The sequence below is a fragment of the Phacochoerus africanus genome, chromosome 8 (genome assembly GCF_016906955.1).
Source record: "Phacochoerus africanus isolate WHEZ1 chromosome 8, ROS_Pafr_v1, whole genome shotgun sequence".
NCBI classification, from domain to species: domain Eukaryota; kingdom Metazoa; phylum Chordata; class Mammalia; order Artiodactyla; family Suidae; genus Phacochoerus; species Phacochoerus africanus.
The window spans coordinates 131,292,493-131,580,850 of record NC_062551.1 but is presented as its reverse complement, the minus strand read 5'-3'; the positions used below and the strand labels follow the sequence as shown (position 1 = coordinate 131,580,850).

At 35.8% G+C, this 288,358-nt stretch overlaps 1 protein-coding gene across 17 annotated transcripts; it reads left to right on the top strand.

The window, feature by feature from the left end:
• Positions 1–90,000: 90,000 nt before the first annotated feature.
• ADGRL2 (adhesion G protein-coupled receptor L2) lies at positions 90,001–283,327 on the top strand. 17 transcript variants are annotated; one of them, XM_047794261.1, is made up of 23 exons: positions 90,004–90,100; positions 127,459–127,631; positions 199,099–199,312; positions 229,472–229,581; positions 235,643–236,443; positions 242,285–242,578; positions 243,125–243,228; positions 244,079–244,264; positions 245,063–245,101; positions 248,137–248,320; positions 256,198–256,323; positions 256,591–256,796; positions 257,866–258,039; positions 259,252–259,461; positions 260,532–260,752; positions 262,357–262,423; positions 270,374–270,465; positions 272,312–272,480; positions 275,178–275,306; positions 276,004–276,100; positions 278,182–278,234; positions 280,548–280,600; positions 281,287–281,349. In XM_047794261.1, exons 2-22 carry the CDS (start codon positions 127,559–127,561, stop codon positions 280,569–280,571), a joined length of 3,573 nt encoding a protein of 1,190 aa, XP_047650217.1. In that variant the 5' UTR covers positions 90,004–90,100; positions 127,459–127,558; the 3' UTR covers positions 280,572–280,600; positions 281,287–281,349. The 17 variants fall into 17 exon arrangements, with proteins under 17 accessions (XP_047650224.1, XP_047650217.1, XP_047650218.1 ...); XM_047794262.1 differs by lacking the exon at positions 280,548–280,600 and having other exon boundaries at positions 90,005–90,100; positions 281,287–281,429; XM_047794264.1 differs by lacking the exon at positions 278,182–278,234 and having other exon boundaries at positions 90,005–90,100.
• The last annotated feature ends 5,031 nt before the right edge of the window (positions 283,328–288,358 follow it).

The following is a 288,358-nucleotide window of genomic DNA, read 5'->3' as shown; positions in this document are numbered from 1 at the left end:
GTGGCCCTGGGAAAAAAAAAAAAAAAAAAAAAAGAGCTTCTCTTAGACATTAACTTGTGCCAAGATACAGTGAGTAATGGGATTCGACTTGTAATTACAAAGCGATCTATAAGTTTACATTCCCCTGAAGTACACCTGAAGCAGTTGATCACAGTTTAGCGCTCGAATTCTCCACTGAGAGAGGAACTGTGGGGAAGATGTCTGCACATGGAAGTAAAGGAGACAATTCATGCAGAAAAGAGCTTAGTCTTGGGAGAAAACCTACCAGCCCTCTGGGTTCATCATCCCTCCTGCCCACCTGTGGCCTTGCTGGTAACAATAGATGTAGTTATTCAACAGAGGAGAAAGCTGTATGGAGCTGTCTATGGAGTTTCCCTTTATCGTAATACTTCCCCACTACATACCCAAGTTCCTGTTGTCTCATACCCCCTGGGTTAGGCACCAATAACAAGGCAGCTTTTCCTGAAAACCAGTGTTAAATACAGAATCCATATATCACTTGGCAAAGAAAGAGAAGCTCTCAAAGGTCTGGAATTACCATTAGCATTTTAGGACAGGTATATTCTTAGGCTTAGCTGGCTCTTTCAGGTTTCTTGCCAGACAACAGAAGCACATCAGTCACTAAGTGGCTGCCAGTGGACACAGGACAACCCCTGGGAGCAGGATGCTTGGGACTGGTAATAACAGGACATTGAAATGCTGAGATTCCTGGAGAGGTCAGTGGTGGTAGCACATGGATGTCTGGGACCCCCAAAGACCAGGTGGCACTTGGCAAAAGGACAAGACAGTGATTGTCTCAGAACATTTCCAGCCTGCCACTTGCTGCCAGTTGCTCCTCTCAGTTTCCTTTTGGTCGGGGCCTCTTTCTCTGCCTTTTGCGTATCCCCCCTCCCAACCTTTCTCAGATCCCAAATCTAAAGGTATGAGAGTTCATAGCTAGTTCATAGGGACTGTGGAAGGTGTTTAAACAAAGAAATAACCCTCAAGCCAACTTATAAATCAGAGATTTCTTGAGGGTCTACTTTATGTCTGTCACTGTAGCAGACTTGGGGATTTGGGGATAAACATGTGAGGCGCTTTATGTTTGGAGCTCATCTTCAAATGGGAACATGAACCTGTTAGATTAGAGCACTTGATAATATAGAGACACCAAGAAGAGAGATATTTCTTCTATAGGAGAAGAAAAATATTGGCAAGGCAAATGGCTGAAGCAACTGAATTTAGATATGGAAATGCACATCAACATGAGCAAACTGTGTTTGAAAGAGATTTTTCTGGCAGCAATATATAAAGTGGTTTGGATGCAGAAAACCTTAAAGTGCAATTAGGAGGCTATTGGAATAGAATGTAGAAGAGAGGGGATAGAAGAAAAGGATACAAATGGCAGAGGTATCACAGAGGAAGCATTGACAGGGTTTTGCAAATTATTGTGCAAACAGATAGGAAAGTTGTCATATTTGACTTCAAGATTTCAAACGTTGGTGGTGACAGTAAAAAAAAAAAATAGGAAGCATCAGGAGGAGATGAAAATGTGAGAGGGAGAGACACTAAATTCAATTTGGACCTAATGAGTTTTCCGAGGTGTCAGATCCTATCCTTGTGGAAAGAGACGAGTGTCTCTTGCTGTATGCAGCAAGGAGATGACAGGGCCAGAGAGAGGGCTGTGAGGGTCACCTGCAGGCCAGACCCAAAGAGTAGGTGTGATTGTCAAGGAAGACAGAGAACAGGGAGAGAAGAGGCCTGAGGAACAAACTTGAGGTCACAGCTATGAAAAGTGTGAAGTGGAAGGAGACAAAAGTTGTCGTCATGCAGTTAAAAAGAACACTGGGAATGTCCTCAGAGAGGAAGGGTGGAGAGTTTCTGGAAGAAGGGCCTGGTCAGGAGACAAGGAAAAAACAGACAAGGAAGATGAGCCATGAGAAAGTTGAATGTCCCAATTAGTCATTGATGACCTTCAAGAGAGAGGTTTCACTCAAATGATGGGAAGAGAAGCCACATGACTAGGTGGTAAGTTCTTCTTGAATATCTTCAGTGTATTTAAATATTGGAACTAAAGCAAAGCATTAAGCTTTCTAGGAGTTTACTCTTAAATTAGAAGAAGACAAGGAAGAAGAGCTACTTCAAGAGTGAGGCAAGTGGCACCTGTTTAACTTGGTTTGCTGTACTGTTTTACCCAACCAGAGACCTGTTGTAATTCTGGTTTCTCTCAAGCTCTTACTTCATGTTGTCAAGTGAAGGTGGGTGGCAGTTAATGGGGAAGAGTTGATGATACAAAAGATGACTAAAGCTGTAAAAGACAATTATGCTCTTCCTACAATTCATGCTTAGGAATTAAAAGAATTTTCCCCTAAGAAACTCATCTCCACTCCACCCACTGCTCCTGACCTATTTCATCTTTCTGATCACAGTTTACCCTCATAGATGTGTGTGTAGAAATGCCCTGTCTTTGGTGTCGAGCTCGTTTGAAAAGGCCTTGATAACATTTCTTTCACAAAAAGTTGTGCTGTTCTTCAGCTACTGGCAATTTCCAAAGGCTACAGAATTCTCAGAAGAGCTTTGTTTTCCATGTAGCAAATTCAGTGACGTCTGTCCTTATTATATTCAGCTTAAGTAATAGGCTGATCTGGAAAATCCTAAATGAATGTACATTTTTCCTTGGCTTTTGTTTTGATGTATCCATGTGTTGTAGTGCTCAGTGCTCAGGACCTACCCAAAGAAGATGTGATAAGAATAGTTCCAAACCACCTGTGAGTAGAAAAGTATTTTTTGCCCTATTCAAATACTTTTTTTTTTTTTTTTGAGCCACCGACGAATCCTCTCCAACTCTCTACTAATGCCTACTTAAGTGTGCAGCTGAGGTGCAGTATCTAGATGACTAGAAGAAAATATAATTATGTGTTTATCTAACAGATAATCTCTATGTTACCAAAGAATTTGGTCTGGGAAATCCGAATTGCTTGTGTGCCATATTAACATAACATTCAATTGCACACAGTTTGTGTTGTTCTTTTCAAAATATAGGTAGCTGTTTAATGTTTCTAGGATTTTTCTGTATTTATTTTTAGTTGGAAGAATATCTCTGCCTCTTTTATAATTCTACACAATTTTCATTAGTCTAAATATGTATACATATACATAAACACACATGTGCACATGCGTGCTCGCTCGCGCTCTCTCTTTCTCTAACACTCAGGGAGGCACCTTCATAAACTTGTCCTAGATGGTTGTTGGTTTATCTGTCAAAGAAATTCATTACCAAGAGAATGCCTTGCTTTATGTGCTTACTAAATTTTTAAAAAATGTTTTTCATTATGTTTATGCAAACGTAACTTGGCTAGCTCATAATTTACCAAATGTGAGCATTTGTCAGGGTTATTTCCAATCACTCAGAAAAATGTGCCTTTGTGTATTTTGATTATTTAAAGCAATTTTGTTTCCATTATGAGTATGTGCAGCCAGAACAGCATGACTGTCTTGACTGAGGAAGTGGGAATGCTCTTAATTTTCATATGTGCATCTGCAGAAAAGCTTTTGATTGTTTAACCAATGTACAGATAGGGATGTGGGCATAAATGGTTTTGCACACATTTATTTTCTTTGGCACTTCAGAAAAGAGGGGTAATGCAAAGAAATTACATATGCTATTGTTTGCATTTAAAAGTATATATGCTCAATTGTAAGCTGAGGAAATGTTTAATACTTTGAAGCATAAAAATTAGAATACACTCAAAAATCTCTGCCTTGTGACCACATCTTATTTACACATTAGCTAAACATCTGGATTTTTTTCCCTTTTGCACTGTGGGCTGAAATTTTTTTTTCCCCTTGTGCAAACTTTGTACCAAACCCTGAAGTTATCAGGGAACAAATCATGTCATTCAAATTTGCTTACTTTGCCTTGAAGCAAACCAGCTTATTTGCTCATTAGATGAGTCCACTATTTTCCAAGGAGACAGGAAAGGGAAATAGAGGTGACTGATAGCATTAAAGACCACTCTCCTGAATGTAGTGTCACCATACAACTGTAGAATCAAGTTTCATTTAGTTTTTCTGGGCTACTATATTTCATTGACTCTAAGATGCTATCAATAGTAAGATATACCAATATTTTCTATTCTACAAAGAAAATTTAAAACTCTGCCAATGAAGCTATGATACACCATTCACTGAACAACCCAGCCCAACCTCAGAAATGTAAAAATGAGGGGGACATTGGTGATTTACAATGAATAAAATTGCACATATAGAATAATGACAAAGGCTTAGCTCTTGGATATAGTATGTTAACTACGTCAGCACAACTCAAAGGTGCTCCTCTCCTGGCAGAAGATGTATTATCTCCTTTTTCAGTGGGACTAAAAAGCATGTACCATGGGAAATTCCATTGTGCTCATGGGGTTAAAAACCCAACTAGTATCCATGAGGACACAGGTTCCACCTGGCCTTGCTCCAATTCAGCCCCTAGCCTGGGAACTTCCATATGCTGCAGGTGTGGCCCTTAAAAAAGAAAGAAAGGAAAAGAAAAAAAAAAAAAAGATACCATGTATTCCAAACTGTTTTTACCTTTTCTCATTCGTGGAGTTATCAGAACTTTTAAGAGAGTTGATGCTATCTTTTGGGGGGAGAGCTTTATTAAGGTAGAATCAACAGATAAATTTGTGATATATTTAACATGTACAACATGATTTGATATAAGTATACACCGTGAAAGGATTCCTCCCATCAAGTTAACACATTCGTCACCTTACATGTTTACTTTTGAGTGTGTGAGAGAACAGAGTTGACCTTATTTTGAAAGAGGAAAAATAGTAGTGCAAAAAGAAAAAAAAATAAGATGTAGAATTTTTAACAACTTCTGATTTCATTTTCATTCCTGTGAGATATCAGATTGCAAATTAATCTAGCTGAGACTGTACCCACCCACTCTGTCCCCTCAAGTCTCTCTTTCTCTGCCCATCCAAACTCCCCCTCTATACCACTCCAGGACCAACAAGCATTTAAACTTTTGTTATAGGAAACTGGTCGTGAAATGAATACTAAATTTTCTATAAAACGCAATGATAAAACAATCAAAAAGTCAACCAATACTTTAAAAACTTTCAGAAGATGTTAAAACGATCCTGTCCCAAACAGACTATCATAAAATCCATACCTCAATAATCACCCAAATTCTTTGATTTAGCCATCAGATAATGGACTTTAAGAGAAATAATTTATTTCTCTCTCTTCTTCCTTGCCACCAATACCTAACCCAGTGCCTGGCAAATAGTATTTTCCCAATAGATGTTTCTTGGGTGATTTAATTAAGTTATTAGTTACAACCAAAGAGCCCTTATCTCATTTTTGGAGATAGGCATAATTAGGCAAGAAAACATGGTAGGGGGAAAAATATCAATTGCATTTTAATTGATTCCTCATATATTGTAATCAAGATATTTTCTATTATAGTACACAATGCTTTTGCCACTATATGTAATGTTCAGTTACTCATTGCTAACCCATCTATTAAATAAACATAGGTGAAATAACTGGTAACTACCAGGCACTCTGGATACAAAGTTGAATTTTGTTACCCCTAGAGCAGTGGTTCTTGAACTATTTAGTCTCAGGACACTTTTCTACTCTCACACAAATTAAATATAAAATTTTAAAACATTTACTCAATTGGAAAGCAATAATAGGAGTGCCCATCGTGGCGCAGAGGAAATGAATCCAACTAGGAACCATGTCGTTGAGGGTTTGATCCCTAGCCTCGCTCAGTGGGTTAAGGACCTGGCATTGCCGAAAGCTGTGGCGTAGGCCAGTGGCTACAGTTCCAATTCAACCCCTAGCCTGGGAACCTCCATATGCCGTGGGTGCAGCCCTAAAAAGACAAAAGACAAAAAAAAAGCAATAATAGGCTTATTGCATATTAGCATAAAAACACATTTTTATGAAAAATAACTATACTTTTAAAAAGAACAATATAGTCTGAAAAGTGACATTGTTTAAATTGTTTGCAATTATCATTAATATCTGAATTATGAGAAGACAGCCAAATTCTCGTATCTACTCCTAGGTCAATTTATTGCAACATATTTTTTATTTGAAGTGTAATGCAGAAAATCAGCCTTGCAAAGATATTGAATATGCAGCAGAGTATTTAAGCCTTTTCAGATAAAATATCCTTCTTTAATATTAAAGCAAGCCTCAACAAATAGTGGTGGGTTTTTTGTTTGTGGTTTTTGTTTTTTGGGTTTTTGTTTTCTTTTCTTTTTAGGGTCGAACCCGCAGCATATGGAAGTTCCCAGGCTAGTGGTCAGATCAAAGCTGCAGCTGCTGACCTACACCACAGCCACAAGAACGCCAGATCCAAGCCAAATCTGCGACCTACACAGCAAGCTTGCAGCAAAGCTGGATCCTTTAACTACTGAGTGAGGCCAGGGATTGAACCCACATCCTCATGGAAACTAGTCGGATATCTGCTAAGCCACAGTGGAAGCTCCATATCTCACCTTTTGAATAGATCTTTAACTGATGCATTATTTACATGATTTTGTAACATGATGCACTGGTCACTTCGTTGGCTCGCTGAGCTATGCATATTATTCAAATATTGAGATATTTCGGAAAACTTTTTTTAAAAAAAACATTACTGTTAATGTTACCACCAAGCTTATTAGAAAAGTATTTATGTATTTGGAAGTTGTCAAGCTCACAGTGGCAGATACAAATTGCTCTTTAGATTATCATTTTTGCTTGAATTTTACCATTGGTAATAAATACCATTGGTTGAAGTGACTTGCTTTCTTTCATTCATCTTTTGAAAAATATCTGTGAATACTCAAGTCTGAATAATCATAGTTTGTCTGTCAGTTGCTTTTTAAAGTAAACACAGTATTCTGTGAAAAGAAGAGCTATTTCAGCTTGCAACTCAAACATTTATCTCACAAGTGCTATTCTTGGAGACAATTCTCATACTTTGGTACATAGTGGAATTGCTTTTTACATATATCCCATTTTGTTGCACAGAATATTAAAGACAATTACAGGTATGGATTTTTAAATGAGTACTAATTTTCCTTGTTTTTTCAAGGACATTCTTAATTGAAATGGATAGTTTTATTTGTTCTTCATTTTGTGTTGTTTCTGTGTGTGTGTCACTACAAATATGAGGTAATCAGGGCTGTAAGTATTACCCCACAGTTTGATGTCACCGTCTTAATTCAAGGTATTAGCAGTTTTATACATCAGTGCTTTTGCATCATCAGTGCAAATGTCAATAGATTGAAAAAGGCAAATTGCATCTTAATATTATTTTGAAAATAGATTTGATTTTGCAAATCCCCCTAAAAGGAATTCGGGGACCCTGAGGAGTCTGCTGATTTCATTTTGATAACTGCGTCTCTAGAGATTTAAGGGTCAAGGGAGCAGATAGATAAATGAACATGAAATTTCTGTGGTTTGTCATAAGTTCAGTGGTAGAGGAAAGCATGGGGTCTTTCAGGAACATAGCCCAATAGAGGATATATCTAAGTGGGCCCCTGAAGGACATCTAACTATCAGCCAAGTAAAGAATCATTTCTTTGGCTGATGGAATACTGTGCTTTGGAACATAAGTTCTGTTTTCATTTTACTAATGCTCTTTCTAAAGTCTAAAAAGATCTCAACCATATGGTTCCTATATGGCAACTGGATTCCAAAAAACATGTTTGCCCAGTCAAGTAAGGTCATTAATAAGCTATTACCACTCAAGGTTGAGTTACTGTGGGAATTTGAAAGAGAGAACCTGGATAGTTGCATGATATTCCATGTTGGATTGCACAGACATTTTTATGTGGTAAGCCAGATGTCATCTATTTTATGTGCATTTGGGCTCTGTGTCCCGACAGAAATAAATTCAAATAGGTCCTTGTCAATGTGACCTAGCTAGATGTTGCTAACTATTTTAACTAGCTATTTAAAATAATGTAAAATAGCTGACAAGAATTGAAATCCTAATATGTGACTTGGTGTCCTTATAGGCATTATCGCATTTAATTATCAAAAAAATTGACAGGTATTTATAGTATCCCAATTTTTGAATTATTTTTTTATTTTTATTTATCTATTTATTTATTGTATTTTTAGGGCCACACCCGTGGCATATGGAGGTTACCAGGCTATGGGTTGAATCAGAGCTGCAGCTGCCAGCCTACGCCGCAGCCACAGCAATGCCAGGTCCAAGCAGGGTCTGCAACCTACACCACAGCTCATGGCAACACTGTATCCTTAACCGACTGAGCAAGGCCAGGGATTGAACCTTTGTCCCCATAGATACTGGTTGGGTTCGTTAGCCACTGAGCCACAACGCGAACTCCTACTTGAATTTTTTAAGAATCATATGGAGACTTCAAACAAATTTCCTCTGAAAAGAAAAGAATCTGGAGTATTCCCAGATTGTCCAAGAGTCAGAGTTTCTACTTCTCTACATTGAGGGGACTTTTGAGATGCACTCTGAGACATTCATTCTTATGTCAAACAAAACAATGCGTTTTTTACAGTAACTAGACCAAATGCTGTCCAGGTAGTAATCCAATCAGCCTCAGTCTAACATGCTCATAAAGTGTTCATAATTCCTGATTGCCAAGAGTGCAAGTCAAATTTCTAAAAAACGTTCTTCCACAGATGTGACATCAGTGAGTACCATAAAATGTGAGCTTAAAAGGAGACAAGCAGTTAATGCTAGTATTTATAAACAGCCACTAATGGCAGATGATGATAATTATGAGAATGAGTATGACAAAAACTGTGTGTTTTATGTATGTACCCTGTGCTAAGCACTATGCATAAATTCATCATCTTAAGTAAACTGCACAAGTCATATAAGGTGCTTTTATCCCCATTCCTGTGTGTACCCAGACATAATACTATTGTATTCATGTTATCCCAACAAATCTATGAGCTATTATTATCCATATGCTGCCGACAACAAAATTGGTCTCAGAGTGAATAAGTAATTGCCCAGGTTTACACAGTAAATAAATGATAGAAATATGCACAGACCCCTATGGGCTTATCTCAAAAGCCTCAGATCTTTCCATACCAGGCTGCTTTGATATTAGGTGGAAATAACCACATAATTTTTGTCTACGCTTGGATACCTTTGAGAGTAAAGAGGATACTATTAGAAATTGTGCCAGAGCAATATACATAAATTGGGACTTCCCCAGACAACAAGGAATTAATGGTTAATTTGTTACTAGGCAAAAGTAATGGCTATATGGTATCAAACTTCCTAAAAAGAAGTGCCTTTGAATACATTTTGTTTAAAAGTATTTATCAAAAAAAAAAAAAAAAAGAGTTGCCATCTTGCCACAGTGGAAACGAATCCAACTAGGAACCGTGAGGTTGCAGGTTCGATCTGTGGCCTCACCCAGTGGGTTAAGGATCCGGCATTGCCACGAGCTGTGGTTGCCATGAGCTGTGCTGTAGGCTGCAGGTGTGGCTCAGATCCCACATTGCTGTGGCTGTGGCGTAGGTCGTGGGCTACAGCTCCAATTCGACTCCTAGTCTGAGAAACTCCATATGCCACCAGTGCAGCCCTAAAAAGCAAAATAAAATAAATAAATAAATAAATGAATGAATAAATAAATGTATTTATCAGTGCTTAAGCAATTTTTGTATTTATGGGAAAAACACCTTTGTGTATGTTTGATATCCAAGAAATTGTTTTACTATAAGAAGACATTAGAGTAAAACATATGCATCTTCTTTATACATTTTTATACACAATGAAACAGAAGTCAGGCATAAAACTCTAAAGGGGATAAAGAAGATTTAGAAAACTCGATTCAGTATTAGAAATTAATGAATGTGGCACTTGCGGTGTTCTGAATATTATAACTCACTGATTGAAGGGAGAAGATTCTGAGAAGTATCTTGCATACTTGAGTATACTCCTATTTCAGAAATAATCCTATAACAATAACTTGAGATGGTTTTATGTAATTGTTTCAGGTAGCTACTCCACCTTGATCCGTGTACAGGTTTGGGCATGTTTGTCTGTTTCTTTTCTTTTTTTTTTTTTCTTTTATAGTTGCTTCTACTCAAATGTATCATAGTTACAAGTCTTAATTTCTTTCCAGTAAAAGAAGAATAGCTCATAATTTCTTTTGTTTCTCTTTCTTTGATGTACCAGTTCTCTCCTCCCAGTTTTTAACCTGCTTTGTTCAATCATTTTTTTCTCCTCTCATTTTTTCCTGTCTCAGTAGATTTACATAAAGTTAAGTGACTTAAGCTGTTTGTAATATTATTTTTGGATTTTACTGCTTCTTGCTTTGGCTGCTTCTGATCATATCCAGATTTATTTTCTAGAGGAAGCTATTTTAGCAAAATCTTTCTTTACTTTTTTTTTTTTAAATAAAATTAGTCCTATAAACTTTCTACTGAACTGGCCGCTCAAAAGTGGATTCCTTCACAAACAGATGAATTTTTCTTTTTTTAATTCTAAAAACATAGCAATATATTCTTGAGTGATGCAATATATACTAGATTTGAACAAACATTTTATGCAGACACTGGATCTAAACAAGAGAAAGAGCAGCAACTCAAATAGTACATTTTACCACTATGAGATTTTACTCTGTGCATCTGTGTATCTTGTAAATTTCTGTGCTTAAAGTCGTGTTTCAGTCTTTTTAAATCATCCTTATGAATCTTTTCAGTTGGCTGGACATAAGAAAAGAAGGCTTTTCTCTTGAATGAATATGAGAGTTATTATGTTAAGCGTTGAGTAAGAGTGTGCTGAGCCCTTAATGCAACATGACATGCGTGGTACTCCCCACAAGCTCACCTTCAAAAGGATGAGACAGAGACAAATATAGATCTGCATACATGTCAAATTGCTGAGCACTGGGGAAAATATCTCTTATCCCCCCTGCTTTCTCTTTCATTGTCTCTTCATGAGACCGAGGGCACAGAACATAATGAGGAACAGAAGTCAAAGGAAGCAGAGTTCCTGGGTCCACTGTGCACATTAGTATCACAATTAATGACTGAGGTTTTGAGGCCAGCCAGTTCAGGGAAGGCAAGGAGTCCTCTTCCCACAGGCACCCTTAGGCTTGGCAAATTCTAAAATTCAGGATGGTTTGTTTCTTCCCTTTATGTATGGCAACCACTGCCAAGACATCCAAAGCCCTACAGCATCATAATTGCTCAAAATAAATAATATGCTTTGCTGAAATAAACAATATTCCTTCATAGGAAAAGGGATGAGGGCAGAGAGAAGCCAGATGTGATAAAGGAAGAAAAAGAGGCCTATACACCATTGTATCTTAAATAATGACCTTTACTCCTCATCTCTAACACCGTTTGTCAGATCTTAAAAGTTATTTCTAGCCTTCAAGAATGTAGCTTTAAACAATTTGTATTTCTAAAGATGGCAGGCAGTGTGATAAAGGCAAGACCAAGGTCCCTGAAAACAAAAGAGATTTGTATTGGGTCAATTCTGCTATAGACTTTGAAAAGCCTTCAGCAGTTTCCTCAGTTTATTTATTTCCTTAGATTATTTGAGCTCAATTTTGTTATCTGTAAAAACGGTTGCAATAATCTCACTCCAAAGTACTGCCCTAAGTGCCAAATGAGACCCTGTACCCAAAGCATGTAGCCCAGCATGTGTATATTCAGTGACTACTGTTGTCATTGAAAATACAACTATACTCCTACAAATTACATTTTGTTACTATTAGAGTCATGGAGAACTCTCTCTGAGGAGTAGCAAATTGAGGAACAACAAACTAAGGAACCTCTATATTCTTTTTCCTAGATGGTTAACATTGTTTTAAAGAAAAATCTCCTAGAGGGAAATTAAAACAGTATAACCAACTGTGATTTGTCTGTGTCAGACAAAAATGTGCACACCATCACCACCGCCAACAACAAAGTCAGAATCCAAGACCTAGATTAAACTGGTTAAAAACCATCAAAAGGAGCACGGAAGAATAAAACCATAGGGAGTTCCCATTGTGGCACAGTGGAAATGAATCCAACTACTGTCCATGAGGATGTGGGTTCAATCCCTGACCTCGTTGCTGCTAGCTGTGGTATAGGTCACAGACAAGGCTTGGATCCCACATTGCTGTGGCTGTGGTGTAGGCTGGCACCTGTAGCTCTGCTTCGACCCCTAACCAGGGAACTCCATATGCAGCTGGTTCAGCCTTTAAAAAAAAAAAAAGAAGAAGAAGAAGAAGAAGAAGAAGAAAACCACAAAAATCAATGTAGGGGAGCGAGGGTGGGCAAAAAGTACCGAGTCCAGTTATGGAATAAATGTCATGGAGATGTAATGTTCAGCATGGTGATTATTATTAATGTGACTATCCTTGAAAGTTGCTAAGAGAGTAAATCCTAAAACTCATCTTCTCATCACAAGAAATAAAATTCTGTAACTATATATGTGACAAATGTTAACTAGACTTGATTATTTCATATTATATATAAATATTTAATCATTATGTTGTGCACCTGAAACTAACAACGTTAGGTGTCAATTGTAGCTCAATAAAACTGTCAATGTTTATCCCAAAACGTATGTACAAAAGGTCAGTTACTTTTTTTGCTTTTGGTCATGGTGGTGGTTGTAATAGACTGAAGGTAAGAGGATTATCTGAAGTCATTAAGAATACTGGACATAGGAGTTCCTGTCCCAGCGCAGTAGAAATAAATCTGACTAGGAACCATGAAGCTGCGGGTTCAATTGCTGGCCTTGCTCAGTGGGTTAAGTGCCGGGGCCAGCTCAGCAGGATGGGGCTGAAGAACGGGTGCTGTGGAACTTAAGGAAAAGTTAACATAAAACAAGACACAGAGACATTTATCTTAAGTAAAGGTGGGAGCCGGGGACTCAAGGTCTCTGGGACCAAGAGCGCCCTGCCTCAAGAAACCACACTGCTTTTATTGTGAGATCAAGTGAGGAGTGGCTATGGGTGGATGATACAGGGTTTGTTTACTATTATAATAAGTTCTTTTACTATTTAAAAAGCCTCTTAGGTGGTAAAGGGTTAAGCTCTTACTCTGACCTCTAGGCACATAACAGTTCTTAAGCTTAAGTCACTTATGCCTTTAGGTCTTTGTTCTTAAGTCATTTACCAGCACTGTGACTGTTTTTCCAAGAAGCAAGATGGGATAAAGTAAGACAAGAAAATGGGATAAAGTAAAGAAGGACAAGATGGAGTTTTCAAGGAAACATGTCGACAGTTAAGGATCCAGCATTGCTGTGAGCTGTGTGTAGGTCACAAATGCAGCTTGGATCCCGCGTTGCTGTGGCTGTGGTGTAGGCAGATGGCCACAGCTACAATTTGACCAGTAGTCTGGGAATCTCCATATGCTACAGGTGTGACCTAAAAAAAAAAAAGCAAAAAAAAGAATGCTGCTGGACATAGGCTCAAGCCCAACTCTTCTACATAGCATTTGATCATCAAAAAGCAGAGTCTTGTCTCTATGTCATTGCCATTCAATCCCAGGCCTGGTGCAGTGGGTTAAGGATCTGGTATCCCTGCAGGCTGTGGTGAAAGTCACAGACAAGGCTCGGATTTGATCCCTGGCCCAGGAACTTCCATATACAGCAAGTGTGGCTGAAAGGGGGGAAAAACAACAACAACAACACAGAGTGCTCAATGTTTTTGATCCTCAGTCTTCTCATCTGTAAAATGAGGACAATAATAGACCTACGTCATAGGATTGTTGTGACGTTTATGTGGGATAAAGCATGTAAAGCAATCAGTACAAACGTGGGTAACACTCAGTACTGTTATTAGTTCACATGAGCCTTTTGCCTCTATTTAGCACTGGTTGGTCACATTGTCTCCACTTTTCTTCTGGCTGTTTCTCAAAGTCAAGACTTCCCAAAACAATGTCCTAGAGTGTTTGCTTCTAGAACACTTGAGTGTATTTGAGAGCGCCATGAGAATGAAGCATTCTAGAACACGTCATGAATCAGTCATGTATAATTCTCTGCCGGGTCCACAGGAACCCAAGACCAGGCTTTTTTCCTTTAGAGAGAGGTGCTGCTTGGCTCCCAAAAGCACAACTACAAGTCAAAGTTCATGCATCATGTTTTGGCATTTCACTCTCAAAATTAATCTATCAGTGAGATTTAGTTCATATAACTAATCTTGTTCGATTTGGCCATGAGGTGAAATGTCAATAGACTTCCTATTTTGACTGAAATTATTAAATATACCAAAGGGAATATTGCGTGTGTGTTAGTCATCCTAGAATAAAGATGAGCATGCTTTCCTGGAAAGTTCAGCTATACTAATGGGATAATGGAGCACCAGAATACTTTAAATGCGAAATGCATACTTCGTCCACATTCTTGCTTCACTTGGAGAATTGTGTCATTGTTGCCAAAGTCTTGGGTTTCCTTTACCCCATGCCTGGATTCTCCATTGACACTAATGGAAATTTCACCTTCAAGTACAAGACAGTATATGGAACTAAAATGACAATAGCAGAAGGTAAAGAATACATTTTATACATTGTACTACGTAATATTTTTCTTGACTGTTTCTGTTATAGTCATTGACTAATCCTAAGAAAGATCCATTTGGAAATCCAAAAACACATTGTCTCTAGAGGCTAGTCTTTTGAAAACACACTTTTACCTATACATGTCATCACAAATTATATAAAAGAATAATTATAAATCAATCTATATATTTAAAATTTTATGATTAGTTGATTACAAAAGCATATCCCTCTGGCACTACCATTAGTCTGTAAAGTATGTGTTCTTTTTCCAATCTGAAGGAATATCATTTTTGGAGGAAAAAAAAATTGCCCATATTTTCTTGAGGAAACATAATGCAAAATATGCCACTTATTGAAATTTAAAGTGTGATGAACTCTTTGTAGTTCATGTTCATACATTAGCAAGAACCTGTAGAGCTATGAGTTGTTAGAATCTAGCATTAAAAAAGAAAACCTGTGTGGAAGAAGAATAAATACAGAGCCTGTATTTTATGAGTGACCAAATGTCAAAAATGTATTAAAATGGTTTACAGGCTATCCTGTTTATTATTTTGCTGACTTAGAAACCTTGAAGTGTCTTGTATCCATTTCATTATCTGCAGAAGTATGAACTCTAATGGAATTTACATAAAAATCCTGCTAGAAAGTGGGGACTATACTGCATAGTCAGCTTTGCCTCCTAATCCAATCTTCCCCCAATGCAATGGGTATGGCGGTTGCCAAACTCAAACAGCAGGATCTCTTTTATAAAGAAAAGTATGAATTTGAGCCGTAAAATGAGCACAAGTATTTTTCTATTACTCTGGATGCTTCCTCTTGCTGAGTTTACATGAGAAGTTTAGCAGGAGGTGTTATTAAATAGCCTCAGAAATTAGCTCCAAAACAATTATCTTGGTGTAGCTATGTTAAAAGACATGAGAAGCTTAATGAAAAGAGCATTTAAATTTTTGTGATTGCATATCTGTTGGACACCTCTGTAGTTATTAACCCTTGTGGGCAGGATTTCTGATTTTTTGTTATTTTTAATTGAATTATTTTTTGGAAACTGCAGATTAAAAGCAGTTTTCTTCCCTATGATAGTCAGAGATCCCAGGGCAAACTGTGTAATAATTGGTTCTTTAAAAGTTTGTTTTAAGCCTTGCTGTTTGGCAAGGAATGTAGCCTTGTTCAACATAGATTTGGATTTTCATATTGTAATAGATTTTAGAAATGCTAAGCTGGACAAAATGTCTCCAGTCGTGTAGTCCACCACTGTGTACTTCCTGTGCAATCATCTTCTTCCAACACTCATGACTTTCTTTGCATTTAGTAGTAAATTGGCCATGAGTCAAAGCTTCCTATGGACTCCTGCCAAGAATATTCCAAAAGTTACTATTTTTATTGTTGTTGTTTTTCATCTTCCCCCCATGCATAGCCAGAATGTTGGCTTTCTTAATTTTGCTTCTTTTCCTGGAGTCTTTTACCACTCCACGTAAATTCTCTGTCATTATAGTACTTGCTATTTAAAAATATTTGTTGGCTCTTACCATGTCAAATCTTAAGTTACTCAGTCACTGACTTTCATCATTCTTCCCAAGCCCCCTTCCAGTCCCATCTCCCCAGTCACTTCATCATTTTTTTACATTTTCTCTTAACTCTCTCCAATCTTCCACATATTTCTGGAATTGAGTTTGTCCTAACTGAACGTACTTTTCCAGGTGCATCATATATCATTCCCTAAGTCTGGGATGTGATGGCTCATTGTACTCGGCCCAAATGCTGGAGGAATTTGTCTTTTTTTTCCCTGATCACTGTCAGCATGTTGACTCAGAGTGTTTTCTGAACATCTCCCACTGATTCCTGAGAGAGCCTTTCTGAAAATCGGCTATCTTCTCTCTGGCTAGTCTGTTTAAGGAATGTGATATGAGAGAAAACAAGATTTTGTGGACAGGGTTAGAAAACATGTCCAGTTACCCCAACTCTACCCCCTGCCATTTTTAGAAACACATCTATTTTCTTGGCATTTTCATTTGTGTTAACTATATTTTATTACAAAAAGGGAATGGTGACTGTGTAAACAAATTGCTGCTATGGCTACCAGAGTGAGAGTGGAGAACTCTACTTACGGCAAAATGATTCTCATAGTTGTATCATAGATGCTAAAAAGATAAAAACTGAAAAGGCTGGCACTAAAATTAAGGCATTCTTTCTTTAATGTTAACAAGCCAGGTCTTTGCATTTTCTTCACCTTTTCATTCCAATTATCTTAACTGCTTTTTCTGGCTGTGAAAGCAGTTCATGGTAGGTACCAAATTGGAGCTGAGAAACAAGAGAAAAGAAATATAAAATTAGATATGATACACCAAACTTTTAGTAACATTAAGTTATACAAATTTCTTAGATGGAAGTAGGCTACACCAAATTCAGCTACAAACCACTTCCAATAGTATAAGAAAAGCCTGTAAAAAAACCTAGGCATCAAAAAAAGCAAATCTGAAGAATATATGAGCTGAGGAATATGAGAAAAAAATTGTTGTCCTCCCTAAGTTTTATATATTAATTTAAATATATATAGAATGTTCATAAATTTGAAAAGGCTATCAATTATAAGATCTAGTTCATACTGATCTGATAACAGCATTTTAGAAAATAAACTACATCAAATTTACACACATAATTTCTTTTTGCTAAATGGCAATAACATACATGTATCTATATAATTACATATCATTCTTATCTTCAAATTACAATCAGTTTGACTCAAAATCTTTTTTTAATGTATCCTTGGAGTCACTTTTGAGCCTTTATGGTGACATCAAAGAGACAACCACATTGCTTTTCAGTTAATTCACCTTCAATTTTCTATCTCAATCAATACTCCTTCAGTTATGTATTTAAACAACAGAACAGGCTCAAATTATCATGAGCAAAAAGAAAAATGATTGGCTTTTTAACTTAAAAATCTGCAGATAGTCTTCAGGTATTGCTGGCTCATGGATTCAAAAAACATTACTATGATGTGATTTCTCTCAGTAAGTAGGTTCTCTTCCATGCAGTCTCCATACTCAGCAATGCTGCTTGTGGAAACTGCAGTAGCTCCAATGTCATGGCCTCGCTTTTTTTTTTTTTTTTGGTCTTTTTAGGGTCACACTGACAGCATATGGAGGTTCCCAGGGTAGGGGTCGAATCAGAGCTACAGCCACAGCCACAGCAACAACAGATCGGATCCACCTCTGTGACCTACACCACAGCTCATGGCCACGCCAGATCCTTCACCCACTGAGCAAGGCCAGGGATGGAACCCTCAACCTTATGGTTCTTAGATTCATTTCTGCTGTGCCATGACAGGAGCTCCTCACAGCCTTGCTTTTATAGGGCCTCTCTCTCTCAGTCCTTGCAAAGCCCCACTGGGTCCCGTGTCCTTTCCTGGACTCATCACCATGGCCAGTTATATGGGACTTGCTGAGCTTAAACCACCAGCAGTATTCAAGAGAACTTCCTATGAGGATTGGAATGTTCTTTAATCTGCACTGTCCAGTATACTAGCTACTTCTCATGGGTGGCTATTAATCACTTGAATGTTCCTGATGCAACAGAGAAACTGGATGTTATATTTTATTTTAAGTAATTTAGATTTAAATTAAATCATCACTATTATATTGAATTGCACAGCTCTTAAAATTTGGTATGTGAGCTAAACCTTCTTAGATTACATGAGTCGAGGAGCAGTTCCCATAAGAAAGGGTTTTGAGGGGAATAGGTCCTTATTTCACCAGAAGTGAGAAATAAAGTTGCCGTGGGGTAAAAACAACAAATGGTCACTATACTTTACCCTAAAACGTGAACTTTTATTAATACCTTTTGGATCAATAGTTTAACTTCACATTATATGACTTGCATCCGATTACCTGCAGTTTTTCTGTTCTGTATTGTTTTGTTTATTTCCTCAATTAAAATGCAGACAGTAGAAACTTTGGACACATAACTGTTCAGGCTTGAATGGGAATCCATCTCTAGCTATTGTTAGGTAATTCACATTTAATTGAGTTAAGTTTTATGTACACTGTACTAATCATTTCAAAGAATATTTTATACAACATATATGGATACAAATGTAAGTTAAAATTCTTGTGGCATTTTTAACACAAAGAACTCAACCGAAGTGACAAAAGTATGAATCTGTTTATAAACATCATTGATGTCGAGCAGTCACAATGTCAAGCAGTCACAGTTGCAGTTCCCATTTGCCTGAAGTATGGAAATTTTCTTTTTGACACCAAAACATGTGTTGACTCAACTAATTTTTCACAGCAGACATGATTCTTCCCTCACTGAACTTAAAATTTTAATCTTAATTTTAAATACATAAAAATGTAAAATATCATGCGTCCTAAACTTGCAGCAAAAGATATCAAATTAACACATTATAGAAAATTCAGAAATATGAAACATAATAAAAGAAAAATTAAAACTGTCTATAATCCCATCATACAGAAGCAACTACCATCAGTGTTTTAATATATATTTCTTTCAACTGAAAAAAATGAGTACTTAATGCATTTTTCGTAAGAATATGCTACTACTGTACATAGTATTATTATGTAATATTTAACTTAACATTGTGTATCCCACTGTGCGACTGAAATATACATGTATCTAAAAAGTACAACTCAGGTTAAAAGGATATGTACATTTTTAAACATTTTGAAAAAAAAGTTCCATGCAAGCAGAGATCTTTGTCTTGTCCATTGCTGAATTTCAGTACCTAGAGCTGAATTTCAGTATCTAGATATTCTGACATCTAGAATATATTCGATAAATATTGTTGAATGAATGAGAATTGGTATGGTTCCCATTATAATTCAATCAACCAAGTATGAGATAGACCCATTTCCCTACACCCACATAAACTCTGGGATTTTTTTTTTTTTTCTTTTCAGTTTTGTAGACAGAAGATGGCATCTCATTACTGTTTTCTTCTAAGTTCTTTATTCCCACCAGAAGTACTAATTGCATCAAATCATGCTTACTTAGGCAAAAACACACTCTATAGAGTAAGAAACTTGGAGCCTAATTTTGGCTGAATGTCTCAAAATCTTAAAGTTTTGACTAAGCAAACTCTCGTAGGAGGATTATGTGTTTAGAAATCATATTCCAGTCTTCTAAGAAACCATATGACTTCGAGAAGTGACTAAGCACACTTTACCTCATTATTATTTCATAACATGTACAGCCTACAAGTGCAGATATTGTGTTTTAATAAATGATCAGACAGAGAAACGTGAAAGAAGAGAAATGTGATGACTCTGCCTCGTATTTAGCTCTTCTCCTCTTTCTGCATAAACTTATCTTTTCTCTAAGACCTGAAATTAACTCTTAGCATAATACTTAAGCACAACAGAAGTTCATTACAGGAGGAGTTCCCATCGTGTCTCAGCGGAAACAATCCAACTAGGAACCATGAACTTACAGGTTAGATCCCTGGCCTCACTCAGTGGGTTAAGGATCCAGAGTTGCTGTGAGCAGTGGTGTAGGTCACAGACGAGGCTCGGATCTGGCATTGCTGTGGCTGTGGCGTAGGCTGGCAGCTGTAGCTCCGATTCAGCCCCTAGCCTGGAAACCTCCGTCCACATGTGGCCCTACAAAGCAAAAAAAAAAAAATGTTCATTGCAAAATCCATAGGGACAGAGGTCCCTGCTGGCTCAGTTTGTTAAGGATCCGGCATCATCATTCCTGTGGCTCTGGTTACAGCTGTGCTGCAGAGTCAACCCTGGCCCTGGAAATTGCCACATGCCAAGGCGTGGTCAAATAAAAACTATGGGGACAACTTGAAGAAACCAAATTTGCATGCTCCAGTCCAGTCAAACCTCAGACAGAACCATAACCAGAACAAGCAGAGCAAGAACATTTCATTGGGAATGTCTTTCACTGAGTTCTACTTTTCTCGTGCTCTCAACCCTTTTCTCTCTTGTCCCTTCGTGTCTCTCTCTCTCTTTCTCTCTCTTTCCTCTTTCCTCTCTCTCTCAAGTGACTTCCTCTGCTTTACCACAGGCACATGCCCAAACATGGCTCTGAACTGGCTTTACAACCCTTTTCTCTCGCAGCACTTTTATTAGCTGTGCTCTAACTCCAAATTCTCTAGGGAGGGAATCACATCCACTCATCTTGGGGCAGGCGTCTCTCTTCCCTCTGCCCCCAGTCCAACTTGCTATGACGACAAGCAAGGACCACCTAGTTCACACAGCCTACTAGCCTACTAACCTCAAATCTACTAGCCGCTATAGATATGGGTCTGGTTCTCAAAGAAGAAGAGTTAGGACAGTAAACATCTGCAAAAGCATTTCTCATATTATGCCTGCACTCATTAAATGCTGTGATACAAATATAAGTAGAAAGTGGCTCCTTTTTATGTAATAATTCGCTAAGCTAAATTCAGTGTGCAATCTAATAAAATCTTCCAACCATCACCAGTTTAAAAATCATGTATGAGACTCACTTTTTTTAAAAAAATTAATTTTAATTCTATGGCTAAACTTCTGTTTTTCAACTGAAGTGTTTTGCCATTTATCCATGTCAGAGGTTTTTTTTTTTTTTTTTTTTTCTGCTTATCACTCTGTTCTCTATTTCTCATTGCTGCAGGAAATCCTGTGATTCTCAAACTATACCCATGGAGAATAATACAAAAGTGCATGTCAGAGATCTAGATTCTGTAAAAACAAATTTTTTTTAAGTTTATTTTTTTCTACAAAGTATAGGTTCCTATTTGTAGTTATTTTTAACCGGGATGCTGTATCTAGCAATTTTAGTACTTTATTGCTGTACTGGTTTTCTCAAAATTATCTGACTTGGCAAAAATTAAATAAATAAACAGAACTACCACTTGCAGTGCCACATTTCAAGCATTTTTGGAGACAGTCCATTATTAACTGTACTAAGCAAAATGATTCATCTGAACTAGTGATCTGATGACGAGAGTATTTCTTCCATATTTTCATTTTCTTTAAATTTCATAAATTTTATATTTCCCCCATTAAATTTTATTGTAATTTAAATCTGTAATGGGATAAACTAAATCATTTTCTCTTTCTTATCTAAGTAATTTCTGGCAGTTCATAATCCTAGTCCTAACTAGGGTTAATGTGAGGATAAAGAAAGTTAATTGGATTTAAGTTACGCCTATGAAAAATAAACTATTTAAATCAAGCCATGTCCACCATTAATATCCATTGCCCTGGCCATAAACTCTGGATCGTGTAATATACGATGAATGACTCAGTTTATGGGATTGGCCATGTTGCCATTTCATTGCTTCCACTCTTCCCATATGTCCTCAAATTGTGGCAATTTGCGTGAAATGACAGCCTTCCTTAATGACTGATGGGGATGGTCTCATCATGGTTCTGGCCATTGTGATGAGTATCAATCACAGAGACAGGCAAAGATATCAAATCTGCTGAGATGCTCTTTAATCCTGTGATCCTAGAAAGTCACAACTACCAACACAGATCCAAGCAATTGTCTAGCTCAGCGGTCCCTAACCTTTTCCAGTTAGAAGAACCATATTACACCAGAAAACACTGCTGAAGATTTCCACTTTTAGTTTTGTTGGAAAAAAAGTATACACTAGCCAAAACCAGGACCACTGCAGCAAGAGATATTTTAAACGACCTTAACCAACCCCTCGTCTCTGAGAGCTGCTCCCATATCTATAGAGGCAGCATCTTGCTATGTTTATGGCAAAAAATATTTGTAAATGAAATATTGGTTTACTAGCTATCATAACACTCTTTCAAAAAATAAGTGCAGGAGTTCCCATCATGGCTCAGTGGTTAACGAATCTGACTGACTAGGAACCATGAGGTTGCGGGTTTGATCCCTGGCCTCACTCAGTGGGTTAAGGATACGGCATTGCCATGAGCTCTGGTATAGGTCACGGATGCAGCTCGGATCTGTTGTTGCTGTGGCTGTGGCATAAGCCAGCAGCTTCAGCTCCAATTCGACCCCTAGCTTGGGAACCTCCATATGCCGCGGGTGCGGCCCTGTAAAAGGCAAAAAGACACACACACACAAAAATAAGTGCAAAACATGCTTTTCATTCAGTCAACAGATAGTGTGCTTTATCTTGCTTCAAAAGAGGTGAGGACCGCTGGGCTAGAAAATATACTCTTTATAAAACTCACTCTTACCTTAAGAATTCAGATAATTGAGGGAAAAGTTTTGTTATTTTATTCTTTACGCTCAACGTTATTGATTGACTTGTTCTCTGCTTCACCTAATGTATGCAGACAAAGCCTGTGATTTTATGGAAAATCATATCTAGATATCACAATTACCTTCCCATGATTCAGGTAAGGCAAAATTATGAGTGTATTTCCCTGAGGTGCAGTAAAATAATTTATTTATTACTACTTCCTCAACATCTCACTCACAGGTGGTTAGATTTTGAAAGATTATTAACTAGGCTTGTGTAGGCAAGTATACAACAGTTTGACTTCAGTGAGCCATTATCTGAGCCAGCCTCCCTCCTGCTAGGACCCAAGGATATTATTTACAGAAAGGAACCAGTGTATTATGTTTAATATATTCTTAGAACAGTTGTACATATACTATATCAAAATTCCCTGTTTAGATGTTTCTGTGTTACATGAGTTCATTAGACAATTTCCACACATAATTTTTCCCTTAATTCCATTAAGCTCTTAAATTCCTAGGCTTCCTAATGTATCAATGTTGTATTTCTTTTTACTAAATGAGAACTCTCGTCCCCTTCAAATTTTTATTCAAAACTTATTTCCTCCAAGAATTTTTCACAATAATTTCCACTTGATTTTGCATTTCTTCTAGAGACTTCCTAAGATTTCAAATGCTCTATAGTCTTTTTTTTTTCTTCTGATGCATCATATATACCGTGCTTAAGTATTCAGTTTGAGCTTCTTTTTGTTCTCTCTCTCGCTTTTAGGGCCACACCCATGGCATATGGAGGTTCCCAGGCTAGGGGTCTAATTGGAGGTGCACCTGCCAGCCTACACCACAGCCACGCAATGCAGGATCCAAGCCAAGTCTGCGACCTACACCACAGTTCATGGCAATGCGGTATCCTTAATCCACTGAGCGAGGCCAGGGATCAAACCCACAACCTCATGGTTCCTAGTCAGATTCGCTTCTGCTGCGCCATGATGGGAACCCCCAGTTTGAGCATCTTTATATATATATATATATATATATATATATATATATATATATGCTATTACTTTCCTATTTCACAGGTGTGTGTGTGTGTGTGTGTGTGTGTGTATGTGTGTGTATGCTCACTCCTCTCTTTGCATCTTGATAATGCTTTGCTTGAACCTGAGGCAACATGGCTTATGTGGTTTTTGGGTTTTCTTTTAATTTCCCAAACAGGGTTCAGTACCATTTATTACTGTTGACTAAGCAACTACGTAATATGTTATTCCTAGGGAAGAGTGATGACAGACTTTTCAGTTGTTTATTCAGTAATTTACCTGTTAAAAATTATGTGTTGGTTTCTTCCCGGGTGCCTGGAACTGTGTTAAGCACTTGAGATCAGATGGCATAAAGGAGACTCAGGCCCTGAAGAGCTTACAGTCCAGATCAAGGCAACCTGTTCAAGGCAGTTGAATCACAGTGCTATCAAGCCTATTTCCAGTGATCACCTGTCAGTCACAGAGGCTAAAATATCACTAGTCCCTTGCTAGTGTTTCCCTTGCTTTTCTCTGTAACCTATTTATTACACTTAACATGGTAAAGGAACATATAGATTACATGAAAAAGCCAAATATTTTCAAAGGGAACTGAGTAGTGGATCACATATTTATCTTGACCTTGGAACAGATCAGAGTAAACACAGAGGAAAGGAATGTTACCTGCTGCCAGCTATTGTACAGGGAGAACAATGAGAGATCCACCCTCATGTTCTAATTGATGTATTGCCCTAAAATCTCTCGGTATGCCATGCAAAGACATTGAAAAATGTATGGTCTCTGGAGGAGACAGTTTGGGGGGGCGGGGAGATGTGCTTGGGCTGTGGGATGGAAATCCTGTGAAATTAGATTGTTATGATCATTATACAACTACAGATGTGATAAATTCATTTGAGTAATAAAAAAAAAGAATTACCTAAGGTAAATATCTCAACAATAAAGATATTTGAAATTATACTTGTCAGAGAAAAGCTTGAGAGAACTCTATGATACTTTAACTCTGTCATCCTTGCTTTCTGCCTAGAATTTGCTAGTATGATTACTAATATTTACTGCTGATTGTCTATGTGTATTGTTTGAATGCCAGAAAAGGCTTACAGATGGGCTGTTTTTAATGACAAAGATACAATAAGTGAAATGGTGATTAAAAATATACTATAAGCTTAGCACCCTCATAAAAATCCCAGAGTGCTTTACAAAAGCAATGAAACAATAAAGTAAAATAACAGGTGTGCTAATCATAAGCTAGTTTAAAAAGATAATACTTCGGAGTTTAGGATTTTTTGAAGCCCATAAATTAAAAGAGGCAGGATTTCATTCTAATGAAAGCTAACTTTCAGAATTTGCTAATGGAAGATGGTCGAATAGGTGACTTAACATACAAATAAAATGTCTATTAAGTTGAAAGGGGGTAGACTATCATGTGTATATCTTGGGAATTTTCTTTTATTAGCCCCAAATTTCTTCTTTTGTGATTTTTATTTTTTCCATTATAGCTGGTTTATAGTGTTCTCTCAATTTTCTGCTGTATAGCAAATTGACCCAGTCACACATACATATATACATTCTTTTTCTCACATTATCCTCCATCATGCTCCATCATAAGTGACTAGATATCATTCCCAATGCTATACAGCAGGATCTCATTGCAAATTTCTTGACATTTAACTTGTAAAAGGAAAAGGTGGATTACAAGAAAACAAGCTTCTATTATGGATTTTTATTTTAAAGAAACTTCTGGTACTCTTCAACTTAACTCCTCTGTACCTTCTAAATTTCACAATAACCATAATATTCATTATGAAGGTCTGAGACACTGTAGAACTTCAGTCATCAGACACTCAACTCTCTTCACTGTATTTCACTTGATTCAGCTATGAAACCAATCAGAATTTCAGGAAGGTGACACTGCCTGAAAGTAGGATCTGAGCAGGAAGGAGAACAAACACAGGGTTCATAACCCCACTGAGTGTAAGGAGTCAGATTCCATGTGTAAACTGCTGGACACTTAAAGAAACTAAAGAAAGCAGGCCAATCGTCAACCTTATGTGTTGTATTAGTCTGCTAGAATGGCCACAACAAAATACCACAGACTGGGTGGCTTAAATGACAGAAGTTTATTTTCTCACAGTTCTGGAGGCTGAAAGTCCAAGATCAAGGTGTCAGCAGGTTTGGTTTCTTCTGAGGCCCTTTTCCTTGGCTGGCAGATGGCCATGTTCACTGTGTCTTCACACAGCATGTCCCTTCCTTCTGTGCCTGGACATTCCTGATGTTTCTGTTTGTGCTCAAATTTCCTCTTCTTATAAAAACACGAGTCAGACCAAATTCAGGCTCGTGCTAATACCTCATTTTAATTTAACTACCTTTTTGTGGGCCCTATTTTCAAATACATTTAACGGATAGAGCTTCAACATGGGATTTTGAGAGAATAACAGTTCAGCCAACAACATGTTGAATATTGTTCCCCTTCCCCCAACCAACAGCTGTGGCCACTTGGAACCTCTGACTCCTTATTTGGAATAAGGATCTTTATAGATATACTTAAGATAAAGGAGTTCCCACTGTGGTACAGTGGGTTAAGAATCCGACTGCAGTGGCTTGGGTTGCTGCAGAGGTGCAGGTTTCATCCTGGGCCCTGAGGCAGCGGGTTAAAGGATCCAGTGTAGGTCGCAGCTGTGTGTGGTAGTTTGGATTCAATCTCCAGCCCAGGAACTTCCATAAGCCACAGGTGCGGCCATAAAATTAAAAAAATATGTATCACTAGATGAGATCATCTTGAATTTGAGTGTGCACTGAATCCAATGATGGATGTCCTTGTAAACAAATGAAAAGAAGATGACACAGAGGGGAAGGCGAAGTGAAGACAGAGGCAGAGATTGGGATGATGCGTCTGCTGGTCAAGGAACAACAAAGATAGCGAGCAGCTACAGTGGCTTGGAGAGAAGCATGGGACTTGGATTTTCCCTGAGTCTCTAGGAGAAACCAACCCTGCTGACAGCTTAATTTTGGACTTTTCACATTCAGAACTGGGAGAGAATAAATTCCTGTCATTTGAAGCCACCCTTTTGTGAGCATTTGTGGCAGCAGCCACAAGAAGTGAATATAGATATCAGCACAGGGAAACGATAAACACAGCTACCATATACTGATGACTTGCGAGTGCCAGACAATGTACTAGGTAGGCATTATGTCAGAAATCTTCTAGTCATTCATGTGAGATAGGTACCATTGTACCCATTTTACCATGAAACACTTAGCTTAAAGAGGTGTATCTAAACTTTCCTGGGAGACACAGATAGTGAATGTCAAGATCAAGATTCAAACTCTCAGTTCAACTCCACACTGCAGTCCTTCCAGTATGCTGCATCGACCTGGTAGGTAAGACTCTTTTGGGGCAATAATGAATTAGAGATTTATGCTGAAGGGGCTGAGTACAGAGCTTAGACAGTGATTCGTGCAGGCACTTACAGAGGAGAGCAGGAGGCAGGTAGATAAGGTATTTGCCCTTGATGTTATAGGGAATACATAGCAGCAGCAGCATCCCATCACTAAGGCAGAAAGTAAGATCTCCCTTCTCTGCTAATGATTCTCTATCAGTTGGGGTCTCTGTGATTTATTTCTTCCCTTGAGGTGCTTATAAACCCAATCTCTCCTACAGTAAGTTCACTGTAGGGCAGGAATGTGCTCTTTCTTGACATGGGCCTAAAGCATCATATTCATTGGCAACTTTGGTTTTGCCTTAGAATCAGATCTCTGTGCCTAGTAACTCCAGTCACCTCAATCTGATTTCTGGGGGCTTCTTTATTGTTCCGGACTCTGAGTATCATGAAGAAGAGTAAGTCATCACTGAAGGCAAGTAGATCAGGATTAAAGAAGAGATAGTAGCTGGAGTTTTCTGTGAGCATTCTTGTCCCTCCCATTTATAAGGTTTCTCTCTTCCCCATTTGTAGCCTTGGAAAGATTCCTTCAATCTCAAGACCTCACCAAGGCTCCAGGTGATAATTTTTTTGTTGTGCTGTTAGAGCCCAGATCTTCTAATATGTAAGTCTGAACTATGAAAGAAGAAATATTTCTGTGGCTCAGCTATTTTCATATATTTATGTACTTTAAGCTCAAGGAATGCATGGATGTTCCATCTGCTCAAGAGCCTGCAATATTGTCAGCATGATCCAAGCACACAAGTGGCAGTTCAGTGAATACCCAATAGAATACTAGCCAAGAGGCTTTGAGAGCCATCCTGGCAAGTAGAGCCTTTACAGTCTGGCCTTTAAAATTAAAACAATGTTTATCTGTGTTTATTTATAGTTGCATAAATACTCACTCATGGGTATTTCTCTGAAGAAAACACAAATACTAATTAGAAAAGATATATGTACTCCTCTGGTTTTGTAACTTTATTTATTTATTTATTTCCCACCTTGGGCTTCTGGCTTGGATCAATCTTTTTTTATTTATTTGTTATTTGTCTTTAATTTTTTGTTATAGTTGATTTACAATGTTCTTTCAATCTCTGCTGTACAGCAAAGTGACATATGTACATATATATGTTTGAGTGTATACACATGTTCTTTTTCTCACATTATTTATAATAGCCAAGACATGGAAGCAACCCAAGTGACCATCAATAGATGAATGGGTAAAGAAGATGTAATTATATCTATTACTCACAATGGACTATTGTTCAGCCACAAAAAGAATAAAATCTTGCCTTTTGCAACACTTGGATGGGCTTAGAGGATATTGTGCTGGTGAAATGTCAGACAGAGAAAGACAGATACCATATGATTTTACTTATATGTGCAATCTGAAAAACAAAACAAAGAAACAACAAAGTATAAGCAGAGTTATAGATACAGAGAACCAACAAGTGGTTGTCAGAAGGAAGAGACACAAGGGGAGGAAAGAAAAAAGTGAGAGAAATTGAGGCGCAGACTTCCCGTTGTAAGATAAATGAGTCACAAATATGAAATGCTGTGGGGACTATAGTCAATAACTATGTGTAATATCTTTTATATGGTGACATATTGTAACTAGACTTACCATGGTGATCACCTTGAAATGTACCAAATGTTGTATACCAGGAACTAACAATTTTATAAGTCTATTATACTTCAAAAACAAGCAAACTCATAGGAAAAAAGATCAGATTTGTAGTTAGTTACCAGAGGTGGTGGGAGGGGGAAAGGGAGTTTGGTTGAAGGCAGTCAAAAGGTACAAACTTCCAGTTATAAGATAAAAAAGGATATTCCTTGGTGGCACAGCAGGTTAAGGATTGCTACACAAGCTGCAATTTGCAGCACAGGTTCCAGCCCTGGCCTTAGAACTTCCACAGGCCACACAGCAGGGGGGAAAAAAAAAGATGAAAGATAAACAAATATTCAGGATATAATATACAACATGGTAAGTATAATTAACACTGCTGGAGAATGCCTGTTGTGCTCAACAGGTTAAGAACTCACCATAGCATCTCTGAGGTTGCAGGTTCGATCCCTGGCCTTGCTTAGTGGGTTAAGGATCCATCATTGCCACAAGCTGCAGGGTAGGTCACAGGTACACCTTGGTTGGTGGTGCTGTGGCTGTGGTGTAGGCCTGCAGTTGCAGCTCTGATTCAACCCCTAACCAATACCCCCACCCCCCAGGACTTCCATATGTCAGAGGTGAGGCTGTAAAAAAAATAAAATAAACTGCTATATATTATATATGAAGGTTGTTAAAAGTTAATCCTGAGTTCTCATCACAAAAAAAGTATTTTCCATTTCTTTAATTTTGTTATTTATGTGAAATGATTGCTGTTCACTAACTTATTGTGATAATCATTTCATGATGCATATGTCAAATCTTTATCCTATATACCTTAAACATATTATACAGTGCTATATGTCAGTTGTATCTCAATAAAACTGAAGAGGAAGGAAAAAACCAACACAAAAAAATACAGTGTATATCTCTGTTTATTTATAGTTGCAAAGTGAGAAGTTCAAATTCCACAAACCCAAATATGTTTACCCCATAAAATGTTATTATTGAAATTATCAAACTATCCTTTGACACACTGGATATAACTAAAGATTTGAGAACAAACTGAAATCCAGTTTAGAATTTAACGTCTGAAACCATTGGGTAAGACAGATCACGGTGGCCTCAGAACTAAATTTACATGAATAGGGATGTCATAAAATAAACTCTGTGTATCTTGTAATGAAGAAAATATATTGACACTGTCCGATTATGTCCTCATGGTGTCATACAGTATGTCACAATTGAGACATAGGTACAATTGAAAGGTGAGCTAATTGATAGCAATATACCAAACAATATCTCCCTTACCTGGGATCCTAATTCCCATGATTCTCGGATTCCCTGAGCTAGGTCTTTTCATTTTACAGTAGTTTCTAGTATTACATGCAGCATCAGTTGGAGAAGCATTTCAGTCTCAGTCTGAATCGTCTGAATCTCCATGAGTAAGGACACCTCGACATAAGGAAGGTGAATGAAATAGCAGAGCGGAAAATGAACCCTTTCCACGAAAGTCCAGAGGTAGCTCCACCACTTTGAGAACGTTAAAGCTGAAACTGAGTGATTATACTCATGCTATTCACAGTCAGAACCTTACAGATAAGTAGGCAGGACAATGTCCATTGACAGATGAATGGATTAAGAAGATGTGGTATTATTTACACAGTGGAATACTACTTAGCCATAAAAAGAACAAAATAATGTCATTTGCAGCAACTAAGTGAAGTAAGCCAGAAAGAGAAATACAAATACCATATGATATCACTCGTATCTGGAATCTAGTATGTGGCACAAATGAACCTATCTACAGAAAAGAAACAAATTCATGGACATGGAGAACAGATTTGTGGTTGCCAAGGGGGAGGGGGAGGGAGTGGGATAGACTGGGCATCTATTGCATTTGAAGTGGGTAAGCAATGAGGTCCTGCTGTATGGCACAGGGAACTATATCTGATCACTTGTGATGGAACATAATGGAGGATAATGTAAGAAAAAGAATGTATATATATATATATGTATGACTGGGTCACTTCACTGTATGACAGAAATTGACAGAACATTGTAAATCAATTATAATATATTTTTTTTAAATCTTAAAAAAAAAAAAAAAAAAGTAGGCAGGCCAGGCACAAAGGGTTGACCAGGCGGTCAGGGTGAGCTGCACAAGAGACCCCACCAAGCTCAGTGGCATAGACTTCTTTCTGTTGCTCCTCCAGTGGTATGACCTTTCCCCAATCTGCACAGTGAGACTGAACTGTGGTGTGATTTTTCTACCCGTTTTCCTGATGCAGTCTGACATTCCACACCTGTGTTTCTGACATCATTTTCTTTGTGCTGTCTTGGCCTCACTGCAAGCCCTGAACTCTGTGCTATTTACCTGGGATCCTTAACCTAGTGACCTAAGTGATCATTTCTCTAGATTCTGTCTTCACAACAATTAACCTGGTTATAGGGCTCCAACCGGCAGGGCCTGGGCAACTGCTGTCATTCATTCCTCCAGGTGCTTCTCTATACCTGCTGCCCCAGACACCAGTGGCCTAGTGCCCCCCTGATAATGCTGGTGCTGTTGCTTTAGGAAGAATCAGGCCAAGAGAAAGAGCTTCACAAAAAGAGCTTTTGTGCTGGCACCTGTAGCCAAGGCAGTCTATTCAGCATGAACCAATCCAGGGAAGCAAGCCTGGCAGACAGAAAACAAAACAAAACAAAACCACAACCTCACACAACAGGAGTTGAATTAATTAACTCATCTATACTAGGGCAACCTTAGTTGTTGAAAGTGCCATCTCTCAAGTCAAATTGCAGAGTGAAAATCTATCCCTGGCTCCACCACTTGCGGCAGGCCTTAGGCAAGTTATTTAACTGATGGGTGCTTCAGTTTCCTCATCTGTGAAAAGAAGATACATATGTTGGGAGGTTAAATATGAAAGCATTTGTGTAAACTTCTACAATAGTGCTGACACATAACCAGTGCTCAATAAATCATGAATGGTTTGATAGAATCCATGAACCCAGAGTTCCCGTTGTGGCGCAGTGGTTAACGAATCCGACTAGGAACCATGAGGTTGCAGGTTCGGTCCCTGCCATTGCTCAGTGGGTTAACGATCCGGCGTTGCCGTGAGCTGTGGTGTAGGTTGCAGACGCGGCTCGGATCCCGCGTTGCTGTGGCTCTGGCGTAGGCTGGGAGCTACAGCTCCAATTCGACCCCTAGCCTGGGAACCTCCATATGCCGCGGGAGCGGCCCAAGAAATAGCAAAAAGACAAAAAAAAAAAAAAAAAAGAATCCATGAACCCATTTTCTCTAAGTTGGGTATAAAACCATCAGCTCACTCAAAAAGTACCCTGACTTAGAGCAGTGAGAAGGAACCAGAGTAAGATCTTTTTTTTTTTTTTGTCTTTGTAAGGGCTACACCCATGGCTTATGGAGGTTCCCAGGCTAGGGTTGAATCAGAGCTGTAGCAACTGGCCTACACCACAGCCACAGCAATGCCAGATCCGAGCCACATCTGCGACCCACACCACAGCTCATGGCAACACCAGATCCTTAACCCACTGAGTGAGGCCAGGGATCAAACCTGCATCCTCATGGATACTACTCAGAGTAGTTTCCCCTGAGTCACGACAGGAGCTCCCAGAGTAGGATCTTATTATCTATTTATGTTAGGACATTATGTGAACTAATCTCTTCTCCCCAGCGCTGCCATATGGGAGGCAGAGAAAAGTAAAAAATAGGCCTAATAAGGCAGATAAACAGAGCAGTGCTACTAGCCTCATCAGCGGCCCTAGAAATATCAAGCTTAGGGTCAACTATACTCATCATACCAAGCAAATCTCAACCAGGCTACAGTGTTTCTTACTGGGAACTCTTAGGGTGAAGTCACTTTAAAGAAAAGAGATGAGTTCATGTCATGACTCAACAGGTGAAGAACCCAACTAGTATTCATGAGGATGAAGGTTCGATCCCTGGCCTTGCTGAGTGGTTTAAGGACCTGGGTTGTTATGAGCTGTGGTGTAGGTCACAGACGCAGCTTGGATCTGGTATAGCCATGGCTGTGGCTTTGGCATAGGCCATCAGCTGCAGCTCCAATTCATCCCCTAGCCTGGGCACTTCCATATATACCGCAGGTATGGCCCTAAAAATAAAAAAGGAAAAGGAAGAAGTAAAAGAGAGTGACGAATGCATTTTTCTTCCAAATAATTCTCTGGCAAAATTTCTCATTTTACTTTCATCTACTAATCAAGGGTTTATTAATGCCTACCGAGTACACAGCACTACTTTAGGTTTATTTGAATCAAGACAAAGCACAGTGAGTTGCTGGTGTCCTTGAATAAGATTTTTGTTTAGTCTTTTTTGTAGTCATGATTGAAGTGGCAACTTATTTTTGAGCCCTGCATAGTAGTCATTAACATGGTATAACGTAAAATGAATTTTTTAGTCTTTGGTATTTTCATGAAGCTGGGTCAAACTCTTTGGTTTGGCCCTCTTTCTATTACATCATAAATACCGTTCAGTCTGGATGATTGCGCTAAATAATCCTTACAATGCTGAGACAAGCATGTGGCTACTCAGACACAGATACGGTGTCCAGACACACATAGGGATATGACTCAAAAGTTCTGAGCCCCCACACTGCTTGCTATCTATACTATGCAGATTTACCACTTGGAGCTCCAGCCAGCATGCCGATTTAGTATTTGAATGTTAAATCGTTTGGTGACATTCTCCTCTCCAAGCCCTCCCTAGATGAGCTTTCTGGAGGATCAGTGGCTATGAACAGAAATTGGGGGCTTTTGAGAAGAGAACAACATGCAATTCAGCAAAAGGGATAACTATAGAGTCAAAACCTGCACACTGAGTGTGGAAAAGGAGAATGATGGATTATAGGACAGAATGGAGAAAGACATGGTTAAAGGTTTTTATTACCACAGAAAGAAAGGCTTCATATGGAAAAAAATATAAGCTAGAGCATTATGTTTTCAGTACACCAAGTAGTCCTACACCCCTTTTGTGAATGATAGGATAGAAGCTAATCTCAGGTGAAGATGGGACAAAAGAATTCTAAGAAAAGTGACAGGTTATAGAATAAGGGTAAAAATTAGAGTAAAGTTGAAGAATGAGGCCAAAATAGACACAGGAAATGGGGGAAAGGAGCCAACAATAAAGAAAGGTATAGTATAAGGAAAAGAAAACCATACAAAAACTAATCTTATGATTTCCTTTGAATTTAGACTCTTCTTACCTTTAGAAAAAAGACATTGTGGGTAGTATATTTTATCCTTTTGGGTGTTAACACTTAGTTCAGGAAGATATAGTTTCAAGATCCATATCCTGAGATCAACTTTAACATAGTAATGAGCGTACGCAGAACATAGTAATTAGATATATTAAATTAAATGTCATCAAGTACTACTTTTACTTCTTACAAGACTTAGGAACTTTTGCACTTAAAATTTAAAGGTACATGTGAATGTTATACAAACCTATCTACTTTTTCTCCAAAAGCTAAAATACTAATAGCCCCTGACTGAATTCCCCTTAGAAGCTATATTTTTCTAAGTAAGAGAAATCAGCTGAAGACAACTCTTAAATATTTCTAACCAAGAGGACTGCAATATTCAATCAAGTTAATGTTATCAGTGTGGTGATTATTTGAATATCTTTGATGTCAGAACCATGCCTCAGAATTTCAAAATCCACTTTACTTTGAAATCAAAGTATACATGCTTTTTTTCCTACTGTAATATAAAATATATATATTAAAATTTTATCAAAAAATTGAACACACAAAAGGAAACCGCAAACTTTGCCAAGGATTTTGATAAAAAATTAATTTGTTTTCAAATATCTTATTATCTATGAAATATATAAAACATAAGCTAACTGTGAATGTGGTGTATATTTTACTATTTGTATGACAAAAGACTCATGCCATGGGTTTACATTAGCATGTGCATTTTTAAAAGACAAATGTATGTATTATAGAAGAAAAAAAAATTAGGTCAGGATTTGAAAAGTCTGTGTTTTAGCCTCAATCCTCCCTTGGCCTCCTAGATGTGCAACTTGTATAATGTTTTTTTCTCTTTTAAACTGGGAATAAATATGTTCCCTAGGTGTTCCCTCCTGGCTCAGCATGTTAAGGATCTGGCATTGTCACTGCTGTGGTGCAGGTTTCATCGCTGTCCCCAAACATCCACATGCAGTGAGCACAGCCAAAATATATGTATTCCCTATCTAGTTCACTGAGCATATAAAAGGTAGTTTCAAACAAAATCTGTAAAAATGTATGAATCATAATTAATTATTTAAATTTAGTTTCCTGGAGTTCCCATTATGGCTCGGGAGTAACGAACCCAACTAGTATCCGTGAGGACACGGGTTTGATCCCTGTCCTTGCTCGGTTGGTTAAGGATCCAGCGTTGCTGTGAGCTTCAGAGTAGGTCACAGACATGGCTCAGATCCCTCATTGTTATGGCTGTGGCATAGGCCAACAGCTCCAGCTCCAGTTTGACCTCTAGCCTGGAACTTCCACATGCTGTGGGTGTAGCCCTAAAAAGACAAAAATAAAATAAATAAATAAAATGCAGTATCCTTAGGAATCAAAAATACTCATTAAAGTTTTGCTATTCAGTATAAGCTATCTCTCTTTTCTTCATATTGCCAAACCCTTGCACTTTCTTCTACTAGTGGAAAAAGTAGCAAAGGGAAAAGAGAGATGAAGATATTTCACTTTTCAAATCCATCCCTTTATTATCATACTTTAAACTACCCTGGTTAAAGATTTGGTGTTTGTTGGTTGGTTGTTTTGGCCATGCCCACTGCATATGGCAGTTCCTGAGTCAGAGATCGAACTTGTGTCACAGCAGTAACAACACTGGATACTTAACCCACTGCAGCACAAGGGAACCTTGGTTGAGGATTTTCAGAAATGAATTCAACAATTAAAATCAAACATTTGATGCCTTATTTGTACCTGTTGACTTTGAATGGCATCATGTGAAGTGTTAAGAATGGAAGCAGGAATTCCTGTTGTGGTTCAGTGGAAATGAATCTGACTAGTAACCATGAGGACACAGGTTCAATCCCTGGCCTCACTCAGTGGATTAAGGATCTATGTCTATAGGTAGCAGACATGGCTCAGGTCTGGCGTTGCTGTGGCTATGGCATAGGGCAGCAGCTATAGCTCTGATTCAACCCATAGCATGGGAACATCTATATGCTGCAGGCGCAGTCCTAAAAAAAAGACGGAAGAAAAAAAAGAAAAAGATAAAGAAAAGTATGGAAGCAAAGAATGCAACAAAAAATAATATTTCATTAAGGAACACTCCAGAAAGAAGATATTTTACTGTTAAGATTGTTATAAGTATTCTAGGCCCTTAGAATACAGGGGATCAAGGTTCTTTGTAGTATGAATCAATGAATAAATTAATAAATGCCTTTATCTTTGCAAGAAAAATATAATTTTTATTCTTCTTATATTATTTGCCATGGAGTCATTATTGCCATGATTTTTTTTCTGTCTCTAAGTAATTGCATTTCCCAGTATTTTGGAATTGTGATTTGCTGCCATTTTACCAAATGTAGGACCTATAGTCATTTCTTAAGTTTGGCAAGTTCAGTAGCAATACCGATGTTTTCTACTTAATCTAGAGGTGAGATTTCCAGAAACATCTTTTAGAGAAGAGGAACCGGACTTAGAGAACTTAAAAAAAAAAAAAGTGATGTAAGAAGTAAAAAAGTTAAGAGACAAAACTGAACAAATGCGTTTGGGGGGAAAACTAGCCTTTTGCAGAGTGAAAGGAAACAAAGATTGAAGTACTTTGGCCAGCCTAATGAAGGATTTTGAAATTGAGGGTCCTTAGCTGAAACCTGGAATTAGAACAAGTTAAAGAAGTAAAGAATGTAGGGAATGAATGGAGAGGGCTTGTTTGTCTAGAGATGGTGCCTTAATAGAAAAAAGGCAGACCAGTAGCAATGGCTGCAGCTGATAAATTGGCATGTATATGAATGGGGCAGGAAAGCACAGTGCTAATGGCAGAGACTTTTTTTTTAAGAACACATGAATTAATCCAAAAGAGTTACTTAAAATTACCGTTTGCATTTTTTTTCTCTCTCTTTCTCAGAATTCTTTAAAGAGAAAAGGGAGAGGAAAAAGAAAGGAGTAATTTATAGGATGTACCTTGGGAACTATTATTAGAAGAATAAAAAAGAGAACTACTGGCAAATGTAAGTGCATTAGAAGTGCAGTAATTAAAAGGTTCTATAAGAAAAAGAAAAAAGTCAGAGTGAACAGTCTTCTGTGAACCCACTGTGTCTTTGACCTCACACTGCATTTTTTTTTCCTAGGACAAAGATCCCGGTTACCACGTGTAATACCTACATCCATTTTGTTGTTGTAGCATGGATATGTAGTAGCGAGTAGATCTTAATTTGTTTTTGTAGGTTCCTCTAGCTTACCACTCTTAATTTTAGGGCAGAATTTCTCTGTGCTTTGAAAAGCACCCCCCCCTCCCCGGCTTTTCTATGTTAGCAATTGATGTCTATTTTGGTAATACTTATCAATAAGTGATAAGGGAAAACAATGAAATGCATTACAACATTGAAGGAAAGGTAAGAACAAGGACAGATGTAACTGGTGATGATGTATGTGCATTTATGCTGGGAAAACTGAGATGGTATGTAAATGTTGGGAAGTGGAAAGTTAAAGATATATCTAGAAAATAAAAGGGGATAAGATAATTGCAAGGGGTGTGATGAACCAGTTCTTAAGGAAATTAACCTAAATTCCTGGTGGATATTTAATCATTCTATGAACACGTGGAGGCACTTGTGTTTCTAAACCTTAAATTAAGATATGCTCAAAATTTCATGAGAAATCAATATCCATTAAAATACTCAGTGTGTTTGGCAATGTTCTAAATGCTCCTTACACTGTCTCATTTAAAATACTTCTAAATTATATAAAGTAGGCACTAATATAATCCCCACTTTATAAATGAGAAACTGATGAATAGAGTTGTGACGTGGCTTGCCCAAAGTCACACAGGTAGTTAAGTGGCAGAAATTTCAAATACAGATTAAGTCTGGTTTCAAACACAGGTTGATTCCTGAGTCCAGCACTGGTCATCCCTGTACCCTCTGCCTCCAGGAGAATCATAAAGATACAATATTACTCTTGTAAGTGAACTATTTACAAAGAAACCAGAAACAGTATTTAAGTACTTCATTGGAAAGGCAGCACATGCTGAGGAGCTAAGAGCTTAGTATTCTTTATGCCAGGACTGAAGACAATTCTTCCTGGCCTTATTTGCAGTGAACCAAATGCCTCTCAAAGTTAATGTGTCAAAGTGCCTAGCTTAGGGTAAGGCAGTGTCTGAGACATTGATGAAAACAGAGCAGAAGGGCAAACTAGAACAACCAGATGTCCTTACTTGGGTTCCTCTTTCTGCTGCAGTATATACTCTCCCCTGGTTCCAGCTCAAATTAAATCACAAGAAATTATGTTTAAAGATTACTTGTGTGCTACTTGAGAGAAGATAAAAGTTCATAAAATTTTAAAAATTATACCCAGTAGCCCTTGCACCTTGTTTGTCTCAGGACAGCATAGGAATTAATTTGAGAACAAACCAAAGTACTTCAGTACCCTAATCACTAGGCATTGAGTTGATAGCAGAAAAAGCCATGAAAAGTGGATTCAATCCCCGGCCTCGTTCAGTGGCTTAAGGACCCAGCTTTGCTATGAGCTATGGTGTAGGCCGCAGATGCAGCTCAGATCTAGCATTGCTGTGGCTGTCGTGTAGGCTGGCAGGTGTAGCTCCGACTGGACCTCTAGCCCAGGAACTAACATGTGCCAAATGTGAGGCCCTAAAAAGACACACAAAAAAAAGCCAGGGATGGGTGACCACAGTTCACCCTGTCAGTTCCAAGGGGAAGTATCTTAAAAAACATAAGTATGAGAGCTAGATGCGGCATTATTTTTGGTTTATGAAAGACCCATTGTGAAGCGAAGACTTCATAATATTAAGAACAAAAATAGTATAAATTTTTTAGCAATATAAAGTTTACAAAGTGCAGAGAGTCTCTCTTTTTCTTTTTTTTATTACTCAATGAATTTATTACATTTATAGCTGTGTAATGATCATCACAACCCAATATTATAGGATTCAATCAAGTCTCTCTTGATTTGTCTCTCTGACAAGCAGAGAGCTGCGTATCCTTGGGAAAGTCACTTATTCTTCCTTGAGCCTCATCTTCCTCAGCTGTAAAACAGGAAAAATGGTCATTCTCCTCAAGCAAGTTATTAACCTCTCTGTTCCCATTTCTTCACTTGTAAAATGAGAAAAGCAATAGCTTTTGTTTGGGGAGTTCCTGTCATGGAGCAGTGGAAATGAATCAGACTAGGAACCATGGGGTTGCAGGTTAGATCCCTGGCCTCACTCAAGTGAGTTAAGGATCCGTCATTGCCATGAGCTGTGGTGTCGGTTGTAGACACAGCTTAGATTTGGCGTTGCTATTGCTCTGGTGTAGGTCAGCAGCTACAGCTCCAATTAGACCCCTAGCCTGGGAACCTCCATATGCCGCAGCTGCGGCCATAAAAGGACAAAAGACAAAAAAATATATATAGCTTTTGTTTGAAATTCAACTGTTTTTCACATACAGAAATGGCAATTTCATATGGTTCCATCTTATACTTACAGTGTTATTGTGAGGAATAAATGCATAGTTATAATTAAGAGTGAGCCCAGGAGTTTCCGTCGTGGCTCAGTGGTTAACGAATCCGACTAGGAACCATGAGGTTGTGGGTTTGATCCCTGGCCTTGTTCAGTGGGTTAAGGATCTGGCATAGGCTGGTGGCTAGAGCTCTGATTAGACCCCTAGCCTGGGAACCTCCATATGCTGCGGGAGCAGCCCTAGAAAAAGGCAAAAAGACAAAAAAGAAAGAGCCGAGCTTTTGGTACACGCTCAGCATTAGTTGTGTGAATATGATGTCAGTTCACCATCATAACAGCCCTGAGAAAGTTAACAAAGTTCCACCTTTGCGAATAAATTCATGTGAAAATACATACAGTATTTACGGATTTATAAGAGGGGAAATGCAATTTGTCCTGTGGCTTCTTGGCTGCTTGCTGTTTATATACTGTATCACACAGCTTACAAAGGCTTTGAGCTATTTCTCCCTCCCGTTCAATCTTGGCATCCACAAGGTGGAGGTGATTGGCTAGTTTTGTGCTGAAGGTTGTAATAAATCCTCATATGACTTTGTTTACCCATAAAAAGGCTTGAAGCTAAAAGAATAAGGATTCCTTTGCTCATCAATTCAGAGGGAGATATAAGCATGTCACTATGTCAGAGGAAATTTTTCTTTTTGTTTTTGTTTTTAGAGCCACAGGTACAGCATATGGAAGTTCCCAGTTTAGGGGCTGAATCAGAGCTACAGCTGCCAGCCTACACCACAGCCACAGTAATGCCAGAACCAAGCTGCTTCTGTGACCTACACCACAGCTCGCAGTGAAGCCAGATCCTTAATCCATTGAATGGGGCCAGGGAATCTAACCCGTATCCTCATGGATATTAGTCAGGTTCATTTCTGCTGAGCCGCAACAGGAACTCCTATCAGAGGAAATTTTTCAATGGATTCAGCATTACTTGGTTAAAAAAAAAATTAAAATGTAATTTATAATAATGCACAGGTATAATAAAATTAAATTTCAGGGTCATTTGTTTGTTTATGCTGATTATTTTGTGGAAATGTTTACACTTTGGTTTTGATTTCTAAAATGTTAGTTGTATGCTCCTTGCCAGTGAACACTGCACCTTTGCAAATATGTGTATAATATTAAAATTGCCATGTATTAAGTTAGTATATATTAAAAAGGAATAACTTACTAAACTGCAAGTATAGAGTGCTAAATATTAGGAAGGCAAAAAGAATAAAAGAAACAAATATTTATAAAACTATTTAATCTATATTTGATAAAATACCTTTGGGAATGAACAAGAAGAATGATATGCATATCCTGTAAATTATTCTCTACTATGAATAAATGAACTATATAAAAGTCAAGATATTATCATAGTTAGTAAATCTTATTATTAGAGTCTTTTTCTAATAATTTACAATAGTTATTCTTGGTTACTCTTCAAGCATATGTAAGCAAATTTGTACTAATTCATACTTGCACTAAAGTATTTTAAAATATTATTTATTTTGAAAATAACACAGAATTACCAGGATTGTTTCACAACAAATATTTTTGAATATATGTGAAATCTAAATGATTGAGACGTAGTCATCTTTTGTGAACACTATAAAAAAAGATGAAAAGTAAAACATATTGTAGCTTTCTCCTACCCTTTCTTTCTTCTCCAGTGTAGTCATTTGAAATTTTTAAAAGAATGGAAAGGAACAGAATGGTAATCTTTGTGAAAAAGAATTTTAATAATTGAGTTTTCAACATATTATCTTATCTGACTAAAAAAATAATTTTTCTTTTAATAGTATATATGCGTGTGTAGTGAGAGAAAGTATATATGTAGAAATACATTGGATCAGTAGAATTTTTTCCTAGGGCTGCACCTGAGGCTTATGGGAGTTCCCAGGCTAGTGGTCCAGTCAGAGCTACAGCTGCTGGCCTACACTACAGCAACATAGGATTTGAGCTGCCTCTGTGACCTACACCACAGCTCAAGGCTACACCAGATCTTTAACCACCTGAGTGAGGCCAGGAATCGAACCCACGTCCTCAGGGATACTAATCGGGTTTGTTACTGCTGAGGGAACTCCAAATAAATGGTGACTCAGACACAAGCTAACATCATCTTCATTTTACCAAAGAGAAGACTAGAAATAAGTAATTGGGGTGACTTGTCCAAAGTTACACAAGAACTAGGGCAAGTTCAATCCAAGAATCAAAACTTCACGTCCAAACTCTTTCTTTTATATATGAATGCCTAGTGACTTGTTTTACTAATCTTTCTTAGAATTTAACCACTTTAACGTTCTTACTTTTCTTTCTTAATTGATAATATTGATTCTTTAAATTTATAATGGTATCTTTAGAATCGACATATACCTTTTGAGCTAAGAAATAAAATACCAATTTTTGCTTGAGATTAATAGAAGAATTTTGGACCATATCCAGAATCTAAATTATTAAAAAAGAGTTACTATTTGTGGGAGTTAATGAATTTATCTAGAAAGTGGCTAATGAACAATAGGAAGATTTATAGATTTTGTCTTTGTGAATTGCTTCGTTTTCTATTCATTGTTGTTTGAGGACACATAAGCTCTATAGGCAGACTATTTAAAGTAGAATTCAGCTACTATGAAAAATTTTTATTAAAAATATTTTTTTTAAATTATGAAGATATTGGAGTTCCCACTGTGGTGTAGTGGGTTAAGGATCTGTAAGATGGCACAGGATCAATCCCTGGCCTAGTACTCTAGGTTAAGATTCAGTGTTGCCACAGCTGGATTCAACCCCCAGCCCAGGAACTTCCATATGCCACGGGAGTAGCCAAAAAAGAAAAAAAATTATGAAGATATTGTAACTCAGGAGGAAAACCTAAGCAATATAAGAAAATTCCTTTTTCAACTTAAAATTCCATTCACAATGCCTCTCAACTAAGCCCTTCATTCCTTCTACCTTTCCAATTTACCATCTTGAGTGGTATTTTTCCAGTCTTTACAAAATGATTTAGATGCAGCTAAGAGTTTACTATAAATTTGACCTCAACCTAAAGAAAACCAGCAAATAAATAAGGGAATAATATAGTTTTCATCCTGAGAAAGATAATCTCATTGGATAAAATGATGACAAAAAAACTTATCAGCTGTGTAAGACAGCTCACCTACCATTACTTCCACTCATTCATTTTCTGTTTTATCATCTTTATTTTCATGCTTACCATTTATAATAACCTGGCATACCACATATTGTTTGTTTATTGTCTTTTTTCCCTCACTAGATAGTAAACTCCATGAGATGGGAAAGTTTGATAGATTTTTATTTTCTTAAAATGGCCCTCATATACATAGATGTTTCATAAATACTCATTGACTGAATGAATAAGTAAACTAGAAATTAGTTGTTTGGGGAATATAATTTTATAGTTAACTGAATGAAATTATATTTGCTGAAAAAAAATTCTAAAATATCTATAGTAAGCATGGCAATATTTCAGTTGTGATTGAATCTCATATTCTTTTTGTTTTTTTATTTGCCCTGCCTGCAGCATATAGAAGTTCTTGGGCCAGGGATCGAGCCTGTGCCACAGCAGTGACCTTAGCTGCTGCAGTGACAACACTGTATCCTTAACCCACTATGCCACCAGGGAACTCCTCCTGTTCTTTTTTAGGGTCATAATTCCAAATATTATTTCTTATTATATAGTATAATATAAAATTCATGGGAGTTACAGTAAAATCTATAATGATTCCACAACTGACTCTGTTTTGAATAAATCTTCCATATGAATATGATTTCTTATAATTGGCCAATTTCTTTGAAAAGAAAGTAAGTAAAATATATTGATTAATTGGGAACTGCAGATAATAGGGTTTTGCCAGAATTTATTATACTGGCACAGAGTAGGCACTCAATAAATATTTGTCAAATATGTGAAGTCTGGTTGGTTAAATAGACTTACCATTTTATTTTTAGTTCCTCAAATAAAAAGAAAAAATTGAATTAAATATGTAATATGCAATAGCATTAGAATCCACGCAGCAGACAAGTAAGCAAATTAAAAGTGTTTCAAGTTCTCATTCTCTCCTTCTTTTTCACCTTCTTTTCTACTTCCCTTTATTTCCTGAACAATTTAGTCCTAAATCCATTATCTGGGGACAAGTAAGGTGACATCCATAGGGAGTGTGGGAAAGAAAAGCCTCATCAGCCTAAAGAGCAGTGTTGTGGCTCAAAGAGGGTAAGAAGGGCATGGGGGTATTATTTAGCAACAGTAGAACATTAGTTACACACACAAAAATGATCAAATAAGTAAATGTATTAAGGATAATTGGGGAGATGGAGTTTTCATTGTTGGAGAAAGTAGTTACAAATATGAAAAGAGAGAAACCACACTGGATCCTGCGGCATTGGTTTGGAAATGGAGATGTCAGTGTGAACTCCTAGAGTCCCATAAATAGATAAAGATAGAGATAAATAAAGGGGTTAATATGTGTACCTACATGTAGAGATAGATATATAAATAGATGAATTTTTTCATACATGTATTTCCTTGGTTCCATATCCTGAGAACAACATACCCAAAACAATAGGCACGCCTTTCTTCCAAATCTTGGTTTCTAAATACCATTCTCAACTTAAAAAAAAAAAAAATTAGTCCTCCTTGGAGAAATATTGATTTCTGGGCTGAGGCATGAGAGATACAAAAATGAGCCTAGAATATCATATTATGCCAAAAGCGTGGAAGTTATCCATACAATGCCAGGGATATGAAAAAAGTCAGATTAAAGGGGAACACACTGACCATATCTGAAACTATATTTGAAGATCAAAATGAATAATAACAGTGGAGTTCCCATGATGGCTCAGCAGAAACAAATCTGATTAGCATCCATGAGGACGCAGGTTTGATCCCTGGCCTCACTCAGTAGGTTAAGGATCCGGCCTTGCCATGAGCTGTGGTGTAGGTCACAGAAGCAGCTCAGATCCTGTGTTGCTGTGGTTGCGGTGTAGGCCAGTGGCTACAACTCTGATTGGACACCTAGCCTGGGAACCTCCATATGCTGCATGTGCAGCCCTAAAAAATAAAAATTAAAAAAAAAATGAATAATAATGGTATGTGACATCTCATTGGGTAAAATGGATATCTGCAAGTTCATACTGATATAAATAAATAAATAAGTTCAGATTTAATGTATTTTCCCACAATGTAGTTATAAAAAAGGGAGAAAAGAACAATTTTACAATGCTCCCTTTAACCATGAGATCATTATTAACTTAAGTAATCTGCCAACTGATAGGATGCTTTGGGAAGACTGGATACTTTTCTTTAAAGCAACATAAGAAATACATAATTTCAAAAACCATATGATATGGTAATATCAAATTTGTCAATTTTGAATTTAAATATTAAAAATTTAGATTAGAATATTACCCTCATGTATTGAAATAAAACATTTTACTTGGACTTGATCACTAGTTTAGTTGGCCAGTCAAGTAATAATTATTACTATGTCTGGCACACTTCAACTCTATGGGAGACTGTCATTATTCCTCCTGTTACTAGCAAGAGGTCATAGAAGCTGTTGTTCTCTGAAGGTAAGAAATGTTTAAAGGAGATTCCTTTTTGAATATGGCTTTCCCTGTTTTGGGGAATACTCTATTCTTCTGTGGAACTGAGTTGTGGAATGAGGGGGCTAAGGATGACTGGGGAGGTGAGACACGGGCCCCAGGTTATCTGAAATTTATTGCGCTATGTCTAAACGGCTGCCAGCCCTAGGGAGTTCCTCTTCATCAGGCATGATGGTGCATTGACAAAGCCAAGAAATAACAGCAGGATTTCTTGGACTTCATGGATTCTTTCTTCATTTGTGAGAAAATTAAATTTTCATAAATGCTATGATGTGAAGTAATTTATGGTCTTCATTTAAGAAAATATTCAGAATTCCTTGTTCCTAAAGACAAGTTAGGCTTCAGTCAATAACATAGTACAGTGGGTTCAGAATACAAATTTCCTGCTCCATAGTTATGGAAACTTGGACAAATTCTTTAACCTCTTTCTGCCTAATTTTCTTCATATGTAAAGTGAAAGTAATAATAACAGCCAAATCACAGGATTATTATGAGCATAAATGAGTCAACACATATAAATTGTTTAAAGTAGTACCTGGAACATAGGAAACACTCATTAATTCCTAGCCATTATTATAATTATTGAAGATTAAGGAACAAAGACCAAGATAATCATGCAAAAACAGAACAAAAATCAATGATTTCTAGAGTTCTACCATGGCACAGTGAGTTAAGAATCTGATTGCAATGGCTCTGGTCATTACAGAGGTGTGGTTTGATCCCTGACCTGGTGCAGTGGGTTAAAGGATCCAGCATTGAAGTCGGCGGTTCAACTTCAATCCCTGGCCTCAAAATTTCCACATGCTGCAGATGTGGCCATAAAATTTTTTTTAATTAAGTACAAAAGAAATTAACAAATAAAAAGGAAATCAGTGATTTCTTAAAACACATTTTGATTGACCACTTTCTGAACAAATATATTTATTGTTATGTACCTGACACCATATTAGGACATGCAAGTACTCTTTTTTTTTTTTAATCTGTAAAAATGAGGATGATAATAGCAATATTCCTCACAGCATTGTTATAAGGATTTAATTATAAAACTTAGCAATTTGCCTGGCGCTATTAATAAGCACTCAGAAAACATTAGTTGTGTTACTATTGCTAATTATTATTATCATCATGCTATAATAAGACCAAAATTTGAGAGATTCACGTGAGGGCATAATTACATTTTATAGTGTGAGAAGAACCGAAGAGCTAATATTCTTTTTAAGAATAAATACAGTTTTTCCAGATGGAAAGGAGGGAACGTGTATGCATGGATTTCCCATGTGTTTTACCTAAATTTGACTTGTTTTCAAAAAGTCAGTAAGCCCACAGTTATTCCATTGAGAAAATGCTTTTGAATTGACCATGTCCACACAAACTAATCAATCAACAGGTAATTGAGAACCAAATCTGTGAAATATGCAGGTAACGTGGAAGTCAGCCTTCCAGCTGGTTTTCCTATATCCACATTCTCTCCTCGTTAGCCTACTTTTCATGAGGTTGACATACTAATCTTCCTAAATGCAGTTTTCATCATGCCATAACTTGTGGAAAATAGAGTAGTTCTCAAATGCCTGCCGTTATCAAGGGCAAATTGACTCTGTCTAGCCTTAAGGATCCTCTGCAGTCTTGCAAATTAGGGTCTAGCCCCAGCACCAGCATCACCTGGGAATTTGTTAAAAACAGATAATCCCATACCTCAATCTAGACCTACTAAAAGTCTGTAGTTTAAAGTCTGTAGTTTAACAAGATCCCAAATAATGCAAATTAAAATTTGAGAAGCACTTCTCTACAATACTTATTAATCTAAACCAAACAAAATCACTAATCTATAATATAAACTATGATCCCATCAAGAAGAATTAAATTCTTACACTAAATCTCTACATCCAAAGCAATGCTTTTGCTCATGTTCTTAACTGTACTAGAAATACCTTATTTCCTTTCCATCTGCTATTTAAATCCCATCCATTCCTGAAGGCCCAGTGAAAAAATCTCCTATCTTCTGACAAACTAAGACCATTTGAAGCTACACTAACCTTCCTGAATACTTCTTGCGTTTAGGTCAACACTTTCATTCCTCTTACTACTCATACATTATTCATTGAATAATCATTTTCTGAATGCATATTATTGTTTACCAGGCACTGTTGCACGGGCCAGAATGCAAACAAAAATGTAGACTTTCTCTGCCCTCATTAAGCTCACAGAGTAAAAATGGTTCAGTAGAGATACCTTACACTTCATAGGCAAGAAGTGCAAGTGGGTTGACGTAGGAGTGAAGGACCATATTGGGTAAAGCTACATGATTTGTGCTTTTTCTTGGTTAAAGCTGCATAAATAAAGGAAGTAATATGGTTGAAATATATTAAAAGCTTTTGTGGCATGAAGTACACTAACACCTTAACTGATGGAGATAAGATATTGTGCTTTAATTGTTTCATGTTAAATTCAAAACCCAAGAAAAATAAATAAATAAAAGTATTTCCTGTTGTGGCTCAGCAGAAAAGAATCCTACTAGGAACCATGAGGTTGTGGGTTTAATCCCTGGCCTCTCTCAGTGAGTTAAGGATCTGGCATTGCTGTGGCTGTCAGGTAGGCCAGCAGCTGTAGCTCCAATTAGACTCTTAGCCTGGGAACCTCCATATGCCGCAAGTGTGGCCCTAAAAAAGCAAAAATAAATAAATAAATAAAAATTCACAACCCTATAGATGATTGTAAAATTTTCGTTATTGGCCCGCAATGTGTTTTTCTTTATTCATTCAACAAATAACAGAATTTTAAAGTAGCTCCGATTTGTCCTTTTGTGGTTCCTTCAGTTTTAGACACAGAAGACACTAAATAAATACTTGTTGATTGAAGACAGTCTTTGATCTCAAGTTGGGGACTAGGTTTACACACATGGAACAGCCATTGCACACATGCAGCCCTTTCCTCCTGTTCTTGACATAAGGAAAAGTTAATGAATTTGCAGTGACACTTCAGTTTACTAGTTGTACCTTTTGGACCCAGCAGTTCCTCTAGAGTGCCATGGAAATTTCTGTTTATCTATAGCTTATGTTTGTGTTCACCAGGGACTTGTTGGAGGACAGCTAACCAAATGGGGTTCCCTAGCAAAAGCTTTTGTGGGTGAGCATTTTGGAAACAAGTTTTAAGGCCATTTGCCAGCAAAATTTCAGCAGGTGGAATTTTCAGCAATATAATGTAAAGATTTGATTTGCAGAGGCCTGGAGGGGCAGGGGAGATAAAATACTTAATGAATGGGAATATGTAACATCCCATATTCTTTCAGAGTGAAAATAAAAATTAGCATTTCTGGGTGTTGCAAAAAACCCCCACTCATCAGCTTTTTAGATAGAAACAGATGCTTTTGGTAAATAGCCATTCTTCAAAAGATCTCCCGCTCTTTTGAAGAATGTCTATCTTCAGTTTAGATACTGTGAAGGACCTTTGTGAGCCCTTTGGTTCCTGTAATGTGATTCAAGAGTAACATCACACAAGGAAACTTCAAAACCAGACTAAGTGAAAGACTGTATCCAACGAACATAAGTTAGACCTTTACAGGATCTGGTCTTACTGGAAAGATAGATGTTACTTTGACTCAAGACCTATCCATTTCCTTATGTTAGTAACTTTCACACTGGTTACAGTTTTCCTCTATCTTAGCAATCTTGCTGAAGGTGAGCATTCCCACATGATGTGCAATTTTCTCTTTAACTTTTAATTTCTCTGGGTACAGAAGAAAAGCTCTGGACCCTTAATTGAGCAATTATTTTTTTTAAGTGAATACAGAGTTTGAGGAGCGTGCCAAAATCCTCCTTTCATCCAGAGAACAAGTCTAACCTAGGCAGTGGTGTACGCGTTGTCTGGCAGCACCCCAGCTTCAGGTGGAAGAGCCAGGTGAAGACTGAGAGGGGAACTAATTCTTCACCTCTAGTCAGTCCCTGGCATCTACTGACCCTCTGGAAAGAATACCATTTAGGTCCAATTTACATGTCTCTTTGGAGGTGTTAGATATCTCTTTGCTAAGAACTCTTTGTTTTTCTCATTTAGACCATTTCTCCAGAAAAGGACTTGCAAACTTGCTGCTGAATATGCTGTTTGCAGATCATTGCTAGGTTTCCATACCGATATAAAGCACAGGTACTTGAAAAATTCATTAAGAAGTGACTCATCTGAACTCCCAGATTTAAATTTGTGGAGTGGTTCTACCACATTTTTTCAACGTTGTCCCAGATTTCAAGCAACGAAAAAAAAGGGTTCATATCCAAACAGTTCATGGAATATGCTTAGACAGGGAACTTGCTACTTTATAGCTTGTGCCATTGTTTAAGTAATTCTAATTATTTTGTTTTTTTTTTAATAGAGCCAGATTTTTTTTTAAAATCTACTTTTCTGGAACTTTTATCATTTGTCTTAGTTATCTAAGACACTCACTGTCTCCTTTGCATAGCACTTTCAGATATTTGAAGGTAGGTTCTGAGCTTCTCCTCCCATTTAGGTTTCTTTTCCTTTTTGTGTGTGTGTGTGTCGTTTTGTCTTTTTAGGGCTGCACCCACAGCATATGGAGGTTCCCAGTCTAGGGGTCTAATCAGAGCTGTAGCTGCTGGTCACAGCCACAGCAATGCCAGATCCAAGCTGCATCTGCGACCTACACCACAGCTCATGGCAATGCCGGATCCTTGACCCGCTGAGCGAGGCCAGGGATTGAACCTACAACCTCATGATTCCTAGTCGGATTCATTTCCGCTGCGCCACTATGGGAACTCCCCATATAGACTTCTATTTTTAATTAAACATCTCCTATTCATTCAGCTATTCCTAAGGCTATAGGGCCTCCAAACTTAATCATTAATGATACATTAGCTTTTCAATAATCACATTTTGAATATAAACTGCTAATAATCAGCTCAATTAAAGTTCAAAATATATAAGATCTGTATTTTAAAGAATTATTTTTTTATGTTTGGTTACGTTTTGATTGAATGCTATGTTTAGTGGTCTGTAATACGTAAGACGCAATCTAGAAATTGCTATTAAAATATTGGACTGGTAGATCTAACTGCAGAAAGCATCTTTTCGGTTGTCTCAGTTAAAAATTGTAATAGACACTACTAAGCAGCAATTGAAAAATCACGCTAAAATATTACTATCAGCTTCTGGTGCAAAATTTCTCAGCGGAGAACTATTGCAACTTCAGGATAAAATGTTTGCTGTCTAAATACAAATTTTAGCAGCCATTATTAGAAAGACTTTAGATCACTTTGCTTCTTAATTACCATTTAAAATATTTTTTATTACACAGAAGCAAATTAAAATATAGTTACTATTTGCAAAATCCCAAACATCTATAGAAATATAATAAGCTAACCCTTTAGACTTGAAGACGGTTTGAATATTCCTCATCTGCCCACAAAAATTTCACTAGTCTTTTGCGAAATGCTAAAGTGATGATTTGTCCAAGAATGTAGGTGGTTAATACTTACCCAAGTGACATCAACAATTTAATGCATCATGCTTTCACTTCTCATTACAATTGTTTGTATTACTGAAACTTAACCAAATTTTCTTCATGCTTGGCCTTCTTTAAGTCTGACACCCTACAGTTTTCTTCCTATATCAGATTTTGCTTTGTCTTGAATTATTTTCCTTCTTCTCTTACCTGCTTTCAAGAAATAAAAAAAAGGCTCTTTGATGTGCCAATTCAAAGTATGTTCAGATAAAAGGTAAATAATTCAATAGGCTTTTGAGGAGGGTTGACATTTGAATGTTGGAGGTTGTTTCCTTTACTCATCGGCTCTCCTATTGAGGTCAGGTGACCCATGATAGTGACTTCAACTGGAGTGTTTTGAATTTACGAAAAACTTCTAATAAAGAATAGTGACAGAAATAGAAAAAAAAATCAATGAAGGAGGAAAGTCCAAGTGTGTGTTCTTATCAAATCTTACACTTGTCCAATAGTTACAAACCTCTCTGAAAATATTTATATGTGTGGGTGGAGGCAAGTTGCCATTAAATTGTAAGAAGTGTTATCAGATTTATCAGGACTTGGTTGTAAATTTGACTACACAGTTTTGGCTCATAGAGAAATGAGGAGGAAATATCAGATTAAAGTGTGCATTGCTGCTGAGGCAACTGAATGTTGCCATAGCAATTGAGATGAAATGTGCAAGAAGTGAGATAATTAAATCTAACCCCTTTAGTAGTTTTGACAGTCAATGCACTGCCAATAGGAAAAGTTATCTACAGTATTAAGATAAAACATATTCCTCATGGAAAGTCTCCTTACTAGTATTTTGTTGTTCCTTTTCTAAATACATTGCTTTAGGTGTCTAATTTGAATGTTCTCTTGTAATAATCAAATACAGTTTTGACCTTGGTCTGCAGCTGCCTAGAATTTCTGCTGGTTTATTGTATCATGGGAACAGACATCTATAAAAAATATGCTTTTCCCCCCCTCTAATTCTTAAAAAAAATATACTAAAGCCAAAGATGTCATATTTGAGCTTGAAATTTAATAATATCTAGAACGTGCTGCCCTCTTCAGGAGCTGATGCTTAAAAATACAGAGTTTTTTAGCAGTTTTGAAATTATAAGCTATGATATCAAAATTCTTTAAGAATGAGCACTACACACAATATTTCTGTCTAAAATTTTCCATTAAAATATTTCATTTAAAAATCAATAAATTAAAATTTTTAATAAATTATTCATACTTATAATTAAATATGAAAAACAATTTCCTTAGAAGAAACTACACTCATGGAGAATTCCTCAATCATTACACAATGTTGGACTTCCATATTTACTATGCAAAAGTTTTTTTAAGATTAAAAATGTCTTAAAAAAGATATTTTCGGAGTTCCCATGGTGGTTCAGCGGTTAACAAATCTGACTAGGAACCATGAGGTTGCGGGTCCCGAGCCCTGGCCCCACTCGGTGGGTTAAGGATCCAGCGTTGCCGTGAGTTGTGGTGTAATTTGCAGGCGAGGTTCGGATCCCGCGTTGCTGTGGCCGTGGCATAGGCCAGGGACTATAGCTCCCATTAGACCCCTGGCCTGCGAACCTCCATATGCCACAGGTGTGGCTCTAGAAAAGACAAAAAAAAAAAAGGTATTTTCTATGTGGAAATTTAAGTAGGATACCTTTCAAATCTTAATTTTATTTTCCAGCAAAATATCAGTAAATTTTGTCAATGTATGTCATTTGAAACATTTACTGAAACATCATCTTTCTTGGAAATAATGATTTCAAGTTACACTAACACACTATAATTTTTATTCAGGATTACTTTATTTGAAAATAACATTGAAAGATCTGAAATGTTATTATCCAAAAATTCAAGTAAATCCTTCTTCTGCATATGTTATCTATTAACATGTCTTAAGCCATCATCTAGTTTTGGCACAGGGAGATGAACTCAGTATGTTTTTCTCTAGATTAAGTTTATGATTCTTGCAAAAACATAAAGGAACAGAAAATGACTAATGTATAATGACATTATATATCAGGATATGAGAAAAGCATATTTCTTACATCCTGATATATTCTTTATATTGGAACTATTGATGTAAGAAAGGTTATTTTTTACTGATTATTAAATGTGAAAGTCAATGTTAATTTAAAAATTTTTAAAGACAATAAATTCAAGAACATATATACCTTTTCAAAATACAAATTTGTTCTAATTCTTACAAATTTTTTCTTCTTGTTCTAATTCAAATTTGCTCTAATGCAATTAAAAGATTGCTTTTGCATCTGTTAACCCCAAATTCCCAGTCCACCCCACTCCCTCCACCTCCTCCTTGGCAACCACAAGTCTGTTCTCCATGTCCATGATTTTCTTTTCTGTGGAAAGTTTCATTTGTGCTGTATGTTAGATTCCAGATATAAGTGATATCATATGGTATTTGTCTTTCTCTTTCTGACTTACTTCACTTAGTATGAGAGTCTCTGGTTCCTGGGAACTATATCTAGTCACTTATGATGGAGCATGATAATGTGAGAAAAAAGAATATATACATGTATGTGTAACTGGGTCACCTTGCTGTACAGTAAAAATTGGCAGAACACTGTAAACCAGCTATAATGGAAAAAATATAAATCATTATAAAATAAAAAATGTTTTAAATAAACATTGTTTTTAATCAAGAGAAAACAGTAAGAAAACATACTGTTCTTTATTATCATTTATTTAGTGTGGAAAAGTTAGAAACTTGGACTCTTAATTCTGTTTCTCAGCTCCTACATCAAATTGTCATTCAATATTTCAAAAAGAAATGTATTGGTATATAAATAGATGTAATGGTCATTAATGCTGACTTCAATATCAAGAAAGTAAAATGCGGAGTTCCCCTTCATGGCTCAGTGGTTAATGAATCCAACTAGGAACCATGAGGTGGTGGGTTCAATCCCTGGCCTTACTCAGCATTGCCATGAACTGTGGTATAGATCGCAGACAAGGCTCGGATCCGGTGTTGCTGTGGCTCTGGTGTAGGCTGGCAGCAACAGCTCCGATTAGATCCCTATCCTGGGAACCTCCATATGCCATGGGAAACAGCCCTAGAAAAGAAAAAAGACCAAATAAATAAACAAATAAAATAAAATAATTTAAAAAAAAGAAAGTAAAATGCCCTCCAATTTTTCCTTAAAGAATTTTAGGTATAGCTCTCCCATCTGTATCAATAAAAAATTTAGCTGAACTGGGAAGTTCCTGTGTGGCACAGTGGGTTAAGGATCTGGTGTTGCACAGCTGTGGTGCAGGTTGCAACTACAGAGCAGGTTCGGTCCCTGGCCTGGGAATTTCCACATGCTGTGGGTGTGGCCAAAAAAAGAAAAAAATTGAGCTGAGCTAAATGGGAGAAAGAAAAAGGTCTTTTGACCATATTCTCTTAATCTAATAATATTTGGGGAAAATAAAACATTTTATTCCAGATTTTGAAAGCTCTTATCCCAACAATTGTTTAATCATAATGCAGCTCTGTCCAAAGGCATGTAATACACATTCAAGAATTCTTAGAACATTGATTTGTGTTCTCTGCAATAGATTTACTTCATTTTTGTTTTGCTCCTGATTCATTGCATTTGGCAGTTAGTATCCCTGTGGATGGAAGTATAATAAATAATAATATTTTCTTTGCTTTCTAGGGTATTTATGGCACAATGATAAATTTCATCTTTCCCAGAATGGTAAGTAAAGAGCTCTTTCCTGTATTTGATAGTACTAAACACAAACAAGAAAACGTGAATTGTTATAATAAAGGTGGAGTATCATTTGCTAAATGTACTGAATGGTCTGATAATTGTAAGGTAGCATATACTCTTGAAATAAATGGATACTGCATTCAAATTCTATAAGCATTCCAGAATTCTCACCAATATGTTATAGTCTCTTCAGAGGAAATATAAGGTTTCTGTCTCTGTTGGACTGCATTTGAATATAGCATATTCCATATTTTGTTTTCTGTAGTAATTTATTTTAAAATATACACAGATATAGAAATAAATGTGGTTTACATTCTATGAGCAGAAAGAAAAAACATATCTGTGATACATATTTAGAGTGGGTGAGTAAGAGTCCTTTGGAATTTTTACTGTTACATAAAAACTGATTATAATTTATGTTTGACCAGGGCTTTTCAGCATCTGTGAATTTAAAAATGTTTGTTTTCTAAGAACATAAATCGTAACTTCTCCTAGGCAAGCTAGCTACTGTATGATTTTTGTTTAAGCACTTAGTTTTATTGTCTTTATATTTTTATCACTTAAAAAGGTAATGTTTCATTTTAGTCTTAATCATAACCTCTATATAATTCAAATAACAATAAAAATCAACCTTATTGAATGGAAAGGTCAATGTAAAATGGTATTTCTCAACAAGTTATTATTGTCTGCTATGAAGTCCCCCCCTCCCCCGGTGGTTCCTTCATATTCCCTATAAAAAGAATGAATTTCTCACTGTAGCCAAAAAAAAAAAAAAATCACTTTGAAATAAACCAATCATCAAACAGTGCTATGTTAAGTGAAAAAGCAGAGCACATTATAAACACATTATAGGTTGTGTGCATTTGAGCTTGTGTATTGAGGGGAGAGAGAATTGAGATCATATTGTGGGCTTAGAAAAAAGACTCAAAAGGTACCAAAACAGTGACAATACAGCTAATTTAATAGTCTTCATTTCTTCTTCATTTTCTGAATTTCCTATAATAAATAAGTAGAATTCCTATCAATAAAGACACTATTTGAAAAATAGACTATTAAAAACAGTATATTATTAGTAATAAACTATGTATATGTATAACTGAGGAAATACCTCTTTGTGCCAATTACATAGCCAAAATGATCTTATACAATTAAAACAAAAACTTCCCACCTAATCCCATAAGGGACTAAAACTATAAACTGAAGATTAATTGGGTAAAACTGTACAATGAAGGATTTAAAATGAGGTTGAAGCACTTACTTTCATTAGTTTTACTCAATATAAAAAGCACTCCTAGAATTCAGGCATTTGTGTGAAAAAAACATTTTCAAACTGAAAAAAAAAAATCTGCAGCGCCACCCACATTGGTTTCTAGTATATAAGAATTTAGTACTCTATGAACTTTTTTGAGAAGAAAAGATCTAGCTAGAAAAAGGCCAAAACTTAAAGTCTAAAACTTTTAAAATAACTCACACTTTTAAGTCAGTAGATCATAGTAGGTAATGATTATAGAAAACGATCTTTAATTTCTCCATCTACAAACAATTATCATCTTTGCAAATTTAATGTACAAAATTATTTTAAGGTCCAAATTTATTTTATTTTATTTATTTATTTATTATTATTATTATTTTTGGTCTTTTTGCTATTTCTTGGGCCTCTCCCGCGGCATATGGAGGTTCCCAGGCTAGGGGTTGAATCGGGGCTGTAGCCGTCAGCCTATGCCAGAGCCACAGCAACTCGGGATCCGAGCCGCGTCTGCAACCTACACCACAGCTCACGGCAACGCCGGATCCGTAACCCACTGAGCAAGGGCAGGGAATGAACTCGCAACCTCCTGGTTCCTAGTCGGATTCGTTAACCACTGCACCACGACGGGAACTCCTAAGGTCCAAATTTAAAAGAAAATAAGGTATAGGGAGTTCACATCTTGGCTCAGCAGTAACGAACCCAAATAGTATCCACGAGGATGCAGGTTTGATTCCTGGTCTCACTCAGTGGGTTAAGGATCTGGTGTTGCCATGAGCTGTGGTGTAGGTCGCTGACCTGGTTGGATCTGGCTTTGCTGTGGCTGTGGTGTAGGCCAACAGCTGCAGCTTGGATTCGACCCCTAGCCTAGGAACTTCCATATGCCTTGAGTGTGGCCTTAAATAGAAGAAAGGAGAGGCGGGGAGGAGAGAGGAGGGGAGGAGAGGAGAGGAGGAGAATATTAGCAGGAAATTTGCTTTTAACCTCAAATAATGTTAATAAATTATTTTTATTAATATTAATAAATACAGTAAATTTTAAATATAGTAAAATTTATTAAAATTAATAAATAATAGCAAACGTAACAGTGCAACTAATAGAGTATTTTTGAGATTAAAGATTTCTTCTCAATGGCATTTTTATTATACAGTGAAAACTTAGCATTAAAGTATAAATTGTATTTATGTCTCATGTGTCCAGCAATTATCTGGAAATAAGCCAATAATTTCAGAAGACATTTTGGGGTAGAGAAAGGTGTTCTAGCAAAATCTATACAATTCACATTAATGCTTCCTCGGTCCTTATTTCCAGCTTACTTGCTCTCTGATTACATAAAATTAGGCCAGAACTGGTTCTCAATTGTCTAGCTTGCAAATTGGAAGGGATACTAACAAAGCTGGGAGGAAAGAGAGAATACACTTGAAAAGCTAGAGGTTTTTCACACTTACTCACTAGCACTAAGAATGAGGGACCAAAGACTAGTTGTATGATATCGACTAAGATAGATCAAGATAGATGGTACACTTGGGTTTAAAATCCCTGATCTGCTAAATTAAGCAGTTGTACTGAAAGATTTTTAATAAAGTCTAAATTCCTTTCTAGCCCTAGAATTTTGCAGTGAAATATCCTTAAGCTTACTATACAGAGCATAAGATAATATTGAGAGAGTTGAGAGTTGTTAAAATGATAAAGGTTTTAATGATTAAAAGGGTAAGTTTCATTCTTTTGCAAAATTCACTTATATTGATCCAAATTATATTCTGTATATGATGAATTATATATTGCTATATTGCATATTTTGATGATATTCTTTACATATTGCTATTTTTAAAATGTACCTAAAAATCTAACCTGAATTTTCTCACTTGGCTTTGAATGAGGTAATGCTGTACATAATATATGAGAGAAAATCTAGCATTAGCCTCCTCTAAAGAGTGGGGAGGCAAATCCATACCTATTTGTATATGGAAACATATTTCTTTTTTTTTTGCTTTTTAGGGACACACTCGTGGCACATGGAGGTTCCCAGACTAGGTGTCAAATCGGAGCTACAGCTGCCAGCCTGCCCCACAGCCACAGCAGTGAGGGGTCCAAGCTGCATCTGCGACGTACGCCACAGCTCACAGCAGTACCAGATCCTTAACCCACTGAGCGAGGCCAGGGATTGAACCCGCAACCTCATGGTTCCTAGTCAGATTCATTTCCACTGTGCCACGATGGAGACTCCCAGAAACATATTTCTAATAGGTTTACGCTGCCAAGATGCTAATCCAAAATAACAGGGAATTAAAATTTTTAATTTATAAGTTTATTTTTTTACATCCACTCTGTAACATCTTTTGTACAACCAACATAACATGACATTTTAGAAAAAACAAAATTAACCTCCTATTCATAACCAAGAGCAGGGTCAAAGTAACAAATTATCAGATAAATAAAACATTTGCTTTATTCAAATGATTTCTTTCTGAGTTATAAGTGTGCAAATTTAAGTAAGCATCCAAAGTTCTGAATTACTACATGAAATGAAATGAAATGTAAATATATATTTTGTTGACATGTGTCTATTAAAACTAAACTTTAAAACATAGTAAATACAACATGTTTTAATAGATTGGAGATAAATGCCAACAATTTAAATAAAGCAAATTTCTGTGTAGTTAATCTGCATTTTAACAAAATAGATCTTTCATTCTTAATGAGCAAAGATTGAATGTACATTTTTGTGAATAGTCACAGCATCTATTCTTTAATCAACAACAAAATATACTTTATATCTGAGAACATTTAACTTTATTTCATTAATGATAAAATTTCCATATTGGACTTAACTATAGCCCTAGTCTTTTTTCATTTATCTTTTAAAATTCACAACAGTTTCCAATATACCAAATGTCAATTTTTAGGTCAGATGATACTAATGTTAAAACACTGTTAATTGGCCAACAAGTTGATTACTTTTAAGATTCTGAAAAAAGCAAAGATAAAAACAGTCCTCTCCTTTTCTTTCAATTAAAATTGCATGCAATTATTCTTGTAGATTACAGATCTCTTTTGGGATTTCCGGTTTCAAACAACTTTTTGGTTCATTTCACAGGAATAATATTCATCTTAATTAGAAAAAACAATTGATGGGCTTTTTTACAAGAGGGAGTTCACTCCACACACTGATTACTGCCACTAGATTATCCTGTTTAAGAAAAAGAAAGCCTTGCTTTTAAAGCAGGAGGTTGAATATGTTATATATCAGTAGCCATTGTCTTTGAAAATAGAATATCTTTCCATTTTGTTTTAACCACTGAATTTTCCTAAGTAATATTCTAAATTGGCTTCTAAAATTATTTTGAATATGCAAATATACCAAATATATAAATCAAGATTATGAAATAAATAAAAAACATTCTGGATATGTTATTGAATTGTTTTATACCATTTATAGAGTTAAAATACTTTGTTTCCTTTTAAAAAATATTTTTTAACATTTAATAGCTAAAAAGTAAAATTTCAAATACATAAAGAATAACAAATCATGAATATTTGAGTCCCTTGTGACATTTCAAGTACTCTGTTACCCTTCTACAATGACTTAACCCTTGATTCAATCACAACTAAACATTATATTAAATTTTCTGTATCCCTTGCTTTTCCTTATAATCTTGCCTCATGTGTTTGCATCCTTAAATATACTATTGTCTGGTATATACATTTGCAGTAACATGTAAATGAAAGTAACTTTTCCATTCAACGTTTAGTTCTTGAGTTTCAACCATTTGCTACACATAACTACAATTCATTAGTTTATACTGTTGTATAGTATTCCACTTCATGACATGATTTGTCTTCTTTAACGTTAATAGATATTTGAGTTGCTTCAGTTCTTTGTTTTGGTTTTTTACTATTATATGTGGTGCTGCTGTGAACATTCCTCAACATGTATAAATTGACAGGTACAAAATTTCTCTAAGGCAAATGGTTCCTAACCTGGAGTGATTTTTGTCCCAAGGAATATTTGGCAACATGTGGACACATTTTTGGTTATTGTAACTTGGGCATGCTGCTGGGTTTTAGTCAGTAAAGGCCAGGGATACTCTAAATATCCTGTGAGGCACAAGGCAGCCCCCATGGCAAAGAATTATCTGAACAATACAATCAATAATACAAGGTTGAGAAACTTTGCTCTTGAATATAAACTTGAAAATGAAATTGCTGAGTCATATTATACAGAAAGTTTCAAATTTATTAGATAAAATTTTGCTAACCATTGCTCAAAGTAGCAATTTTATATACATCTGCATTCTTGTTAGCATTTAAATTGTTAGATACTTTAAAATTATTATCAATTTTGTGAATGTGAAAAAAAAATTCCTCATAGTTTCAATTTTGGCTCCTTGATTACTTACTAGTTAGATTCTGTATCTTTTCTCGTATTATTGACACTTAGGGCTTCCAATTCTATGAGATACTGATTCTTTTTAACCAATTTTAAAAATTGAATTTTAGGCAATATATATACTAATCCATTGGTCTTTTTTTTTTTTTTTTGTCTTTTCTAGGGCCACTCCTGTGGCATATGGAGGTTCCCAGGCTAGGGATCTAATCGGAGCTGCAGCCACCGGCCTACACCATAGCCACAGCAACATGGGATCCGAGCGAGCTGCGTCTGTGACCTACACCACAGCTCCTACACCACAGCTCACGGCAACGCCGGATCCTTAACCCACTGAGCAAGGTCAGGGATCAAACCGGCAACCTCCAGGTTCCTAGTTGGATTCATTAACCACTGAGCCACGACAGGAACTCATAACCCATTGTTCTTTACTTGTGTGGCATGTCTTTTTCTAGTTCATGAATTGTCTTTTTAAAAAATATTTTTTATTGTAGTTGATCTACAATGTTGTGTCAATTTCTGCTGTACAGCAAAGTGACCCAGTCCATGAATTGTCTTGTCACTTCTTTAAGGTGGCCTTTTATGGACAGAACTTTTCCTCTTAATGCAATTAAACTCAGTGAACATTCCTGTCTTGCTTATTTGTTACTTTTTCCATTTAAGAAATCTTATCCTTTATCTTCTAAGTGTTTTAACATTTGCTTTTTTACAGTTAAGTCTTTAATCCGTTTGAATTTTTTTTGTATGACGTAAGGTAGATATAAATGTTTTAAAATAGAAACTATAGTCTTTGTACCATGTATTGCATAGTTTATGTTTTTCCCACTGATCTTCAAAACTAACCTTTTCATGAATCATATTTCCATATACTGTACTTTTTTTTTTTGTCTTTTTTAGAGCCGCACCCATGGCATGTGGAGGTTTCCAGGCTAGGGGCTGAATTGGACCTGTAGCTGCTGGCCTACACCACAGCCACAGCAACACAGGATCTGAGCCACATCTTTGACCTACATCACAGTTCACGGCAACCAGATCCTTACTCCACTGAGCAAGGCCAGGGATCTAGCCTGAGTCCTCATGGATGCTAGTCAGATTTGTTTCCACTGAGCCATGGCATGAACTCCCATGTACTGTATTTATAATCTAATTTTGGCTCTCTGTTTTACTCTGTTCACACTGCTAAAATTGTTAAAATGTTATAGTAACTATTAAAATCTGATAAGTTCTTCTATGTATTCTTCTTCAAGAATACTCAGTTTGGGAGCTTCCACTGTGGTGCAATAGGATCAGCAGCATCTTGGAAGCACTGGGACATGGGTTCAATCCCTACCCAGCACAGTGGGTTAAGGATCTGGTGCTGCCACAGCTGCATCTTAGGTCGTGACTGCAGCTTGGATCTGATCCCTGGCCTGGGAGCTCCATATGCCCAGGGGCGGCCAAAAATGAAAAAAAAAAAAAAAATAGTGACTATCCTAGTTTCAAAAACAAAAACAAATAAAAAGGAGTTCCCTGGTGGCTCATCAGGTTAAGGATTCATGTTGTCACTGCTGTGGCTTTGGTTATAGCTGTGGCATGGGTTTAATCCCTCACCCAGGACACTTCTGCATGCCATGGGCATGGCCAAAAAAAAAAAAAAAATCTTGGTTCCTATGGCCCTTTACTTTTCTATAGAAGTCTTGGGAAAATCTTGTCAATGCCACCTCCTACACACACACACACACACACACACACACACAACTTGATTGAAATTTGTTGGAATCTACAGATCAATCTGAAGGGAACTCAGACTTGTATTATAACTTAATGTTCTAATCCAAGAATGTAGTTTATTTTTTCTATAACTTTTTCACAAAGATTTTATTTCTCCTATAAATTGGTTATATTTTTCTCTAAATACTTTTTAAATAAAATATTTTTAAATTATATCTTTAACCATTTCTTTGGCATAGTGATAATTTCTAGTATTTGAGGCAATGAAAAGCCAAATAATTTTGTTTTTTTATTTTATCCAACAGATCTTCTAAACTTTCTTATTAATTATCATAATTTCTCTGTATTTGCTCTTGGATTTCCTATGTAAACAATCTAGCTTCTGTGAGTAATGCGAGTTCTTCGTTTCCAGATTTTATACTTTCATTTTTTTCATTGTGTACTCTACCAACTAGACCTCTAGTTCAGTATTATATAGAAATTGTGATGGTAAGCAACTTAGTTTTTTCCTGATTTTTGAAAGAAAATGCTTTGAACATTTCAACACTAAGTTGTAGGGGTTTTGTAGATATCCTTTAACAAGTTAAGAATATGTCCTCCTCCCCCCCTCCAGCTTTTTAGGGCTGCACCTGAGGCATATGGAGGTTCCTAGGCTAGGAGTCGAATCGGAGCTACGCAGCCAGCCTACACCATAGCCACAGCAACTTGGAATTGAGCCTCATCTATGACCTACTCCACAGCTCACTGGCTCAACGCTGGATCCTTACCCCACTGAGCAAGGCTAGGGATTGAACCTGCATCCTCATGGATACTAGTCAGATATGTTACGGCTGAGCCACAATGGGAACTCCTGTCCTTTTATCTTAGTTTGTTTTTATTTTTTCTTTTAAGTCTTTGAGGATGTTGAATTTCATCATTTTTTTTATATTAATTTAGAGGGAAATATGATTTTTCTCCCAAAGGGCTGCTGAGAACTGAAGTATTTTTCACTCTAAGGACATTTATTGAGTGGGGCAAACATATGCTTCACTTTTCATGTCCTTGCTGGCACAAGGGAATGCAAAATGGATATATCCTCATCATTAACCTGATCTACAAATAAATCCATCCCATAGAGGACTGCAAGGAAAATTGCAAGTCTTGAATACATAACTAAAGAGAAAAAAGTTCTCGGTTGAAAATTCATAATTGTAAATCAACATTACTGTGTTTCTAGAAAGAATTTTATAATCTCAGTGGGCAAAGACTCCAAGATAAGAATTTAGTTTAAACTTGCCCCTAGTTGTACCTTTTGTGCCCAGGAGAATCAAAAGAAAATACCCTCTGGAGAGCCTAACTTTATTCCATTCCTCCTAGAATTTTACACATGTAAGATTCCATCAGTACAAGCCCACACTCAGAAATCACAAATACACTGTAAAACAAACAAGCAAAATACAAAGTAAAATTTTAAAAAAACAGCAGGAGTTCCTGCCCAGCTTAGAGGATCTGGCATTGTCACTGCTGTGGCTATGGCTCTGGTTACAGATATGTGAGAGTTCGACCCTGCCCTGGGAAATTCCACCTACTACTACTGCGGGTGAAGCCAAAAAAAACCCCAATCAACCAAACAAACAAAAATCAGCAAAACATAGATGAGCAGGAATCAGATTTAAAAAAAAAAAGGTAAAAAGCAGAATCAGATCCACAAAATCTTCAAATATTAAAATCACCATTTCCACTCTTTTTTGTCCTCTGCTTTTTGTTCTCATTCTTTTTTGCCCACAAAACTATATCCAAAAATATTTTTTTAACATTTAGTTTCCTCAGAATAACATGTAAACCCTTCTTTTGTATAAAGTGAGAAATTAATAATATAACCAAGTTCAACCTGTTAAACTAAACCTGGTTACACTGAAATGGAATTTGATCTCAACATGTATCTTGCAAGCTATAAAAACTGCAGTGAACAAAAAAATAAAAGTAGAAATAAGAATAGTTACTTTTCTGTTTAGTTTAAATAGACAAGTACAATTATAAATATTGTATTAAACTAAAAATACCAAAACAGATATTGATGGCTATACTATAGAATCCTGTTTTCAATCTTTAATAGTTTTAAATAGATTACATTTAGCTAAATACTCAAAATGATAAATATATTATAAATTATGAGAATGTCTTTTATTTGTGCAGGATATTTTCACCCCAAATCTCAGTGACTTCCAAATACCTTTATATTTGTGTTTTGAAAATTTTTAAAAAGAATTTGTGTTCTCACTTGACCTTGTATCCTTGATTGGTCTCATGTTGTGCACTTGGTCAAAGGTGAGCCAATCATAGTCTGTCCTTGTAATTTTATGAACTGGGAGTCATGGAACAGACTCTGAGGCAAAGAGAAAATATATTGGTTGATGAATCCCAGGGAAGACTGATTCTATACCTTAATTCCAGTTATTAAACTTTCTAGGGATCCATGAACCAGTAAATTGCCTTTACTGAAGCTTATTTAAGTTGTTTCTATAACTTGCAACCAAAACAGTCCTGATACCCTTATATAAAGAAAATTAAATTCTGAGATGGTTTTCTTGCATGCTGATAGTCATAGGAGGCAATGGATGAATAATACCTTTAATACCTTTTCCTACCATAAGGGAAGGGAATTGTAAAGAGTTCCTGGGTGAGTTCTTTTGAAGCCCTGCCTGGACTAGAACATACCTTTGCCCTCTGATTTATTCCCCAGGCAGGTCAAAGTAAGGATTACCTAAGATTATTCCTTATAGCAAGGTTTAAGACCACTGGTATTTTGGCATTTAAACTTCTGATATCTAGAGGGTTTCCATCAAGAAGCCCTTTCTGAAATTAGTATTATTTTCCAGTTACTGTCTACTCGAGATTTTACATGGCCTGAATCAAAGAGGAAAGCACTAAAATTTAAGAAAGGGGGGTTGACAATTATTGAGCATTTTAGGCTATGTTAAGAACCGGGCTAATCTGTTTTATTTCTAGTTAGTTGTTAAAAGCTGAATTGTGTCCCCCTCAAACTCATGTGTTGAAGTCCAAACTGCCAGAACCTCTATTTGCAAACATTCTTTAAAGACTTTATTAAGGTTAAATGAGGTTTTGGGCTGAGCCCTAATCCAATATGACTGGTGTCTTTTTAAGGAGAGATTAGGGATTTCTCTTATGGCGCAGCAGTTTAAGGATCTAGTGTTGTCACCACAGTAGCTTGCGTCGCTGCCATGGCGCAGGTTCAATTCCTGGCCTGGGGAACCTGCACAAGCACACAAAGGAAGATGACATAAAGACAGAGAGGAGATAGCCATCAACAAGCCAGGGAAAGAGTTCTCAGAAGAAATAACCCTGTCTGTCAAGTTTACTCATAAAATTTCTTTCAAATGTCTGCTCTACTCTGTTTCTACTATTCCTACTTTAATTTAGGCTTTGTTTTTCTTACGTAAAATATTCTAATGACCATTAGCACCTCATCATTCTGAGTCAAGCATTCCTAGTCTTGTTAGCCAAACCACTAGATTATGAATTTGTTGAGAACAAAGTCTGCTCTGCACTCTCTTCCTATCCTCAGTTTAGCCCATGATTCCTAAACCTGGCTGTGCATCAAAATTTGAGGTGGCATTTTTAATTACAAATTTGAGCTCCAGACCATGTCAGTTGAATCAGACAGCCTTGGGGGCTAGAAAGTGGCATTTTGAATATGTTCCTAAGTTGATCTTATAAACAATAGAACCTGTTACTTTTACTTGCCCGTCTTTTTCTTAATAGTCATGTGACAGCTTCTCTGAATCTTCCTACCTCAGTTTTTGTCTTAGATTTCTTACTGGGCCTTCCACTGTCACAATGTTTTTTGAATAATAAACCTCATTACACAGTTTTTTAAGTAAGATGGTTTTTATGGGGTTTTTTTGTTTTGTCTTTTTTGCCATTTCTTAGGCTGCTCTCGCGGCGTATGGAGATTCCCAGGCTAGGGGTCGAATCGGAGCCACAGCTGCAGGCCTAAACCAGAGCCACAGCAACTCAAGATCCGAGCTGCGTCTGCAACCTACACCACAGCTCATGGCAACGCCAGATCCTTAACCCACTGAGCAAGGCCAAGGATCAAACCCGCCACCTCATGGTTCCTAGTCAGATTCATTAACCACTGAGCCACGACGGAAACTCCAAAATGGTTATTCTTTTACATAGATGATTATTTCAAGAGTTTTCCTGCTGCAGGCCATATATAATATAGGTTATTTCTGTCTCCTGAGAAGCTACAAAAATGCCATAAAGATACTTTGACATGTATAATAGCAAAAATACATGAAGCCTATCCAATTTGTTCACTGTGAAAGTGATTAAGCAGGTTTCAGCACTAGGATGGTCCCTTCACAACTGTTTCCATCTATATGCAAGAACTGGCAGAAGCATTGGCTTCTCTTGCAGTTATTGTGTGGTCTGGCCCTATTCATACTGATACAAACTATGTGGGATGACCACAAACGAAAGTGGGTTTAGAGTTCACCTAGGAAAAGGAGGAAGTAATATCTCAAATTCCACTCTAGTCCTCTATATTATAAACTTAATTTATATACTTATCATATGGCAAAGACAGACAACTTTATCCTCTGAAAAGGAAAATCATACTGCTTTTCTAACTTAAAAAACAATGTCAAGGCTAACACAGTGGGTCTTTGCATCTACGCACAGATAGGAAACGTGAATCTGGAAAATGCTAACAAATAATGACAATCCTTAGAAATAACCTCTGCTGTTATTCTATACTTGAAATCAAAGGCACGCTTTCCAACCATACTTAGATAACAAAAGAAGAACTTGCTGACTATATGTGTCAAACTGATTAATTCTATTGATATCTGTTCTGTGTCTGTTATATCAAGAGTTACATAAGAAGATCAAAACAGACATGATTCCTAATTCTGTGGCATTTTTCAATTTAGTTAATAGAAGTCCTGGATTTAAAAAAAAAAAAAAAAAAAAAAGGATGCTTACAGGAGCCCAGAATGGAGGCAGAGTGTATGAGAAGAGGTCACGCCCAAATAAGGCTTCCTGAAAGGACCACTTATTCTGTGCTCAGATGTCAACAGCCAGGAGGAACTTGAATAAACGAATGAGCATGACCTCTTTCAGTAGGTCTTTGCTACCTGTGTGTAGTTGGTAAAAAGGCTGGTACAAAAAAATAATATTATCCATAGTCTACTTTTTTTCTTTCTTTTTTTTTTTTCTTTTTAGGGCCACACTAGCAGCATATGGAGGTTCCCAGGCTAGAGGTCTAATTGGAGCTACAGCTGCCAGCCTACACCACAGCCACATCAACGGGGGATCGAGCCGAGTCTACAACCTACACCACAGCTAACGGCAATGCTGGATCCCCAACCCACTGAGCGAAGCCAGGGCTCGGAACCCGCAACCTCATGGTTCCTAGTCGGATTCATTTCTGCTGGGCCACAATGGGAACTCCTACTTTTTCTATTCTAAATGTATACATTGACGTATTCATTACACAAATATTTTATTAAAATCACTTGTAAAATAAGGCCCCTTAAGCGGACTGAAAATACCTCAGTGTAAAGTGATATATTAACTAACTACCTAGTCCTTGGCTTATTTTTTCCTAGTTTATATTTCTAACATCGTGGATCCTTCAGATTGTGATTTTAACCACACAGAACAATACAATTTTAGTGTTTCCTGACTTGGGTTAGCATTTCCCTGAATAGGAAAGTCATGATTTCCTCTATCAAGATATTTTATCTTTGAAAAGTCTGACTAGAAGAGATTCTGTTTTTAAACAGAAATAAACTTCATTACATCCTAATTTAGTCTCTTTGGGCCATTTGGAATAAAGCTAATCTTTCTTTCCTATAATAAATTTTTAACTCAGAAAAATATAGGTAATATTTATATGTAATTAGGATTAAGATTAGGATAGTCCTAGTAAAGAAGATCTGGACTATTAAAAGAAGTAGATAAATGAAGCAAATAGCCATATTTGAGTACTGAAAACAACCACATTTTAAATTTTGATATGTCTATTTTGAGAGGTTTTACTGTAAATAATTTTTATTCTCTGTTATTTTATATAATTTTATCAATATAAATATACCCATACAAAACAATTTAGTTTCCATCTATATGGGGGGAAATCTGCTGTAGAGGATAAGTGGGCAGCACTGGAGAAAGACCGGGGTTCAAATTCAAGCATTATCACTTGCTAGTGTTCATTGCCTTGGTTATGCTACTTTCTCTTCCTCAGCCTCAATTTTCTAATCTATAACTAGAACCTACTTCTTGGGGTTGTGGCTAGCGTTCACTAATATAAAATGATTAGCACAGGAAACAACCTAAATGTCCATCAACAGAGGAGTGATCAAGATGATGTGACATATACACAATGGAATATTACTCAGCCATTAAAAGGAATGAAATGCTGGCATTTTTAGCAACAGGGATGGACCTAGAAATTATCATGCCAAGTGAAGTCAGCTATACAATAAGACACCAACATCAAATGCCTTCACTGACATGTAGAATCTGAAAAAAGGACAGACTGAACTTCTTTGCAGAACAGATGCTGACTCAGACATTGAAAAACTTATGGTCTCTGGAGGAGACAGTTTGGGGGGTGAGGGGATGTGCTTGGGTTATGAGATGGAAATCCTGCAAAACTGGATTGTTATGATCATTATACAACTACAGATGTAATAAATTCATTTGAATAATAAAAAAGAACAAAAAGCAAAAGAAAAAAATTCAAAAAAATGATTAGCACAGTGCCTAGAGAATAATAAATGATGAAAAATGAATCAAATTATTATGTTTATACAATTTAGATATTGCTATCAAATAGAACAACTTTCAGGCTAAAGTTCCTCTGTCCTTTCAGCCTTTTCTCATAGGAGATTATTTTAAGTCCCTTTACCATTGCAAGCTGCTAAATACTGAAAGTTTTCTAATCTTTTCTTCATATCTGCCTTAAAATATTGCTCTCAGAACTGAGCATGATAATCTGAACAGCTCAAAACTAGAGTTGGATTATGTCCTCTATTGTTCTATGTACTTCTTACATTTAATAATGCAGCCACATTATCTCTTCTTCATCTTTTGCTTTCTCCTTCTTTGCTTTCCTCTCCTCCTCCTTTTCTTTCTCCTACTCCTCACCCTTCTTGTAACCATATTATGCCATTAATTCACTGCCAAGCAAAGCTCCTCTTTTTTTCCCATGAGTACTGTTACTAAGTCACATAACCCTCAAATAGAATTTAGACAGTTAGTGTTTTGATCCCAAGGCAGGATCTCATAATTATTCCAACCAAATTATATACCGTTAGATTTTGTTCATCTTTTAGTTTTGAAGAATTTCAGATCCTGATCTTGTAATCCAATGCATTTACTCACCTTCCTTATCTCATGTAACTAATTTTTAATAGGAATGCCTTCTTATAGTTTTATCTCAGTCATTGATAAATATGTTTCACATCAGACAAGGCCAGAGACAAAGGCCTTGATAAACCTTCCTCTGGGCTGACACAGATTCATGAAAATTGCCATTGGGTGCAATCATTCAGCCAGCTATAAAAACACATAGTAGTACTATCCCTAAACCTGTATTTTTCTATGTGACCCACAAGGATATAAAGAAAGACTTTATTAAATGACTTTCTAGAATCCAGGTATCTATATGTAGTGCCTTGATTTACTGGTTTATTAACTTTATAGAACATATAAAATTGGGCTGAATAGCTTGTTCTTGTTGAATTTACATGTTTTCCTAATAACCAATTTTTTTTTAAATGCTCACAAAATTGTCTTTTATAAGTATAATCTAGGCTATTCTCCCTGATGTAACATCAGTTTCGTGGATCTGAATTTTGCAGACTCTGCCATTTTTTGAACATAAAGTATTCTTCTCTTATCCCCTCTACTCTCTTTTCTCAAAAGGTAATCAGCTAAATATGCCATTTCATTTAGAAGTCTCTGGTAACAATTCAGAGAGGTCAAGAGACATACTGTCAATAGACTCGTTAGGGTCTCATAGGTGAAGCACTCAGACCGCGGACTTAACTATCTTGGCTCAAATCCTAGCTTTATACTTCTTTAGTTGTAGGATCTGGGACAAAGTATTCACCCTGATATAATGCATGCTTTATGGAGTGGCTGTGATGATTTAATAAGTGAATGCATATAAATACTGAGTGTATGACACCTCCTAGGTACTCAGCATTACCTGTGTTATCAGCCCATTGTCCATTTTGTTTTTCCATTTTTAGCCAGTGGCTAGTGGTCTGACTTCATTCATTCAACAACTATTTCTGGAATAGTACTTGGTACATACGGGTCCTTGGAATACTGTTCTGAACAAACCCGAGTCCCTGTACTCACAGAGCTTACATCCTAATGCAGGAGATAGTGATTGCTTAAGTATGTAAAATAATGGCAGTCGGGCAGTGATTACAGGAATGAAAAGTTTAAGGATTGGAGAATGTCAGAGAGCATAGTTTTATTTATCTAATTTTTAAGGAGGGCTGCGTCCACAGCATGTGGAAGTTCCTGGGCCAGGGCTCATGCCATAGCAGCAACCCAAGCCCCTGTGGTGACAACAACACAGGATTCTTAACCCACTGCACCACCAGGGAACTCCTCAGAGGGAATTATTTTAGAAAGCGTGGTCAGGGTTCTCTCTGAAGAGGTGACATGTAAGCAGAGATATGTATGAACCAGCAGGGAAGGAATATAAAGGAATAAAGACATTTTGCTTTCTACTTTTCATGAGTGAATTTTATGGTTTCAGATTTTTAAAATGGGTCTGCTCCTGTATGGATTCTCTTCCTCCTGTCATGATAAGGATATCATTTTTGTTTCTCTTTAGTATCTTTCACAAGTCCCAGCTCATTTTGTGCTTTAGTCTTACTGATGATATTTTTATAGGTCTATGCTACCTTCACATATCTGTGCTTGATTAGGGGTCTCCTTTAACCATCTTTTGCACATGCTGTTTGAAATTCGGAGCTTGTCAGTAGGTCCCTCTGCATCACACTGGTTTCTTTAGTTTCCTCCCCATTTTCTTGCTCATTAGAATCATTTGTGTTTGCATAGGCAGAACACTGCTTAAATCAAACTCCAAGAGTGCATGGTTGCTTTTCCCCAAGGTTCCAATCATTTCCATTTTACCTACTGGTTTCTGTCAGAATTGGGTTCAGAGTGGGAGTTCCCCTTACTGCTTACTCTGCCTTCTGGGAAATGAAATTATCAGCAAGGCCAGTCAAGAAATTGTCAGTGTTTTGCTTTCCGAGGAATGAGAATTTCTGCCGATAATTCAAGACTGAAGTCCCTAACACTAAGATATGTTGCTGCCCTGATAATCTTGTGATCTGCACTAGAAAAGCACCCTTCTGGCCAGGAAGTCTATAATGCAGCCACATAATGTTATCACTTCTCTGTGTCTCTCATTTTAGATTCATCTAGATTTTCTCCAGTGTTCCTCCACCCACTTGACTTTACATGTAGGTTCCTACTTCTAACAGCAAGGACTATTCACCTAGTTTTCAATCAGCATGGTCTAATTAGAATTTAAAATAGATTGGATTAAAAGTTTAATTGTTTTATGATCAAATTTTATGCCCAGGAAACCAGGATGTTTCCATACAGCTTTGTATTAACAAGCAGCATGAAACCCTAGAAAACTTTAGAATAGAAGGTGGATTCTGTTCTTGACAAAGCCATATTCTAGCTTGCAGATTCATCGTGTGTCAGAACTCAAGGGCCCTGAACTTAAAGATGAAAGATCTGGACCCTCTGCTTTTATCTGGACCTTCTGCTTTTACCGACGAGCAAATGGTGACCTAAAAAGGTTAGCTGACTTTCCAACAGTCTCACAGCTAGTTAGAGATAGTGATTGCAAGAAAGGTTATTTTTTTCTTTAGGCCAGTAAATTTCACTCCTACCATGTTACTTACGGGATTAATAGAACACAGCCTTACCTCCCCTTCTGTGAAATTCAAATAATAATATCCACTGCCCTTCCTACCTCTCAGAGTTGTTGTGAGAAAGAAAGGAGATAACAGGTGTGCAATAAAAGTGGTTGTGTAAGGCAGTATTATTATGATAATGCTTTTAATGATTTAATCTGGAGGGTTCGCTGGGCTTTTTTAACTGCTTGTTTAAGTGATTTGCATTTTAAATTTAAACCTGTGGTGAAATGTGCATACTTTGTTAAAGAGTTACAATAAACTGGAGGCTGCATTCTACAGGAAAAAGAGCCAGGGTTTTGGCATCCCTGAGATGGTAATCTTTATTTCCTTATTCAAGGAATACATGACAATGCAGCCTCTTAACTTCTCTGATTTTAGTTTCCCCATCTGTTGAAGGCTGAGCATTCCTATTTTTTTTTACAGTTCTGAGAATTGATACAGAAAGGCTCAGTATCAGTGGTTGTTTTTGTTTTATTTTTATTTGATTTTTTGTTTGGTTTGTTTTCTCTTCCCTCAGACTGCGAGCTTCTTGATAGCAGACACTATTTATTTATCCTTGTATTCCTAGGGTCTGGCACTCAATAGTTACACAGTATGTTTGTTAAATGAATCATTTACCAAGGTGAACAACACAGAGTGGGTCTGAGGGTGGCAGCATTTTGTAAGTCAATGTTTTTTCAAGTCTACTCCTAGGAACACAGCATTGAGTTTTGTGCAGGTACTTCAAGAGCTGGTAAAAACGGTGATGTGGGCATAACTGAGAATGAGCTCTTGGCCTTTATCTTGCTTTAATCAGAGCAGACATGCTTATTTATTATTAATATGTTGGGCACTACATAAGACTATTTTCAGAGGAAAAAGTTTTCCTCTGAAAACTTTAGAGTCTTAAAGACACATCTTCCAATACTTCTTTTACCGTGAGAAGTAACCTTACTTTCCCAGAGAAACAAAGTAAACCTTTCTTTGTCATGATTTTTGCATGTGTCATAGGACGTACAGCATTTTAGATTGGTTACAGATGGGTAGAAAGACATTACATGCACACTTGCCATTTCCCCAATGTATTTAGCCAATAATACCAAAGTGGATTCTACCTGGACCCAGGTGGCTGCTTGTTTCAGAACAGATGCATGCAGACCCAGCATACCTTGGCTTGGCTTTCTGCCTCCTTGGCTTCTCTATGGGCCACACAGCTGCCAGGGACACTACTGCCAGAGTTGAAAAACACACTTTTTAAACTCAAACTGGCCACTCTGGAAGAATTTATACTCACGGTCTAGGCACTTCCATGTAAGAAAATGCTTACAGACATCAGGCTTTCCCCATTCTAGAGCAAAATTAGCCCAAGCAAGAAAACCTCCTCTAGGCAGAATGGGGAGGAACTGGCAAAGTCAGGACCAGGGGTGCCTGAAGAGTTTCTCTGTCTCAAGCTTCCTGTGCTCCTGTCTCCCTTAAAGTTTATCTGGAGAATGAAATAAAGTATGAGTAACACTAAAATATTTAGTAATGTGTAAATTGCTGGGCTTGGGCACCAATACATCAGAACAGATGCTGGCCATAAACTACCAGCAAGCCTTGCCAGGGCTCACCAGCTGAATGCTGGCTCTAAAATGAAGTAACATTAAAATGTCTTCATGATATCCGACACATAGATAGTGCTTGATTACTATTCATCCACTAGACTGCTCCCTGCCCCACCCCTGTCTCTTGAGCAAAATCCAGTAAAAACTAACAACACAAAAGGACAAGTCCACAAAGATGTATCCCAAAATCCCTGAGAGGTCAAGCTTATTATCTCATTAGTAGTACCATACATTATTAATACTGAAATTTATTCTGTGGTCTAGAGTGAAATGGATATACATTTTTTCTTTTCTTTCTCTTTTTTTTTTCTTTTTAGGGCCACACCCATGGCATATGGAAGTCCCTGGGCTAGGGGTCGAATTAGAACTTCAGCTGCCGGCCTACACCACAGCAATGCCAGATCCGAGCCACATCTGCAACCTATGCCTCAGCATGTCAGCAATGCTGGATTCTTATCCCACTAGTGATGCCAGGGATCAAACCTACATCCTCATGGACACTATGTTGGATTTTTAATCCATTGAGCCATAACGGGAACTCCAAAATGGATATATTTTTTCAAAATTAATTGTAAACTATTCCCTGAATTAGAGCCCAGCTGATAAATTATGGCTTATCTTAGTTATATCTTAAATATAACTAAAAGGGCCATTGTCTCTCTTCTGGGTTTCTTTCTTTTTTTTTTTTTTGCTAAGAAGGTTAATTCCTTAAATTTTCTTATGTTCTTTAAGGAAATGTTTTCCAGGGGTTGGCAGTGGAAATGGAGCCCACTCTACCAAAAACCACTTGTATCTTTCTCTTCATTCCCCTAAGTCCTTCCAGAAATTTTGATGCCCTCCTCCAATTAAGAATCTGCCAGGGAGTTCTCTTGTGGGGCAGTGGCTTAAGGATGTGGCTTTGTCACTGTGGTTGCTTAGGTAGCTGCAGTGGTGCAGTTTCTACCCCCGGCCTAGGAATTTTCATGTGCCTCGGGTGAAGCCAAAAAAAAAAAAAATGTATAAAAATCTACCCGAAAGAGCCTTTGGAAGTGGGCATAGCATACACTAGGTAACATAGCTCAGAGAAAAGCAAAACCAGCCTTTGGGAGGTTTTGTTGCTGTTATTGGAAGGAAAGCTGTATAGCAGAGGTAAAACTGGATTATATCAACTCATTAGTGGAGATCACAGGGTGGAGGGATGAACCAGAAGTAAAGAAGGGATGCAAGGACATTTATTCAGGGTTCTCTCTGATCTTAGCATCAGGTCATGCATTTGCTGAGTGCTAGGACTCTTAGAACAGCTCTTCTCTTTATGTGGCTGCCAGAAAGACTAAAAGCAAATCTAAGGCGGAGTTCCCATTATGGCTCAGTGGAAACGAACCTGACTAGTATCCATGAGGATTCGGGTTCAATTCCTGGCCTCTCTCAGTAGGTTAAGGATCTGGTGTTGCTGTGAGTTGTGGTGTAAGTCACAGATGCAGCTTGGATCCCTTGTTGCTGTGGCATAGGCTGTAGCTGCAGCTCCAATTCAGCCCCTAGCCTGGGAACTTCCATATGCTAAATGTGTGGCCCTAAAAAGCAAAAAAAAAAAAAAAAAAAAAAAAGGCAAATCTAAGGCTAGCACTCTTATAGGCGTATGTTACCTGCATTGAATTTCCCTACTTTTTTACTTTCTAATCCGTATTTTTACTTTGCCTGAGCATTCTTACTTACTCTTTTTTTTGATAGAGGTATAGTTGATGTGCAATATTATATAAATTACAGATGTACAACATAGTGATTCACATTTTTTAAAGGCTGTGTTCCACTTATAGTTATTATAAAATATTGACTATATTCTCTGTTGTACAATATTTCCTCATGGCTTATTTATTTAATACATAGTAGTTTGTACCTCTTAATGCCATACCCTTCTCTTGTCCCTTCCCCATTCCCTCTTCCCATTGAACCACTATTTTATTCTCTATAGCTGTGAGTCTTTCTTTTTTGTTATATTCACCAGCTTGTTTTCTTTTTTAGATTCCACATATAAATAATATCACGCAGTATTTATCTTTCTTTGTCTGACTTATTTCACTTAGCTTAATGCCCTCCAAGTCCATCCATGTTGTGGCAAATGGCAAAATTTCATTCTTTGTACAGCTGAGTAGTATTCCATTTTGTGGTGTGTGTGTGTGTGTGTGTGTGTGTGTGTGTGTGTATGCACGACACATCTTCTTTATTCACTCGTCTGTTGATAGACACTTAGGTTGCTTCCATATCTTGATCTTAGTTATTCTTATTTTTGGACCAAGAAGGGTTATAAATTTATGAATATAAGTTAGGGTGCGTAGCAGACAACTGTCTTTGAGTTTAGCTCTTACAGAGTATGATAAGTTTAATCAGATAATCTGATGTTACATATTGAGTTTAGCTCTTACAGAGTATGATAAGTTGTGTTTGGTTTTTTTTGTTTGTTTGTTTTTGGTTTTTTTTGTCTTTTTGCTATTTCTTTGGGCCGCTTCTGTGGCATATGGAAGTTCCCAGGCTAGGGGTCGAATTAGAGCTGTAGCTGCTGGCCTACACCACAGCCACAGCAACGCAGGATCCGAGCCGTGTCTGCCACCTACACCACAGCTCAAGGCAACGCCAGATCATTAACCCACTGAGCAAGGGCAGGGATCGAACCCGCAACCTCATGGTTCCTAGTTGGATTCGTTAACCACTGCGCCACGACGGGAACTCCTATAAGTTTAATCAGATAATCTTCTGATGTTTCATTCTAATGAATGAAAATGGTAAGCTATGAACATAACTAGGAGTGAGTGAATTCTTCATAGGGCTAACAAAATAAAACAAACCACCAGCAACAATAATGGGACACATGTGATAATAAATTTTATGTAGTCAATATAAAGCTGTATGTTTCAAAATGTACTTCTAAAATTCTTTGCTCTAATACAACCTGATGTGTAAAATATGTAAGAATGTTCAAAATTGTTCTGCATTAGCTCATCCAATTTTAAGTGTTTCTGTAGCTTAAACTGTCTTATAGTATTGATAATACGAAAATAATAGCAAATATTTGGGGACCTACTTACTATGTACCAGGTACTACCCGTATTAACTCCTATAACCCTTGCAACAACACAATGAAATACATATAATTATTATTCTCATTTTACAAATGAGGAAAGAAAATAAACATTTAGGAGTTCCTGTCGTGGCACAGTAGAAACAATCTGGCTAGGAACCATGAGGTTGAGGGTTTGATCCCTGGCCTTGCTCAGTGGGTTAAGGATCCAGTGTTACCATGAGCTGTGGTGTAGGTCGCAGATGCTGCTGGGATCTGGTATTGCTGTGGCTGTGGCATAGGCCGGCAGCTACAGCTCCAGTTCCCTAGCCTGGGAACCTCCATATGTCATCAGTGTAGTCCTAAAAAAAAGAAAAAAGAAAAGAAACAGTTAATTTAAAGATGAGCTTCTGTAACATGCACAAGGACACACAGCTTGAAATCCTGTGGAGCAGAGAGCTGAACCCAGGTGGTCTGGTCCAAATTCTAATCTTTTAACGTACCTTACTTTTCTGAAAACTTTTTTTGTTTTTAAAGAACATCTTAAAATTCGCATTAACCAAAGTTAACTGAATTTACACTTTACTTTATAAGGCCCTATTCGTATCTTTTTCAAGGTAAGAGAGAAGGTTGATCTTCAATATAGTTTTATTTTTTTTAAATGTGGCTTTTTTGAAAGGATGTATCAAGTGCTTCAGTGGTGATGTTTCAAAAACTTTTGCAGAGCAAAGTGATTTAAAATGGTATTTACTAAATTCTAGAGTGTACCAAATTGCAAAATTTTAAGTAAGAAGTGAATATAAATGATTTCACTAGGTATAGCTTCATGGAATGTTTTTAAGCATTAAGGAAAGAAATTCCACTTTTCGATGTATGTATTCTGCTGAAAGTCAAAAATAATATAAAAATGTTTCATACTTTTTAGTGTGGACAGAATAATTGGCCAAGTTTATTACCCAATTTTATGAATTGACTATATCTTTTATCTTACAATTTGGTAGGAAAAGTGAAATGGGAGAAAAAACAAAATTTTTGAAAAATATTACTATAATTACTGAGAAGCTCAATTGTGTTTTTGTCACTTAGAAGAGCCTTGATAGTGGGGAAAAAAAAAAGAAAACTTAAAATATATAGGGGATTCTATTATATATGCTGATGTTGGTTTCTAGGTTGCACAGGAAGTGATTAGTGATGATTTCCTTTTAAATAATGTCTATCCCAGCAACTGACAGATGTAATTGTCCTAATAAAGTTTTAACGGTGAAGCTGCTTAGACAGTTCTTTAATAAAATAATAAAAAGGTAGGCAGGTGTTTGTGTGATTTAAGAAAAGAACAGTCGATTTTTTTTTTTGTAAAACTGTTAAATAGAGGAGAGCAGTATTTCAATAATACTTCTACAGTAAGTTCAAAGGGTCTTTTCAGAAAGTATAATTACTTGGGATTTTTAACTGGTACAAATTATAATTTATAAGAACTTTTAAATACTAGTATGTTTAATATGAGTGATTCTCATTTTGTGGAGTAATTCATTATGATCGTATTTTCTAGTTGGCATACTTATATGAATAAAATAGAGTTACATTCCATGGGAAGATGTTTTAACCTATAATGATAATAAAAATTTGTATATAAAAATATAAAACATAAAATTACTGCTACTAATAATACTAATAATACTTGCAGCACTAAAAAAATGTTTAACTCAGGGTCAGTAGATAATCTCAATTCTAAGTCTCCTTTGAAAATTATAATCTTAAGAAAATATTTTTTGAACATATCTGAGGCCATCAATTTCTTCTAGTAATTTTTTAGTAAAGGCTTAGCTTGTTTGCCTGAAAACATTTTGTACTTAACTATTTCTGCTAAATGAGCATGTCTTAATTATTTGTTTAACAAATAAGTCTTTTAAACTATATGTATTAATCCTTAAAAGGGCATTTGCTTCTATTTGTTTGGTTGAAAAAGACTGGTTCCTTTCATTTGTCCTCTCTGGGTGAACTATACTTGAGATATTAGGTAAGACTGAAGAATCAAAATCATCATTTGTTACTGCTAAGGTAACTTTCTATGTAGGGAAACTGAATAGGTCTCAGAAAGAAAAGAAAGTGCAAGACTAAAAAGTGGTGGAAAGTGGTTTCAAGTGGGGAGAAAAGGAGAAAACTGTTTGGTGTATTTTTTGTTTTTTTTTTTTTTGCTTTAAGGGTCACACCCCCAGCACATGGTGGTTCTCAGGCAAGGGGTCCAATCAGAGCTACAGCTGCCAGCCTACACCAGAGCCACAGCAACACAGGATTGGAGCCACGTCTGCGACCTACACCACAGCTCACAGCAAAGCCAGATCCTTAACCCACTGAGCAAGGCCAGGGATGGAACTCACAACCTCATGGTTCCTAGTCGGATTCTTTTCCATTGCGCCACAACAGGAACTCCAAGAAAACTGTGAAATATGAATATAAGTAGAGAGGAATGAGTGAATTACTAAGAATAAGGGGGACACTATAACTTAATTATCGAGTTATGTACTAAGTCCCCAGTGAGTTAGTATATATGTAAATCATCTGAACAGAGAAAAGCATTATTACTACTATTTAATACATTCCTTCATATCATTTACTGTATATTAACAGTATAATTCACATATAAATTGCTTGTCACTGGAACTTAAAAATTAAAATATTTACAAAAAAAGAAAAAGGAGTTCCCTATTTGCCTAGCAGGTTAAGAGTCGGTTTTATTACTGCCATGGCAAGGGTTTGATCCCTGGCCCAGGAATTTCTGTATGATATGGATTCAGCCAAAAAAAAATATATATATTTACAGAGGCCAGGAAGAAAAAGTGAGTGAAGGGCAGTTGGGTGAAATGTAGTTTTCTTGATCTATCTTTGCATTTCCCACTTTAAAGAGATATAGGTGAAGATACATTTCACTTTCTTTTAATTCCATTGTCAAAGTAGAACACAAAGCATTATCATAAATTGGGTGACTTGTGGCAGAAGATATTGCCTTGTTTTTTTTTTTATGATACTGGAGTTTTTTTAAATGAATTTTTATTTTATACTTGGCTTACAATATTGTTAGTTTCAGGTATACAGCAACGTGACTCAATTATACCTATGCATATATCCATTCCTTTCAGATTCTTTTCCCACAGAGTATTGAATAGATTTCCCTGTGCTATACAGTGGGTCCTTGTTACTCATCCATTCCATATATAGTAGTGTGTACATCAATCCCACAGATAATAAAGAGTGTTGGAGGAGTTCCGTCATGGCACAGTGGAAATAGGTCCAACTAGTATCCATGAGGATGCATGTTCCATCCCTGGCCTTGCTCAGTGGTTTGTGGATCTGGTATTGCCATAAGCTGTGTTGTAGGTTGCAGACGTGGCTTGGATCTGGCTTTTCTGTGGCTGTGGCATAGGCCAGCAGGTGTAGCTCCAATTTGACCCCTAGCCTGGGAACTTCCATATGCTGCAGGTGCGGCCCTAAAAAGCAAAAAAATGTGTCGGGGGGTGCTGTTGGAAAATGTTGGGAGTCCAATAGCGCACGTTTTGTTGAAAAGGGAAAGATTCTTTTGCCAGAATATTGTTATGAGGCCAAAGATTGCAGGATCTATCCTTTTTTTTTTTTCCAGAACCTAGAAATCCATATTTTAATTGATGCCTCCTAATTTAAAGTTGCCAAAAAGTAGATTAAAAACAAACAGAAACAAAACACAGTGTGGCCCAACATCAATAGGGCTAATAAATTACCTTCATTGGGTAGATTTTATACAGGTTAGCAATCTGGGACCTCTATTATATGCTGTCTAAAATCTGGGCATGTAACTTAATAAGATTTTAAGCAGCTTAGTGTCTACTGGGGGAGGAGTAAATCTGTAATATACAGTGCTGTGTAATAAGTGTTATGCTAATCAATGTTCATCTTGATGGTCCTTCAACACTAAAAAATTCCATGTCATCAAAGAAAGACAAAATCATTTTCAGTATGATTTTCTTAGATGGCAAAGTACTGTACTACTATATCTTGGAAAATTAAAAGAAAAAACAGGCATGTAAACAAAAAGAAATAATATTTCAAGTGTCAGTAGAGGAGTTCTCTTGTGGCACAGTGGGTTAAGGATCCGGTATTGTCACTGCTAACCAACTATAGCTCAGGCCCTTTGCTAGACAATAAAGAAGCCACTATTCTTCAAAAACCTGAGAGTAGGTGAAGGAGTTAAAAAAAATTACTTCATCTGATTGATGTATGCCATTTTAAACTGTAATGTTACTTCATGAATCATATGACTTGGAGATATTTGGGTGTCTATTTACATTTCTAGATACAAGAATATGGGTAGGGAGGAAGGTGCTTCCAGAGAGGAAGTTCCAGAAAGGAGTTTGGGGGCATTTAATGAACTTTTAAAAGACTACCATCTACCTATGGGTTCCTGATGCTACTGTGGTATATCAGGAACTCTCAAAGTTTTATGAGACTGCTGAGGGATTCTCAACCCTCCTTACCAACATCTGAGGATTGTGAGTACTGGGTATAAAACAGTATAGTGTTACAGCTGGGTTTATGGATGGTGGACAAGTGGGAGAAGAACTGGCAAAGACAGACTTCAAATCGTATTACACGTCGCAAGCATAGACTGAGATTTTCATATGAATAAAGTTAGTAGCTCCTGGTAAGTCCAAGTTAAAAGAAATTTGTTGAAAGGATGGGTCACAAAACTAAAGTAAAACCCAAATGAACCCACCAAAACCTAGTGTAACAGAGAGGGGAACAGTGCTGCAAAGGAAAAACTGGATGGAGTGTCCAAAAGAAAGGTGACTTAGAAGATAAAAACAACGTGTGTGTGTGTGTGTGTGTGTGTGTGTGTGTGTGTATACAAGTTTGTTATATGTAGAAGATACTTTTTTTTTGTCTTTCTGTCTTTTTTTTTTAGGGCCTAGGCTAGGGGTTTAATCGGAGCTCCAGCTCCCGACCTATGCCAGAGCCACAGATATGGGGATCTGAGCCTTGTCTGCGAACTGCACCACAGCTTATGGCTGTAGGAGATACTTGAGTGAAAGCTTCTTGTTTAAAAATGAAATTGATGAGAAATCATCATTAATTTTTTCCATAATCTCACTGACGTTGTGGAAAAATTCAATGGTTTTATTATTTTTATAAGTAAAAATGCATCTTTAGGGGAAAACATAATAAGATCTATCTGAGAGAAAATTTTGTGAAGTAATAATCTCTGAAAAAATAGTATATAGTTAAAATTCCCAAATGCCATGCATATTAAACATATTATATAAGTCTCTAGTCCTAATTAGTTTTGTGTATTTGCTTATGAAGTTTTGTGTATATTCTTTTTTTATTTTCCATGTGTGTTTGCCTTTTGTTTCCACAGATGATTTATTTCTCTAGGGAGGGAGTATGTTTACCACTTTCCAGTAGCACCTATAGTACTGAATTGAGGAAGGCAGGTTTTCTTAGTGGTGAATAATTGCCTTTATTATCTTTACATGTTGAAAAATATGTCAGTCTACGATCTCAGTAAAAATGCAAAATTAAAAATGAATATAGCAAATGACGTGCATGTTTTTCTGACATTAAATTACCCTGTTGTGCCAAATGTAGCACAAATGGCCCTTTAACAGGGGTTCTTATGCAAACAGTGGGTGATCAAAGAACACATCAGCAGCAACACCAAGTCACACCCGTGGTGTCAAGGACGATGTATTCTGATTTCTACTTTGTATTTCTTCTGTGATATTGCACCAGAACACAAAGATATAGACATATATATATATATATATATATATATATACACATATACATGTGCATATATATATATTTTACATAATTTAAATAATTCATTCCAATAAATTATTTAAATGATTTAAAAATTCCTTTGTCAAACAGATTAATGGAACCTTGTTATTCAAAAGATAAATCATTTTATATGAAGTGGCAAAGACTTCAAGGGCTAATAAAGGTTTTATGAGAGATAAACTTTTAATGAATTAATACTTTCCCATGTACTTATTTTCTGTAAACAAATATACACACAAATGCTTACAATGATATTTATACCAACATTTCTGACTGATTTTTAAGAAAACTATTCACAGTGTTTAAAGTATTTTTATAGATTTGATATTTGGGGTATTTACCGAGCAAAGTAGAAAGAGGTTTAAGTAATAGTGCTATAAATGTTATTATTTGTATAATGATATAAACAACTTTTTTCTCTTTATAATTTATATGAATCCAGTAATCATTAGTCTTGAACAATTTTATATATGCCATTTTCTAGGGCTTGAAATGTATTTAGCACTCAAATCTTTTTGCTGTGGGGGTCTTGATCACAAAGATATTTTGCTCTAGAAAATTATGGAACTAGTATTTGTATAACAAGACCTTGAGACCCTGGGAAAAATTTTAAGGATTTTTATGAAGCTTAGTACACATTCTTCAGCTAAATTTTGGCATAGTTTCAATTTGAGACTCCAGTGAAATTCAATTGGTTTATTTTATAATTAAAAACAAGGAAATCATAGTAACAAAAATATATAATGTATAGCACTCGTGTTTATAATAGAAACATCCATAAAGAAAGAAACATGTTCTAAGTTTTCTCATTACTCCAAAGGGAATTGCATCTTTAATCACAGAAAGCACAACTGCTTTCTAATTTTGTTTAAAGTGTTTCAATACTTACAAAAACCAGATCAGGTTATTGTAAATCTAGAGCAAATTAGAATCATTGGCCTCTGCTCAGCTCTATGTAAGGGTTCTATGTAAATCATAAATTTAATGGCATACTAAGACGCACATCTGTTTCAGTTTTGTAGAAGTTAATAATCTAACTGCAGAGTATTTAAACACTTCTTTCATTAACTGGAAAAGTGAGGCAAAGAAGACTTCCCTCAGTGATAAGGTGTAACATTTTACCTCCAAATTTTGATAAGCTATAAATTTACTTAACAAAAGAGTTTTCTGAAGATGCAATTTAGTATCTATTTTCAACATTACATGATTTCCTCCTGTACAGAAATAGTCAATATAAACAGGCCTGCATTATTACCACAAATCTATACCTGCATAAATTTCTTTGATTTATATATATCATATATAAAATGATTTTGCAGTAGGGCACTGTGGAGAAAGTAAATGCTGAATAATTATATGAAATGTCAAAATTCATTTTAAAAAATATTTTTCATATTCTTTATTTGATTACCCATAAGTTTATTTTTTAAATGATATATGATAGTCTTCTGGGATCCATATTACTTAAAAATAGTTTACATTCTTGGACTTCTCAAACATTTACATTTTACAGCTAGCATTCTTTTCTCTGATTTTGTTTTGATACATTCAGCTTTTCTTTGATTTTATTTTAATAAACTATAAATTTTTTCATGATCTCTTTCCTTGAGACATGCTACCTCTTCATATATAGCAATAACAAAGCATATTATTGTATTTCAATTATCATTAGATAATAAACAGGAAATTAGTTTTTCTTGCAGTGTATTCTACATTGCCCGAACAGTGAAATATAGATGGTTTGAATTTGGGTCATTAAATTCGGGTAGTAAAGACATAGTACTAATTAAATTGGTGTCATAATTTACATTCCCATAATGAAGGGGAACACTCTTTTAATGCACTAATACTCCTTTTTAGTTATATTGTAGATGTGTGGTTTTGGTAACCAGGACAGTTGGATAAGAGTGTGGATTGTTCAGTGCAACACATCTCCATCACTGAATCAAATCACTTAAAGAATATATCATCCAGTGATGGTTTGGCCACTTCTTTCTAATGCAACCTACGCCCCACCTGCGGGAACGGGAACGAGGTTCCTTCCACCCACTGCCCTGAGCCGGGGATTGAACCTGCCTGCACCTCTGCAGCTACTGGGAGCTGCTACAGTCAGATTCTTAACCCACTGCACCACAGTGGGAACGCCTATTGTGTGTATTTATTGTTTAACCTAAGCCAAAAATTTTACATTGAATATTACTCAACAGAACTTTATCACTACCAAATCATTCAGTACTCCTTTGCGGTACAGATGACATTTTAGTATGGTTCTAAATTTGGATGCTAATTAAAAAAAATAAAAGATTCTAATGCATTGTTATTTATCAGAAAAACATATGCCTATTACATCATTGTTTGGTCTGGGACCTAGTGATTGGTTTCATAGTGAATTTAAGAATGCATTGTAAAGAGTTGCAATAAGCTGAAAACTTAATTTTAAAGATTTGAATTATTCTCAAAAGTAGAGATGGCAACATTCGATTATCCTATCAAGAAACTAGATGAGAACTAGAAAAAAAGTTTAGAACAAAAATCTTTCCAAATTGTTAAGTTTCCACATGCTCAAATTTATTTTTCTTAAAATATATACAAAACTTTTTTAAAAATAAAAAAGTGGAATTAAAAAATAATCATCATATTAGAGAACAAAATAATGAATAATGTTGGTTACAGCTAATATATATAATCAGAAAAATCAAAAAGTCAAGATCAAACATGTTACACAATTTTAGATTATCAAATATTTTCAAAACTGAAACAAAACCATTGTTTTAAAAAACCAAAAAATTCTATAATTACATATTATAATTATTATTTTATGCTGTATCATTAAGATAACTTTAATGTAGTCTAATATGAAATATTAGATCTGTTATATAATTTTATCTTTGAGTCACTTTCTAAAATGCAAAGAGGGCATTTGTGAGTTTGTTTCCTGACTCTTAAAAGCCTTTTGCAAGTTTTGCCGTGCTACAATGAACTATGACATGAATAATCAAAGTCATATTCTCAGAGGCACTAAAAATTCAATTTAGACTTCTGTGAAATTGCTATTTGGTTATCTTTGAGGATTTAGATTCAGTCAAAGTGAAGTTGCCTCTACTATTAACCACTGCCTTGCTTTTGTTCTCATCCAGTGCATGTTGCCTTACCAACAAATGCCCACTCAAATGTTTTATATTTAAAACAAAAAATGGTGATTTTAGGTGGCTCTTCGTTCAACAATTTCTTTAAAGTTTAAAAAATTTCAGATGTATTGTTGACAAAGGTTTGCATATATTAAAAAAAAAAAAAGGATGAGGAGGCCCATTTTTAAACCACATTGTTTTGGAGTTCCTGTAGTGGCTAAGTGGAAACAAATCTGACTAGCATCCACAAGGACGCAGGTTTGATCCCTGACCTTGTTCGGTGGGTTAAGGATCCGGCATTGCCGTGAGATGTGGTGTAGGTTGCAGACACAGCTCAGATCCCGGATCTCGCATCCTGTTGTTGTGGCTGTGGTGAAGGCCAGCAGCTATAGCTCTGACTCAATCCCTAGCTTGGGAACTTCCATATGCTGCGGGTGTGGCCCTAAAGAAGACTAAATAAATAAATAAATAAAAATTTAAATTTAAACTGCATACTTTTTTTTTTTCCTTTTTTTGATTGTGCCGTGGCATGTGGAAGTTCTCGGGCCAGGGATCAAACCCGTGCCATAGCAGCGTCTCCAGCTGGACCCTTAACCTGCTGTGCTGCATGGGAACTCCTTAAACTATATACTTTAATAAGAAAACATTTGATTATGAGTATTTATGATAAAAAAATACTTATTATAAGAAGTCATAGTCAGCTTTGTATAAAATGAGTGTTCTTATAGTTACACTCCTGAGTTTGACAGAAATACTGATTGAATATCTATAAAACATGATTATAGAAAATCCTCAAGGTGCAGAGATTACCCAACAGTTATGGGAACAATCTATGGGAAAGAAAGACTAACTTTGAGTTGTTTAAAGACCCGGTGGGGCAATGATTATAAGGGATATCTTTTTCAACTTGCTTACTTTTGAGTTATCACAATGGTATAAAGATTGTGTATCCTTAATACACAATTAGACATATATAAACACTCCAAGTGCACAGAAAGAGTGACGATATCAGTTGTTTTGGTGGATATTTTTAAGAAATATTAATTACAAAATGATAGGTATGTAATAGTATATGTGATTATATACTTCTAAATAATATCATTAAGCACAGGACACCATAATCATATTTATAATATAGTTTAAACTGTCTTTATTTTTGGAGACCGCATATCTACATTTTATATAGAGTTTGGCCTTCTTGGACCAAGATTTACTCAGTGTGGAGAGAGCCTAGAGAATAGTTAAAAACTTATTGGCTCTGCCAAATGCTTTCATATGTTTCTGCTCTCGTGGAAAATGAGTTTTGATTTCTTTTCAGCCTACATGCACGGCAAAGCTAAAACGAAAAACAAAACTAGGAACTTTCAACCAGTTCTAGTTAAGTTTGGTATTCACATATTGCTTTGATCTGCTCTAGCGCTTTAATAACTTATTTTCTAGAGTAGGTTAAACTAGTTTCAGCACTAAGCATCATTGAACAGTAACGATGAAGAAAAGGGAACAAAGTTTAGGATGAAATCTAGCTAATTTTATTTCTATTTCTCTATTAGCAACCAGACCAGTTTTATATGCTTTTTGTTTATTTTATTTTAGAACACTCACAGAGCCCTTGTCACCGGCAAAAATGATGCATACAACCTATCCTCATTAGTTGTTCTCTACAGCATGTAGCTTAAACTTCACACAATTTTTGGCCTGAATCAAGACCACTAATCCAGACCTGGATCTTCTCCCTGCCACACTCCAGTCTACCCCATGTAGCCCCTTGGGAATGGGCTTATCTACAGCAAATTTTGTGAGAATGGGGCACTGAAGCAGTTACTCACTGTGTTCTCTTGGCTTATGCTAATCACAATATTTTGCAACCATGCCCATTTTCATGCCTTTTCAGATTCTTTACATTAGTCCCATACTATTGTTTTTCACACTTGTATTTTGACAAGTACCTTATCACTTCGCTCTAAACAAAGTCGCCTGGATGGTAAATAGCTTTAAAAATTAGCATAATTTCTGTATCAGGAATATGTGAACCCATTGAATAAAATAATTTTTAGTTTCTTAAAGATGCTTAAATTAAAAACATGAGTTTCTACAGTTGGAAAAAACATGTATGGTTAAAATGTTTGAAGCCCATCAATCTCTCAAACCACATAAGCTAATGAGTTCCTTCTGTTTTCTTTGAATGAAATCACCATGAGTGGTTAGATGTTGATTTAACATAAAACAAATGGAAATGGGTGTTTCCTTTGTCCTTTGGAGAATTTATTTTTAAAAACAATTAGCAAGCATTATGAAGAAGTCAATGATTTTGCCATTACTTAAATAATAATACAGACTGAATAGTTAAATTGATTGGATTGTAGGGAATGCACAACATACTCCATCTCCCCTTAGCAGGCTAACATCTGCAGACATTATTAAACTTCTCATTTCATTTTTTTTCCTACCATAACACCTGTATTGTTATAAATTATGTTTTGAATTGTCATGAAGTGTCAGGCAAATTATGTTTTCTGGATGTGTGTGTGTCATTTAAATGTTCCTTTGTAATGGCAGGTTTGTGGCTAACAGCTTAATCTTAAATATATCAATGCAATTAAAAGCTCTGCTTCAATTCTTTGTGGATACAAAGAGGTTGAGGCATAATGATGTGTAAACTGCAAGGAAAGAATTAAAAATTCTTTAATATTTAAAACATTATGCTAGAGAAGGAATACATTTTGATGTAATTTTAAAAACATCAAACTTACTATATTCTCAGGAAAAAAGTATTGAGCACTTTGAACTCTACATCCTATTAAATTAAAATTAAAAATCTGTTGTGAGGCATTTCCCACTCCCTATAGCTTTAACCCACTTCCGACAATTTCTTCCCCCTTCCATGCATCCTCCTTTTTTGTAGTCTCTTTAGAAACAGTACAGAATGACTCACTTATGTCCTGAGCATCAAAGAACTTCAGACCTAAGAAATGTAGACAATAGGTTCTTCCTGAGATTCTTTCTGAGAGAGTTAAATAAATATGCAAATAAGCCAAAATAGGAGCAGCTTAATTTAGGCAAAATTTTCTATTGATTACTTACTACGCTTACTAAGTAAAAACTTCAGCCCAAGTTTTGCCTCCCCAAAGAAAACAGAATTAGACTGATCTATGAACTCATTGGGGCTTCTTGTAAATTGTGCCTACATGAATGAAAAACCTTCAAAGATGAAAAAAGGAAGGACTAAAATTTTTCGGTAAATGCAAATCATTATTTGTTTGCCATATTTCGGTTTACGATCTTGAGTAAAATAATTTTAAATTCCAAAGGAGACTGTGATATATATTAGGTCTGAGAATTCCATAATTCTGCCTCCTTTCCAACTGCTTTAAAGAAGCCTGATTTAATTTTCCTAGGTAGATCTGTTGTATGAATAAATTTTGACAGATGTAAAAACAGAATACGGTTTCACACCAGGCTGCATAAGTGGGTTTTTTTTTCCCAGACTAGTTTATTTACTGCATTGATAATATTTGAATTATGTTATTTAAGAAATCCAAAGTGGAAGTGTTTATGTAGTTTATGTCACCAAAGCTCTCTGTGGCTCCTCTTATCTTTTGGATTGGTTAAAATATTTAAACATCAATACATTAAGTAGAAAAACATTTGATCATCAAGGATTCTTGTTTGAATATGAGAATTATAATGAATTAACTAAAAGAGCATGTTTCATTTATTCGCACATATGTACTTTTAACTTGATTTTTTTGCAAGTTGAGAGGAAATTTGACAAATACTGGATTTACTTTTATACTACAAATATCTGGCTTTGTGGCAAAGTATAGGTATTTAGAGTCTTCATGTCTTTTGAACAATTTGCTGTTGACATTTTAATAACATTGTTGTTTGAAATGATTTCTGAAGTATGATGACTGCAACATACCCACAGCAAGAAAAAGTACATGTTTCTGAAAGCAAAGAAGCTCAAGTTTCAACCTATTTTCTAGAGATTTTAAATCTTGGAGAATCAGTTTTTCTCGAAAACCAATGCAAACATGCTTCTTTAATTGATGTCTGCATTTATTAGTATAAACAAGTGATTTAGAAATACATCTGAAACGTAGTCACTTTCAACTCAGAAATTTTGTAATTAAAAAAAAAAAAACAGGTTTGATTTTATTCGTATGCAAAGGACACTTAACTGGTTTTTAAACATTTTTTCAAGCATGATTTGCTCCATCGTGATCTTTTCTCTTCAGTTTGGGTCCATCGTTGGCACTGCCTGGCTGTTTGCTGACACTAACAACAGAGAAGTGCAAGGAAGTGTGGTCAGAGGACAAGAGCAAAAACAGTTTCAATGTAAGGAAATGAGGGAAACAGACCTAAACAGCACGATGAATGCACTTGCAAGTAAAGAGCCTTGTAGTCTCCTTTCCTTCCTTTGCTTATCCTGGTGGGTTTAATCAAAAACAAACAAAACGCTCTTGTGAAATATAGTCAATAAAGTCAAAGTTTGGCTGACTCTCTGTAACTACAAAGACAAAGTCATCGCAATTTCAAAAAATGTAACTTTCATTAACGAGCCCGCCGGAAATCTCAGGTATCAAAGACGCATTAACCCTGGAGCGTCCCCGGCGCGCCGCAGCCGGACGGAGGCAGCCGAGGCGAACAGACGTTCTTTCTCTAGCGAGCAGTCACACAAAAGGAGGGCCGCGGAAACTAAAAGTTTCGGGGCCTCTGGCTAGCTGTGTGGAGAAAAGAGAAAACCTGGAGACGGGGTGGGTAAAAGACGCATCCTGGGCGCCTCTACGAAGTGCAGGCGAGGAGCGAGCTCCTGAGCCTGGAGGGAAGAGGGGCGGGGGCCCCGAGCCGGGCCAGCCCCCTGTGCCCCGCCTCCGAGGCCGGAGCTCCCGGCTCTCCAAATACCCTTCACCCCGTTCCAGAAATAAAATAAATGTTTTTAAAGTGCGTGTGTGTGGACAGGATGGAGAGCGCGCGCCGGTGGAGCGCGCGGGGGACCGAGCGCGCAGTGAGTGGAGTTTGGGAAGGTAGGGGTCGGGATGGAATGGGTGTGTATGGACGCGGGGGGCCGGCGGTAGAGCCCGGGGATCCGGGTGTGTTGTAGGGGGAGACGATGGGGGAGAGAGAGGAGGGGCGCCCGTCAGCGCAGGCCGCCTCCGGCGCGCGTTCCGCGGCGGTGCGCGCGCGTCCCTTGTCGCCGCCGCCTCCGCCGCCCGGACAGCCCTGCAGCCGCCCCGCCGGCGGAGCCGGGGCCGGCCTGTTCTCGGGCGGCTGCTGGGCCACCGCCACAGCCACCCGAACAGCTCGAGCCCGTAAGTGTCCCCTTTCGTTCCCCTCCCCCTGGCTCTGGTGCGCTGCCGCCGCCGCTGCTCAAATGGAGTGGAAAATGGCCATTGGGTGGCAATGAGTTAGAGATGATCTGCTCCACGTTTTGTACTTAGCTGCTCGTAATCTACTTTGGAGTTTGCCTGAGCCTCTTGCTAAAAAAATCGGGAGGGAGAGATTTGTCCTTTGCGGCCGTACACGCTAATATGTTTATATGATTAGCCGAACTCGCGAGGGTGGGGAAGTGGGGAGGAGGAGGAGGAGGAGGCTGGAGGTGACTCCAGTTCAGACCTTGCGGAGAGTCTGTGTCAGGACTTCGCACTCCCCCGTCTCTCTAGCTCTCTCTCCCTCTCACTCTCTCCGCACACACATACACACACACACACACACACACACACACACACGTAGAGGTACCGGAGCGAAATCGGGAGCTTACCGGAGAATTCCTTGGGATCGTTGGGGCGCGGGGGGGGGGGCACCTCCTCTCATTTACTGTGCGTTGCAGTGGCTCGTCCCTGCACCTCCCCGCTTCCCCGAGCCCCGATCGTTGCCTTCCTCCATTCGCGGGGCAGCGGCCACCGCTCAGCCTTGGTCAGGAGACCCGACATGTGAGGAGGGGGCCGCTGCCGTTTCCCGCCCCAGGCCGCAGGGTTGGCCCAAGGGATGCCAGCCCTCCCGGCGCGGACGGCGGGCTGAGGGGCTTCTCCGGAAGAACTGAGTTGGCCTCGCGCCGCCGGCGTCGGCCCGCCCCTCCCGCGGCCGCCGCTCGAAAGGGACTCCTAAGTCTGCGCACCTCTGTTGGGCTTTTGCCTCAGCCACCCCTTTCGCTCCGCTTCCCGCATTTCTTCTCTTTGCGAGGGAGTGTGCGGTCGAGGGGGTGCGGACTCGCGTGTAAAAGAACCTCTCGCGGAGCGGCGTGCGGGCAACTGCGGGAAAATGTTGACCTAACCCCAGGAGCCGCCCGGCGCTGGCTGCTTGGCTGGAGGAGGCAGCGGCGGCCAAGCAGGAGGACGCGCCGAGCTGCGGCGCAGTATCCGGCGGGCGAGCCACGGCGCTGCCTCCTGCAGGGACTCGGCGACCCGCTCACGGCCGGCCTCGGCCCTCGCCGGCCGAGGTGGCCGCTGCCCTTGGCGCTTCTCCCCGCGCCAGACGGCCCGCCCCCGGGGCGCGCTCGCCGACCGAGGTAAGAGTCGCGGGAGCGAACAATGTGCCTCTGTGCTGGGCTTCGGAGACCTGTTTGCTTTGCGCCTCCCGCCTGGGGGTGGATGCTGGAGGTGGAGGGAGCCTCTGGCCAGTTGGGGCTTGACTGTTTGTTTCTGTTCAGCTGGGTCGAGGGGAAGACCCAGGCGACCCGGAGCTGTCCCCCCCCCCCCAACTTGCTCCCCCTCCTCTCCTCGGAAATCGATCCGCAGGACTCCCCCTTCCCGTCCAGCCCGCTGCTTCGCCCTGCGAGTATCGTGAAGCTCTCCAGGCTTCACTCTAGTTGCAGGGGACTCGGAGGGAGGTATTTGTAAGGATGGGGTTCGGCATTTTTTGATTTACTGAAAGCCTGGGTGAGAAGGTGCCGTTCGCCCTTTCCCAGCCTGTCTGGGGAGGGAGGGAAGGTGGGGCGCGCTTTCAGCGGGGCCGCGGGGCAGGAGGCCAGGCGGGGAGTGCGCCCCTGTCCCCCGCCCCGCCTGCCTGCAGAGCTGTCCCGGGCTGTGAGTGGAGCCGGAGGCCGAGCGCTGGCAGCGAGTTCAGGGCAAGTGGACGGTGACGGTGTGTGTGTGTTTGGTGGAAGTGGGGCGGGTGGGACGAGTTGTTGCGGGTGGTTGTTTCTGCTCGTCGGTGGTTAGATGGTGTGGAGAGGCGAGGATGACAGCAAAGCACAGCCAGATGTGGCCCGGCCGGCACCGGGGCTGGCAAAGATTAGGGGCGGCCCGGCGGGGCGGGCGGCGGGCCCCGGGGAGGCCGAGTGCCTCCCGCACCCGCAGTGAGAGGGCAGCAGCGGGCCGCGCTGCGCCTGAAGGCGAAGTTATTGGGGGTGGGCTTCTGGGCTGGGGCTGCAGGGCTCGGGGGACGGGGTGCTGCGTGGGGAGCGGCCGGGAGGAAAAGCCATAGGGAGCGCGAGGCCAGGGAGAACCCCCCCCCCAAAGTCCCGGGCTGACCGTCGTGGACTCCTTGATTGGCTGGGGCCCTCCGACCCCCTGGTGGAGAGGCGAGGGCGAGCCCTGAGACAGAAGCGCCCCAGCGGTGGGAGGCACTCCTGCTTGAGACTCCTTCACTTGGGATCAAGAAAGTTTGTTCCTTTCGCCAAACTACGGGGCTGGGGTTAGGGGAGATCTCTGGAAGCTTTTACTTTGTGCCAAAGTATCGCTGAGCGGCGGCGAAGGAACGTATGTCTTTATTCATAGATGTATAGTTTGTTCTCTCTTCACTCTGTCCTCTGAAAGCTTAGTTGGAGGGACAAGTCCTGCGGTGTCCGTCTTCTTTCCCCACCTTCTGTGGACTCTCCACCCCTCGCCCCTATTCTCCCCCCTCCCCTGGCCCCCTCATTCCGTTCTTCCCAATGCAAACTATGTTGTCTCAGATTCAGACCGAGGAAATGTTTTCCTCCTGTTTCTTGAAAGGTGTCAGGCTGTTTAGCAGCTTCTCCAGGCAGCCTGGGAGCATCTGAGCCGCAGCCACCAACCATATGGTTCCCGTTACAAAGGCCAGGTTCTTGGGCCCCTCCTCTCCGCCCCCGCCCCCGCCCCCAACTCTTAAATTTTCTTCTGCATTCTTTATATGTGTACTCCTCCTCTCTTCCAGAGTCATAGATTTAACAGAGAAGTGGTTGGTCCGTTCATTTCCCTGTTAATGTTTGTGTCTGAAACGGGCCCCACCGACTTTGCTCTTTGCTCGAGTTGCACAATGAGGAAAAGTCACATCCGTTTGGTAAATAATTGCCTGTTGGGATGTCTCTTACTAAATCAAGTTTGATCTTGGGCAGATCTTAGAAGATGGGCACTAAGGAGGCATTCTGCATCCATAGCAGAAAAATAGAATAGTTTCTGTGGTGTCTGGCAACATTCCCAGTTGTGATGGAACTCGTGACCTAGGTAAAAGGTAACTTTTGTAACTTAAACTTAGTATCTTTATAATACTTGAGAAACCCTTTATAAGAAAATCTACTTCTGTTCAGGTGTGTTAGGGAACTTTTTGTTGTCCCTCCACACCCTCCAATGCATTTATGCATGATAGAGAGAATACTGCAGAACAAATGTTCTGTTGTTTAGTTTCTTCAGACATTCCGATTCTCTTCTTTTGTTGCTTGCCTCTAAAAGAGGTGCCATTTCACATCATTCTGCACAAATTGTTTGAATTAATGCAAGTGTGAATTCTTACCGTTTGAAGGGGACTATTAGCATATCAAAGGTTTCTTAGCTTCAGCTCAATTGAGAAAACTTCAGCCTGTCTTCCATTTGCTTCCAAGTGGAGGCCCAAAGGGCAATGAGAATTGTAAAGGGTAAAAATAGGGAGGTGGATTCTGGCTGTGTTTCTGAACTTTTACTATTTTGTAATTATGTGAGTGAAAAACATTGTCTATTGCTGTGGAGCCCTTGCAAATGGAAAGACAATTATTTTCTATTGATAAATGGTTTGTCCCTAGAAAAAGAGTGACTTTTTTTTTTTTTTTTTTTAATGATAGTCACTGTTGCCTGTCCTTTGGGGTCTCTTCTGTGGAAGAGAGTTGAGAACACTTTTCCTTCTAACTTAATACTTTTCTGGGGCCTACACTTTGTTATATTAGTAAAATGGTTAAGAAAGGCTTTTAATTAGTGTATAAAACAATAGAAATCTTATGATAAGGGGACACTCATTTTTACGCTTTTACACTTGCTAAATTAATACATTAACATTTTACACTTGCTAAAGTAATATTAAAAAATCAGTGCAGTTTTGAGTATTAAAAAGGTTTCCATGTGACACTGAAATTTTTCATGAATTGTATATAGAGATAATTTGAATATTGATTGTTTTGTCTCAAAATTTTTGTATTTTATCCATCATAGTAAAGTCGAGAAGTCAGCTTTAAGTTGGTTTCTTTTTCTTAATATAACATAGTGTATTTGCTGATATTTTTTTACATTTGTAGAGCGGTATGTTCTTTGAATTCCTTTTAACAACTCAGTATCCATGAATGGAGGAAACGGTTAAGAACAAGTTCTTGGGTCATTTGGGTCATTTTATGGCCAGCAGATGGGTCAAGGGAGAACTTTTATCTTCAACTTCTGGGGAAATATTAGTTTTCTTTATTTAGCTTTAGATTTCCTAAAACCTGGTTTTAAGATGAAAATGAATCTCAGGGACCATTTGGAGATTTGTAAGCTCATGTTTTTTATAGTTTTACCTTTGATGGTTGGTGGATTTTGAAGGTGAATTGATATCCCTTCATTAGAGGGGGCCTTTAAAAAAAAAAGAAACAAACCACATGTTCAGAATTCCTTGTTTCTCTTTTAAAAGTGAAAATTACTAAAAAAGTTTTGGAGGGAAAAATAATCATTAATCACCTAACATTTTCAGTGTTCAGTTTAATAGGATGATGATTTTTTTTCAGATTAAGATGAGAGGTTTTTAGTGGCATTCAAATCATGTACAATTACTCTGAACTCATTTTATGATAGTTTATTTATCTGATCCCTCGGTTGTCTAAGAAGTACTTTCTAGGTAAAAAAGCCCACATTGATGTAATTGCTATTATTGCACTTAAGTTGCTGTTAACTAGTCTGCTTTGAATGCAGAGTGCTATAAAGAAAACACATTATCCTTTAGAGCTATTAGTGATAATCTAAAAATTGTCTTGAAAACATTGCTCTTCATTTTATATGATGGTGATCCTGGATTCAGCAAATCTCTAAAGGTGTAAAATGCAGTGTAAAGAATATTTTTCAACATTTAGATGGCGAAGTTGGACTACTTAGAGAAAAATTAATGTATTGTAGGAGCACTTCAGCTGCCATTTTCAATCACTGTGGGTTACTACTATGTGTTGGTAACAGAAAACGAATTTAGAAATGCAGATAGCTGTGGGAGCAGGTAGTTGGGGAGATCAGAATATTGAATCATGTGGGGTAGAATGAGCCAATTACTTGAGTTTTTGACTTGAAAATTTCCAACAAATGTAATTTTTTCCAGGCTTTTGACTTGGCTTTATTAATGGACTAACATCAAAGCAGACAACACAACTTCAAAATGTTATAAAAACTAATGTAAAGATATAGATCTCACATGGAGTACTGCAAATCTTAATTTAAGACAAGCAGTTGGAGTTTTTATTGCTGCAATTTTCACAATAAGCATAAACGTTAACACTAGGCTTCTGGGCGTTTCCTTTCTTAAAATTAGCAAGAGGAGAGCTTTCAAACTAAGATTTACTTAGGGTTAGAACTTTATTTGATCATTATGGGAGCTTTCTGTGTTTCATTAGAATTTTTAAAATAATATTTTAGTGTCTTAACTAATAGAGGAATATATGAGCTAAGATTGAGATGTTGGGAAGGTCAGGAGGTAACTAGAAATCTGCACACCATAGTAATAAAATGTTATAGCTCTATTTTCTATCAAAATATTTATTTGACCTAACTTTTGTGAATAAATATTCAGTAACACTGAGTTTACTGACAAGTGTAGTATGAGATGAAGAGAGTCTTATATTCTAAGGTATGGGCTAAACACGCTTATCCCAACCTAAGAGAAATCTATTGTCATTTTAATAAGAACCCATACCACTTGCACAGTTTAGCATAGATTAACTGTATGTAGTTTTGGACATTTGAGAATTTAGTGTCATAGGATTGCTATTTAAAAATAGCAGCTTTAGCTGCTGGACTTGGAAGGGACTTAAAATCTTGTTTGTTTTGGTTGTATCAGTTACTAAGGTAATTTGTTTAAATATTACTTCACAGTACCTAAATAGATAGCTGTTTTGTAACTATTTTCAGGAAAGACTAACACATTTCTATTTTAATGATAGATTAAAATCATAATTGACTTTATTACATAACACTAATTAGTCTGTAGCCCCACCCAAATATTCATCTCTCCAAATAATTTTTGATTGAAGGTTGAAAGGTTGAAAAGTATTTAATCACCCATATTACTGTAATTAGACTTGATATTATCAGAAAAATTAAGATTGTTATCTAAAATATTTTTACTACTCAAGATTGGTCAAGTAGTGATTGTTACTATTTTTTAAAGCCTTAAAATAAAGGTTAAGGACATGGATTAATTTAGAGATAGTTAATTATTGGAATTACGGAATTGGAATCCTAAAATAATGACAGTTTTCTTGACCTAGTGTGATAACTTTTAAAGGAGTATCTATAACTAGGATCTCATTCCTAAATTTTATTCAGGACATCAATATGATATTTTGAGTTGAGTATATAGGTTTTGTTAAATATATTATACATTGTGAAAATCCCTTAAATTGATGTAAGTAGGAATTTTTTTCAGTGGCTCACTGTGCCATATAAGAAAAGGTCCTAAATAACCAAAAATCCTTAAAAATCTTTTTAGGTTACTTTAATAATGGATTAACTGTAGGCAATAATTTGAAGATACTCTCCAATATATTCTTTTTAATTGAAGTATAGTTGATTTACTTTTCAGTATATTCTTATACAACAGTTTTTTAAAAACTATATTTTACCAAAGAATTTCTGTATTTTGCAAATAAAAACCTTCTTTAAAAAAAAAAAGTAGAGGGAATGAAGGGACCAAGTGCTTAATACCTGCAAGTAAAGTACAGTTTCGAGCAAAATGCTATTGATTGCTTTGGAATCACAGAGCAAGTTTAAGTACAATTTATTTAATTACAACAAAAATGCAGTTTTATGAAGTAACATAGTTTGTCTTCGTAAAGGATTTTATGCATTGTGTGGTGGTAAGTAAAATCCCATCACAGTTGTATAAATTTGTTCAATTACCAGAACGCTAAAAGGAAAAAAAAATCAATTTACTTTGAAAAGCAGCAGAAATTAGATTACCTTGGTTGGTAGGAACTTCCAGCAGTCTCTAAATTGCTTAATAATAGCAAAAGTTACCATGTTTCACATTGTAAGGATATTGGTGCCTGTTTTTATATGCATACATCTTGTTTACTTGGTGACTTTCATTATGTGAACATTTTTGTTCTTTTTGCCCTCCATTTTTGTTTTTGTGAACACTGTTGCATGACATGGTTGCTTTTCTGGATTTCGAGAATTTGTAATCAGTTGGTATTTCAAATCCGTGTAGTGAAAAGCCAGATGTAATTTTATCCATCAGGAGAAACCTGGTCCATCATTAGGTATAGCTAGATTATTATCAGCCAAAGAAACATATTAGAAATTATTCCTACTTGAGGATTATACAGAACTCTAAATCTTAAATTCTTGTAGCAGTAAAGTGGCATGGGAGTCATCGGAGAAGATAGCTGGGCACCTGTTTTACTACCACCTGGATCCCTTGTGGCGCCCAGATTTCCCAAAGCGCAGAACAGGCACAACTGCTACTCAGAGCCACCCGGCTGTTTTTAGGTCATGAAGTCAACTTCCTGGAATTTCTGGGGAAACCAGTTGAAAAGGGAGGACAAATGTCACTTTAAATAGAGATGTTTAAATCAGATTTCTGCCTGAGGGTAAAATTTAGGTCTGTTTTAGCCCGGATGTAATGTCTCCCTCTACAGAGCACAGCATTAATCACGACCTGACAAGAAAAACGTATGCTGAGCAAAACGGGCCCCTGTTGGTCTTGTCATTGATTTTTCCAATCTGTGAGGAGTACATTATAAACATTAAAATTCACACACGGGATTACACCTTAATCTCTGAATTTCCGTATTGAAATTAGCTGCTTAAAAAAAAGCCTTCTTAAAAAAAGCTGAAAATTCTTTGGGAGAGTTTAGGATAAATTCAATACTTTGATAAAAATAGAAATAGAAGTTTAAAACCAGGCAGGTTAAGCAGCAGTTTCCTTCCATGACCACATCTTAATTCTGTTTTAAGGTGCATGAAGTAACTTCAAAACTTTTTTTAATCTGGTATCTGTAAAAAGAAACAGATAAAAACCATTAGTTCTTGGACATGATAGGTAGGAGAGGTTGAAAAGATGGTTAACTTTGGACTTAACATCCATTCAAACACATGTTATTTTGTTAGAACAAAACCAGATACAAGCGTGTATCTTTTTCTGGATAAATAATAAAGACTTAACCATTGTAGTGGCAAAAAAAAAAAAAAAAAAAAAAAAAAAAACATTGTGAGAGTCCTAATAAAAAAGAATTTAGTTTTGCCTCTTCAATTATTAGATAATGCTCTTTAATTCTTTTTTTGATCATGTACGCCCATGTACTTACTTTAACGAATTTATATTGTTTGTTTGTATACAGCAGTACTTTTGACAGTTATGGGCTAAAAATTAGTGCACATGCAAGTTTAAAATGTAAAATATGAATGATTAAGATATATGTTGTCAAACTGATTTTTAAAATGATATAATGTGTTTGATCTCTATTTTATTCTCAAAGGTATTTCCTGCCTTTGGACCATGAAATTTTTGGCTGTACACATTTTGCCTCATTTTGTAGGTATTTTTACATCAGTCCCCACCTCAAGCAGATTATTTCACTGGATTTAGATGACAGAATAATCTAACCCCAATTACTGTCAAAAATGGTTCTTGGCTGATTGGGGCTGTCTAGGTGACCTTGCATTTAACTAATGCTTTCTCTTGTAGAGGATGGTAAATAGTGTCTATCTGTAGAGAGAGGAAAAGAATTTTACCTGTTTTGTTCATGGAGTGAGTTCTAATTTTAATCATTTATTCTTAACATTAAATACTGTGATGCCAGTTCTTCATATAATGGGTGAGTCTATAAGATTTTCAAAAGGTCTTGAGTTGATAGAATATTTCTGTTTTATGTGGATTATATTTACTTAATCAGTTCTTCACTACACTGCAATGTACTACATAGAGAAATCATGTTGAAAACTATTTTCCCTGTGTCTTTACTTTGAAGCAAATTATTTCTGTGTGGAATTGTTTTTTCTTTATTACACTGGTGCCTTCCACGGAGAAATTTCATTCCTCTGCTTTAAAAGCCTATTATTTTTTTAAACTGTGTATTACTATGGTTATTGATTAGGAATTAATAGAACATATTTTTTTACATAGCATTTTCTTAACTCATCTTTGTGTCCTTAATCTTAGGATGCTTATGATGTGTTTTAAAACTTAAAATTCTTGGCTTTTCTGTGTTTAATGTCTAAGACAGTTTGGGGAGACATTAGTTTTGGTGATGTAAGCTTATGCATTTGTATCCCAGTGATTGCACATATTTTCCTAGAATTTGATAAAGGCTTAATGTGTTAAAATGAAGAATTGGTCCATTGTATCTATTTTGTTTTCCATTTTAAAAAAGGTAGACGTAATTCTAAAACATTTTATTTTGCTTCATATGCACCAACAAATACAAATTATACTAAAATTATGATGTCCTAGATACTGTCACTTTTAACTACAAACTTAACTGTTTTTGTCCTTTTCACAGTTCTCTTTGTCATGTGGACAATATTTGACTATTAGGTACTTCCTCTGATAACTCTATGAATAATGGGGGGACATCTCTCTGCTTTGATTTTTCTGCTGCAAATGCTGTCACCCATAGCCTTCACGAAAGCCACTTTTTGTATTGCCTTTGGTTTTAAACCAGGTCTGTAAGTGAAACGAATTTTTTTTTCTCGTAAGTAAAAAACTAACTGAAACCCCTGCTTATTTTGTGTCCTTTTCCATTAACCCTATTTTTTTTTGTTTCATTGGAAAAAAGAAATATGATTGATATCTCTGTATGATATTTCTGAATGTTTTAGCATGAAAGTTAGCAATGTATTTCATAATTTTTGTTTGTTTAATAGGGGTCTTAGTTTTTTTAAAAAAATCACTTTTTATAAGCCTGTGAATTCATTTTTAGATAAGTGAAACTGAATGTGCCTCAAATTTACAGTCATTGCTTATATTACAAAGGTGGTGTATGCATATTGGAAGCGGGAAGTCTTAAAGGAGGGGGCATCCATCATTGTCCAGAAACAGGTTTTTTTTTTTTTTTTTTTGGCAACACTTTACCCTTAAGACTTTGAAATGGTTCTTTGCTTTTCTTTTTCCCTCCCTTGCGGAGATGCACCTTATTCTCTATACCTGGAGAAAGGGGTGTGACAAAAGAGAATGTGTAAACAGAAATCTAAAACAGATTCTGAAAAAGATACAATGGAGGGGAAAAGAATGTTTTGCAAACCAATTCAGGGTTTCTTTTCCTTTTTTTTTTGTATTAGATTAGTAAAAATATATTTGTTTCAGAAGTAATATTCTCAGGTTTAAGGGTGTGAATTATTCTAAATAGGAGGAAAACGTAGTTTTTAACTGTAGTCATTTAAAATTGATTTTTTATCTTTCACTGTAAAGCAGTCCTAAGACGTGGCTTTTGATTGCTTTGTGATCAGAAGATGCACCAGATAAACGGGTTGAGCAGCTTTGTTTTGGGTGGTCTGCCATTTCAGGCTGGTGCTGTGTAAGCAAGGTAGTGTTTTCTGTTTCTTGAAATACATTTCGAGAGACAGCTTTTGCGTGACTGAGGAAAAAGTTTGTGTATCCTGCCTGCTCAAGCTGCATTCTTCTTAACCAAGATGAGGGACAAGAATCATCATGTTGAACCACAGATTTTCAGGAGCAATTATTTTAATCAGATAATTGGTAAGGAGGACGGAACAATGCTAGGTAATAGATAATAACACAGTGGTGACCTGCATCTGTATGCACACAACTTGCCTACATGTTTCAAATATTTTTGCTAACCCTTGTTATTACCTGTAGAGGGAGCTTGCATATGAGATAAAATAATCTAGGCAGTATAAATTGATTATTTCCCTTTTGAAAGTGGTATTTTATCAACATGTTTTCTATTTTTGTTTGAGAAGAATTATTCTAAGGAAAATAAAGTATTTTGAGATTACTCATATTCTAGTGAAATTTAATACACTCAATACCAGGTATTTATCATTTCCTATATTTAGAGATTTCAAATGTACTTTTTACCTTCTAATGACTAGTAAAAATTAATAGAAAGATAATAAAAATAATCAGGTTCGTTTGGAGATTCTAGTTTTCTTATGGCTAGCTAAGGCTCTGGGAGGATGGATGCTGCAGAACATTCTTGTTTAGTACTGAATAATAGTTAAAAGAGATTTTTTAGATAATTTTCCAGATCACGTAAAATATAAAAAGATCACTAAACAGTAAGGGGTAATTACATTTATCTATGTTTAATTAATAGATCAAATTAGATGAATTGTATATGCTCTTTTCATAAACAAAAATGATCACCTTGGATTAGTGACTACTTGCAATAATGGACTAATTCGTGCAGTGACACTTAAACAGGGAAACTATTAAGGACTATATTAAGTGGGTTAGAAAACTGCTGTCTAACCTGGCAAAAATAAAAAAAAGAATGTAGGCATGATAGTGCTTGATTAAAAACTTAATTGTTTATGAACCCCGTGTCAACTAAATTTCTAAGAAATTATTAATCAGATACTTAGAAATATTTGAGAGTTGCAAGCAGGTGTTTTGGTGAGCCGGGTGGAAAACCTTTATAGCATCCAGATCTCTTTAGCGAGCAAATTTTTCACATTACCTGCATACATTTATTTGTGACAGGAAACTTAAAGATAGGATATTGTGTTAAATTCTACTAAAAATGAATCACTTTATTTTACTTTTACATTTTGGGATAGTAACAATACTTGAGAATTGACTTGTTGGAAAAAAGAAAGGTTATCCACTTCTGCATCCTTGAAAAGAGATATTAATAGTTATTTTTTTCCCCTTAGTTTGCCAAGGAATGACATGACAAATTAAAAATATTTATTTTGTATTTTAGAAGGCTATTTTTTTAATGCCGTTTACTTTTGTGGATTTATTATTTTATTAGCTAATCTTTACTAATGTGAAAAGTCAGATTATTACAGTTATACCGATTGATCCTCTAAGTATGGAAACTGTTGTCCAATAAAGAGATTTATGGTTCTGGCATGGGCTTTTGTATAAGCATTGCATGGTCATGTATTATCTTAACGAGACTGTGCTACATTTATGCAGAACATTTTCATATCAGGGTAAGAATATTAGCAACAGCAATTACATTTCAATAGCATTACGATGGTATGTTTTACAGAAGTGTCCAAATGTTCCTTTCCATAGAATTATTGATAGGCATCCTATATTGCCAACTTTACCTTACCGCCTTAAATAATATCATCAAAAGAGATATTCTTATCATGATTGGTGCTAAGTATGATAGGCACTGGAAAATGGAATCTGATATTACAGTTCATTCCCTTTTCCCTCAAATACCACACCTCCCTTTATAGTGAGGTAAGGGTTACTAGAGAGAATTCATTCCAGGAAAATTATTACGTGAGGAACAGTAACTGTCACGAAGTGCATAACTTCTGTGAGGTTATTGGAAAGGCACAGCTAGGGTAAGTTCTACTGGTTTTGTCTGAAATCTGAAGGTAGACTAGTGAGTGATTTTTAAAGTAGTGAAATTTGAATTGTGAAGAAAATGTGTTATTGCAAAGTTAAAATATTGCTGTAAAAGGATTATTGTTATTTTATTATATTGGGGATGTTTATGATGAGGAAGTTAATTTCAGCTGCTCTTCAGTTTAAAATAACCCCAATGTTCTTTGTAAATTATCAAAGAAAGTTTTATTAAACATTCTTGAATGAGTAGTAAAAAAGAATATGAATTATGATAAAACATCCTCTCATGTTAAGAGTTAATATGTATGCTACATTTATGTGAGCAGACTGCTTTTTTAAATAAGCTGTATTATGAGTGGAATATAATATGAAGGAATAATTCTCCAGATAAGGTAGTATGTTACAAATGTAGATTGTAAATAATCATTTTTTAGTATAAATTTTATAGAAATGGAACTTCCTATTTAAAAGAAAAAGATGATACATTTTATACTGTTTGAACTGAGTCAAATATTTTATCATGTTAATATTTTTAACAGAAATTAACAAAACATGTAATAAGCCTAAATAATATTTATCCAAAATTTTATATGTACCTATATGAAAAATCTGGGAATGAAAAATTATGAATCTTCATGTTATAATAACTGTATTGGAAAATAATTTTAAATGTACTTTAAATTTCCTTATTACCAGGATTTAAAAACTACTGTTTCCATTTTAATTATAAAGATAAACAATATTAGTTTGCCTTTTATGTTTCAGAGGCTTTTCCTTTTTCCATTGGATAGCTTTATTCAAATTGAAATCTAACAAAGGTTTAAAAAGACTAGTTTTTATTATGTATCCTTTTGTGTAGTATGAATTTGTGGCATTCACATAATATGGCCAATTCACAGCTGCATTAAAGAGGGAAAATATTAAGATCCTAGAATATAAAATTTCAATTCATTTTTAAAAAGAGTAAATTTTAAGATACTACAAATTATCTCCAGTAATTTAGATATAATTGTACTACCTTACATAAAAACAAACACAACTCCCCTAAAGAGGTATCTGAAATTCCAAATAAAAATGCTGATACTTTTTACTTATGGTTAGTTTTGTCCCTTATATTTGTGTGATTTTCATATTTCAATATAAATATGATTGTAAAACTGCCTTTTTTGAGATTTACATTTAAGAAGGAAAAGAAAACCCATTGAATCACTGAATTTTTATGTATTTTTAAAAATTAGTTTGTATTGTTATTTTATGCTCTTAAAATCAGGTTATTGATTCAAAAGCCTTTTTTTGTTTTGACCAAATGTAAGTCCAAGCAGAATGATAATTGTTATTACTCATATTAGTAGCCCTAAATAAGTTGGTTTATATTCAAGGAAATGGCTTAGCCCAGCATTTTACTGCTTGTAAGAGCATCATAGCAAATGCTTTGTTATCCCTTAGTAGTATTCAGTGGCCCAGAATAATTAATATAAAAATAAATACCCGGACGTTTGAAATTATTCGAATTACATTTCAAGAAAATCTTTTGTTTTAACTTTTTACCATGTGAGATTCAGATAACAGCTGCCACACACTAAGGTGTTTTAGAATACAATTCTAAAAGCTCTTTTCTATCTTTGTAATCGCTATAGGAACTATTTTGTAGAATTGTGGTGACACAGAATTATAGTAAACCTGATGGTCAATCGCAACTTTTATACTTGGCTATTTTACTAATATAGTCCCTCCCACACCTCCCATGTGTTTTTATTTTTTACCTAATTTTCCTGTGTTGTGTTACTAATAGGTTAAAATACATAAGTTCTCTAGACAGTTCAGCCTGGAAACCTATAATTGGTTTCATTAAATGAGAATAAATATCTTTTTTTAAAGACAGTTACAATTCAGTTAATAATACCACATGATTAAAAACCCCAGGAACAAATCTTAAGTATCTTAGAATTCGCATTTTCTAGCTGAATTTTTCAAAAATGTCTAGAATTGACTTTTAATACTTTAAGAATATTCTTTAAAGGGAGTAGAGAATAAGAATTAGAGTTCTTTAGAACAGTGCTAAACTGAAAAACCTCTAATACAACCATTGCTTAAGTATTTTAAGAATATTGAGAATCTTGTAGCACTAATAGCTTCATTCTCTATATTGCCTGTTAATTCTGTGAAAACTAAGAGGAGCGTATCGAGGGTTGCAATTAACTCACCAAGATGTTAACTTGTAATTGAAAATAAACTAAAATATAGCTTTAATTTGTTAGCTTACCTTTTTCCCCTCTCCTTAACTTTTGTTTTTATTAAAACTGATGTTGGCTGTTTTTAAGGAATAGGTCATCATAAACCTCAGCATATTTATAAAAATGAAGATAATGTCATTTGTTTTTTTGTGCTCTTAACACTATTTTGATAGTTTGTATACTGCTTTAGTATTTTTGATATTCCCTCTGATGGAATGTTTTCTTCAGACTTTGTTTTAATGACTTGATGTTACTCATTTCTGAGTCAATGACTGAGGGCCTTATATTTCTCCTTTAAAAAAATTAAATCATATTTTTTATTTGACTACCCAAAGTAGGCTATTATTTGACTTCCTAAAGAGAGCCAAGTTAGTGATAAGTATCAGTGTACAGTTTTTTAAATTTAATGTGGATTCTGATTAGGTGGTGGTGGTCTTCCAGAGTGTTTCCATATGATTATATATATATAATATATATATATTAAGGCGGCCATAATTAAAAAAGGATATTTGCTATATCTTTATGTGAAAACATCTGTTTAGTGTTGGGTCTGGTAATTGATCATTCATTATAACATATGAGTGATCTTTTTATACTTGCATACTTTTATTCAACCTACAAAATAAAAACTCTAGGAAAATTTTCTTAAAGAAAATAGTTTTCATAGAAGCAGTTTTTTTTTTTTTTTGGCTGCGCTTGTGGCACGCAGAATTTCCTGGGCCAGAGATCAAACTCGTGCCACTGCAGTAACCAGAGCCACTGCAGTGACAACATTGGATCATAAGCCCACTGAGCCACAAGGGAACTCTCTTAGAAGCATCTTAAATGACAGTTTGAGGAATACATATGTACTGTCATCTTATAATTAACTTTGTGTTATGAATAAAATTATTTAAAGAGAAAAAGATAGTTTGTGTATAAAAAGGATTGGCATGGGCAACTACGTAGCATGATTGGTGCTTTTGGTTAGCCTGCCATCCTACTTTCTTTTATTTAGATTTGTTTCAAAACATGGTAAGGCAAATACATGTTTTAGTTCTTAGCCAGGATTTAGCATTGTCTTGATCTCATTTCTTTTTGGCTGAAAGTTAGGCTCTTTCTGTTATCTAAATCTATAAATTACTGCATTATGTGTAAGACAAGTTTCTATTGATTTTCCCTCATCTTTTCTATTATAATCTACGACTTAGGTAAAAACTATTGTAGTAATTTTACTGTTTTAATTTGTTAACATTATATTTATTACATAAAAAGATTTGAAAAGAGGAGAAAGTATATGCATAACACAGGCTTTTAGATAGGGAACCATAACAGATATCAATAATTTAAGTGGTTAAGAGAGTCAAACTAAAATTATTAGAAGGAAGGCAGGAAACGTTATGTAATTTTGGCTAAATAGTTAAAATTTTCATTAACACTGCTTATAAACGTTAATTTTTGGACAGTATCACAACTATACCTTTCTGAATTTTTAAAGTTCTGCTTATCTCTTTGAACATTAATTCCTTATTTGTCAAATTGACTTTTTAATGTTGAACGCTTATTAAAGCTTCAGGATTTTATATCATTTTACCATACAATAGAAAATTGATGAGATTTGAGTGTTTGACATCTAGGTTAAATTTTTTTTGAAATCACCTATCGTGGTATAAAAAGAGTTTTAAAAGTAGTACTTCAGTCCATTTAAATTGTTGTTGCAAGATTTATGAAGAGATTGAAAATTATTTTAACAAACAATTCAGTGGAAATTAGAAGCTCCCTGTCTTCAATAGTGAGCTTCCTTTTTATGGAGTTTGAGTTTTATTTACTCTACACAAGCACAACAGGTAAAGAATTGAATAATAAATTTAGAACAGCAGTCTTTGATTGCATATATTACACATATTAAAAAGGTAAAAACTATTCTTAATTTTAAATATAATAATCAAACTTATCTTTCAAAATATAGTGCAGATACCTAAAGGTGTACTTGGTTGTTTAGCTGAAAGGCAGCTCTTTTCATTTTTGGAATTAATTTATATTCAAGACTATTAATCTAACTAAAACTCCTTAAACCAAGTTTTTTATTTATAGGGACATTTATAGGGTACAACTAAGATCTTAAAGACAATTTTGAATGCAGTAAATATATTTACTTATTTATTCATTCATTTTCGGCTGCCGCACAGCATATGGAGTTCCCAGGCCAGTGATCAAATCTGAGATGCATTTGTGACCTATGCAGCAGCTGCCGAAATGCTGGATCCTTTAACCCACTCTGTGGGTCTGGGATCGAACCTGAGTCCTGGCGCTGCAGAGATGCCGTTGATCCTCTTGGGCCACGATGGGAACTCCTGAGTGAAGCAGATTTTAATTTTTTCGTTCAGCCTTGTCATCCTTCTTGTGTTGTGCACTTTATAAGTTCTCAAGGCCAGAAGCTATCACCAAGCCAGAGTGATCCAATTTTTACCATTATCCTACAGGTTACCCTGTTTTGATAAATTAAATTGTATTAAGATACACAGTAGTAGAGGACTTTTACTATGTAAAATAATTCTTTTGAGAGTTTGATTAAAATAAAAGTTTTGCCCAAATCTGGTTTTGAGAAATAGGATATTTCATATGTAGGTATAGTCTCAAAGTACATTAGGCTTCTGTATTTTAAAGCAACCATTCCCGGCAGTGTTGCAGGTGTAAAAATGATAGGTAAGGACTTGGATTTACTTTAATAATTCACAGTATTTATAATGTTTCGGAGTTTACTTTCAAGACAGTGTGTTATTTTTGGTTTCCTATGACACCATAGAGGTTATTACAGTAGTATGTGTGGCTTTAAAAATGTGATAGAACTTCTGACATCAAGTTTGTCAAAACTGCCAGCCCAAAAGTATGCATTTGCTTCAATTGGTGTTCAAGTCTGTATTTTACAATATTGATTGTGTTTTACCCCTTACAAAAATAGGTTTATCTAGAAGCACATACTAGATGAACTTCTGGGTTTTAATTGTTTTCATTTTAGATCAACAGCTCTTTATTAAGGCCCCACCTGAAGAAATCTGTGTAAGGACTGTGCTCTGTAAGTACTTAAAATCTCATCAGAGAAACAGACATTTCCATAAGTAATTATAAGGCAAACTATAATGACTTGCCAACCTGACATGTGGAGGAAATATAGGGTAGGGGCAGTAAATTAAAAATGAGGGCTGTGGAAGAAGGAGAATTCGTTTATGTAGACCTGAAGGCTGAGGAGAGTTTCTGCAGATGCGGGCTTCTTGAGGAGGAGGGAAGTCAGAGGTAAAGGTGTAGAAAACAAAGGCAGAAAACGGTTCCTTAAGGAGAATGTATATGGAGTGTATGAATTGCACAGGAAGCTGAAGGAGGTGAAACTGGGATGTTAGCAGAGTAGAGCCTACCTTGCCGAGATTAGACTTAATCATGAAGGGCATAAATAGCTGTTAATATTTTCAATTGAGATAGTGTTATCTCTCATTGCTAACTCTCCCCGGTGGTATAGCCCATGAACTAGCGTAGGGAAATATCGGGAGAAAATAGAAACCTAATTAGAAGGTGCGGATGCCAAGTCCAGGTGAGGGGCCAGTGGCAATGGACAGATTGGAAAAGTTTTGTAATGATGTGATGGAATTTGGCAGTTGATTGGATGCAGGGTGGAGGAAGAGCTGTGAATCAAAGCCTAGGTTTTGCAGAAGTCTTTCATTCCTGCCAGTAGCCTGCTTGAGAGCAAGGGAGGAAGGAGACCATTTTTCTGACAATACTTAGAGGTGTGTGCGTTGCGCTAAAGGATATCAGCCGCGCAAGAATTGCTTCAAGTTGATGTGTATATTTTTAATGCAATTCATGAAAAAATATTATTTCATGTCTTTTATAGATGTCTTTAAAAATATTCTTGAGTGTAATACCATCATATGTTTAAGTGATGTTCATATATTTTCAACTGCTGATTAAAGTGAAAATTTTTGCTATGTGGATTTGAGACTGTAGTAAGATTTAGGTTTTGGTTTATATGTGTTTTATATGTGGTTTCTACAAGGTAATCAAGACTGTAAAAGTCAGCTATTATAATTTGGTTAGGACAAAAATCATTATTTTGTGAAAGAAAACTTTTGGCGTGGTTAGACCTGTTGAGATATTCTCTTTATGCCATTTTTAGTAACATGCTTAACAGCTCTTTAACCAACTAATTTGATATTCTTAGGTTTCCTTAGCTACCAGCCTGCCCTTTGAAAGCTCTTTAAAAAAATTTCATTGCAACTTGTCTTTATTGTGGCTTTCTCTTTTGTTATCATGAACTTAGATATTTATTCTGTTGGCACATATGAAATTTCCCAGCTACATCTTGTTCTTCCTAGGAAGAATGAACTCATTTCCTCATTAGTTTTTCCTTCCTTTAGACCTTGCAGACATTTAGGTTTTATAGCTGATCCTTTTTATCTAGTTAATTACGAGCGACAAAGGTGAACAACAACCGAAAGCACCTATCAGCACCTATAGTTAGTGAGTAGCTCTCGATATATTTTTGAATGAACAGTTATCATTGATGATTATGAAGATCACAATAAATTGCTCTAGAACCTAACCGGTTTCAGATCTATCTTAGATGTAGGAACTGTAAAGATAATGCTAAAACGGTTTTTTAATTTTTCTCTGATAATCCAGAGGTATGCTGATAATCCAAAAGTATTCTTGCTCCCATTTAATAGAGCAACTTTGTGTGATGCAGTTGCCATAGTGCTTAAAAGAGCTTTGTACATGGAAAACGCTCAGTAAATGCTTATTATTTTCGTTATTGATGTGGATTAAATTAGGTTCCTATAGATTCAAGTATTTAAGTGTCCTGTGTCTTTTGACATCTGTTCTCACTCTTTAGATTTGTTTTATTTTTTTCTCTCATTTTTGTTTGGGAGATTCTTCCGTCTTTCTTTTCTCAGTTCTGTTCAGAACTTCTGGTTATTTTTATTAGGTCTTCTCTTATTCTTGCTGTCTTCCTTAGGTGTTAGATCAGTGACCAACTTGACTGGTTTATCAAAATTGATATTCTGATACTGAAAAAAGGAAGTGTTAATGTATACCCATCCACCTGAAATATCAGTACTTTTGGCTTCCAGTTTTACCATGTGGTTAAGTAAGAAGGATAAATTGTTTTTGTCATTTTACTCTTATGATCAGTCTGATGCCTGACTGAATTACCATCTGAAAAATATCCAAATAGGATTTTTTTTTGGCAGTTCTTCTCCCTGACCTGCAGTCACAGCTCCAAAATCCCTGCCCCCAAATTATCCCCAAAATTAGGATCCTCCCATGTATTAACAGTTTTAAAGGAAGTCAGTAGAGGATACTTGTCAGAACTGTCTCCTGATATGAAGCCTGGCTTCTCAACCTTCTGCTGGTGGATCAGTTATGCTGAAGAAAAAATACGGATTTGAATTAAGGTAATCAGCCTGACGTAGAGGGAGGTTAGCTAAATATGGCCATTGATACTGCAGTGTGAATTTTAGTTTATTTAGTGGTTAGGGAAACCATAAATTATAATAGAAATGTTTAGAAAGCCTTTTTAATGGTCATAAGATAAAATATGTAAAGAAAAATTTTTATAATACTTTAACAAATTCATGGTGTAACTGTCTAGATACTTAGTGACCTGTGAGCAATAACATTTAATATCTCACATAGACTTTTTAGCAAAGGTGGCTCAAATTTAGCATCAGAGATATTTTCTGGTATGCAAGGAGCCATTCTTCCACGACTCCTTTCCTCAGTGGGTAATTAGATATCACAGGCAGATTATCTTTACCCTTAATTGTAAAATGATAGTTTTTTGGGGGTGATGGTGGTTTTCTGCCTTCCAAAATGTTTTCTAGTGACTAATACTAATATCTAATTAAAATCTCTTTGTGTTCTTGTATTCACAACAGAAGACTACTATAAATTGCATTATATGAAACTGAATAATAACTATGGTTTGATTTAAAGTAGTAATAAAATCTAAATTTGTACATTGTAGCTGTAGGGTTTCAAGATTTTAATTTAATGCCAGAAATGCCAGAACAGTTTCTTGTATTTAGTTGGATGAGTGTTATGTGAGAAGCTCTTCTTCCCAAATTAGGACAGACATATATGTTGTACCATTTACAGAGTCTAATTATTAAAATCTGTTAAATTTCATGTTTAGTATTTGGATATCTTTTTGCAAACGAACTGCTTAGATTTATTGTCAACATTGTTTTACTTGTGTATTAAAGTCAATTAAATTGCAAATGCTGGTCTAAGAAGGGTGAAAAGTTAGAATTTAGCAGTAGCCATGGTTTTTCAACAGCCTCGGTAAATCAGAAATACTAAAAAGAAATAAATTTGCAGTGCAGTGTGCATTCTAGGCAATATCTGATACTTTAATTGCAAACTAAGGCTAAAGTTTAATTCCCAGTGTGAAATTTACTGTTTTTTCATATAGAGGTGAGGCATATAGCCCAAGATGGTTGTTGACTTAGAGTGCTAATGTCAGTCCCATAATTTTGGAGGAGAAAAGAGGTGTGGATTTTAATTTTTTCATGCATTGTTCTGAATGATGACAAAAGTATATTGTATCTTTATGTTGACATTTATTTCCCAGAATTGACTTTTAGGAGAAATTTCGCTGTTGGAAATAGTGTTTTCTCAAAATCAAAATATTGCTGGAAAGATAGTGTAATTGTGGAAGCCTACCTTGTCAACAATTTTGCAAGAAAAAATTAGCATTTTTAGTGTACCTTGAAAGTAAATGCCAAATTTGCTTATTTACCCAATCCTGTTTCTATTTAAAATCAGATTTATCAGGTATATTTAGTATAGTTTCATATAATTTCATATTTTATAATACTTTAAAATGTCTTAAATTATCTTTGGTATTTTAAATTATAAATTGTTTTTGTTGATAAATCATTGAATATTCAAATACAGACTCAATTTATGATGGTTCAACTTAGGATTTTTTAGGGTATGCATTCAGTAGAAACCATCCTTCTTTCAAATTTTGAATTTGATTTTTTTCCTGAGTCCAGTGATATGCTGTATAATACTGTCAGGGTGCTGGGCAGCGACAGTGAGTCAAGGCACCCAGTCTCACTGACAAAAATCTGCACCTGCTGTATAGTCATTCCGTTTTTCACTTTCAGTACAGTATTCAGTAAGTTGTATGAGAGCGTCAACACACTTTTATAATATAGGCTTTATGTAAGATGATTTTGTCCAATTGAGGTCTAATGTATGTGTTTGAGCACATCTGAGTTGGGCTAGGCTAGGCTATGATGCTGGGTGTAGGTACGTTAGGTACATCAAGTGCATTTTTTTTTTCTTTTTTTTCTGCTCCCTGGCATATGGTGTGCCTGGGCCAGAGATCACAGCTGAGCTGCAACTTTGGCAGCGCTGGATCGTTAACCCAATGTGCCTGGCCAGGGATCGAACTTGCCTCCCGTTGCTCCCAAGATGTCGCCAATGCCATTGCACCACAGCAGGAACTCCTGAATGCATTTTTTTTTTTTTAAGTTATTGGTCTGTAGGGTGGCCAAGAAAGAAAAAAAGAAAAAAGAAAAAATTAATCTTACTTGCCAAGGGGGAGGGGAAGGGAGTGGGATGGACTGGGAGTTTGGGATTAGTAGATGCAAACTGTTTTACATTTAGAATGGATAAGCAATGAGGTCCTACTCTACAGCACAGAGAACTATGTCTGATCTCTTGGGATAGACCCATGATGGAAGATAATATAAGAAAGGGAATGTGTATATATATATACATATATATGTTTGACTGCGTCACTTTGGTGTACAGCAGAAATTGTCACAACATTGTAAATCAACTATTCTTTAATTTTTAAAAAAGGCCTTAAACAGATACCTATCAAAAAATAAAGTTATACTCAAAATGTGGGAAAAAAGAAAAAAAAAGTTATTGGGGTATAGTTGACTTATAATGTTGTGTTACTCAAATCCATTATTATCATTATTATTTTTTGGTCTTTCTCTCCCTCTCTTTTTTTGCATTTTCTAGGGCCGCACCTGCAGCATATGGAGGTTCCCAGGCTAGGGGTCCATTCGGAGCTGTGGCTGTCGGCCTACGCCAGGGCCACAGCAACCCGGGATCTGAACTGCGTCTGTGACCTACACCACAGCTCACGCAAAGCCGGATCCTTAACCCACTGAGCAAGGTCAGGGGTCCGGGGTAGAACCTACGTCCTTATGGATGCCAGTCAGGTTTGTTAACCGCTGAGCCACGACGGGAACTCCTCAAATCCATTAGCGGCTTGGGTATTTTCAGCTTACATGGACTTATAAGGAATTTAACTGCATTTTAAGTTGATGAAGGTATGTATTTTATTTTATTTTAAAGAATAATTTCATCAAGGGACTTGGGGTTTGGTTGAACCTGAATTGCAGGTTTGATTTTCCCACAAGAACTGTAGACCTTTTTACTTCCTCAGTCATACAGTGAGGAGGCTCAGTGATTTTTCAGACTTCCTTGAGGGAATTTCTTTGATGTCTATAAATGATAACAATGATAAGGTGCTATACGCCAAACACACATATTTCTGAAAAATAGCCACTTTTATTTTTTGTGTCTTAAATTCCTCAATATTTAACTAAACAATTAAAAAACAGTCTCTAGTAGAAAAAAAAAAAAACACTCATGAATCCCTGCTTGAGGAGGTCTCTAAGTTTGTTTCCAGTTTTAAAAAAATTATGTTTTGGTTTTATACTTCAGTTTCTGAATTCATTCACTTTTCTTTATTCTTCCCATGATTCATGGACCATACTTGTCATGGTTCAGTTTATTCATTCACCCTTTTCTCCCTCTCACCTTTCTCTTTAGCTCATTTCCTCCCTTCTTTTTTGGTTGCAAATGTTTTATCATGTCGTATTTGCCAGGTATTATGCAAGTGTAGCAGAACTGAGGTTATAGAGGTTATAGGATTCTGTTTTCATTTAACTTACAATAATTTTGAAAATGGTACTCTAGCTACTTGTGCTCATGGTAGGCATGTTGTACTTTGGACACAAATGGCAGGGCTCCCCAGGTGTGTGCCATGGATGTTTAGGGAAGGAGAGAGTTAGATGGTCAAGTGATGGGCCTAAACTGAGCCTTGGAGAAGGAAGAGTAGTTGACAGAAGGGATTCTGGGCAGAAGGAATAGCATGAATATGCCAAGTAATGTACAGAGGTGAGGGAAGACTCCTGTGGTCCCCAAATTGAATTACTTTAATATTTAAAGAGAAAGAACAGGAAATGAAGAAAGGGTGGTCATTCTCAAAATTAGGTGTTAGCCAAAAAAGAAATCCATTAAAATTTATAATTTCCAGAAAACTGATTCACTTAGTGTATATTCACTGTATTAATCACCAGGCTATTACAGTGTTTATCAGAATCAGGATTAAAGGGATGAGCAAATGCTGTGGTCCATAAGGCGCTTACTTTCTTAATTACATTAAAGAAATATGTAAGGTTATTTGTGCCTTTGTGTTATTTCCTTATCTTCTGCATCAGTGTATTAGCACCAATGCCTTCAACAAAGTGTATCCTGAAGGGTTTTTGTTTTGTTTTGTTTTGTTTTGTTTTTTGGTTTGGTTTGAAGAGATCTGTGATGGGGAAAAATAAATGTTAACAATTTTGATAAAAGAGGTTTTAAAAATAGTTTAAAAGCTTAATTGAAGAGGATTTATAAGAAAACCCAAGAGTAACTGTTACACAAATGTTACAAATAATGACTGTAGGAATTTTAGGAAAGAGAGAGGTTTTTTTTGAGTGGAGGTGATCCAGTTGGCTTTCTGGTACAGGTGATTTTTAAACCTGTTAAGTCTGTATAGAATTTCCTTAGGTGAAGGAGGGAAATCTGGATTAAAAAAAATCTTGAAGTCAGTTTGAAAAGCATGTTCAGAATTACTGAGCAAATACGTTTGGCAGAAGTAGAGGGTTGAATTATTTTTGAAGTTAGATCTGTTTGGGCTCTATTCCCACTTTTGCTTTTTGCCACTTAAAAAATTTCCTTTTACCACCGCCCCTCCAGCCCCTGTATTGTTAAAATAGAGATACTAGATTTGTTGTGATAATTAAATTACAAGATAATAATATGTACTTACGAGAAAATTTGAAAATCGGCCGTTCTGAGGTCTGCCTTTGTCAAGTAACAACCCCAAGTGTTTTCTTTATCTTATATATAAAGTGATTTCTAGGACTGGTTCCAGTTTTACCCATTTTTATGGTTTAGAGTGAAATTAGGAAGATTGGTCTAATGAAGGTTGGCAAACTGGAGGTAGGGCAGGAAATCAGCTATGAGAGTTTTGCAGAAGTTGAGAAAGAGGTGAAGGCAGAGGGAAGGAAAGGAATGAGAAGGGATTAAGACATTTCAGAGAAAGAATCAATAAAACAGTGAATGAATGAGTACTGCCTTAAAACGAAGTACCTTTTATGTTCACAGAGCCGTATTTTATCCAAACTTAGAATGCCTAATGCTCCAGAGGATTTTTGGTTTTAAAAACTATTAGCGACTGAACTAATTTTCATTTCTGTGTGCATGTATCTATGCCTGCACAAGGGTGCGCTTAGCAAGCTTGGGTCAGAGAAAATCGGCCACTTGATAGTGGTTGTGATTTTTTTTTTTAATTTTACTCTTTCCCACTAATGTATTTCTTTGTTACTGCAAAGCATGTATGTATAATTCATGCTAAATCAGTATAATGGTCTAGAAGGTTTTTTAGGAGACTAATAATGGCGTAGAGGCATCTTTAATACATATGACTATATAAAACATTATTAATGTTGACAGATGTTGAACTTTAATCCCCTAGAATGATTGTTTGGTACCAGCAGGAGATTTATTAAGCCTGAATTGTGTGAAATTGTGTGTGCATAAGCTGCTACTTAGATTGTAAAAATGCTATTGAAAACTATTAAAAAGTTTTAGCTATAATTGGCAGAGAAGTATTAACTGTGCTAAAAGAAGTATGTGTGTATAGTTGGCCCATGCGCCTTAACCTTTTTATCATTTATCTTCTTGTATTAATGTCACTCAATTATTAATTCATGAGCCAGGGTGGGAAGTGTGAAGGCACCATTTAAATGTGTGGCAAATTTATCCTTATCGCTAGAGACATGAAAAAAAGTCATTTTGTGTTATCTGTAAAAAGGAAAGGACATTTTAAAATTTCATTTACAGTAATCCACTTCACTTTCAGTAAAACACCTAGATTATTACTACCATAATATAATGCTCTTATTAAAAATTTGTAACCTCCACTCTTTTGTCTTCTATATAAAATTGATAGAAAAGTTTAGCTTTCATATATTTTAAATGTGATACCTATTAATTGTGGTTTGGAAATGTTATTCTTATGTTACAGAAACTATAGATTGCAAAGAATAAAAATATTTCCTTTAACAGTAACAATCAAAGTATTTTCATTGGGGAAAGGCTAGATGTAGGGAATTGGAAAGCTCTAAAAATACCTTTATTCTAAAAGAAATGTGTGTATTCATTGTGACTTCATCATTTTTTGGAATAAGATTGGAGATGTGCCCTTGTAGAGTTTTTAGCTTTATAGCAAAAACTCAACAAATTAGAATTTAGCAGTTTCCTGCAGAATTCAGTGTGGGACTGGGGTATCTCCAGTATTTCCTATGGGTGAGCGGCAGTGGTAACAGAAATCTCAGGAGTTCGAAGCCACTTTTACCAACAGCTATGTGAAGCCATCATACTAATGGTAGAATGCCTCAGGGGTCTTGTCCAAACCTCATTACTTTTCAGTCTCTCATTACTTACTGTTTTGGTTGGTTTTACATTCACTCCTGCCAAACTAAGTAGTAAGATAGGTTATTGTGGTAATGCCTTTTATTTTCCTTTCTGAAATTTCTCCCCAAACACTGTACGCTGTACATATGGCTCTGTCACACACACATTGAAACACTGATTTGTTTTGGTCAGTATAATGCTGCTTTATTTTATTTTTCTCATTCCAGCATGGCTAATGTACCCTCACATTAACATTTAAATTAATTTCTTAAAATAACAGACTGAAGTTGGCTTGAATATTCTGGTAGACATTGATAGTTATTGGTTAATTCATTACTTGACTGAACTGCATTCAGTTATCTGTTTTATATTGGTTCATCTGTAGCAGGGGTTGGTACACTGGCTGGCTGGCTACTTTTGAGCACACAGCCATGCTCATTCATTACCCATTGTCTGTGGCAGGTTTCATGCTATGGAGGCATAAGTGTATAGTTGTGATGGATACCATGTGGTCCTTAAAGCCGAAAATATTTACTTATTGGTCCTCTACAGAAAAAAGTTTGCTGATCTCTGCTCTGTAATTTCAGTCTGCAGAATTCCTTGCTTCTCATCTTTCTAAAAATAATGGAATACTATTAATATGTTTTAGCTTAAAAGATTAGAAGAATTACTAGTTGTTAGCCTTGGTAGTTATTAAGCATAGTTTTTTTGCTTTGTATGTGGAGTAGCAACAAGGGATACATTGTCCTCAAAAAGATTTGTTGAGGAGTTCCCGTCGTGGCGCAGTGGTTAACGAATCCGACTAGGAACCATGAGGTTGCGGGTTCGGTCCCTGGCCTTGCTCAGTGGGTTAACGATCCGGCGTTGCCGTGACCTGTGGTGTAGGTTGCAGATGCGGCTCGGATCCTACGTTGCTGTGGCTCTGGTGTAGGCCGGTGGCTACAGCTCCGACTCGACCCCTAGCCTGGGAATCTCCACATGCCGCAGGAGCGGCCCAAGAAATAGCAAAAAAAAAAAAAAAAGATTTGTTGAAATACTGCTAAAATATATGTCTTACCAAATGAGGCTTTTTTTTTTTTTTTTTTTTTTTTGCTATTTCTTGGGCCGCTCCCGCGGCATGTGGAGGTTCCCAGGCTAGGGGTCGAGTCGGAGCTGTAGCTACCGGCCTACACCAGAGCCACAGCAACGTAGGATCCGAGCCGCATCTGCAACCTACACCACAGGTCACGGCAACGCCGGATCGTTAACCCACTGAGCAAGGCCAGGGACCGAACCCGCAACCTCATGGTTCCTAGTCGGATTCGTTAACCACTGCGCCACTACGGGAACTCCCAAATAGGAGAGTTTTAGTAAGGAATTCAAGCTTCTAGTCAGTTTTTCTCAGCTTTTTATAACCTATATTTCTTTTAATTTAACACCACTTATTACCTCTTTCTGTTACTTGAAATTTTAATAGAGGTTAAAAAAAATTATATATTAAAGTCAAAAGTCGCTTTTCCAAAAACAATATACCTCCTTCAATCCATGATTGAGTGGTTAAGAAACATTAAGTTTATTATAATGAAGCAAAGTTGTGTTTTTAATTTTTTTAGTATTTAACAATCATTCAAATTAACTTAGTACATTACTGTTTTTTAATAGTGTCTATAAATATTTTTTCTTGACCTCCTATACATCTTCTAAAGCCCTTTAGAGGAATCAGCCTCGCTTGAGCACATAGAATCTCAGTCTAACACTGGAAGTAAGAGTCAGTTCGGTTCGTTCACTTAGACCACAACGTGATTTCGGATATAGTGAATTTTTCAGAAATAATTAATACTTTTTTTCTACCACTCAGTAAAATGCTATTAATTTAAGTTTTGCTTGTAGACACAGAATATATAGTATGGCATGTAGGACCTGAAGGAGACTAGCCTTGACTAAAGCACAGGAACTTGCTTTTTCTGGAAGAAATCCCTGGTGTCATCTTGCTTTTTTATCATGTAGTTTTCCTTCCAAGGCAGAGTGTGAAATATGTGAATTGAATAAGTCTCAGGTTATTATACTATGGCTGCTAATGTAATAATCTGTAAGTAGTTTTCAAAAAAATTTTTTTGAAATAGCAACTCTCTTGACTACAATTTTTAAACTCTGAATTATTAGAGTAATTGCTGAGAGATATTTTGAAACATTGCATTCGTCCCTAAGAGTCTTCTTTAAGATGGAATCAGGACCGTAAATGTGTAATTGAAATAATTGAGAAAAAAATGGCATAGTGAATTTATTGTATATTCCTGCCCTTCTGTATAGTTGCTGACCTTGAGGCCCAGATGATTGTGATTTGTCCCAGTCCTCAAAGGGGTAGGTTAGATCAGAATTCTAGACTGTGTTCCTGATCTCAGTCGGGCTCTTTATGTCAAGTTGATATTGGTTGACCTAGGTACACATCTCAAGGGAAACACAGGTCCATAAACTGCTTTTCTTCATCTTCTCTTTCATTATTTTGGTAGAAAATACCTGAATTAGCCTTAAGAGTTTGAGAGTTTAGCAATTATAATTAGTACATAATTGGGATCTTTGTCATTTTCATATATATTTAATTCTCCTTAAAAGATTATTAACTTTTTGAATGTGGCAGGCATATCTTCATCTGTTTTATAATTCCTTTAGACTCTAACACAGGGCCCGTATAGAAAGCAAATAGAATAAATGAACAAAGGACACTCATTTCAGTACTCAGTATCAAAAATACCTAGAATGTAATCACTAGTCACTGACCTAAACTGGCCTCCATGCAGTTTTAGTATTAGTATTATTTATTTTATTTCAAGTTGTGATGACACTATATATATATTAATGTAGCTCGCAGATGAGTTTTATCATTTATTGTTTATAAAAGGCAATATGCTATATGCTTCACAACAATTTCCTTCAGCTTCTTACTGTGTATTCTTTGTAGTTAATTTTTCATATTTATTTTTAAGTTCATCTGAATTATTTTGCTCGGATTACCTCATTATCTCTAAGAAATACCCGATAGTGATATTGGTGATCTAATACATGACAGATCCTGGGTCATTATTATTTCATTTAGTGGTTGTATGTATAGACCAAGAGGGAATCTGAATATTGATTCAGGGAATGGCTAGTAACAATGATTAATGAACAAAGGATCCAGTGTAGTGAGCCAAGTATAAGATTGCATCTTATGAGCAACATGGAATTTTTTTTCTTTTCTCTTTGCCTCAACAGTGATGACTCCATAATATCATAGATGTTAACATTAAAATATTCTTTCCATGACTATTAAGATTCATTGTTAATTATGTTTGAGATACTTAGGTTTATAATTTTGATGTGTAAGCAACTTCTCAGATATTTTGGCGCCTAAGATTCATTGATCTAGAATAATTTATTAATTTATTACATATATTGTGAGCGCTTTAATAGCACTATAAATGAATAAAATTAAGATAGCTCAACTGGAAATACTAAAAATGAACATTTAGCTATCATTACCTAAGGGATGTTAGTTTTACACATGTAAACATTTTGAAAATCAACTCATTATTCTTATGGTATTTCATCACTTTCGTAATCCCAGAATGACTTTGTTCTGTTTCTGTTTTTTTATTCCAAAGGGAAAGATAATAAAATACTCAAAGTGAGTAGGTTTATCTTAACTACTTACTTAATCAGTGGCAATAGTGATTTTAGAACCTTGGCTTAATTTTCCAGTCCTGCTATTATTCACTGTCCTTGACTGGGTTACGTAGTCTCATTTTAAGGCAAATTGGGGATAATAATTTACGTTTTTTCAGGATGGTATGAAGATTTCATGAAGCAATACACATAGGTATTTTTGAGCTAGAATGTACTCTCCCTGAGGGTTAGGAGTTTTGTCTGTTTTGTTCCTCAGTACACAGCATGTGGTAGATTCTCAGTAAAAGTTTGCTAAATGAATAATTGAGCAATTAAGAAAGAATGTCCTTCCGTTAGCCTTGATTGGAATTCAAACTCTGCTACCTGCTAGCTGAGTAACTTCTATTTAGTAAAGGAGTTTCCTTTCTGAGCCTCAGATTTCTTACCTATATATTATTCACTTTATAAGGATTAGTGATATGTGCCTGGTACAGTATTTCATGCATAGCAGATACTCAGGAACTATTTTCTGTCCGTTGTACCTATAATTTATATTCAACTTAAAAAATTTCGTGAGAATTCTAGATGATTGGAGAGCTAAGAGGAAATAAAATATCTTAACATTGGAGAGGACTGCTATTTAAAAATAGTTTTCTTTTTCCCCCAAAGGAGAAAATCTAACTTCTATGTTATAATTTTAACAATAAATGCAGAACATTTTAAACAAATGGATTTGTGGTTTTTTTGATATAAAAGTTGGCAGATCATCAGCCATCATGTTATATAAGGTAATATTTTGCACTTGAGCATGTAGCCTTTCTTTTTTTTTTTCCTTTTCTTTTGAAACTTCATTTGCAACTTTATATTCAGTCATAAAATGTCCCCTGCATTGGTTTGAAATGACAGCCATTTGTTTTTATTATTTCAACTGGAAGACTTTTAATGAAGAGAATGGCAGACTGCCCTGTGCTGTGCCTCCAGCATCCATGGCCACAAGCCTCTTTTGCATGCTCAGCATACCTCCTAGATCTTATAGCAGATAGCAGATGTAATTTACTGAGCGCATTCCTGAACTCTCCTCCTTTCTGCTCCTCCTCTAAGCCCTCTTGTAGGAGAATTTATACCTTCACAAGGAAGAAGTTTCGATAAAGGGTAAGACCAATAATGAATGTTAAGAGGACTTCAGTAGAAATAGTTTGAAGTTCTCTGATTCCAGTGTCCACCGAAATGAAATGGAGAGAGAGGGTGGCGACTAGTGGTTGGTCACGTGGTTTTAAAATCTCAGTTAGTGTTCCCAACCCCAAACCTATCCTTGTGAAGCTAATGGAAATAAACTCAAAGGCAAAAGAACATCCGATGTCTAGAGCCAAAAAAGACTCTGATAAGTGATAACAAGGGTTTACTTAGCTTACTGAAAGAAAGCTCCCAGAGTGTGTCAATGTTTTCTCCTGTGTTAACAAGGTGAAATTCTGTAATTTATTTTTCATTTTCTAAACCTTTGCAGTGGGGACAGAGTGGGGTTAGTATCATCCTTTTGCTATTGGTTTGGTAAAAGGTAGAAAAGCAGGTTTCTTTTTTTAGCACATTCTGTCCCGTAATGATTATTATACTTTTATAGTACAAATTAGATCAGAAAGACTGATTTTGTACAGCTATCTTTAGTTCTCATTTAGAGTTGACATACATTTAGCACATAGAACTTTAGGCTGACCCAAAGCATTAATGTTTCATTTTACACAGCATTAGTGCATAATAACAAGGATGAGTAGCTCTGGTGTAGGTCTCCAGCTTCCATGGCTCTTTTGCTTTTCTCTTGTTCTCCTCAGGCTTATAGTAGCTTGAGCTTAATATCCGGTGTGCACAGTAGTTCACTGTCTGTGAAATCAAAGATAAAGCTTTAGCTATGATTCTTTAAAGTGGCTATGCACTTAAGAGAATATCAACCTCAGTTAAGTGTTTTTAGAAAATTTTAAATGATCTTTTACTCATTTGAGACATGCTATCATGGGTTTTCAACAAATAGGTTTTCTTTTTTCTATTCTTGCCAAATAGATAACATCATAAGTGTGATTTCCTGTGAATGTAGTGTAAATATACAAATACTGACACAGTTTCATAGTATTTCCTTAATTTTGCTGACAATTTAAGGCAGGCGGTTTAATGCAGCTAATAAATATAAGCAGGTTAATGTCTGAAAGGCTGCAGCTAAGTGTACATTGTAAGTAGTGTATAAAGCATTGAGGGATATAAACAATGCTGAGGCATGTTCCTGGAAATCACTATTCAGCTTTGGAAGTTTCGTAGTAATGATGCATTAATTGACTTTTTACATGACAGAGTAATAGTTACATTGATCTAAAAAGAAAATCTTGACAGGTTTGGTAGACAATGGCATGTAGTTTATAGAAACAAGGTTAGGATGAATTGTTTAAATTTTCTTATTTGAAGGGTAAGAAAAGACATAGGAGGAGGCTGTACATTAGACGTAGCTTGTATTTTTAAAAATCATAGTCCCTTGTAGTTTAGACATGTTCTGTTTTTATTAGGAAATGAACTGTGCGTGCCATTACGCTCTCAATTTTTCCTGGAAGTTCTTGACAAGAGTTTTTCTAAAAGCCCAAAGTCAAAGTGGTTTTTCCTATGAGGAATCACTTTCTCCTTGTTGAAAAGACATTTGATAGCCCTTTTCTGGTTTTGCTTCTTGTTTTCATTTTGGGTGGTGAGAAACTTTTACTGAGCTTCATTTCTCAGGTAGTTACACAGTTTGCAGTTTTTTGGCTACATCTATGCTTGTGAGTGTCTTGTGGTTCTAGTTTGACTTAGGAGCAATGTTTTCTTGGAGTTAGTTTTTACCATGTTTGATTATTTATTCATTCTGTCCTTTTGCGATTATGGTTTGCATTAACATTTCTTAATGGAAGAATGCTTTTAATTTGGATCACAACAGTAAAATCTTTTGAGTTTTCAAAATTGCATTTAAAGCCTGAGCCTTTGAAAGTAATTTTGTTTGATGTAAAGTGATTGGATATAGGTTGTAGAATGAGAAAAATAAATTTTTATATACACATATATATTACTGCACAGACAGGTGGTCTGAAGCTTTATTTGAGTAAAAGAAGCCATGATTTTATTACATTCCAGAATCTGTTTCTGTTTGTTGGAAACCATCATTTATACTCAGTCCGTTTGTTAACTAGAGTATACTTTTAAAATTGCGTTTTACACTCTCAAACCTTAAAATCGTGTTTCACATTTAGATCTTAAGAATACACTGAAATTTTAGTATGGTTAAAATCAGTTTGTAACATGTTCCGTCCTGGCCAGAGACCACAAAAGCGGTCTGGGTTGTGTGGTTTCCTCCTTTTCCCCTCACTAACAGAGGTTTTCCTATCTTGGCAGCTGTTTCCTACAAGGCAGTCATCAGTCCCTGATTTCTTCCTTCTCTTTCTTCCCACAAACAAGGACTCTTTCAAATAGCAGATGACCAAAGACAGACTGATCTTGGATTGCTTTAAGAAAGAGGAAATGTGTTCAAGAGTTGTGCATGTGGGTAAGCAGCCTGTATGCATTAGTGCATTGATGAAAGTACCCATCACAACCAAAACCTGGAGAGTCAGAATTCTTTGCTTGAGTTAGGAGCATTCCAAAGGCTCACTTAATTTTACTTCTAGTAATTAATGCACCTTATCCAACATCGCATTTATTCAGATTGTTTCATCTGATCATAGACCAGTCTGTGGGATATAGGAAACTTTCACTGATTAGTCTTTTTGATGTGACAGGTCATGAAATTATTTGACTTCCCTCTGTGCTTTATAGAAAATAGCTTGCAGTTTTAAAGCAGGTACACAGCACAGCAGTTACAGGTTTACTTTTGGTGTTGTCTTTTGAGTAGTCTTTGGGAATTCAGAGTGAAAACTGAATAGAGGGGCAGCCAGTTCTGCAGAGTTGTAGGCTCTGCATCTCCAAGAGATTAATTTTGATGTTTCATTCCTCTTTTTATACTTTTGGCATTCAGAGGAAGAAGCTTGCTTTTCCCTTTTTTGTCTTTTTTCTTTGGGCAGAGATGCATCAAAGGTGGTGTTAGAGTTGGTTCCTCTCATTGTGATACCCAATAGTCTTCATAGATTTTAGGGAGAGCTAAAGAAACTAGGCTGATTATGGCACATGGAGATGTACATAGAGAAGCAGTTTTATCTCAGAAACTATAAGCATGATAAAAAAAATAAAACTCCTTGTTACAGAAATATCCTGCTAGTTTCATTTGTGGTTTTTTGGATCTTTATTTCTAGACATTAGATAATAGCCTTAGATTAACTTTTTACATTCTTTTTGATGTTTTGTTGTTGAAGCAAAATAGTGACTTTAGAGCATGGCAAATGTTCAAAACCATTTAGAATCTATCCCCTTTTTTTATTGAAGTTATATTAGATGGTACTGATAGTAGAATATAGAATCACATATGATGCACAGAGCATGTAGCAGATGCAGAGTAGCTCAGATAATGTGAAATAAAGAACTGAAAGTTATCCAGGAAATTTTTGTTTCCTAAATGTTCTTTATGCTTTAGTGACAGCACCTAAATTATGAAAGAGTTCATTTTATTTGAGTTACAGACACAGCCTCTTAAGGGGGAAGAGGGTTATTCCCTTCACTGCTCCACTTTTAAAAAATTCTTTAATCGCACCAGGTTAAGGATAGCTTGGCAAAACTTTAAAGGAAGAGTTTGTAATTTCTTTACCCTCAGAAGTTAGACCAGGAGGCCGGTTATATTTGGGAGCTGCCTGTGTCATGTGTGGTAAGGCTGGTATTTACTCTGTGGTTCCTCTCGCTCCCTAGAGAAAAGCACAACACTTCAGTAGAACCCAGCAAATGGCCTGGTTTCACATGATCCTGGGAACTGATTCATGCTGATTAAGGGGAGTTCCTATCGTGGCTCAGTGGAAATCTGACTAGCATCCATGAGGACTCAGGTTCCATTCTTGGCCTCACTCAGTGGGTTAAGGATCCAGTGTTACTGTGAGCTGTGGTGTAGGTTGCAGATGCAGCTTGGATCCCGAGTTGCTGCTGCTGTAGCATCGGCTGGTGGCTACAGCTCCAATTCGACTCCTAGGCTGGGAATCTCCGTGTGCTGTGGGTGTGGGCCTATAAAGACAAAATATAAAGAGAAAGAAATGCTGATTAAATCACTTCTGAAGTTTTTGCATCCTCTCCAGTTAAAGAACTGGGCCCTTAAGGGCTAGTCAGAATTAGACTTGGCTCTTTTATATTCCTTGCCCCTTCCCCAGTTTTTAAAAAATAGTGATGCAGTGGGGTTTCCGGAGGGTTCAGCATGTTAAGATGTTGTCACTGCTGTGGCTCAGGTTTGATCCCTGCGCCAGGAACTCCTGCATGCCATGGGCGTGTCCAAAAAATAAAAGAATTAAGAGAGTGATGCAGCCTTCGATATATAATCATCATGGTCTGGGGTTTTATTTGGGTCCAGTAGGTGGACTAACCTACTTGAGGTTATAGGTTTGATTTTACTAAGTTTTGCCATAAGAAAAACCAATATATGAACATCTAAAACTTTAAAATAAAATAGTTAAGAAACAATCACTTTTTTAAGCTGCTCCCTCTGTGAATAACTAGTGGTCAGATAAATAATAATTTGATATGTGGTGTTTAGGAATGTGGTGTTTGGAATACTATTATTATATTAAGCACAGCTATGTATTAAAAATTGTATACCTATGGAGTTTTCTTGTGGTGCAGTGAATTAAAGATCCTTCATTGTTGAGTTCCCGTTGTGGTGCAGTGGAAATGAATCTGACTAGTATCCATGAGGATTCTGGTTGGATCCCCGGCCTTGTTCAGTAGGTTAAGGATCTGGCACTGCCGTGAGCTGTGGTATAGGTTGCAGACATGGCTCAGATCTGGCATTGCTGTGGCTGTGGAGTAGGCCAGCAGCTGCAGCTCTACTTTGACCCCTCGCCTGGGAACTTTCATATGCTGTGGGTGTGTCTCTAAAACAGCAAAAAAAAAAAAAAAAAAAGATCCTGTGTTGTCATTGCTGCAGCTTGGGTCGCTGCTGTGGGAGGGGTTTGAGCCCTGGCTCAGGAACTTCCACGTACCTCGGGCATGGCCAAAAAACATTAGCACATCCTCGAATAGAAAAATAAACTTTCATTATATCTCTAATCCATTTTGCAAGGTAACAGGATAACAGTAGATAATATTGCTGTTACCATCACTAGAAACAAACACAAAAGTTATATGTATCCATGAAATTTTGTTGGAAATATTGTTTATCAAAGGTAGTACTTTGATAAAATGACTAATATAGTGGCATTGAAAGACAGTTGTATTATTCTAGGATGACTTTTGAAGCTTTTCTTTTTTTTTTTTTGTCTTTTTGCTATTTCTTGGGCCGCTCCCTCGGCATATCGAGGTTCCTAGGCTAGGGGTCAACTCGGAGCTGTAGCCTCTGGCCTACGCCACAGCCACAGCAAGGCGGGATCCGAGCAGCGTCTGCAAGCTACACCACAGCTCACGGCAACGCCGGATCATCAACCCACTGAGCAAGGGCAGGGATCGAACCCGAAACCTCATGGTTCCTAGTCGGATTCGTTAACCACTGCGCCACGACGGGAACTCCAACTTTTGAAGCTTTTAAAGAAAAATTCATCAGGAATTTATATAACTTATGTGAATTCATATGTTCTGATTAGCTGTAAATTTGGGGGGGCTTTGACTGCAAGGCTCAGACATCCATTGTATAGGAGCAGCTGCCTTTTGGATGTAGAACAAAATATATGCTATTTCTTATATGTAGGAGAAAGGTGGGGGAAGAGGAGTTGTTATTATTATTTTTTCATTTTTTGTGACATTGCAGGACCATAGAGTAAATGATGGATTTGTTTGTTTTTCAGATATGAGGATCAATGATGCAGACTGCTGGGTTCGATGAAGCTGGGCATTTATAACTAGATTCATTAAGGAATACAAAGAAAATATTTAAAGGGATCAATAATGGTGTCTTCTGGTTGCAGAATGCGAAGTCTGTGGTTTATCATTATAATCAGCTTCTTACCGAATACAGAAGGTAAGATACAGTTTACATTTTATATTTTAAGTTTGGGAAAACAAACTATGCAATCTTCTTTATACAGAGTGGCTAGAATGAGGGTTTTTTTTTTGTCTTTTTGCCATTTCTTGGGCCGCTCCCGCGGCATATGGAGGTTCCCAGGCTAGGGGTTGAATCGGAGCTGTAGCCGCCGGCCTACGCCAGAGCCACAGCAACGCGGGATCCGAGCCGCGTCTGCAACCCACAGCGCAGCTCACGCAACGCTGGATCGTTAACCCACTGAGCAAGGGCAGGGACCGAACTCGCAACGTCATGGTTCCTAGTCGGATTCGTTAACCACTGCGCCACGACGGGACTCCGAGTATTTTTTTTTAAAAAACTATTTCATAAATAACTGCTAAAAAGATTTCCCGAATGTCAGTTATATTCTTTTTCCGGTGGTCGAATTATTTCGATTACACAGCTATATATTATAGAATGCGCTATAAATCTGAGTTCATATTTTCCATGCATTTCTAAATATAATCATTGTAAATTCCTGAGAGAACGAAATGAAAGCTTTGTTTTGGTATATATTTTACATTTGTTGACTAAATTTATTCCAGTAAGATTGAAAGTATTTTGTGGCAACCCTTTCACTTCATCTCTAGTTTTGTCTGCTGCTTTAGTGTGGTTGTAGTTTGAAAACTCCAAAATAAAATTTTTTAAAGTTTTCTGGAAAAGGTTATTTTCTGTAGTGCTACCTTTCCAGTGCTGTTGAAGATAGACCTTATTTTTAAAGAAGTAAATACACTTTAGAGAATTAACGAAATAATTAGAACAATCATTTATTAATTACTGTATGGATTTTCTGATATACAATTTTTTTTAGTTTTGTATATTATTTCCATGTGAAAATAACATCCTTCCAGGTGCTTTTTAGAGAGAGAGGTCAGAAATTAATTTGGAGCTAAGATGTGTTAATTTTATAGCTAGTTAGTAGTGCTGGTCATTGTATTCAGCATGAAAATGTATTAATCTTGTAAAATCTGTGAAAGAATGCACAATCTCTGAGAAATGCATATACAATACAATGGATTTTTTTGGTCCCAATTAAATATTCTTGAAGAAAATATTTTAAAATTGGTTTTATATGTACTTTTAAATAATTGCTTTGTACCTATTTATAAAGTGATAGGTGGAAAAAAGGAAGCATACTGTCAACTAATAGAAGCTTATTATTCCATTGTCTTTGTAATAAAGTTCAAAATGTTTTTTCCCAGAATAATTCTATTTAGATTGCTCGTTCCAAAAATTATGTTTCATTATTTCTCCTTGTCCCCATTCCCTACTTTCAAAATATTTAACAAGTTTAAGAAAATTTTAAAAGAACTTCTGTATTCAGCAAGTAAATAATGCTCACCGGGATTTAAGTCACACATGAAAGTTACAAACAGGTTAATCTGTTATTTTCAGAAGATATTGCTCTTTGAATCAGCATTGAAAAGATATATCAAATCTTAACCTTAAACTGTAATATGTTGGAGTTCCCTTTGTGGCTCAGCGGTTAACGAACACGACTAGGATCCACGAGGATGCGTGTTCGATCACTGGCCTCGCTCAGTGGGTTAAGGATCCGGCATTACGTGAGCTGTGGTGTAGGTTACAGACCCCACTCCCATCCCACATTACTGTGGCTGTGGTGTAAGCCTGGCCCACGTAGCTCCGGTTCGACCCTTAGCTTGAGAACATCCATATGCCAAGGGTGCAGCCCTGAAAAGCAAAAAAAAAAAAGAAAAAAAAGTGTAATATGTCTGAATAGTACTGTAATGAGAACAACAAGCAGAAACCGAGTTTAATAATAAGAATCTCTGGCTTGGATTGTTATGAAAATCTTGTGTATAGTCTATAATTTTGCATCTCTTTTTTGGGGGGTCAGGGGAACTAACTGAATTCTTGCTGCTATGTTTGAATGTTTTTATACATTTAAAAAAGATTCCAGGTGCGGATCAATGGCTCATTAGTCCACATAATGGAAATTTTCCAATCAAGATAGAGACCACTTTGCTGGCACAGTAGCTTAACTCAGCAGGGGGGCCTAACAAACAGAGACTTTTTCATGAGATACTGCAGTTTTATTTCCAGTGTCACCTATCAGGTCAGGATTCATATCTGCTGTTAAGAGAAATTTCATTTTTGGCGCATCAGGCCAGGGGGTGTTGCTTTTGAAGCAATTCCCTCCTACAGGTAAAATGAGAAGCTAGGACAAACCCACACTGCTAGCTGTGAAAGTATACACAGTTACTGTGCCCTGCACTGTTAGAACATTGATCCAGCGTCACATGCTTTTGTCTTAGTAAAGTTTTCTGTGACATGTTAGTCCTTTATTACCAGATAGCAAGTAATGCTCTGTGAACACCTACAGAGAAAACCAATCAAAGTTAGATATGAGAGCACAGGAAAGAAGATATAAATTTAATCATTCAGCCATTAAGTGTCTTCCAGGCCCTACGGGATTGTTACTTTTTCATGTCTCTTAGAGATGAGCACTTTTTTGTATCAGCGCCTGGATCCTTGCTGATAAACTCAGCTAAGGTTTTCTAGGTTCCCCCCTTCCTCATTCATTGAGTGACTAAATGGAGCCAGATGTTTAGGACTCAGAACTGCACAAGGGCACAGTACCTGCTGCAAAGGAGCTGGTGGTCTCATACTGGGGTCTGAACCGCAAATACCTACCTATTTGGCCAAGCCAGCAAAGTAACTTGAGTGCCACAGGCCAGCGCAGGTCTGCAGCAGGCAGGAAAGTGATTGCCAGAGGCCCCGTGATTGCCATTCCAGTATTTCGTCTGGTTTTGCCAGTTTTCTGACTTTTCAATAGAAACCAGACCTTAGGTTTTTAAGGAGTAGCCGTGAATTAAGATTTTGTTAATTGAAAAAACAAAACAGGGCTGTGCATTGTATTCAGCCATGAACTGTGCCTTCCTTTTCAGAGCTCTCTTTTCTCCTGTTAACAGTAGTGTTTTACCTTAGTATCTGATTTTAATGGCTCGACATAATTTTGGATTTATTTTACATCTGTGCCTCTGAGAGGTAAACTTCACATATGCAGGAAAGAATTGGGTATTTGTTCCATGTCCAAACATAGATTTGTCATGTTTTGGGTCCGTCTTAAAGAGCAAATCACTAACATTTTTAAGTTTTACCATGGTAAAAGCTAATTATATAAAGGCTTAATTGTTGTACAATTAGCTTATTGCCTATTGCTGTCTCTAGTTCTGTCAATTAGTGTTTAAAAACTAATTTTGATGTCTTACCCATCAAAATTTACTTGTTTTTGCAAAGTAGGAACAGTGTTTTATTTATTCTTAAATTCTCTCCTGTGTATTTTTGAAAATTAGGTTTAGAATTTTCAAATAATAAGTGATTATAAAAGACCAAAATTTCAAAATATTTTGTAAGTTTCTTTTAAAATGTGTTTTATTCCTAGAGAACTAACCTCAAGCCTTTCAAAAGTCAGTATTGTTGAGCAATTGGTGTGCTTTGATTCTTTTGGCCAATTTTTATAAGCCTAGTAACCCACTGTGGAATCATGTATCAGTAAGTAGGAAAGTAAATTGAATTTTTGTGTCCTAGAGAATTAAATTATGCTATATAATGGAGCCCTGGCAAGCATAAGTCAGATATATGAAGGCTTGCTTAAGTGACATGTTACAAATAATAGCAGTTCTTCTGCAAAGTAGGTAAAATGGATTTCAGGTTGCATTCTTTATGCAGTGACTATGTGGTTAGATTTAATTAGTCAAAATTTTAGGGAGTTCCCATTGTGGCTCAGGAAATGAACCCAGCTGGTATCCATGAGGATCTGGGTTCGATCTGATCCCTGGCCTTGCTCAATGGGTTAAAGGACCTGGCGTTGCCCTGAGCTGTGTTGTTGGTCGGAGACTGTCTTGAATCTGGTGTTGCTGTGGCTGTCGTGTAGGTCAGCAGCTGCAGCTCTGGTTTGACCCCTGGCCTGGGAACCTCCATATACCACAGTGTGTGATCCTAAAAAGCAAAAAAAGAAAAAAAAATTTAGTTTACCTAACATTATTGGTTATCCTTATTTCAAAGAAAATACTATGCCAAGTTTAAATGCTAGATATACCAGGTACAGCTTTAGATATTTTATATACATCAAGAAAATTTAAGAACATAGCTGTAGAAATAGTTTTCACTGTACTTTTAAATTCTCGAAGCTGATGTCTATGTTAATGGTATCTTAGTAAAAAAATGTTTGGCAGTAGGGTCTTTTTGGTAGTTGGGTGGCAGGGAAAACGTAGATCTAGGAGTCATATATGAATTTTAAAAGCCGGTTTGGGCATATAAATATTTTTTCTTTCAGAATGGTCCATAATGTAGTGGAAGGAATTGTAATTTTGTTCTCCAAGGTTGAACTTTAGAAGGATTGAATTCATTTGGATGTATATATCTTTATTCTTTTTATCTTTCACTCTTTTATTTACACATGCATGTAATAAAATGTACACAATTTATATTTGCACATAAACACACGAATGTGTCACCTTCACAAGGGTAGGAATCCTTTCTGTTGTTTTTCATCCATGTGTAGGTGCCTAAGAGAATACCTGGCTTAAGTAAACACTTACTTATTCTGTATCCATCACGTGAATAGCATAAATCTTCGAGGACGACCATAGTCTTAATAGTTAGAGTAGTTAAACAGTTGTAATAACAGGATAAGTTCCATGATGATGTACCAGAGGCATTAGGATAAAGGGTAGTTGAGTGGGTGGGTCAGTGTCAGAAAAGGAAGGCTTGTAGCCTGAAGTGATGATATTGCTTGAGCTCCATCTCAATCCGAACTGAACAAGCTAGGTAAAGACAGGGGTGAACATCGTGATGGAGAAAAAAAAGTCAACATAGAGAACAGGGAGGAGGTGGAATAAGTATTGCAGTGGTCCTCAAACTCGAGGAGCAGCAGAATCACTTCGAAGATCTGGGGTGGGGCCCAAACATTCCTGTTTCTGACCCATCTCTGGGATGAGGCTGATGTTTCTCAACATCACACTTAAGAACCTCTAGAATATTGTATGTGTGTAGTGGTTAAGGTGAGTTGTTGGGGTGCATGAATATGGATAGAAAGTAACTTTTTAAAAGTATTTCTGGGAAAAAATTATGATTTAATTCACTTTGATTAAGAAGTGGTAACCAGTTACTGGGAGTTTCTGTCTATATGTTTTCATATGTTCTTTATGCCTCTGATCAGATTCCTTGGGCATAATTTTAAGCTTCAAAGGAATTTTTTTTTTTTTTGATGTATGGAGAAAGAAAAAAAAATTGGAAAATTGACTCCAGATTGGAAAAAACAGAATGTATTTTCTGTTAAGGGTAAATGTTAATGTTTTCAGGGCTCCTAAACCCTTGCTTTACTTTATCTTTCTCATTGTGGTAACCTTGTTCTTATTGGGATTAACAATGTGGCCCTTGCTATGGTAATGATGAATTGACTTTAGATTTCCCAGTCTAGCAAAATTGACTACTGTTGTTCAGTTCAGTATATTTGATTAGTTTAAAGGATTAGTTTAAATTTAGGGGGTAAAGTTTCAGCACAATACATGGATTTGGCTCTATGACTCATTAAACTTAGTGGGAGTCACAACTCCCATTAGATTCATAGGAATTGTAAGGCATATCTGTGTTTGCTGCATAGACAGTGTAACCTTACTTTTTACATTTGTAAGTTATGTAAATTAAAATTGGTTTAAAACAATTCGTTTTTAAAAATGATTTTGTTTATTTTTTAGTACAGATCAATGTGATTTTTACTCCTTAAAAAAGTACCTATTTAGGAGTTCCCGTCCTGGTGCAATGGAAACGAATCCGACTAGGAACCAAGAGGTTTTGGGTTCAATCCCTGGCCTCGCTCGGTGGGTTGAGGATCTGGTGTTGCCGTGAGCTCTGGTGTAGGTCGCGGATGTGGCTCAGATCTGGCATTGGCCGTGGCATAGGCCAGCAGCAGCAGCTCCAATTAGACCCCTAGCCTGGGAACCTCCATATGCCGCAGGTGCGGCCCTATAAAGACAAAAAAAAGTACCTGGTTATGTTGCTCATAGGACAGTTTAAATACTCTTATTGTGTTATAATGTAATTTGATTGCATTAGCTTTCTTCTGCTTTGGTAGTGATGTAATTCCTGTTTCAGGAATATAAATATTAATGCCACTTCCATATTATATGACATTGCTTCTGAAACCAAATGCTTTATAGTATTCCTACTAGGATTCAGAAGCATAGTATATTAGTTTTGAATATGACTTGAAATTAAAAAAAAAAAGACTAAACTTCATTTCCCACCCTGTTTCATCCTTTCTTGCATCTTTCCAGCGAAGGTTGATTTAGAAAAGATTGATTTATCCATAACCTTTGTTGATTCACTGATAGGTCTATTGCTGGTGGAAAAGTGTTATAAATCAGTGTGTTACTACACACAACAGCCACCCAACAGGGTATTGCTTAGCTGTTTGAATTTTTACAGACCTCTATTTTCTGACAGAAAAGACTGCAGTAAATATTTATTTAATAATCTGTTATTAGCTAAATGTAAAGAGGTCATAAACTTGGCCATACAAGAGTAAATTTTTGAAATGCTGCTTTTACATTCATCTTAGGCCTTTATCACAGTTATTGTATTTCGAAATAATCAGTAATGTATTAAAGGTGACTCAAAAACACAGGAAGCATGTAAAGAAAGCATCTTAGTTTTGCTGAACTGTAACTGTGTTCATTACTCCTTACTGTGTAGTTTCAGTTTTGGTGAATCTCTTGCCTCACTTTTTGAATTAATACACCTTTTCACTTTTTTATATACTAGCTTACGGAATTCGAGAATAAGATAACACATCTGAGTGTTAATGTTGACCTGGTATTGCTCGAAGAACTGTTTATCCGCCAAGTTACTAAGGGAGTGTCTTACTGAAGCATATGCTTGGTACCCTATGGTACTCTTTTATTTTCTTTTCACCTCCTGCATGACAGAGAATGACATATGACAGCCGTGCAGTCTACATGTATTAGACATCAATGTGGATTAGTGAATATCTCATGACATCTTTCAACCCCATTCTTGAACTCCTTTTGTCAACTTGACAGAAATGATTCCAGGAGAATACCTAGCCTCGGCCCTGGGATCTTTTGGCTAAAATGTAAGGCTGAAGAGGGAATTCCGTATCAGAGCTTCAGGAAGCAAAAACAGCATTTATAATCCCTTTTTATCAGCATGGGACTCTACTGAGTTTGAGTTTTATGTGTGCCATTATTCTTGCTTTGAACACTTATTTCTCTTAAAAGTTTTTCCCCCCTCCTTATTTTGAGCATAATATACTCTCATGAGAAAAGATAAAAAGAAAGAAAATCAAGACAAGCATTTAGCAGCAGAAATTGATGGATCATTGTAAATCAGCTGTAGTAAAAATTTTTTTTTAAAGATAAGCATTTAAAATTGTTCATTATTTCTAAGGCCTTGATATAACCACCATATACCCTCCCCCTTTTTTTTCTAACACACATATTTATATTATGGATAAAACAAAATTACAATGTATAAAACAAAATTAGGGTCTTTATTTCCATATACTTTTATATTCTGATTTTCCCCTTTGTATTTTCGTAACTTGTAGTACCACGCCACTATATAATTAGATAATAGATTTTAATAGTTACATTGTTGTTTATCATGTATGTGTGAAGAATAATTTAATCCTCCCTCTCTACCTCTTGGTCATTTGAACCTACTTTCTTTCAAGTATAAGTAAAATAATCTATACAAATCTTTTCCATCATATTTTGTTATTTCCTAGGACTGGAATTGTAGAATTCTGATCATGCATGTATTCATCCTTCAAACTGCTTTTTCTGAAGGGTTATACCAGTATTCACTTTGATCATTGGTATGTGAAATTACCAATCTGTATATTTTACCAACATTGATTTTAAACTTTTGAAAGAATTGACACTTTGATATGTGAAAAGGATATCTGATTGTAAATTAAATTCATAATTTGGGAGCAAATTGTGAGGTCAAAGACATTTTGTATGGATTTACTGGCCAGTTATTTTGGTCTGAATTTTTTGTTCACTACCTTTGCCAATTTTTCTGTGCATTTTGTTATAGCTTTTCGTATGTTTTAAACTCTGATGAGATCCTTTTATCATTTTTATTATGAAAAACATGCTTGCCTTTTAATTCATACTTCGTAATTTTTAAATTGACCTTTCAAACAAAAGAGATAATTTTAGTAAAATGACGTGAGTCGTAAATTGAACAACTTTATCAATATTTTACTTGATTTGCTGTATTTACCTCCCCATGCCTTACTTTTTGATATTTAGCTCTTTTGTGAGATCTTCCATTATTTTTATGCTTAAAAATCTGTATCTTGAAATCAAATATTTATTCAGTTACATTTCCCTGTAGTTCTTGAAGGTTTTTATTTAAAATTTTAATCCATTAGGAATTCACTTTGTGATGAGAGCTAAGGTCTCAGTTAATTTTAAACTAAAAATTAAATTATTTGGAATGAATTAGATTTTAACTGATAAAGTAGAGGAAGTTGGGACATACCCAAATTAAAGATGGACAGTGGAAATAGTTTTTAAAAAGTAGAGAGAAAAAGTAACCTAATTTATATCTAACAGAATGAACTATGAATGAAAATGTTCCTATTCTTGTGATTGCAGTAATATTGCTACTGAAATGATTCCATTTTGCAGCTAGTCTGTTTACTGAAATTTCTTTTAAAGGGATTTTTGTTGTAATTAAATTGAGAGAGAGAGAGACAGAGAGAGGCAAGCAGGACAATAGTGATTAAAATACCCCAGGGAGAAGCTCTCCATTTGGGGAATTTTTGGAATGTCAACACCAGAATTTCTTGGGGAAAAAATAGAGGGATTCAGATAAAGCATAGAGTCTACCAACAAAAAGAGATGAAGTGTAATTCTCATTTATTTTGCTGGTTATTTTGCTTCTTACTGTTGCTTTGTACCTATCTCTTTGTATCTAATGTGTGTGTTTATATTAATCATTCATTCTCTCTCCATTTCCTGATTCTTCTTTTTTGTCTTTTTTTGTCTTTGTCTTTTTAGTGCTTGCACCTGAGGCATATGGAGGTTCCCAGGCTAGGGGTCTAATCGGAGCTGTAGCCACTGGCCTACACCACACAGCCACAGCAACGCCAGATCCGAGCTGCATCTGCAACCTACACCACACAGCTCAGGGCAACGCCGGATTGCGACCCACTGAGTGAGGCCAGGGATTGAACCCACAACGTCCTGGCTCCTAGTCTGATTTGTTTTCACTGCGCCACGACGGGAACTTCCCCTGATTCTTCTTTTTCCTCCTTGTAGTATTAAAATCTAAACCAGGTGGCATACTAGAGTCAATATAATGTCTAAGGACTTAATAACTTAGACACAGTAAAGAGGCCTGATGGGGTGTTGCTGGTGGCAGGGGGGCAAAAGCTGTGTTGTGTTTGAGACCCACTTTTATGTGACAGAATGCAACGGTGAGTTGTTTGTGGCAGATTGATTCAAAAGTTGTAAGTGAAGTGAAGGAGACAGGTGGTGCAGGTTAAGCATATTCTATTGTTTAAGGAAAGCTCTTTTTCTAATTTTCTTTTTTGGTTGTTTATAATAGATGTGTTGGATTCCTGAGATTTGTTTCCAGACAGAAAGGAAATAGGATCCAGGGCAAGGACAGGAAGGTTCATCTAGGAAAGGAGAATGTGTATTTTATTTTACTTGCTTTTTAGGGACACACCCTTGGCATTTGGAAATTCCCAGGCTAGGGTCAAATCGGAGCTACAGCTGCTGGTCTACACCGCAGCCACAGCAATGCACCTGCGACCTACACCACCACTCACCACAATGCTGGATCCTTAATCTGCTGAGCAAGGCCAGGGATCAAACCTGAAACCTCATGGTTACTAGCTGGATTTGTTTCCGCTGCGCCACAATGGGAACTCTGAGAATGTATTTTAATACAAGGAGAAGATTCAGGAAGAGATGTGTACAGGGAGAAAAAAATTAAGGGAGGTCGTACTAGATGTCTTTAATCTTATTCATCTAGAACAGTGCTCCTCAAATTTAATCTACATTCAGTTCATTCGAGGATCCTGTAACATTCTGATTCAGTGCTCTGGGATGGTCCTTGAGAGTCTGCATTTCTAATAATCTAGGTGATGCTGAGGCTGTTGGTCTGTGAGAGGATATCTGTCTCGTGGAGTTTTTGGTTATTAAAATGTTTAGTCTAGAAAATCAGAAGAGTTTTTTTTTTTTTTTTTTGCATGGTAATAATTTCTACCTTTGCAAATCAAGGTTTGTTTCTACCTTAACAATACAGCTGAAATACAGAAATAACATCACTTTCAGTTTTATAGTTCATTTTGTTTTAAAAAGACACTAAGCTACCTTGGAACTTTACTAAACATTTTTATCCTATTTTACACTTTTAATTCTATTTTATATACTTTCCGTTGACCTTTTATCTGATGATTTGTTTTGAAAAATCCCTGAGTAACAATGCAGCCTGACCCTTTCTTCCTAATAGTTCCCTCTATTCCCTACTGATCTGTCCTAGTTTCATTCTGTTACATGGAAATATCATTTCTCATAGCATTTTACTACAAATGTTATTACTTAAGGTAACATTATAAAACCCTGTAATGCAAAGTGTGTATTATTCACCCATTTAGGAAAACTTTCTATTTTATTAATTTCTCAAAGTCTTTTTCAAAACCAAGAATTATTGTCATTTTCACTTCAGTATTAATACCCTGGCGTGTTAGCGCCATAAAAAAGTATAATAGGATGCAAATACTTGAATGTAAACTGGTTACCGGAAACAACTCTGCTTGAGGTCATTTAATGGTTTTTCCACTTCATAAGTATTAAACGTTAATCAAAGATGTTTCTTTATGATTAATATTGCACATTTTTTCTTTTCCTGTTAAAGATAAGGATAGATTACCAATCTGTTTTAGTTTTACAAATCATAAATTACATTTTTTTCTTCATGAAGTTGATTAGATTTGTAGCATTTTAAAGCCATAATAAAAAGGAAGTAAATAGCAGGTTTTAAACAAAGAGACTTCTATATTGGTATCTCCAAGATCAAAATATTTTTGCCAAAATTTATGAAATTCCTTTGTGGCACATCAGGTTAAAGATCTGGTATTGTCACTGCAGTGGCTCAGATCACTGCTGTGCCAAGAGTTCTATCCTTGCCCCCAGAAACTTCTACATGCTGTAGGTACCCCCCCCCTTTTTTTTTGGTTAGAATCGAAGAATTTTAGACTTAGAATCACAACTTGAAGATGAGCAGTTGTAGAATTTTTCAGTTTACTGATGAAGAAACTTAGGCGCATGTAAGATTATTCTTTGTCAAGCTCTACTTACTACCAGTCTGTTTTTCTTTCTTTGGAACTTAATATTTTGCTTCAGATCCTTGGTGTATTTTCTTATCTCATGAAGGTTGTCACTCAGAATATTTAAAATATATTTTAAAATGTATTGTTTAACATTGTTTAATGTAATGGTGATGATCAAAAAATTCACGTATTTCAAAGCTTTTTAAATCATTGCTATTTCAAATGAAAAGCTATATTCAGGTTGACTTTATTTTGAAATATATAAATCATGTATCAGAGAAGGACCAATCTTGCTACTAACTCTGTAACTTTCAAATAATCTTCAGAAGTTCTATAGCCATAGGCCTACCTTTAAAAAAAAAAAATCGCTATTTTTCTTTCAGAGTACACATAATTGCTGAGAATGGTAACTACCCAGAACACAAAAACTGAAATAGGAAAATAGTTTTAACTTTTACAATATTTATCAGTTCACACTGATTAGCAGCCATCATTAAAGCTGTTATAGGAGTTCGCATCAAGGCTTAGCGGAAATGAATCCGACTAGGAACCAGGAGGTTGCGGGTTCCATCCCTGGCCTCACTCAATGAGTCAAGAATCCTGTGTTGGCCAGAGCTGTGGTGTAGGTTGCAGACCGGGCTGGGATCTGGCGTTGCTGTGGCTGTGGCGTAGGGTAGGCCGGCAGCTGTAGCTCCAATTTGACCTCTAGCCTGGGAACCTCCATATGCCACAGGTGAAGCCCAAAAAAGACAAAAAAAAAAAAAAAAGCTGTTTAGGCATGCTTTTGCAGACTCTCCTTCAGGTATGGGTTGTAGACATTATCTTTTCCTTTTTGTTTGCTTACAACAGGAAGCTCATTTAATCCTTTGCTTTGTTTTAGAGTTTAAGCAAATAGAGACTATCCCTGTTAGTTTTCAAAAGCCCTTACTTTGGTTGCATTAGTGGCACTCACCGTAGATTGTGTGATCCTGCTTTATTTACCAGAAAGCTCACCTCTGAGAGCTGTCACTCCATCCTTTCAACTGTGTTGTTAATTGACTGATAGCAAAGATTGAGTGGAAAAACCTTTAGTGACAAAAGACTGGATATAGGTGTGACTCCAATCTAAAGGCTGGAGAATCTTTGTTTCTTGATCCCATTTGTGTTTGTACTGAAATACTAAATACTAAAGACCAAAAGAACAAAGTACATTTAAAAGCATTCAGAAATGTTAAGCAACAATAAAACTCCATAGCCGTTTAAATGACAGCAGCTGACTATTTGAATTAACTTTCTGTTTGGCTTAATTTGGGGCCCTAATTATTCCTAACTTACGTGAGTAGATTTCAATTATAGTATCCTGCAGGGATTTGTAGCTAAGGCAACTAAAAGAATCATTTTACATAAAGTACCTTTGTTCAGCTGATTAGGCAAGTTAAAACGTAATGATGTAAAATTGAAACCCTTCTGACAAGGTCCCAAACAAATGTTTCTAGTAATTTTTTTTTTTTTAAAGATTGAACTGAGTTTAATTTTAAATGATATTTTGGTCTTTGGGGAAGATTGACTTCATTGTAATAATGATATTTATATCAATGTGTCTTAGGTTGCATGTTTTAGGGGAGTAGTGAAGCGTTAAAGATATGGACAAGCTTGTCAGTGGAAACCTTCCTAAGTAATGTTTATTTGCTTTATAATCCTCGCTATACAGTTTGACAGCTTCCAAGACATAGGTTTAGAAGAGAAATACAAATAAATAAATTGAATGACTAGAACCTCTTCTCTATTTTGGAATGCATTTCAAGTGAACACAAATGAGAGACTCTTTTATGGATCTGAAATGCTATATACCAAGAAGTTCAAGGACACAAGGCATGGTTGACATTGTGCTACAGTCAGGAGACAACTTACATTTAACTTCTCTTCCTAAATACATTCTCCACTACAAGAGCCCACAATAATTTTGAACACCTTTACCAGAATGAAACCACTTTATGACTGTTAGTGGTAGATGCTGCTTTGGTTCCTTACTAACCTGTGTTATAGGACAGAGCATTAAAAAAAAGCACTTGATGGCATCAATAAGACCACTTTAAGACTTAGCTGTAACATTTCATTAGTCTCATAGCTTCTTCTAGCGAATGGAATTAAGAGCCAGCAGCTCTGTTCTCATTCTTACCTTCTCATTCTTCCCTTTGTTGCTCTTCAAACCCTCAACTCCTTTTCATTAATTATCACCTGAAGACAGTGTGAATATGGAAAATAAATAAATGTAGCTGTACCGTAGTGTATGGCTTGCAGGAGTGGAGTCGTTGGCATTAACAGCTGAGTATACTTACTGCAGGACAATGGGAGCAAACCCTAGTTGCTGATTTTGATAGTTCTTTAAATTATCTGAATGGTAATAACACAAAGTTAGCTAATGTTGCCTTCTTCTCCCTCCCTAAATGGAGGTTCCTTCTTGAAATCCAATGACGTACCCAGCTAATGTTGCCATTTGCTTTCTATGGTTTGAGAAAATGCTTTAGAAGATAATTAATTATGAAGGCATCAGTTAAAAATAATGAGTGATGAATAGCTCTTATTTAGAAAATTCTTATGATCTTGGCTTGTGAATTTCTTCTTTGGTCACTAGAAAGTTTTTCTCTTAATTTTAGCTATAAGAAGGAGGAAATTTTATCCTTTTTTTAAAAAGGTTTTTATTTTTTCTGTTATTGTTGATTTACGTTGTTCTGTTGATTTCTGCTGTACAGCAAAGACTATGCACCATTGTCTTTATAATAGATAATGGTGCATAGTCTTATATATCACATTTGAAAATGTATTACTTTTTTGATTAATGTGTTCTTAATAACTTTATTATTAATATTGAAATGCTTATATCTTATGATAAATGGCTTTGTTGGGGGAATCTTCATAAAGTGCCTTTTAATTACATATATACACATATTTATGTTAGGGTGTATGGAATATCTATGTGTGCATATGTATACTGGAAGTCAGAATTTTTATTCTCTATTTAAATAGCACTTGCAAGTGAATATCTGCTTTAATATGCTGTGAATGTCTCTAATTTATTTATTTATTTATTTGTTGTTGTTGTTGTTGTTGCTATTTCTTGGGCCGCTCCCGCGGCATATGGAGGTTCCCAGGCTAGGGGTTGAATCGGAGCTGTAGCCACCGGCCTACGCCAGAGCCACAGCAACGCGGGATCCGAGCCACATCTGCAACCTACACCACAGCTCACGGCAACGCCGGATCGTTAACCCACTGAGCAAGGGCAGGGATCGAACCCGCAACCTCATGGTTCCTAGTCGGATTCGTTAACCACTGCGCCACGACGGGAACTCCGAATGTCTCTAATTTAGAAAAAAGTTGACAAATTTTATATTTAGTAGAAATTGAGGTAAATGCACAGTACAACTACAGGAAATATTTTCTGTATTTGTTAATTTTAGAAAGAAAGCGTTTGACTTAGAATGGAGAGTTAAAAAAATACTGTGCCTTACTAAGTATTCTAGCTTTAAATACTTTGTTTTTAAAAGATCTGTTCTGAAAACTTGTTTTCATTGACATGCTCAGCATTGATTTGTGGTTTCAGAAGTGTTGGTTTCTGAGCCTCACATTTAATAGTTCAGTATCATCTTTTATAACAATGATGGTGTCTCTCAGATGGAAGCATTATTTTATCAACTTCATTCCTGAATGATTTATATTTATTTTAGCAAGTTACTCCATTGTTCAAATGGACGTTTGTCATTATTTTTAAAAAAAAAGTGCTTGCCATTTTATAGGATAGATAGGACATTTCCAGAAAGGGGTCGAACTGTGCTGTGGCTGCATTACCAGAACAGATGAATAATCATCCAAGTCACTACCTGAAGGGAGAGGGTGTAGTTTATTATGGGGAGAGATATTTATGAATATAATCTGGTATATATGTGGAAAAGTAACAAACAGTAGTACTTTATAAGCACAGTTCATATATTCATTGTTTATATCGGAAGAGAATAAGAATATTATTTTGACTTATTTGACTGCTCATAGTAGTACCTCAAAATATGATTGTATGGGAGTTCCCTTCATGACTCCGTGGTTAATGAACCCGACTAGGAACCATGAGGACGTGGGTTCGCTCCCTGTCCTCGCTCAGTGGGTTAAGGATCCGGCATTGCTGTGAGCTATGGTGTAGGCTGGCAGCTACAGCTCCAGTTAGACCTGGGAACTTCCATATGCTGCGGGTGCGGCCCCCAAAAGCAAAAAAACAAAAAAAAATGATCACACGAAAATATCTGGAAAATAAACATGCATGGATTTAGGTTAAATTTATCTTCTTTAACATTTGCCAGTTGTCTCTATGTGTCTGTCCCTCTCTTTCTCTGTCTCTTGCTCTCTTGCTTTATGTCAATTTAGAAAAAAATTAGTAAACTCTATATTTAGTAGGAATATATACTTTCATGGTTTTGGCAGATGAAAAGTATCACACTATATCTTAATTTGACAGTTTTTTTTTTTAAACTTCGTTAAATTATTTTTCTTAACTGTGCTTAAGAAAATTTTACTGGTATTTATTCTGCATGAGGATCTGATACTTCAGATTTACCCTGTGGAATTCACTGTTTTGTTGTTGTTGTTGTTGGTACAGTTGAAAAAAGTACCCAACTGTCAGTCCGTTCCAAGAGTGAAGAAAGCAGATGTAGCTGGTCCAGAGGAGAGAGGGTCTAGCTGGTGCATAAAAAATTCATGTCAGCATTTTGACACTGCATCCTTTTGGGGTATCTGTTATCACTGAATAGGAAACTGTTTCAAATTGACAGGCAGACAGAATGTTGTGCTGAATGTGTAAATTGGAATTATCACATCTAGCAGTTCCCTTCACCAGGTGCCGGCTTGGAGCTTGGTTCTCTACTAATGTCGAGAGAGTGCCAGGAATAGTTTTATTTGCTAATTATCCCTCATCTCTTCCAATGTCTGGTTTTCTTTCTTTCTTTTTTTCTTTCTTTTTTTTTTTTTAAGTAAACAGCTTGCCCAGGTGTTTTTAGGAATGCCTAGCAGGACAATGCAAGACTGCAGGTGCTTGGCAGGGCGATGCCATACAGAACACTGAAAACATCTATATCCATCTCTGTGAAGATTATTGCTTTCAAGGGTTTTAGTCCCTGGAGTACTGAAAACAATGCTTGTCAGTATTTTGTTGATCCTGAGATATGTATGGGTGAGGGCAAAAAACTGGGGCTGGTGTTTTAAGGTAGAACATTTAATGAAGCTTTATCTTTGAGTCTCTTAAAAAAAAAAAAAAACAAGCAGTGAAGTTTTCCAAGATTGTTAAAAATGAAAGCAAATCATGTGTTAAAGGAATAGTGAAGACATTTTTGCTTGTTCTTCAGACTTTTTGATCTTACTCGAAAGATTTACTGCTACATGATATAATTGCTGTTCATTTTATTTCACTTTACAAAAAAATTCTTTCATAACATAGTACTGTAATGTTTGAAAGCAAAATTTTGATTTTGTTTTTGTTGTTGTTCATTTTTGGCCGCCCCGAGGCATACGGAGCTCCTGGGCCAGGGATTTGATTAGAGCCATGGTCTCGACCTATGCCAAAGCTGAGGCAACCCACTGTGCCAGGCAGGGCTTGAACCTGCATCCCAGTGGCTCCCAAGATGCCACCAATCTCGTTGCACCACAGCAGGAACTCCAAATTTAGAATTTTTCATGCTTTATGAATTCATATTGCAAGCTGTTGCTAAGTACTATTCAAATTATTTGTGCTCGAAGCTTTTATAACAGTGTTACTTTTCTTGAAATGTAATAAATTGAATCACAAAATTGTCTTCAATTACTTCTGTTAATTTTGTTTTTTGATTGCCATAAATATTTTTCTTTTCTTTTTTCTTTGTATGGCTGCACCTGAGGCATACGGAAGTTCCTGGGCTAGGGGTTGAACCAGAGCTGCAGCTGCAGGCCTACGCCACAGCCAAGCCAGATCCAAGCTACATCTGCGACCTCCACTGCAGCTTGAGGGAACCTCCGATTGGTTCCTTAATCCACTGCCTGAGGCCAGGGATCACACCCGCCTCCTCACAAAGACACCAGGTCCTTAACCCACGGAGCCACACTGGGAACTTCCATAAATTTTCTTTCTTCAGCCAGAGTAACCTGGGATCCAAGCTGCATCTGCAGCCTACACCAGAGCTCATAGTAACACCGGATCCTTAACTGACTAAGCAAGGCCCGCATCCTCATGGGTACTGGTCCACTGAGCCACGATGGGAACTCCCAAAATATTTTTCTTAAAGAGTTTTTTTCTTGCCTATTTTTTTTTTATTTTTGCCTATTCTTTGGGCATTGAATTTTCTTATGAATATATTTTCCATTGTAGATTGCTTTTTCATTTTTTTTTCTAAGCATGTTTCCATTATGGTAAGATAATGAGGTATGAAGTGCTCAAAATATGAAGATTTTCTGAAGTTTCTTCTAATTTGCTTAGGACCATTAAAATTGTCATGGCTTTTCAACAGCCAGTCATATTTCAGTGATACTGCTGAAATTTCATAGGATTTATCTTGTCAGCTTTGATTTTGGATTAGACATTATTGTCTTTTGTATTGACTTGGTCTCTGTTTCTTCTCACTGACATATCCTGTAGTGAAATTACATTTATACCACAGTTTCCTGTGGAAGTGAGAAAGGGCGTATATTCAAAGGCAGTGAATTTTTGGTGTAACATTCATTAGTTTAAATTCTTCCTGTTACCAGCTATGAGAACTTGTTGTGGTTTATTTCACATGTTTGCATTTTTAATTTTGTTATAAAATTGGGGAAATAGCTACTTTTTATAATCATTGATGCTTAGAAAAGAGATGCTTAAACATTTATTCATCAGTAATTCTTGAACACCTGCCACGTGCCAGGACTTTGCTATCTGCTAGGCATGGCTCTTGCTTTCAAAGTACCAGACAGAAACTGTGTTACCTTATGACACCTGCAAGGAAACTAGAGAGAGCCAAAGGTTTTTTGGCAGAGATACCAGAACCCGTAAGAAGTGGCCAGCTGAAGGATGGGGCATTCCAGGAGAGGGACTAGAGTGTACAAAAACACTGCTACTGAAAAAATGTGCATTGCAAACTCTTGCATTTAGAGTGGATAAGCAATGAGATCCTGCTGTATAGCACAGGGAACTATATCTAGTCACTTGTGATGGAACATGAGGAGGATAATGTGAGGAAAAGAATGTATGTATGTGTATGACTGGGTCACTTTGCTGTACAGCAAAAATTGACAGAATATTGTAAATCGATTATAATAAAAAATTTAAAAAAAGAAAAATGTTAATTGCAAGCAGCTCAGTGCTTTTGGAAGGTGAGTGGTGACAAGATAGCACGAGATGAAGAGTATGGACCAGATCATGTGAAAGAGTTAGGACTTTGTCACATAGGTGACAGTTAATCAATGAATAATTTCAAGAGTGATTATAGATTTTTATTTTAGAAGTCTGTATTTAGGGTGGGTGGGATTGACTGCTGACAGCAGAGAGAACTCTGTGTAAGTTCCTATGGGGCCAGGCAATTAACATGAAAAAGAGAAGCAGGCAGAGTATAAAGAAATGAAACAAAACTGGAAAAAGCATACTTGTCTAAAGTAGACAGTTGTTAGTCAGCTTCAGGTGATTAATTTGTCATTTTGATATTTTGTCAGAGTCCCTGTGTTGTCAGTTGATCTTTTTTTTTTCCCCAAGAAAACTAAAAGTGGTTTTGAGTATCACATCTCCCTACTTTGAAATATTGACAACTAATTCAGAACACCAGTTCATACACTGAGGGGGGCAAATGAAACGTGCATGTGATCTAGATTCATCCTGTGATCTGCCCATTTGTACGCTTTCTCTGTGTAAGACTGTCATTGATCTAGGTGAGAAAGGATGAGAGAAAGGTGAGAAAGGATGCAGGGAGATTACAATTCCTACAAAAAAGGAATAGGTCAATGAGATTTTAGAAGTAGAATTCTGAAGTAGAATTGATGAGGTTTGATAAATCACTGATGAGGGAAAGAAAGATTTATTCAGGCTTGTTGGTGGTAGGGAATGGAGAGTAATAGATGCTTGAGAATAAAATAAACTGGACTCTCCCTGGGATTCAGTGGGAGTGACACTGCCTGGCTGGCTTGCCCTCGTGGAGTTTGGAAGTTGGAAGAAAACTGGTCATCATAGCCAGCACAGATCTGAGATTTGGAGTAGCAGGAGTTTCTGGGACTCTGTTTATTTGCAGTGAGTTCCCTTGTATTTGCCTGCTCTTCTCCCAAATACCTACTGGCTTTTCTTAACCTCTTCTCTTTTTTTCCTTACCTTATTCTCTTTGCATTACTCATAGTTTCTGTTTGCTCACAGTTTTATCTCAGGATGACTTCTAGTGTTCTCCATCCAGCCTTGTTCCATCCTGACAACTTTTTCTCTAATTCTGGAATTGCCTCGTGTTTCCCAACTCAAGTTCTTGAGAAAGAGAAACTCGTGGACCTCACTTCTCTTTTTGAATGAAGCCATTTCTTGCATTGCTCTTGGGATCATGGACTGACCGCCTTTGAGTTGAAGAACTGTGTCTTGCTCAGTTGCTGCTGGTGGGATCTCATAGTTGGGTTGGCCTTGTCGCCTCACTAATTTTCAGTTAGAATGAACTCAGTGCTGGCAGAAATGGCAATTTATATTGAGGTGTGGTGAGTGATGAATGTGAGGGGTCAAGGTGCATCATAAATTATCAAGGTCAGAAACAGAAAAAGAAATGAATTTGATGGATAATTTGTGAGGTCAGTTGAATGAAGTTACTACTGTCAAAAACATAAGTTCTTGTTTGTTTGTTTGTTTTTTTGTCCTTTCTAGGGCCGCACCCGTGGCATATGGAGGTTCCCAGGCTAGGGGTCTAATCAGAGCTGTAGCCACCGGCCTATGCCAGAGCCACAGCAACGCGGGATCCGAGTCACCCCTGTACCTACACCACAGTTCGTGGCAATGCCGGATCCTTAACCCACTGAGCGAGGCTAGGGATCGAACCTGCAACCTCATGTTTCCTAGTCGGATTCGTTAACCACTGAGTCACGACGGGAACTCCAAAAACATAAGTATTAATAGTGAGCTTAGACTTAGACAAACTTGTCAGTGGCGCATACTCACAGAATTTAAAAAATGTGGGAATTAGATATTTAGTATTAACATTTCATATGGTCTTAGTATTCCATAGTTTATAATAAGCATACAACATGAGGCTTGCTTTTAATCATTAAATATTAAACATGAAGAAAGTTTGGAAAACTTTTATTATAGATATACTGAAGCAATTAGCTTTACATTTCTCTCCCTAATTTGTGCTTTGAATTTAAAACTAAAAGCAATAGCTGCCATTTGTCAGACCTGTACTAGATATCAAAGACTATGCTAGGTGTTTTCTAGTCATTGTCCTGGGTAATGCTTCCAGTAGCTCTGTGAGATTTGCATTATTTTCTCACCTTTTACCTGAGGAAACTTAAGTACATTCAACTAATAATAAAGGCAGAGATGAGATTCATTCATCCCCCCGACTGTCTAATACAACATTCTTGATGCTCTTTAATTTGTGTAATAATGAAAATCCATTTTAAGTTTCATTTTTGGAAGGTTCTTAGATGTATATAGCACGGTGCCTACAATTTAGCCATCCATAATTTAAGCACTGCATATGTGTAAAAGGGAAATGGCTTTTAAAAAGGTTCATAAATGTACACGCACTGCTAACACACAGCCTATGTCTGTTTGATGCCTGACAGTCTATTGGGAAAGTGGAAGATGTAAGCATTCAACATATGCTTTTTGTCTCTGGTGCCAGACATCTTACTTAGTTCTATTTTTTCACTGCATTGGCTCCATATTTTGGCATCATGTCGACAATCAATAGAAAAGCCTATCAGCCCACAGATGCTTCCTTCTGGTGGCAGCCTTCTTCACTCAAATGCACCATCCATTGACAGCTTATGTGCTGGGCTTTTGTGTCTGATCAATAAACAGACCATTGAAAGATTATATTTGATGTGAATATGCAATTATTTTTAATTTTAAATGTGTGTGCCCTGGGTATATGAGAGTATTTAAATATTTATTGAATAAATGAATAACATTTTAAAAACCCATTTTGTGACATATTGAGAGAGAATATCCTTGGCCAGATAGACGATTGATATAACTGTCCGTGAACCCCTTAGAAGAATTTTCTGTGTTTATGTAGCAGTCAGTCTTTTTACTCTCACTGCTGTCATCTCTGTCTTTATTGTTATATTGATATTTTGAGACTGACTTTTGATCATGTATAGGAATGGTAAAATTAACGGTTAGTTTGAAATAGGGAAATAAGGAAATGTAAAGATAAAGATGGAGTTCCTGTTGTGGCTCAGCGGTTAATGAACCCGACGAGCATCCATGAGGACACGGTTTCCATCCCTTGCCTTGCTCAGTGGGTTAAGGATTTGGTGTTGAGATGAGCTGTGGTGTAGATCGCAGACGTGGCGGGGATTGTGCGTTGGCTGTGGCTCTGGTGTAGGCCAGTGGCTGCAGCTCCGATTTGACCCCTAGCCTGGAACCTCTGTATACTGAGGGTGCGGCCCTAAAAAAAGGACAAAAGACAAAAAAAGAAAAAAAAAGATGACTACATTTAGACCTAATGAGATGAAAATCCTGGAAGTCAGGGATGATGAAGGTTAAATATTATAATATTCTAACTCTCCGAGGCTCAGTAGGAGTTATTCTAGCTACTGAAACTTATTGATATTCTCCTGGGATAATAGCAATATTGGTTTAAATGAGACTACGTATAGAAAATTTAAAATTCTGGAGTTGCCATTGTGGCTCAGTGGTAATGAACCCAATAAGTATCCGTGGGGACGCAGGTTCGATCTCTGGCCTCTCTCAGTGGGTTAAGTAAGGATCCAGCGTTGCTGTGAGCTACGGTGTAGGTTGCAGATGTGGCTCGGATCTGCTGTGGCTGTGGCTGTGGCGTAGGCTGGCAGCTGTAGCTCTGATTCACCCCTAGCCTGGGAACTTCCATACGGCTGTGTGTGCGGCCCTAAAAAAAATTAGAAAAGAAAGTTTAAAATTCTATACCTGACAAGTCAGAATGGAGAAACCCAGACCTAGTAATACTTAGGACTTAGACTAGATACCATCGAGCCAATAGTACTACTACTTCTTGACTTGATTTTATAAAGTTGTTTGTTATTTCTTTTAGCAAATGCTATGTTTGAGTTCTTAACTGTATGCAACATACTTTTGTGGTTGGTTGTGTGAGGAACTGAAACTAAGAATAAACATCCTTTTTCCTATTTTTATAAAACTTCCTCTTAGGGCAAAACAAGTGCATTGTAAAAATATTTAGAGCTAAGACTTAAGACTGTATAATCCTTGATCTTATCTTTGCTGCCTTTGCAAAGCATGGCACATCCTCACCTCTCTGGAGATTCAACTTGCATAGGTGGAAACAGGGTCAGTATTTGACTTAGTGTTTTTATTTATTGAATTATTAGAATTGGGAATGATTACTCACATCAGGGCTAGTGACATTTTAGTATCCTTTAAAAATGATAGCAAGTGTATAATGACCTGAAAAAAAAAATCATTCACAAAACTTAAAAAAAAAAAAAGAAACTGTAGACACATTCAGCTTTCTTCCTCTGAATATAGAGTGCTGTTTGTAATTGAAGGCTTATTTTTTTATTGGATATGGCTTATTTTTGGTCTGCTGTGGAGTTTTTATTTTAATATGCCATGGAGTTTATAGTCATATAATGTATAACATTGTTTATTTTTCTACATGTTGGAAAATGTTGACTGAATAAATACAGTTTTGATATATACGTCTATGAAATTAATTGCCCGCAGTTTATTAAGTAGTTATGTTTGAACATTCACATTTTGATTATTAGTAAGAATTGAAACTATACCAATAAATTTGTAAATAATGGACATAGTTTAAGATAGTAAAGAAAACCATAGTGGCTGAATTTTATGATATTTTAGTAATTTGATCATCAGATTATCCAAACAGTTACCACTTAACTCTGACCTGATTGTGTATAAGTGTTCTTTTATTTTTATGGAAAGATAATGTGTTTAAGTCAAGTCATTTTTATGACTTCAATGGCATTATTTTTATTTCTATTGTGTAGAAATTTTTAAATGTTTCTTGTTTTTTCATTTATTTGTTTTAATTTATTTTTTCTTTTTTATGATTTTTATTTTTTCCAGTATAGTTGATTTACAGTGTTCTGTCAATTTCTACTGTACGGCAAAGTGACCCAGTCAAACATATGTGTATGTATATGTATACATATTCTTTTCCTCACATTATCCTCCATCATGTTGCATCACGACTAGATATAGTTCTCTGTGCTATACAACAGGATCTCATTGCTTACCCACTCCACATGCAGTAGTTTGCATGTATTAACCCCAAACTTCCAGTCCATCCCACTCCCTCCCACACTACTGGCAACCTGTTCTTCAGGTCCATGAGTTTCTCTTCTGTGGAAAGGTTCATTTGTGCCGGATATTAGATTCCAGACATAAGTGATATCATATGGTACTTGTCTTTCTCTTTCTGACTTACTTCACTCAGGATGAGAGTCTGTAGTTCCATCGATGATACTGCAAATGGCATTATTTTGTTCTTTTTTATGGCCAAGTAGTATTCCATTTTGTATATATACCACGGCTTCTTTTTTTTGGTCTTTTGTCTTTTCAGGGGCCACACCCGTGGCATATGGAGGTTCCCAGGCTAGGGGTCTAATCGGAGCTGTAGCTGCCAGCCTACAATACAGCTCACGTCAATGCCGTTATCCTCAACCCACTGAGCAGCAAGGCCAGGGATCGAACCCAAAAGCTCATGGTTCCCAGTCAGATTCCTTTCTGCTGTGCCATGGTGGGAACTCCTTGTACCACATCTTCTTAATCCATCCATCTCTTGATGAACATTTAGGTTGTTTCCATGTCTTGGCTATTGTGAATAGTGCTGCAGCGAACATAGGGGTGCATGTATCTTTTTCAAGGAAAGTTTTGTCCAGATATATGCCCAAGAGTGGGATTTCTGGGTCATATGGTAGTTCTATATTTAGTTTTCTGTGGTACCTCCATAGAAGGAGGTTTTCCATAGTGGTTGTACCAATCTACATTCCCACCAATAGTGTAGGAGGCTATCCTTTCCTTCACACCCTCTCCAGCATGTGTTATTTGTAGACTTACTAACGTGGCCATTCTGACAGGTGTGAGGTGGTACCTCATAATAGTTTTGATTTATATTTCTCTAGTAAGTGGTGACTTTGAGCCCTTTTTTGTGTGATTGTTGGCCATCTGTATATCTTTGGAGAAATGTCTATTAGGTTTTTTGCCCATTTTTTAATTGGGTTGTTGGTTTTTTTGCTGTTGAGTTGTATAAATTGTATAAAAATGTTTCATTCTTTTACCCCTCTATAATTAGAAATTTTCTTATCAGTAAACATGACGACAAAACAAAAATTTCAGTATTATTTGTTTAATTCTCTTTTTTGGTGATTTGTACTGAAGTATTATCTGAGGCTTTTTAAAGATATGAAGGCAGTTTAACGGCTTTATTGACTACTAAGCAAATCCAAACATCATAGAAAATGAGAAAGGAAAAATTTAAAAAGGATTTGAAATCCTCATATCCAGAAACTAACATTTTCTTGATGATTTTTTTTTTTTATAAACTAAAAAAAAATACTTGGTTGGTTTTCAGTGACAAACGACATGCTGTCTGTTACTTTGAAGTCTGTTTTGGGGTTTTATTTAGCATATTAAAGTGTTAAATGTGTAATATCTCTAGCAAATTTTATAATCACATAATTGTATGGCTCACATAATGGTCACTTAGATCATTATGTTAACTGAAAACATGTCTCAAGGTTACATGACACAAGAGGTGCTTTAGGGGGGAAATAATTTTTAGGATTCCAAGATTTGTGATCTTGGCTCTGTGTCTTTAGTTAATTTCTCTTGTCCAGTTTCCTCATCTTGAAAAGTTAGGAACTTAGGTAGTTCCCGTTGTGGCCTAGCGGAAAAGAAATCAACTAGGAACTGTGGGGTTGCGAGTTTGATCCCTGGCCTCCCTCTGTGGGCTAGGGATCCAGCATTGCCATAAGCTGTGGTGTGGGTCGCAGACGGGGCTTGGATCCAGCGTTGCTGTGCCTCTGGCATAGGCTGGCGGGGCGGCTGCAGCTCCAATTCAACCCCTCGCCTGAAAAAAAAAGTTAGGAACTTAGATTGGAAGGCAGTGAATATCAATACTAGATATAAATTATGAAATAAAAGTGTTTATTAGAGCAGAATATTTGTTTCTAACTTAAAAAATCGGCTTCCCTTTATTATATATTTTTTATTCTTTTTTCTTTTTGCTTTTGTTTTACGATACCACTTTCAGCTTGTGATGTCGTCGTATGATTACCTTTCAGCTGCCTAACTCGTTTTCATTACATATCCTCATTAATTTTAGAACATGTGCACATTTTACTGACATTTTACTAGGATGATAAAGTATCAAAGTATTTTACCATAGCTAATTTTGCAAAGATTTTAATGTTTTCAATAATGTTCCATCAGTTTAAGAAACTCATCTACCACTTCGTAAGAGATGTCAGAATGTCATGGCAGGTTCCACAGGTTTGATAAAGGTTTTGCTGTGCACGGTTATACCCAGAGAATTTTAATCAGTTCTGTTAATATTACTTCTACAATGTCTTTCAACATTTGATATTATTTTTTATCAATTGCATGAATGTTTTTGAGTAGATCTTGGATATTTTGCATTGTGTGCCATTTTGTTATCAGGGGATTTAGACAGTGTTTTTAACTTAGTCTTTTTATATATACTTTGGTCATCACAGAGCATAGCAGAAGGTTATTTATTTATTTATTGTCTTTTTTAGGGCCACTAGTGCAGCACGTGGAGGTTCCCAGGCTAGGAGTCAAATTGGAGCCACAGCTGCCGGCCTATGTCACAACCACAGCAACTCCAGATCCGAGCCATATCTGTGACTTACATCACAGCTCATGGCAACGCCAAATCCTTAACCCACTGAGCAAGGCCAGGGATCGAACCTTCGTCCTCATGGATGTTAGTCAGATTTGTTTCCTCCAAGCCACAGCGAGAACTCTAGCAGAAGGTAATTTTAAAAAATACGTATTTATCATGTAATTTTATTGCACATGCCAAAGTTACAACTAGCAATGTTGGTAAATAAAGATAAAAGAAAATTAATAATGCTAGCTACTAAGGAGTTAGCAAACATGTTAGCTACTAAGGAGCTAAAATTTAAAACGAGAGGTTAAGATGGATGAGAGAAAAAAGTCTCTAGATTTGAAAAGAAGATAATAGAAAAAAATAGATTAGCCATGCTGTTTTTACATGATCCCAATTGGTAAATATGCCCCCCCCCAATTTTTTTTCAACTGACCTGTAATGAACTAGTACCTTTTAGCAACTTTTGTTTCCTTTTTAATTTGCTGTCACTAATCTTTGAGCTCTCTCTTAGCCATCTAGTGGTCCCTATGGACTCTTTATCTTCCCTCTGGACTATTCTTATCTGACAGTTACTAGTAAGTACTCTTTTCTTGTAACAGATAGATCTTTTTATTTATTTATTTATTTATTTATTTTTTAAACAGATAGATCTTGATGCAAAGCCCGTTTTAGGAGCTTTGTTGTAGCTTCATGAGGGCAGGGGCTGTGTCTTTTGCCAGTGTGTATTCCAGACCTCAGAGAAATGCAAAGTACAAGAAATATTTTTAAATGAATAAATATTTGATGAATGAATGGATAGATTAGTGAATGAATGAATTTCCCAGCAGATGACTATATTAATACAATATGAATAATCCTTATTTTTTTTAAGCTGGCTTTGCTTTTTATAAACCCTAGAGAAAGAGAAATATTTAATTTTTCATAGCACGTTTATTCTTTAACCAAGCAAGTTCGCCTATCACCTTTCATTTCTACCAATGTCTCCCATGCGAGTAGAACAGTGTATGACATAGTGGAGATAAAAAGTATTTATTGGAGGAATAAATAAATGAATGATCCATTTCACATTCACATTATTGTAAAAAAGAAAAATCACCAGACCTTGTTTTGAAAACAAACGTCGAGTTCCTGTTGTGGCTCAGTGTGTTAAGAACCCCGACATAGTGTCCATGAGGATGCAGCTTGGATCCCTGGCCTCCCTCAGTAGGTTAAGTATCAGGCGTTGCAGTTTAGGTCACAGATGCAACTTGGATCCCACATTGCTGTGGTGTGGCATTGGCCTGCAGCTGTAACTCTGATTCGACCCCTAGCCTGGGAATATGCTGTGGGTGCGGAATATAAAGAAAAGAAACAAAAGAATTGCCCATGAAATCAAATAACATAAAAGCTATGCTGGTTTCCTGGTTTCTAAGTACTAAGTCACAAAGAAAGATGAGCAACCACTGGATCGCTGGGAATATAACTTTTAATGTCATATTTGTACTTTCTTATACACAATATAGAACTGTGTTCTAGTTTTTACACAGGCGAGGCAGGGGCTTCTTCATTTTATAGGAGTGTCTAAGAGTGGATTTAAATGATTTATTTGTAATCAACAGCTAGAGCTAGCTGGTGTCAGAACATGAATTAGAAATCTGTTTGTATGGTTCCCAGGCTGTTGATCTTTGCCCAGGGTGGGATTGATTCCTTTCTGGCTGTAGCCCCTGTCATATATTGAGCATGGGCAATAGGCAGCTCGTATTGGTCTTCATAGTTATTGCAAGCTTTTGAGTTATCCAGATGAGAGGAACCATTGGATGGGACTCAGGGTTGCTTGATCATAGCATTTTCCTATTGCTTCCTAAGTATTGCTTAATGCCTGAGGAACCTCGGGGTATTTGAAATGATGGTCTCAGAAAAGATTCTCCTCTGGAAACTGAAAAATCATCTAAAGCCATGTTTGGCAATCATTTTCTTATACTACCTGCCCTCCCTGCACTGCCCTCGATTTGAGGAATGTGACATTTTGCCCCAAACAACCGTGACTCCTGTGATGCTTCTCAAATTGCTGAAAGTGAGTTACAGTGAGCAGATTAAAAGATGACAAGTTGAGGGGGAAAACCCCAGTCTCTTGCTGTTATTTAAATTTGATTTAGGGCAAAGTGAGATTTAATTGTTTACATTAGGGCCAATTAAGGGGCAACCCAAGAAACCAGATATTTGTTGAGAGCCTGCTACAGAATAAACGGGCACATTTTCCCACACCAAAAGATTAGGAGTTGAGTTATATACATTAGCTGCAAAAAAAAAAAATAATGAAGTTGTCTGAAAAGATTAGAAGTCAATACATTTGTCCCAAACTTATTGAATTATGTGTCACAAGTATTAAATCACCTCTAGACTCTTGTAGTTCCTTAGTACCAGGAGTTAAATTAATCTGGATAGCAGCAGATATTTTATTTTCCAACAGCTTTAAGTATTTATAGGAACAACATTAAAAAATAATTACAGTTTTCTGATATAAGTAGCAGTCTGTTGTGGAGGAAGAGCTAAAAGTGCTGGAATTCAATTTTTCTTTATTGCAAGTTACTAAAACTAGGAAAACAGTGTATTACATTTTCAGCATTTCAGATCTTTTAATTAATACTTTAATATGCACTTATTTACCACAGGCAGGGGTCAAATGATTATGACAACCATCATAAACATCCTGAATAGTAAGTTGTTGGATCTGTTTCGTGGCTGAATTCCATATATCCTTCTAACAAAAGGACCCTCGATGAGCCTCAGAACTGTTAGGCATGAAGATTTTGTCCTGTGTAAGATTAATTGCTAAGTGATGTGTCTGAAGGCAGCAGTATCCCTTGGCAAATGTGTACATATTTAGTGAAAACCTGCTTCTGATTCAAAAGAAATTGAATGTGTTTCCATAGCATTGATACAGTGCATAGAAGAGTCCTTTTTCCTTTTTCTCCAAATAGCGGTCATTGACAGATGTAGAATATTGCACCTGAGAATGCATGGACCAATGAATTGACTGGTAGCTTATTATGGGTAAAATTTAAATTATATATTTGCATGATTATTACACTCGTTCTGTTTAATTTGGCCGCTAGTCTCATTTGCATCTTTGTTAATATGGAAGTTTCAGTTACTATAAACATTTTAACAGGGAAGTAGGAAAATGAGGTTTTCCCATCTCCTTGGATTTGATTGTCCATTTTACTTTATTTCTAAAACTCGTGAAAGCTCCCATGTATTGCTTCACAAATAGCAGATCCTCCGTGTGTTAGGATCTCAAGGCTTTTTCTCTATTCACAATTCATTTTAAACAAATAGCCTAACTATTTAAGAGAGATATCAAGTCAGCTGAAGTGCTCCCTTGTCTTTCAGCTTCTCATCTGTATTTATAAAACTATTACCTTAAGTTCCCCAGTGGCTCAGTGTGTTAAGGATCCGGCATTGTCAGTGCCATGGCTTTGGTTGCTGCTGTGGCACAGGTTCAATCCCTGTCCCTGGAGGTTCCATAGGCATGTCTAAAACTCTTAAAATTTGTTACCTGGAATTAATTTGTTTTTCTAAAATTTAATGTAATTTTAACTGTAGATGAAACCATTTGTGACAATGGCTGATATTTTTTTTTCAGTTGCTTCCATGCCATTGTTCAGTTCTGACTTATTAGCTAAAATATGTTGAAATATTGAGAGATGATCAGAGAGACAGGTATGATTCTCTAATTAGACTTTTACTGATACTACGATAAATGTGAGGTATTAAAACTGGAAGCATTTTAGCAGCTTTCACTACATTGCAGCTATTTTGTGTTACTTTTGCTTGGGTATATGGGACATTCACATAGTTTTTACTTTAAGGTTACAATTTATTCAGCCTTCTTTCTTTCCATCCTAACTAACTTCCTTCCAATATGAAAAAATTACATTCCTCTGAGCAACATAATTTAAGGGCTACCTGATCTAGGAGTTAATCTCTAATTCCTCTTGAATTTTGTATTTTTCTCAAATGTGGGATTAGTAGTTTTAACTATTAGCCTTGAACCAATGAATGATTGGTTTCTTCTGAGGGATACCCATGGACGTGAGGTAACCTTCCTAAGTAAGTAACCCACAGACAGTGCTGAGAACAGAATTCCCAAGGTGACAGTTCATCACCCTAAGGGGAAGGGCAGAGAGAACCTACATCATAACTTGTCATGAAAACTTGATTATTTTAAGGGACCTTAAAATTCGTTAAGGGACAATTTGGAATAATTTCATTTAAAATGTTCCACATAGATTGTGAAATTTAAAAAGAAAATAGTGCTTGTTAAAAGTTCAGAAAGACAAAAGGGACACTAGTTTTGGAAGAAGCAAGGAACAATTTATTGGGCATTCTTTGTCTATTGAAGATTTTTTGTCAAGAGTCATAAAGCATGGATCTTATTTTTCTACACTATGTGGATTAGGAAAAAGGAGCTTACAATGTTTTGGGTAATTTACTGCCCATGAACATGCAACTATTAAGTTGATACAGCTGAAATTCAGATCCCGACTTACTGCACTGTCTATGTTGTTACTTAAGCCATGCTGATCTTAGAGGGACTGAAGTGTAACATTGCATGCACTTGCCTTCTTTCTGTTTCTGGAACATGCTAGATTTTTTCTTGTACCTGAAACTCATTCTTCGGCTTGTCAGGTCACTGATTTTTTTCTCATCCTTTAGATCTTGGCTCTAGTTAATGGCAAACCCCAGAGAGGCTTTTCATAACCATCTTATGGGAAGTACCTCTCAAGTTACATCATCCTATTTATTTTCTTTCTTAATTGTTCTGTTATCTGTAAATACTTACCTATTTGTATGTCTCTCCCACTATAAGCTCTATGAGTACAGGAACTTGTCATTTTCTCTTTTGTTTCCTTGAGTTTTGTTTCACAGAATGGTACTTGGCACACATTAGCATACTTAGTTGCTGTTTGTTTAATGAACGAATACAACTCTTCATGTATTTGGCTTCCTTGTAAGTATGTAGAGATAAACGAGTACTATTTTTTTCAAAAAAATTTCTTGAATAATTAAACTGCACTTTGGTTTTAATTTCCAGTTGTTACAGTGGCAGTCGAAAGTTATTTTAAAGAAATAATAAGTTGTATATAAATTTCCATGAAAATTATTGGAAATTCTTAATGGAAACCTTGGTTTATTGATAAAAGCCATTTTGTAATTCTTACATTCATTTTCCACAGAAGATCCACTTTTGCAAAGCAATATATTGATGATGGAGTTATTAAGTAAATTGTATATTTTACATAAAAAAAGTAATTTCTCACTGATTGGGGGATTTATGTGATTATAGTTTTTGCATGAAATAGGTACTTTGAGGACTTGTATGTTGCCTGCAGTGGAATATTATGCATCTTAACATTAACCAAGGGGGAGCTTAAAATACAGAATTGTAAGTGCAAGTAAATGCTTTCGTTGCTAGAATATAAATTACTATCTGTGGCTATAAATAAATTATACAAAGTTATTTAAGAACTGCATCATGTTTCTAGACACAAGAATTTGAGACTGATGTTATAGAGAACGTGGTTACTTTTTAAATTTGGGGAAGCAGCAAAAAAAAAAAAAGTTCCACTAATTTAAATAGTTTTTTTTTTTTAGGGGAATTTAAAAGAAACTTGTTTTCCCTTTTAATGTAATAGTTAGAGAGGATAGATGAAAGAAAATAAACCTTGTAAAATATTTCTAGCGACCTAATAGTAGCCAGTTGATTCTATTTTAAAACGTAGTATTTTCATATGTCGGATTTCTTATGCATCTTACTTGATTTTGGCAATAAGTTACTATTATGATTAATATTTGATGATTACTAAAATCTCAATGTTTTGAAATGTCTACTTTCCAAAAATAACAGAAAATAGTCTAGATGTATTAGTGTTTCACTAGACTGCTGGACAAGGTAGCATTGTTGCTGAGCCCCGTGGGAAGAGGGGAGCACTGTGTTGGGTGTCTAGAGAAACAAACCAAACTTCTTCCCTAGGGGATTCTGACTTCCTTTGCTCTGTGCACATGGACCTGTGCCATGTAGCTTTTTTACGACCAGTATTAGAAAGTCAGTCAGAGGCATTAATATTGATGTATAAGAGAGAAAACAAAAATGAGCTGGCAAGTTTTATATTTAATTCCATACTTGAAAGGTAACTATTTACATATAGTTAAATGACTTTGTAAAATAATATCTATTGATCTGCAGGTTAATTTTTATTCACAACATTAAAAAAGTATCATTGCACACTTTTTTTTTGTTTGGAATTGCTAACACTACGTATTCAGATGAACTACAGTTATAAAGGAAAACCAAATATTTAATTGCGAAGTAAAGAATAAGTAATGGTCTATAAAATTTTAATCCATATGATGTTTGCACTTCATTTGAGTGAATGTCAGGAATTAACTTATCTGTGAGAAACTTGTGTTCTCTTTCATTCTCTGTCCTATTTTATTTTATTTTTTTGCTTTTTAGGGCTGCAGGTGTGGCACATGGAATTTCCCAGGCTAGAGGTCAAATCAGAGCTACAGCTGCTGGTCTATGTCACAGCCATGGCAATGCGGGATCTGTGCCATGTCTGCAGCCTATAACACAGGTCACGGCCATGCCGGATCCTTAACTCATTGAGTGAGGCCAGGGATCAAACCCGTGTCCTCACGGATATGACTAGTATCACATTTGTTTCTGCTGCGCCACAACAGAAACTCCCCTCTGTCCTATTTTAGATTGTTATCTCTTTATGTTCTGTGGCAGACCTACCTTCTAGATTTATGGTGAGATATAGGCTTTGGTTGTTCTTAACATTTTTGAGCTTGTAGACTTCTTGGAGAACCTGGTAAAAGCTAGGCAATGACCCACAGATAAATATGAAGGTTTACATGGATGCAGAGTTTACTTAGTGGAATCTACTAAGTTCTATTTTGGATAGGCTGCCTGTGTGTGTATTTGTGTTTGTGTGTTATAAAAATTGTTGACTTTTTTTTCTTTTGCTGTGCAAAGGGTTTCATTGGGAATATTTATTTTTGTCTCTGCTGTATCCCAGAAACTGGTTGTCTCTGCTGTATCCCAGAAACTGGTGATATTGTTGAAGAAAAACCAGACAAGGTTTCACTTGTACTTAGTTAAAATTACAAATGGGGTAGGTTGTTTCTACAATGATGGTGCTTGGTGGCTACTTTCATCCTTGTCTACCTCTTTCTCCATCTACTCACCATAGTTTGGCAGAAGGGAACTCAATAAAAAGTAATATCAGTCACTTTTCCTGTTAAAAACCCTTTGGTGACCTCAACTGGTAGAAAACCCTAAGCTATCTAACTGAGGATTTTCTCTCCCTCTTGTCATGAAACCAGTCTCCCTTGCTTGCCTTCAGGCATACTAGTCTTATTTTAGTTCCTCTAAACATCAGAGAGCCTTCGTACCTGTAGTTTCTTTGCCCAGAATCCTTTGCCTCTCTCCTACTCACAATTACTTCTTTCTTTCTTTCTTTTTTTTTTTTAAGACTAAATTTCAAATGTTCTTATATCAGAGAAGGTATCTGCCCAATTAAAACCCTTGAGACCTTTGAGCTACATTAGTTTAAAATAGCAGGGTAAAGATAATACACATCAGTTGATTTTTTAAAAGGAGACCGTCATCTTGCTGTTTCTTTCTTAATAAAATCCAATTAATATTGGCCATCCCTGTTTTTAGTATTGGATCACCATATATAATGATTTCCACCATGGTAAAAGTACCTGAGTATTAGCATACAACTATAATAGAAAGTAATTTATAGGTATAGTTTGAATACTTCAACTATTCTTTACAATTATAAAGAAGTACAATTTCTAAATATTGGTCAGAGAGGAAGAATAAATGTCAGTCAAATTGATCATTAAAACCATTGGTTCATTAAATGTTAATAAAATGGAGAATATAATTTGTGACTTTAAAATTGGATGAGATGCACTTAATTTTTAGATGCATACTTTATTTAGGTAGATGTTAGTTTTTTTTTTTGTTTGTTTTTAAGGAGTTTGAATTGAGGTCAGATTTAATTTTAAATTCTTTTGTATTCACTTATTAAATGCCCATATCTCTATATGACAACTTATTAGTCATTTGATCTACATTGGCAAATGTTATATTTAATGGCTACCTATCTTGAAAACCATAGAATGCTTATACCATGTTAAAATTGGACAAGTAGGAAGTACATATTTTTACTTTATGAAATAACAAAAAATTTGTAACACTCATTATGAGATTTGTATGGAATTAAAAGACTTAGTTTGTGCCAATTATTTAGTTAATTTCATACATATTGGTGTATATATCTGCACAGAACTTTTTATACATATTCATAGAATTCTTATAGAAGGAGAATAAAATGTAGTTTATTTATTAAAAATACATTTTTTTGATAGCTCAACATCTGTTGAAGCTGAAGACTTGTACAGAAACTTTTATTTATTCCTCATTACCTAAATCAGAATGCTTGGATTCCTTAGATCTTATTTAGCATACATAATCCCAAAACAAGGGATAACCAGTATTCTTTTTCCACTTATATTTGAAATACTCTAAAAGAAGAACTAAATACTACTATTTATCCTTTCTGAAAACATTTGATACATAAATACAGTATAAAACTTTACAAAGTAACATTTCTAATTACAGGAATCATTTTTCACATAAAACAAAGGTAGAAGTGGACTTTTCTTAGTTGTTTCAAATAATAGTTTCATATTTTTGAAAGTACCCATAATAATCATCTGATGTGAACTTATTTGAAAATTATGGGTGATTAAATTATTTTCAAGATATAAGAATATAAACACATTTTGAGTTGTCAGAACTAGTTCTCATGAAGGCATTTTTACATTTATTTGCAGACAGAGAATAATATGAAATGATCAAGGTTCTGGTTTTTAATGGTGTTAATACTGTTCAAATAAAAATGGTTTTTAATATGTGCTTTTTCCATTTACGTATTAGCATAGTTAAACTACTGAAAACATATATTGGGGAAGTTTCATTTTTCTGTTCATGAAAATTTTTACATTTGTGTTGGTTGGCATTTATTTATATAAAAACCAGTTTTTAAAAAACTTTGTGGGAGTTCCCGTAGTGGCTCAGTGGTTAACGAATCCGACTAGGAACCATGAGGTTTCGGGTTCGATCCCTGGCCTTGCTCAGTGGGTTAAGGATCTGGCGTTGCCGTGAGCTGTGGTGTAGGCCAGCAGCTACAGCTCCAATTCAACCCCTAGCCTGGGAACCTCCATATGCCATGGCAGCGGCCCAAGAAATGGCAAAAAGGCAAATAAATAAATAAATAAATAAAAACAAAAAAACTTTGTATATGTATACTTTTACATAGTTAAAGCATTAGTAAATGATAATCTTCCCAACCTTTTTTGAAAGCAGTATTTCATTTGTCTGGTCATTTTTATGCTATGCAGCATAAAAAATAAATGACTGTGTAACTGGTAGAAAATGAAAAATAGTTAAATAAAACTGTACTTTCAAGTTTCATTTCAATAGTTCTTACTTTATTTCCTCTTGATTTAAAATATTAATTTGTCACTAGACATTGATATCCAGAGATATTAGAATTGTTTGGAAACGTAGCATCTTTTTTGAAGATTAGGATGTGAAATTTTTTTTTCCTTATCTATTTTGCAGTTTCAAAGGAAATGAAGGTGGCCACAGTTAGGTCACAACCTGCTGAGTATTAAGTGTTCATGGATATAGAGACAGTGTCCCTGAGAAGTCTGACTTTAGTCTGAAAATTTTCAAGTAGTAGAAACCGTTCCCTTCCTATCAACTTTTAAAATACATCGTTTTAATCTTTAGTATTTTTACTTTGATAGTGCTTGTAATGCTGGAGGTTTGAATGTTCTCTGTAACCTTTTTGTATTTACATATTCCCCTTCCAAAGACTCAATTTATTTACACTGTATTAAGTATTAGTTCTGACTGACTTTTGGGTTTCAGTCTGGCTCTTAAAATACTCGTGTCAGACTAAATAGAAGGAGACATATGTCCTTGGAAATTATTTTAATTATTAAGTATTTTTTCTTCTGAAAAGTCATTGCCAGCAGAGGACATGAAGATATTTTTATACGTGGATCTGGATATCATAGGGCTAGTACATAGCCAATGTAATAATGACTTTCCTATTGTGATGGTGTTAGAAATATTTTAGAGTTCAGCTGTCTAAAAAATTATTGACAACTCTGTGGTGTGCAAAAAAATAAAATAAAATAATAGCAGATACATAATTTCTTACTAGATCATTTATCAGCTGTATAGCTTAAATGCTTAACTCTTTGGGGAACATGCAGGATTAAAAAAAAAAGGAGGAGTTCCCGTCGTGGCGCAGTGGTTAACGAATCCGACTAAGAACCATGAGGTTGCGGGTTCGGTCCCTGCCCTTGCTCAGTGGGTTAACGATCCAGCGTTGCCATGAGCTGTGGTGTAGGTTGCAGATGCGGCTCGGATCCCGCGTTGCTGTGGCTCTGGAGTAGGCCGGTGGCTCCAGCTCCGATTCGACCCCTAGCCTGGGAACCTCCATATGCCGTGGGAGTGGACCAAGAAATGGCAAAAATAAATAAATAAATAAATAAAATAAAAAGGAAGTTTACATGATGAAACCAGTATGTGGCATGTAGAGTCAAAGAAGAGCAAACTAAGTACTATATTTATTCTGTATTACTGCATCTTATGAAGAAAATGATGAAGTTAAAGTTTTCAAGTTTATTTTTAATTTAGGGTCTTGACTGAAAAGTACAGGCATCTTAAGCCACCTACCTATTTCAAAGGTAGGATGGCTGCACTGCCTGCTGCTAGCATGCTGTAAGGAAAATGGAGGGATATAAATGAGTTTTGGTGATTTGCCTGTCTCTGAATATAAATGAAGCTAAAAGCTCTCCTGTGTTCTTAATAGTGAACTACTAGAGTGTTCACAACTTTGTGAAAAACGTAAAGGCTGTTATAAGGGATTACAATTAGCTTTTAATATTTTTTATTATGTGAATACTTGTTTACACTGGATGATTAAATATAATTCAGTTTTAACTTCATGTTTATATAATCTTTACTATTTCTCCAAATACAGTACTTTGTGAAAATGCTTTGACGCATTCTGATGGAAGTGTAGAAAAACCCATTTTATTTGAGCATCATAAATGATGGATCAGAGTTAAGGCCAAACATTAGAGAGAAAATAGAGTAATCTTTACAAAGCATACAAAGTCAACTTAGCTAAAGTAGTAAAAACATTTTTAGAATTCAGATGCCTTCCATGTGACCCCCAAACTGGTGAAACTTGCCAAGTGTAATTAGATGGCAAGAAGCTGGAAATTTTTTGAAAATAAGTATGATATATTCTACAATAGTCACATCATTCTTAATCCGCCCCCCCCAACATGTGGAAATAACTAGTTCTTACCAGTGGAAACATGCAAAATAGTTTTTAAGTTACCCATTAATACAGTTTATTATTGACTCATATTCCTTGTGATGGTTGTATATCAAGCTGAGAAAAATACACAAAATTCTGTAATTTTAAATGTAGGTTAAAAAAATAGAATAGTGAGAAAGTGTACTTTGGAATAATTATTTAACTCCAAATTTCTCTGTGACATTTTGGTGGTTTAATCTTAAGAATGTATTAAAGGGTTTCTTAGATCTTACAAACTTCAAAACCGCAAAGTCAAGATTCATCTTCCATGGCAGCTGTTCCAACATGCCTTCTTTGCTTTCATCCGTGGGATTGAAAATTGGCCATTCTACCCATTTTGCATGCCCCTGTTTGGAAACAACTTAATTGTATGATAGTGTCATAATAGAACTTTAAGCCCTTCTGAAGATCATAGGTCAAGCTGAAAATAGAGATGAGCCTTGCTTTATAGTATAAATTATATCTTTTGGAGCATTGTTGGAATATTGATCAAACGTTTTACTTATAAATTTCACTCTAGATTAATTTATATATTGTGTAATGTTCATTGAAGGCAAAAATCCACATAGAATGAAATTGTGAAATTTTTGATCTGGGAGTTTCCTATCTTTTACCCTTGATGAAAGTAGTCACACATGGAATTTTTATTGAAATTTCAAATTAAGGAAATACTCTAAGATTATATCCTCACATTTTCCCAAAGTGTTTCTCTAGTTGCTGTCTTCCAGATCTGAAGTCTCTCATCGTAAAACATGAGCAGAGCAAATCTTTGTATTTATTAGTATGTGCTTGGAAATGCCATTTTGTGATTCAGTCTGTCTTTTATACAGCATCATGTAAATTTAAAGGAAGGAGGGTTTATGGAAAAATCATTGCTTTTGAGATATAGCCTTAGGTTTTAAAATCAGTATTAAAGGAAAAACTTTTGACTTAATGAGCCAAAGAACTTGATTTTGCTCAAGCTACCAAAGGAAAAATGCCCACCTGCCTGTGTTCTAAATAAACTCTTAATTCTGTAGGCTGCATAATCTTTCTTCTCACATCCCTATAGCAAGTGACCTTGTCCAACGAAAGTGGGGAATAATGGGAGGCAGCCCAGGGAAGGTGGCTCATTTACAAGCACAGCTGTTTGCTTCCGTCAGAACAAAGGCAAATCAGAGTAGCGTTAAGGGTCTCTGACAGGCAGAGTGAACAACTGTCCAACTGCCAGCCTACTTCCCTACATGCTTAATCTTCTACAGTTAAGTTGAAAAAACTGACTGGCCTGAGTAGTGATTCCTCGGTATGGGGTGAAAATGGATAAGAAAATAAAGATGCATTTTTATCATTAAACTTTACAGAATCGCAAAGTAAAATTTATTAAAGCCCTTTCTCATGCTCTTGAGTAACAGGAACATTATGAATAATGTTACTTTCTGTAGACTTTTAATTGCCCTGTTCATTGTTATGTACTATTTGTACCATGTTGTAATTAGATTATTGATGTACTTGGGGAAATTTGGAAAAACAGTTAAACCTTATTCTTTAAAACAGTAATTCAGTGCAGTACTCTTCTTAACATGTTCATATGGAAGAAGATTTACCTTTTATTTGTGGCTTGATATCTGATCTGCCCTTTTGTTATTGTTTTTGGAGGGGGACTTAGGGTCTCTTGTGTGACTTATGTGCTGATGTGAAATGCAGAGCATCACCTGTATCTGGCATTTGCATTTTTAAAATATAGCTTTTAAAATGTTCCAGAGAGGTGCATTTACTTCCAACCAGCCTCTTAAATGCACAGTTAATAATATGTCCTTCACTTGAACTTTTTCCCTCATAAATCAATTATTCATTTGCTGTAGTAGTTCAACTTTTTAAAGTGCATAAAGGAGAATACTGTATATCAAGTGCTTGTTGGAATAAGTCTTTATTCATTTGAGTAAGAGTCTAGACCTTGAGAATGTTCACATTTTTGTGTCTTTCCATGAATAGTTAAGGTAGTTCAGAAAGTTGACATTTCTAAAAAATTAGCATACTTGAACTAATTTTTTAGAGTATTATAAGAGCGAAGCTATCAAAATGCTTTCCACATATGACTTTATATAATTTAAATGCATTCAAATATGAAAAGTTTTTAATGCCCAAAAGTGGAGTTTGTATTGATTTTATCTATGCTTTGAATTCAGTTCCTGAGATATTTTTTTAAAGCCGATACTTGTGTATTGATCTCTTTTCTCATTCATTCCTATCATACTTTTGTATGTATTCCACCATGAAATAATATTTAAGAATCCCAATATTTATTTTTAAGGCTATAGCATGTATGTATTATTATTTTATTTTATTTTATTTTTTATTTTTATTTTTTTTTTTGCTTTTTAGGGCTGCCTCCATGGCATATGGAAGTTCCTGGCTAGCCACTGGACTATATACCACAGCCACGGCAACTTAGGATCCGAGCCTTATCTGCGACCTACAATGCCAGACCTCAACCCACTGAATGAGGCCAGGGATCAAACCTGTGTCTCCATGGATGCCAGTCAGATTCGTTTCCTCAAAGACACCACTTGAACTCCCCCCCCCTTTTTTTGCTTGTATTATTTTCTTATAAAGCTCTAATAACACTTAAAGTGGACAGTGTAACCTTTTACTTTTACAATCATTCAAATGTGCTATAAAATTACTTTTTCAATTCATTCTGCTAGACCATTTCAGAGCATGAGAGCAATACCTGATTTACTCTTAACAGAGCTTTTCATGTAATAAAGTTTCTTGACTGTCAATAAATGCTCATTTAACTTGAATGACTAAAGACTGTAGAAGTTAAAAGGGGCTTTGGAAATAAATTAATTCAACCCCCTCATTTTTTATTTGAAGAGTCGTTTGTGACTTGATGTTTATTCAGGTGATCATAGTAAATTAGTGGCAGAATCAGGATAACTCAAGCTCTCAGATCGAGAGAAACATTATTAAAAGTTATGACTTTGTTATTTCCTGCCTGTGGTTTATACAGTCAGTCTGCTGGTGGAAGCTCAGCTTCAAGAACTCTCAGCCCTAGTTTCCAAGCTGTGAACTGGTGGGATATGTCATCACACAGATACAGCTTATCTCTTACATAGTAGAGTTGAAAGTAGAGTTTATTTCTTTTGACAGAAATCTCTGGGTGCTCATCTTAACCACTCCTCAACCTTTCATCCTACAGTATTAGAGTCTTAATTCCTATTCCTGTCTCTCTAATGATCACCTTTTATGCTAATTTTTTGAGCGTGCCACAGAACTAACAACGTTTCGTTATGATAGAAATTCTTATTTTAAGATGACATTAAATGGGATCATTCTCAGGTTTCACTTTAAACTAAGAAGTGTTTGTTTTTATCTCTGTGCATCAAAATTTACTGCTGCAATTGATATGACTAAAGTGACATGACAGAGTGCTTGAGAGCTTAGGGGCTAGAGTGGTTGAGTGTGAAACTTGTTCAACATTTTTTTTGGGGGGTGGGAGCAGCCGCAGCATGTGGAAGTTCCAGGGCCAGGGATCGAACCTGTGCCACGGCAGTGACTCAAGCCCTTGTAGTGAGGATGCTGAATCCTTAATCTGCTACACCACAAGGGACTCCTACCTGTTCAGTCTTTAATAGGAGTCCTCTACTGTTGGTGACCTGGGGCCACTTAACCTTTCAATACCTTGTTTTACTTGTCTTTAAAATGAGATTAATAATAGTCCTCATAGGAGAATTAAAGAATTTAATTATAAAGCACTGACATCTTTTGTTAAAAAAAATAAAAACCACCTGGTATTTTGGGTTAAGAGGTTAGAAATAGATCTTAAAAGAAATTTTACTCATGGCTTAAAGAGATAGTTATATAGGTACTTTACCCTTAGAAGTTGTTGAGTATGGCTTATCTGCTTAATAGCAATTAAAACCATTTAAAATGTTTGCCAGGTGTTAATCATGAGTCAGGCAGCAGGCATGACAAAGGCAGTTTGTGTTTGAAAGGAAAAAAAAAATATCCTTTAAATCATGAGTTCAGATTTAAAAATCAGACCAGGAATATTTTAAGACTCTATAATTTTCCACTTGTTTACTGTATTAGAAGACTATGCAGTTTTAATGAATAAGCATTTACAGTTCCTGGTTCTAAAACTACAATGTGGAGGGAGTTTTAGTCTCCTTTGGTAATCTTCCCTAGAGATTCAGAAAAACCATAGTTTTCCAAATGAGTAATTTCTTATGTTCAAAATCCATCCCTTAGGCACAGGAAGACTATTGTGATGGCCTTTCTTGTCCTTCTTCCCTAATGTAACCTAGTATGATGGAGTTTCTCATTAGCTACACAGCTTAAGTACTTGCTATAGGTTCCACATTACACATACACAGAAACTACAATACTGATTAGTATAGTATAGGCCAGAAATTTATTTACTAATTGATTTGGCATTCTTATAAATTTATTTGTAAATCAACAAATATAGTTTACCCAACTCATTGAATACTGATTACATATGTTTTTGGAAAATGTATTAAAATACATAAAAATATAACAACCTATGAAATTTAAGTTAGGTAAGTGCATGTTTTTGTGTATGTTTTTTAAATTATATTTGGATGTTATTTATGTTTGGGGCATAGCCTACCTATGTGTGAAGAAATCATAAGAGAAGAATTGATAGGAAGTTTGATTTCAGTAGTTTGCTTTGTTAACATGTTTCTTAAGATAAATTTTAGATTTTAGAAGATTTGTTTATACTTCTATTAAAAGCATACATTTAAAAATTATTCTTTTGTTTGAACATTGTAAATAATAAGTGAAAATTGCAGTTTATGTGGACTTGAATAAATCTGTTAGTTTCGTTTTTCTTTTTCTGAATTTCTGTCATTTGATGGTCCCCTTCCCACAGCAAGAGAGGCCAGTTATTCATTATTTTGCCCAAATAACACTACCACATTAGCAGATGGTCATTTTCCAATTGGTTTGTCTTCAAAAAAGAAATTAAAATATTATTGTACCAGACAGTTACTGTGATGTGTCTGTTTTAAATTAACGGGTCATTCTTTTCAACTACTTTGAAATTAGAAAATAGCTCAATATCACGTAAAAGGCTAAAAGCTAGAGTAAATGGCATCATGGGAACTTGAAATAAATACAGACCTATGTGGTTTATAGTTTTTTTTCTTGAACACAGTAGAAATGATTTCCTCAAAATGATACACATTGTATACTATGGCAACACTTTGTTCTCCTGGATTCAGGTACAGTTAGTTCCTATCAAAAGTTAGTAGTTTTAGGGGAGTTCCCATCGTGATTCAGTGGTTAACAAATCCGACTAGGAACCATGAGGTTGTGGGTTCGATCCCTGGCCTCGCTCAGTGGGTTGGAGATCCCGCGTTGCTGTGAGCTGTGGTGTAGACGTGGCTCTGATCCCGAGTTGCTGTGGTTCTGGCATAGGCCAGCAGCAATAGCTCTGATTAAACCCCTAGCCTGGGAACCTCCATATGCCATGGGTGACACCCAAGAAAAGACACACACACAAAAAAGTTAGTAGTTTTAAGACATGTGCATATATTCTTAAAGAAGGTACCTCCCCAGACCACCTAATTAAAACAAATTTGTTAGCCTCACAATGAAATTACACATAAAAATAATTTATCTGCTTCTGCCAACACCTCAGCACTCTGAAGAAACAATCTAATTGGCTGATCATTCAATTGATGAAATGATTGGCTGTGAGAATTGAATTATTACCAGTGTGGGACCAGACTGAGAGAAGCATTACAGGATTAGAAATGCAAAAGATGAATAGATTTAGAGTCAGTGTGTCTAGGAAATATCTGGAGAAACCGAACAATTCCGAAAACACGGTTATTATGGAACAAATTTGGGAAAATTTAAAAATACTTATGAGTAAATTTGGAAAAAAACTAGAATCATTACAGTTGAAAGTAAATTGTTTTGACCTTTCCCTGCCACTAAATTGCCACTAAATGCATATCCAAGGGCAGAGACTTAGATCTGGGCTGCCATTCCCTCAGAACAATTGAATTAGAAAACTCCTAAGGCCATTTTTTTAAAGTTTTGTAACTAATTTATGGATGATTAATTACTCAATCCAGAATAAAATATTTAAAATGCATTTGCCCAAGTGAGCCGGGTATATCTGTAATGAAGTGGGAGTTCTTATAATGACGGTTCTTCATAATGTAAAAAATCAAGTGTTAACAGAAACTAGAATATGAAAACAACCAAATTTGATTTCAAGTTCTAAATATCCACACTGAACAAAACAAGTCCATTGAATCTGTTGAGATTTAGATTCTCATTTGCAGAATAGAAATAATAATACTTCAGCTTCCCTCACTGTGTCTGTAGAGATACCCTGATATTTTGCCTTTTGCAGAGTGACCATTTGAGTATCCTTCTGAGTGCCCTTATTGGAATGCTTCCTAGCATGTTACTTGAGCCTTAGAAGCTTTGGGGCGCATTATTTCTCAAGTCGATGAATGTTCCCTAAAAGTAAAAGATATGAAACAACCTTCTCTGATTTGTATACAGATGAAAGGTTAAGTCAGCCTAAGTTCTTTCTTAATAGAGTGTTTTTGTAGAGTGTTTTAAGATCTCTTAGTTACTCTTTCAAATTCTGCCTTTAATCAGTACAGCAGCATCTTTCAGTGTCTAACATTGGGTGGTATTACTTCCTGTGGACCCCTGACTTCATATCTTTCTGTATTTGTTAGAAATATCAGTATACACAAATAGTGTATTATGGGATACATGGGTTTATATGCTAAGTGTGAAACTATACGTTTTTATGAAATGGTATGGGGATTGATAAATCCAGACCTCAAAATAATAAGCGATAGCATTTTTTTTTGGTGGGGGGGGTAAGGCATTAATTACTCTGTATGTTATTCCAATATTAATCCCTTGTTAATGTTTGCATTTTTCTCATCAGCTGACTTCTGTTAATTTCAAGTTGTTACCAATAGCACTTAGCAAGCAAACAGGCCACCTTTGAGACTGTTCTGGCTTCTTCCTTAGCCACTCATCCTTTAGGGTTAAGCAGAGATCTCTGCTTCATAATGTCTTATTTCACAGCTCCAGTTCTCATTAATCTTCCCTTACTCTCGGTTTTCACACCACAGAGTTTGTGCCACATAATCTGAACATTTACTTACATATACGTCCTTGTACGGATCTGCTTCTTTACTCTTCCAGTAGATCTCAAACTATGCAGAATTTGCCTGACTGTGCAAAAGCACTTAAGTGGTGGTCAGTGAATGATTGATTCATTAGTTTGTTCCTTTTTCTCATTACTCATTTTTTTCTTTAACTGAGGGAGAAAAGTGCCTGGTGATCTACATTTCCCTTTTTTTCCTCGACTCCATCATTTCACTTGACCTCCCTGCTTTTCTGGCATGCCAGCATGGATGTATCAGAAAAGCCTTTTAGGCTATACAGAATTTGCACAATTTGTCTTCTGATTTTAGGAATCTGAGGAAAAATGGGAAGTTAGAGAAATGATGATTCATGACATGCTGTTCTAACTAGAAATGAGAAAGTTGGTTATGCATCCAAAAATCAGGTCAATGTTAAATAGGCAGAGGAGGTTTTTCCACATAATCCTTGTGGCTTAGAGGGTTTACTGATTTCTGCTTTAACTATGAGACACTGCTTTCTAGCAAACCTATTGAAGGATTTTTGTCATGCCGAAAATACTATTAATAATTAAAATGGCCTACATAAATTCTAGATCCTTTTGATATTCATCAGAGTGAAAGTCAATTTGACTTTAAAATTACTGTTTTTTTTTTTAAAAACTCATTCCATCTTTTCTTCCTTCCTCACTCCCTCCTTTTCCTTCCTTCCTTCCTTTTACAGTTAAAAAAGCATGCTTTCTGAAAAGCATGTTCCAACAACCAGAACTGTTTATGTGGATGATGTGACATAGCAAGTGTGAAAACACTTTGAAAACTTAGAAACATTGTAAACATACAAGTTAACTTTATGGTTAGAAGATGCCCCTTGAGGAAGAGATTAAATGCCTTTTGTATCCATGGTATCTCTTAAACTGAAAACTGGAGCCTGTTCTCTCTCATCCTTCTTAAGATGCTTTACTATCCCCTTTCAACTAGTTCCAGTTAGATAACTTAGACCAAACGTATTCTGTGTGAGTTAGTTTCTTTCTCTCCAGTGTAGGTAGAAGAGCAGACTCAGGAAAATAGACTCTCAATCATTTTACGGAGAGCTTTATTCTCTTTTGGAATCATCATTGAGAAAAGCTAAAAAGCAATCTGATTTAACTATTTTTTGCATAAAAATTTCCCCACAAATGTTTTGCGAGCTTTCTCTTTCTGCGTTATTCTTATGTGACCCGGTTGGTTAGTGGTTATGAAGTATTGACTCTTATAGGCAAAATCTGGTTGGCCCTCTTCGTTTTCAAAGTTTTAAATGTTGTAGCCATGTTTTATTGACAGCATTTTTTTCTACATAATTATGTCTTTTGTTGGCAGCTCAAACTGTCTCTATTTACTCTTATTTAGCATGCAGCTGGCAACAGCAGTTGGTTTGCTAAACCAAAGCACATAATTAACTTCCCCAGTTAAGGTATGGTGTGCTTCATTGGCATAGAAAGGATTTTATGGGGTATGTTGCTTAAGTCTGAGAAGTTATGCAGTTTATTTTCAGGGTGATGTATTTTATATGAAGAGAACTTAAGCAGAGACTTTTAAAATGTATGTAATGTTCTAATACTACCTGAGTACCAAAGTATTACAAAAGTACTTCAGTTTTGTTTTTAAGTTGACAGTTGAAACAAGAAAATTAGATACCAATATTCACGTGTCAAATTACCTTTAGTGGAGCCAATAGGAACATTTAGGAGCATGTTCTTTTCACATTTATTAGTATGAATAATCAAGCTTTCAGTGTATTGCTTTGATGCTGATTTTTGAAGAAATGTAAATATCCTCCTTTTGTTTGCAAGGACACTTTGTAATTACTGACTCTAAAAGAAAAGTAAATCCATTTATTCGAAATAAGATAAAAATGGGGAGAAAATATTTTTGTAATAAATTTCGTAGTATGAGATTTATTATGTCCTGGCAACTTACCGGGTTTCTCCTGGTATTGTGTCAAATTTCGATTATAGATTTTCTTCTTCCAGCTACCAGCCAGTTCAGTATGATTCTTTTTCCATTTCTAACACTCTGCCTGAATTCTCATAATTATTACACACTATTCGTTTTAACTAGTTACTTTCCTTGTTGAGCTGCTTAAGAAAGACGTAGGTTTTCTTTATTTTTAAAAAGTGGTGTACATGGTATTTTAGAGATCGGCATTATAACCATAGTGGTAGTGACACTGTCCAAACATCAAAAGGAAAAGTTGTTGCTAATTTTTTACACTCGTATTTTGTCTTAAGACATTTTTTTCTCTGTTTTCAGATGAAACTATTTTCTTCGTTGCTCATCCTAATTAAACAACCCCATGATTGTGAATGATTTTTAAAAGAATCTTCACACTTTTTTCTTCCTAGAACTGTGTGTTGATAGAATATAGTTTACTGAAGGCTACTGTGAAATTTTTTTACTAACGGTTTACCAGGCTTTCTGACCTGTTCTTGCAAATTATGCAGTTTATTGCCTTGTATTTTAATTTTAAATCGAAAGTGGGGAAATTGCTAGTATTGAGTAATATTAATAATAATAATATTATTAATAATATTGAATAATAATAAGCTTAAACTTATTTAATGGTTTCTAATTAAACATGTATTGAACTGAGCTAAACACTACGTATGCATTCTTTCATATAATACTTAGAAACTCTTGTCAATATTACTTTGTTGCTGGTTAAGTGAACAGCTCTAGAAAAAGCTGGTTTGTGTGTGACCCAAAATTGAGTTTAAGTAAATAAAAAAGAATTAATTATGTACATTGAATTCTGGAAGTTGTTCTGCTGATGAAGATAATTTTGATGTCAGTGTAAATGGACCGAATTAAAAAATATACTAGTAATTTTACTTTCATTCCATTTAGTAGTTGAAGTTAGTAGAGAGAACTTCAAAACTGAGTGATCTAATTGAGTGTTCCAGAATACATAGGAAAATAAACTGAAGGAATACTTTTGCAAAATTAGAATTATGTTAGCAAACAAATATGTGTGTATTTGGCTGCACCTGCAGCATGTGGAACTTCCCCAGCCCAAGGATTGAACCTGCACTGCAGTTGCAACCTGAGCCAAAGCTGCAGCAACACTGAATCCTTAACCTACTGTATAACAGGGGAACTTCCGGAAAACAAGTATTTTTCATAAAATCTAGTCAAGGAAATCCGAATAATTAATAGAAAACAGTGGAAGCACTGCATGGAATTACATACGTGAAACTGTCCATTTATTTCAGGATTTTATTTTATAATAGCTGTTATTCTGAAAATGACCAATATGTCGGAGTTCCTGTTGGGGCGCAGCAGAAACGAATCTGACTAGGAACCATAAGGTTTTGGGTTTGAGCCTTCACCTCGCTCAGTGGGTTAAGGACCTGGCATTGGCGTGAGCTGTGGTTTAGGTCTCAGTTGCAGCTCCCGATCTCATGTTGCTGTGGCTGTGGTGTAGGCTGGCAGCTGTAGCTCCGATTCGACCCCTCGCCTGCATATGCCACGAGTGTGGCCCTAAAAAGCAAAAAAAAAAAAAAAAAAAACAAAAAAAAAACACGCAACCAATGTACAAAAATAGAAGTAAAGAGGAAAAATTTAAGTAAACTATTTTGAGCTGGTAATACATATTTGGCACAGCTTTTACTGTTTTACTTATAATACTTGGTTCATAAATATTTAATGTTTTGATGTAAATATTTGTCATATCTCTCTCTTTTTTAAGGCTAATATTTGATCTTTATTTTCAAGGAATTTAAAAAATTGATGTTAACTTTAAGATTACTGTTCACAAACAAGTCTTCAGGCAATAAATCAGTAAATTAGTAAAAGTTTCTCTAAACACAGCTGCTAAGACCTTCCAAGGCAACATGGTCCCATTTCTTTTCTAAAACCATGATAGAAATATACTGCTTCTTCCTAGTTAATTACTGTCTCCAGATAGAAAAAGAGAGGCCTTGAATTCAGCATTTGTATGGTCGCATGGCCCTGTTCAGTCAAGCTCAATGCATGTTACATGATTGCCTGAGAGGAATAGAAAAGCTACTTTCTCAGTCTCTGACCAGAATGCATGATAAGGCTTGGTGTCAAAAAGGGCAAGATGGGGATCACAGCAATTATGGCAAAGGCAAAGTAGTTTCCTTGACAACCAGATTGAGGATTCATTGTGATTTATTATTTACTACTTCAGAATCACATTCTGTGATTTAATTAAGCATTGGGATTTCCGTAAATTCTGTTTTTTTTTAATTCCCCAAATTTGAATACGCTATTGTTGTTGTTAAAATGGACACTGAAACAATCCCAAACTGATGTTGCTCTAAAAATCAGGGGCAAATTAGGCTTACTCTGTAGCTTTGTGACTATCTTAGGAGGTCACTTAAATAACAGTTAACTGAAACTAAATGGATCTTATGTCGGGTGATATTGTTAATCAGCACTTACTAAAACTTAATAATAACGGTGCCCCTGGGGATCTTTAAAAGAGCATGTTTGCAACAAGTAGATTTTACATTTTGTTGAAAGCAGGTTTAAATAGTTGGTACACGATTTGTATTTTGTGTATCCTTTTAGATGTAAAATACACATTATTTCTTTGCTGTTACCTACATAATTACATATCTTTTATAGGCCCAATTTACAGTCTTTTAAATTTGTTAGTAATCAGGTAATTCTTTGCCAGAAAGCAAAAGTTCAGCTTCTTAGACACCATCAGATAATTTTCTATTTACTGTTTTCTTCTTCCCAAGTATTCTCAGGTATTTACCTTTGCAGATGACACTCTTAAGTTGATTGGTTATTCTGCATTATTAATACTCAATATGATAAGCTTTTTAAGATGAAGCTTATATTTAAGCAGCAAAACCTGCCAAATAAAAATAATTTTAAATCTTTATTGAATTCCTATTCAGAATGAAATATTTGCATGTACTCTTTTTTAAAATTAAAGTAGCATCTACTTAGCTCGTTTACATTTTTTCTGTCAGGATTTCTGCCTGAGGATTCTATATATAATTAATGTAAGAAAAACAAGATGACAATCCCTTAGCAGAAAACTGGTAATGGATTAAAAGACCATTGCTTTGAAATTCTAGGAATGTGACACACCTTCACAGAAAGATGCACTTAGTCTGAAGTCTGGAGAAATTGAAAGTGCCCCCTGTGTAATTAGCCAAAGATAGACATTCTGAGTATATGCTTTATGTTTAATAGGAATTATGTTTGTAAATTTATAAAGTTAAATATGATTTTAGGAGGATTATTGCTTTATCCAGAGTAGAGCTTTGAGTGTCCATTGAAAGCTTTAGATTTCTTACTGAACCAATAAATAGAATACAAAATGCATAATGAAAATGTGCACAACAGGGGTTTCCTTATTGGCTCAGTGGTATCCATGTCCTAGTATCCATGAGGACGCAGGTTTGATCTCTGGCCTTGCTCAGTGGGTCAAGGATCTGGGATTGCTATGAGCTGTGGTGCAGGTCACACAATGCAGCTCAGATCCCCCAGCATTGCTGTGGCTGTGGTGTAGGCCGGCTGCTGCAGCTCAGTTTGACCCCAAGCCTGGGAACTTCCATATGCCATGGATGCAGCCCCGAAAGAAAGAAAATGTGCAGAATAGTTGCCCAGGCGGTGTGACCAGTGTCTTAGAACATAGTGTTTAACATTAGTGCAGGAACCTCTGGGAATTAACATAACCATCCCGGGCTCCCCTTTCTCTCTCTCTCTCTTTCTCTCTCTCTCTCTCTTTTTTTTTGGCTTAGCCCATGGCATGATCGAACCCCACGCCACAGCAGTGACAATTTGGGACCCTTAACGCACTTGGCGACAAGGGAACTCCCTCATATTTCTTACTTAAGGATATGGACTAGATTGGTGCTTTTCGAATTGTAGAGTATTGACCATTATCAATTTTGAAGACAGTTATTTAGCGGGTTATGATCACTTAAAGACAATAGTAAATGGGGGACCTTATATATAATTAGAATACTTATTTCTGATGAAACTTGTATTAAATATATGTGAACACAATAAGTATATTGTGTTTTTTTTGTCTTTTTTTGCTATTTCTTTGGGCCGCTCCCACGGCATATGGAGGTTCCCAGGCTAGGGGTCAAATCGGAGCTGTAGCTGCCGGCCTACGCCAGAGCCACAGCAACACAGGATCCGAGCCGCGTCTGCAACCTACACCACAGCTCACGGCAACGCCGGATCGTTAACCCACTGAGCAAGGGCAGGGACTGAACCCGCAACCTCATGGTTCCTAGTCGGATTCGTTAACCACTGCGCCACGACGGAAACTCCAGTATATTGTTTTGATTTAGAGTATCATGCCTGTGGGTATAGTGTGTATGTGTGTGTGTATATGTGTGTGTTTGTGTGTGTAGAAATAAATACTGGATGGGTGATGCTAAACCTCTCTACAGTTCCAACATCCCCAAATGAAATTTTAATGTTTCAGTTCTTCTTAGATTGCAGGTTTTTTGTTTATTTGTTTGTTTCTGTTTTTGTTTTTTTAGGGCTGCACCCACGGCACATGAAGGTTCCCAGGCAAAGGGTCGAATTGGCGTTGCAGCTGCCGGTCTACAGCACAGCCAGATCTGAGCCTCGTCTGTGATCTACACCACAGCTCACAGCAATGCTGGATCCTTAACTCACTGAGCAAGGCCAAGGGTAGAACCTGCGTCCTCATGGATACCAGTCAGATTCATTTCCACTAAGCCATGGCAGGAACTCCTGCATTTTTTAAAAACATAGGACTTAACCATTAAAATATAAATAAGGAAGATGCAAGACTTGGTATTCTAAGAGAAACAGCATGTATGTAAATTGTAATTATTCCTCTTTACTAAATGTGACAATTTAGTCCTTTCTAAAAGCTATGACAGCAAAGAGAGCAAGTGATTAGTTCTGAACCTCAAGTTCCGAAAGCACCCCATGACAATAGAATGTATCCTTGAAAGATAGTATGATTTTATTCATTTGGGGAAGAGAATTAAAAGAGATGAGTCTGGACACTTCGAATGTGGCTAGAAAACCAAGAGGTCTTGCATGCCGTGCTTGGGTATTTGGAGTTTATTGTGAAGATCTGAGACCTGTAAGGCTTATTAAAGCTGCTGAAATTTGATTAACTTTTGGGGAGTTGAAAGTAGCAGAGTGGTTGTTGAACTGAAGTAGAGAATGACTCAGTAGAGATGATGAGATACATGTGAGAGAATTTCAGAAGAGCCATTCATAAAATAACGAGGATGGGCGCCCTTAACCGTGAGTCAGAAAGTCCACTTTTGATACACAGTGAAAGAGGAGTTTGATGGTCTTTATACACTCTCATTGGATTTTATAGAGTTTCTCAGTACATTGAGTTTTATTTTAGTATTTTGGAAATAGTGAGCAGTTGTTGATACCTTTGCAAAATACCCAAGTAAACCTGTGAAACGTTGAGTGACTGAAGTGAGGCTAGCTTTGTTGATTAAATAAAAGCTACAGTGAGAAGAAATGGGTTGACAGAACACGTTCAACAGTGCATTCCATAGACTGTAGATTTTCTCTTTTTTTAATGGAAAATCTTACAATTAAAAAAATAGTAATAGGTTAAAAAAGTACCGTTGATGTGGACTTTCTGTCTTTTCACTTCTGATCAGATCCTTAACTTATTTGTGTATTCTCGATTTTTGGAGATTTTAAAACATTGCCTTTCTGAGGAACCTTCCTGGACACCCCACTATTAAGACAGCTTTGTATCTTTTGTGTAGTCATTCCTCTTTCTCTCCCTGTATGGTGTACTCCACTTCATGCTTTTAAGATGAAACTGCTTAAAAGTTGAAACTGAAAAAATTCATTTTAATATACGTGTCTTGATTAGCACAGGGTGACTGCCCAATAAATGTATAAATGACTGAAAAACTGAAATATATAATAAAAGTAGGGAGATTAATAGAAAAATGGAGTTTAAGAGATTTAAAATGGAATTATCTCAAGAAATTAAAATTTAAAATTTGACCTATAGGATATGGAATATGAAAGGTTGCTGTTGGCATATTAACATGTATTTATTAAGGATTCCCCTTATTAGGTGCTGTAATTATGGTTGTGAACAGAATTGAAACTGTTTGTACCCTTATGCACACTTTTCTTTCTTTAGTCAGAAAGTGTGTGAATTCATATTAATAGCTTGGTGGTTGCTGGGAAGATATCATGAAGAAGTTCTGAATTATGCCTGAAAAAGTAATGGAGTTGCCTGTTAAAAATAGTTATATAATTTCTGTTATTGAAGTTATTAACCAAAGATTTTTGACATCGTGAATGTTTTCCCGTTTTTTCAGGTCATCTAGCGTTGAACATGTTTTGAGTCTGATAAAGTGAATTGTAAGAATACTTAGAAATAGTGGGCAAAGCTGATGATTTTGGTTCAGGTAAAATTGTTAGTGAAAAAGGAGCTTGAGATAGACGATTCTAGGAAAGAATTTTATGCTCCTGCATAAAAATATAAGCAGTTGTTTTCCAGCCTCAGAAAGTTTATTGCACTGAGATCTGTGTGGCTTAGGAACACAGTCTCTGGCTCCCTGTGCAGAACAGTCTCATTTTTTCTGATTTCTGGAGGGCATAGCCATACAGACTTCCATTATTTATGTATTACAGAGCAGTTTGTAGGCAGGCACATTTCCTCAGACATAATGAAATAGATTTTTAATAAGAGGATTAATTTATTCAACCAGCTGACTTTGTGCTGGACACTGAAAGCAAAGGTGACCAAGGTAATGAATCAAGATAGAGAACCTTTCTGTCTCTTTCCCTTGAATTCTACAGAGGTTTTATAGGCTTTGATCATTTGGTGTGGGTAATAAAACTGTTGACATCCGAATGCTCAGAAAAAAATTATAATAATGGTACATGTCATGAAGTTTTCATCATTAAACTGTTGGTTACTAACCTTTGGATGACTTTGCAATTTTGCCTATCAGATTTCCAAATCAAACCTCTACTTCTGTTAATACACAACAGTATTAGTATTACTATATGAGGGAATTATATATTTAAACATACAGTTAACAAAACAAGTTTAATGTAACCTCTGGAAAAATCTGTGAACAATTTATCAGTGTGACACTTTAATGTATTTTTGATGGATTTATTTTAAATGCCTAAGAAAGATTTTGGGGGACTTCATAGAATTGCAGTGATGTCCATGGAATAAGAGGCTAAAATGGTGCTGATGAGAAGTGGCCTTGAAGCACAAAAAATAACTATTGATAGGACTTGACAAGGATGCTATAGTGAGAGGAGCATTAATGGCTAGTCTTCAGATTCCTTTTGTAGCAATGGGACCTTAAATAAATATCCCAGTGCCTCCATTTTCTCAGCTGTGAGATTAACATCATGCATGTATTAAGTGCTTACTATAACCAGACACTGTGCTGGATGCTTGGGATAGAAACAGGAATAAGTATCCAATTCTGTGTTCAAGGAATTCTTAGTCTTAAAAGGGGAGACACAAAAATAGATAAGTTTGAAGCCATGTGAAAATGCAGAGAGTGTTCATGGATGTATTGTCAGAATTATGGCACAGTTTAGGGCTGAGCTGGGATTGCTTAGGAGTATGGCCAGAGAAAACTTGTCAGGGGAGATTTTTCCTATTTCTAATCTTAAAAAAGGGATGAGTAAGAATTCACTAAACAGCCAGGATTCTGTGGATTCAGCCAAGTCATAGTGGTAATTAAGTGAGATGATATACGCTGTATCTAGAAAATTCTAAGTCCTTGCAAGTTATGGTCCCTTTCCTAACCTATCTGTTAGTGTATTTTGCATGGGCGCGCGCACACACACACACACACACACGCAGAGCATATGAATTTCATGCCCTCAAAGAAAGGATAGGGAAGACAGATGGAAACAACAGGGTCTAGCTTATTTCTCATTACCTATAATGATGATTTCATAATCTGCAAATTATCTACATAGAATGAGTTATTCAGTTATATCTGGCTTATGATTTACCAATTAGGCTGTTTACCAGAGATGGAACCCAGAGCTTATGGCCAGGTGTCAGATGCACTGTTTTTAAAAGGTGTGTTGGCGAATTGAGTACTTTATACATGTCAAGCCCTCTTTTGCATACTTTGCATTTAGTAATTTATTTAATCCTCACAAACCCCTATGTGACATAGAAGTTGTTGTTATTCCAATTTTACAGGTAGGAAAACTGAAGTACAGAGTTTAACCTCTGAGCAGTATCAATCAGCTGGTAAAACAGAGGCGCTGGGTTCAAATCTGCAAAATAGCATATGGTTAAGAAGTTCCTAGAAATAAACCTTCTTGTCTCAGACAACTAAGACTTTCAAGCTGTATGTGCGGTCAACACAGCACACAGGAAACAAGCACATTAGCCAGCCTAGAAGATATAAGTGGATACTTTGCTACCTGTGAGTGTGGTTGGCAAGCTTAAAGTGCTGTTACAGGAGCAGACCCTGGAAGTCAGAAGTCCACGCACGGGGGAAGTGGAGAGAGCATCTCACTAAAGGGCAGGAGTGGTTCTTTGTCTCTGCTGCATTCCCTGGGCAGCCTAAGGGAGCTGGATGTGCCAGCCCTACTGTTTGCCTTTTCAGTTAGACTTAGTGTACAGGAGTGGTGCATGTGGGACACTACGGTCATGTGACCCCTTCTTTAATACTCTCCTCCTGGCAGTAAACTACTTCTCTTTGAACAACCCATTAGTTGGCATGGTTTGGGGCGTCTTGTGCACATAATTTGTATAAATGAAAAAGTATCATTCTGTCTCTGAATCAGGTCTGTTTTTTTGTTCATTTCATAGTCTTCTACTAGGGGAGGTTTTATGAGAAGGGTGCTCTTGAGCCCTTGGATGAGACAGGGGCCTTGAAGCTGAGCATATAGGAGGGAATTCCAAGGGGAGAGAATGGTTTGGAGAAAATTACAAAGGCAGGAATGAACGTACCAGATTTTAGATTATAAATACATTATTTGAGTCAACTCCATAGTGTAAACAGATTAGCTGTGTAATTGTTAATAAATTATACGAGGAGTTCTCATTGTGGCTCAGCAGAAAATGAATCTAACTAGTATCCATGAGGATGTATGTTTGATCTCTGCTCTTGCTTAGTGGGTTAAGGATCTGGCATTGCTGAGAGTTGTACCACAGGTCGCCGACGCAGCTTGGATCTCGTGTTGCTGTGGCTGTAGGCCAGCAGCTATAGCTCCAGTTTGACCCACAGCTTGGGAACCTCCATATGCTGTGGGTGCCAGACCTCCCAAAAAAGACAAAAATAATAAATCATACAAAAAAAAATGTCCTATGTAACAAACTTGGTGTCACAGGTATCATTTGCTTCTTTCTTTTATAGAAATCATTCATGCCACAAAAATACCACTTACCTTTCAGTATGTTAACACAAAAAAATAGCAAAGTGACAACCAGAATGTATTGGGGAGAAGCCTCTACTGAGTTGGAGGAAGTTTGGAACAAAAAGCAAGAAGGTCATTATGAGTTGAAAGAAGTGGGGAGTAGGAAAAACCCCTATAATCTGTAGAAGACAGGCCCGTGCTTTAGCAGAATACTTCTTTATTGAATCAGTGTGTTTGGGCACAGACCACCCAAGGAAAATGTATCTCATATGCAATGAGGGGATTACAATATAAGGAGTAGGAATATATGTAGTTTGGAAACACCACCAGGATCCCCTTGGCCACATAGGCATCGGGTGTACAGAGTCCAGTAGCTCCAAACCCAGAAGGGTCAGTGATGGTATGTCCCCAATATGGGAACAAGATTTTTTTAATTTTTATTCTTATTATCCTACTTGGCAGAGTGCCTTTTTGCTCATCTGCTCAATTTAATTACTTCTTGGTACCTTAGGTTTGGTGGCCCGTTTTCATCACCTTCTTGATTGCAGTTGTGTTTTTTTTGTCTTTTTTTGCTATTTCTTGGGCTGCTCCCACGGCATATGGAGGTTCCCAGGCTAGGGGTCGAATCGGAGCTGTAGCCACCGGCCTATGCCAGAGCCACAGCAACACAGGATCCGAGCCACGTCTGCAACCTACACCACAGCTCATGGCAACGCCGGATCCTTAACCCACTGAGCAAGGGCAGAGACCGAACCCGCAACCTCATGGTTCCCAGTCGGATTCGTTAACCACTGCGCCACGACGGGAACTCCAGATTGCAGTTGGTTTTGATGAGCTGGTCACTGTTATGCCAGAAAGGGTTTCTACTTCCTGGGGCTTTTTTCTTCATATATATATTCTTTTGTGTAATTATCTGGGAACATACTCTCAAATCACTAAGTTACTTATCAAAGTGTTATTTATAATATTTATTACTTGTTATTTATAATATTATTATTTATAATATTTTTTATTAGGACTCTGTCATTCTATTTTATCAGTGTGCTTTTCAGCCATTTTACTATTTTGATTCTTGAGGTTGTCTCAGACTTTTCATTATTATGAGTATCTTTTTATCCAAGTCAAATGTTGGATTCTTTTCAGGGCATATTTTTACAAATGAATTTTGGTAAGATTTCAGAAAGATTATTTCAATTTGTAGTCTCAGAAATGTATGATATTTTGTGTTTTCCAATATTCAGATAATCTTTGGTAATTTGATAGGGGAAAAGTTCATCAAATTTTAATTTTTTTGCCTCCTTTTTTGTTCTTACCAATTAATTTGAGCATTATATGTGTGTATTTGCTACTCATGTTCATTTCATTTTCCTGTTTTTTTTTTTTCCCATGAAATTAATGCTCATGATTTGTAATCCCTTAAAGTATTTAACTGTAGTATTTGCTTACAGTTTATTTTGGGAGATGTAATTTTCTAAAACATGCTTGTTGTCATTATAAATCAGATTCACCTAAACTTTCATTTTCTGATAGGAAGTACTTGTTTTTGAGACTCTTATCAAGCCTTTCTCCCGTTTTGTTTTTGTTTTCTTTTTTAAATAGTAAGAAAGCAAGAGAGCTTTTTTTTTTTTTTTTTTTGGTCTTTTTAGGGCCACACCCACAGCATATGGAGGTTTACCAGGCTATGGGCCAAATCGGAACTACAGCTGCCAGCCTGCACCCCAGCTCACGGCAAACGCGGGATCCTTAACCTGCTGAGTAAGGCCAGGGGTTGAACTGCAGTCTCCATGGGTACTAATTGGGTTCGTAACCCAATGAGTCACAGTGGGAACTCCACGCGAGCTTTTTTATCCAGTAACATTCAGCTTCGTAAGGGTGTAATTTAAAGTATGTGATGTTGGAAAGGGAAATAAACATTTAAATTCCCAGGGAAGAGACCTCAGAGTAGCACACTGAGAGGCATGGCAACGCTGGCTCAAATAGGGTTCCAAAAGCTCCCCCCCCCCCCCCGCCATTCCTTATAATTCATTAGAATGGCTGAATCCGGAAGTTGGAAAGACTCTGTTGCCTCTGTGTTATTGGTACCTGTAGGGAGCAAGTATGAAAGATGACAGTGGGCACTCTATGTAGGGGCAGGGTCTATACAGTTGCATCTGCTACCAGTGCTGTTTCTTATTCCCTTGTTGTTCAACATGGCAGTTAAATACAAGAAAGGATGTAATTTTAACTCTGCAGAAAAATAATATTATTACTTTTTTAAGGCAACATTTTAACTGTACAATGTCAAATTAAATTTCTCCCTCCTACCCCTGCCTGCCTCCCTGAGTGCTCTGGTGACATAGATTTGAAGATAGTTTGAGTGTGTTCTTTAAAACCTCATCTTTTCATTAAAAACTGAAGAGACCTCAGTATCACAATGCAAAAATAATGACACCAAAACCACCCACGAAATCAAAGTCATTGTACTGTCATTTAAGGAATTATATAATAACCTTCATAAACCCTTTTGGGAAGTGGTTTTCTGTTTGCACTCAGGTTGTCACAGTTAGTAGAGTACTTCTGTAAGTCACCTCTTTGTCAGGGAGAATTTTTACCACTGAGTGGGCTTTCTGTAGTTTAAGTGGTGGAGTTGCCTCCAACTTTAGAATTGTTAGTTTTAGTTTCTTTCTCTCTGTCTCTCTCTCTCCCCCACTGTCCCACTGTTTCCTTCCTTCCTTCTTTCCTTCTTTCTTTTGATTATTGTTAATTCCTATGGCTTGTTTCAGAATAGCTTGGTGGAGGAATCCGAATGTGCTAAGGACGCAGATACAAGTGGATGGATGAATGAACAGTAAATACGTTTAGGTGGAGGTGCTAAGAGATAACTTTAGAAATGCTCTTTTCCATTTGGTGGTGGTTGTGATTATTTTGAGTTTGCATTTTGAGGTGAAATGTACAAAATGGACTTCCCACTGCTTTTGACTTCATTCATTTTGCAATTTTTGATTGATCCAGGAGCATTAAGAAAAATAACAGCACGAGAAGTACAGTGTTCCTGGAGTGATTTTTTTGTTGTTGCTGTTGTTCTGGTTTTATATTTCATACTACCTACTTGGTTAGTAGTTCCAATAGCTCTAAATATTTTTCAGAAATTTATCTTTACAACTGTTCATGAGATAAAAAATTGCCTTTATTTATAAAGAAAGAGTTATACGTCAGTAGCAACAGTCTAGATTAAGGGTTTACAATATTCCATGTATATGGCATAGTTTAGAATAAAATTTTAACCATTGTTTCATGGAAAAGGGAGGAAATTAAATAAATCAGCCTTGATCCCATGAGTTATTTTTCTGAGGTGGAAAAGTACCTTCAGTAAGAGTTTTTTTGTTTGTTTTTTTCCCCTCCCTAGAACCCTATTGGAAATACTTTCTCACCTCCAGCAGAAAAGCCTTTCTATCATTTTCAGTAGTATTAGTGTGTTCAGTTAAATAAATAATTTTTTAAAAAGCCCTAACTTCCTAAAGTCCTTTGAGGTTTTAGGGAAAGAGTACCTTTTATGGCATGTAGGGAGAAGGACATGCAGTTTCCCCTTGCTTCGTGGGAAGGAGGTTAAATGCCTGATACTTTTTAAATAACGTGTCTGTGTGGGTGACAGTTTGTGAAAAGATGAGAGTTGAGGCTGGTTTCAGGCTGTGTTAGTCTTTCCTCCCTGAACTGAGAAGTAAGTATTTCATAGGAATGTATGTGGAGATACAACGCCCTTCCCTTCCAGGACACTTTTTTGAGTCAGCAGTAGTTGAATGGGATTACCTTTGGATTCCTGTTTGAGGTTGAGAGAAACGAGTGGGTGGTTTCAGTGCAGTTTCGATGTAGTTAATAACTCAAATAAGTCTTAGAATTGGTATTAATTGGCCCCCCCCCCCCTTATAGATGGCTTTAATGAGGAAGCCAGTTGTTAAACTGGTAACTTCTTTACAACTTTAGAATTTATTGTTGCCAAATAAAAGTTAATGGACATGGAAGTCTTACATACATTGTTGTCCTTCTTGTGACTCAACTTAAAAGCTACCTTTTAAAACATGAAATTGTGGTTAATCTTTTTTGTGGGTTTGGGGATTGCTTTACATTTTTTTGTTGTCGGAGTCCCCGGCGTGGCTCAGTTACTAATGAACCTGACAAGTATTCATGAGGATGCAGATTTGACCCCTGGTCTCACTTAGTGGGTTAAGGATCCGGCATTGCTGTCATCTGTGGGGTAGGTCTCAGACGTGGCTTGGATCCTGTATTGCTGTGGCTGGGTGTAGGCCAGCAGCTACAGCTCCAGTTCAGTTCCTAGCCTGGGAACCTCCATATGCCAAGGGTGCAGCCCTAAAAAAAAGACCAAAAAAAAAAATTGTTGTTCGTATTTATTTTTTTTTTATTTTATTTTATTTTTTGTCTTTTTGCCTTTTCTAGGGCCGCTCCCATGGCATATGGAAGTTCCCAGCCTAGGGGTCTAATCGGAGCTGTAGCCACTGGCCTGAGCCAGAGCCACAGCAACACGGGATCCGAGCCACGACTTTGACCTATACCACAGCTCACGGCAACGCCAGATCCTCAACCCACTGAACACGGCCAGGGATCGAACCTGCAACCTCATGGTTCCTAGTCTGGATCTGTCAACCACTGAGCCATGATGAGAACACTGAGAGCACTGTAAACTGACTTTTCATTAGGTTTGTCCTGTGATGGTGAACCAGGTAGATATGCTCCCTTTCCTCAAGGAGAACGAACTCCCCACGGAAGCTACCGAGACACAGGGATCAATGTCTTTTTTTTTTTTTTTTTAAAGCTGTTTATATCCCAAAGTGTCTGGAAGCATGCTAGGCACATGGTAGATGCTCATAAATATTTATTCGAAGACAGAAACCTGAGCTCAGATTCTTCTGTCCCCTTTCTTAGGGAAGCCTTGAACTGGATTTTGGAGAGTAATTGCTTCCTTAGAGAAAAATGAGTAGAACATCCTGTACAGAGGTCACAGTTTCAACGTAGCCATTGGATAGTAAGGAGGCTTACTACAGTAATATGGAGGCTTAGTATAGAATTCGCAATATTTTTAAAAGTAGATCAGAATGAAAGTGTTTTTGTGAACTTTAAAGAAGTTAATAGCTATATGCCGAGACTATTAAAAGCATCTCTCTGTAGTATATATTATTTTTAATAGACATGCTTATCAGGACTTTTTCTTTTAAGTTACTAATATTTTATAACTTTTAAATTGCTATATTTTAATGGCACTTGTGAATTATTAATCATCGGTGGATAATTTACAAGTTTTTAAGTGGGAGAGATCAATTTCTTTCTAATAAAGAATTTATTTAATCTCAGTGTTTTGAAGGACTTTTAATGTACACATTCTCCTTAAAATATTGAGAGCCTTTTCAGGAGTAGTAATATTTGGGCATAACAGCTGATGTCTTTCTAACAGTGTATTTTTACCTTTTGAGTATCCAAAGTGTCCAGAATGTTCTTACTTTTAGTCACTCACAAAGATAAAGTCTTTTTCTCTTGTTTGTGTAATTGTATTTAATTATGTATTAGTTTTTATCATGTATTTATTTGTTAGGTATTTGTATGTATTCCAATATAAATATTAGTATTTTGTATATAAATTGATTTTCCTTGAAACTATAAACATTCTTTAAAAAGTTTTATTTGAGGGAGCTCCCGTCGTGGCGCAGTGGTTAACGAATCCGACTAGGAACCATGAGGTTGCGGGTTCGGTCCTTGCCCTTGCTCAGTGGGTTAAGGATCTGGCGTTGCCATGAGCTGTGGTGTAGGTTGCAGACGCGACTCGGATTCTGTGTTGCTGTGGCTCTGGCGTAGGCCGGCAGCTACAGCTCCGATTCGACCCCTAGCCTGGGAGCGGCCCAAAGAAATAGCAAAAAAAGACAAAAAAAAAGTTTTATTTGAGGAGTTCCCGTTGTGGCACAGCAGAAACGAATCCAACTAGGAACCATGAGGTTGTGGGTTCCATCCCTGGCCTCGCTCAGGGGGTTAAGGATCTGGCGTTGCAATGAGCTGTGGTGAAGGTCACAGATGAGGCTTGGATCTGGCGTTGCTGTGGCTGTGGTCTAGGCCTGCAGCTGTAGCTCCAATTCAATCCCTAGCCTGGGAACCTCCATATGCCATGTGGGTGTGGCCCTAAAAAGCAAAAAAAAAAAAAAAAAAAAAGTTTTGTTTGAAATGCTTCATAATTTAAAATAAATCCAAAATAAAAAATAATTTGCAAGCCAAAATGACACAAGGAGTTCAGGCATAACATTCATGTATGGTGAGTTGATTATTTTGTAGTTAAATTATTTGAACACTTTCTTGAACTTTATATTTGTGTAAGGATTTGATTTGTGTTTCATGCTAACCAGGTTTACTTGCAAATTGCTACATTTTCTAGGCCAGTTGCTAATGCTGGGAAATGACATTGCATTCCTTTACTTTCTTTATTCTTGGCATAGAAACAAGTTCAAAGGTGAAAGTAGTTTTTTTTATTCTCCACATGTCATAGCTTAGGCTCCTCACATAATATTGACAGGTTAAAGAATTATATGTTAATGAACACAAAAAATTAGATATTTTCGGGTTTGATTGATAAAGTTATTTCGTAAATGGCCTAATAGAGTAGCTAAAGCAATAGTGTGACATTCTGAAAGCTTACATTGGTTTTTAACATACTGCCTATTAGTATACAAAGGAAAGTTTTATAATCCTGGATTTTTAACATTTCTTTTAATAATCTCATGAACATGCAGAGTTAAGTGAAGCAGTTGAAGTAGTAGTGAAATCATCGATCTCTTAGGTTTACTTTCAATATTCTCTTTTCGCCTAAGTTAAAATGAAATAGAAATAAGTTTTCTGAAAGCTTCTAGAGTTCAGCCTGGTTGAAACCATGCCCATTCTCTTCATTAAGTATTTTTCTCATTTCCATTTTGGGAAGACATCTCATTAACATACATAAACAGGAATAAATCAGGGATTTCATATTCTAGCACTGATAGTAGACTGTGGCCTGAGTTAATGTCTCCATAGAGCTTGAAGTCACAGCCTCAGTCCCATTGAGGTCCCTTGTAATCAGAAGGCAGGGTGCTCCCTGGGACCCTGGCTGGTATGAGCAGGAGCATCCATGACAGGGTTTAGTTCTAAGTAATTAGGGAAAACCATACCAGAAAAGTTGAAGTTTTTATATTACAGCTTAGTAAGAAGTCTTTTGTAAGACTGTATGATTTTGCAGAAATGTCTAAAGAGCAGAATACATGGAGACAATGTTAGAAAAGCAAAATGTTTCTAATCAAGAGCTTGAAGGCTCCCATAGCATAAGCTTATAGCTGTGTCCTATTTATTACCAGAGTAGCATATTTTCTTGCAAAAATGCTCATAAATGATGCAAAATCCAATGATAGGATTCCAATTCTGGTCTTACAAATTCCCATTTCATAGCAGTACATCTGTTTATTAGGAGTTACCCCCTGAATATGAATGATTTCAGTCCTAAGTCACTGCACCTGTTGCCAGAAGGTATTTATTCCAGTCACTAGCCTAAAGCACAGAGAGTTATTACTTGACATTTTATAGCTTGGGGGGAAAAAACTGTCTTTTCAAAATCATTTGTTCAGAGTGGAGAAAATGGAGCAAAACAGTTCATTTTACTCTAAGCACCACTATTTGGCAGTGTTCACATTTGCACAGCATAAACCTGCAGTATTGATTTTTTTTTGCTCACAGGGCCTCCCATAAGTTAAGAAAAAACTTATTGTCAGAGTTGCAAGATGGATTGGATTACACTTTGCTTCTTGGGATACTTAACTTTTTTTTTCTTTGTAGAAATAGAACTAGATTGAAAATATAGCTTAGAATAAATGTCATATAATAGTATGATTAAAGGGCTTTAATTGGAGCATTTCTTTATGTTGGCTATGTTTGCTGAGTAATTTCATTGACTACTTGACCATCAGACAATTATTTCCTTTCTTGCCCTTCTTCTTCTCAGACTCTACTACACCCTAATCTATGTACCCCTAGTGCACCCTATGTCCTCTACAGCAGGGATCCCCAGACCTGCTGCTAATTGTCACTATCATTTGGAGAGGTTTTAAAGTGACATTTAAGAACATGAACTTGGAAGCTGAATTACTGGATTTCAAACCTTGATTTCATTCTTTTTTTTTTTTATTTTTTTATTATAGTTGACTTATAATGCTCTGTCAATTTCTGCTGTATAGCACAGTGACCCAGTTATGCATATATATATACATTCTTTTTAATCACATTATTCTCCATCATGTTCCGTCACAAGTTCCCGTGCTATACAGCAGGGTCTCAGTGCTTATCCACTTCAATACAATAGTTTACTTCTACTAACCCCTAACTCCAGTCCCTCCCACTCCCTCTAGCTCCCCCTCGGCAACCACAAGTCTGTTCTCCATGTTCGTGAGTTTGTTTCTTTTCTGTAAACAGGTTCATTTGTGCCATTTATTTCATTCTTACTGGATTTATGATTGTGGAAAACATCACTCCCCCCCCCCCCAGTTTTCCCTGATGTAAAATGGTGGTGATAATAATAGGAATCTCATAGGGTTGTTTTGGGGATTTGCAGTCAGTACATATTTGTAAAGTCCTCAGAGGGACTGGGGTGAAGAGGGTGGCAGATCTTCTCCCCTGCCCCCAACAAGTAGAAAACTGAACAGAATTGTTAACAGCCACCACTTTGGGGCTCTGGAAATTTACCAAATAAGAAATTGGGAAGCATTTCCCTGTGAAAAGCTGAAGGAACGTCTGGTACACACAGTTGAAGAATAAAACCTTCTAGCCAGAGGCTGCTTCTACTCCCTCCCTCCCTTCCTGGCTCTGTCATTGTGCTCAGTTTCACTGGAGCTAGACTGGCCTTGAAAATTTGTGACTGAGCTCCCTGGGAGAGTTAGCTTAACTTAGAGTAGAGGGTGGAAACCCATGCCCAGCAGTGTTGTCAGTAAAAGTAGTAGACTCTACTTTCCTGAGGTTGTGGAAACCTAACCAGGAAACCTTGGAAATGAAAGAGCCAGAAGTTCTCTAGGCATTCTTTTCTGACTGGAAAGCTACACACAAAGAAGAGGAGATGCAAGGGGACTTATAACCCAAGGCTAAATATAACAGCCTGAACTTTGAACACTCTCCCTAATACATTTATCAATCAGCAGAGGGTGGAGACCTTATAATGAGTTCATGGTTTTATGCTATCTCTGCTCATCATTGGCTGATGGCTAAGTGATGCGGAGATAGGCCTGATCCCTAGGTAGTCAGGCTAGAAAAGAAAGGTAAGAATTAAAATAACGGCAGCAGGAACAGCAGTGAACACAGCAGCTGCAAACTATGGGAAAGATGGATTTTGCAGATTAAATTCCGTCAGGATGCTAAAAAGAAAATATCACAACAGCAGTTCTCAGGGAAAAGGAATCTAGAGTTGCTAGGTGAATAATATTTAAAATGTCTAGGTTTCAATAGCAACACAAATTTTACAGGATAATGCAGAGAAACAGGGTTGTTGACCCTCATGCGGGAGAAAAAACATTTAATAGAAACTACCTCTGCTGTGGGCCCAGATATTAGATTTAACAGATAAACATTTCAGAGTGGCTGTTATGAATATGCTCAAAGATTAAAGTAAGACTGTATTAGAGAATTAAGAGGAAATATTAACAAATATGTAACCTCAGTAGAGAAAACCTTTTTCAAGGTCTTGGAGAAATTCTTGGCACATCTTAGTTATTGTATCAGTGTGTTGCAAACAAATAAGTTTTCTTTCCCAAATCCAGATAACTTCCCTTCAAAGGAACCCAGAGATTTTAATTCAGTAGGGCTGGATTATTAGGCTGGGATTGAAGAGCTTTTTTTTTTTTGGTCTTTTTAGAGCTGCATCCATGGTATATGGAGGTTCCTGGGGGTTGAAATCAGAGCTACAGCTACTGGCCTACACCATAGCCACAGCAACCTGGGATCCAAGACACGTCCGTGACCTACACCACAGCTCACAGCAATGCTGGATCCTAAACCCACTGAGCAAGGCTGGGGATCAAACCTGCATCCTCATGGATCCTAGTCAGATTCATTTCCACTGAGCCATGATGGGAACTCCCTGAAGACCTTTCATATTTGGGAATCAGTCATATATTGTTGGCAAATGATTGAGGAAAAACTCTTGAAAAATTCCCAGATTATTAAGAATGAATTCATATGTAAAGGAAGAGAGTGCATTTCAGAGATAGCAGTAATACCTATGATGATTTCTTCCTGTGACTGTGTAGTTATTAAAATCATTCACAAAGGTAAAATGAATGTTTTTAGGAATAAGTTTTGTTCTGTCTTTTCATGTTTTATACTTAGTGAAGATACTGAATTTTAAAAATGGGAGTTCCCATTGTGGCTCAGTGGTTAATGAACCCAGCTAGTATCCATGAGGATACGTGGGTTAAGAATCTGGCATTGCTGTGAGCTGTGGTGCAGGTCCCACAGATGCAGCAGGGATCATGCATTGCTGTGGCTGTGGTGTAGGCTGGCAGCTGTAGCTCCTATTCGACCCTTAACCTGGGAACCTCCATATGTTGCGGGTTCGGTCCTTAAAAAAAAAAAAACGAAAGACTAAATAAATAAATAAATAAATAAATATGAACATTGATTGCAACGGTTTTATTTGACTTTCCAGACTTCTTTGAAGTACCATTGTTGGTAGAAATGTTTGAAGCTATAGCCCTTGAAATTTTCAGGGTAATAGGGAGGAGTGGCCAAAGAAAGTGTAACTTTAAATTTTTCTTAGAATGTGATGTAAGTTTTTTCTTTTGATTTCATAATTAATCCATGTTTATTTTCTCCTTTCCATGAAGTCCTTTATTAAAATAGTTAACCTAGGAAGATCTGCTTTCGATTTGTATGAACCCTGGCTAATTTGTTTCCTGCTCTTTTGAGAATTTTCTCAGCAGCACCATACAACCTACTTTGTTGGGCCATAGAACACCACCGCTGACATTCTCATGTATGTTTATATTTCAAAGAATGAGAGTGCAGGTACATTAATTATCAATCACTTGAAAGTGTTTGTAGCATGTGTACCTGATTAAAAAGAGTTTGCCTGTTTAGAATTATAGATTGGTGAGACTTGATAGGACTTAATTATTCTAAATCTTTAGAAAAAGAAATTAAAACCCAGAAAAATAAAATGACTTAGCCAAGTTCACAAGGCTGACCTAGACCCTACTTTAGTGTTAAATAATCTTTCCATTTGCCCATACTTGAACAATGTAGATTTGCTTTCTTGATACATTTATGGTACATTTCCACAAATGCGAAGTTTTCATTATTGTCGGTATGTTGTGTGACCCTTTAAATAATTGTTTCCTCACAAATTCATTGACATTTTTTGGGGTACATTTCAGATTTTATGAAAAAATTATAAAACAAATCTTGTTTTGTATCATCAAGATGGTGATTTGAGAAGTCACAGAGTCCCTTTTTGTTCATGGCTGTTAATAAGAGCATGGGCTCTGAAATCTGAGAACCTGCGTACATTAGAATTTAACTCATAGTAATCCCTGAAACCCCAGATTACCTACCATTTGGTGTCTTAGTTTTATACTCTTATAAATTGGTGTTATTACAGAAACCACTTCATTGGTTTTTGTTGTAGTTGTTGATATTGGTGAGAATAAAAAGGTGATCCATGAAAAGCATTTAGAACAGTATCCAAACATAGTAATTGCTGTGCAAATGTTAGCTACTATAATTTTACTTTTATTTCTCTCTTCATATTTTTTTATGGATATATATGCGTGTGTGTGTGTGTGTGTGTGTGTGTGTATTTGAAAACATGGGGTTTAAATAAAGGAAAGCTTATAAACATGTAACTCATCTGTCTTTGTGACAACCTCATTAGTACCTAGAAAATAATAAATTGACAATTTAAGTGTTTTTTTTCTTTTGTGAAGATGTAGTAACTTTTGTTAATTATAAGTCGTTTATTGTTTTTTTTTTTTTTTTCTTTTTTGACTTCTTTAGGGCTGCACTCCTGGCATATGGAAGTTCTCAGACTAAGTGTGGAATCGGAGCTTCAGCTGCCAGCCTACACCACAGCCACAGCAACTTGGGATCCAAGCCGAGTCTGTGACCTACATGATAGCTCACCGGATCTTTAACCCACTGATTGAGGAAAGGGATCAAACCCAAGTCCTCATGGATCCTGATAGGGTTCATTACTGCTGAGCCGTGATGGGAAGTCCAATACATTTAAAAAAAAATTCCTTTTTCTTAAAAAAAAAAAAACCCTCCTTTTGCTGAAAAACTCCTTTTTGTTTCCAAAAAACTCCTTTTTCTGAAAAAACAAAAAAACTTCCTTTTTCTGAAACAGTAAAACTCTGAACTAGGCAACTTCTCAAACATCTTTCAAAAGCAGAGGAAAATTCACTTAGAATTATACCTATAATCTGGCAAACTATTAACAAAAATTAAAGAGCTCTAGTTAAAACCACGGTGCTGGAATTCCCATTTTGGCTCAGCGAGTTAAGGACCCAGTGTTGTCACTGCAACAATGATGGTTCTATCCCTGTCCTCGCTCAGTGAGTTAAGGATCCCCTGTTGCCCAAGATGCTGGCGTAGGTTTTGCTGTAGCTGTGGTGTAGGTCCCAACTGCAACTCTGAGTCGACCCCTGGCAGGTGCAGCTGTTAAAAACAAACAACAACAACAACAAAAACACCATAGTGCTCCAGAATCAACTCTCTGTTGATTGATTATAGTATTTGACAAATACTATAAGTTGTGGATTTTGGCTTCAAGGCAGTCTATGGAAATATTTGGATATCCATAGTACTATGCAATAACACAATTTATAAGGAATTATAATTTCAAATAATCTGTCTTTAAAATATACTATGCTGCAGAATTGTATATGATGTCACTTGTTTAAATTTTCACATAGCAGCATACGTAGCCTTTTGCCATAGAAATCAGTATCAGCTTCTGAAACTCCCCAAAATATTTTTAATTAAAACAAAATATAATGCTAGTTTGAGCTGAATTATTTGTAAAAGCAGTAGAGTATCAGGGAAGAAAGCAATAACATATGTAAAAGGAAGAGGGTGAAAAGTTGGCCCTTTTACTGTTTGTCTTGATACTGCCTAGCTCCATTTCCGTGTTCCTTTTTCATTGCAAGTGTACCTTTTCCGTACTTTCGGTACTCTCGAAAGACCATAAATCTTCTTCATGAAAACCTACAAAGGTTGACATTCGCCTCAGTCCCCTGAAGATTTGTGCTCTAAATGTGTCCTTTTCTTCTCTTTCTATCCCAATTACATTATTAGTTTTCTCCATAGAACTGAGAGTTCAGCCAAGTTTGAGAATTACTGATTTTCTAAATCGTACCAAGGTGTAACCCACTAATCCTTTAAATAATCCTTTAAGATGCAGGATTATTTGCATCTTAGAAGAGGATGCATGTTTATCCAGGAGACTTTTTATTTTATTAAATCAGTGAGAGGCATTGTGAAGCAGTTAAAGAGAACAGGTTTTGGCAGTGGATTGACCTGGACACAACCCAGCTCTTCAAGTTTTTGTCTTGGAACAGTTCTGAGTGTCATTTTATTTTTCCTGCAAAAGGGATATAAAGGATGGCTCATGTGATGCAAGGTAATTCAAAGGATAGAGATAAAAAAAATTAATGCTAGTCCTTTATCAAAGGGATGCTGCAGATGGCAACAAGTTACAAAACTGAAATTAAAAAAGAAGTCTGTAGAAGTTTTTCATGTGGTTGGTAACGGAGCACACCAGCTCATAAAGAGGTGCTTCTCCCACACAGTCCTTCTTGGCTGCCCTTGGCTTTTTCTACTTTTACCTTTGTTCTATGCTATTTCTATGTTATGGGACCCCTGGTTGAAAAATGTGTTAAAAACTTAAAATTCCAATCTTTTATTCCATTTGGAATCCTTTTTTTACAGCATGAATGAAGAGTGGTTCTCTCTACCCTGCCTAATACACCATATGTAAATTTATATAGCACTTTTAATTAAGCACTTTTCTATATATTATCTCATTTTAGAGTTTCAGAGCTAGGAAAAGCAATATCACAGATGTTTCATCTCCATTTAGTTGATGACAAAACTGAATCTTATGAGAAGTTTTGCCCTTTTTGGGTGTTTCAGCTTGATGTACTGGGTTGGAGCAGTGTTGGCTCCTCTGATGCCCATCTGCTGAATCCTCACATTTATGTCAATTTTCCATAAAGAGACTACAAATAGAAATAAGTTATTGTGCCATAAATATGATACTGTCAGAACATTTTAGTTATTTTGGGGGAGAAATCCTAAGACAAAAGTATTTTAAGATAATGCTACTAACAGTAATTGATTTGTCTACATTAAATGAGTAAGGCCAGTGTCCTGTAGAGCAGATCTTTGATTTCATTCCAGAAATGTAAACTGTTCCTTTATTAGTTGTTATATTCTGTATTTGTAAAACCTGTCATTGTTTATAAATCCATTGATCAGATGTGTCATTTTTCTTTGGATTTATTCAAAAAGAGCCACTTAGTTTCTGATTATGGCTAGATTATACAGACATTTTATTTTATTTATTTTTTTAATGTTTTTGGCTTTTTGGCTTTTTAGGGCCGCACCTTCATCACATGGAGGTTCCCAGGCTAGGGGTTGAATCGGAGCCGTAGCTGCTGGCCTGCGCCACAGCCGCAGCAACTCGGGATCTGAGCCACGTCTGCAACCTAAACCACACTGAGCGAGACCAGGGATCGAACCTGCATCCTCATGGATACTGGTCTGGTTCGTTAACCACTGATCCATGACGGGAACTCCAAGACATGTTTTATTAAAGTAATTTAAAATTGTCTTATAAAGGTGACTAACCCAGCTAAAGATAAATATTAAAAATCTAATAATAAATTATTGATTCATAATAAAGATCTAGAGAATTATTTAATAAATGTATGAATGGATGGTTTGAAAAACATACGTTGTGTGCCATCTCTTGCATATAGGCATGAATCATATTACTTAAAAATACCTTATTAAAATAATGTACTTCATACGTGAGTTAATTTTACTTTTCTTTTCTTTTTAAAGGTTTCAGCAGAGCAGCTTTACCATTTGGGTTAGTTAGGCGAGAATTATCCTGCGAAGGTTATTCTATAGATCTCCGATGTCCAGGCAGTGATGTCATCATGATTGAGAGCGCTAACTATGGTCGAACAGATGACAAGATTTGTGATGCTGATCCGTTTCAGATGGAGAATACAGACTGCTACCTCCCAGATGCCTTCAAAATTATGACTCAAAGGTAAATGTTCATGTGTTAATATCCCATTTTAGTTACTGCATCCAAATTAGTAAAACTATTATAATAATTCCAGATTGGATAGATACAGTCCATATCAACCTCTTTATTAAACTGAGTTAAGGTTTTGCCTACTGATGTTGATTTCTGTATTATAAATTTTCAACATTTAAATCACTATATCATTGTATATAGATTGACATTTCAGAAGCCATATATAATACACATTTCTAATATATTATCAAAGAAAAAGTATTTGAAATGTAATCTGTTTTTAGGGCTTCACAATTTTGAAATATTTTATAGTATCGAAACTGTTTAGGTATCTGGGTCTTTTGCAGTGATTGCCCCTTAATTTTTTTCGGTAATAAACTTTATTTTTTTGCTGCAAAAAAAGAGCAGAATGTACAGAGTCATCACATCCCTTTCCCCTCACATGTACAACCTCCCCAACCACTGACATCCTGACATCCTTCATCACAGTGGAACATTTGTTACGATAGATGAACTCACATTGACACATCATCACCCTAAGTCTTTAGTTTAATCTTGGAGTTTCACATTCTGTGCATTTTGACAAATTTATAGTGGCACATATCCACCATTGTAATATACAGAACAGGTTCACTGACCTAAAACTCCTCCGTCCTCCACTTACTCATTTCTCCTTCCATCAAACCCCTGACAAGCACTGATGTTTTTATTGCCTTATCATTTTGCCTCTTCTAGAATGTCTTGCAGTTGTTGTCATACAGTAAGTAACCTTTTCACATTGGTTTCTTTCACTTAGTAATACACACTTAAGTTTCCTCCATGTCTTTTCATGACTTAGTAGCTCATTTCCATTTAGTGTTAAATAATATTCCATACTCTGTATGTGGCACAGTTTATCCATTCACCTATTACAGGACTTCTTGATTGCTTCCCAGTTTTGGCAATCATATATAAAGCTGCCATGAACATCTGTTCAAGTTTTTGTGTGGATGTAAGTTTTCAGTTTGGGTAAATACCAAGAAACATGATTTACTGGATCATAACAAACAGTAAGGGTGTGTTTTTATAAGAAACTGCCAAACTGTCTTCCAAACTGTACAGTTTTGCATTCTTACCCACAATGTGTGAGAGTTCCTGTTGCTTCACACCCTCAGCAGCATTTGGTGTTGATTTCAGATTTTGGCTGTTCTAATAGATGTGTAGTGATATCTCGTTGTTGTAACTTTCCATTCTCCAATGACATGTTGTGTTGAACGTCTCAATATGTTTCTTGCCATTTGTATATCTTTATTGGTGAGGTGTTTGTTCTGGTCTTGTGCCATCTTTTTTTTTTTTTTTTAAATAATTTTTTTATTTTCCCACTGTACAGCAAGGGGGTCAGGTTATCCTTACATGTATACATTACAATTACATTTTTTCCCCCACCCTTTCTTCTGTTGCAACATGAGTATCTAGACAAAGTTCTCAATGCTATTCAGCAGGATCTCCTTGTAAATCTAGTCTAAGTTGTGTCTGATAAGCCCAAGCTCCCGATCCCTCCCACTCCCTCCCCCTCCCATCAGGCAGCCACAAGTCTCTTCTCCAAGTCCATGATTTTCTTTTCTGAGGAGATGTTCATTTGTGCTGGATATTAGATTCCAGTTATAAGTGATATCATATGGTATTTGTCTTTTTAATTGAGTTGTTTTCTTATTGTTGAGTTTTAAGAGATTTTAAAAATATATTTTGGATAACAACTCTGTATCAGATACGTTTTTTGCAAATATCTCCTCCCAATTTGTGGCTTTTCTTCTCCTGATTCTTAATTTCAAAAAAAAAAATTAAAAAAATAAAAACAACAAATTTAAGTTAAGAAAACATATAATGGTCATTCTCTCCCTCTCTCTTTCTCTTTCCAGATAGATATATAGGAGTTCTCGTTGTGGCGCAGTGGTTAATGAATCCGACTAGGAACCATGAGGTTGCGGGTTCGGTCCCTGCCCTTGCTCAGTGGGTTAACGATCCGGCGTTGCCGTGAGCTGTGGTGTAGGTTGCAGATGAGGCTCGGATCCCGCGTTGCTGTGGCTCTGGTGTAGGCCGGCAGCTACAGCTCCAATTCAACCCCTAGCCTGGGAACCTCCATATGCCGTGGGAGCAGCCCAAGAAATAGCAAAAAAAAAAAAAGACAGATAGATATATAGAAAGATATTTGAGTAATATAACATTGGTTAATTTTGTTTTTTAAAAATGAAGTGTTGGAAAGTGTGTAATAAACTATAAAATATATGAATCCATTTATCTCTTAACTGGACAATTGCTTCCTACATATAAGTAGGAAAACAAAATTGCTGACAAGGAATATGAACTTTCCTCTGCCTTAACATAGAGCATCTAATTCTTGGCACCTCCCCCCCAACTAACTTTTGATACTTTTGGCATCTTAATTAGAATTTTCTTACATGTAAGATATTAAAATTATAGGTGGTTATTACTGAATCACTACAGAAATATCCAGCAATCCTAGGCTAGGTATTTGGAATAAAGAGACTCTCAGAAGGAACACTTAAATTTCACAGAGTTTATTATACATTATTACTTTTGTATTTTGCTCATTAGGAAAACCCTCTATCTTTCTGTTCAAAGCCTTCAACCTCTCCTCCTACCTCTTTCCTTCCACTGAAAACAATATTCTGTCAAGCTTTGTAGCTTATATGCTAGTCTACCTGAAAGTAGAATAGTGAATTTTCTAGACTGGAGTCTGATCAGTGTAGGCACAATGAAAATATCCAAAGGGGTTAATGAACAAAAACATGAAAAAAAAATTTTTTTGGCTGAGCCTGTGGCATGTAGAAAGTTCCTAGCAGTGACATCACTGGATCCTTAACTGCTAGGCCACCAGGGAGCTGAAAAATTATTTTTAAAAAATCTACTCTATGAGAGTGTGGGTACAAATTGCTGTAAAAATCTCTAATTTCACAGATAATATATATTAGCATATTATTATTGGTAGCACGTTGTGGTAAGCGGTTGTTTTTTTTGTTTGTTTGTTTTGTTTTTGTTTTTTTTGGGTTAATGTTAATACCAATCAAGATATTTCTAAGGAACAAGAGAACATATATAATATGAAAGATTTTCACCAAATTTCTTTTTTTCCTTAGTTCTTAAAGGGTAGTTATTAAAAAATTAAAGCAAAATCTCATTTGTATAAATGGCAATTGATAAAGTTTTTTATTTAAAACAAAAATCCTTTATGGACTTTGTAGGATTTGAAATCTGGCTTGTGCAACAAACTACAAAACATAACATAGCTTCTTTGGAAGGATGGATTGTGTGCTCCAATAAAATTTTTCACATAGCATTTTTTAAATTTGAGAACTGCCTATACTAGGCAGATAGTAAAGGCAGCCCCTAATAACTGGCCATTTATTCATTCTTATATATTTTTTTGGGGGGGCGCATCATGGCATATGGATGTTCCCAGGCTAGGGGTCAAATCGGAGCTGTAGCTGCTGGCCTACACCACAGCCACAGCAATGCAGGATCCGAGCCACGTCTGTGACCTCCACTGCAGCTCACAGCATTGCCGTATCCTTAAACAAATGAGCAAGGCCAGGGATTGAACCTGCATCCTCATGGATGCTAGTCGGGTTCATTAACCACTGAGCGGTGATGGGAACTCCCATTCTTTTTATGTTGATCTGACTGTCCATTGGTAGTGATATGAGATGAGCATCTAGGAGTAGGCTAGAGAGAAGTAGGAAGTGGAGAATTATTATGTACAATCCCCTGTTTTTACTAGACCAGACAGGCGGAAAGCACTGGATGTTAGCACAAAGAATCTGAACGAGCTGACCCTGAGGAATGGTACTTTGTAGGGTAATTTGTCTTTGTGGAATTATACGTTTAAATACATGGTTGAGTATCTAGCACAATACATGTCTTATTGTACTTGTTAATATAAATGTAATTACATTTTATAGGAAATGTTCAAGATAAGAAAGCAACTTATTTTCATGGTTTCATTATGTTATAAAAGCAGAGCTGCATTTTTGATAATACATTTTAAAGGAGCTAGAGTTTGGGGAGTATTTAGATTCTGTGAAAGCTAACTCTTGTTTTCTTGTTATCAGAGTCTCCAAACAATTTACGGTGTGTTGGTGAAAATAAGGGGTTAGTTCCAAAATTGTCTAAAGCAACCCCATTCTTAAATTGCTGTATTATACTAATGACTTAATTATGTAGTCATACAGTGACAATTTAAACAGGAACATCTTATTGACAAGGAAGATAATGTTAAAATAACTTAAGTTTTATCATGGTAATTTATGAGTGTACCATTTTGTGTATGTCAGAATATAAACCTTAGAGGAAATCTGCCATGTTTGACTGTTAAGTAGTTTTAAATAGCTGTAAGAAAAATAGGTGGACAATATTTTTGCAGCTGAATTATTACAGAAAAATTTTGATGTGGGGAATAATTGTGCTTGTTTTTTTAAGTTAAAAACTTTCTTTCCGTATTTACAAATAAAGTAAGCGTTATTTTCACCACACTCCTAATAATTTGGCAATTTTTTCCATTTATAATAATCAAAAATGTGTTATTTAATAATGTAGAAGAGAAACACTTTTTTCCTTTAATGTAGGAGATTTCTCTTTTGAAAGATCAAATAAAAGCACTAGATTTTTTTCTGTGAAATTTGAAACTTCCACTTTTCTACACATAATACACATAATCTTAGCACAAAAATATCAATACCATTAAAATATGTTTATATTGTATTTCAAGGCTTTCTCACCCCCCTCCCTCACTGTCATCACTTCAGCAGCTGAGTCAAGTAAATAAATACACTTGTAGTTGACTATGCTATAGTAAAGGTATTAATAATTGTTATTCATTCTCCATTTTCTGTTTCTTGCTCAGTTTAAGTGTGAAACCAAGGCTCTATTAGTAACTGATTCTGCTTGTCTTTTAAGTACAAGTAGATGAGCCAAATGGCTCATCCTAAAAAGTGAGAAATGAAACTCTTTCCTAAAATGACATGTATTTTAATACTCTATAAAATAATCACCATTAGAGATAATTTTTTAGCACTCTTTGAAGTTAATTATAGCCAGATAAGTTAAATATGAAACAGTTTTAACACTTTGAATTCATTAAGGAAAAAAAAAAAGAAAGAAAACCTGTACTACTCCTCTGAAGTATTTGATGAGTGAGTAAATCAGAATTTTGCTAGCAATTCTGGTTCACTGGGTACAACTGCTGAGTTGTGTTGGAGATCCTCTTCTGGTATTGTTTATATCTGTCCCTTTGTTCGTTTCTTCACCCTGAGAAGTTGCCAGTTCGCATCAGGGTAGTTTGCTGCCTTGAATTATGCTGTATAATTGTTCTTTGGTCTGGTCTGGTCTGGTCTGGTCTGGTCTTGTCTGATCTTGTCTTGTCTTGTCTTTTCCTTCCTTCCTTCCTTCCTTCCTTCCTTCCTTCCTTCCTTCCTTCCTTCCTTCCTTCCTTCTTTCCTTCTTTCCTTCTTTCTCTTATTTTTTATTTTTTAAGTGCTCTGGCCAAGAGATTTGAAAGTAAGAAAGCATGGTACATTTTTACCACTTTTAAAAAATACTAAAGCTCACGGGCATAGGTAGGTCCAGTTTTCAGAGTCTTAACTCATTCTGTCAGATGTATAGCAGTGTACCTCAGTCAATGCAAAGAGGTTCTAAGAGTAATATGTGCTACTCTCAAGAAAACGGTAAGAAACATGCCTCAGTTTTTCCCTACAGTAGGAAAGGTGTATTTTGTGTAATTGATTCACAGATAGACCCCCCCCCCCTTTTTTTTGTATTGAAATTGCCCAAGGGAAGTAAGTTTAGTGCCCTAGACTTAGAGAACCAGCCTGATTCCTCTAAAGATTTTAGCCAAAAAAAAATTTTTTTTAGCCTACCAATTGGCTAGAATCTCAAAGCATGACTACAGTAGGTTTCTTATTAAATAAAATTTATTATATTTTTGGCTTTTAAACATCCAGTTTAAGCTCCTTTAAGTTTATTTGGGAAACAGGGTGGAATATAAATAAATAGTTCAGCAAGCAGTTGTTTGTACAGATCTGTCACTCACAGAAGTGGTGGAAAGAACATTTAGATAATGCAAACATAAACATAAAGTTGGTAATTGCAGGGAAATGAATAGATGATATTACCCACAGAGGTTATGCACTTTAAGCATGCAAAAGCTCTAGAGAACACCTGCATTCGAGGAGCAAGGATAAAGTTGCCATCGTGGAAACCAGAACAAGAATAGGAGGGTAATGTCTCATAAGCCAGCGGTAAAGTATAAAAGGAATTATTTTTTTTTCTCATTGGTGTTGAAGTTATGTATGTGCATTACTTTTTTCTGTTCCATGGTTCTTTACATTATAGTAGATGTAAGGAACATAGGGAGCCTTTATGGCAGGGGTAAACATAGCCATAACTCCTATTTTAAGAGAGTTATTGAATAACAGATTATTGGGGCTGCTGAGGACCTTGGGACTCATCATAGTTTGGCTCCCTTTCATTACACTCATGAAATCAACTGTCATTGCAGTCAGTACACTTTGTCCACTCTGCAGCATGTATATATTCTTAAATATTTTAAAAATACTATTGGGGAAGAGTGGCAACCTGATATCCCACTTTTTACTTTGGAATCTTTAAAAAGGTTGAATAATTTGCCACAGAGGCTGAAACCTCAAATCATCTATACCTGAATATTCATTAATTCATACCTTGGTTGAATGAAAATTGATTCTTAAATATTACTTAATAATTATTCTTAAATGCTGTTATCTAGAGTTTGTATATATATTCCTCTTATCTTCAGGTATACTAATAGATATTAAGTATGCATAAAGAAAAGAGATACTTAAATACATGCGCACATCCACACAAAACCTTCCTATGACGGAAGCTTCTCAGAATTTAACCAAGAAAATCCATTAAAATGCAGTCACAGTTCTGCCAGTGTTCTCTGGCAAACTTCATGATTATAGATTTCGGTGTGGATGTAACCTCCATGACATACAATCCTTTCAACTTTATATATTGATGATTCAGTCTTCATAAAGAAACTTTGTACCCACATCAAAGCTGTGTGACAGGTTTTTTATTGTTTGTTTTTTTGTTTTGTTTTGTTTTGTCTTCTGTCTTTTTAGGATGGCACCCGTGGCATTTGGAGGTTCCCAGGCTAGGGGTACAGTCAGATCTGTTGCTGTGACCTACACCACAGCTCACAGCAACACCAGATCCTTAACCCACTGAGCGAGGCCAGGGAGCATACCCGCAACCTCATGGTTCCTAGTCGAATTGGTTTCTACTGTGCCACAATGGGAACTCCTGTGTGAAAGTTTTTTACTTGGTAATTTTTGTTCCTTGATCTCTTCATAAGTAACAGTAAACTTAAAACCTGTCTTCCTAAGATAGTCACATCCATTCCTTATTAATGGCAGTTTTTATAGTGAAAAAATTAGCTAAATCTGCCTTCTCATGTAATTTGATGTTTTATTTTTTTAGGGTTAGTATTTTTAATTTTTAAATTATTATTAATACTTACCTAGTCAGGGGTATCTGCCTCTTGCTTAGAATATTTATCCATAGCACCTATTCAGTCTTACAGGATCTAAGCCTGCCATCACTAAGCAACTGCATTCCTACCTTTATCCTGTTTATCCAAAGTGCTTTTATCTATCTGTGGTGCCAGGTTTATCAACTATTTGTTTGTTAAGATAAAATGCATCTGGAGAAAAATAAATGACTCAAATACTACAACTCATCATCTCAGTGCCATGTACTTAGGTTATTTTCTATCGGGTGATAGATTTCCACTAATTCTTCCATTCTTGGCTGAGTTCTTTTAAGACAACTAACTGGAATTACAAGCACCTCTCTTTCACCAAGAATTGGAAGGTTACTAGTACAGACTCTTGAACCTTATTTAGTACAGTAATAAATAACCATTAAAGCTCTAATTGGTATATCTAATTGGACACATACTTTGCATGTCACTTCCTGGTGGGCATTTAAACCCAAGCACTCATTATAGGAAGGAAAGACTATTGGCAGTAATAAACATGAACCATATTAAACATTCACATTTAGTGTGCAAGAAAGACTAATAAATTATAAAATGGCTTAGAAGACAAATCATCTAAATATCCCTTATGACCCTGCTTATCAAATGTAGAAGAAAGAAACAATGTCACATCAAAGATTCTACCCTACAGGGTCCTCTGTTTCTCCATTTAAAATGAAAATTAGTAAAGTAATTCTGGTGGATAATGAAGACTGAGAGTACATGTGTGAATTGCCAGTTTTTGCTGGTACTTCCAGTTAATATGTGGGTTTTATCTTTTATGTTGCATTGGTCTTGGAAGCCAGAACCATTTTCCCTAAGTACACTACATTACTGATCTTTTAAAAGATTTATTCAGTGAAATTAAGAGCCTTAAATAACACCTTAAGAGTTTGAATTTGATTTTACTTTTGGAAGATATTGGTTAGATGAGAGATAGGGACATTGGTTTTCAAAAAATAAAGACATATTTCATTTCAGCTCTGTAACTTTGGAGTTTCTATTTTTACAAGTTGACTTTTATTTTTTAGAATTTGACTTTTATTTTAGAAACTAGAGTGGAAGGCGAATAAATGAAAGTGAATGTGAGTATTCATTTGTTATTTAGTTATTATTTTTTCCAGTTTTCTCATTTGAGAGATGAGTGTTATGGATGAGTCGACAGTGGGATTTCAATAGTACATATATTGTGGAGTTCCCATCGTGGTGCAGTGGTTAACCAATCCAAGAACCATGAGGTTGTGTGTTCAATCCCTGACCTTGCTCAGTGGGTTAAGGATCCAGCGTTGCCATGAGTTGTGGTATAGGTCGCAGACATGGTTCAGATCCCGCGTTGCTGTGGCTCTGGCGTAGGCCGGTGGCTACAGCTCCAATTAGACCCCTAGCCTGGGAACCTCCATATGCCACGGGAGCTGCTCAAGAAAAGGCAAAAAGACCAAAAAAAAAAAAAAAGTACATATATTTTTCTATATCTTGTAGATTTTACTCTCTTAGAATATTTTCTACTATGCACTAAAATGTTGGCTTTTATTTACATAATAAATTTAAGCAAATGAAATTTCTTTCTTTCCTTTTTTTTTTTTTTTTTTTTTAGTCTTTTTTCTTTTTAGAGCCACACCCGCGGCATGTGGAGGTTCCCAGGCTCAGGGTCTAATCAGAGCTGTAGCTGCTGGCCTAAGCCACAGCCACAGCAACGCCAGATCCCAGCCACATCTGCAACATATACCCACAGCTCATGGCAACGCCAGATCCTTAACCCACTGAGTGAGGCCAGTAGTCAAACCGGCAACCTCAAGGTCTCTAGTCAGATTCATTTCCACCACACCACGACAGGAACTCAAATTTCTAATTGACAGAAATCAAGTCCATTCAATGTTATATTACCAAAATGTAGTAGACAATCAGATGTACATGAAAGCACACCAAAAGCTGCATACTTAGGACTATTTTCAAATACCCATTTGAGTGCTTGCTTTGTACCTAACTGTGATTTCTTTTTAGTGTATATCTGCTTTTTGAATTCATACTACTAGTATCAATGTATAAATACGTTTACAAGCATCCTTTTGAAGAGTTATACTTTGAACAAATAAAAACAGATTTAATCACAGTTGTAGAGAAGAGAAATAAAATTTTATTTTAGAGTTTCAGATCAAGACATAGCCACTATTTTTACTTTGCAGATGGCTTTTTCCTCTGTTTCCCCTCCTATGAAGTACTCATAGATACTGCTGAAATGTAATATAATGCATATTTTTGACCAGTAAAAAAGATGAAAAGCAAATTATGAATTTTAAGTTCACTTAAGAATTTGGAATTATTTTTCTATTGCTGTGCAGCTTCTTATTGGCTTTTTTATTTCCAGAAAATAGATTATATATTCATTGAAGCTCTGGAATAATATCACTGTATGAAAATATGCTGCTTCATTTATCCATTTTATTATGTTATAAATAGTAACAAAATATAATTTAGAAGTTGAGAATTTTCCATTCTTATTATCCCTTCTATTTTAGTGAGATTTCTAATTAAGTTATAAAAAAGGTCTGTATATTATTTGGTAGAAGAAATATATTGAATCAATGGTTTACTCTAAATCTTTGTTTTATTTTCTTACTAGCAGTTTAGCAGCTTGACGTTGCCACGTCAAAAGCAGGATAGCTATTATGAGTCAGTGTCATCCATAATATACTCTATTGACTAACTTTATTAAATGAGGAGAGAAAAAATTTGGTATCGAATTATTTAAAAAGAGCTTAAAATGTCATTTATTATGGCCCTGTTAATTTTCCCATATATTATATAATGAGATTGCACACCTAGACTGTATTAACAGCAATAGCAATAACAACAGCAATAACAAAAACCTTCCAATACCATCTTCCACTTTGTATATTGCCTTGGGAAAATAATTGTGGATAACTAGATTTCCGATAGCATTTTACTAGTATTTATCTCTCTTACAGATTTTTAAGACTTACTCTTTTTACCTTGCTTAGTATTTTCTTTAAATATCTTAAGGGCAATTTAGTTACAGTTTCTAGTGTTTTTTGCTGTTCCACAATTAGGATTAGAGCTAATATCTCTCAGATGTTTTGAGGAAAAAAATCTAGTTTTGAAGAAATACAGAGAAGTTAGCAATTCTGTAATCTCAGTATTTGTTTCATATAAACCAAACAGGTGTATCTTGTAGCTAATACATGTTGCAGTTCTCCCAATATTTTTTCGTATATCATATGCAACCAATAAAGATGTGATTTTAAAACACTCCACAGCCTTGAAGAGAAGTTCTGAAATGAAAGTCACTCTGTATAAGTTGTCAGTCTCAAGATAACTTTGTTTTTTCAGACTGCAGATCTGTTAGTCTTAATGAATCCACCTGTAGTTTGTGAAAATAGTACTGTGTTTATGAAGGTGGATTTACCATGAAGCTAATGAATCTTAAATCTCTGAAGCCTTCACTTGCACAGACTTCTTCCAAGGCATTCTTTAGGGCCCCTAGCAACGTGCTCACTGGGTCATGTTTTTGTAAAAGTCGCTGAGGTATGATATTTCAACACAATCTTGTAAGGTTTTCATTGTATCCTCTTGGCTTCTTCTCTGTTGTGTTTCCCTCATTTATGGTTGCTTAGGAGTAGCCAAGAGCATTTTGAGATTCTGTTAAGTGGAGGTTCAGTTGGTGAAAATTCAGTTTGGATTTCATGGGGTATTTTTATGTAGGTTGTAGACACTTGTGTATATTTTAGTTATCACTACCTATTCTGGCAAAGAAATGGCCTCTAGAAATAATCCTATTACTCATAATGCTGCCTTACTGATTGTGACATAAATGTGCAAGGCCAGGTGTCATAATACAATTTGAATCATCCTCTGACACCTTAAATGTATGGCAAGTGGAGGAGAAATAATGTTTGAAATGTATATGGAGCTAGGAGCTAGGCTGGAAAATTCTTTCAGTCGGTAAATGTGTAAAATGATAAATGGAGGATTTGGTCGTGCTGATAATTAACCAAAACAGAAGTATTTTTGGTGGATTACGAATAGTATGTAGAAAACATATCAGATGTAGTGCTTACGATTATAAATGCACCCTATTGTTCTCCTCTTTTAATGAGTATCATATAAAATTGAATCTATCAGAATATCTGTGTTTGTGGAGCACAGGCTATATAGCATTTCAAAAAACACAAACATCCGTGACATGGTAGGTGCACTCCTAATATATCTGAACCATGAATAGTGAAAAATAAATCAAGTCAACTGTTTGGGTGGAAAAGCAAATTTATAGAAAGTGACACAATGAAATTGTGAAGACACAGTCCTAAGTTATACAGTAAAAATATTATTAAAGTATTATAAAGGAATACAAGGCAATTATATTATTAAAATATTATTTCACTTTTCTGGGTTTTCTTACTTGTGAAACTTGTTAGCTTTTAAAAATTTGTATTTTGTATTGTTGTTTCCTCCCTCCCCCAAATATTGACTTTGGTCCCTGATTTTCTGCTTGTAGTTTTTTCCTATTTTTTTTCCTTAGAGTGCAGACCCTAAGTTTTATAAGCTGTAAACTTCACAAAACTTAAATACTCTTCTGCCATTTTTATGTAATGTATTAGTTTCTAGAAATTTGCATAATGTTCCACTAGACAGTCTTAGATTAGTTTGTACATTTCAGCATTTATTTTATTTTGTCTGCTTTACATTTCAAAGATTTAGGGTTTGAGAGAAGAAAGAATGAAAAATTAAAAATTTCACAAGTCAGTTTATTAAGGGGTATTCATTAAGTAGATGAGATAAAACATTTATTCATTCAGTAAAAGTTTTGAGATAGAAAAACCCAGTTATACAGTTTGTATAAAATAAATGCTTGGTTTAAAACCTTTCTATATAAACCTTTCCACAGAAAAGAAACTCATGGACTTGGAGAACAGACTTGTGGTTGCCTTGTGGGAGGGAGTGGTATGGACTGGGAATCTGGGGTTAATAGATGCAAACTATTGCATATGGAGTGGATAAGCAATGAGATCCTGCTATATAGCAGAGGAAACTATATCTAGTCATTTGTGATGGAGCATGATGAGGATAATGTGAGAAAAAGAATGTATATAGGTACGTGTGACTGGGTGCCTTTGCTGTATAGTAGAAAATTGACAGAACACTGTAAACCAGCTATAATGGAAAAAATAAAAATCATTTAAAAAAAAAACCTTCTTACATAATATAAACTTAAACTAAGGGAGTTTCAAGCTACAAGAGGTTTAAGTAAATGTTTAAGAAATTATACTAATGGGCTTTGTCTTTTATTTTCTTCCCACTTCTCCAGTTCTCTAGTTTCGGAATTTTCCCTCAGCCTCACCTCCTACTCCTTTATGTGGAGAAAAATACTGTTTTTATGTTATGATGATTTCATAGTAATCACTAATGATTAGTAAGTAATGATTTCACTGGATTTCTGTAAGACCCATTATCAAAAAATCTTTTAGTGAATCAAAGCTTATTTTCATATTATTACTCTTAGAACCTGCCAAAACAATACAGCAAGAGGAAGCAGGCGAATCAATGCTGATTTTTCTAGGACATTTTAAAATTTGGTAATTTCATTCCATACATTAAATTAACTTATGACCTAGTCCTAAGATGTTCTCATCGTTAATTCATGGGAATTCTGTATGTATAATTTAAAAGACTGTTTATAAGTAACTTTTGAAATCTAACTGTGAGTTGTTATGTGAATGAGTCTATACTTTTTAAAAATGTATATAAACAGGTGTGTTGGATCGAAATATAGACAATGGTTATTACAAACACATTATCTGATAAGTTGATGTAGGACCTTTATGTGTATATTGCCATTTATTTCAACCCTTGACAAGTAGACCTTTATTAAGCTGTGATGATTACTGAATATGAAATGTAACCAAGATTATTTTTTATTCAAATATAATTTAAATATTCATCAAAGAGAAGTTATGCTTGAGACTGACAGAGACTATTAACATCAAAAAATATAATTAACTGCATTGGGTATCATGAAGCAGAGTTAGCCAAATAGCCGAGAGGTCTAATTGCTCTAGAGTTTGAGAAGCAGTGGTTTTATTTTATGCTGTAGCTGTGGAATTAATAGTAATGTGGTTTCCTATGTGGGCCAATTAAAAGCTGCCTGTTAAGGTTCATTGCTCTATAGGAAACCCATTGAATATCGCTTAGTAAACAGGATTGACATGTCACTGTGTACAAGAAGATAAAGTACAATAAAAGCCGTGAAAATGAGACGTGGTCTTAAAAGAACTATTTTTGAAAACAGTCCATTAACCTCTTTACAATTGCAGTGTTGCAGTGGATGGTGAGGTGTGCCCTCTAGACTCCCCTTCAGGGTCTGGCCCTCTTTCCCCAGTTGCCCAGGGAGTTGCTGCTGCCCAGGAACCACCACGGGCTGAAGGGATCTTAAATCCTTCTCCCCAGAGGCAGTTCTCATTGAAAGCCAGAATACAAAGGCTTGGCCTCCTCGTCCTTCACTTCATGTTGAGACATCTCTGAAGGGCTGTCCCTACCGCAGGACTCCCTCCCTGAGGAATTTGCTGGGCCTTTGTTTGCTACCAAATCTCACTTCTCGCTCTATCCAATCCTGCTTCACTCCTGGCTTCACTAGTAGTTCTAGGAACATTCTAAGTCCCAGCCTCAAATTCTGCTTCCTGTGGTACCCAACCTAAAGAGGGTACTGATACTAATTATAGAAACTAACCCTGCCAGTGGTATTGCTTTACATACATTATAGGAATCTGCCAAAAAAGAAAAAAAGAAAGAAAAGAAAAGAAAAACCCAGCCCAATTCAGATCTAAAACATGGCATTTTACATTCTCAAGTTTGTCTTTGTCATGTGGTCCTTTTTCTTTAATAAAGGTAATATTCATACTATTCTGACCTTTGTGGCACTATTATGCTTTTTCGCCAGACACAAAAGGAAAGCAGTTCTGATTGAACCCAAAAGATTTTGCCTTGCCCAGGCTGTAGAGATTTGAAAGTGGGCAGAGATTCTAATGGCATTTTGACATTAATGAGGTTGCTGAAATGGAAAAGTTGAAGGGTCAAAGATAAGAGCAATAGCAAGATCTTCTAGTGTTTCTTTTTCATAATAATGACGTATCCAATATACTTAGCAAACCAACTATTATTTCTAACATAAAATGTGTAATGTTATGTGTGAGCATACTACTTTAAGTGTTAGACTACTTTTTGTAAATAAAAATATTTCTAAAACGCTCTAGCTACAAAATGTGCAATTTCGAATACTGTTTATTTTTGATAAAATAACATGATGGAGGATAATTTGAGAAAAAGAATTTGTGTGTATATATATATATATATATATATATATATATATATATATATGACTGGGTCACTTTGCTGTACAGCAGAAATTAACAGAACATTGTAAATCAACTATAATAGAAAAAATAAAAATCTTAATCTCAAATTTAGCTGTAATTTTATAAAAATCTTGAAATAGCATAGTAGATTTTAATGTGTCTAATAAAATATATGTTGTGTCTTTAATCTTCAGTGATAAAGATGTTTTGCTGGTCATTCATTATTTAATACACTTATCCTATTTATATCTATGGCTTGAGAGTGCATGTTAGCTTCCAGAAGAGCAGTGTTGCTGCTTCACGGCTCACAGCCCCGCACTCCCAAACCTGTACATGGTGTTAGTGGTATTTAACACTCTTGAGTCTAACATTTCATAGGTCACCATGGACTGAGCTTTTCAGACAGCTTACTGATAGGAGCTAATTCAGGCTAGGAGTATAACATGGAATGGAAGTCTTCTGCCTTCAGCTTTTAAAAATTTATGCAAACCACATGAATCAGAGATATTATCATTTGGTTTATGTCCTATGGTGATGGAACTATGCTTGACTTCTGGAAATTGTCTTTATCTTTCATTCTTTTTTTTTTGTCTTTTTGCTATTTCTTGGGCTGCTCCCGCAGTATATGGAGGTTCCTAGGCTGGGGGTCTAATCGGAGCTGTAGCCACCTGCCTACGCCAGAGCCACAGCAACGCGGGATCCGAGCCGCGTCTGCAACCTACACCACAGCTCACGGCAACGCCAGATCATTAACCCACTGAGCAAGGCCAGGGATCGAACCCTCAACCTCATGGTTCCTAGTCGGATTCGTTAACCACTGCGCCACGACGGGAACTCCTCATTCATTAATTTATGCTTCCCGATAATTACTGAATTGTTTGCTGGGCAAGCTAATGTATCAAACACTCTAAAGGTATTTACGAGTAAACTGGTAAGAATATATGCTTTTCTGTCTATAGACTGGTGTTGATGGAGTTAATAACATTTTAGAAGAAAGCAGTGTTGCTCATGAGCTTCAAAGATTCTTAAAATAGGCACTAACCCCTCAAATGTGTTATAACCTGGTGAAGAAGATGAGGTGTCTACAGAAATAATTATGATACCAAATCTCTCAGATAACATAGTAAACTTCTAAAAACGGAGAGAAAAGGATAAGTGACGAGCAATGTAGTGTCAGCTGCGAAAATGTATTCTGTTGAGGAAGTACTGAGTAGGTCTGTTTAAGGATTTATTCAACTTTTGTCTTTTTTTTTTTTTTTTTTTTTTGGCCACACCCCAGGCACATGGAAGTTCCCAGGCCAGGGATGGAATCAGGCCGCACTTGTGGCCTGTACCACAGCTGCGGCCATGCCAAATCCTAAACCCCGCTGCACCACACAGGAACTTCTTGTCCTCACTCTTTTTTTTTTTTTTTTGGTCTTTTTGCTATTTCTTGGGCCGCTCCCACGGCATATGGAGGTTCCCAGGCTAGGGGTCTAGACAATCGGAGCTGTATCCACCAGCCTACGCCAGAGCCACAGCAATGCAGGATCCGAGCCGCGTCTGTGACCTACACTTCAGGTCACGGCAACGCCGGATCGTTAACCCACTGAGCAAGGGCAGAGATCGAACCCGCAACCTCATGGTTCCTAGTCGGATTCATTAACCACTGTGCCACGACGGGAACTCCTGTCTTCACTCTTTTAAACTTCCCATACCACTTAGCACCTCATCGGCTTCCTTTTTCCTTTTGAGTATTGTTAATTCTCTTCCAGCACTTAGGCTTCAGAGGAAAGGATCTTTCAAAGATGATGTTCTTTATATTTCTCAAAATTATGGAATAGTTCTATTAAAAACTGTTTTGTATCTTAAAAGTTGTTTTTAACTCTGTAATGTCAATATGGAAAATTACACTAGCATTTTAAACTCTTCATAAGGCTCTGAAATAACAAGGTTCACCCTTTTTTAGGCTCGTATCCATTTCTTCATTTTCTTCTGCATAGGTATTGTTTGCACGTGGTATAATTAGTGTATCACTATGCTTTCAAAATAGTAAATATTTCTATACCTAGCACTTAGCAGCAGAAAATATCTTGTATCACTCTAGTGCCAGAATCACAGGTATGATAAATGATAAAATTATCATTTCTTTCCTTTCATCCTTTCTTCCTATCTATTTATGTATATATCGTTTATCTATCTGATTTTAGATAATTTCTTGCCTTTGTGACTGAGCTGCAGCAAGAGGACATTTCCCTTGATCTGTGTGCTTTTTAAAAAAGGAGCACTTTCAGTAACACGCTATAGACTGAATGCTTATGAGTAGGTGTTCAGTTATCGAGAATGCCATCAGCAATGCCTTGTTGCCTTCTTATCAGCTACTTCCTGCTGTCAGCTCGGCACTTATTTCAATAGAGAAGGATTTGCATCAAATGTAATGCCTTATTATATACAGCTAACATGGGGTTTTTAATTGTGCAAACACATGAGACTCCTGCAGTGATAGTCAATTTGATAAAAGGATTAGATTATGAATATTTTGTCATGATTAAAGATTAGTACTGATTTATCAGAAGTAAGCTGGTGAAATTTGCTGTATATTTATCAGTCAGGTGAGACTCCATTAATTTTGAGAGTGAATGAACACACAAAGTATCCACCTCTTTATAAGTCTCTGATGAATTTGATTATTTATATTCAGATTATGGGTATTAAGGATAGCTTTTAGCCTCCCACACCTGCTCTCCTGCTAAGAGTCTCCCAAGAGTCTGTGCTTCTAGCCTTTTGCCTTTATTGTTTTTCATGTCTTGTCTCATAGAACAGTTAGGTAAACATCTGTGCAAAATATCTGCAATTTTTTTTTAAGGGGAATGGCAATAATATGTACCGACAGGACATTTTGAGTTGTTCCTTCAATTAAAAAACCCTCAATTAAATATAGAAGAATGAGAATTACAATTTAGGAAGTCTTTATTGAGTGAACACTTTTTGCCCTTAATAGGACTATGCATTCCAAAGGATTTGAAGGAAGCCTAACAGCATCTAACTGAAGAGGTAAAACTAGGGTCTTAGAAACAGCAAAGGCATGAGACCTGGTACAATAAAGTGCCCAGCACCCTTTGGGTTGTTTGGAAAAAGAATATAAACAAAAACATAAGGAGTTTACAGCTTAATTTTAAACATGGAAAATACCTGGTGAGTTAAATAACAACTACATGAAAAACATAGAAGAGATGCCACAAAGCAGAATATGATTAATTGACAAATTAACTATATAAACAGTTACTGCCATAGGGAAAGAAGAGAAGGATCACTTCAGGTTTGGGTTATCAGAGAAGAATTTAATACTGTTAGGCCATCGTAGTTGATGCGTTGGCTTTCTCTACACCTCCTCCTTAGCAGATGCTTCATACAAATGCATGTCCCTAAAAGGCATGCATAAAGGGCCTCACTGTGAGCTGGAAAATAGGAGTTCCTCAGGCTATTAGCCTAGTGTCCTAAGTTCTAAAAATGTTCTACTTCAGAAGACAAGATCCTGCAGACAGTTCTTTGTATAAGGAAGAAATGGTTCAAGAAGTATATGTAGACAGTAATTTTTGTGAGAATTCTGTTCAGAGGCATCTCTCTAAATTAGAAAGAGCAACATAAGGAAAACAGTAATAGTTTTCATGAAGCGCAGAGTTAATATTAGGTAATTAATAGAAAAAGATTCGTGAGTTACAGAATAGTTGCGTAGCATTTTGTTTTCCAGACGGGAGTTTTCACTTTGATGACCACATGGAGAATGTTTTAACGTTATAATGTTGTATTATTTAATTCTATGCATTTTCCTGTCCTCCAACATTAATTTATTAATTCGGTGTTTACTAAGATATTGCTCAGTTGTACTTTTGTGTCCCCTTTTACACAAAATACCTTTGTATATTTGTTTATAAACTGTATCACGTGTTTTACTACCAAAATATCTTATAAATTGCATGAGGAAAGTAAATTACTGTAAAATAAAAGTAATAGTAAGAAAAGTGCATTTAACTGAAAAGCAAGTTTGATGAGGAAATAATAGTACTAAAAGTCATGACAAATTTTATTCTCATTTTGAGTAAAGAATAGCAGTGCTTTCTTACCTCTTGATAAAAAAACCCAAGCACTTATGTCATTTTAATAAAAAATGAAAAACTTTTCCAGAGACAGTTAAAAACTTTAACAAAAAGTACTTTATCTTAACTTTTGCATAGATGGAAAAATTTTAAAAGCACAGTGCTGAAAGTATTATGATTTTATTTCCATGCTTTCATTTTGATTATATAGGAAGTTCTGTGAACATTTGTTGCTGTACTATAATCAAAGTGAGGTCTGTAAAAGCAGAAATTATATTAGCTGTCAATTAGCCTAGAAATTTGTTTCTTTTATATGCAGAGATTTATAATACTGACTCAATGACATCCCGTGAAGCATCTTGGGAGGTAGGAAAAAAATATTTATGGCATAATTTTCCTGTTTGTCAAAATCACATTCAAACCAAGGAAGTCATCTTAAAGGTGAATTTAAAATAGCAACCCCAAAATCCAGTTTCATCAGTTTTGCCCTCTAAAACTCCTTTTAGTTGCAGGTTCTTTTGCATTATTTCAAACTCTAATCCTCTGAATGGATAATTAACAGACCAAAAAAGCCATTTGTGGGAAAGGCGCCATAAGGGCGAAAATATTTCTTCACAGAATGATCTTTAAGAAGTAAATAATTACAAAAGGACAAGATTTGGGATGACCAATCTAAATCTGAAGATAATTAGAAAGAAAGAGTATGAAACTCAAAATGCTTGGCGTGTACAACAATTCTCATATCATAACAAGACTAATTAAATATTTAGAAACCAAAAATCCCCTCACAATTTGAAGAAAAATAACCCACGACAAAAGGGTCTGTAACTTTACAGATAATTAGCAAGGGTTATAGGAAGGAAAAAACATCACAGATTGGCTCCAAGGCTCTGCAAGGTCATGTCTTATTATGCTGTGTCTTTTATATGGTCTGGTAACAAGTTTCTTGCTAATTTAATCTAACTAGGCCATCCCATAGCGATTTCTCAGTTACCTTGTTAAAAATGTGATAGTTTCTGCAAGTGCAAACTATTGTAGGTTAACATTTTTATAAATAATTGCTAATTGATACAGGTATAATAATTTTTTGAATTATTAAAAGCAGAGGTCTTGAAAATTTGGACTCAGAAGTTATATTTCTAAAGTATTTCAAATTTTATAGTTTTTAATCCCCACTTAAATTATCTTGTTCCTTTTATTAAGTAGTTGGACCTGATGACCCTGTGAATGAAACTTAGTCTCAATGGCATGCTTTGTAAATAAATATTTTTTTTTTGCTAATAAAAGCAAGTGCATTTATGTTGAATGTGCATTTCTGCAAACGAGATTTTTGTACTGCATTAATAAGGCTCTGAGTGAGTCAAGCCTAATTTGCATTAAACTGACCCCAAGGTCCAGTAAAAACTGCAAGGAATTTCAAAGGTTTCCAAAACATAGAAAGTTGTTTTTAGAAAATCAGCATTGCTGTTTTAAAATCCTTATTTTAGTGATTAATGTAGAATTTTCGAAGATTTTTTATTTTGAGTTTCTAAGATGCAACTTTATAAGTACTAAAGTGTTTATCCTTTGTGGTTTTAATTCCTGACACACAATGATTTTGGAAGCTACCATTTTTTTTTTGTCTTTTGTCTTTGTTGTTGTTGTTGTTGTTGCTATTTCTTGGGCCGCTCCCGTGGCATATGGAGGTTCCCAGGCTAGGGGTTGAATCGGAGCTGTAGCCACCGGCCTACGCCAGAGCCACAGCAACGCAGGATCCGAGCCGCGTCTGCAGCCTACACCACAGCTCACGGCAATGCCGGATCGTTAACCCACTGAGCAAGGGCAGGGACCGAACCCGCAACCTCCTGGTTCCTAGTCGGATTCGTTAACCACTGCGCCACGACGGGAACTCCTGGAAGCTACCATTTTTACGTTGTCCCTGTTTTCAGCATACTGAAAAATAGAAGGACAACCTTCTACCTATGAGCCTACCTGGGACTTTACTTCAAGCTTTTGTTGCTTTGCTATAGGTTACCTGATACTTATTTATGTTTTTGGCTTTCTATTTGTTATATGCTATATACTTTTTCAGTCAAATAGGTTTATGTTTATATGTTGATCAGCCAGAAAGATATTTTGTATTTTAGCTTGTAGTTATTTAAATAATAAATTGATGTTTTCTATACTGTTTTTCAGTACAGTTGCAAAGATTTACTCCCAGTTGCAATTTTTAAAAAATTAGGACCATATTTCAAGATTTTGAAAGCATCAGTATATCAGAAACTGAACAAAATAAAAATATACTTTTTTTCCCAAATTATGTATACATGTATGTATCTATATTCAAGAATATTTTGATCATAATCAACAGATTCAAGTGATAACTTATTTCAATAATTCAACTTTATTTCAAAGATTTTAAAACCCTTTAAATATGTTATGATGCTTAGTGTATATTATCCTAACATGCTTAAGGAATTAAATACTGTATGATGGATAGAAATCTTCTGGATTACACAAATTATTAAATAAATTATGAGACCATAGTTATGTGACAAATGGGAACATTACTTTAGAACACCTCTGTTTTACCATATTAATTACACATCACTTAGCTTCCTAATGTTATGTTTACCCAGCAATTAGGTAGGCTCACAAATCATCATTAATAAATATTTAAAGAAAGCAGGACCTACTTTCCTTAGCTCTACATAATGGAAGTTTTGATGATAAAAGAGCATTTCATAATACAATTTAAAAGTAAAAGGTTTGATTTTACATCAACTCAGTTTTCCTCTTTCATCTGTGAGGATGATTGTAACCTTGTACCTTGGAGTATATTCCTTTTATCCCTTCAGTTTATTTGATTACTTTGAGGAAATTTATTTAGGAACTTAACTATTCATGTTTTAATGTAGTCTGCTATGTGCCTTAAAAAATATTTTAAAGTTTGTACCTCAAAAGACAGGGATTTTAGTGCCTAGATAATGCATTCCTTGGTCATTTGAAATTGTTAGTGCATAAAAAAGTGATTTGGAAGTTAAAAGGTACCTCCCTCCCCCACCTCTTAAGTAGATCTGTCTCTTTAGTGTTGTATTATTGGCTTTCATGATACAGAACTGTGTCCAATTTGACAGAATTCTGTTAAGATTCAGGTACAGCTGATTTAAGCAGAATTGGATATTTAATATTTATTTTTTACTGTGTGTCTATTTACAAACAAAATAGTCAAGTTAATCATTCCTTATTATTTCATTCATTCAGAAGCAAATTACTTAATCCCTAGTATGTGCCAGGCACATAGTCTCCTCTGCTAAAAATTTATAAGTTGACAGTGTGCTTTTTCTTTCTTTTATTTTTTGCCCTTTGTGGTGATGTTTCTAAATTTTAAAAATTGGTGTTCTTGAAGAAAATAAAATTTATTTATTGACGTAATAAGTTTTGTGGTAACTAAGGCTCAAAATGAATATTATTCCTATTCCATTAATTAGAGAATGGGTTCCTGACATCAGCTATAGTTGTTCTGTTCAGTTAGAAGATACAGTTCCCCATGTGGATGTGGTTTAAATTCTTCCAGAGTGCTCCTGTGAATGTTTCTGTTTATATTTGGTGCTTTGGAAGGGAGTATCATTACATATTACCCTAGTACCTTAAAAGAGTTTATTTATCTCCAGAAAGTGAGCAGTTTTAACTAAGGTAGAAGGTAACAGGAAAGAAACAGACCTGTTATTTTATAATTGAATTAAAAACAATAACAGATGCCACTAAGAGACTGAAATTGTTGAAGCAGTCTTCACTGAACATACATTCTCAGTAAAGAATTGGACTAATTCTAGAGGATGATTCCAAATTTTAGCCAACATTAATTTTTAGTTTCTGTCATAATATACTGAGCTTTTCTGTTGAATGCTGGAGTATTTGTTCAAGTCGGTAGATTTTGCATTTTTAATCTTCCTTAGAACTGTGGTGAATAATGGCCCCTGGCAGGAGATAATGAAATTTTCGTAATTTATATTTTCAAGCTGAAGCTTCAATTGAAAATGGCATCCTATGGCCTGGAGACATAGCTCTAGTGCAGGTTTCAGGGGAGATGCAATAATAATTCAGTGCCATCGAGATGAGGAATGATGGGACAGTGAAGAAGTAATTTAAGGAAGAAAAGAGAATGTACCAAAGCTTTATTGTAGCATATCTAATGATCTGCTGAAGATTCCCAATGGTTTTTGGAGCATGACTGGAGAAACTAATGTTATCTTGCCAAAACAGAAGCTCCTGCTTAATCAGCAGAACAAGACTATTGATTAAAACACCTCTCAAAATAGATTACACAGAGAATCTCATCTCCATACTTTTTGCACTTGGTAAAGTGTAATAATGAGCATAAGATAATCAAAAAAAGGGTAAAAGCAATTCGTTGGGCATTGTACAATTCAAGATGCAAGTTGGAAAGGAAACAAATTTGCATGGATAGTTCAGCTTGATTCTAAAGCCATACACAGGAAATCATATGTGTGGTATAGGGACTACTCTGGAAGAATAAAAGATGTTCTGCCCTGTGAAGGTTGTCAAATCTATGTTCCTCTTATATAAGGAAGTATTTACTGTTATTACTGATGTTTTTATGGTTGGTAGTAATTCATATTTGTTGAGAGATTGTGCAGAGAGTTTACTTGCATTATCCTATTTAACCTTAACGACAAACTTCTAAAGCAAGTATTAAGGTTTACAGATGAGAACGCTAAGACTGAAAGGTTTAATACATTGCTTATGGACTCACAGTTAAGTAGTAAGCAGCAGGGCTGGAACTGAATCTCCAATTCTATTTTATTCTAAAACCTCAGCTTTTAAACACTAATCTCCCTAATTAGCAAATAATTTTGCTTCTGAGTAAAGTCCAATGGTATGCTATATCAGTGATTTTTATACAGTTTATTCTCAGGTTATAAGAAGTAATATATGCATTGTTCCTTTCATTTATAGTTTTAAAACATTAAGGAAAAGCAGCATATTAATAGTTTGCATTATTAATATTTCACTAGTGGTGAAGCACTACTGTCCCCAAAATAAAAACGATAGTGTTTCTTCAAAATACTGCTGTTAATCTGTGCATAATGTCTAAGTAATTTTCATATACTAATATGTAAATTAGTAATAATAATACACATTTATAAGATGCATTTTTCTAGACAACGTTTATCTTAATTTCAGAAAACCTTTTGAATGTCTTAAAATTTATTGAAAAAAAGTAAAATTTATTAAAACCTGAGAGCATTGACTACATCTGGAAGATAAAATAGACTTTTAATACTCTTGACTTCCTATCATCTGCTAATTGTGATGGTTAAGAGATTTACTGGACATTCCTTAAAGTATTTTTTTTCTGCATACTGTGCACTAACCTGAACAATAACATGGACTTCAAATATTACACTCTCATTTTGCTAAGAAGCAAATATATTGGTATTCCCTTGTGCATGGGAAGTAAATTAATAGACTGTTAATCTCCAATTTTTTTTCTTTAGCTTTTGAGATGTACATTTTCCTTTATTTTTTTGAATGTAATTTTTTTCACATTTTGAGTAGAAAGACTTACAGAATGAATTTTTAAGTAATTTTTAAAACTCAGATTTTTTTTGTTCCATTTAAAGTAGCTCTCCAGCCTATTAAGTAGAACTTAGGATTTTCTATGTTGTGATTGATGGCTTCTGTGATTAAAATGTAAGTTTTATGAATATTAATATCATAAATAATACTTTTATTCTGGTATTTCAACTTGATAATGTTACCAAACATTTTTTATTGGATTTATTTTAGTTACATATGGAATTCTCGGATGTTATATTCTATATATATATTTATTAGATTAGAAAATTAGGGAAAGAAATATTTAATATGAAAGTTGCAAACTAAAATAATGTATAGAAATAGTATTAGGTAATATTTATTTCATGGTGCTTTTAAACCAGTGATATGAGATAATGATTAGCCTTTTATCTATATCTGCCAACTTTTGGAAATTTTTGAAAATGTGGTTAGAATATTAAAAATGATTAAATGCTTAGAGTTTGAGTGTTATATAGATTTATATTTACTTATGAGGTGGTAAGTTATACATTGTATTTCAGAAATTGCTTAGAAGTTAATTATTTGAAAGGGATCCCTCTATACCCCTTGAGTTCTTTCTCAAAATAATTATATAGTATAATGTTTTCCTATAGTTGTCACTTTATTAAAATTTATTTGAATAAATAAGTCAAAGGTTGAATATAGAAGAATTTGCAGTGATTACAGTGTATCTTGTTTTGGTTCCTGTTATTTTTAATGATATCTTCCTTCTAGGAAACATAGTATATTTTATGGATTGCCAACTTTTTTTATTTTTAGATTTATTTAGTTTTAGAAATTTCCATTAGCCAGGAAAAGATTATATTTTCCTTCTGTTGTTGAAAATGGGCTTACGTGCGATGTGTATGTACCTAGAGACTGTACTTATTTAGACTCCTCAGATTAGGAATTTATAAATAGCCTGCTGGCTCAAAATTAGAGCAACTAAAACCCTTGATTCTTATGATTAAAATTAGCAAGAGAACTTAAGTTAACATTATAAACTATATTATGTACATGCTCCATGAATCAGACTCATCACTAACAGACTTTTTTTTTTTTTTTGGTCTTTTTGCCATTTCTTGGGCCGCTCCCGCAGCATATGGAGGTTCCCAGGCTAGGGGTCCAATCGGAGATGTTGCTGCCGGCCTACACCAGAGCCACAGTAACATGGGACCTGAGCCGCGTCTGCAACCCACACCACAGCTCACGGCAATGCTAGATCCTTAACCCACTGAGCAAGGCCAGGGATCGAACCCAGAACCTCATGGTTCCCAGTCGGATTTGTTAACCACTAAGCCACAACAGGAACTCCACTAACTGACTTTCTGTTTCACTTGCATTGTATTAAGATTTATAGAGCAAAAGCATGTATTTCTACATATAATCTATTCTTTACTAAAATATCTAAACCTGTCTCTAACACAGTGATCTTCATAAATCAGAATGACTAGCAGAGCTGCTTAAAACATAGATTGCTGGGTACTAGCCACCAGCATTTCTGAGGCTGTTGTGTTTGGTTGGGGCTTGAAAATGGATTTCTAATAAAGTTCCTAGTTGATGCTGGGGTAGCTGATCTGAGGACCACATTTTGAGAACCAGTGCTTTAACTGTCCTAACTCATCTGTGCATCCCTACAGATATCAGACAAAGTAAGGTCAGTTTTAAAAGTTGAAGTGTTTTATTTAGGATGACAGTACTTGCATTTCCTTCAAGTCGTAATTCAAGTCCACCTATTTAAAAAGCCCTATTTTTCCTCTTCTGCCTTGTCTCATTCAAGCTGAATTTTAATATTTCACATTTAAGGAAAGTATAGCTTTTTAACGTAATGTTTCCATGTGTTAGTATTAAAATATACTGATACTTTAGTTGTTAATATAGCCATACCTTTACTGATAAATCTTTTTCTCTGGAGGAAGAGAAACTCAAGCAAGGAACTGTGCTCAGGTGTAAGAATGCAAAGCAACTGAATGTCTTTTCCTTTCTTGGCTTAGTGGTGACTTTTCATTTTCATTAGAATGAAAATTTGAAGCAGAGCAGTTGGTGGGAATTTACATTGCTTCTGTGGCTCATCGCTTTCTCTTTCCCTATCTTCTTAAATAATAGCAGTTTACAGTGTTTTACAGTCTTATCAAGAGTGTATGGGTTAGGAATTTTTGGATTTTTCTTAGTACTAACAGCTCACACTGTGTTTTTTTCTTTAACTTTTTGTCCTCACACTTTCTGTATTTGGAAGCCTGTACATCAAAGAATGTACAGGTTTTTTTTATTGTCATCATTTGGACCTCTAAAATTTTAAGTTTTCTTTCCCATGAACCAAAATACCAGTATGCAAATCTGTTATCCTTATACCTTTGTGTTCCTATTTTTTTTCTGACCCTTTCCTACTTTAGCACCCAAATTCTTTTTTTTCTCAAGATTAATTTCTTGCAGTTATGATATAAAAATAAACATTTTTCACATATTGGGAGGCCATGAATTATAGAATCTATATAATTTCATTTGTAGGAACTCCATTAAGTCTCCTTACCTTCAATTTTAACTTAAAAATATGGCCATAAAATTTACACTTTTTGCTGTCTTAAAGTGAATGCTTTGTACAGTGTGATTATTAAAAGAAATAGAAATTATGTGGTTGACATAAATTATTATAATTGCTTTTGACATTAATTTGAACTAGTAATTGTGGTCAGGTGAGTAATTCAGAGTTGGTCAGAAAAAGAGTAAATATGAGCAATTATTTTTCATTTTATAGTGTTGTCTTTTAAATAGATTTTTGTTTTTTGTTTTTTGTCTTTTCAGAGCCGCACCTGGGGCATATGGAGGTTTCCAGGCTAGGGGTCTAATCACAGCTGTAGCCACTGGCCTACACCACAGCCACAGCTGGATCCTTAACCCACTGAACAAAGCCAGGGATCGAACTCACCACCTCATGGTTCCTAGTCAGATTCATTTCTGCTGCACCACGACGGGAACTCCGTTTTTATTTTTATTTATTTATTTATTTTTATTTTTATTTTTTTGTCTTTTTGCCTTTTCTAGGGCTGCTCCCATGGCATATGGAGGTTCCCAGGCTAGGGGTCCAATCGGAGCTGTAGCCGCCGGCCTACGCCAGAGCCACAGCAACTCGGGATCCGAGCCGCGTCTGCAACCTACACCACAGCTCACAGCAACGCCGGGTCCTTAACCCACTGAGCAAGGGCAGGGAACGAACCCGCAGCCTCATGGTTTCTAGTCAGATTGGTTAACCACTGTGCCACGACGGGAACTCCGGGAACTCCGTTTTTAAATACAATTTAATGGATACCAGACTGCTTATTCCTTGTATATGCCCCACAAACATATTGTGACATTGAAAAATAAAAAAATATTTTACACCCCTTATTAAAATCATATCTATTCATCTGATCTAGGTTGAACAATTCCTGGAAAAATCTTCAGTGTATTCTTTAGTTTTGAAAAAGTGATCTAATTCCCAAATCCTTTGAGTAACTTCCTCCTTCACCTTAGTCCAAAGTCCTTGGGGCTCTGGGTCCATTTCAACCATTTGTCTCTCCTATTCTTGGTTCGTTGGTGTGAGGAGGCTTCAGTGGGAAGGAAAGTTTGATGAAGTATGTGGATAGTTTACTCACAATTGGAATTGTTATTTTAGGGGATTTCTATCATGAATATATTTCAAATATATATTAAAACCACTTAAAATTTGGCAGGGCTTTGTCAGTGGCCATAAAATGTAGAGAGAGGAAATATATGAAAGAGATTTCTAACTCAGGAGTTTAGATTCCTTTGCTTCTGAGAGGCATGAGGGTGAGATAAAGGGAAGATCTTTGTAGGTAGAGTAAGTACAAGCAAGGGAATGAAAGGATTTTCATTTTTGTTGGGGACTGGGTTAGTGGTTGAGAATTTCGGAGATTAGGAAATTTTAAAAAGCAGCAAAGAACTCTTGTTGCTATTAAATTTAAGAAGAAAATGAAACAGTTGAAATGTTTGACATTGATCTATTGAGAAATCTTAAATCCATCTGCTGTTTAAAATTTTAGGATATGAAATTTGCTCTGTGATTCATGTTAAAATAATTCATTTACTTTAAATGGAGAAGCACTGGCAAATTTCTTTAAATGGTTGAACATGATGTTTGTTGTACAAGAATGTGACACCGCATCATTTACATTATCTGTCCAACTAAAAATTATTTTATATATTTTTTAAAAATATGGCATACAACATTATAATCATGATAAAAGTTTCAGTTTAATATGTGTACAACTTTAGTTATAATATATTTAATATTTTAGTCTTCCATTTGAAGTTCATTTTATTATATCTTGACCTATAAAATTTACTCATTTGATCCTGTAGAATTTTTCAGGTCTTTCTGCTCCTCAAGAAGAATTAACCTGGTTTGAATTGAAGTGACTTGAAGGTGCCTGGCTTACATACCTACCCCTCTAATACAGTTCTCCTTCCACTGCCCTTTAGTTGTGCTCAAAACTGGGCTCCTTTTTCCTTCTTTGTTTTCCATTTCATAGTCTAGTTAGTTAATGCACTATATAGAATGTCTGGTATTCATAATATTTTAAGTAAATCTTATTCTGTCTGCTTTGTCCTCCTAATGAATATACTATCAGAAAATACAATAAAAACCCTGCAAACATTGCATTCCATTGGGTTGTTATCAAGTTAAATTATAAAGGAAATAGTTCTTGCTTTTTGCAGAAGATCATTTGGACAGATTCATAGAACTTAAATAAATATTATCTTGCCTAGAATTCTGACCTAATTCTAATAATTTCAGTGAATTAATGACAACACAAAAATATGAAAAAAATTTCTATAGGAATAAATAGGGCATTCTAGGCATCATGTTAGTGACATGGTTTTAATGTATTTCAAGGAGTACTAATTTTGAAGAATAGAATTCACAGTCACATCATATGAATAATATAAGAATATTAATCTATGAAAATAGTAAGAGTAACACAATGCTTAGATACTCGATGTGTGCCAGACACTATCCTAAATGCTTTAAATCCAATCTATCATTTATGCAGGCCATAGCTTGGTTTCTGGTATTCAAGAGTGTGTAAGTACTTGGCTGTAATAAAAAACTGAAAACAATTTGGAGGATAAACGTAAAAACCTGGCTCTTCCTTTGTTTTAAGACATTGTCAAAACGATTCAATTTGTAACTGTTTTGTTAACCAGTCCATTTTTTAACTGCAATTTTAATTCTTAACTATGGCGAGTATCCAGGTAAGGTTTTTTTTTAGTACGTGTTGAATATATCCAGAAGTCCATTTAAAATTTATACTAGAATAATAGAGAACTGTGAGCAATTTTCTTTGTATTTTGAGTTAAAATTCAGTTTGGCTCATGATCCAGAACTATTACAACATAAAGAAAATAGGACTTCTATAACTCTTTAGAGCAACCTAATATTGGTTGAATTTTTTTTATGTACTAGTTGCTTGAAGAAAGTGTGAATCCATTTTCTCTTATATTCCTTTACTGGCAATAAACAAATACATTATTAAGTCACACAAGTTTGATTTGTTTTGTTTTCCAGGTGCAACAATCGAACACAGTGTATAGTAGTTACTGGGTCAGATGTGTTTCCTGATCCATGTCCTGGAACATACAAATATCTTGAGGTCCAATATGAATGTGTCCCTTACAGTAAGTATGAAGTTTGTATTTTTCACTTTCTGCAGCATTCTTCATTGATGCTGAAAGACGACCCATGTGAAAGAAGCATATGTTTATGGCCTTCAGAACTATTATGCATGCAGAGCACTAACAGAGTCGGGCCTCCAATTAGCTTCATGAAGTGTGGAAGGGAGCCATAGTGTGATGCTGGCCAAGTGTCTGTCTGTGTTCTTAAGTGTTTGGCTTTTAAGGCTAGTGTTTTTCCAGAAAACAAACTTGAATTAGCTATTCAATAGGGCAGATAGAAATCTGTACTTTTGCCCAATACCAGTTGCTGACAAATTGGTTTGGCTCACAGTTTTCTAAAGAAGGAATTGACTTCAGTTTTAATCATGAGCTACTTGAATGGCTACCTGCTGTTGTGGTAACTTTAATGCCTGGTAAAAGCTACCATTGCAGTAACTGAGGCAAGTGCTTTTCTTTTGGTCCCTTGTCCTTAAGAGAACACTTTTTTTTTTTTTACCAGATTCAGTGATGAAATTTTAACACTAAATAAAATAGATATAACAAAACCTTGCCACAAATTTTATTTTAAATTTTGTGGTATCCATCTTTAGTAAGAGCATATAGAGGAATACTTAAAACTCAATTGGAAATTTCAGAAGTAGGGTTCAGCTAATGCTGTTAATTCTGTGTAGTTTTCATCTCAGAATTCGTACTTTTAAATTGTATTGTGTGTTTTTAAAAGGAAAAAAAATTTAGACAACTAAAAAGGTGAAGTACATTACCTAATGTTCATCAGTTAATTTGTTTGATATTGTTCTTGTCTTCTTTGCTTTTTACATTGGAAAAAAACATGTTATATCACCCCTTATTCATAGATATTTGAATTAAACATTGTTTAGCAGCAATTTTATTGATTTGCTGGAGGAGGACTTCCCTCCTTAAAAAAGATGGACTCAAACGAAAGAATGAAACTGCTTTTTCCAGAACCTTAAAAATCAGATCACTAGTTCTGATGGGTTCATCTATTCAAACTATTGATATTTCTAAAACCAAAGGGCTGATTTTAGCCAGATATACCGTGTCTAATAAAGTAATAATACATTCTTACACATCCTGTGAAGGCACTCTCTCTTCTCTGCCTGCAGTTTTGATAAATTGGCTTTTTGTGGGCTATCAGTTAAAGGCCAAACACAGATTATCTTTTCTTTTCATTCCTGCTCTGTGTTCCTGTGTTACTGTGCAATGGATGCTTTTTATGTTTTCAGTATTTTCTATACTATTTGTAGGACTGGAAGCCCACTGAGTACCCTGATCTTTCGATTGTTTCTCCTGTGTGTAGAGTTGGTGGCTTACATAATCATTCTCCTGTGCCACTAGAGGAATATTGTATTCTTTTGAGCTAACCAAAATTTTGTTCCATAGAGTCACTTTTGCTTGGATTTAGCATGGTTTCTGTTCTCAAATTAGAAAAGGAGTACAGCATCCATTCCCAAACAGTGGAATCAGAGCTGCCAAGAATTGTGTCTCTCTGGAGCCAGTTCCTGTAACCTAGTCTGTAGCTCAAGAACAGTGTTAAGAAAATATTATTTTCAGACTTTTAAGTGATTTCTTGCGCTGTTTAAGAAAGGAAAATGTGGATATCTTCTGGAACATCTAACTTTCAAAATTTTACTTTTTCAGTTCTCCAGAAGTATTGTACATTGTGTACTAAACTTGCAAATGGCTATACTCAGAGAAGTATTTTTTTCTTTTTAGTTCTTGTCCTAAAAAAAAAAAGCAAAACCACAGTAATTAATTTGCTGTTACCTTTCTAGATGTTTGCACGAGGCAGAAATAAGCCAATGCCTTTTTTAAAACTACTCCTTGATTAAGAATAGAAGTAATTAAAATTCCTATATACCGTACAGTAGTGACACACTATAAATTGCATGATTTTCACTAATATTATTATTAATGCAAAGGATCTTTTTAGATTGTTCTGATCTTATTTAGGACTGTGTGTCTCCTTAATCTCTTTTCTTCATTTTCCTGTCCTTTTGTTTCTTTTTGCTTCTGTCCATTATAACCATCCCTTATAACTGGTTTTATTTTAAGCTTCTAGCTTTCATTTTCTCCTTGTTTTAATAGTGTTTTGGTACATTGTAATATTTGCGTATTCTTTTGACACTTTACTTCATTGATAAAAACTGTCACCATCAGATACTATTTAGTGTGTGTCTGTTACCACCTGGCTTTACGCCAGTTTCTACCCAGAACAAATTTTCTAGGAGCTTATCCATTCCAAACTGTTTCCCTCTTATTTAAAAAAATACTCAGAAAATTCCATGATCTTTGAAAATCTTATAATAAAACTTATCAGTAGAGTACATTATAAATGCTGTTGTTTGTTTTACTTTATATGTTTATAAGCAGGCACATGTATTATATTTGATTAGTAATTGAACGAATGTGTGTTTAAAAGAAGTCATAAGGATCTTGTAGGATAAAGGAGAATAATGAGATTGGAATTTCCGTATCCTACAGGCAGGATTGAGTTGATTTTTGTACCTTTTAATTTCAAATTATCATTAAGTTATTAAAATTATACCATAATTTCAGCTGTAAGTTTTATTTGAGGAAAAAATAACCATTACTAATTGAGTAAATTATTAATGAATAAACATAAAATTGTTCAAAATGAAATAGTGTGTCACTTCAGATACAGAGTATGTAGGCTTTAGTTTGTGTGGGTCTATTTCTTGTTTTTTGCAACCATGTTCTCCACTGATGTTAGTGGGTCATGTGCTTATGTTTGTTTTATAGAATAGTAAATACATTGTTATGAATTAATTTATGCAGTCTCTTAAGACCAGTTGCAGTATATATTTGTAATGAAGAATGCTAATTTGATTAATTTTATTGTATTTTTATATTTTTCTGGGTTAATAGAATTTTGGCTGATTGGACAGATATCTAACCTTTGGGTTTTCATAAAAATAATAATGTAAAAATATTTTGTTTTAAATGTTTTTATTTTATACACTTCATCAGTCATCAAAAATTTTATTTAAGTATTGTTTTTATTTTTAACCTTCGGGTGTTACTTCTCAATTTTCATTAGATTATAAATTATATATCCATTTTGTTTTCTTTAATGTAAGTGATGTCAGCTAAATCACAAATGAAGACTTTCTCATTTAATATTTTGCTCAGTAATGGCACTGTCATTTTAGTGTATCAAATAATAAAACAGGAATTTTCAATTAATGGAAAAAATATATACTTTCTACATCCTTTATCGAACTTAAGTTCTGTTTGAAATACATATTTTAAAATGTATTATTCCCATCCTTTGCATTTAATTGATTTATTTCAGTAAAGTCATCCTTTCCTTAAAAAAAAAAAAAGTATAGCTGTATATAAGGATAGTTTGAGAAGGCACAGCACTAATGATTTCTTTTATCCTCGTTTCCCCACCACGCCCTTCAGTTATTGATTCTAAGCAGGTATAATGTCGCTCTTCACTGAGGAGTAATTTTAGGACTAGTGCTTTACAAAAAAGAATTGTTCCATGTCAGTAACACTGAATTTCCTCTTTTTACTGGATATAGTCAGATTTACGCATTAATAGAGCAAGTATGTTTCCTGAAAGTAGTTAAATAGACCACATTGGATGGGGGGGGGTGTCTTAATGCAGAAGGTTTCCTATTGCAAAAATATTTGTGCAATATGTTTCTCCCTGGGGTAATTTCAGGCGGTCAGCGATTAATCCTGATGAATTATTGTAATTTTAAAAAATTAATCAAGCTAAGGCATCTTAATGAAATGTGCAACTACAGTATCTTTGGGTAATCAGTTTGGAGATGCAGTATTAGCACACCCTAATGCATTTTAATAAGGGAAGAGAGAGAATGACAGACATTAATCTGGTCACTTTATGAAATTCAGGCAGCATACTTCAAAGCCTATATATAATCTAAAATAGTATTTTATGGTTTGTAATTATTAGAATACTATTTACCAGCAAGAATCTTATATAGCACCCTTCCTAACTGCATAATCCATTTCTTTAAACTTCTTAGAGGGAGGATTTTTATCTTCTGTAACTCTACTAATCAGGTTTGTTTTATGAAAGCATTTACCTTTTATGGGGTCTGTGGAATCAAGGTATTTGCTTTGAATGCTTGATATGATTGTTGTTGCATGCTAGCTTGCTTTTTGTGTAAACTGATGATGGTAGACAATGTCATAATAAGCTAACCATAATTCTTTCTTCCTTTTTCTCCTTGCCTACTGTGCTTGCTTTTTCCTTGTATGTATTTTGCTTACTTTTTTTAAAAATAGACTTAGTATTACAAGTTTGAGATATAAAATGTAAACAATTTACTAAGAATTTTATAATATGAAGTATACATAAATGCAAATAAGTAAATTTACTAATTATTAGTGGGGAAGAAAGGTACTACCTTACCCCACTCTTCAAAATAACTATTAAAATAGAGGAGGAGGTTTATATATTCCTGAAAAGGAGGCAAATTTTCTTGTAATTAAGGTGGACTTTCCTAGAAACAGAAAATGTAGTAGCAGAAAATTGAAACATGTACTGAGATGCATAATTATATATTTCTTCTGACATAAATATTTTTGAAAGATGTAACATCCATTTTCATTAGATCTGACCTAAGCTTCAAAATTGATTTTTATAAAGATATTTCCCTGTTGTTATGCTTGCATAATTTTAGTCAGTTCACTAATGAAGTCACATGATAAAATAAGTGGGGGTGATACACCTGTGCATGCATTTGTGTCTATAGCAAAGTAAAACTTAAGAATGCTGAGTGACTTTGGAAAGGCAAGAGTATGTATACCATGCATTAGCGAAGAGTTTCATTATTTATTCAGGTACACTAAGTGAAGCAACATGCCAACATACTTGTATTGCCTCCTTAATCTACTAAAATGATTGATCAATGTTCTTTTATGTAACTTTAGTATCTTTCTCCTGCTAGGTTTTCCTGTTGTGTGTTTCTCTTTATCCAAAGTAGTGCAGCTCTTATTCTTCCTATATTTAGCATCTGTTACAAATTCAGTCTTAGACTAATAGTCAATTTATTTTAATCTTTTTTCTTTTTTCCTTGCACTTTTTTTTTTTATTTTTCTTCCGATGCTTAAAATAGAAGTGGAGCAAAAAGGTAAATAACGTATACAGTTTGAACCCCAGCTCCCTGTTATGTGCCTTATGGATGTTACCTTCTCCCTTCCCTTCCCCCACAACACTCCTGACATTAAAGTATGATCAGCAGGATTTCATAAATGCACCTCATAAAGAAGTCGACTGTTGACAATGAAATTATGTGACTGCTAAATCTGGTGTTGGGGTCAAATTTCTGAAGTCGCGAGGGGGGAGCTGTCCTTTCTCTGTTCTTTTCACCTTTTATCTCTTTTTCTGACACCCTTGGATATTTTATTATTAAAGTGTCATCTTGCCTGGCTTCCAGAACCCACTCCATAGCATGCCATGGTTACAGGGTCTCCTGATCGTTTCATCACAGCTTTCCTTGTATTTACTTTTTTCTGCTTCTAATTGCATTTTCCGAATATTTACATTCCTTCAATTGAAGCACTTTTGTTTTCAGTCTGACTTCCGTAGAAGTTCTAAATAAGCCTTCACATTGGGTTTTTTGTTTTATTTTTGTGCTTTGCTTTTGGGGGCTTATAAGGGGGTTAAGGGAGGGGGAGGGCACAACGTTTGGACTAAAATAAAGTACTTTGCTCCCTGTTAGGCACAAAGCTCAAAGTTTTAAAGCATAAATTACCAAATTATAAGATAAAAACACATAGCAAAAAATACCAATTGCAAGCTCAGTTATGAGTGATAAACTTAGGTTTTATTTGTGAAGATAAGCCCCAGCCACTTTGTATGCTGGTACATTGATTATAGTAGCTTGAGGAAAGAAAGGTGGTCCTTGTATTAAGTATAAATTTGGAAAAATTGAATGTCAATAAAGTGAATTTTTCTCTTTTGATCTATAGTCATTAAAACTTGTATTTGCCTGTATAAACTTTTAACTTTGCGTAATTTTTGTCTTTTCTTTGTGACTGTTAGTTTTTGTGTGCCCTGGGACCTTGAAAGCAATTGTGGACTCACCATGTATATATGAAGCTGAACAAAAGGCAGGTGCTTGGTGCAAGGACCCTCTTCAGGCTGCAGATAAAATTTATTTCATGCCCTGGACTCCCTATCGCACCGATACTTTAATAGAATATGCTTCTTTAGAAGATTTCCAAAATAGTCGCCAAACAACAACCTATAAACTTCCAAATCGAGTAGATGGTACTGGATTTGTGGTATATGATGGTGCTGTCTTCTTTAACAAAGAAAGAACAAGGAATATTGTGAAGTTTGACTTGAGGACTAGAATTAAGAGTGGAGAGGCCATAATTAATTACGCTAACTATCATGATACCTCACCATATAGATGGGGAGGAAAAACTGATATTGACCTAGCAGTTGATGAAAATGGCTTATGGGTCATTTATGCCACCGAACAGAACAATGGAATGATAGTTATTAGCCAGCTGAATCCATACACTCTTCGATTTGAAGCAACATGGGAGACTGTGTATGACAAACGTGCTGCATCCAATGCTTTTATGATCTGTGGAGTACTGTATGTGGTCAGGTCCGTTTATCAAGACAATGAAAGTGAAACGGGCAAGAATGCAATCGATTATATTTACAATACCCGCTTAAACCGAGGAGAATATGTCGATGTTCCCTTCCCCAACCAGTACCAGTACATTGCTGCAGTGGATTACAATCCAAGAGATAACCAACTGTACGTGTGGAACAATAACTTCATTTTACGATATTCTCTGGAGTTTGGCCCACCTGATCCTGCCCAAGGTAAGAATGGTTGCTTGCAAATGTGTATGTCTTTTGTGAACAGCTTACTTTTAAGACTTCTAAATTTTCTTTTCCCTTTCATGGTTAAAGGGCAAATGATAATGCTGTGCCATTTTCAGTGGTCTCACAGTGTGTACACTTTAGCGTTACTGTGGTTCATTTTCTTTAAATGTTGGTTTCAAAAAATTGTAACGTCCTTGGGCAGTTTAGATTTTCATTGCTCAAAATGTGATGCCTGCTACAAACCTGTTAGCTTTGTGTGTTTTTTTCTACCTGACTTCTGAATTGAGTATAATCTATGTGCAGACCTTTTAACTTCTTGGCGCCAGTGGTCAAAGGAAATGTATGTTAGGAAGTCCCAGGAGAATGACTAGGCTTGATGCACAATGCCAGGCATACGTGGTCTAAAGTTTTGGTGTCTGCTCTCTGGGTTGGAGAAGGAGTTATTCAACATTTTACTAGATCATCATGTAAAATTACATACTTTTCTTAACTAACAAATTTGTGATGGTTTTAGGTCAATATTTCTGTGACTGGAACTGTTACACATAGGCTATATATTAAATGATTCCAAGTGTTGATTTATAAAGACAGAACTGCTACTATTTTTTTTGGATTTGTGTTCTCTTTATGGAGGATCATTACCTAATGTATTTTTGGAAATACATTATTTTAGCTCATCAAGTGAATTAATTTCTGCAGTGAATAATTTTTGAGGGGAAATTAAATGAATATTTCATTAAAGTAAGATTACCTTATACTCGTGATAAAAGAATGACCTATTAATATATTATTATTGAGCTTTGACTAATTATAAGTCTTTTCTATTTGGACAATAATATTTGTTTTTTAAAGATCTGAATTAATATTTCAATTTTCTGAGTTAATTGGAATTTTCACATTATTGAATTACCTCAGAATTGTAGGAACAAGAATATTTTTTGAAGTGGTTGAATCAATCTATTCAACAAGGTGGAACAGAAATTAATGTCTTTTTCTTCTGTTAAAACCATGTACATTCACATACTTAAACAAAACTACATATACACACATATATTTTAAGGCATAATGTTACTAAATGCCAAATATTGTCATAGGGTTAGGACCTCAAAAGCAGAAGCCTTTTGTAGTTAAACTTGTAATTTGCGTCATAGAATACCAAAATAGATAATTTTTGTCCATAACCTAAGAGCATAATGACATAGGACTTAGGGCAAACTCTTTTTTTTTTTTTTTTTGTCTAATTCATGTACATCTAGAATTTGTTGGCTTAAAATTGTAACAATGTCCGACTGTTAAACTTTCAGCAATGAAATCTTCTGTTATGGCATAAATGTCTTTATTGATAATATCTTAGTATTCTTTATTTTTAAATTCAGGTATTCTTCCTCTTGAGACCAGCAATTTGGGATAGCTCCTCTATCCCAGTGGTTTTTCTAAAAGCTGGTGCCATGCTTCTCTATCCTATAGGTTTGTAAAAGGCCAAGGTCAATAACTGACAAAATTTGACGTGGTTGTAGATACTTGTATTCATCTTTTTTCTATAACCTGTGTTACCCTCACGGCCATTAAATTTGTTTGGGGTGGCAGTAAATCTCTAAAAGAAAAAAAAATTGTTAAATGCAAACTCATAATCAAGCAGCACTTGATGCTGAGTACAAATTTAGCTCAACAAAGAAACATTGCCCCTCCTCCATGTCACAAGTGCTGTATTCAATACAAGATGGGTAATGTCATTTTCCATGTGTGACTTATGTTCTAATAAGTAATTTGATCCATTTCAGATGAAAAAAAAATCTTTGATGATTTAGATGCTTTTTGGAAAATGCAGTTAACTAGCTTTGAAATTGAGAAATTTGGACATATTTTGGTAACTGTTTCTACAGCTTAGTTTTGTTATCCTAAATAGTTAGCCATTCTTACACATTCCCAGAAAGTAAAAATCATATTGACCCCTTATTAAGCTCTTAATGGTAAAAGTTTTATTTGACCTAAATTTTTCTTGCAGATTTTTGAATTATTTTCCCTTCTCTTGCTCTTTATGCTTTATTTTTGACTGCTTTTAGAGAGATTCCTGCTTAACTCATCTAAGACGTGTGCTGGTATAAATGTAGACGAGGCCTTACGGAAACTATCCTGGCCCATACATTTAGGTCAAACCAATAAGCCATTGTAAGCAAGTCTTATGTACTGGATTGGCTACCTTGTATGTAGCCAAGGTATTCATTGTGCTGTAAAGTGGATAATTTTTCATTGTAGACTATTTCATACTGTATTAGCTTTAATACTTTTTCCCATCTATAAATTCAAGCCATTTATTTCTAACAGCACAAGTGTATTATTGCTTTGCCTTGATGATGTTTTCAAATACATCTTTCTTTTTTCTTTGACTTTTTAGTGTTTTGCGATTATGGTTAATTTGCTCCATTTCCTTAAACTAGGTCTGTTTTTCCTCTTTTACTTTCTTCCTCTGGGCTTGCAAAAAACCCATTTTAGTCATATATTAATTCTTTTCTGTGTCTTAGTTTCAATGCTTTATAGTTACTTAATACTTCTGCAGATCTCATATCCCAAATATTATTGAAAAATATCGTCTTGGGTTTTGACAGTTTCTGAATATCTGTAATCATGAAGTATGACGCTTAAACATGAGGGGAAATGTAATCAAGAGGCCAGTTAAGCTTATTACGTAGGAAGTGTTTATCATTGAATGCGTATTTCTTAAAACTCCTTTCCACTGATGAGGAATGCCAAATAAAAGATGATCATTGCTTTCAAACATTGAATAAGGATAAATGTAATAAATCTGCAGTTTCGCCTTACCAGACTACAGACTCATTCTAGCTGGAGTTCATTCAGTGAATAATGGGTGAGTTTTTGGATTTGAAAGAGAGAAATAACTGCCCTTAGCATAAATACATATTGTCCTTAAAATCTTTTCAGACAGGAAAAAAGTTGGTAATAAAGAACAAGTTCTTAGTAAATACCCTCATTGGAAATACTAAATACCCTTAGTAAAAACCATTCTGTATGTGCTGTAGAAATCATGAGTACCTATTGAATATATTTATAAGGATTATTGGCACCATTTCTAGGTCTCGGTCATCAAAGGATAGTAGTAGGCAGAATGCTAAGTCAGTTAATCTATATGTTTGATATGCGGTCCTGGTAACTTCTGGGCTCTGCGAAGTAGGGTTTAGATGACGATAAAATTGTATTGTGAGTTCCATGTTTTCTGTTACCACTTAGAGAATCTTCTTGAGTTTTGACCCTTTGGCACATATGAAACTTTATTGCTCCAGTATTTTATGTTATTTTCCCAACATTTTTTCTTCTTTTCATGATTTATGCAAAACACAGTGTCAGTTAAATGCTCCAAAGTAAGGACAAATTGCTTTGGGAGTGCCATACTTCCCCAGAGTCTATGAAAATATTTTACCTAGAAAAATAAGTTCATAACATTTAAAACTAGGGACAAGTGACCTGAACAAATTGGTTAACCTTATCCACTGCTCAGTTTTCCTGTCTGTAAGAGGAAGATAATCATATTGCCTACTTCATGGGGTTGTGGTAAGGATTAAATAAGATGATCTGATGATCCATGAATGGTGATTAACAGAGCATCTGGTGCATAAATGTTGAATAAGTGTAAACCTTTATCATTATGGGATGCCCTGTTGTGACCTGTCTTCACCTAAGTAAAAAAAATAATGATTTTTAGAAATACCGCTGCATTCCTAAATTAGAAAAACTTACTTTCCTTGAAGTTGCTAAACTTTGTCCTTATAAAATCTTATAGTTGTCCTCCTAAAGGGTTTAATTTTGTCACTTAAAGTTGACTTTCATTTTATTTTCATATCCCAATATTTCATTGATTTACCTTTGAAGAATGTGTTGCTTCCTTTTAAACTTCTTTTGATGAACAAAAGGTAAAAAGGTATGAGAATTTATTATCAATAACACATAGAAACAAGCTATAGAATGTTGCATGAAATTTTGTGTGTTTAATAGACATCATTTTATTGCCTACCTTCACTCATTTATTATCAATCTTTACTGATGCTTAGCTAACAGGTCACTAATTATAGTATTGTTAATACATATTTCAGTGATTAAATATGTACTAATTAGTATAGATGTCAAGGGATACATCAGATTGTGTAGCACTAAACTATTTTGCTCTGCCCTTTTCTCTCTGTGCTTGGATTCCCCACTCCCCTTTAAGATTTGATTCCGCAGCATTCATTTGACACTTCTGCAAAAGATTGTGATGCTTTTGACAAATGTTAATTGAGAAAGCACTGAAAGCCTGGCTGCATTGTAATCAAAAGAAAATTACGAGGTTTAACAAGATGTCAGGAAAGTGCTTTACAGAAAGACAGGTTTGAATAGGTTTCTGCAGCAGCTGGTTAGGCATGATGTTGGACTAGTGTACACAGCCTTCTCTCATATGGTCAGTGACTTGATGCCCTGGAAATAAAACACTTGATTAATAAGTTTCTCTTGCAATGGAATGAAAAAGTGTGTAAAAAGTATGCCTTGCAACTTATTCAAGACGTATGTCACTACTAAAGAACTAGAAATAGGTGCACTCTTTCTGATTAACTTGTTTTTGGACTAGAACTTAAAATAGTAATTGTGTCAGTGATAATATGAACTTGTTTTCCAATAAATTTTGATGTTCTAGTTTGTTTCTTATGTATAGCAAAAGTGTAAAGTAAGGTAATGTTTTATAAGATTATTTTAAGAAATAGTTATTTTAAATTTGCTCTACTCAAACAATTTAAAGGCTCACATGTATAAGGTCTTAAGAGTCAGTATTCTAGAAATACTGATAAAAATTTAGTGTGATCACCTAATAGATTTTAATCAATACCATTAAATTTTACTGACAATTTTTGTTAATTAAATGACAATAAATGAAGAAAACGTGTCATTTTTTTTTAACCGAGTAGATTTAACAGTTTAAAAGTAAGGTTGGAAGTCCAAAATAACCTTAAAATTGTTTTCTTTTTAAATTTCTACTTCTAAATGGATAACTCCCTGTTAAGGGCCAGTAGGATATGTGGGGTTGGTTTTGAATTAGGCAGATTTGATCCAACCTGTTATCTTGATAGGAGATTGCATTATCACCTCTGACCAGAAATAGTTGCTTTTTCATACTACGGTTTTAAAAGTGAATCTTCCACAGCCTCAGATGTTTTCTTACGGAAACAGCAAAAGCATGCCAGGCACATCTTCTGTTTGAATCTAATCAGGCATGCTCAAAAGGCTCTCAAGCAAGAATGGGCTGCTGGGTGGAAAGATGTCACAGTATTTGTTTTCCCTCAAGACGTAAAGATGGTGACCTGAAATTTTCTCTCGTCCTGATTATATGTAATGGTCAGACTTTTGCTGATACTTTGAACTTCATTGCTCTAGTGTATGAGTTTATATAAGAAAATGACTTTTCTAAATGACTGAGTAGGGACGTAATCTTTTGGATATGTACATGGAACCGTTCTCTGAAACTGTCCTTCATTTCCTGTTAGATGACATGTGATAAAATTATACATAAACAGTATAATCAGATACTTCATTGAGAAGTAAGCCTAACACAGAGCCATAGAGCAAAATCTACAGTAATTCCTAATCTGCCATCGCTTAGCCAGCAATATGAATCGATTGGACCAAAGGAAGAGGTTTATTCTTCTGCCCACCTTGTAGAGAAATTCTCAGTAATTCTCCTTTTGTTGGTGTCGGGGTAGTTGGGTGGATGGGGTTTTGTGTGTGTGCGTGCACACTTTCACATGCAAGTGTGAGTGTGTGTTTGAGATTAACATACTCATCTTTTTTCCATAGTGCCTACCACAGCTGTGACAATAACTTCTTCAGCTGAGCTGTTCAAAACCACAGTATCAACCACAAGCACAACTTCACAGAAAGGCCCCATGAGCACCACTGTAGCTGGATCGCAGGAAGGAAGCAAAGGGACAAAACCACCTCCAGCAGTTTCTACAACCAAAATTCCTCCTGTAACAAATATTTTTCCCCTGCCAGAGAGATTCTGCGAAGCATTAGACGCGAGGGGGATAAGGTGGCCTCAGACACAAAGGGGAATGATGGTTGAGCGACCCTGTCCCAAGGGAACAAGAGGTATTTCCTGTCAGATACTATAAATACAAGGTAAAATTTAGGTTAAGTAGGTTCTGAATTACACTGGAGTGATTTTATTTGAGGAAAGAGATAATTACAATAGCTAACATTGTTCTTTCTGTTACTTTGGTAATCGAGCCTCTGTGGACATCTGAAAAGTGTTTAAACTATGAAAGTCATTTAAAGTCAGGCCCTGAATGACCTCTTAAAGACCTAGGTCAAGCCTGAGATTTTTGCCATTGGACTCTCTAGTGAGGCTGCCTTAACAGCTGTCATTCTCATTACAAGTATCATTTTGGATGAGTACCAAGAAAATCAAGGGCTTTTTGTTTGTTTGCTGTAAACGTCTGATATTTCTATGCAGACTTTATATTTACCATTTATATTCTGCATTAAACCCTGCTTTTTTGTCAGTTATTGTCAACTACTTCCATTAGCGTTTATTCAAAATTTAACACACAGAGTAGGATCATCATAGCTGATTTCCCGAATGCATGCAGAAAAAAATGGTTTCAATTTCACTGTTGTTTTCTACATCTGTTGTAGGAACTGCCTCGTATCTCTGCATGGTTTCCACTGGAACATGGAACCCTAAGGGCCCCGATCTTAGCAACTGTACCTCACACTGGGTAAATCAGCTGGCTCAGAAGGTTGGTTGGAACCTTTTAATATGATACACATTGGTGATTAAGGGCTTTAACTTCTAACATAAATAATTTAGCTTTGTATGTTAAAACCATCCTTCTTGCTCTTTGTTCAGTACAAAAGTAAAAAATTATGCATAGTTTTGTCTGTAAACTATTTATTCAAAGTTGCATATGTTTTAGGGCATGCTGTTTTCCATGTTAAGCTTTTTAATGAGTACATTCTTGCTTAATTTCATTCATACTTAGTTTATTCTCTTTCTTTTGATGTTTGTAAGACAAATAGTGCATTGGCCTAATACATCAAATATCATTAAGGTTGCAACTGAATCCACAGAATGCCAGCAGATGTTCATATCGCTGATGATTCTGATAGAATAACTAAAAATCACCTCAAAAGGCATTAGTAACTTTAATATTACAGTGTAATGCAGTGACATTTTAGTTTCTCCTTCACCATCCATCCTTCCGAAATGCAAGCAGTAGATAATAACCCTCAGTATTATACTGGCTATATTCTGACTTAAATTTCTGAATCATTGGATTAAATACATAAGATTTTCAACTAGCAGTTTAAAATGGTTGCAGTGAAATGAGAGGGCTGTCTGAAAAATGTCTTAAAGGATTTCTGATTTTTTTTTCCTTTTGTTTCTTTTAAATGTTGGTTAAAAATTTCTTTTTGAGGATCTAAGGAACTTTAATCATCTGAAATGAAAATGTTATTGGTCTCAGTTGCAGAGTTTGACATATTTGCAAATATTTTTTTTCCCACCACAACAAAGATACTTGGGAGATGAACAGGAAACCACAAATAGAACTAGATATCTTACTGAGATACTATAAACTGTCATTTCAGATCAGAAGTGGAGAAAATGCTGCTAGCCTTGCCAATGAACTGGCTAAACATACCAAAGGGCCAGTGTTTGCTGGGGACGTGAGTTCTTCAGTGAGGTTGATGGAGCAATTGGTGGACATCCTTGATGCACAGCTGCAGGAGTTAAAACCTAGTGAAAAGGATTCAGCTGGACGGAGTTATAACAAGGTAGGTAGAACTTTTCCATTGTTTTCAATTAGACATTTTGTTTGGCTGCTCTGGCTTCCACTAGCAGTTGACTGCCCAATTTCTGGTCCCCTGGACATACACATAGAAACAAAACTTCTAATTTGGTTCCTATAATTCACAAGAAAGAATGATAATTGGGAAAGGAGCAAGATGCATCCCCATCCCTCCAAACGATGCTAATTACCTGAAGGAGATCTTAGTTGGTGGCAGCCTTTGTCCTCCTGGTTGTGGTCGGTATTCTCACTTTAGAAGGCATTATCTGCACTGGGAGAGATTACGTGTTATACGATTCAGATCCTTTGTGTTAATACAGTTAGCTGTTGTGGTTATAACAAAATTGTGATGCATCTGTGAATGTTAGCTATTTAAGTTTTCAATGGCAGGTTTTGGGAGAAGGACAAGTTTCCTTTGCTAGAAGTGTGGCTTGTAAGTGCTACTAATTTTTTCCTACCTGGACAAAAATATGATTACTTTAATCATACTATACAGTGTTTATATGAGATTCATATTATCCATAATACGTGGCTGAAATGGCTTCGTAGGTTTTTTCTTTCCTTTTCATCACCTATTTTGTCTCTAGTTTTATCAAGATCCTTTGGATTAGTACATTTAGTAAAATGTAGCTAAAAACTGAATAAACAATCATGGCAATCAGTATAGAAACACATAATAAACACTGAGCTCAGGAACACCAGCTTAATTTTTGAGGATTTCTTCTTTCCTCATTTTCAACAGATAAAAATCTAACCTCTGATTTTCTTTTCTTTTACTAAAAAGCTCCAAAAACGAGAGAAGACATGCAGGGCTTACCTTAAGGTATCTCTCCTGTGCTGTTACCCTGCTTTCTCCCTTCTTCAGCTGCCTGCTACGCTTTATCATCCTGCTGCATGATCCAATGTATTTCAGTCTTTGATAATTATATAATGTGCCCCATATCAGCTGTACAAATGTTGGCCTTTCACAGGTATATTCCTCTCAGAATAAGCAAATGATTCTTTTTATAATTTTTGCTGTTTTTCCACTCAGCCAAACATACAAGAATTTTAATGAAATATCCTCTGAATTGGAAAGTGACCATAAAGTCTCTTTATTTTCTGTTGTCATCTCTGTGGATTAAAAAACATCTTGAGTAAAACAGCTATGATATATTCTTGGCAGTTTATCATATCAAAGACTGTGTAGTCATAATGTATGTGCATGGAAAAGTCACTGCTTTCTTATCTCTGTGGTGTACTCAAATAAAATAGGCTTTGTCATGAAATTTTTAGGAGTCATTTCTAGAATCAGGTTGATATGGGGATGGATTACTAGAAATGACATAAATAATGTGACAGTACTATTGATATACATTATTTGTTGGTTTTTGTTGGGATAATAGAAACAGAAAGCCACCATTTGGCCCAGAATCCTTGTCCACTCCAGCCTGTTTTTCTCCTTGGTATATCCAAATAAAATAGGAAGCACTGCAGCTAACAGTGAAATTATGCCATTCTAGTTTTGTGCAATAGATCCAAATAATAATACCACATTGCATTTTATTTTAGAAGTTCCTTTTGCTGGAGATTTTTTTTTTTTTTTTTTTTTTTTTTTAGGGCTGCACCCGCAGCATGTGGAAGTTCCCAGGCTAGGGGTTGACTAGGAGCTACAGCTGCCGGCCACAGCCACAGCCACGCCAGATCCGAGCCGTGTCTGCAACCTACATCACAGCTCATGGCAACCCCGGATCCTTAACCCACAGAGGTAACACCAGGAATCGAACACACGTCCTCATGGATGCTAGTCAGGTTCGATAACCACTGAGCCTTCACAGGAACTCCTGAGATAATTACTTTCTAACCTTACTCATCGGGGGACCATATTCCTAGCAAATCGAACCTTGAAGAGCTAATCCACATATGTATGCAAAGCAAACCAAAGAACTTTGTGGTTTTGTAGAACAAAGGTTATGATCATTTAAAAGTCGTGACATCATCAATTTCAGTTGAAAGGGTCTAGAGAAAATAAAGAATAGCGTTTGACTAGGTAGCAATAGACATTATTAGATCTGAGAACTTTATTTTGAAAGCCCCTTATTAGCTTGTTTAATGGGGGCAAAGAAATACATTCTGACGTGTACAGAATATGTCATACTGAAATTTTCAGCTCACCTTTAAGGTATTAGTTGATATGTGAAACGTAATAATTGGTGTGTTACCCAGAATATATATCTCAGTGAGCAAAGAATAGCTTTTTTTCTTTGGCAGGGAGACTACTTCAGGAATATGATTAGGCTAATGATCATTTTGATTCCACTGGTAAAATACAAATGATAATAGATAAGGAGCATTTCAAATGAATAAAAGCATGCCATCAGCGAGTTTTGTGTATAGGCAGTAAATTTCAGCATGACCTTAATTTCTGACCAGTGTCATTTTCCGTATGTCTCAAATGAGCTTCTCTGTTCAGATAAGACTAATAAAACTTCTTAAATTACAAATCAGAAGCTGACTTACACTATGCAAATGAAGCGAGTTCCTGCTTTGTGACAGAGGATTCATTTGTAACTTAGATTAGAGGCTCCAGTCTGTATTTCTTGGTAACTAATGAATCTGGCCTCAGCAGACCAATTTCTGTTCCACTCTAGTTAATGGCTGCAGCAGGATCAGTGTGAGCATTTTGACTATTCTCTCTCCCATTAGAGAGAGAAAAAAGCCTTTAATGCCACTTGCAAGTATCTTCTACCTGCCAGGAAGGTCATAGTGACTCACATGGCAGACAGAACAGGATATTAAGATGGATTGAGCTAATTAATCTTACTCTTGACAGTGGCCTCAAACAACTTTTCCCCCTGCTCATTGGAGTATAATACCTCAAACCATCCGTTTTTGTTGTTGTTCTTTGTACAGTGTATGTTCTTTTTTTTCTTGGTGATTACCAGTAGGTCAGAACAATTTATATTTGGGCTTAATGACACATTATAACTAGGTAAATGGAAAAGAGTAAATAAACAGTGATTTTACCTGTCCAGGCCTTAGACAGTATACACCTGCAGTTAAGTATCACTACTAAAGCCTGCCTTCAATTGCTTGACTGACTGGGTTACTTTTTTATTTAATGTGCTTTTCGTGGCAATAAACTAAACCTAGATGTATGAATATTTATAACTTGGATATTTATGAAGAGTTTATTTTTCCTTCCTGTTTTCATTGTTAGTACAGGCTTTAAATATTTTGATTGTTCTCTTGATCCCCTTTTTAAACAGACCATTGTTTATGAATTAATGCATACTCTCAAGTGTTATTTAGATGGACAGGGAATTGAAAAAGTGAGAATGTTCACAGATGATTTACACAGTTTGCAATCATCTTAGTTTTCTTACCAACAATAATACGTAGACAATATTATAAGGCCCAATTTTAGTTATTATTCTAGTTCAGGTCCCAAAAAACAATATGATTTAATTTTCAAGCATAAATATTAGGCTATTCTATCAACATCGGTGTTCTCTTTAGAACATTCAGGTCTTGCGATTATAGGTAGGAGCGACCATGCATATCAGAGTAATACTTCACTTTAAGAGTTGACACTCATTTTATTTTTCTTCAACAATTGAGCTATAGTTAGATAAACAGAAAAGAGTCATTTCTTTATACTTAGTCCTTATAATCCAATAGAAGTCTTCTAATCTTCAGTTAATCCTATTTTTGAAAGGCTCAGACATCAGGTTAGCTAGATGTATGTTGTCCAGGTGTTCTTCCATAAGAGTAAATCATCATGACAGATATATATTACAGTTGTCACTAGTCAGTGATTGAAAATCACCTTGGTACCAAAGGCAGTCAAAATTCACAATCCTTTTCTAATGGATGCAGGCCATTGTTGACACAGTGGACAACCTTCTGAGACCTGAAGCTTTGGAATCATGGAAACACATGAATTCTTCTGAACAAGCACATACTGCAACAATGTTGCTGGATACATTGGAAGAAGGAGCTTTTGTCTTGGCTGACAATCTTGTAGAACCAACTAGGGTCTCAATGCCCACAGAAAATATTGGTGAGTGAATCTCTTGTCAGGTTTAATTTTGATTTAGAATAGATGTTGAAGAGAATAATGCTTCCATTCTGAATCTTTGTGGCTATTTCCCAGTGCCAGACTTTTCTTTTGTCAAATTATTTTTTCTATTAAAAAATAGATATTATCGATCATGGTCCATAAAATTAATGCAGAAGCCAGAAATATGTCCTGTGTCTTTTAAAAGTTGTTTTTTTGTGTTTTTTTTTTCCAACTGAAAAATCATTAAAAGAAAAAAGTGTTTAGAGTATGTAAATGCCAGAATATGGATTAAGTAATGAAAGTGCTTGCTATGGACCTGTGGTACAGTGCTTTTCCATTTTATATAATATGTTCCTAATGAATTTAAATTACTTTCTGGAATGTGTTCTTCCAGTCAGATATTTTAGACACACAAAATTTGAGCCAAATGTTTATATTAAACACAATTGCCTTCAGGTGAAAGTATGGTCGGTGAACTATATCTTCCATAGTGCAGAATATCCATGCTTTATAGATTGCAAAATCACTGGAGATAGTTTCGAAGCATCATTTAGAATTTAAGTCCTGGCAGTGAGAGGTAGGAATTCACATTTGATGATATTTGAAAGAAATACAGTAGATACAATGAAATTATGTTCATTTAGGCTTGACTGATTTAGAATCATTGATTATCCAGTGGGGTTGATCTCAGATGAAGTTTATAGTACCCCTTAGTAAAGTAAAAACAGTTTGCCAAGCAGAAATGTGAAAAAACCCAAAAGGGAGCACAGACGACTCTTCCATATGAAGAGTGCCTGGAACAGCAGATGTTGAATGAAGTTTTGCTATCTGAGATGCCTTATCTCATTGCCTTATTGTACCAGGCCTAAATCATGGGACTTTAAAAATGCAGAAAATCCAGGTGTTTAGGAGAAATAGACATTAATCAAATTATGGTACCTGGACTTAAATTCAAAACCTTAAACTTATTTTAAATAACAGAAGAAAGAGGGTATTATTAAAATCATGTTTTTATTTACTTCTGTGGGATTTTGAAATGGTAAATAACTTTGAATGAAGTAAAAAATTTGGCCTGCCTCACTCTGAGATACCAGTCATTCAGAAAACGATACTCCGCCATAGCTTAGTAGAAATAGAAGATGAATAAAGTGCCTCCTTCCTGTCTAAAGCTTTCGTCATTTTTAAAGTTAATTTATTTAGTAGTCTAACAAAGTTCCTAAGATACACATTGAACAATTCTTCACATATGTCTCCAGGGATGTACCTCTAAGGGAAGTTAATGTAGACTTGATCATCTCGGAAGATAAGTCATAGAAAGTATTATTTGAAGGGGTGTATTGTGACCGAATTTGTTTTCTACATCTTCTAAAGACTGTTTTAAAACAAACAAAAAAACCCCAAACCCTAAAATCTCCCTCTTAAGCTCCTTCCAAGAGTGCAGGAACATTTGATAGGCCAGGTTGACTGTCTCTGCTCCCATCAGCTTCACATATGTGGAAAACACTATTATTAAATATGTCTGAGATTTTTTTTTCTCAGTTTGAGATTGGCCAGGAATATTTTTTCCCCAGTACCTGTGGTTTTCTGAGTTCTAAATGATTATCCTTCACACTGATATTCTAAAATGTTTAATTCAAATGAGAACATTGTGGGTAGAGATTCTTTTAGAGAGTAGTATACATTCTCAAAAATAATTCCCCGAACTTAGTGTGTATTTTATATTGATTACGCATAGTTATCAATAGGAATGTCATTTTGCATATTGCAATATATTTGTGTCTTTTATTTATGAGATATAAACAATTTACTGACAAATATTATCTATAATTTAGTATGGCATTCACCATTCAACCTTTTCCTAGGACTTGTTCTCTTTTTAGACATGAGCACTAAAATAGCCCATTGTCCCTTTATGTCCTCACTCTCTTGACAGTTCTTATCTAAATTTTGGGTGTAGCTATAGTGTCTTTGGTTATTAAGACAATTTGGTTTTCCTCTGTAGTGATTTCTCCTTGAATCCTTATTTTCATTTTATTATGGGATTTACCCTTATACATGACCTCATAAAAATGGTTTAGTTGTATGTTATAATTATATCTGATCATAACTTTTTAAAAGCTTTAAACTTTGAGGTATCATTTATATATGATAAGAGCAGCTGTTTTAAATGTACTGTGTTTGATGAGTTTTGACAAGCATAAACCCATACAACCAACAGTGTGGTCAATATTTTAACCACCTTAAAAGGGTCCTTTATAATCTTTGGCAGTCAGTCTTCTTGTACCCCAGCCCCAGGCACCACTGATCTGTTTTATGTCACTATAATTTAGTTTTGCTTTTCTTAGACCTTCCATTGAATGGACTCATAGACTACATTTTTTGATCTTGCCTCTTTTGCACAGTATAATGTTATTGAGATTTATCTACTTTGGTGCCAGCATCAGTAATTCAGTCCATTCATTGTCGGATTTCTATTATAAGGATACAACATTATTTGTGTATCTACTCAGTTACACATTTAGGTCACTTTCACTTTGGGGCTCTAATTAGTAAAGCTGCTATTTTCCCAAGCGGTTGTAGCATTTTATATTCCAAACAATAATTAGGGTTTCAATTAATCCACACCCTCACTAGCATTTATAATTGTTTTCTCAAATGTCTTTTTTTAATTAAATTTTTTTTATTAAAGTATAGTTGATTTACAGTGTTGTGCCAATTTCTGCTGTATGGCATAGTGACCCAGTCATACACATATATCATTCTTCTAATAGCATCTTCCATCATGTTCTATCCCAAGAGATTGGATATGGTTCCCATGCTGTACAGTAGGACCTCATTGCTTATTGCTTGCTGTCTTTTTAATTTTAGCCATTTTCATAGTTGTGGTGGAATCCCATTTTGGTTTTATTTTGTGTTTGTGTGATTGCTAACTTTTTGCTGAAAATTGTTCCCACTTTTCATGCACTTATTGGACATTCGTATGTCTTTTCGCGAAGTACCTGTGTATGTATTTTCCCATTTTAATTGGTTCTTTGACTTATTACTGGGTTATAAAGATTATTTATATATTCCCATATCTTTTGTTGGATATATGTACTCTCTTTTCCCTCAGTATGTGATTTTCCTTTCTACTTTTTAAATGATAGCTTCAGAGAAGCAAGTTTTAAATTTTGATTTAAAAAATCCTCATTACCCAGCTTCAACAACATCTAGCTAATCCCTTTTCACTTATTCTTTACACCATTGTATTATTTTAAAGCAAACCCTAACATTACATTATTACTATAAATATTTTAACATATAGCTCATATATATGTATATCATATATTGCTTTAAAAAACCCATAATGTCATTGTCATACTTTAAAAAAATTTTAAAAATAGGTTCAAAAAATAAAAAGGGAGTTTCACTTATTTGATTTTTGTAAATTTATTAATTCTTAATTTGTTTTAACCAGAATACCAATAAGTCCATGTTGTACATTTGATCGAAGCATTACTCCTATTGGAGAGGAAAAGTTTTCCGTACTCCTTTAGATTCTTTGCTGGTCTAAAAACCTCCAGTTTTAAATCTCACACACTCCCCCCCCCCCCTTCCTTCTAGAAGTTCCAAGGCCAGGGAGCAAACCCAAGCCACAGCAGTGACAATGCTAGGCCACCAAGGAACCCCATCATATTTTTCATACTTATGCATGTTGATAATGTTAATATCTAGTTCATTCATTTGCTCTAAGAATGCACCATAATTATTTAACTATGCCTGTGATAGTTTAGTAGCTTACACTTTTTTTGCTGATATAAGAAAAACTGCAGCGAAAGTTTTTCATGTTCTCTTCCTCCTATGTTTGTATCTTTAGAGCTGTATGCATACGCATACCCACACACACAACCTAGAAATAGTTTTTGAGTAATAGAGCATGGCTCTCTAACTTTCCTGAGTACTGCCAAATTGCTTTCTAATGTTATTTTACCAGTTTACATTCTCATCAGTAATATCATTTTCCCCCATCACTCTCTTTGCCAACTCTTGATTGTAGACATAAATTTTGTTATTCTAATAGATTTGAATTGATCACATTATAGTTTTAATTTGCAGTTCCCTGATTACTTAATGCATTTATTTGCTATTTTAATTTTCTCTCCTGTGAATTTGTTGTCCACAATTGTTTCTTGTTTATCTATTTTCTGTAGGTAATGCTTTCTGGAAACTAATTCTTGGAAGACTATATAGTTTGAAAATATTCTGTCTGTACTTCCTCTTTTTTACCTTGTTTATAGAATAATGATTCAGATTATCAGTCTGTTCTTTTTTTGGTACTCTGCTTAAGAAATTTTTCTCTACTTTGCAGTGATAAAAATTTTGTATGTTCTTCAGAAATGATAAAGCTTTGCCTTTTTACATTTGTATAAAATGCAATCCAACCTGAAATTTATTTGGTTTGTGATATGAATGAGGGAACTAATTTTATTTTTTTCCATATGGATAATAAGTTGTTTCACTGCTTTCAGTGCATACTCCATTCCTATCCCCAGTGGTTTGTAAAGATACCTCTGTCATATATCGAGTTTCTGTACATTGTTGCTTTTGTTTTTGTTTTAATAATATTGGTATCTGGTGAGTTCTTTCCACCCCACGAATGACCTTGGCTGCTTTTTTGGCTTGTCTCTTCCATGTGCATTTTAAAATCAGCTTGTCAAATTCCATGTACTCAGAAAATCTTGTTGGATTTTTTATTAGACATAGAATGGGTTTGTAGATAGATTTTGAAAGATGTGCCACAGATTAATCTGTTGAGTTCTCCCATATTGGACCATGATGAAGTTCTCCATTTGTTGTTAGGTCTTCTAAATAAAGTTCTACATTTTCCCCAATAATATCATGTACTTTTAAAATTAGGCTTATTCCTAGAAAAAGTGTACTATTTTTATGATAAATAGAATTTTTAAAATTACACATCCTAATTGTTGATTGATGTACAAGAACACAGTTAATTTTGCTGATTGCAGTGTTGCTAAATTCTTTTACTTTTGATAGTATATAGAATCTCTCTCACATTACTATGTAGTTAATTATATTTTCTGTAAACAATTAACAGATTGCTTTTTCTGTCCAGTCTTTGTACTTTTTGGTTTTTTTTTGAATTACTGCATCCACTAAGTCCTTTAGTAATATGCTAAATAAAACTTGAGATGGGAAAGTTCCCATTGTGGTTCAGCGATATTTAATCTAACTAGTATCCATGAGGATATAGGTTCAATCTCTGGCCTCAGTCAGTGGGTTAGGAATCTGGTGCAACCATGAGCTGTGGTGTAGGTCACAAGCGGGGCTTCATCCCAAGTTGCTGGGGCTGTGGCAAAGGCTGGCAGCTGTAGCTCTGATTGGACCCATAACCTGGGAACTCCCATATGCCACAGAGGCAGCCCTTAAAGGGAAAAAAGAAAGAAAGAAAGAAACTTGTGATGGGGATCATCTTGACTAAAAAAAAAAAAATGCTTCTGTAGGTTCGGATAGGAAAACCTTACCTTACAGTAAAACCTTTATATGGACAAGGAATATTTCTTTTATTCTTATTATTTTGTGAAGATTTTTTTTTATACCGAGTGTTGAAATTTGTTGAATTCTTTCTGTTAATATTTTTCTTATTTGACTTCTTAGTTTGGTAAATGACATTAATATATTTTCAAATGCATTGATTTCTATGTGTCTTTTTTATTTGAACTCAATTTGTTCAGGATATTATACAATAAAGATTTTTGCATACTTTAAATAAATGAGAATATCCTATAATTTCTCTCCTTGTGCTGCTTTATGCATCAAGGTTGTATATGTGTTGTGAAATAAGCTGAAAAACATTTTTTAAAATATTTCCTGGAGCAGCTTGTTTAAGATTCAATATATATTTAAACATGAATTCATTTTCTAAAATGGTCATAAACTATTGGGGTTTTTAATTTATTTTAGTCATTTTTATGTTTCTAGGAAATTTTCCCTTTTGTCTATTTATATTAAATTGATTGTTGCATCTCTAGTGAGATCTGTATTGATGATTCTGTTTTTTAAAGTTCAGACAAATTAATTCTTTACTGTGGACATGATTTTAATTAGTAAATACATAGTGATTGAAATTAAAATTTGGTAAGTAAATATTTGTTGAACGAAATCAACTCTTTTTCCATGTATATTCAGAACATCTTGTGAAAACTCAAAGGATTTTCTTCTTTCACCCTTCTTCTGCCTTGCTTTAAGAGTAATAGCTGAGAACCCCTTTCAGTGTGAGGGGGAGAGAGGTATATGTTAGATGTCTATTTTCGTCACTCATCTTATCACTTCATTTGCTTCCCACACACATGGAATCTGATCTGAGAGATCACCCCCATGCCGACCTGCTTCATCTTTCTAAGCATGGATAATAAAATAAGTATCTCAACCAGCTTCTGCAGCTGATTTCTAGGAGTTATATGACCCTCATTATAAACTTATATTTCAGGTGCATGACATGTGGTCTCATAGCTAATAAAAATCTCCAACGGTATGATTTCATATTTATAGCTCGTTATAAATTTCTTCAAAGTTGTGAAAATTCCTTAAAAAATAGCATCCAAGAGTTACTTGATAATGCTGTGGAACCATTTTTCTAAAAAGAGAGTAGATGAATTTGTCATACTGTGTGTCTGTACATGTGTACATACGAACCCCTATATACATATTTTTCTAAGTGTAGATATTCAGAGAAAAATTATGGGCCACATCTATTGAATTATGTGTTTTAAAAAAAACGAAATATCTGAAATTAATGAATTTTTCGTAGTTTCTCCCATTTCCTCAATAAATGACACGTTCTAATTACTGCTATCAAATAGATGACTTTAGTAGAAACAATAGTATTTTTTTCATTCTTTTTAAAAAATCATTTACTGATACAAAGTATTACAATCTTTATTAAAATTACAGTAGACAGCATTTATGTTGATGTTACTGCTACATATTTTGAATAAAGTTAAACAACATTGGTCTTAATCTATTATATAAATGTTCTTAATATTATGTATTGACTTCTTTTCTTTACATGTTTCCCAATGTTGCTACTTCATTTGAATTTTTGAACTTTGAATTATACTGCAGTGGTTGGTATAAAGTCCCACGTAGTACGTATTTTAAGCTTTGCAGGCCATGTAGTCTAAGCTGCAAATAGTTAACAGCTGTAGACAACACATTAATGGGTAAACATGGCTGTGTCTCAGTAAAACTTTATTTACCAAAACAAGTGGCTGTCCAGATTTGGCCCACAAGACCTACTTTGCCCAACTTGAATATGTAAAAATTGATCATTACTAGGAAGAATTAATGAAAAATTTTTAATGAAGGTAATGCCATACATTTTCCCCTAAATAGTGCTATGCTGGTCTTCCTATTTTTAGAAACTAGAGAAAATCTACTACTTCAAAATTGACTATGTGATCTTATATATTTAAAGGTATTATATACATAGAAACAGATGTCTACATGCAATAAAGGCATTCAAATTTATACTTCATATTTTTTGTTTAACCTAACATCTTAAATGAAAGTTTGATAGTTGTGTACTATAAATCAGACACTGTTTATATTTGTAGGCCAAAAGACTACAATTAGTTGACCCCCCCCCAAAAAAAAAACTATGAGAAAATGTTAAAATGATTACACCAAAATTTCTGGAGTCATCAGTTTAAGACCTCTTAGAATAATTTAGTTTTTTATTCATGATTTTGTGGTAAATACTAAAGTTTTCTAAGAAGAGAAAAGGAAAATAGTGGTTTCTATGCAATTACCATTTGCCTCTGTGGTTGAATTTAAAGAATTCCCCTTTTTTCCCCTCCTTTATCTTTTGCCTCATCCAGTTCTAGAAGTTGCAGTCCTCAGTACAGAAGGACAGGTCCAAGACTTTAAATTTCCTCTGGGCATCAAAGGAGCAGGCAGCTCAATCCAACTCTCTGCAAATACTGTCAAACAGAACAGCAGGAACGGTAAGATGGAACAAAGTCTTTAAAAAATTGATAGGTTTTTCTTTATTCAGTTAAACCTATTAATTCTAAAATGCCAAGTATTTGACTCCTAAAAATACAGCTTAACATTTAAAAGCAGATTTAAAATAATGCCTTACTCTTTCCCAGTAAACTTAATCTAAATAAAGATTCCATAAGGATTTTTTTCCATTTTATTCTTATTTTATTGTATCTTATCATACTCAGCATATTTTCTGTAAAGATAAATGACTGGTTTTACCTTCCTAGGTCTTGCAAAATTGGTGTTCATCATTTATCGGAGTCTGGGACAGTTCCTTAGTACAGAAAATGCAACCATAAAACTGGGTGCTGACTTTATTGGTCGAAATAGCACCATTGCGGTGAATTCCCACGTCATTTCAGTTTCAATCAACAAAGAATCCAGCCGGGTATACCTGACAGATCCTGTGCTTTTCACCCTACCACACATTGATGTAAGTTATGTATGCTAATGAAGAAGTGGAAGGAAAGCAAAACTGACCTGCTTAAGGGATGGACAGAGGGGGAATGGGGAAATGGCCCAGAGGAAAGAAAAGACCTTCCCATTTGAATTTCACATGTTGGACTAGGTCAGAGACACAAGTTTATTTAAGTCTTTGAACATAAAATTAAATGAGCCTGGTTCAGTGATTATTAGAATTTAAGTGTATTCTTAATGAAAGCTAATTCAGTAATCAACAGGAAAATGTAAATGACCGTAATTTGTTTTAGAATGAAAATTAACTCTTACCTTAGCAGCTGTTAGGACTCTGCCTTTTTAGTGTGGCAGATCATTTGTTCTACTGGTCATATTAACGTGATTGTCACGCAATTGTTACCAAGCATAATGTTTTTAAAAATATAGATTTGAAGAGATATGATTCCTCTGCCCAGACTTGGAATGCAAGTTGGTAGTTAAAGAATTACACTGTGTAGGAAAACTGTCTGCAGAATTTGGCTGTTGTTTCAGTAAAGTGAATAAGTGCCCATAAACAGCCAAGTAATCTCCAAGATTGGCAAAGAGCAATGTATTTGTGTGGCTCTTCTCTTCTGTCTTCTGCAGTTGTTTTATTCTTTTAAGAACCTTGATGTACTAACCACAGGATGCAAATTGTCAACTATTGTGTCACTTAGAACAGAAATGGGCCTAAAACAAAATGAATTTTAAAACACTCAGTCCTTGTAAAATTTTCTCAGAACAAATTCAAGGCTCTAATTTTGTCAGAAAAGAAAAAAAAAATGATTCTGATGTACCATCAGTATGTAAAATCATAAGATGGAAATTGTAATTGTGTAAAATGAGTCTGGTAATTTAGAGTAGACTTTAGAGTGTTTCGGACTATAAAGCCCCTTTTAAGTTAGATATCTGCCTTGTATACAGAGTCTACAATTTTGCTGATGAAAAACTTTATAGTCCGAAACATGCAAAGTTTAATCTAAATTACCTTTTACACATATTAAACAATTGCTATTGCCATCTTAGAGTGTAAAATCCTAATTTTATCTTGTCATTTTATTTCCCAGCCTGACAATTATTTCAATGCAAACTGCTCCTTCTGGAACTACTCGGAGAGAACTATGATGGGATATTGGTCTACCCAGGGCTGCAAGCTGGTTGACACTAATAAAACTCGTACAACGTGTGCATGCAGCCACCTAACCAATTTTGCAATTCTCATGGCCCACAGGGAAATTGCAGTAAGTATTTGCACTTCTAATTAGTAGCAGAGAAAAACCTCAGAGATTCAAAACAGCTTGTGTAATAGCCGCTGCTTTGGGTGCTTATCGTAACTAAAAAGCAAACAAAGCAATGTGGATTTCTAATTGTTTCTACACTGTCCATACATTTTAGGAAGTCTTGGCACTATATTTATTGTTACTTTTCAAAATCATGTGCTTTATAGATTTCTTCTAAGGTTTTCCCCTTCGGGCAGGTGTCAGACATTTAAAAAATGATTTAAAATAGGGTCAGGGATTTCTAAAATGAACAGCAATAGTTTATACAAAAGAGACAGGGAACCGTGGAGTTTCACATCCCCTCCCCATCTTGAAAGTTTGAATCTCAGTTCACAACTTGTACTGTAAGTTTCCTAACCTCTTTGCACACTGGAAAATGCAGAATTTAGGGAGTTCCCATCATGGCTCAGTGGTAACGAACCCGACTAGTATCCATGAGGACCTGGGTTTGATCCCTGTCCCCACTCAATGGGTTAAGGATCCGGTGTTGCTGTGAGCTGTGTGTGCAGACGCAACTGGGATCCCACATTGCTGTGGCTGTGGCTCCAATTCGACCCCTAGCCTGGGAACTTCCATATGCCTCAGGTGCAGCCCTAAAGAGACCAAAAAAAAAAAAAGAAAAGAAAAAGAAAGAAAATGCAGATTTTGAAAGATCAGAATGACTTCTGGAATATTTCTTAGTATTCATTCTTCTTGTGATTAAGATAACGATAGCCAGAAGATAAAAATATCTTAATATGTGAAAGCTCTCAGATCTATTATGTACTTAACTCTTAGTATATAAATATAATATAAAAATTCAAGGAGAAAATTAAAACCTAAAACTTGGCTTATTTGTTAGCCTAGAAAGTCATTCAAATACCAGTTCTTTTAAAATAATTAAGTACTTTTATTCTATTATAAAATATTTTCTCTGTGTTTATGTAAGTAATTATTCAGTCACCAGTTTCTAGGGTAAAGTCTTCCAGTTTCATAGATCATTTTTTGGATATAAAAGGCAGTTAGATAATATTGAACTCTGTTAGATGATCATTTTTTTTTTTAAGTATTGAGCCCTGTTTGAACACTCATGACTATTCAGAATCTAGTATTAAAAAATGAACTCTCACATGTGAAACCGAGCTTAATGTTAATAAGGAATACTAAAGTTCCTCATATTCTTTTTATTTTCAGTATAAAGATGGAGTTCACGAATTACTCCTTACGGTCATCACGTGGGTGGGAATTGTCATTTCCCTAGTTTGCCTGGCTATCTGCATCTTCACCTTCTGCTTTTTCCGTGGTCTACAGAGTGACCGTAATACTATTCACAAGAACCTTTGCATCAACCTTTTCATTGCTGAATTTATTTTCCTAATAGGCATCGATAAGACAAAATACATGGTAAGTACCCCTTCTATTTGTTGACCTTGGGTCTCTGAAAGTAATTATCACAGGTGTAAATCCACATATGCCACTGTTAATATTTGACCTTGTAACTTAATGTAACTGACATGGCCCTTTTGAAGGCTTATTTGTGATCAATTAAAAGACAACCTTATCGTTAAGTAATATTAAGAGTTAATTCATTTCTCATATTAAGGTACAGTTACATTTTTCTGGGTTGTTATTAAAACACGTAATTTGAATAGAAGAATGATGGGGATACGGAAATGAAAAGGTCCTATTTTTAAATTTTTCACTATGTTTACATAGTCGTTCCTGATCAGTGATCATTTGTTCATATTCTGAGCAATTTATTCCTCATCCTGATGTTTCATTGTCATAAGGAGAACTTAGTGACTAGTTAATGCTTCACCTAGTATTTATCTGCACCAAGGTGAATTTTTTAATCTTAAAATTTTATTGAAGTATAGTTGATTTACAGTGTTGTATTAATTCCTTTTGTACAACAAAGTGATTCGTATATATCTCCATAAAGAATACGTAAACTCTTGAGGGAGAGAGCCATGACAGCAAAAAACACTTCAAATGCTGGAAATAGTGTGCCCCAGGATGAATTTAAGAATGCTCCACACGTGACAGGAAAAAGATGTTAGGTAATTAGAGCTGGGATATTTGTCACTAAAGCAAATTTTTAAAATTCTGTAATAGAAAAAATAGAAATAATATATTTGGAAACAACTGTAAAGCAAATATCTGCAAGTAGAATATTCAGATTTAATAACGAATAGTTCTAGAAGAAAACAATGTTTTCTTATTTGCATTTGATTTCGCTAAAAAATAGTAATGTCTTATAGTGGTGATACTTCTAGCATACCTAGCGTTGCCCTCCATGAGTATTAAATTAATTTGGCATTGTTTTTATTTATTAAAAAAGTTTTTTAGAGAAGGAGTAATTTAAATAATGATGTATCTTAAAGACAGTGGTGAGTACTCTCAGTGACTATTGCTTAGTTTTGGAGTGGGCTGTTTATTTTCTCTTTTGTGTTACTTGCTTCTTTCCTTTGTAGATTGCATGCCCAATATTTGCAGGACTTCTGCATTTCTTCTTTTTGGCCGCTTTTGCTTGGATGTGCCTAGAAGGTGTGCAGCTGTATCTCATGCTGGTTGAAGTTTTTGAAAGCGAATATTCAAGGAAGAAATACTACTATGTTGCTGGTTACTTGTTTCCGGCCACAGTGGTTGGAGTTTCAGCTGCTATCGACTATAAGAGCTATGGAACAGAAAAAGCGTAAGTAATTGCAAGTGACCTGAGTGTTTTTCAAGTGAATAATTTTTTAAAGCCTGTTAGCTGTCAGTGAGGGTCCCTGACAGACTAAAATAGTGTCTGAAAGCTTTATTGGTAAGAGAATGGGCATGGCGTGCACAAATTACAATCAAGTCTTTTGTAATTTTCTGGGTTCAGAGGATTTGTACTCTGGCGAGGCAGATTCTAAATTATGGACTTTCTTTTTAACACAAAAGATTGACCTGAAACAAATTGAAAAAGTAAATAACTTTTTGGCCTTAGAAAGATATTAAGTAAAAATTCTTCTGAACTTAAAGCATCTGACAGGTTTAACTACTCAGTTTTTAAGCTAATGCTTCATTAGCTCTCTTTGTGCAGCCAACCCTCTAGCTAACTCTCATTCTGAATTGTGACAGTACTACATTCCATCCCATATGTTTTACTTTGATAATATTTTATCAGGCAGTTTGAGAGGATTAAAATAAGTCACTGTCATTCATTTATGAAAAATATAGATATTTATGGAAAGTGACAGAAGGTAGACATAGCCATGTTTCTAAGGATTTTATTTGCTAGAGGCATGAACATGCCTTCCAATTCTGTTTATTTTTTCCTTTGATAAAATTAGTTATATAAAGATTCTTTGGACTAAAGAAAGCTTTCTGGCTGCACAGATGATGAAAGACAAATAAAAGAAATTCATTGGGGATTCAATGTTATATGAAAAATGAACCACTAAGTAAAATCTGTCTTAATAAGTTTATGCATCATTTACTCTAATACTGTATGAATTCTATGCTTTGATTTGATTTTTTTCCCTGGTACTCATCCATTCCTATTGAGGTATTATATTTGTGCTATACTGTTTTGCAACAAACATAATAACATCTGAATATTTATTTTTTATCTGTTATGTTTTATAGGGTTAAATGTTTTAGCTCAGATATGGATCTGAAACTCAAATTTTGAAGATAAGACCTTTAAAATAATCAGAGAGTTTGGAATACTGAGTTTCATGTTTTTCTTAGCAAAGTCAGAGGTCCTAGGAATTTGGGATTGGACAGAAGGGTATATTATTTTCCCTCTGCAACCATAATTATGTGTATTTTTATCAACTTTGAAATGAAGAGGAGTAAATATATTACTACCATTTAAGTCAGAGCCAAATTAGAATTATTGAAATTGTTCTCCCCCATGATAAGTTAATTTTCAAAGGCAAATGTAAAGATAGTTCGGTTTGTTAGGTTTTTAAAATTCTATTTTCCAGAGTTCCCATCATGACTCAGTGGTTAACGAATCCAACTAGGAACCATGAGGTTGTGGGTTCGATCTCTGCCCTTCCTCAGTAGGTTAAGGATCCGGCGTTGCCATGAGCTGTGGTGTAGGTCGCAGACACAGCTCGGATCTGGCGTTGCTGTGGCTCTGGCGTAGGCCGGCAGCTATAGCTCCGATTAGACCCCTAGCCTGGGAACCTCCATATGCCATGGGAGCGGTGCTAGAAAAGGCAAAAAGACAAAAATAAATAAATAAATAAAATTCTGTTTTCCTTGTGATATTGAGGATCCATTGAAGCTTACTTAATACATATTCTTTTCTTTACATAATAGTTGCTGGCTTCATGTTGATAACTATTTTATATGGAGTTTCATTGGCCCTGTCACCTTCATTATTCTGGTAAGCAGACTCTATTTTCCCTGCATTTTAAGACTGGAAATAGAGATAATTTATTTTACTGTTAATTTACCTATGTATTCAAAGATTTGTAAACATGTCTAGCTTATAGCATAAAATTAGAATATTTTATACATTATATAATTATCATCAAAATCTATAATATCAGCTCTCTACCAAGGTTTATTGCGTTTATGAATTAATGAATGTAGAAGTGAAAGAACATTAGCTTAGTATTTACGATCTTAGTTTCCACATAGTAATTTAGTACTTTTAAATAAATGTCCACATCCTAAATTCTTAAGGTACAAAAAAATTTTTTTAAGCTTAGAGTAATAACTGAATGTTAAGTAAGCTTTAAATTCATTAGAAATAAGAGTACTTTTCTTTGATTTTAAATACCCCAAAAAATACTGGTTTCTAAAAAATTTTATTTTAAAATAAACTTGATACAAGTTAAGTATAATGACATTAAGTTATTTTTTAAATTATTGCTAGTTAAATATTTGAAATATATGTAAAATTTTTTAAAAATAGCTAAGATACTTGAATTTTAGTATTTAAATTTTTTCACTCAGTTGTAGCATCATGCTTTTACAGATAATTGTTATTGGCAATTATAAGATTGAAAATAAAACAAACAAGTTTGTATATTGCCTACACCTGTTTATTCCTATTAAGGATATTTTTTCTTTAAAAAAGTTTAACATATCAACTTAATAGGATATTTCTGTGGTTAACTAGTGTTTCAATAAAATTAAGTGAAAAATTTTAGTAGTTCAAAGAAACTTAAAAACTACTTCAAGTGTACATACTTTTGTTATTAAAAGGAATTATTTTACACAATTATTAATACAAAACAAAATGAAAACTTGAGATGAATGCCTGTATGAGTCAAACCAATTCCTAGAAAAACTGATTTCCCATCAGAATTAGTCAATCCAGATGATTGCCCCAGTTTTTGCTCTTGGTTTACTTCTGTGTTAACACAGCCTAAGCTTATTTTGCATTAAATGACAAACAGCTGACTTGAAGGGGTATGATCCTTAAAGATACAGGCTTCTTTTTACCCTGAGCCCTTGGCCAAATATGTTGATACTTTGAAAATTATGAAGACTAGTTTCGGGATATTTGAGCTATGCTTCTCTAGCACTGCAGTTTGCTTATTTTCTATCTCTGAAGATAAATACTGACTTTAGAGTATTAAAAAACATTTCACTTGGCAAGGGAGTTAATGTTTATATGTACTGAACTTTGAGTAAGAGGTAAAGGATGTTTTATTAACGTGCCTATTTATAGGGAGAACGCACTATTATTTGTTTAGTCTTGTCATTATTATCCAGTACCAAATCATTTAGGTTAAGATGTGAAGGGCTTTGAGGGAACAGTCTTCCCAACTTTTAACAAAACAAAATAGAACAGCAGGTAGCAATCACAGTACAGATCCTGGGAGTGATTCGTCTGCAATTGCTTTGCCCTCTAATTGTCCCAGTCCCAACACGGAAAAACAAAGAGTGGTATGCAAGAGTAAAACATTATCTCCAATGTGACCTAAAGTGAGATACATGATTGTGTAGTACTGTTTATTGAGTATTATTATATTTATGTACATATATCCTTATGGTGATGTAGGTCATTTAAAAGTCAGTTCAGACACAAATCTTAATAATATAAATTCTGTCATATTGTCTCTTTTAAGGAGTATTCTTGTAACAAAAATTACCTATTGATATTCCTAGAAAGCATAGTTTGTATTTCCAACTTTTCTGAATTGAAATCATTTAACTTAGAAGTGTGAAATAAGTGTACTTTTTAAATACTTCTCAATGAAGGGAAAAACAAGTTCTGGAAGATAAAACTTCCTAGCTCTGTATTTCTATAGAATGTCTTGCCTACAGGCACTAGAGTGATTATATCTATGAGAAAAGTGCTTGTAAGTAATGAGCAGTGGGAAACCATTAGTATGCCTGAAATGGTTTAATGAAAGCTTGGATCATGACACGTCAGGAGCTGTTCTTATCATTTGGACAGCTCCATCTGCATCGTTAATAATTAATTCAGTTCAGTAAGAGTTCAGCTCACATACTCATTTAGGAGTCTTCCTCAGAGAACACCTCTCTGGCTGCCAGTCCCAGGGAGAAAGCGGTTTCTGCTTGGCTAACAGCAAAGATCTGGAGATACAAGTGCAGTTTTAGAGTTGCATTTGCCAGGTAGCCAAAGCTCTAGGGAGGACAAAAAGGGTCAGAACATGTGCAGTTCAGTTAGGTTACTTCAGAGTGGTGTTTCTGTTCTTCTGCCTTATCATATCCATGTCAGCACTGCAAGCTGTGGAGTGAATTCTAAGCTGCTAAGCTCAGACAGATATGATTCAGTTGAGCAGGTTGATGACCATAAAACACACTGTGCACACCTACAATTTATGGTACCTTTTCTTTAAACTTCTGTGTATTTTCATGTTCATCAATGTGGGTGATGATTAGCCAGGCCATATCATCAAGTAGAGATGAATTTTATCAGCAAATTACTGATTATTTAAACAGTATTTTATGATATTATTTGGGGAGATAGATAGAAGAGTATTATTTGTTATTGGAAGAGAAAGGCTCCATTTAGTGATTTACTTTTTTTTTTAGCTGAATGGGAAAAAATGTTTTCCTAATTTGCTCTCACTCTTTCACATAGAATTCCGTTAAGAAATATCCATCCACCTATTTACCTATGTGGCCACACACACAAACCCATGCAGCCACAGAGCAGAGTTAAAATCTGATTAATTCCTGGACGAGTTACCTCATCTCCAAACTTAATCATCAGAATGGGCTTGTAGGCTAATGAGTTGACATACAACATGTAATACAATCCTATTAACTTGTACTCACTGGAGCATCTTCATGAATGATTGAAAAATGACATATGTACCAGGGATAGACAAATATTTACATACGTCATCGTTGTAACTCCATCTTTTCCCTTTCTCATTGGTGCTTAGCACCTTTAAACCTATCCCAAAATACTATGTTTAAACTTAGTAGCATTTATGTTGGAAAGAAAAAAACAACAAGAGGACAAAAAGTGGCTGCATGGGAGTTGAAGGGAAAGGCACTGCAGTTGGATGGTGGAGACAGTTCTCACACTTTTTGCCCACTTTCCAGTGAGAAATAGGGAGAGTTCCATGTTGATGATTGTGATTTCTTCTGTCTTTTTAAATGCATATCAAAGGAGGGAAATAAATCAGGAAGAAATAAAAGTGAAGAGAAAGAAATCACTACTCTAACCAAGAAAAAGGCAGCACAGATATATACAGCTGGAAAGAGCCATTTATGTCATAGGAAAAACGCTAAGAAGAAAGAATTCAGTATTCATTTGAAACTTAACCTTTTTAGTTTTCAAGCGGCTATTTGGGACAATAGATTTTTCTCAAAGATGTTTCTTTTTGCCCCTCCATTTCTTGCTCTGATTCCAATAGTTGTATTTTAAGAGAATAAGAAAAGGGTAGAAAAGAAAAAAAAAATCTCTTGAAATGTTTTATTTTGCAAAAGTATGACTCTTATTAGAGTGTATTGCCTCCCAGAAGAGATCATGGGAACAATATTTATCTATGAAACTAAAAATTAGCATTTACATTTTCAGACATTGGAGAATATAAGAGAACTTTAAAAGGACATTTTAAAGAATTTGTTTATACTTCAGTAAATGTTCTCTTTAATTCCAGAAAATATTTTATTCTCATATATGTTGGTGGGAATGTATTAAAATGTTCAATACCTAAATAATAGACATTTTTTTCGTTTATCTAATTAGAGCAGTAAATAATATGTACTAGTGAAATTTTTTAATGTGGAGTTGGGGAAAAGAAAAATATCCTACATTTAGCATTTTTTTGCTCTTAAGTTATGGTTCACAATAAGTTTTGCATGCTCTTTTCATAATTACTTTGTCTTAAAATGATATTATTTTATCTGTTAAAGATAACGTTGCCTTATTATTGGTATATTGTCAAGTCATATTTCAAAGACTAAATTAGTATTGGCTATAACTCTAAATTTCTTGGCAACATAACTATTAGCAGGTGGGCTAAATTTTTATTTTCAGTTCTATAAATTGGAGAATTCATAGACACTTGTGAAACTGAGTGCAAAAATCCTTCTATCATTCTATAATTCTTTTTCTAGGATTTTTGAGTTGTTTTTAAAGAGACTCACTTTTAAAATACTTTTTGAAACATTCAGTTTTAAATATATTAGAAACAACAGCTTTTTTCCCTACTTGTGCGAGTTAAACATAAAATTTGGCTAGTGGGCAGTGGAAGTGTATGGGCATTTTAACCATTTGCTGATTATGGAGTGGTAGTGTTTGATAAAGGAAATGGAGAATTGGTTATTATGGCAAGTCCATCAAATGGAAATAATTTGAAGAACACACTTGTATTAGTCAGGATTTCTCTGAGATTGATTTATTTAATGTATCTTCATTCATCATCTCTGATTGATTTGTAAATTGGATTACTCTTCTTTAAAGTAGAACTTTTAAAAAAAAAAATAGAAAGCTAGTATATCTTTGTTCTGTTAGAAGATTCCTAATTTCTTCAACCAGAATAAATTGATTAATTGTATTTAAAAAGACTGGGCCTTGGAGCCAGAGGACAGTGTATTGCATCTCAGCATTGACATCATAGGAGCCAAACAGTCTTTACCAAGACACTTATCACAGATTCATGAAATGGTTATCCAAGTGCTCCCTGCTCCCTCTGGAGATAGGATTATAGGTTGTTGGTGGGGTTTTTTTTTCCCCTGTAACTTTCTGTATTTTCTGAACTTTTTTTTTTTTTTTTTTTTTGGCCACCCTGCGGCCTATGGAGTTCCTTGTCCAGGGATCAGATCCAAGCCTCAGTTGTGACCTACGGCACAGCTGTGGCAATGTGGGATCCTTTAACCCACTGTGCCAGGCCAGGGGTCAAACCTGTGTCCCAGCGCCAGAGCTGCGGAAACGCCATGGATCCCATGGATCCCATTGTGGCACAGCAGGAACTCTCTATTTGCTGAACTTTCTGTCTTGTGAATGTATTATATTTGTAGGAAAAAGCACTAAACACATTTATAACATTAAAAACCTCAGTAAGGTAAGGGAAGAATGGGGGGGCGGTGTCTAAGGATTTTTTAAGGATTAATTGAGATGCGTTTTCTGTGGCATTTTCAAGTTGGTTAGTTCTGTCTTAACAAAAAAGAAATGTCTTTGTAATTAAGCTTTAATTCTATTTTTACATAGGTACATTTTAGTTTCATTTCAGTTTTGTTGGAAAATGAGCTAGTTCTTTATTTATTTATTTATTTATTTATTTTTTTACTGGCCTAGTTTTCTTCATTGAAAAATATGTTTGGATGGATTCACCCCACAATTTCACATTTTCAACTCTTTTTCTTTTTATAGCATAATATTTGATACATCCACCTTTTTTTTTCACATTCATGTTCTTTACCTTCTGTGTAGTTTTAGATATTGTAGTGAATAATTTGTCTTTCCCAAATGTGCTACTGCTACTATTCTCTTATTCCTGAGAAGATAATTAATATGCTTAGGAAATAATGAGCTCCAAATTCTGGCCCTTTGTGCTTCAGAAAATTATTTGAGCAAAAGTGTTGGGGTGGGGGGGCAACCCGAGGTCTGGAAGTTTTTGAATAAAGGAAATACATGGTTTTATAGGACATTCAAAAAGAAGGATCCAGAGGTGGAGTTCCCCTCAGTGGCTCGGTAGTTAATGAACCTGACAAGCATCCATGAGGATGTGTGGGTTCAATCCCTGGCCTCACTCAGTGGGTTAAGGATCTGATGTTGCCGTGAGTTGTGGTGTAGGTGGCACACACAGTTTGGATCTGTTGTTGCTGTGGCTGAGGTGTACGCCGGCAGCTACAGCTCCAATTGGACCCCTAACCTGGGAACCTCCATAAGCCACGGGTGCAACCCTAAAAAGACCAAAAAAAAAAAAAAAGGGAGGTATCAAGAGGTTTAGATGATTTTAACTCTGAATTTTTTAAGGCAGCCATTCTTACCTAAGAGTTGTAGCTAGTTTGTTTGTTTATATGGATTTGGGTTGGTTTGTTTTTTGAATTTTGGGAGTTCTTATTTTTAACCATTCCTAAATTGTCCTAGTTAAGACTTACTGTTATATAAAATAAAAAGTAAAAACACTGCTGATTTTTGCCTTCAAAAAAAAATTAGAAACTATACCATGATTTTTTTAAAACCCAGTTAAATATTTATTATAGTACCAGGCTCTCCCTAATTTCTCAAAGGCAAAAATTGTCTTTCCCACAGTACAATAAGTACATTCTTGTATGGAATAGTAAGGTCAATAAATATTTGTGGAATGAGATGCACAAATATTGTAATATTGTAATATCCCTGAAAATATAAGCATATATAAATATATAAGCATATGTTTATAATTTATATAATTACTTATGACCTACTGGAGTTTATAATCTTCAGAATATAAAGCTAGAAAATTTTTTACCAACTTATTTACTTCTTCTCTAGACAAGTATTTTAAGAAATAAATTAAGTACTCTTTTAAGCAAAGAGCCTCTTTTGTCCTCAAGTAATTGACATCAAACAATGGAATGCTATCTGCCAGCACTTGCAAATTATGCCTTTTAACTTCGTTTTAGTCCTTAAGAGGAAATTCTACATCTAAGAGAAATAACTAGGCACGGTAGACAAAATGACTCATGTACAGCTTAAAGACTTGTTAGGAAGGACTTGGAAATTTTATTTATTGCCTTATATCATTTTTCATAATTATAAAATAAGTAGTAATGAATAACATAACATTATTTTATCAGAGTTATTATGACTCACCATGAGCCATCCATGTTACTGTAACAAAGTAATGTCAATTATTTATCACTAAGAAATTGCTTTCATCCCCACATATGAGCCCTTTTCTGAATATACCTTTTGGGCTTGTACAAAGTCACCTGATGCTCACCAAGTAACTTTGTTTTGTCTTTTTAAAAGTAATAATCTAAAGTAAATAAAATGTTAAAAAAAAATCCAGGACCAAGTTAGCCTAGTTTTATTTTTCAAGCATAAACATGAAACTGTCTTCATTCCATCCAGCATTCTGCCAGGCTTTTGTAGAAGCAAATGCAAATTACAAACCCTTAACTCTCCTTGGTCCAACTCTTTTCTTCTGAGATCCCTCAGGTTGACCTGCAGACCTCTTCCGTGTTAGGCTCCATCTTCCCCAGTTGGCCTCTGTGGCACCTAGATTCTTTGCATAGTTGAATGTTAAGAGGGACTCAAAACAGCCTTGCTTTAGAATTTACTACTGCAACACAGTATAAAGACATAAGGAAAAGGGCCATGACTGCTTTTAGCACTTAAATAGCAAATATATGTACATTTAAAGATTTATCTTACTTTATATAACCAGTGAACATCTTTCATTTTGATGCATACCGTTACCTTACCAAAAAATTGTGCAAGTATTATTTTCCTCATTGAATCAGTCAAAATCAAGAGCTAGACTTCAACTAAGTCTCAGGGTCCCAAATTCAGGAATCCTTCCTTTATAAGTTGCATGATGTACATGACTCTTCTGAGAAATTCACTTCATTGTCTTCATTAGATGGCTTTTTAGGCCCTGCAGTACCTCTAGCTAAAAAAACTAATTTAGGCTTTCTAATTTGTTTAATCATCACCACATGATGCTGATTTAATGAGGTTGCAATTTCATGTCAAATGATCTATTAAAAAAATTGATCATACGTAGCCAGAGTATTTTTTATTTAGACTCAACTTGATCATTGCATAAGAAACTAAAATTGAATCAGTGTCTACCATATACTTATGTCATTGATATTTAACCACCTTAACCCATTAAATATATTTGCATAAATGTATTTAATTTTTACTTTTTGTCATAATGGTCTAATTCTTTATTTGTTATAATAGCTAAATATTATCTTCCTGGTGATCACATTGTGCAAAATGGTGAAGCACTCAAATACTTTGAAACCAGATTCTAGCAGGTTGGAAAACATTAAGTAAGTATTTTGTATTTTAATTTTAGTGCCTGACAGACTACGTGAAAGATATTTTCCACAGGGAATACATGAATGCCATCTCCCAACTGTAGAAATTATTTCAAAATGAAGGTTTTTTTTTTTTTTTTTTTTTTTACTGATCAAGTTTGAGTCTCTGTTACTATGTCACAGACTTTGGTCAAAAATTAGATAATTTCTGTCTTGATCTAGAGCCCAGAAATTTATTTCAGTGGCTTTGTGGAAATTCCATATCACTGTAGCAATTTCATTTGAATTTAAAATGCAATTCAAAATGATGTTCCTGTTTGCATGGCTGCTATGATTATATTAAGTTTGTTTTGCTAAATGACTTTCCGATTTAAGGATTCTGAGCAGTTTCTACTTCTAATGCTGTTTTCCTAAGAGAATTTACTCTATTACTATTGTTAACTTGGAGATTATCTGTTGTTTTCATGATAATTAAATAAATGTTTACTTGATTTCAGTGGTGGAAAAAACTAATATCCTATCAATGGAAAAAATGCTATCTAATTAACAACAAATTGATAGCTGTTGATTCATTAAGTCATCTTACAAAAGCATTTTCAGAGATTTTTTTTAATATGAGTTAATTTAAAATGTGAGGAGGTATTCAAGTTGATTGTAATGGGATGTGGAAAATATTTTAATGTTAAAAATGGCAGATCTATAGTAAGGGTAATTTTTTTTTAATTAGATGTTTTAGATAGGTTAGTGCCAGCCTCATTGCATGTTGCATGGTAAGAGAGAGAGCTAATCTTTAGCATCTCTCTCTTTTCTTCCTTTTCCTCTTTCTGTCTTCTCATCTACACCAGTAATTACCGTGTTTGTGATGGCTACTATAATACGGACTTACCTGGGTAAGGTAGAACCCTACATTAACAAATTTATGGCATGATTTATATTTTTTACAAACCCGTCAATATCATGAATTGCCCTTAATTTCTATAATTATTTTGGAATATCTAATTTGCTACAGTATTTAAAACTATAATATGCCTTTATTTTTTAATTGCTTGCCTCTGCATTTTAACTTTCTTAATTTTGACTAATTTTATAAAATATATAAATGCTTTCTTATTACTTTCTATTTTAATTCTGTCTAATAATTTTGTTTCTCTTTTCTGCTTATAATGCTTTCTAGCTATGAAGATAATAAGCCATTTATCAAGTAAGATCATTAGTTAGACATGGAATGCACTGACTTTAAATCCTTCTCATTCCGTCCTATTTTCTACAGTTCTTTTCTCCTTAAGCTATTCATGATGAAATCTCTCCAAAATTATTTTATTTTGAAGTTGTTCTCATGTTTTTGTCCATTTCAGCTAGGCTTCTTCATGCTTTAGTTATAAAACCTTAGGTTCACCTAAGAGTAGTTTCTTAGAATCTGAAGTTTAGGTGCTAAGTGATTATCTGCCATTTAACCTTTCTGTATGTGTCACATTATTCAGTTCATGAGTGCACCACAGGAGTAAAAATACAGGAGTAAACTAATTAAGGACTCCTTAATTTCTCTTACTAAAATGCACATAAAAGACAATAAAGTCATGTGGGATGTTTTACACCTTGTATTTTAATATAGTTTTCATACCTTGTTTATTCTGAGTAAGAAAAGGTCAAACCTGCTGTTGCTGTTTTCACTGGAGACTGCAGTACTAAATGCTATTGTTCTTTCTTTAATCAATGAAAGGTTAAAGCCAAAATGCTGTTGAATTTGAATGTGAACATAGAGAAAGTCAACTGCTCCTACTGATATGTTAATATTTAAGTGTGATGTGTGTTGTTCTCTCATTGAACCTTGTTGATAAAATTCACTTTGTTTTTTCAGGTCTTGGGTGCTTGGCGCTTTCGCTCTTCTTTGTCTTCTTGGCCTAACCTGGTCATTTGGGTTGCTTTTTATTAATGAGGAGACGATTGTGATGGCATATCTCTTCACCATCTTTAATGCTTTCCAGGGAGTGTTCATTTTCATCTTTCACTGTGCTCTCCAAAAGAAAGTAAGTGGAAACACTCAGAAGCCCTGTTTACTCTTGTTCTTTGCTTTGAAAATAGTACATGTAATAGAGAAGATTTGAAATTACAACTGGCATATTATTAATAGCATTGTATTTTAATCATAAATTAATTGTAATGCATGTCAGGAATTTCAGGCTTCCCATATAAAATATGTCAATATCAGTCTTTTGAATCTCAATTTGGCAATGTGTGAACTTTTGTTAACGATTTCTTCTTTGGAGTCTACAAAATGCTCTGTGCAAAGGGTATACAAGATAAAGAAAAGGTTAAATAATCTTGTTCTTTCTCAATAAAAGGTATAAGTTCCTTGGTGGCCTAGCAGTTAAAGATTCAGTGTTGTCAACTGCTGTGGCTCAGGTTCAGTCCCAGGCCTGGGAACTTCCACGTGGTTCAGAATGAATTTGAATGTAAGGATAAGTGACCTAAATTTTAAAACACAAGATATAAAAAAATTAATGTTGTCTTTTGAGTAATTTTGAAAGATCTTAAGGCTCAGTAATTTAATATCTCACATCACTTTGTCCTGTTAAGTGGAGTTCACAATGATTCAAAAATTAAAGTCAAAGATGAAAAATTTTAAGCTATTGCAAGAAGATGTAAACCTAAGAGAACAGCGTAGCTGCCATTTAAGTTTAAAATTTCCATGCCTTTCACTAGGTATCATCCTTTCCCTGCATATCTAATGTAGTCTTTTTATTCTGTTATTACTAGTTGGTCACTAAATTGAACAGAGAAATAGAATGGTGAAAGTGAAAACTATTATGTTTTCAGTCCTGACAAGATGATAGTGTTGTTACTTCCATCAGTTTCGAATAAGCTATAATTTTGAGATAATGACAGTGGAATGTGCAATACTGACAGATAATGTACATTCACAGCAATATAGGCATTAGGCAAAACCAACACCGGAGGGTATTATTTGGATAAAATACCATTTTGATTGCCATTGTCTTGGTTATATACATTTCAGAACATTTATAGCCATTAAATGTGCAGAAATTTTTTTGTGAAATATCATGTGTTATTTAATAACACTGGACTTTAAATTTCTAAACATTATACAGGTATAATCTTGTAATTACTTTAGATTATATATATATAGATTTTATTGCATAAATGAGCATTTTCTATATATGCATATGATCATTTCTAAATACATATGACCTTGTGATTACTTTGATTTTTATATATTTTCTACATAGATGGGCATCTTATATACATACAGATGATCATATGTTCATAATTTCTGTCAATTGTTTTTGACAAAGTATAAATTTAGCAGAAAAAAGATGAAGTTGTCATTATTTCCTCACAGAGTTTGTGTATTAATTGCACAGAGACTTTGCTATGCTCTTTAATTCATTGTGCTGTGCTTCTTTTGAAGAAGTTCTCTTTAGTCTTGGATACATCTCTATTGGGTGCTCCTAGGGTGAGTTGTCAAGAATATGATAAAAGATGATTTAGTAAAAGTCATGGTTCTGACTGCTTGAATGAGCATATTTAGGCCAAGAAAATGATTTGAAAGTTCAACTCCATTGTTATTTGTTCTAATGGGTATAATTAAATAAAGCTAAGAGGCTGAAAATGCAAGTCCACTTAGATTTAAAAAGTCATCTGGTGACTTTAATTCTCTAATTTCCCAAGGAATAAGTGTCAAAATTATAGTCTTCGGAGGCAGATACTGAGCATAGAACAGTAAAGGGGGAAAAAAAAACCTTTGAGTGTTTTTTGAAATGTACTAGAAGAAATAATTTCTTAGGCAACTTCTCCTTCTGTGTTGTAATTTCAAAGTTGGCTCCCTGCCACAAGGAAGCATGTTTATATGCTGGTATAGCTGCTCAGAGTCCAGATCTCTCCCCAACTCTGAATTCTTGACCACTTCTCTAAGCAGGGCCCTATTCCTTAACAGCTGTTTGGACCTCACGTTTTAAAGTTTAAACTTTCTTTTAGGCCTGACAACTTTTCTATCTATTCATATATCCAGGCTTCAGGGGAAAAGGGAAATTACATGGGTAACTCATTAATGTGAATGGAAATTGCATAAATAGTTCCCCTGTGTGTTAATGAAGTGAATAGGCATCTTAGACTCTCTACACTAAATGCTAGCGCTTAGACACATCACAAAATGAAGAAAACATTCCATCCTAATTAATGGCATATGTATCAAAGGACTTTTTTTTCTTTATTCTCGAGCCAAAGTAGTCTTGTCATTATAAAGAGGTTACCCACAACACTATGCAATCTAGTAAAAGAAGTTAATGTATTGACCTACCTATGAGGACACGAAGCGAATGAAACTTAGATGATGAATTACAAGTGGTTAAATGTAATTAAGCAAGGAAAATACTAAATTTTTATCCTGCTTTTTTAGCAGGAAATAAAAAATTGGGTTTGAGAAAGGACATAGTGAGAATAAGGCTTTTCAAATATTACCAATGTATTAATTAATAACATTTGCATAATAAGGACAGCATAAAGCATTTCTACATATTATTTCACATTTTAAAGATGTTACTGGCCACTCTAGTTACCATGTCAGCAGTTTCAGTTGAACTTGATTTTGTAATCTCCACAGAGGACTGTTCATGGAACTTTTTATCTCCACTGTTCATTTAACGGGAGAGAGAGAAGCAAGCATGTTGACATTAATCCCTTGGTCTCATGGTTATTCAATGCAGGTACGAAAAGAATACGGGAAGTGCTTCAGACACTCATATTGCTGCGGTGGCCTCCCAACCGAAAGCCCCCACAGTTCAGTGAAGGCATCCACGACCAGAACCAGTGCTCGGTATTCCTCTGGCACACAGGTGACAAAGAACTTGACAGCATCTTTAATTAACCTTCTTTATAGAAAGCCTTATGAGACATGTTCTGTTCAGGTGCACTAATTGTCTCCTCATTATAATGATCTAGATAGCAAATGCTTGCCTTCTTAGTATTTTGGTTTTAATTTCTTGCTAAGTATTTCATTAAGGTGTTTCTTTAGGGGTAAACATCCTTTTTTGAGAGCTATACTTCTTTAAGAAGTATGTCCTCATCATTTGATAGCTTAGCTCCCATAGCACAGGACTCAGTGGGCATTCAGTAAACATTTGTTGAATAATCATCTCTACTTTAAAAAAAGACAATAAATAAAAACTTCTTTTAAGATTGGAAGGTTAAATACTCTTTGATAGAGAAGCACCAGAGCAGTATAGGCTTTCTTAGTTTTAGACCAGAATCAATACACTTTTTTTTTTTTTAATTTGTCAAGAGACAATCCTACACAGATTGTTTAGAGTAAAATTTTTGTGTCTTTAATATAAGGTAAGCTTGCAGAGTTCTGGTGGCTCAGTGTGTTAAGGATCTGGTGTTGTTACTGCTGTGTCTCAGGTCACTGCTGTGGCGCAGGTTCAGTCCTTGGCCCCAGAACTTCCACATGCTGTGGGTGCACCCCCCCAAAATATATATATATCAGGTAAGCTTGGGAAAACTAACATATCTCTTGCTATTTTATGTTAATAGAGTCGTATAAGAAGGATGTGGAATGACACTGTGAGAAAACAATCTGAATCTTCTTTTATCTCAGGTGACATCAATAGCACTTCAACACTTAATCAAGGTCAGTTACTAGGAAAATATGAATTTACAATTTAACATTTGCACCTTTTGCCCAGTTACAATAATTCTAGATAAAATGCTGAATTTTTCTCTCAGAGGGGTTTATATCACAAGCTCTTAAAACTGAGTCATCTTTTGTCCTTTATTAAAGTACATATAAATTCAGTAATGTAGGAAGTATGATTTTAAACTCTACACGAACAGAATAAGACTGGAAAAAGTAATTACTAAGAACATACTTTGTCACAGATTAAAATGTCTTCCTAGTGAGTACAAATTTATCCTTTCTAAATGAGACATTTATAAAAGTTTTCTTCTTGAAACATTATTAGAATAACTACTGTTTACATTAAATAGCGTCAGTTTTACAGTGAAAATTCTTATTTCTAAAATTCTATTTTACATTTCTATCAAAAAGGTATAGGTAAATGCCAAAAACATCTATAGTAACTCTTCATAAACAAATAATTAAAATACATGAGGATTTGCAAACTAATTTGTTATATTTGAATTATTGTTTTTTAATGTGTCTGCAGCTACACTCTTAAACTTACCCTGTAATCACCGTAATTCTTACTTAAAATCAGGTGGCAAATAAAATAATTTAGCAAGATAAGGATCCAAGTGCATATACAGACATATTCCTGAGACAAACAGTAAATTTCAGTTTACTATGAAAAAAATCATATATTACTGCATATATCTTGGAAAGGTAATTTATCCAGGTAATTTCAATTTTGATGTACTGAGTTGTAATATGATATAGTATGTTATATTTTATCACAATGAAATATTAAAGACATTTTTCATTGTTGACATTGTTCTGATAAGATTCTGGTTTAAAATGAAAAAAGTAAGAATATGTATGGCATCAAAACCAACTCGAATTTTAAAATATCTTTAGCCAAATTGCATTAGCTATGCAAAACATATGTTTGATAAGTATTGAAAGGTTTGTAATTTGTCAATTAGAATGAGTGAAATGTGTGTTTATTCCATTGCTCTGATGTTTTACCTAATTCTGTTAAGATGACTACCGAAAAGGAAATGAATTATTCAGTGGTTCATTTATGAAACCTGGCAAATAAGATTACAGAAGGAAAATTCTTGTTACATAGAATGCGTGAATGGTCTAATAATTCATTATACACAGTCTCTTTTTTCCCCTCAGCATGTGTGCTCTTGCATTTACTAAGCGAAGCTTGGTGCAATGTGTCATACTTTTTACCTGTTTGTGAAAGTTGTTTTTTCTCCTGCTTGTATCAGAGTTGGTATTAACACAGATGTTTTCATGAGGGATAATCCCACACCTGTAAATTCTGAAAGTTTGTGATTCCCTCTTCTGGGCTTCAGCGGTTAGGTTTTTAATATTAAGCAGTAACATCTTGAAACATAATGTTGATCTCTGTGCATTTAATTGCCATTTTTGTTTAACAGTGATTTTGTATAAATTAGTAAATGTCATCCTCAGCAGGTGTTTACTTGGGGGACTTAGAAAGCACCTGTGAATTACTGAAATTTAACTTCCCTCTCCCCTTTCTCCTTCAAATTAGTAGTTCAAATACAGTCAGAAAATTTCAGCAGATTTTTTTTCCATTGCCAACTTATCCGCTACCCTTGGTGAATACAAAAAGTACTTTACTGCAACTGTAACACTAAAAATAAGAGAACTGATGTATTTTTTTCTGTTTCTTTGCTTTAGGAATGACTGGCAATTACCTACTAACAAACCCTCTTCTTCGACCCCACGGCACTAACAACCCCTATAACACATTGCTCGCTGAAACAGTTGTATGTAATGCCCCTTCAGCTCCTGTATTTAACTCACCAGGTGTGCTTATACTTAAGAATAAAACTACCTTTCTTTGCTGCTAAACAGAGCTCTGATCTTTGCCCTTTTTCTAGAATACTCAAGTTGCCATATATCTTAATTTCTCAGTTAAAAAGAATTCATATGGTATCACCCATGCCAGGCTTCTAAAACTGCACTATATTATAGTAAAAATCCAGTCGTGATAGTATTTACCAATAATTATCCATGTTTTTGACACAGGTGGCATAAATCTTAATATATTATTACAGGACTGACAGCACATGGTCTGAGAGCCCATCTTCAAGATTTATATCATTTAGAGGTATCCTATCTATGTAATATACTATTCAGTTGATTCTAAAGCTTGCTGACAGAATTTGCTTCTGGCATGAATTATAGCTAATAAAGATAATTTGGATGCCTAGGTATAGAAAACTACATCCAGCATTATCAATGTAATCAAACTATAGTATAGTGCAGCTTTATGGTAGTTTTTCTTTTTTCTTAAAAAACTTTGAGATTAAAGTTAATATTAGTCAGTTTATACCTACAGTTTTTTTTTTTTTAAGTTGGGGAGGGGGGAGAGATTGTCACTAACTCATCCTGTATTTTACTGTTTTCTAATAGCTTATATATTTCAAAAAGCATACATGTGTTTAATATTAACAGAATTTTCAAGATTTGGTGAAAGTTAATGCCTAATTACTGTTAGCATATAATCTTTATTTGTGATTGATATTTGCCACTAAATTAAACACAGAACTTCGTTTCTGTTTGTTTTTTTTTCTTGAAATTCTTTCTTAACTGCAGCTTCTCTTTTCATTCTCTTGTTTTTCTTACTTTCCTTATGCTTTCCTCTAGCAACCTACAGAGAGACAAGTATGGGAGTAAAACTTAACTTTGCCTATCAAATGTAAATTTTTTCAGCATGATTTTTAACCGGCACAATTAAAACATAACTAGCAGTCATGAAGTAGACTCAGCGGGCAAGTGGTTCACAATTTGCAACTCAAATGTTACCAGATTCAAATTGTACATCTATCTGTACTGCCTTTTGTCAGTAATAGAGGTCTGTAGCAAAGGCTGTCCATACTTTAAGTATATGCAATGCTGAAATAATTTGCTCCTTAAAGCCTGAGGTACTGTCAACCAGAATGCTTAATAATTGACTTATCATTTCTGCATTCCCACAGTAATCTTGCTACAGGCAGTGGAAAGTCTTCCAGTGAATTACCTGAACTTGGGCAGAAAAAGTTGCCTCTTCAAAACCAGCCAAAGATGTACTTAAATCTGCAGTATATCACAGAAAACACCTTTTGGATTATCCAGTATATATTTTTATATTTAGTAAGCAACAATACAAAGAAAGAGAAATGTCAAGATCGCACCTCTACAGAGGAATCATATGCTTAGCAACTGATCCCTGTGTCACTTATAATTTAAAACGTCACACTTTTTCTAGTAGTAGATCTTGTAAAGAGTGTGGCACATATATGAATTTATAAAGCTAGAGAGTTGTGCCAGCCGACCTAAAGGAAGCCTTGCAAATAATTATCATAACTTCATTTTGCTATATGTGGAACATCATACAAATTGAATTGTCAGTTTTTCAAATGTAGAAGTCAGATCAGAATTTTTTTTAAACAATGTGAGTCAACAACAAATACGATCTCATTTTCTGCTAATGATAATTAATTGAGCAATTATTAGACACTGCTTGGTCATGAAATTCTGTTTTCTAGGATAATCTGCAGCTTTAAGAGTGGAGTGAGCACTAAAAAGGGAAATTTCCTGTTTTTTCCAAGAATTATTTTTTTTCCTAAACTCCTCCAAGCCTTGCATACAATGCAGCAGCCTCACAGTGGTCAGTTTCATTTCAATAACATCATTTCATTCTTTTTTTTTTCCAGACCTATCTGTAGACAAGTGATTTTTTTTCTCTAGGATTTTGCGAATGAATAACCTAACCTTCCATGGTACAGACCATTTAATTTTCTCTAAAATTTTTTTTTCCATCTGCCTGAGAAGCACTGTGATGTCTTAGTTTACATGTTTATGTGTCTGTAGAAAAATACAACTCTGATTCAAAGAGAGCATGTTACCATATTTTTTTTCCTCCTAAACCCTCTTTTCATATCTTCAGCAGACGTATCCAATCTTTCATCCTTTAGAGATAAAAATATACTAGCCAAGGCTGACACCCTTTTCCCATTCCACAGTTAATATTTATTCTTGGTTTAATTTCTGTGACCCATACTTAAGAAATCTCCTAACATTTCTACGTTTAACTCCATGCCCATGGTGTCTGTGGGCCAGTCTCGTACAGTAGACTCTGCTGGTTCATTCGGTGCTGTCACTGTGACTGATGCAGATTGCAGGGCTGCAGGCCAACCTTGACCATTAGGAGCCTGGGGCCATTGCTATTAGAGTATCAGTACCAAAAAAAAAAAAAAAAGAAAGAAAGAAAGAAAGAAAAGAAAAGTTCAAAATCATGAGAAGCATTCAATGAAAAAGTAAAAGGCTGCCGTTGCTGGTAATCTAATTTGTTGAACCCTTGCTCTGACTAAGTTGCTGAGAAGCTTAGAAATTCTTCATCATGTTACAATAAATCATTTTACTTTCTTTTATATATCAGCTACTCTTAGGCCAGATAGCCTGAGCAGACAGACATGATGTGAGTTGTCCAAAGTGAGTCATTCCACCTGCTGTCTATCGTGTTGTTGGATGGTGCTTGTGGGCCCCTGGTCCCGTCAGTATGAGAGATGGCTGTCTTTGTTTAACACGACTTCTTTGTGTCTGTCCATTTTTTCATTCTTTTTTTTAACCTCATCTCCAGAAAAAGGAAATGTTAGAATGTTGTTTAAAGAGTTGCTTGCCAGTTATGTGGGTTTATGTTGTACATTTGCCTTCAGTTTTTGTATGTGACTTATTCCTTTTTTAATTTAGTGTTGTTTAGGACAAATTCTGTTAATTTTATTTTTATAAACCATAGTCTTGTACTCGAAAATGTAAACGTCACTAATGAATTGCTTTGCATTAACTATGCAAGGGCATGGAGTGAAGTCTTTGTAAGAGTGTCAGAGATCTGACCCCAAATCAATTCATAACAACCGTCTCCCCCAAATTGATAAAGCAACGTGCTGTATGCCAACTCCCTCCCTGGAAAACAGTAGTATTCTTTCACGCTCGTTCCTGTTATCTCAGGGTTTGCAACTGTTGACAGTTGGGAATGCGGGAAAGCCTGGCGCTTTTCAAGTGTTAGCTTTCAAACACAACTTTGTCCTGAACGACATTAAAAAGTTTTGTGCAAAAGAAGTAGAGATTCTTGGGGACGGATCAGAGCCAGTAATGGAGCCCTCCCTCTTCTGTTTCAGGACATTCACTGAACAGTGCCAGGGATACAAGTGCCATGGATACTCTACCGCTAAATGGTAACTTTAACAACAGCTACTCCCTGCGCAAGGGGGACTATAACGACAGCGTGCAGGTCGTGGACTGTGGACTAAGTCTGAACGATACCGCTTTTGAGAAAATGATCATTTCAGAGTTAGTGCACAACAACCTGCGGGGCGGCGGCAAGGCCCACAACCTCGAGCTCACGCTCCCCGTCAAACCCGTGATCGGAGGGAGCAGCAGCGAAGATGACGCAATCGTGGCCGACGCGTCATCTTTGATGCACGGCGACAACCCAGGGCTGGAGCTCCATCACAAAGAGCTCGAGGCGCCCCTCATTCCTCAGCGGACTCACTCCCTCCTGTACCAACCCCAGAAGAAAGCCAAGCCCGAGGGGACGGACAGCTACGTCTCGCAGCTGACCGCCGAGGCCGAGGACCACCTCCAGTCCCCCAACAGGGACTCTCTTTACACGAGCATGCCCAACCTCAGAGACTCTCCCTACCAGGAGAGCAGCCCCGACATGGAAGAAGACCTCTCCCCGTCCAGGAGGAGCGAGAACGAGGACATTTACTACAAGAGCATGCCAAACCTGGGAGCCGGCCATCAGCTGCAGATGTGCTACCAGATCAGCAGGGGCAATAGCGACGGGTACATCCTCCCCATCAACAAGGAAGGGTGCATCCCCGAAGGAGACGTCAGAGAAGGGCAGATGCAGCTGGTGACAAGTCTTTAACAGCAGCGCAGCTGAGGAAGGCCGGGGACCACACACAGGGGTCGGTAAACAAAGACAGGCTTCGCCGACCCCCCACAGCTCCCTCCGCCTCCACTTGACGAGATGCTTCTGTTGACCTGTGGTTCTCCCGTGTACAAAAGATGACTGAACCTTGCCGTTCTGTGAATTTTTATAAACCATGCAAAAACTTTGTACATACACAGAGTATACTAAGATGAATTATTTGTTACAAAGAAAAGAGATGCCAACCAGGTATTTTAGGATTCTGCTGCTGTTTAGAGAAAATTGTGAACCAAGCAAAACGAAACTTTCCAGCCATTTTACTGCAGCAGTTTGTGAACTCGATTTGTAAATATGGCTGCACCATTTTTGTAGGCCTGCATTGTATTATATACAAGACGTAGGCTTTAAAATCCTGTGGGACAAATTTACTGTACCTTACTGTTCCTGACAAGACTTGGAAAAGCAGGAGAGATATTCTGCATCCGTTTGCAGTTTACTGCAAACCTTTTACATTAAGGCAAAGATTGAAAACATGTAACCACTAGCAATCAAGCCACAGGCCTTATTTCATATGTTTCCTCAACTGTACAATGAACTATTCAAAAATGGCTAAAGAAATTATATTTTGTTCTATTGCTAGGGTAAAATAAATACATTTGTGTCCAACTGAAATATAATTGTCATTAAAATAATTTTAAAGAGTTTGAAGAAAATATTGTGAAAAGCTCTTGGTTGCACATATGTTATGAAATGTTTTTTCTTACACTTTGTCATGGTAAGTTCTACCCATTTTCACTTATTTTCCACTGTATGCAGTGTTCTGCTTTGACAAGTTAGTCCTTATTCTTACATTTAAATTTCTTATTGCCAAAAGAACGTGTTTTATGGGGAAAAAACTCTTTGAAGCCAGTTATGCCATGCCTTGCACAAATGTGGTGAAATCTAGAAACGATTGGGTGTGACCTTCTGTTTGTTCTTGAACAGGGGGCCAAGAGGGCACTGGGCACTTCTCACAAACTTTCTCGTGAACAAAAGGTGCCTATTCTTTTTTAAAAAATAAAATAAAACATAAATATTACTCCTCCATATTCCTTCTGCCTATATTTAGTAATTAATTTATTTTATGATAAAGTTCTAATGAAGTGTAAATTGTTTCAGCAAAGTTCTGCTTTTCTCTTCATCCCTTTGTGTAAACCTGTTAATAATGAGCCCATCACTAATATTCAGTGTAAAGTTTAACACGGTTTGACAGTAAATAAATGTGAATTTTTTCAAGTAGTTAACATGTCCACTTTTATGTATGATACATGATTGGCTTTAATGCACGAGTCCTTTACTGCCCCACTCCCGGTGGATATACTGGTCTTTCACAGTATAACCCATGGAGATGCGAAGGTATAACCATTCAGTTGCCTGAGGGTTCTATATGCTAAAAATATATTTGTTTTCTGATTGTCCACGACCTTTGCTCAAAATCTGGCAGATAGGTTTCAATAGGGAAATACATGGAAAGCATTTGTATTTGTTGCATTGCAACAGAGCTGAAATAAATAAAATCAAAAAAAGAAGATGGGTTGGAAATTTTCCAGTCAGGTTTGAGCCTCGTGAAAGACTTGACTTTTCAGCCGTATTGAGAAGAAAATCCTAAAACATACTTTTACAGTTTGAGGATTATAAGTATCCCTATAGGCAGCTGCGAATGACAATGTTTGTTATCGTGGAAAGGTTCAAAAAAATCATATAATTGAATCTCAACAAATACATTTTTCCTGTCTACATCATCAAGATTTATACCAAAAGCTTACTGGTTCTCATGAGCATTTCCACCAAGTCAGACATCACTTTATTTCATGTAGACACACTTAGTCATGCCTATTAAGTTGAAATAGTAATAAGACAAACATTTTTAACTATATATATATATATATATCTAAATGTGGATATAGTAAGGTAGATTATAATAAAATATTACCAATATTTAATAATAGGGTGACAGTGAAGGAGTGTGCACAGATAGTTAATACCTAACAAGCCGGAAATTGTCTCTAAGAAATATTAATATTCAAACAGATTTAACAGACCTCTGACAAGGATATTGATATTTCCTTGTCTAAAATTTTCAGAAGTTTACAAAACATTATTTGCTAAAAGGGGGCATTATATAATGAAGCATTTTAATTTTCTGTGTTTTTGGGTTTTTTTTTAATTTCAAAGCATAAAACTACAATGTCGTATGAGCTTTACTTCTTAGTATACAAGCTAACTGGCGTTAGTGGTTCAGTAACAAGGTTCAATGATGAATTGACAAAGAAAAAAGCAGCATTGATTATTCAATTTGTGCTATCTCTCTTGAGGCTCTTCGTAAAACTGCGATGACAAGAACAAGTGCAAAAGTGCATAGTACCTAGATGGTTAATGTTCTCTTCAGAAAAACTAATTTACAAGTCTTCATATTATAGAATACAACCTGGAAGCTGTCATTCATCTTTGCCACTGAAAGAAGAATCACTTTTAAAACATTTCTTTTTAAAAATATATCAGCGTTACTCTCAGTTCTAGCCAGGGTTCCCCCAGCACAAAATAATTTCTTAGGTTTCAAATTGTTAATCTATTGACTGATGCACTAATCTATTTATTAGCCCAGTAGATTCTCTGAGTCTGCCCAGACCTCACCTGGATATACAATTTCCACATCCTTAAATATATCGGTGTTGCTCTCAGTTCTATCCAGGGTTCCCCCCAGCACAAATTAATTTCTTAGGTTTAAAATTGTTAATCTATTGACTGATGCATTAATCTATTTATTAGCCCAGTAGTTTCTTTGAGTCTGCCCAGACTTCACCTGGATATACAATTTCCACATCCTTAATTGTTTCTCTTTGTGGTGTCACAGCCATGAACTTTTATGAAGTCGTTAGCACACCGTTTCTTTTCTTTATTTTTTTTCTTTTTTCTTTTTTTTTGTCTTTTGTCTTTTTAAGGTCTCACCCGTGTGCGGCATGTGGAGGTTCCCAGGCTAGGGGTCCAATCAGAGCTACAGCTGACGGCCTATACCAGAGCCACAGCCAACACGAGATTGGAGCCTCATCTGTGACCTACATCACAGCTCATAGCACCGCCAGATCCTTAACCCACTGAACGAGGCCAGGGATCGAACCTGAAACCTCATGGTTCCTAGTCGGATTCGTTTCCACTGTGCCACGTTGGGAACTCCAGTACACCCTTTCTTACAGACAGTTACTCAACTGGTCTATTAATAAGGAATGATTATTTCCATTTATTTTTGGTGCAGCTTGGTAAATATTAGTCCAAGTGATCTCTTTTATACATATATATATACACATATATATATATATATACACACACACACATATATATAGGTTGTATTCTATTCACCAATAGAAAAAGAATTATGGCTTATACACCTGTATGTTCATCTTACAGACTTTTTAAATCATTTGTGTGGAAGAGGACGCCATAAAAATCCATAAATTACTTAAATATGCCATCAGCTCCAACTCATCCACATTCGAGGGTGGTTATACATATATTTTTACCGGAAAAACAACAGCAATAACTATTTGACAGAAAATCACTGTCACTAGCCTTTACCCCAGAAGAAAAGAAGTATCATGCACAAATTCACTGCCCGATATCCAAAGAAAAAAAATGTGCACTTGCTATAGGAATGTATTCAGGATGCCTGCTTTATGTATTTATTTAAATGAGTAAGGAGAAAAGGTAATTTTCCATCAATTCAACTTTGAACCTCAGACTTAAAACTGACCTTTAAGATGTTCTCATGGGATGCAGTGATTTGTGAACAACTGTAATTCGGTAAAATTTTTATTGCAGTTATATCCTTTTAAAGTAGAAAAACCTAAAAAAATGCATCCAAGTTGAATTTCTGAAATGGAAACAACTTTTCATACTTTATGGATACTGAAATTTTCTTTAAAGACAGTAATCCCTGCAGTGTTTTACAAATAAAATTTCATACCAAGAGTTCACATGATCCTGTGTTCTATGTATTTCTCTTTTCGTGAAATTGTTGCATTAAATCTACAATGAATTATGGGCACCATGAATATAGATGAGGATTGTCTCACTGGGTAATAAAATTAGTATGCTTTTCAGTGTGGTCCTTAAAAAGTATATACTGCCAGTCTGGAAGCATTAGTGCGAAAGGATGAGTGAATCGTAGTGGACTTGGAGATTAATTTATGACAGTCTTCATTATCATTTGAATGGTAGAAAATGCAAATTTTATGTTATGTCATTTTGAGTCTTTGTCCAAACCATCATAGAAACACATTATGTTAGATAAATGCACCAAACAAAAAACTTGCATGTTTAAGGATATTACATTTTTAACCAGCGTGTACTTCATGCGCATTCCATTCCTGGTGCTTTGTTCCAAAAAGTATAGGACTAATGGAAATTCCTGGATATTATCCAAGTTCATTTCAAGACACCGTGGGCACGGAGCTCTCAAGGCCAGGATGACATACCTCTGTTAATAATAAGCTGTAAGTGCTATGAGACCACTCCTCATCTCTTAACAAGGCTTCTCTGGAGTCTTTATCCCTTTTCTGGTGGCAGCACTATTTACTGAATGTGCAGTTTCTCAGAAACGAGTCTACAGAAGTCAATATGGTTTTTAAAGTCTATTGTTTTAACTTGTAAATTTTTTCTGAAGTAATGCATTGTGAAATGCTGTCAGGCAATATTGGCACTTTCATCAATATGAAATAAGAAACAAAACAGGTATCCCAATACACTCAAGTTAACCAAAGTCTTTTCCGTGGAAAAAAAGTTATCCCATGAATCTTTAACACATTCCTCTACTATATGCTCATTCAAGTTCTTAGAAATGTTTAAAAAGCATAGTTAATCTTAAGTAAACCAGTGTTGGATGAGCATAAGAGACTAGTGATGAATGATCAATTTTCAAATAGTTCTCCGAATAGGTTTTTCATAAGCATTTTAAAATCATATGTCAGAACTAAGCTTTTAAAAAAGCATTTTGGCAGTCACAGCAACATGGCTTTCTTCGATTTTATTAGGCAAAAAATGACTGATCTTTTGATTTTTTCTTAAAGAGGCTGACAACTACTATAAAGAGCACCCAAAATCAGAGGTATTGATTAGATGAAAGATTCGTTTATATTTCTCTGCGGAAATATCAATCTTAAACAGATGGCTTTTAACCAAAACATAACAATACCACACAATACATTCTTTTAAACACTAATAAAGGAGCCCCCAAACAAGAATCGCTGTCTAATTTTTGAAGATAGCTCAGATTAAATGTTTCTGTCCCACTTAATAATTTTGCTGTATTACAACAAGAATAAAAGTGCTAGCACATTCCATTTAATAGACGCTTCATAGATGCCAGGCTCTGCACTAAATACGATGTGCTTTATTGCATTTAATCCTCTCAACAATCCTCTGAGAAGGGTGCTCTTTATCCACTTTTGCAAAAGAAGAAAAATAATTTGCTCAAGGTCTCACAGCTGGTGAGTGACCGAGCCTGCACTAGCACCGCATTTAGCTTCAGAGTTTGAGCATTTAACCAACGTGTGTCACCTCTGATTTTACTCAGAGTCCCAAGAATATCTCTTCTATATCGTGGACTCTTTTTCTGCTGTTAGTTAGAGATGTGTTGGTTTGTTTTCCATCTATAAGCTGTAAAAGAAAATGAAGAAGTCGATTTAAATAAGTCTAAGAGTTTCAGAAGATACCCCTAGTAAGAGAATTATTTACCTTGCCTCTTAGCCGAAGTGGGCCTGTTAGCTGGTGGTACTCAAATGTCAAGTTTATTGGTTACTGAATTCCTCTCTTTAGAAGTAATTTAAACAAAAGATCATCAGGAGGCAGTTGTAGTAGGGGAAAAAAAAATCAAAAGATTTTGAGTTAGGGCATTGAATTTCTCATCCTCACCTGACCAATAAAGTAATACTGTTACCCAGTCAATGTGATCAACAATTACCAAAAAAATGAGAATTTATTCACGTATAAATTTATTTTCCTTCATAACAGCCATGACGAGTGAAAAAGTCACGTGAAAAATCAAAATATTTCAGTTCCCTTAAACTCTTTTAAAAGCTAATATGTTTTAAAGTTAAATAGTGTGTGTGTGTGTGTGTGTGTGTGTGTGTAAGAGAGAGTGTGTGTGTGTACGCAGGTCTGTGTGTATTTCGGTATTTAGGGCATTTCAAGTTCATAATCTAGCTTTGTCTTTAACATTTGGCTAGAGACCCTTTCCTCTGAATAATGAGTAGTTTAGACTAAAATAGTACCATTTTGTT

What these genes read in the sequence shown, in the direction of transcription:
- ADGRL2 (XM_047794252.1), top strand. Translation starts at nt 127,559, where the DNA reads ATGGTGTCTTCTGGTTGCAGAATGCGAAGTCTGTGGTTTATCATTATA. An exon ending in ATATGAATGTGTCCCTTACA is followed by an intron (nt 229,582 to 235,642) that starts GTAAGTATGAAG and finishes TGTGACTGTTAG; the next exon opens with TTTTTGTGTGCCCTGGGACC. An exon ending in TGGCCCACAGGGAAATTGCA is followed by an intron (nt 258,040 to 259,251) that starts GTAAGTATTTGC and finishes TTTTATTTTCAG; the next exon opens with TATAAAGATGGAGTTCACGA.